At 47.3% G+C, this 241,843-nt stretch overlaps 6 protein-coding genes, 1 long non-coding RNA gene and 3 pseudogenes across 11 annotated transcripts; 5 read left to right on the top strand and 5 right to left on the bottom strand.

Annotated features, from left to right (window-relative positions):
• The first annotated feature begins 3,223 nt into the window (after positions 1-3,223).
• On the top strand, positions 3,224-7,579 carry DLK2 (delta like non-canonical Notch ligand 2). Of its 2 annotated transcripts, none has more exons than XM_058306769.2 (6): positions 3,224-3,307; positions 3,792-3,922; positions 4,168-4,231; positions 5,224-5,354; positions 5,890-5,941; positions 6,658-7,579. In XM_058306769.2, the coding sequence occupies exons 2-6, from the start codon at positions 3,847-3,849 to the stop codon at positions 7,391-7,393; spliced, it is 1,059 nt and encodes a 352-aa protein (XP_058162752.1). In that variant the 5' UTR covers positions 3,224-3,307; positions 3,792-3,846; the 3' UTR covers positions 7,394-7,579. The 2 variants fall into 2 exon arrangements, with proteins under 2 accessions (XP_058162752.1, XP_058162751.1); XM_058306768.2 differs by having other exon boundaries at positions 5,797-5,941.
• Positions 7,508-34,184, bottom strand: ABCC10 (ATP binding cassette subfamily C member 10). Of its 3 annotated transcripts, XM_004473097.4 has the most exons (23): positions 34,085-34,184; positions 28,885-28,988; positions 28,337-28,508; positions 25,148-26,366; positions 23,608-23,835; positions 22,414-22,570; positions 22,046-22,155; positions 20,536-20,615; positions 19,751-19,922; positions 18,328-18,426; positions 17,404-17,593; positions 15,836-15,913; positions 15,552-15,746; positions 14,178-14,331; positions 13,827-14,016; positions 11,699-12,042; positions 11,275-11,444; positions 10,604-10,764; positions 10,076-10,329; positions 8,907-9,052; positions 8,676-8,773; positions 8,328-8,440; positions 7,508-8,015 (listed from the first exon to the last, which is right to left on the bottom strand). In XM_004473097.4, exons 3-23 carry the CDS (start codon positions 28,495-28,497, stop codon positions 7,862-7,864), a joined length of 4,473 nt encoding a protein of 1,490 aa, XP_004473154.1. In that variant the 5' UTR covers positions 28,498-28,508; positions 28,885-28,988; positions 34,085-34,184; the 3' UTR covers positions 7,508-7,861. The 3 variants fall into 3 exon arrangements, with proteins under 3 accessions (XP_004473154.1, XP_012386296.1, XP_071074569.1); XM_012530842.3 differs by lacking the exon at positions 34,085-34,184 and having other exon boundaries at positions 28,757-28,886; XM_071218468.1 differs by lacking the exons at positions 28,885-28,988; positions 34,085-34,184 and having other exon boundaries at positions 25,148-25,273; positions 28,337-28,409.
• Positions 16,286-17,000, bottom strand: LOC101412304 (peptidyl-prolyl cis-trans isomerase A pseudogene; annotated as a pseudogene).
• A 30,555-nt stretch (positions 34,185-64,739) lies between the features above and the next one.
• LOC101420480 (ubiquitin-conjugating enzyme E2 R2 pseudogene) lies at positions 64,740-126,430 on the bottom strand (annotated as a pseudogene).
• Positions 126,402-160,759, top strand: ZNF318 (zinc finger protein 318). The gene is made up of 10 exons (XM_004473103.5): positions 126,402-126,854; positions 129,242-129,393; positions 135,642-136,281; positions 137,265-138,713; positions 143,491-143,590; positions 146,175-146,473; positions 154,309-154,512; positions 154,975-155,074; positions 155,907-156,025; positions 156,317-160,759. The coding sequence occupies exons 1-10, from the start codon at positions 126,429-126,431 to the stop codon at positions 159,650-159,652; spliced, it is 6,825 nt and encodes a 2,274-aa protein (XP_004473160.1). The 5' UTR covers positions 126,402-126,428; the 3' UTR covers positions 159,653-160,759.
• Positions 160,760-176,570: 15,811 nt separating this feature from the next.
• On the top strand, positions 176,571-179,147 carry LOC131280379 (large ribosomal subunit protein uL30-like; annotated as a pseudogene).
• Positions 179,148-179,151: 4 nt separating this feature from the next.
• CRIP3 (cysteine rich protein 3) lies at positions 179,152-184,689 on the top strand. 2 transcript variants are annotated; one of them, XM_058306766.1, is made up of 8 exons: positions 179,152-181,743; positions 182,064-182,158; positions 182,557-182,614; positions 182,711-182,842; positions 183,685-183,756; positions 183,878-183,972; positions 184,074-184,131; positions 184,307-184,689. In XM_058306766.1, the coding sequence occupies exons 1-8, from the start codon at positions 181,701-181,703 to the stop codon at positions 184,366-184,368; spliced, it is 615 nt and encodes a 204-aa protein (XP_058162749.1). In that variant the 5' UTR covers positions 179,152-181,700; the 3' UTR covers positions 184,369-184,689. The 2 variants fall into 2 exon arrangements, with proteins under 2 accessions (XP_058162749.1, XP_058162750.1); XM_058306767.1 differs by lacking the exon at positions 184,074-184,131.
• SLC22A7 (solute carrier family 22 member 7) lies at positions 184,659-191,054 on the bottom strand. Its single transcript, XM_004473107.5, has 10 exons — positions 190,556-191,054; positions 189,803-189,906; positions 189,515-189,669; positions 189,237-189,405; positions 188,276-188,399; positions 187,918-188,027; positions 187,215-187,429; positions 186,880-186,988; positions 185,942-186,148; positions 184,659-185,544 (listed from the first exon to the last, which is right to left on the bottom strand). Exons 1-10 carry the CDS (start codon positions 190,946-190,948, stop codon positions 185,490-185,492), a joined length of 1,641 nt encoding a protein of 546 aa, XP_004473164.1. The 5' UTR covers positions 190,949-191,054; the 3' UTR covers positions 184,659-185,489.
• Positions 191,055-200,886: 9,832 nt separating this feature from the next.
• TTBK1 (tau tubulin kinase 1) lies at positions 200,887-238,929 on the bottom strand. Its single transcript, XM_058306765.2, has 14 exons — positions 238,774-238,929; positions 232,113-232,260; positions 231,627-231,700; positions 231,315-231,455; positions 230,354-230,458; positions 229,816-229,881; positions 229,298-229,390; positions 229,087-229,212; positions 225,489-225,643; positions 224,295-224,526; positions 223,850-224,028; positions 220,687-221,248; positions 202,003-203,594; positions 200,887-201,337 (listed from the first exon to the last, which is right to left on the bottom strand). The coding sequence occupies exons 1-14, from the start codon at positions 238,879-238,881 to the stop codon at positions 200,923-200,925; spliced, it is 3,996 nt and encodes a 1,331-aa protein (XP_058162748.1). The 5' UTR covers positions 238,882-238,929; the 3' UTR covers positions 200,887-200,922.
• LOC131280378 (uncharacterized) lies at positions 210,291-212,334 on the top strand. The gene is made up of 2 exons (XR_009187900.2): positions 210,291-210,484; positions 211,230-212,334. It is a non-coding gene; the product is annotated as an uncharacterized lncRNA (long non-coding RNA).
• Positions 238,930-241,843: the final 2,914 nt, after the last annotated feature.

Raw genomic sequence — 241,843 nt, 5'->3', positions numbered from 1 at the left:
AGGAGGCTGGGTTGGAGGTTGGAGAAAAGAGGAGAAGGAAAAAATATCTGTGGGAGAGTGCACAGTACTAAGGCAAAGCAGGAACATCGGTGGTCAACACAAAAGGCATTTGAGGTTCAGGAATTTAGAGCAACACCAGTCAGCATGGAGGTATATCTTTTCTAGTCATGTTCAGCTGCTCATGCGTAGGCTGGAAAAGTCACGGGGTTGTGGTTTTACAAGATGAATATGATGGAGGGAGAGAGGGGCTTTCTCATTGGAGAAGAGGAATCCAGGAAATGGGAAGTCGCTTTTTTTTAAAATGAATTTTCTATTTCTGTTTGTTAACCTCCCCAAAACTTGGTGGCTTAAAACAAATGACCATTTATTTGCTCCCAGTTCAGCCACATGGGCAGGGTCTGCTGGGCAGGTCTGTTAGTTTTGCTTAGACTTACTCACGTGCCTGCAGTCATCTGGACGCTTTCTTGGGGCTGGAGAGTCCAAGACGGCTCCCGTGTCCTGTGGCACCTGTTTCCCGCCATGGGCCTGCTCATCCTCCCATAGGCTGGACTGGGCTTCTTTACCTGATGGTGGAAGTGTTCTAAGAGGGCAGAAGTGGAGGCGCTCAGGCCCCCGGAGGCCCAGACTCCGGAGCTCACACAATATTAGTTCCACCTTCCTCTATCAGGTAAAGCAAATCAAAAGGCCAAGCCCAGGTTCAAGGCCTTGCAAAAGAGAATATACCTCTTGCTGGGAGGAGCAGCAAAATCATTGCAAAGGGTGGTGTGGAATAGGAGGAAGTGTGTGGCCATCTTTGTAAACAATCTGTCACACGGAGTATTGGAATTGTCCATGTGGCACTGAAGCACCAAGCAGTTGAAAGAAGTGGGAGAGAATCAAGTATCAACAGCCAGAACTAAAAGTCTTCAAAGCATGAGGGGTAGTGAGTGATAAAGTCTGATGCTATAACTTTCAAGAGCTTCAGATATCTTTATCGTTTCCTCAGTGAATTTCAATGACATTCATCAACGAAAAGGAATTCTTTTTTTACAAAAGATTTATTCTATTTTATTTATTTCTCCTCACCCCCTCACTGTGCTATTCATTGTGTGCTCATCTTCCTTTTTTAGGAGGCACTGGGAAACAAACCTGGCGCCTCCATGGAATTATTCATTTTTCACAACTTCTTTAACTAAGTTACTTATCTCTTCCAGACTCTATCTGAAGGCACGGACCTAAAATATGGAAAAAAATCTATGCATGGAAATTTGCAGCAGTACTCTTCATCTGGGAGCTGATTCCCCAGTGCCTATCATGATGTCTGGCACAGAGTAGATGTTGAGTAAATATCTGTTGCATGAATTTAGAATGGCAGAAAAAGTAAAAACAAATGAAACATCCAATAATGAGGTCTAGGATAAATGAATTTAGTGTGCTATTTAGTGAAATATCTTGCAGCCATCAAAAATTATGCTTTTGAGGATTATCAACACATGACTGAGTAAAAAAAAAAGGATACAATGGTACATTATGATTGTATCTGTGTAAAAATATCTAGATAGGAAAAGAGAGGGGTCAAAATGATAATAGTGGTTTTATCAAGCTAGTAGGATTATGGGTGACTTTTTTTTTTTTACTTTAGCCTAAAAGTTCTTTAATGTTACTGAATTTCTTACAATAATTTTTTTAAAAATGTACATGTTTACTGTGGGAAAAGTGGGAATGCTGAAAAATATCAATAAGAAGAAAAATTATCTGTAATTCTATCACAGAGAAAATCACTGCCAACGTTAAGATTGGTTCTACTTTCTTTCTTGCTTATTCTTAACATATTCTTAGCTTTTTTGTATCTTTAGCCTTAAAAAAAGGTGACTTTAATAGCTGTATAGTGTGGACATACAATATCTATTTAACTAAAGGAATCTTGGACATTTGTTTGTAATTTTTCACTGAAAAAAAAATTCAAACCAAATAAAAGTTTAGAGCCAGTGGCATTACTCAAACATAGAAAGCTCTTCAGGGAGCAGGCAATCAGAGCTGAGGGGAAGCTGGTGGAGGGCTAAGGAGGGTGTGGGTGTTATGCCGATAGAAACTGAAGGGAAAATGAGCCCAGGGTCTGCATTGTCCCTGTAGGGTGTCTGTGGGAACCTGCTCCACATGTGTTAAACTCTTCCTTCCAATGTTTTGAGCTTAAAGATGATTAAATCTTGATCTGAAGGACAAGAAGTGGGACAGTGGAGTTCCTGCCTTCCAGTCCTGCAGGTAAAAGGCTTGGACGGGTAATCGCACCCCTCCCAGCCTAACTCTCCCAATCTGAGCTCAGGGTTTGGGCAGTTGAGGGCTTGCCTGAGGCCAAGAACGGGATGTGATGTGACACAGAAGCAGGTACTTGGGGGGCACATGTACAGAGTCGGGGGTGGGGGTGGGGTGGCGTTCTCAGTCCAGGGAGGCTTCCCAGCAGCGGTTCCATTCCCTTAAGGAACAGGGTGGGGAAAACTAAGATGTGACGGAGGAGACAGAGGAGGAGGACGGAGCAGACTGTACATGTGGATAACAGGAGTCCATCCGGGAAGGCCGTGGGTGCCATAGAGAAAAAGAAGCGGAGGGCGTGGAGGAGGAGGGCAGCAGACAGATGAGGCCGGTGGTGAGGGCTTTACGAGCGGAGGGGGCGTGGGCTGGTGACAGCAGGCGGCCAGGGAGAGGCAGCTGTGCCCTGAGTGTGCATGGCATATATAGAGAAGCGTGCCGGGAAGGAGCGGGCAGGGCTGAGTTGCGGCGCGGGTGAGGGGCGCGGTGAGCAGCGCGGCCGCGGGAGGCGGTAGCGTAACCGCACCGCGCGCCTTTGGCCGGCACTTGACGGTCTCCTCGCGTTTCAACTCCCCTAATTTCCTTCCTTCATGGACCCCAGCGAGGTTCGGAGAGGTTAGGTGGCGAAGCCAGGCGGCGGACGGCGCGAGCCCAGGGGAGCGCCCCGCCGCGAGGACCGGGGGTGAGCGCAGGGGCGAGGCGCGCCGTGCGTGGCGGGGAGGGGGGCGTGGGCGCCGGACGCCGGCGGGGGGCGGGCCGGGCGCCCGCGGGGAGGCGGCCTCCGCCGGCACACGCCGCCCCTGGCAGGCGGCCTGAGCGCGCGAGGGGTTGCCGCCGCCGCCGCCGCTCGGGGTCGCCCGGAGCCCCAGATTCCCGAGCGCTCCGCCCGCATGGCAGCCGCCTCGGCGCCCGGCCCCGCGGCCCGCTAGGGGCGGCCCCGCGTCCCCGCCCGGGCCCTGGGCGCAGCCCGTCGGAGCCCTTCTCGCTCTGCGCCCCTGGGCGCGCCGCCTCCCAGCCCGAGGTGAGGACCCGGAGGGCAGAGGCGCACGGGGCCAGGGGCGCTGTGGGGACTCCAGGCCCTGCGCCGCCGCCGAGCCGATTGCGGCGGAGATAAGGGGGAGGACGCGGGAGCTAGTCCTGGGGGACTTGGGGGTGGGGGCGGAGACTGCTCGTTGCCGGCCCCAGCGTCCCCGCCGTCCTCGAGGCCGCCTTTCGGCACTGTCCACAGCCTCATGGACCCCTTGGTCCCCGACTGCGTTCCCACCCGCGGTCCTTCCCGCACCCTCGCCTCGCTCGGCGCTGCCCATCCTTTGCCCCTTTCCCACGGTGCCCGCTCCCGGAGTCCTGGCTCCTTTCCTTCACCCACTTAACCCGCCTCGGTCCTCCCGCTGCTCCCCGCCCCTCTCCTATCCCGACGCCCCTCTCTCCCCGGCTCCGGTCATTCGGAGCTCCTTTCCGGGCCGCTATCTGCGTCCGGCCGCCTCTCAGTCCGTGCCATCCCACAGGTGTCCGCACGTCCGGCAGTGCATCCGGCGGTGCCTCCTGGGGCCGGCGCTGACCATGCTCAGCGGCTGCCGCTGCCTACATCTCGTGTGCCTGTTGTGCATCCTGGGGGCGCCCGGTCAGCCTGCCCGAGGTGAGCGCCCCCCGGCTCCCGCAGAGACACTGTCCGGCCGTCCCTCGCTTGCACGTTGACCTCTGCCGGCCAGAGACGGCACTGCAGCCGCTCGGACTAGCGGGGCGAGACCCAGCTAGCCCCTTGCGAACGTGATGGATCAGTGCGCCCACCTCACTACTGGGACCCCACATCCTCTCACAAGTCCCACATCCTAGGGAGTCCAACACTGACTCGGGCCTTACTCTCTCGCATCACTCTTACAGCCGATGACTGCAGCTCCCACTGCGACCTGGGCCACGGCTGCTGTGCACCCGACGGCTCCTGCAGGTACCCACCCCGAGCACTCGCCCCGAAGCCTTTGCTCGCCAGATGTGGGTATTCACCCCATTTCTCAACCCTCTACAGCCACAACCAGGTCAAGGTCCAGGGCAGAGTGCCTAGGGGCTGAAGATCCTTCTGTGTGTTCCCCATTCCCCTTAGGGCAGCCTGGTCAGCTCTTCTCCCACGTTCCTCTCTGCCTTCTTTAGCTTCTTCCAGCTGATATCTCCTCCTTTATTTGCTCTCCTAAGTCTAACCCAGGGATTCCAAAATATTCCTTTAGATACCAGAGCCTCGCTATTGAAGTATGGGAAAGACGGAGAGGAAAAAGCCCCAAAGCCTGCCAGAGTATGGGGGTTGCGGGCCATGAGGAAAGATCTAGAGAGGAAATGGTTCAGCCTGGAAAAGAAAGGCTGCAGGGAGGGTTGCTGGGGAGAAGTACATATGATGAGGGAGGATTTTCCTCCATGAACTTACTCTCTGGGATGGGGGTTGGGCAGATTCTAGCAGGAGGAAAGTGTAACTGGACATAAGTCATGAGCTACAGGGCAGGCTGTTCAAGGGGTTGGGGGTGTTTGGAAATCTCCATCCTTGGAGGACTTTAAAAACTAGGTGAGGAATTTTCCCTGGAATCAGGGGTGGAAAGATAGGCCTGATGACATTTCAAGGTCATTCTTTTTTAAAATGTCTGTGAGCACCTCAGACATGCTGCGTGTTGTACCAGAGGCACTACTGACATCAGCTTATTTTATTTCTTCCTCATTACAATGCTGAAAGGTATATCTCCAGTTTACAGGTGGAAAACTGGGCTCAGCAAGGTTAGACAAAGTACAGAACTAGGACTTGAATGCTGGTCTGATGTGACCCTGCCACAGCCCTAACACCTACTTGGGACAGGCCAGTTTCCTTTCCCTGAGGGGCAGGCATAGATCCTCTTTACTGCACTGGTTCTACTTCTTCCATTTCCTTCTGTCCCCTGACCCTGTACTTTTCCCCATCAGGTGTGACCCAGGCTGGGAGGGGCTGCACTGTGAGCGCTGTGTGAGGATGCCAGGCTGCCAACACGGTACCTGCCACCAGCCTTGGCAGTGCATCTGCCACAATGGCTGGGCAGGCAAGTTCTGTGACAAAGGTAAGGGGCTGGGGGCCCCATGTGTCCTGAGAATATTCATCCATATTTACTGAGCACCTACTGTGTCCTGCTCAAACCCTCAAATACATGGCATTTTATAATTTTGATTTTATACCTACCTCTTATCTGAGGGACCCTTGACATAACCCTGAGGCAGACAAGGCAGCTGCTAAAAATTATACTCATTTTACAGATGAGGAAACTGAGGCTCACAGAATAGACATAACTTACCAAAAGTCACTTTGAGACAGATCAACAGAGCTAGGGCCGGGAGCCTCCTTATTCCAGACTCAGTGTTGTTTTCCCCCAACTAGACCTTATCAGCCTGGGATGGGTTTGTAGTTCAAGCCATACCCATAAAGCCTTGGGTCTGAGATTCTCGGCCAAGCAGGGCCTGAGCAGGTCTGGGACCAGGTGTGAGCCTGCCCCGTCTCCTCTCCAGATGAGCACGTCTGCACCACGCAGTCCCCCTGCCGAAACGGAGGCCAGTGTGTGTATGATGGGGGCGGTGAGTACCACTGTGTGTGCCCTCTAGGCTTCCACGGGCATGACTGTGAGCGCAAGGCCGGACCCTGTGAGCAGGCGGGGTGAGTGCTGGGCCCACGCCGTAAACGGGGGCTTAGATCAGAATCTGGTGACAGGGTATGAGGGAGGTGGGTGGTGGCAATGGGGTTGGGGCTGAGGGTCAGAGGATATGCATGTGGGCGCACACTACGATAAAGCCCCAGAATGTCCAGGTATCCTTAGTCCAGGGTTTTTTCAACCTTTTTGTCCCTCTGAACCATTTAACAAAAAAAAAAAACCCTACCAGCATTGGAGGTATGCACAGATAAATGTGTGATTGCTCTGGTTGGAGGGGGATTGTACTGAGGGGGCTGGGGGCCCTAGGACTCCTCTCAGCCTCCCGGAAAAGTTGGCTTGCAGCCCCTGAAGATGCTCCTCGCAGCAGTCTTATGCCTCATTGTACGGAGGAGGGAATAGGCAAGCAGGGGCTGGATTTGTTGCCCTCATTTCCCCTCCAGGCCCGAGAGAGAACCTATGAGGATAATAATAGCACACTCATCTTGAGCCCTGCCTTTAGGCCAGGCGCTGTGCTAAATGCTTCATGTTGGATTATCTCATTTAACCCTCACAAATTGGCAAGCTGGGTGCTATTTTTATTACCCTTTTAAGAATGACACATTTGAGGTTCAGAGAGGCTGGCCCAAAAAGACCTAGCTAGAATGGGGTCAGGATGCTGAGCTAGGCTACCCCAAAGGTATCAGTGAGTGAGTATCAAGACCCTCTCCTACGCCCACCCCAGCTCCCCGTGCCGGAACGGCGGGCAGTGCCAGGATGACCAGGGCTTTGCTCTGAACTTCACCTGCCGCTGCTTGGCTGGGTTTGTGGGCGCCCGCTGCGAGGTGAATGTAGACGACTGTCTGATGCGGCCTTGTGCTAATGGTGCCACCTGCCTCGATGGCATAAACCGCTTCTCCTGCCTCTGCCCTGAGGGCTTTGCTGGACGCTTCTGCACCCTCAACCTGGATGACTGTGCCAGCCGCCCGTGCCAGAGAGGGGCCCGCTGTCGGGACCGTGTCCACGACTTTGACTGTCTTTGCCCCAGTGGCTATGGCGGCAAGACCTGCGAGCTTGTCTTACCGGTCCCGGAACCCCCCACCACGCTGGACATCCCCCTGGAGCCCACCTCAGCTGTGCTGGTCCCTGCCACTGGGCCAGTCCCCCACAGCGCAGGGGCGGGTCTGCTGCGGATCTCGGTGAAGGAGGTGGTGCGGAGGCAAGAGGTGGGGCTGGCCGAGTCCAGCCTGGTGGCCGTGGTGGTGTTTGGGGCCCTCACTGCCGCCCTGGTCCTGGCCACCGTGTTGCTGACCCTGAGGGCCTGGCGCCGGGGCATCTGCCCCCCTGGACCCTGTTGCTACCCTGCCCCACGCTACGTCCCGGCGCGCCAGGACCAGGAGTGTCAGGTCAGCATGCTGCCCGCCGGGAGCCCCCTGCCGCCCGCCCTGCCCTGCGAGCCTGGAAAGACCACAGCACTGTGATGGGCGTGGGGGCTCTCCCGCCCCTTTCTTCACCTCCCCCACCCCTCAGACTGTCGTGTTCCTTCCTCACCACCCTCAGCTGGGGCACACACACTGAGAGACCTCAGCCTCACACCAGAAATATTATTTTTTTAATACACAGAATGTAAGATGGGAATTTTATCAAATAAAACTATGAAAATGCAAGTAGGGTCCTATCCCAGAAAAACCTGCTGGAGTCCCAGGTATGAGAGGGGCAGAGCAGAGGCCTAATTCTGAGGAAGCCTCTGGATTCTACCTACCAAGAAGGAGTGGCTTCCAAAGAAGAAGTCAGGGTGCCCCCTTTCCCCTCTGGGAGAAGCGAGGGAGAGGTAGAGCCACTGAGGAGAATGTAAAGCAGCCACCACCTCTGTGCCAGCCCAGCAGCTGGAGCAGGCTGGGGAGGTGTGATGGGAGAACCCTGTAGAGTGGGGTGCTAGGCTTGAGGCCTCAGGGAGAGGAGTGGGCTCCCTGCTGGCTGCTCTGCAGCATTTGTTGGAACAGCGAGTGGGGCTGGTTGCGCAGGGTGGCAGGGGAGTCCAGCTCCACGACCCTCCCTGCCTGCAGCACCAGCACCCGGTCTGAGTTCAGGATCGTGTTGAGCCTGTGTGGAAGAAGATGGTCAGCATGGGGGGTGGGGGACAAGGCCCTAAAGGAAATGGGTGACCTGCTTCCCTCCTCTTCCCCTCCTGGACAGCACAGGTCTGTCCCCACAGGCTTTAGCACCTGGCTCTGTGCAGGATTCCCTCAGATTCTCTCAGTGCCTGCACATCGGAGCTGAGACTCACTAGGGGGAGAAGGGGGCTTGGGGGAAGTCTCTAGAGTCCAGACCCCTGAAGCCCCTGAAAGGAATGGAGGCTCAGGGCACATGCCCCTGGAACCCCCAATCAGACACTCGTGCTGGATGCCTACACACCTGTGGGCAATGGTCAGCACTGTCTTGTGGGCAAAGCGTTTACAGATGGTCTGCTGGAGCAGCTGGTCTGTCTTCTGGTCCACGCTTGCTGTGGCCTCGTCAATACACAGGATCTGGGACCCATAGAGGGGGTGGGAAAGAAGGGGGAAGGAAGAGGGTTGCCTGGGCTCTTACCCAAGCACCAGCCCCTGCCACCTGGCCCAGCCGACCCGACAGCTCCCCACCTCCAGGTCTAGCAGGGAAAGGAAACCCAGGACGCTGAATAGTCTCTAACCTGGCTCCTGAATCCTCTCCCCATCTGACCTCCTTGCCTCTCAACATGGCCCCAGCCCCTTCTTGTCCCCTTACCTTGGCATCTGTGAGGAGAGCTCTGGCAAGACACAGCAGCTGCCTCTGCCCCAGGGACAAGCTCCGGCCCCCCTCACCCAGCTCACCATCCAGGCCACCTGCAAGGCAGAGCAACCTTACCTCAATGTCCCAGGCCTCTCCCAGACCTCTCCCACTGCCTCCCCTTCAGGGCCAGGCCCAAGCCCAGCCCCTACTCCTTCTGCACCCTGCAGGGCAGGGCCTAACACTCACCCATGGATACGATCACCTCACTCAGGTGGCACTGCTCCAGGGCCTGCCACAGCTCCCTGTCTTCATGCAGGCTCTGGGGGTCTAGGTTTTCCCGAATAGTCCCACTAAACAAAAAAGGCTCCTGGGGAATGATGGCCAGTTGGGATCTGGGGACAAGGAGGAGAACAGGGCATAAGGCCTAGGTTGGAGATGTGGGCACTCTGCTCCTAGCCCAGGTTTGAACTGATATTCCCGAGGGGCTAGCACATCCAGGAAAGCCTGGGGATAAGACCCAAACATGTCCCCACTCTGCTCCCCACACCATCCCCACCAAATGACAGCCAACTGTGTGCCTAGAACTGTGCTGGTGCTATGGGCAATACCAAAGAAACCAGGCCTGGACCTAGTCCTTACGGAGCTTACGTCTCATTGAGGTATGAAAAAAAAAAAAAAAAACAGAAAAAGAATGGGCTAAACTGTGGCAGTGACTCGAGGAACAGTAGTGGCTGGGCAAGGAATGACCAGAGAGGCTGAACTGTTAAAGGGTGCTTCAAGGTTGGAGGTGGGCCTTGAATTGGGTCCTGAGCTAAGTGTCAGAGCTAAATGGTAAGGCCACCACAGGTTAGAAGAGAATGCAGGGAGAGGCAGGGCCAGGGCTGGGAGTCAGTAATCTGCATGGGGCTTTAGGCCAGAGCTTCCCAACCTTGTCCGTGTTGTGGAACTCAGAGAACATACTAGGTCAACCTGAGTTGTGGTGGGTGGTGACAGCTCCAGATGAGGCCACTGGCAGCCAAGGGCAATTGGCCCAGGCCTCCAGCAATCCCAAGCCTGTCTGGTGAGCCTAAGAGCCGAGGGGCAGTATCTTGGGGCACAGAGTCTGGAAGGCTCTGGTTCAGGAGGTAGTGACTGGCCAGTCTAGAGTAGAGGGTGCGTGCTGCAAAGTACGAGAGAGCTGAAGCTGAAAGGTGGGCCGGGGTCAGGGTGAGGAAGGCCTTGGAGCCCCAGCTATGAATCTGTATCTGAGTAGTAGGACGCTGTCCTTACCTGCTTGTCCTGTCCTCCAGGTCTCACCCCCTGACCAACCCTGGCTGCCCTGAGTTCATGCTTTCCTAGCCAGGCCCTCCTCGAAGGGCCGGTGGTTCTGGCACCCATTCCCGCCCACACCCCCTCCTGCCGCCCCTCCCGCAGACCTGAGCTCGGCCAGTGCCAGCTGGCTGGTGTCCACGCCGTCCAGTAGCACTCGCCCCGCACTGGGTTCCAGCAGCCGGAAGAGCACCAACAGCAGGGAAGACTTGCCGGAGCCTGTGCGGCCCACGATGCCCAGCTTCTCCCCGGGCTGTACGCGGAAGGTCACCCCGTCCAGGGCATTCGGCAGCCCGGGCCGGTACGTCAACACCACATCCTGGAACTCTACGCTCCCCTGGGTCAGCCAGCCGATGCCCGGCTGGTGGTCCATAGTGGGAGATGGGGAGGAATGATGGTGAGAAGAAGGGTTGGAGGGCAGAAGGAGGGGAGAACAGTGAGAAATGGATGGTGTGAGAGGAGAGGTGGGGGAAATGAGGGAAAGTGCAGGAGAGGCGGGGAGAACGCAACACAAAGATGAGGGATGCAGGCAAGTCAGGGGAGCTGAGAAAGATGAAGAGGGAAGGCAAAGGAACTGGGGGTGGGGGAGCGAGACTGAGGCTCCAGAGCTCGGCCTGGGCGGGGCGCAGGCCTACCTGCAGCAGCTGGCCCTGCGGCTCCTGGGGCAGGTCACAGGAGTACTCCTCCATCCGCTCCACGCTCACCAGCATGGCTTCCGTCTGGGTGAAGCTGCTCACCAGGCCCGAGAGCAGGCCCGTCAAGGACAGGGCGTAAGACAGCGACAGGCCCACCAGCCCTGGGGGAAGAGCACCAGGCGCTAGGGGAGGCTTGGACACTGGTGTGTGGGTGGGTGGGGGCAGGAGAGGACACTCACAAGCTTGTAGCCTGTAGGCCTTTAAAGGCAGCCATCAGAGGAGAAAGACAATAGGATAGGACCAAGGCAGGGGCAAGAGGAGGCTAGAGGCAAGGGAGTGGGGTGGGCCTGGAGAAGCTGTGAGGGACGATGGGAGAAAGGCTGAGGTGGGCCAGGGGCAGAGTGGAAGGCATAGGGAGTGGGAGCAGGGAAGGGGCTAAGATCAGAATTTCAGGAGACTGGTTCCAGTCCCAGGTCCACCACCACTTGGGAAGTCACCCCTTGAGACTCAGTTTCCTCCACTCTGAAATGGGGTGGTGACGATTATAATGCCTCCTCACAGGGAACCCTGGGTGGGAGGGGAAAATGTTGGGGGGGGGTGCGGGGAGAGGTTTGGGGCAGGGGGAGGGATGACTTGCTTCTGGGGAGAGGTGACGGGCCCAGGGGCAGCACCTGGGTTAGAGAGGCCCTGCTGGTGCTGCACCAGGGCGATGCCTGCGATGGCGCTGACCACCGCGGCTCCCATGAGCTGGAGCCGAATGTCCAGCCATTGCATTGTGGCGCTGGCAGCAAACTGGCACCGCTGGTTTAGTTCTAGGAGTCGCTGGTTCTCCTCCTCAAACCTGGCAGAAGTCAAGAGGGGTGTGAGGCCACGCCATCGTTCCACTGGACCACCCAGATAGAACACCTCCTTCTTGGTAGTGGGTGCTTCCATAGTGAGGGTCTGCTGTTGTTTCCCCCCTCTTTTCCCTTCTCCCCCAGGGCTGCTACACCCCCACTCCACATGCCCTCTTCTCGAGTCTGCCTCTTCTTCTGCATGCTCCCCCCCCAGCACCTCATGTCCTGGGCTCTGTGGAGAGAGGCAGACTCCACACACCTGTGGGTGGCCCCGGCAGCCCGGAGCACGGGGAGGCCAGCCAAGGTGTCGGCAAGGTGGGTGTAGAGTGGGGACAGGGTGAGGCTGCCCAGGCGCCGCAGTTCTCGCGAGGAGGCCCTGTAGTGGCGCTGCACGCGGTAGTAGATGACGCTCAAAGGCGGCAGCAGCAGCAGCAGCCAGGGCAGGCCAGAGCTCAGCACGGCCAGGAGGCCCAGCAGGCCCACTGCGTTGGCCAGGAGGATGTTTAGGATGAAGGGCAGGCTGTCATCCGCACAGGCCATGTCGGAGGAGAAGCGGTTTAGGACCCGGCCCGTGGGCGTGGAGTCGAAGAAAGTCACTGGCGCCTGGGAGAGGGGATGTGGCTGGGCAAGGGCAGGGTCTGGCAGAAGTGGGGTTGGTGGGCAGTGCTGGGGGAGGTGGGGTGGGAAGGAAGGCCCAAGGTAGAGAAGAGGAATGGGGAAAGCATCCCCAGAGCTTGGGGGCAGAGAGGAGGGAGCAGCAGAGCTTGGAGGAAGACTATGGGGTGGGGGAGACAGAGACTCTCCCATCCCTTTGGCCACTGGTGACCCTAAAGGTCATGTTGGCCACTCCTCTACTCTGGGCCGATGTGCCTACTACCCTTTCAAGGGTAGAGAGCTCATCTCATTCCAGAAGATGGGGAATTCCAGGCCAGTGAGTAAGAGTTAGTTAGATGTCTGAAGGGACAGCCTGATTGCCAGTGGCTGGACAGAGCTGGTGAAGGCAGCGGTTCAAGTCAGCAGTTCAAGGTTACTGTCTCCTGGTTAAGAGCTCAAATTTGGGAGTCAGACTGCAATGCGAATTCCAGTTCTGCCACTTATTAGGTATTAGGTGCGAGGCAAAGGATAAAGGGCTTAATCTCTCAATGCTACTGATCCGCATCTGCAAAAGGGGGAGAGTAATGGAACAGCACCTTTGACAGCAGCTGTTAGAATTAAAGGCCACTTACACAGCAGCTAAGTGCTTAGCATAGTGTGCCTCGCAGGGAATAAGTGTTCTGTAATTGCTAGGCAGTGGGAGCTACTAGTCTCAAAGGCAGCCCTCTCCTTTCCCCACCGTCCCCATCTCCTCCCTCTGCCTTTACCCTGGGAACAGTCCTGTCGTAAGGCAGAGGACTAGCTGAATAACTTGACGAAGCATCTCTTAGTATCAGCTTATGAGAAGCTAATTCCTTCACAGCATGAAGATGTCCCCTCTGTGGCTCTTGGAGAGGAGGAAGAATGGGGTGGTGGCTCCCTGACAGGCTGAGGAAAGTCCCACCAGTGCTGGGTTCAATGCCTGGCCCTCCACAGAACTAGCCTTGGCCTGGTCACTTAAACTCCTGAAGCCTCAGCTTCTCATCTGTAAAATGGAGCTAACAGTGCTTACCTCACAGGACGACAAACTGTGAGGTCTTACAGGGAGATTTGTAATAAGAACAACATTAATAATAATAGCTAATTGGGCAGTGACATGTGCCAGGCACTATCCTAAGTATTTTCCAGGTACTAATTAATTTACTGCTCATATTAAATCTATGATATACATGTAGTTATAGGGATGGATCTTAGAAACAGCTCTAAGTAAGAACAGTATGAAAGAGAATGAGATCTAACACATTATTTGCATAATTTAAAACTACATGAAAAACTAAAAAAGAAAGGACATTAAAAAAACTATATGTGCATAAAACAGGCGTTTTGCAAAAACACAAACTAAAAAGATGTGTATTAAACACACTTAAGTGGTTGCTTATCAAGGAATGGAGGGGAAATGGAAATAGAGTATGGAGATAAACAGGGATAAATAAATAAAACAAAAAGGGGGCCTGCCTGGCAGGAAATGAGGGCTACAATTACCGCACTCTCTGCACCTATAGATTCTTATTCTCCCTATTTTGCAGATGAGAACACTATATGCTCAAGTAACAGGGTTTGAACCCAGTCCAAACAGGGCCTCTCCGGGCCTCAGACATTATCAAGTGTGGCACACACCTGGGAGGGGATACTTTATCCCAAAGACTAGGGATTTACGATGGAGCCCTGGATGAAGCCCATGTGCTAAGCAGACTCCCCCCACCCCAAGGCCGGGGCTGCATTCCCTCTTCCCCCTGCTCCCCCCAACCCCTCACCATTAGGACTCGATGCAGCAGGCGGCGATGCAGGGTGCCAGCTGCTCGGAGGGTGCCAGCCGCAAAGAGTACTGCCCGGAGTAGGGTGCAGAGGGAGTTGACACCAGCAATGCTCGCGTATACGGTGAGGTAGAAACGGATGTCTGAGGAGCCATTGGGGGCAGCTTTGGGCAGAGGGAACACTGGGGCACTGGGTGGTGGGGAGAGGTCTGTGGGTAACCAAAAGGAGGGCCACTCAGGGGTCCTCTCCCCGCCCTCCATCATCCACAGCCCCTGGAACACCAGCCCCCCAGCCCTCAACCCTGCCTGGCTCTAAGAGCTCCCTGCCTACTCCCATCCCCAGGCACTCACCAGAGGCTTCCTGGGGAGAAGAGGAGCAGCTGGGGAGAAAAGAGCCCTGTGGAATCGGGGCTGGTGGGAGCTGGTGCCTCCTCCGAGCTATTCTTAGGTGCCTTCAGCTGAGAGATCCAGTGGGAGAGCCACCAGTCAGCAGCATTCCGGGAGGCTGGGTGGGAACAGGAAGAAGCCGTGTGAGAGACTCATCTACTTTGTTCTCTTCAAACACCCCCTTCCTCTGCCCATGGCTCTGGTTCCCTCCCCCCTTCATCCACCTGGCCCTCCCCACCTTGCCTCTATCCCATGTCCTCCCTGCTGTGTGCTTCCTTCCTGGGCACATCACCCTTCAGCTCTGAGGAAAGGATGATCTCAAATTTGCAAAATGGGAGGTGCCTGGGAGGCAGATCAGAAGATAGCTACGGAGGGAAGCAGATGTGACTCTAGCGATTTGGCTCCCATCTACCATATGGGAGGTCCAGGATTCAGTTCCTGGGGCCCCCTGGTGAAGGCAAGCTGGCCCGTGCGGTGAGCTGGCCTTAGCGGAGAGTTGGCCCAACTGGAATGCTGGCCTGTGTGGAAAGCTGGCGCAGCAAGATGATATAGTACAAAGAGACACAGGAGAGACAATAAGAGATGCAGCAAACCAGGGAGGTGGTTGTGCAAGAGATTGAACATCTCTCTCCCACTCCAAAAGGTCCCAGGATCGGTTCCCGGGGCCACCTAGAGAAGACAAGCAGACACAGAAGAACACACAGCAAATGGGGAAGCGGATTTCGCTCAACTGAAAGAGCGTCCGCCTACCATATGGGAGGTCCAGGGTTCAAACCCAGGGCCTCCTGGCCTGTGTGGTGAGCTGGCCCACACGCAGTGCTGATGCGTGCATGGAGTGCGTGCCACATAGGGGTGACCTGCATAGGGGAGTCCCATGCACAAGGAATGCACCCGGCAAGGAGAGCTGCCCCATGTGAGAAAAGTGCAGCCTGCCCAGGAGTGGCACCGCACACATGGAGAGCTGATGCAGCAAGATGATGCAACGAAAAGAGACACAGATTCCTGGTGCCGCTGACAAGAATGCAAGAGGACACAGAACATGCAGCGAATAGACACAGAGAGCAGACAACAGGGAGGAGGGGAGAGAAATAAATAAATAATTAAATTTAAAAAAAGAACACACAGCAAATGGACACAGAAAGCAGACAGTGAGTGCAAAATAATGAGGGGTGGGGGGAGAAATAAATAAATTTTTAAAAATCTTAAAAAAAATAAAAAAGATAGCTATGGAGTACATCCCCTACCCCTCCAGCTTTGTAATGCTTAGTACAAAGTGATGGGTGGGATGGGCACCTCAAGGGCAGGACTGTGGGTGGGGTCAGGTGCTCCAGCATATACCTTGCATGAGGAGCAGAGAGAAGAGGATGGCCAAGGCCAGGCCCTGGCCCACAGCCCTCCAGTATGCTCGGTAGACGTGGAAAGCCACGGCACCCTCCTTCTTGCTTTCTTCTTGATGCAGGCGGCCAGAAGTGCTCTCCTCCACCTCTAGCCCTTCCTTTGTTTTTTCTGGGTTCCATTCTGACTGAGCTGTGCCTGGAAGAATCAGGAGGTGTAGGCAAGCTTTGTGGAAAGCATCTCTCTACAGTTTGATGGTGAAGGGCAAGCCCACCCTTGGGCCATACCTGAGTTAGGTTCCTTTCCATCCTCAGCCCAGACTTTGGGGATAGCTTGTACCAATGGCAGAATCTCAGAGGGAGGCCCTGAAAGGTGGAAGGGGAGCTCAGGAGGGGCCTGTTCTGCATACATACATATCCTTCTAAGTATCTGTGCAGACCTCCTCCCCCAGCCTACCCTAGCAGGGCCCTGACCTGGATGCCCCCAGGCTCTGAACAGGACTCATCGAGTCCATCTCTTTGCATCTGGAGTCTAACCAGCACAGTCGGACAAGTGTTTATCACTCAAAGGAGAGTCAGGGTCACTTGGGAGTGCCCTGTCCAGTCACCTCTTGTTACTGCTGAGCTTTTTCCTCATGCTTCACTAAATTCTTTTTTTTTTTTTTTTTGGTTGTTTAAGGTTTTTATTTCATAATCATAAATTTAATTCTTCAATCCAGCTACATCTGAAAGGAAGGGGAGGATGACTGGAACCCAAAGAACTGCAGCAACAGCACACAGATGATAGGATACTGAGAGCAGCCCAAGGGTGGTAGGCGCTCTCCTGAGCTACAGAAGGAATGGTCTGGTGGTTAAGACAGAAGCCAAATCAATTTAGACTTGTCCACAGTCAGCAGTGGTGAGCTTCTTGCGGTCTTGCTGTTCCTGGACCCAAAGTGCTCCACGGCTTCCACAATATTCATGCCTCTTTCACCTTGCTGAAGACCACGTGCTTGCCATCCAACCACTCAGTCTTAGCAGTGCAGATGAAAACCTGGGAACCCTTTGTGTTGGGTCCAGCATTGGCCATGGACAAGGTGCCAGGACCTGTGTGTTTCAGGAGGAAGTTCTCGTCCTCAACCTTCTCCCCATATACGGACTTGCCACCAGTGCCATTATGGCATGTGAAGTCACCACCCTGGTCATAAATCCAGGAATAATTCTGTAAAAGCAGGAACCCTACAACTAAATCCTTTCTCCCCAGTGCTCAGGGCATGGAAATTTTCTGCTGTCTTTGGAACTTTGTCTGCAAACAGCTTGAGACAGATGTGGCCCAGGGGCTCGTTGTCGACAGCAATGTTGAAGAACACGATGGGGTTGACCATGGCTGCGCAAGGGGCTGCAGTGGCGATGGTGGCGTCTGCAAGGCCTTCACTAAATTCTTAACACTCTGATCGGGCCCCATTTCTTCCTGGTTCTCTCTCCGTGAACTGGATAATCTTTCAGTGTTTTTCACTTGTTTTGTTTTTAACAAAAGGACTATTCTAAATCTGCTTTCTCTTCTTCAGTTTCATCAGGCTGTTCTCAGAGATCCTGGGTCTCTTAGTTCCCATGAGCATTCAGTCATAAAGCCTACAAGTCCCAAATCTGTTGACATGTGCTCCTTTTCTGTCCTGTTCTCCCTATTCCCCACGCCAGCTCTATAAACGCAGAAGTGGGTTTTCCATTATACAGAAGGAAGCTCTGCCTGGGCCCAGGCCACACGTGGAGGAGATGGTAGAGTCTGCATGTGACAATCCATCTGCCTCCTGCTCCTTGTCACACTCTGGCAGGTGCCCCCCCACTTGGCCAGGCTCCAGCCTGGTTGCACACATTACCAGCCTGGACAAGGCGTCCGTCCTCCATCAGCAGCACCAAGTCAGCTCTCTCCAGGTACTCGGTGCGGTGGGTGCAGAGCAGCCGCGTGGTGTGGCTCAGGACTCCCAGGATGCACCTGTGCAGCAGGTGGTTGGCCACATCTGCATCCACAGCAGCCAGAGGGTCATCAAGGAGATAGAGCTCCTTTTCCTAGGAAGAGATGGGGTACCATGAGCACCAAGCCCCAAGTCCTCTGGCCAGAACACAGATTCCCTTAGGAATTGATCTCAAGGCAGTCAGAGAAGACAGAAGAGGGGAACTCTGGGATTATCTCTGTAGCAGTAAAGAAGGAGGCAAGACCTAAGGGTGGACTTCCCTCCACTCAAGGCCAGTGCTCAGCTTTGTTGGGTCCTACTTCCTCAAGTCACAATATGATTTTTTTTAATAATTCTTTTTTTAAAAATTTATTTTCCCCTCCCCCCCTTGCAGCGTGCTTGCTGTCTGCTCTCTGTTCATTTGCTGCAGACTCTTCTGTGTTCTTGCTTGTCTCCCTTCTTTTGTTGTGTCACCTTTTTTTTGCTGAGTCAGCTCTCCGCCCTGTCTGCAGGCTGGGCAGTGCTCCACAGCATGTGGCCGAGACTTCCTTCACAAGGAGGCCCCAGGACACGTACCGAGGGCCTCCCATATGGTAGACGGGAGCTCATCTGATTGAGCCACAGCCGCTTCCCCACAATATGATTTTAAAAGCCTTTAATTCTGCCTTGAATTTGCAAGTGGAGAATGGGATGGCCAAAGAACCAATGTCTTAGGAACATGCAGGGTGGGAGGAGAGTGGGAGAGAAGCCCTATGCTAATGAAAATATTCCCATTCCCTCTCTCGCAGCCAAGCTGCCAAGGCTCCTGACTCCCATCTCTCTGCCCCTGCCATCCCACCTTTACCTTACCTGGTAGACAGCACGAGCAAGGGCAATCCGGGCTCGCTGCCCCCCGCTGAGGGTCACACCCTTCTCTCCCACCTCTGTCTGATCCCCAGCAGGCAGGATCTGATGGAACAGGACCCCCCCCCCCCAACAGTGTTGCTTAGAGAGCTCTCCAATACTTTGTCCACTCCATATCCTATACTTTTGCAGGGAGGAGATGGCAGGGGTCAAAAGAACCAGGGAGCCTGGGAAACTGGACTTGAATTTGGTGTGAGTACCATAGGGGTCAGGCCATAACTCCACGAACACTGGCGTTTATAAAACACTTACGGGGGATGGGGGGTATATTGGAACCTCTTATATTTTTTGAATGTAACAGTTTAAAAAAAGTGATCGTAGGAAAAAAAACAAAACAAAAACCACTATGTGCTTTGCACTTATAGACATTGTCTCATTCAGTCCCTACAACTACCTTGTGAACTGGTATTGTTTCCTTTTCACAGGTGACACCAAACCTGAGACAGGTCAACTACTTTGTCCAAGGTCCCACAGTGAATAAGGGGCAGGACTCACACCCAGATTCTTAACCACTCGGCCCCATTTGCCCCCCTGTCATTTTAACAGGCAAGGGTAAAGAGCAAATTTGGTATGAAGCTTTCACAGATTCTTAGAGAAGGAATGAACCTGAGCCTTCCTGTGGCTCAGGAGTGGTTTCCTTGGCCAAGGGGTCCCCATGTCCAGAGAAAGCACCTGTGGTCCACTGGGAGGTGAACCTCCTGATGGAAATGCTTGGTTACTCATCTCTTTACTTAATGCCTTGAATGGTACCCAGTTCCCAGTGGGCATTTGGAAAATACTTGAAATAGAAACAAATGATAAATGGACAATGGATGCCCCATGGTCAAAGGCAAAGGTCCTTTTTCCTAGGGAGAGCTCTAAGTTAACCTGGGCAGGGTAGTGGTGATAACAGTCCTGGAGGGAGCATCAGGGTTGGGTGGGACAATCATGGGAGAAATCTGGACTCTCTTCCCTCTACATTTAGTACTCTGGATGGGGATGGGGAAGGATATACTGGGCTTGGCAGGCTTCCCTAGAGGTCACCTGCAACCCAGTGAAATCTTGGAAGGAGAGGGAGGGCCTCCTGGATCGGAACCAGAAGGCAGGCCTATGTAGAGCTGAGGCTCATGGGAACCCTGCCCTAGCCCTGGAGGCCTCAGGGCTCTCCCAGCTGCTGTGTGAACAACCAGTTACCACTACCCCTCCAGGCCCTATGGGCAAGGGAGGATCAGGCAGACACTCTGGGGAAGACCAAAGCCTGATGGCCAGTCCTAGGTAAATGATGCCCAAGTTGGAAGAAACCCTTCCAAGAGAAGCCAGTCTCTGATTTGATGTCTCAGAGACCCATGGAAAAGCCGGGGGCCAAGAAGTTCCGAGGCTAGGCACTCACGCTGAGGTCGTCATTGAGGGCGCAGGCCTCCAGCACTTCTCTGTACAGCTGGGCATCAAATGTCTTCCCAAAGAGAATGTTGTCTCGGATGGTGGCAAACTGGATCCAGGGTTCCTGGGTGGCCAGGCCAAAGCCCTTGGGCAGCCCCCACACTGCCACCTTCCCACGCAGCCTGCAGAGAGCCAGGCCAGCAACATTGGAGACAGCTCCCCACTGGGTCCCCTCACCTAGGCCCTGCCTCTGGAAAGCCTCCCCAGACTGCTGTCCTCTACATAGGGTCACCCTTCTTGTCATGTGGCTCTCTGAATTGGCAGCACTGGGGTCGAGGGGTACTAATAAGGCTGTATGCTCACTCTGGACTGGGAAGGGAAGAAACTGTGCTTTGATTACAGCCAAGCAGTATCATATCTAGGTGTGCTGGGAGCTCAGAGAGTATAGCTGCCATACTGCACTCAGTCTCACCATAAAACATGAAGGCCTTCTCTCAAAACTCTGCTCCGCTCTGGATTCCTTCCCATCACTACCACATTTTCTGAGAGTAGCTGATGCTGGATGTTTCCATTTCTTATTTTCACTCACTATTATAGTACTTAAAACTCTCTGGTATAATGATTAGGATGATTTACTCTTTTGCCTTCCTCCCCCTTACTAAACTGACTACTTCTCCAAGAAAGAAAGCATGTCTTGTTCTTCTTGGTACCCTAAAACCGTGTCTGACACATGGCAGAGGCTCAGTGTTTGCTAAGTGACCGAGCCTAGGAGGGGGTGCCCTGGAGGTTGATTACCTGTGGAGCTCCCCAGCGATGGCAGCCAGCAGTGAGCTCTTCCCACAGCCCACCTTCCCCACGATGCCCACCAGGAAACCCTGCAAGGAAGTCATGTAAGTAAAGGTCTGCTGCTCACAGAGGGAAGGAAAGAGGGGCAGCTGTCTCCCACCAAGGCTCCTGGATGCCAATCATTCCAATGAGGTTTCTTTCCTCTAGGCCCCATTAATTTGTAGGGAAAGAATTCTCCACCCCACAAGCTAAGCTGTGCCTCAGTGACTGATGCCATGTTGGATCTTGACAAGTGAGGCTCTTTATTCTCCAATCAGAGTAGCTATAGGTCTGTGTGAAGTACCTCTGAAAGGGAGCGGCATCCCAGAGGAGGGGAGGAAAGGCAAGCTCTGAGGCAGATGTACCAAAGCAAGTAGAGGGCAGGGAAGGACTAGACTTCTGTTATCTCAGGGCAAAAAGTCGTGCTTTGTGCAGGGGCCTATCTCTGTGATTTGCAGTTTAAAATTTTCTGTTCTCCCTTCATTTCTGAGACATACCATACATTCTTGGAGCTATCTCCCACTCAAAAAAAAAAAATTCCTTCTCTAGAAACAGAGTGGATCCATTGAGAGAGAACAAGGCAAATACAGAGAGAAGCAGACAGAAGGCAAACAGCTCTGCAAGTCGAGGCCTGGTTCTGAGCTGTTCCTGAGATCTGGCTCTGTTCTGGTCTTTGCATTTTGCAACTCATCTCTATATCCTTATTATAAAATCTTGTTTGCTTAAGCTAGCTCCAGTAGGTTTCTATGACTTATATCCAAAAAAGTTCCAACTAACACATTAGTAAATTCTTTTGAAAAATTCCAGCCTTGTCTTGTCTGAACTAAGTAGAAAAACAAAACATACACCTCAAGCCAAAAATGTGAGCCAAATGTGGTAGAGGCAGTTCAGCTACCACTGTAGAAAGCTGGGTCGAGCTGTAGGGCAAGGGGTTGCACTGAGGTCAAGGGAGAGTGAAAACTCAGGACTGGAGGTGAACAGGAGTCACCTTCCTGCCAGGAATGTTTCCTTCAAGTTCTTGGATGGCTCTGACTGTGCTGAGGTGAGTCAAGGAGGATGGTTCCTTTTTACCAGGCAAAAGCTTTCTTTCTTGGAAGGGGCTGCAGGGTCTCTCCCCTTGGTGCTCTGCCTGATCAAGCTGCAGGATAAGGCCCAGAGTCTGTTCTGAACACCACAACCTCTAAAGGACATGGGAAGCCAAACACGCCTGTTGGTCTAACTGGATAGATGCAGGCCACCTCAAGGCCGGGGAGAGACATGACTACTCTGAAAAAGCTCCACATGAAGAATGAGATCTAGAGATGAGGTGTCATCTGCTCTCAGATTGGAACCTGCCTCCTGCCATCCCTCTGGTCTTTCCCTCAGCAATTAGAGGTGCAGGGCCATCTAGCTATGACTGGCTCGGTCCCTGTTTATGCTGCCGAGTCCCCATCTCCCTCCTTAGTCTGGGAACTTTTTCCAGGGTACCTGCCCAACGAACCTTCTTCACTTTGAGGTGATTGATGAAAGTCTCCTGGCTGGTTCCAATTGGGTCCCACGAGAAGAGGGCTCCATGCAGCTCCAATGCTATAGAGGACTCTGTCGGGGGATCTGAAGAAGAATGAGGCCACTCAACATGGGCTCCTTTTCCTCTACGTACCTGCTTGGGGAAGGTAAGCCAGGGGCATGTCACTGGCTCACCTGCCCCATATCTACTTGCCCAGAGCTAACTCAGCCTCAGTATTGTCCTAAGGGACCTCCCCCAGAAACTGACCAACTGCTCTTTTACCAGAATCGATGTATAGAACCCAAGTGGCTGAAGTCCCCTCCTCACACTATGCCAGGCTCTGCTCTCTAGCTTCCCATTACCTGAGCTATAGTAGGTCTCAGGGTTGTGGTTTGGAAGGTCGAGGAAATGCTGGATCCGATCCAAGGATACTCTGGCCTCCAGGAGCCCATTGATCACCCAAGGGAAGTTGTTGAGGGGAAGAATGAGCATGCCCACCAGTGCCAGCGCTGTAAACACCTAAGTCGGGTGGGAGGCGTGAGGGTGAAGCACCACCAGAAGCCCAGGGCAAGGAGCTATCTGAGGACCTGCTCTATGGATGTCCCTATGGACAGGTCTATGGCGAGAAGAGAGCAGCGGCAAAACTGAGGGGATGGCTGGACAATCCTTGGATTGGAGGTGGTGGAGGTGGCAGAGGTGGCCATTCTAAGAATCCTAGAGATTCCAGATCTGTTCCTCCAGGGGTCCGGGTTGCATCCTGATAACAGCACAGGCCTAGCTCATTTGAGATGCCTCAGAATTCCTAAGTGGCAACATTCTCTGGCCCTGGCCAGACACAGCTCTGGGCTAGGGATATATTGCCAAGGTCATCATAATGAGGATAAGGTGGACCTGGGAAACGGACTTTGGCCCAGTGGTTAGGGCGTCCGTCTACCATATGGGAGGTCTGCGGTTCAAGCCCCGGGCCTCCTTGACCCGTGTGGAGCTGGCCCATGCGCAGTGCTGATGCGCGCAAGGAGTGCCCTGCCACGCAAGGGTGTCCCCCGCGTGGGGGAGCCCCACGCGCAAGGAGTGCACCCATAAGGAGAGCCACCCAGCGCGAAGGAGGGAGCAGCCTGTTGAGGAATGGTGCCGCCCACACTTCCCGTGCCGCTGATGACAACAGAAGCGGACAAAGAAACAAGACGCAGCAAAAAGACACAGAAAACAGACAACCGGGGGAGGGGAGGGGAATTAAATAAATAAAAATAAATCTTTAAAAAAAAAAAAAAAAAAAAAAGGTGGACCTAACCCCAAGCAAGGGCCTCGCCAGAATTCAAGAGGGAAGAGGAATTCCTTCACAGAGGGGAGGATTATATGTCTAGGACCCCAGGAAGAGGCCTCCTCAGAGAGTTTCTTTGTGGTTGGGAAAGGATAAGGCAGCCAGGGGTCCTCCTTCCCTCCTTCCCAGCCAGCACCACGAGGCCTGAGCACACCTCTCCACCCCACTGCGATGTCCTTGCTGTTGCTTCCCTCCTATGTCTTCCAGAGTCATTCCCAACCCTCCTAGTCCTCACCTTGGTTGCAGTGAGCTGGTGTCCCATGAGGACATAGGTGATAAAGATGACGATGGAGATGACAACTGGCAGAGCAGCCCACAGGTATACGCAGGCTGCGTCCAGGTATTTGATGACCCGGAGTCGCCCCAGCTCTCGAGACCGGCAGGCCTCTATTCGGGCTCCCAGCACCTGCTCCCACCCGCAGAACTTGATGACCCGAATGCCATTCAGCAGCTCTGTCATGAGCTAGGAAGAGGGGACAAGGGAGCAGTGTGAAGTGGAGTACTGTGCACATGTCTTCTCCCCTGCAGAGTCTTCCCAAGCTCTTGGTAGAGAATGCAGAGCACTCTGAGTTAGCCTGGTTTTTTGGGCCTTACTTCAGACCTTTCTGGAAGCCTTACCCTCTCTTCAAACACATCACAGCCCCTGGGTGCTTCCCCTCCCAGTCTCTTTTATTTCTACTCTGTGTGCTCCACTTGGGAATAGGTAGGAGCTGAAACCCCCACCTTCCTAGGAGATGAAGTGGTGGAAGGTGCAGGTGGGCCACCACACTCCTCCTATTAGATGGAGGGCAAAGGACTATTTCCCAAAGTCAGAAGACACAGGGGCTCTGGGAAACCAGTTCTGGCCCATGGCTTGAGAGGTACAGGAACCACAGGAGACCACCACAGCCCAGGGTCAGACAGGCCTAAGGGCCCAGGCAAGATGGGCAAGGGCCCGGGGAGCACCCTGGATACTGACCTTCACCCATCCCCAATCTACAATCCAGGGAGGTACTAGGAATCTCTTCCGATAGTCCTGGAGATCTATTCTGTAGCTGTCATGGGGGTGGGGGGTGGGCTTGTGCTGGAACCAGTACCCCCCCCCATTAGCACTCTGAGCTGTTCCAGTAAGAGGTTGACAATTGTGTTATATGGACCCCCAGGACAGTCATCACCTCTGTAAAGGTACCCACCACCACTTCAGAACTCAGAACTGACTCAGTCAGACCTCTACACCGAGAATCGGGTTCCCACCCTAGGAGGTAGCTGGGGTTCTCCAAGGCCTTTTTACATGCAGCATAGGGTGGTATGTGCCCTAGACAAGGAGATGGGAGACTTGGGTCCTGGCTGTCAATAAAAACCCATTTGGAAAAAATAAAATAAAAAATAAAAACCCATTTGGTCCCAAGGAAATTATTTCCAATCTCCTAGGGTTGCTGCTTATGCCCATATGAGCTAATACTGTAATATTAGTAGGAGATCACATTTATTTAACAATTACTTTGTGTCAGGCACTCTGCTAAGCGTTCTCTCCTATGATCAACCCTATGGGGTGCGCTATTATCCTCACTTTACAAATGAGGAAACAGAGTGCCAGAGAGGGAAGTGATTTTTCTGAAGAGATTAAACTAGTAAATAATAGAGCTGGGATTTGAGCCCAGGTCTGACTTTCTCCAGCCTGAGCTCCTAACTTCTATACAGTGCTTACTCCCTCAGGCAGTATGCGTGGGAAGTCCCTGGGGAGTGCAATGATGGATGGATCTCAGATTACTGGGGGACCCCAAGCAACCCCTCACCTTGACCCGTGCATCCTTGTACTGCAGCATCTCCTGATTGCTGGCCATGATGCGGGTGGCAATCACCTTGTTGACAGGTACCAACAGCAATGCCAGGACCAGACCACCCACAAAGGCTACTCCCACCTGTTGATGCAGCAGGTAGAGGGTGATGGCCAGCTGCAGGGGCAGGCCCCAGGCTTCATGGAAGCTCCCAGCAAAGTTGAGCAGCCGCTCAGAGTCTGTGCCTAGTAGGTTCAGGGCCTCCCCAACCGGAGGGCGGCTGGGCCCTAGATGTAAAGCCTTGCGGTACAGGATGTTCAGCACAGACCCGCGAGCCTGAAGTGTCACCTTCCGTACCTCATACCCATACTGATTCTGCAGCACAGCACCCAGCACGGCCCCGCCAGCTAGCCCCAGGGCATAGAGCAGGCCCTGGCTTAGGGGCTCCTGTCCCTCTTCCAAGAAGCCCACCAGTAGAGATAGTAGCAGGGGCCCCGAGAAGCCCAGCATGGTGCCCACCAGCTTCAGCAGTCCAAGGGCCAAGTAGCGCTGCCCAAAGGCCCTGAACAGGACCCTCCACAGCTGGGACCCCTCCTGCCAGTGGACCTGAAAGATGCGGGCCAGGTAGGCTGGGTGTAGCCTGTAGGGGAGGTGGCAAGTGTCCTGGGGCTGCCGGAGTTCTCCACGGGCCCCACGGGCCAGCAGGGGTGCCAGCCAGGCATAGGAAAAGCGTGAGAGCCAACTTTCTCCATCTTCAGCCACCTCTGGTTCCTGCGTCTCAGACAAGAGGTACTCCTGGGTCCAGGGTTCCCTTGGTCCACCAGGGGCTATCCAGCCTAGTCCGTAAGCCAAGAGCGCAGCCAGCTCTAAGATGAGAAGGCATAGGCGAGCGAGAGGCCCAGGGAGAAATGGGGGCAGAAATGTGCCTGGCTGGCAGTGCCACAGCAGGGTCAGTACCAGGGCCGGGGCTGGCAGGAAGGCAGCCAGAGCCAAGGCCAAGGGCCCCCGGGAGTGACTGTGAGGGGAATGGGCTAAAGCCCACAGGGCCAAGCTGTGGCTGGTCCAGGCCACAGCTGCTATGCCCCCTGCCAGCACCTCTAGTCCTATGGGCCCTGGGCCTGCCCCTGGTGGCAGAGCAGCTGGAAGGAGGTCTAGCAATGGGAAGATGGACAGCAAGAAGGAGGCTATGAGGCGGAGACGCCAGCCAGGGCTGCAGGGTCGGATGTAATCTGGGTTCCTAGGGACAAGTGGGAAGAGAAAAAAGGGGGTACATCACGGCTGACTCAGGACCAGACATACCTTCAACAACTCATCTTCCTAGAGAGAATCAAATCCCTTTCCTGCCTTGCACATGGTATCTCTAACCCATTTTATCTTGGCACCCAGGCCTTTTCTCTCAGGAAGTCTTCCCAGATTTACTTAACATATTTTCTAATCTACCCACACCATTTTTAATTCTTTCTACATTGGCTGTACCTAACATGAAGACTCTATTTGAAAAAAAAAAAACCTTAAATTTTCATACAGATAACCATTAATGAATGACAAGGATTCACATAATATAATCACAAAATTCACCAAAAGCACTATTAAATGAATAAAAATTTGACTTACATAAAGTTTCTATACTCTAATACTATAACCTAAATTTTATGCAGCCTTACAATAGTCTATCCTATGTCCTTCCAAGGATTGTAGAAGGTGGTGTGGGTCATTTTGTGATTCCTTTAGCTGAAGAAAAAGATAAAGTTTTACCTATTATCTTTCTGGCATGCAAAAAGTTTTTAATAAATAAAAGGGTGATTTCTCTGAATTAAGAATAAAGTAGAGGAAAACACATCTGCAACAACAACTATTAGAATGCCTTGAAGGTTTAATAAAAAAAGAGGTTTGAATCTGATATACTCTTTGCTGGCCGGGCTAGGTTACCGAAAAAGTTGAGTGGCAGACTAAAATGCTTTAGTTTTCCTTGAAGTCCAGCTGATGACTGTTATATGGAGGAGTTTAGTTTGGAATCTTTGACCAATGTTGATCTTTACTAATTCTATTTCCTAAAAGTTAGAGACAGAAGAAACAACACTGGGCCCTTGGAAGTCAGTACACTGGCCTCAACTTGGCCATCAACCAGCTTCATGACCTTAGAGCTAGCCTCTCCCTCTCCGCATCTCACTTTCCTTATCAGTACAGTTAGTAGTTTGGACCCAAAGCTCTTTGAAATCCTAGTCAGAGATTTTGGGTCTCAAAACTTTTTTTGGTGACACACAAAAGCCTGATAAGTAAAGTGAGATAAACCTAACATCTACTGATTATATGTTGGTCTCTGTTGCCTTCTCATTAGACTGTGAGTTCTTAAAGGACTATATCAATTTTTAATAGATATTCCTCTTCCTGTGGACATCTTTGCTAAGTGACTAAACCTCTTTCGGACTTTTGTCTCACTCTGGTAAGAAACAATGAAGATTCCTCCCAGACCAAGCAGATCCTCAGCTTTCTAATTTATCTACATAGGGACATTATCCCCCCCATCAGTTCAGGAACACCAAAGGGCAAAGGCTAGACTTCCTTCCTGCCCTCTCAACAACCTGAGTAAGACTAAAGTTAGGTAGCCTTTCAGAGCCATATAGGAACTAAGTACAAAACCAAGGCAAGTTTAGCCCTACTTCATAGCCCTACACTAGGGAAGGCTTCAGGTTTTGATTTTGCCTTTTTTTCCCCTTCTACCTACTGCTTTCTCTCCAGCTGAGTCTAATATGCTTATCTCAGCACAGGAACACTGAGGTTTCATGGATGGAAGTGGTGAGAAACTGGCCCTACAACCTAAGCACAAGTTATTCTTTTGGGTTAAAAACATTGTTCACCTACAATTTTACTCCAGGACATAAAAGTTTGTGTTTGGGCACCTGAAAATCTAAAATAGTGGTGATTTCTACTATGCATTGGGCCTTTAGAAATGTGCCAGACGTTGCTATATATGCTTAAATACATGATCTGACTTAAAACACCCAACAATACTATGAGGCTCACAGAAAATAGGTAATTTGGCCAAAAACAGCAACATGACTGGTCGGTAGCAAAACCCAGATTTTATTCTACTTTTGCCCTAATCCAGAGACCTCGCTATTCTGGTGACCCTGTCGGGAAGTTGTGAGTTGGAGGTGAAATAGCCAGGCACACCTGGACGGATGTCTTGCGCTCATCTCTACCCACCTCGGGGTGCCTATGTAGCAGGCACTGAGCACGGCGAGGAGCGCGTGGGGCAGGGCGCTGAGCACCAGCTGGGTGAAGCAGTGGCCCGTAGTGTCTTTCTCCCAAAGCGGGAGCGGCCGTGCCGCGCTGGTGCCACACAGCTGGGCCAGGAGCCGCTCCATGGAGGCCAAACCTGCAGGAAAGGCCGTGGGTGGGGAGAAAAGCACCCACAGGGAGGAAAGATCCAGGCCCCTGCGGGCGAGTTCCAGCAAGGAAGCCGGCGTTTGGGGGCACGGGACACTACCAAGAAGACTACGGGAGGAGAATCAGCCGGCCGCGACTGCGAGTGACAGCCCCGTCTCCCCGCCTCCAACCCCGCCCTACCGCCGGGACCTCCCCTCGCTTCCGCCCCTAAACCAGCCCTGCCCGTTCTCGCGGTACCTCCAGGGGCAGAAGAGGAGGTGTTTCTCTCGTCGGCGCTGGCGAATTTCTGGACTCTGGTCACTCACCCTGTAACCCCTCTTCCCCCTCCCCTATTTCCCCGCCCTCAGGGGTCCGGAACCTCTAACCTGCAAAAGCTGCTTTCCACCGGATCCTGATATCCCGAGCACTGGTGGGTGCAGAAGGAACCTGGTGCCGGATCAGGGTTCTAGCCGGGCTCGTTGGGCGCCCCCTAGAGGCGGGAAGACTCCTTAGACACTGTCCTTCCCGCCCATCCGCAAAGCATTTTCGCGCTTGCGCACCGCCTTCGACTTTGAAAGTTCTGTGTACCAGTTGGCTCCGGCCGTCTCGCTGGCGAGTGTGCGGAAATCTTCTCAAGTCTGAAATCACAACCTCACTCACACCCTCTGACGTATGGAACACGTTCCCATGTGCCTAATACTAAGTGGCTGACATCCCTCGCACATTCTTAGTCTTAATTCAAGTTTGCACCGCTGGGAAGCTGAACATGCGTGCTACGTGAACAAATAATGCCGCTAAAGAACACTTAAAAATCATTTTCTTCCTTTCCCCCCTGCTGTATGACCTTGGGACAGGTTACCTAACATCCCTAAATCTTGGTTTTCTTATTTGTTAAGCGGGAGGCAATGATACCAATACAATAGTACTACCCAGACCGCTAAAGGTGGTAATTATTTGAAACTGCTTTGGGCGAGTGAAGGAAACCCAGCAGGGGTTCCTCTGGGTTCTGGCCTGGAGTACAGTTGGAGTCTACACCAGAATGGTTGAGAGAAATCAGGATTATTAAGGACAGGAGACAGCCGTCTTTTAAAATTGATTCAAACGGGAGGGTAGAGTGGTTACATCACAATGGTAAGTATATACAGGGTGAGCCTAGTTTTGAAATAACCATAAACAAGGGTAAGATCAGTCTAGCAAATTTAAGTTATTTCAGGTATTGACTTTTGGCTATTAATGTAATAGAAAAGTAAGAAAAAGAGTCTGTATAGTGTTTCAGTAAATCATAATCATTTGTTAATTCTTAGCCCTTGGTTCGTTTTGGGCTTAATTTTTGCTTCAAAACAAGCTGGCAGTTTTGTTTATCGACCAAGCAACAAAAATTATTTTAATGTTAGGTTATGAAGGACAAGACCGCCCCAATCAAGACTCTACAGAAACCAAGGTGGGCTGGATTTAAATTGCTGTGGTCCACAAGTGCCTTGCTTAGAGTAGTGAAGCAGGCTAGTAAGATAGTGAATCAGTAGACAGATCTAGAACCTGGCAGAGTGTCCACGTGGACCTCAATAAACCCCAAGATGGCTGCTGGAAGCCCCCTCTCCCCCCAAGATTCTGTCATTTAGAACAAAGACTTCTTCTGGAACCCAGGAGAAGCTCGGGATCTTCCCCAAGGACTTTATCATTGGGCTCTCATAATGGATTGATGGGTGAGGTAATCAATCAAAACAGCAAACAGCTATAACTCTCCTAAGCCATTAGCAAAGTGGTGGAATAATTAATGGTTCAAAAACCAGGCGTTTGGCCTGAATGCGTTCTCGCCTCTGGAACTGGACGCTGGCTGCTTTCTCCCCCGTTTGGATACTATGCAAGTAAATCTGGGGATTTATAGTCTATACGGGGAAATTGTAGTCTGTAAATCAGCCTGCTTTATCATTTTTCAACCCCTTTCTCTCTACCTGGGACCCCGATCTGCTTTTTTCTCCCATTTCTCATCTCTTCCTGCCTGAATAAATTACTGGCCTAACTCACTTGACGTGCTCTTGAAATTCGCTTCGGCAGCATAGTCAAGAACCTAGACAAAATCCAGTAAAAGTAGTCCCCCCAGTAAATAAATCTTGGCAGGCAAGCAGTGGGAAAACATAAACCTTACAGTTAGATGGACTTGGGTTAGAATCCTGGCCCTACCAATTTTTAAAAGTGTGATCTTGGATATTTTAGTTTTAATATCTACCGGCATAATATTGGCACCTACCTCACACTAGTGAATACAGCAAGGTAGGAAATCAACAAAGTGCAACTGATTATCCTCTTTGATCTCAGTGAGAAGCCTGGTGTCTCCCAATGTCCAGAATTAACATTTCTATTTTTACAAATTAAGAACCCCTAATAAATGGATTGCCCAGGCAATGATTATCAACAGCTGCTGACTCACAAAAAGAGAGGCAACCAGACATTGTGTGCCTCCTAATCAAAAGTAGAATATTCTTGCCCCCAAGAATCTAACCTAAGTCTGATCAAGCCACCAGATCTAGTAATCAACTCACAAGAAATGTAGGGGACATAAGAACACGTTAAACAATACCACAATTGTTTAACACGATTTTGCCTCCAACTCATGACAGTTGTGTTTGGGCATCTGAAAATCTACAATAGTGATGAAGCTACCAATATCTAGATTGGGAAAAGCTGTATAGAACAAATCATCCAATTTCTTCTTCAACAAAAACAACAACAAAAAGTCAAGAGAAAAAGATGGAGAAGGAAGCCTGTAAATTAGAAGAAACTTAAGAGACATGGTAACCAATTGTAAGGTATAGACCTTAGTGGGGTTGGGATTTGAACAACTTATTGTAAAAACTGATGAGACCACCAGAGATATTTTAACACTGTCTGAATAGTGGATGATTTTTTAAATCAGTGTTAACTTTTTAAAGTGTGATCATAGTATTGTGGCTGTTTATTTTTATCCTTTAGAGATAGTTACTGAAATGCTTATGAATGAAATATTACATTGTCAGGGGTTTACTTCAAAATCATTTAGGATTGGGAGACTGGGGGTGGGGTGGATATAGTTGAAAAAAAGATTGGCTTGAGTCAGTAAGTGTTGAAGTCGGGTGATAGGTACACTGGTGTGTATTATTTTGGGACAGTCCTACTCAAAGACTAGTCTGTGTATCACTTGTATCAGAGTTAGCTGGACTGCTAATTTATTAAAATGTATATTTCTGGATCTACTCCAGCCCTGCAGAAGGACAATCACTGGGAGAAGGGCCTACTGATCTGCCTCAGGTTTAAGCCCCGTAGATGTTGGGCACCTTGTCCAGGAGTGTGGGGCTAGTGCACACCACAGCCCGCGCTCTAGACCAGGGACCATGATATCCAAACGCTTTAACCCAGGGTCTCTCAGTTTAATTTCTAGATCAGAAACATCCTTCAAGACTTTGCTTTTGAACTGCTGTCAAATACTAAAATACATTATTTTATTTTAATAACGTTTTTATTATAAAAGTAATACCTTGTAGAAAATGTGGAAATATAGAAAGGTCTAAGGAATATTTTAATTCCTTGGTGGTATATGTAGCCAATTGCTGAATTTCAAGCAAGAGTCAGCTGGGGGAGGAAGATATTTGGGGGTGCCCCTGGCATCTCATCACTTTTTTTTTTAAAATTAATAGATCACAAGGAATGTTACATTAAAAAACATAAAGAAACAAAAAACTTAAGAGGTTCCCATATAACCCACTCCCCACTCCCCACCACATCATTTTTGTAAATTGTATTTTTTTGAAGATACATACATCACAAAAAAAACTGTTACACTAAAAAATATGAGAGGTTCCTATATACCCTCCACCCCCCCACCCCCACTCCTCCCACACCAACAAACTCCCTCATCATTGCAGCGCACTTATCACACTCAGTGAACACATTTTGGGGCACTGCTGCACTACACAGGTAATAGTTTACCCTGTAGTTCACACTCTCCCCTGTACATTCAGTGGGTTATGGCAGCATCTATAAAGTCCAGCATCTGACCCTGCAATATCATTAAGGACAACTCAAAATCCCAAAAATGCCCCACATTACATCTCTTCTTCCCTCTCCCTGCCCTCAGCAACTACTGTGGGCACTTTCTCCACCTCGATGCTAAAATTTCTTCTATTACTCGTCACAATAGTTTTATAGTAGAATATCAGTAAGTCCGCTCTATCACCAGTTTCTGACTGCCCTCATCACCTATTCCCACAGCAAGCCTTGGGCCTCCCATTTCTTTTGGCACTGGGAGAAGGGCAGATAACAGTGCATATGGATCCAGAATCATTCTTCTTCTCAGTAAATCTCGGACATACCCTCTCACAGACATCCCTTGGGCCACACAATTGTACGCACAATGAATGCAAACATGCAGATGTGCCCTGATGGAGCTCATAAAGTCTAAGTTAATGATTAATTTTTTTTGAGTCCAGTGCATGTGCTGGCGGCTTTTTTCTCTCTGTGGTAAGCCCCATGTCTACCCCTACCTCATTTCCCAGGCTTCAGATTACTTCTGGGCCTCCAGGTCTGGGAAGCCCTACAGACAGCAGGTTAATTTTAAGAACTCTAACCCAAAAGATAAAAGACAAAATTTTAAAAAATTAACCTTTCATAACTTTGCCTGGCCAAATAGGTGAATAACTATTTGCCAGTTTAATTTAGCCACTCTCGATAAACACATAGTCGTACAGAGAGGCCTAAGATAAAGTGTGTTTCATTGCATATGTACAAGCAGGATGGGGTGAAGTCAAATGTGTGGGATCTAAGAGCCAGGGGTTAAGCCTCTCTTTAGAGAGGCTACTTCTCAACGGCAGTACTAGGGGCAGTTAATGATTTTGTTAAAGATTCCTTTGCATGTCCCCCCCCACACACACACACAAGTCTACCCCAATGTATGGCCGACTTGGTGCTCAGGCACACTGGGAAGATCTGAATTCCCATCAACCATCTGAAGAAACGGTGAAAGATACAATCCCCTCGTTTTCCGTGTTCGTAACATCCCGCTGCCCTAATTTTTGATAAGAAGTTTGGATGTCACATTATCAGTAGGATCCTTTCTGATGGTCGTAAACAACAAACTAATTCACATTTTCCCAGGATGTAGAGGAGGAAAGACAATTTGAAACAAATAATTCCTCTACCCAATATCATTTGGCCCTTCGTTTCACCCAATTTCCCAGAGAAATTTTACACTGCAATTTCTGAAAAATAGGATAACAGGTCTAAGTTTGTCTCCTTCCTTCCACTTTGGGATCTGTCGGTAAGTGCCTGACAGCCAGGTAGGAAGCGGAGATGGAGAGGAGAGGAGGAAAGCATTGATCACTGGATAGTTCACAAACCACAAAATGGAAGGGTGGTCTCATTCTCTAAAACCCAGGTGTTCAAAAGAAGATTCTACAACTTTGAGAACTAATTTCAGACTCAGTAGACCCAGATATGATGGGAACTGAGCATGGATGACCAGAAGGTCACAGAGATGGTAGGAGTGAAGGTGGGAGATTAGATTCAGCTAAGTGCAGGGAAGGGGCAGCAAAGTGGGGAGGGCAGTAGAGGTACCTCTGAAGAAAGAAGAGTTCTCTCAGCACGATGGCTTTCCAAGGCAGTTGGTTCTGTTTCCCAGGTGCCTTCCTGGCTTGCTTTCTCCTTTCTGCCTGCACTTTGCTCCACAGTTATCAGTAAGGTGATTTGCTGGAGGGCAAGGGGGCAAGTGTGGCTAGGGCAGGGCTGGGAGGCTGGGCCAGACCCCTGCCACACCCAGGTCCTCCTGTTAGGTCACCATTTGGGAGGTAACTTGGAGTGCTGCTTGCTTTAAGACAGGGGGCTCAAGCAAATGAGCTCCTGCTTCCCACATGGGATGTCCCAGGGATCCCTGGTGCCTCCTAAAACAACAAGCAAACAAATTAAACAACATATTATATGATTCCATTTATGAAACAACCAAGCTAGGGGAGCTGATGTGGCTCACTGGTTGTGTGCTGGCTTCCCATATACGAGGTCCTGGGTTCAGTCCCTGGCCCTGGTACCTGGGATGGGAACAGGAACTGAACTTGGTGAGGCCACTTGTCATCTCCTTCTTTTTCCCAAAGCTGACATTTCATGTAAATGGTATCATATAATATATGGTCTTTTGTGTCTGGTTTCTTTCCCTTACCATAACATAATGTTTTTTTTTTTTTAAGATTTATTTTATTTTTGTCTTTCCCCTTCCCCCCCTTGTCTGCTCTCTGTGTCCATTCCCTGTGTGTTCTTCTGTGTCTGCTTGCATTCTTGTCATGCGGCACTGGAAAACCGTGTTGTTTTTTTTTGTTGCGTAACCTTGCTACGTCAGCTCTGTGTGTGTGCGGTGCCACTTCTGGGCGGGCTGCACTTTTTTCACGCAGGGCAGCTCTCCTTGTGGGGCATACTCCTTGCACGTGGGGCTCCCCTATGTGGGGGACACCCCTGAGTGGCACAGCACTCCTTGTGCACAGCAGCACTGCATGTGGGCCAGCTCCACAAGGGTCAGGAGGCCCTGGGTATTGAACCCTGGACCCTCCATATGGTAGGCAGATGCTCTATCAGTTGAGCCACAACCGCCTCCCACCAGAATGTTTTTTGAGAGTCAGCTGTGTTATACCATGATCAATACTTCATTCCTTTTTATTCCTGAATAGTATTCCATTCCAAAAGTAAAACCTATTTTGTTTATCCATTCAACCATTGAAGGGTGTTTGGGTTGGTCACAGTTTGGGCTATTATAGGTAATGCTTTTATGAACATTCATGTCCAAGTCTTCGTGTAGACATAGGTTTTGGTTTTTTTTTTAAAGATTTATTTATTTTGTATTTATTTCTCTCCCTCCACCCCCACTCCCAGTTGTCTGCTCTCTGTGTCCATTTGCTGTGTGTTCTTCTGTGTCCACTTGTATTCTTGTCAGCAGTATGGGAATCTGTGTCTCTTTTCTTTGCATCATCTTGCTGCATCAGCTCTCTGTGTATGCGGTGCCACCCCTGGGCAGGCTGCACTTTCTTTCGCGCTGGGCTGCTTTCCTTACGGGGTGCACTCCTTGTGTGTGGGGCTCCCCTACGTGGGGGACACCCCTGCATGGCAGGGCACTCCTTGCACGCATCAGCACTGCACGTGGGCCAGCTCCACATGGGTCAAGGAGGCCCGGGGTTTGAACCGTGGACCTCCCATGTGGTAGACGGACACCATAACCACTGGGCCAAGTCCGCTTCCCATGAAGGTTGATTCTTAAATAGATTGATAAGGTATGGAGTCATGCAATGAGTTTGTCCTTGAATTAAATAAGGTGTCTTCATCTGCTGTGTAACATTCTCTTTGCTTTATTAAACCAGGATCCTCCCCGAAGAACAGTCATTCTTTGACAGTAGTCAGGGAGCAGAAGAGGGGAAGTTAATAGGTAAAAATTACCATCACTCCAACTATACTCTACAACATACCTAAATTCAGAGCATTCCTAATCGTGCTTGCTCATGACAGAGATGTGTAAGATGGGGAGACATAAATTCCTACCACAGTGCCCTAAATATAAGATATTCTTTGATTCATACTCCAGAAAATTTTCACACCAGAGAAATACACTCTTCTTTCTCTCTCTCTTTCCCTTCCTTCCTTCCTTCCTTCCTTCCTTCCTTCCTTCCTTCCTTCCTTCCTTCCTTCCTTCCTTCCTTCCTTCCTTCCTTCCTTCCTTCCTTCCTTCCTTCCTTCCTTCCTTCCTTCCTTCCTTCCTTCCTTCCTTCCTTCTTTCCCTCCCTTCTATTTTCAACTTTTTATTTTTAAATAATTGTAGATTCATAGGAAGTTGTAAAGATAGTACAGAGAGGTCCTCTCTACCCTTCACCCTGTTTCCCACAATCCTTGCATTTTACATAGCTGTAGTTACAGTATCAAAGCCATGAAACTGACTGCGGTACAACATGTATATAATGTTCTACCTGTAGGTTTGTGAACCACTTCTGCAATGAAATATAGAGCTAGTCTATCACCACAAAAATCTCCCTTGATCTACATCTTTAGAATCACACAACCCCAACCATTATCCCCAAATCCTGGCAAACAACAATTTGTTTATCACTAATTTACTCATATCAGGAATGTAGGCAGAAGGGTGGGGAGAGAATAAATAAATAAATCTTTAAAAAAAAAAAAGAATGTAGGGGGAAGCAGATGTAGCTTAAGCGATTGGGCTCCTGTCTATCATGTGGGAGGCCAGGGTTCGAGTCTCAGGGCCTCCTGGTGAAGGCAAGCTGGCCTGCATGGCAAGCCGGCCTACGCACAGTGCTGATGCATACAAGGAGTGCTGTGCCATGCAGGGGTGTCCCTGGCATAGGGGAGCCCCACGTGCAAGGAGTGCGCCCCATAAGGAGAGCAGCCCCACGTGAAGAAAGCGCAGCCTGCCCAGGAATGGCGCCGCACACACGGAGAGCTGATGCAGCAAAATGATGCAATAAAAAGAGACACAGATTCCCGGTGCCGCTGACAAGAATACAAGCAGACACCGAAGAACACATAACGAATGGACACAGAGAAGCAGACAACTGGGGGAGAGGGGAAGGGAGAGAAATAAATAAAAAATAAATCTTAAAAAAAAAAAGAACTGGTTTCTGGTATTTTGCATTAGCACCCCTTTGACTGACTAACACAAAATTTGGTACCGAGGAGTGGGGAAGTGCTTTTGCAATTACCAAAATGCTGGAACGGTTTTATAAATGAGTAAGGGGTAATTTTTGGAGGAATTGTGAAGTGCTTGAGGGAAAAGGCCTAGACTGCTTTCAAGAGACTATTGTTAGCAATATGGATGCTAAGGAGACTTTTGATAATGCCTTAGAAATAAATGATGAAACTATTATTGGAAACTGGAGGAAAGGCAATCCATGTTTTAAACTTGCAGAGAACTTAGCAAGATGAACTCCTGATGTTTTATGGAAGACAGAATTTGCAAATGGCCAGCCTGGGCATTTAACTGAAGAACTTTCTAAAGTGAACCTGGAGAATGTGGCTTGGCTTCTCCTTGCAGCTTATGGCAAAGTGCTAGATGAGAGAAATATGCTGAGGACTGTAGTGCTGGACACAAAGAAAACAGAAACTGATTCTAGAAATTCCAAGCCTCTGGAAATCAGGCTCCCAGAAAATAGTGCCCCATTTGAAGACTTAACTAGGAACTTGTAAATCAGGATTAGAGATGCAGTTATGACAGAAAGACTTGTGGAAAGTCTTACTGTCTGATGGCTTGGGCCCCTTCTTACGTGCAAACCAACAAGTTTTTTGAGAGAGCTGTATGAACAAAATTACTGTCAGCTTGAACTAAAAGGAACATGGAAAGGAGAGATAGAAGGAGAAAACAGCTTTAAGAGGAAAACCATGGAAGCTGAGATCTGGAATTAAGACATTGCCTTGGGCCAAGAGAAAAACCCCACCTATGTACAGAGAGGGTGAGTTTACCCCAGCAGTTGAAGAGGTGGATTTTCCCACCAATGTTCAGGGAGAGTTTTGTTGTCCCAGGGTACAGAGGGGGTGGAGCACATTCCTCAAGGATTTGGGAGGTTACGGTCAGCTTCCTATAGGTCTGAGAGGGGTATGCCTATCCTCCATGGATTAGGGAAGGCCAGGTGGTCAACTCCTTGCTCTGAGAGGGTTGAGCCTGTATGCCAAAGGTTAGGGGGAATGTTGTCATCACATCACTATATTAGGGGGGTTTACACTATAACCCAAAAATGGGGTAAACTTGGCTATCACCCCAATGCTCTTGGAGCTTGAGGGCTGGAGCTTGGTTGACACCCAGATGCTTGATGAGGGATGAACGAAGAAAATGGACATTGGGGCAAGCCTGTGGAAAGTGTGGGTTCCCATAAGGCCCCAGGAAGAAGAAACCATCATCTTAAGAATGACTCTCAGATTTTGAATGGAGGAAGCCCTGCAAATTTACTGAACTGTTCTGGACCCATACCTCAAGCTTCCCTCCCAATTTCTCTTTATTGTAATGGAAATGTTAACCTTTGTTCATTTATGTATTGGAAGCAGATAAATTGTTTTGTAAGTTTCAGAGGTCTATAGCAGACGGGACTTTGCCCCAAGACAAACTGTATTTCTTTAAACTGATTACAATGTGATTCTATACTTAGCATTGCTACTGAATTTTATAATATCTTTTTGGAATTCAGAGGGTGGAGTATAGCAGTTTGAAATGGTTCATATATTCCAAAAATAGATATTGGGTTATGTGTGTAAACTGGTCTGCACCTGGGCATGATTAAGTTATTATTAGGACTTTATTGGGCCAGTAGGGTGTTGAGTCCCTGCTCCTTGGGGGGTGGGGACTCACAGATAAAAAACATGGCAAAGGACAGAGTTGGAGTTTTTTGATGCTGGTGTCTTGAGTTGGAGCCCTGGGAAGTAAGCACACAGAGGAGTTTGGTTGTGAGGAAAGAGAAGCAAGCCCCAGGAAGAGCGGAACCCAGGAAGCCTGAACCCTGGCAGCCATCGGCCGCCATCTTGCTCCAATACATGACAAAAGACTTTGGTGAGGGGAATAGCTAATGCTTTATGGCCTGGTAAATCTAAGCTTCTACCCCAGATAAACATCCTTTATAAAAACCAACCAATTTCTGATATTTTGCATCAGCACCCCTTTGGCTGACTAATACAGTTACTCACATGGCTAGCAAGTTGGTGCTGGCTATTGGCTGGAGGCCTCAGATCCCCTCCCAGTGGACCTCTCCATAAGGTTGCTTGAGTGTCCTTATGGCATGGCAGCTGGCTTTCCCCAGCATGAGCAACCCAAGAGAACAAGGTAGAAGCTGAGATGCCCTTTATATCCTTGCCTCAGAAGTCAAACACTAATCACATGGACCAGCCCTGATAATATTGAAGGGGACCCCTCAAAGTTGTGACTATCATAGGCGAGGATCACCGGAAGCCATCATGGGGCTTGGCTACCAAAGCTGTGGCAGAACCGGGAGTCAATGCTGGGAGTCAATGCTAGGTAGTCAAGCTTCAGAGTTGGAAATCATAATCACATCATGTTATGCTGCCAAACTCTGCTACGACTTGGGCTGAGTGAGAGATGTGGTTTCTGTAAAGCTAGAGAAGGGAAATTGGGGAAGGGTGGGTGGCGTTCTCAGCTGGGTCAAACTAAGGAAAAAGGATATGGAGATTGAGTATTTGGAAGCTGATACTCTTAAAAGTATCCATGCCTGAACACCTTGGAAAGTTTCCTTGTGCCCTAGGTGTAAGGAAACCCCATTTGCTGTTCTTGATGACTGTTCTACAATGTCTTCAACATATTATACCTCCACCCCTTTTCACTCTCAACTGATGCATAGCTTCTTAATTCACAGAGAAAATAACAGTAAGGAGAAGAAACTTCCCTTTCTCTTATACCACCACATCTACCCACCACCTGTAATCTGGACCCACCCGCTTTCCCTCCTTCTGTTATAGATGCACTGTCTTTTCTCCCAAGCCCAAGCTTTCAACTTGGGTCTTAGATCTCTTTCTCTCCCTTCCTATGCCTTTCCCTCCTATATCCCCTCTATCCTCCTCTCTAATAGACCGTTACTATCAGCTTATAAACTAAGCTATCATATTTTCCATCTTAAAAGTGAAACAAAAGCCAAAAAAAACCTTCTCAACTCCTCTTCTTTCTTCAGCTATTGGCCCAGTTCTCTACTCCTCTAAAGCAAAATTTCTTAAAACAATTGCCTGTATTTTCTGTCCCCACATTCTCTGTACACCCACTACAATTAGACTTTCTCTCCCAGTCCTCTGCTGAAATCCTCTTTTCAAGGTCACCAATGGCCTTATATTGTTAATTTCAATGGTCATTCCTCAAGCCTTACCTCATCTATCAGTGGTTGTATTGGTTATCTATTGCTATGTAACAAACCACCCCCAAATTTAGTGGCTTAAACACTTATCTCACAGTTTCTATGGGTCATGACCCCAAAAATACCTTAGTTGTGTGGTTCTGGTTCAGGTTCTCTCATAAAATAGAAGTCAAGCTGTTGGCTGGAGTTGCAGTCATCTGAAGAGAAGGCTTGATTGGGTTTGGATCCACTTCCAATATGCCTCACTTATATGCTTGGCAAATTAGTGCTGGTTGTTAGTAGTCGACCATAATTCTTCACCATGTAGACTTTCCCACAGGGCTGCTTCAGTGTCCTTACAACATGGCAGTTGGCTTATCCCAGACCACGTGATCTAAGAGAGGAAAGCAGAAGTTGAAATATTTAGGATTTAGCTGCATAAGTCACACTCTATCATTTCTGGAATATCATATTGGTTACAAAGTCCAGCCCCATTCAGTATGGGAAAGGTTTACACAGGGACATGTGTTGCAGAAATGAGAGTCATTTGAACCATCTGGGAAGCTAGTTATTACAGTGGTATATGATTGAGTTGACTTCTTCCTCAAAAAATAAAAAGCTCCCTTATTCATGATACACTTACCTTTCTTGACTTGCAGGATTCCACACTCTATTGTTTTCTTCTTATCTCATGGATTGCTTCTTCTCAGTTTGCTGTGCTGATTTCTCCTCATCCACCTAATCTCACAGTGCTTTTGGATTCATTTCTCATTTGTAATGGATGTTGCTGATGCTCTACCACCCTTTGCTACACTAGTTGCACCCACCCCCAAGCTGCTATGACTGTTGGCTGCTAATGGTTCAGTTTCCCCTTTCTCTGCAGAATTGCTTTCCACAAACTGGAGCTTCCCTGCCTGTCCTCCCTTCACCCCTGCCCCAGTCTGTAGTCAATGTCCAAATAAGGTGAAGTACAAAAATGCAACTCCTTACCTCAGTGGAACCAGTGCTGCGGAGTAGTTCATGCCCCAGAATCCCTGTGGGATCATGCCAAAGCTGAACTCCAGCTGAGACCATAGCCTGCCCTACTTCCTTTACTCCCTTTCTCTCGGGATCACTTTCTCAAAATCCACAAGGAATTTTTGAGGAAAACTCCTCAAAATTTTGGCTCAGACTCTGCTCCCCTGTTCCCACCCATTCTTTCAACAGCCCTGGAAGGGGAGATTGGGCAAACCCACAGCAGCAGCTGGAAGTATCACTCCTGAAATATAACAACAACATCTACCCCTGATCAGATGTGCATTAGGTGCACAGTGCCGTTCTCGGTGCTTTCACATGTTACTCTCGGCCTTACAGCTACCCTGCAAGATGGGTATAGGGCATGAGGGTGAACAGACCAGCCTTTCAAGACAGAGGTTTTAATCTCACCTCTGCCACTCCCTATCTCTACGATTTTGCACAAGTTATTTGAGCTTGGAGAGCCTCAGTTTGCTCATCTGTAAGTGTGATTGTTTATAGACTCCCATCCAAGTCGGTTTGGGAGGATTAAATGACATAATGTGTGCAAAACAGCTAGCAAATTGCCTGGAATATAACAGTTATTATACTCATTGTTTAATCCACTCACAGGGTTAAATAATGTGCTCATGATCATGCAGCTGATAAAGAGCTGAGCAAGGATTTGGGATGATCTCAGAACATATTTTATACACTATCTAGTGATGCTTCTCTCTGCTGAAAAAATGCTGTTTTTCCTCTGAGGACCCCTTTTCCATCTTGTTGGCTCTTTCTTTTGGCCAATAAGCAAGTGTTTACTTATTAGAGTTGGGAACTGTGGTTGCCATGGGCAACAAACATTGGTTGAGCTGACCTTGACTGGCACAGATGTTGTCTGGGGGCCTCAAAGTACTGCCACTGCTCTCTTCCTCCAGACAAAAATGTGGCTTTGCTGAGACTAACTTGTCTCAGGTATTAGGAAAGCCCATGTTTGTAAACATATTCTTAAATGGAAAAACAGGAGGGGTGAGAGCGGCACAAAGGCTACAGAGAGATTCCTGCAGGATGGAAGGAGGAAAAGGCCATCTGCAGGGCTTGGAGACGTGGAAACCTGACCCTGGTCTAGACACAGTAAGGTCCCCTAATGCCACATCCCAGAATGTTGGTATAATAGAGGGAGGACCCACAAGGCTGAATTTCCTGCTAGTTTGATAGGATAATATTTTAGTTTACCAGGGCTGCTACAGCAAATACCACAGGCTGGTTGGCTGAAACAATAAGAATTTATTGTCTCACATTTTTAAGGCTACACATCTAAAATCAAGGTGTTGGCAGGATTGCGCTTTCTTTGAAATCTGTAGCATTCTCTCCCCTCCCCTCCCCACCACCAAATGGCTCCCTCTATCTGCTTGTTGTTTTTTGCTTACAGTCTGCTCATTGTCTGTTTTGTCTTTAGGAGGCACAGGGAACCGAACCTGGGACCTCCCATGTGGGAGGTAAGAACTCAACTGCTTAAGTCACATCTGCTCCCAATCTGTAGCATTCTGATGGTGGCTTGCTAACAATCCACAGCTCATTCTCTGTCTCTGTTACGTAGCCATTTCTCTCCTGTGGCTTATACTCCTGGGTACAAATTTTGTTTGCTTAAAGGGCTCCAGTCAGGGAAGCAGATGTGGCTCAAGCAGTTGGGCACTTGCCTAGCACATGGGAGGTCGTAGGTTCAGTTCCTGGTGAGCAAGACAGCGAAGTGACATGATGGACTGGCGCGGTGAGCTGACGCAACAGGACGATGCAACAAGACAATTCCACATTGTGGAAACACAATGAGAGACACAACAAGCGGGGAGCAGAGGTAACTCAAGCGATTGGGTTCCTCCCTCCCACAATGGGAGGTCCCAAGTTCAGTTCCTGGTGCCAGCTAAAAAAAAAAAAGATGAGCCCCAACGAGCAGTCAGTGAGCGCAAACAACGTGGGGGGAAGAGAAATAAATAAAATAAATCTTGAAGAAAAAAAATGAGCTCCAGTCATACCAGAGTAAGGCCCACCCTGATTCAGTCTGGCTTCATCTTAAGAGGATCTTTGAAGGTCCTATTTGCAAATGAGTTCACACATAGGACCAGGGGTTAGGACTTGAACATGTCTTTGTAGATGACATGATTTAATCTACCACAGGTAGAGATGAAAGGTTGAAGTTAACTTGATTTACAGAATTTTAAAACATGACTTATTTTAGGTATGCTTAAGTTTATTCACTGAGATTCAAACCTGCTAACTTAACAGTGCAAAACAGAACATCATAAAGCCAGGTAAGTAATGCCATTGCTTCTACTGGAATTCAGAGGAGGAAGAGATCATAGCCAGCAGTCAGGGAAGGTTTCCTGGAGAGGGAGTTCTGGAATAATAATCACCATTTATGAGGGCCTGCCCACATGTGCCAATAAGATAAACATTATCTTCTTAATATTCAAAGCAACCTAGCAATGCAGGTGTTATTATCTCTATTTCACAGATCAGGAAACTGAGGTTCAAGGAGGACAAATAACTTTCTCATGGTCACAAAGCTAGTAAGTAGTTAAGCCAGGATTTGAACAAATAGATATTGGATTTTGTTTGTAAACTGATCTGTACTTGAGCATGATTAAGTTATGATTAGGGCTTTGATTGGGCCACATCGGTAGGCCTTGAGTCCCTGCTCCTTGGTGAGTGGGGACTCACAGATAAAAGGTGTGGCAAAGGACAGAGTTGAGGGGTTTTGATGTTGGAGTTTTGGTGTTGGAATTTGATGCTGAGACCTTAAGCTGGAACCCCAGGAAGTAAGCTCACAGAGGAAAGAGAAGCAAGTCCCAGGAAGAGAGGAATCCTGAGTCCAGGAAGAAGCAAGCCCTGGGAAGAAAGGAACCTTGAACCCAGAGGAAAGCAAGACCCTGGAAAGGAGGAAGCCTGGAAGCCTGAACCCTCGCAGCCATCAGCAGCTATCTTGCTCCAACACGTGGAAATAGACTTTGGTAAGGGAAGTAACTTATGCTTATGGCCTGGTATCTGTAAGCTCCCACCCCAAATAAATACCCTTTATAAAAACCAACCAATTTCTGGTATTTTGCATCAGTGCGCCTTTGGTTGACTAATACAAGGACCAAGCTGAAACTCAGCACCCTGGTGTCAGTGACACCCCCAGCCACCCCGGTGTAACCCCGCAGCACTTTGGTCCTATCTCCAATTGCCCAGCTTCTGTGCCTAATGTTATGTCCATGTTTGTTGCCTCCACCACACAAAGTTCCTGGAAGTCAGGGACATGTGTTGTCCATCTCTGATTTCACCTTCTTTGCAGTGCTTGGCACTTAGGAGGTGTATTAGTCAGGGTTCTCTAGGGAAACAGAAATGACAGGAGATATCTCTAAACTGTATGAGATTTTATAAAATTGTCTCCTAGGACCATGGGGATGCACAAGTCCATATTCCATAGGGCAGGCTACAAGACAGGGACTCTGATGAAGGTCCTCGTTGAATTCTCCAGGAGATGCTGGCTACCTGACGTAGAGATGGGAATTCTCTCTGAATGCTGAAGTCACTTCTTTCAAAGCCTTCAACTATCGGATGAGATGTCACTCATTACTGAAGTTGATTGTATATGTAACCAGTCATCTATACAATCAAGTCACTGAAGATTAAAGCCCATGAAATGTCCTTGTATTACAATTAGCCCAGTGCTTGACCAAACGACTGGGTACCATTACCTCTCTGAGTTGACACATTAGCCTAACCATCACAGTCCACGCCTTGTCAACTTGGCAACCATACACAGCACCTTAAACCATACATAGTCTCTAAATAAAAACAATAACAGACATGCATATATATATTTCCACCTAACAATATTCAACTGTCCTGTGTACAACTGGAAATGCACTAAATCCCTCCAGAAAAGGGTACAAGGCCTTGGGTAATATTCACTCTTAAACCTGACATTCTTAAATACTATGACATGAAACTAATTCAATTTATGTCATATATAAGGGGAAAGGATAAGGAAGAAAACAAAAGATATTCATTTTATGTACATATACAAACATACCAAAACAAGAAAGAAATATCCATGACCATTTTACTCTTGTATCAGTAACTTGTCACCTGGATGAAGTTCGTATTCATTGCTATCTCCTTCCATTACCCATCCCATATTCCCTTTACCCTCAGCAAGCACTTCAGCTGGCCATAGTTCTTTGTCTTGTGGGGTGACCCAAACCTTCATTCCTAAAGATTCTGGGTCATTGTTCGTACTACCTGGTTTGGGTTGTTGCAATTTTCCATTGACTTTAATCACAGGGCATGGTATTACTAAGAGATGCCCAGAGATCTCCTGTATTCCAGGCACACTCTTCTTTACCTCCTTTGTGTAGTTGCAGGCTTATTTCCCCTTGGTAGTCAGGATCAATCTCCCCAGCCAGTACAGTAGTTCCCTTCTTTGCCTGTTGATTCAGAGGCACAGGGAGACCAAAGTAGCAAGGTGACAGTCATAACTTAGAGTTCAGTGGAATCATTGTTATATTCCCTGGTGGAAGCACTCCTCCTTTTAGAACTAAGACCTGTAGACTGGCAGGTTTAAGGTTTAAAGTAAAAATTTTCCTAGTGGATCACTCTGAGTAATAATGAGTGGTGCCACTCCCGTTTGCACCCCTTGGTTCCTGGACATGTGAATTCTGGCTATGGGAGAAACAGAACCACAGAGTGGACTCTGATTTAGAGCATACACAGGCTCATGAAGAACATTTCCACAGCCCTGCAAGGTATTGCCACCTAGTTGGTGTTGTAATTGAGTCTTCAAAAGGCCATTCCAGGAATGAAATTGGAAATCAGTAATAGACAGGAAAGAGGTAAATTTGCAAATGTAAGGAGGCTTATCAACACACTTCTAAGTAACTAGTGGGTCAAAGAAGAAATTGCAAGTGAAATCAGTAAATATATTGAGACAAATGAAAACAAGAACACAACTTACCAAAACTTATGGGATACAGCATACTTATGGGATACTGCAAAGGCAGTCTTGAGAGGTAAATTTGTAGCCCTAAACGCCTATATTTAAAAAGAAGAAAGAGCTAAACTCAAAGATTTAACTGAACAACTGGAGAAACTAGAAAAAGAACAGCAAACCAATCCTAAAGCAAGCAGAAGGAAAGAAATAATGATTAGAGCATAAATAAATGAAATTGAGAACAACAAAAAAGAAAATTAACAAAATCACAATTTGGTTCTTTGATAAGATCTGTAAAATTGACAAACACCTAGCTAAACTAACAAAGAAAAAAGGAGACAAATCTGGGAAGCAGATATGGCTCAAGTGATAGGGCTTCTGCCTGCCGTGTGGGAGGACCTGGGTTTGATCCCTGGATCCTCCTGGTTAAAAAAAGGAGAGAAGATGCAAATAAATACAATCAGAAATGAAAGGGGAAAATTACAACTGACCCCACAGAAATAAAAGAATCATGGGAAGTGGATGTGGCTCAACTGACAGAATGTTGGCCTACCATGTGGAGAGTCCAGGGTTTGATCACCAGGGCCTCCTGTCCCATGTGGTAAGCTGGCCCATGCACCGTCCTGCTGTGCACAAGGAGTGCCTTGCCAGGCAGGGGCGTCCCAATGTAGGGGAGCCCCACGCATAAGGAATGTGCCTCGCAAGGAGAGCTGCCCCGTGTGAAAAAGGCACAGCCTGCCCAGGAGTGGTGCCGCACACACGGAGAGCTTGATGCACCAAGATGACACAACAAAAAGACGCAATTTCCTGGTGCCACCAGATTATGCAAGCAGACGCAGAAGAACACACAGTGAATGGACAGAGAGCAGACAATAGGGGGGAAGGGGAGAGAAAAAAAAGAAATAAAATAAAAAGAATCATAAGAGGATATTGTGAGAAACTGTATCCCAACCAACCAGACAACCTAGATGAAATGGACAAATTCCTAGAAATGTACAAATAACCTACACTTATGCTACAAGAAATACAAGAAGTTAACAAACCAATCGTATTTAAAGAGATTGAATCAGTCATCAAAAATCCCCCAACAAAGAAAAGTCCAGGACCAGATGGCTTCATAGGATAATTCTACCAAGCATTTCAAAAAGAATTAACACCAATCCTGTTTAAACTCTTCTGAAAAATTGAAGCGGAGGGAAAATTACCCAACATATTTTATGAAGCCAACATCACCCTAATACCAAACCCAGATAAAGACACTACAAGAAAAGAAAATTACAGAACAACTCTCTAAAAAAATAGATGCAAAAATTCTCACAAAATATTTGTAAATAGAATCCAACAGGATATCCAAAGACTGATACATCAATACCAAGTGGGTCCACCTGCCATGCGCAGCCTGGCTGTCTGGCCCCAAAAACCCAGCGACCCACGGCCCGACTAGTTTCTTTGTTCTTGTGCAGGCCAGGTCTGTTTCTTCAAGCGTTGCCGCTGTGAAGCAAGTGGTTCAGCAGCTCCGGCTGGAGGCCAGGCTCAACCGCATGAAGGTTTCCCAGGCTGCTGCAGACTTGAAACAATTTTGTCTGCAGAATGCTCAACATGATCCCCTGCTGACTGGAGTATCCTCAAGTACAAACCCTTTCAGACCCCAGAAAATTTGTTCCTTTTTGTAGTAAAATGACTCTTTCAAAGGTTTTCTAAACCATTTTTCATGAATCAGTGAATATTCAAAGGAGGGCTAAATTTGAAGCCTGTACAAAAGCTTATCCCTGTGCCACATGTGCCATACTATATAAATTTCTACTTTTGTCAGTCTTTAACATCTACCTCTCTGAATTTTCATGAATTTCTGTTTCACAAAGGTAATTGTTTTGTAACACTGGCAATAGCATACAATAAAATGATTTATTCCTGGCATGCAAGACTGGTTCAAAATCAATTAACATAATATACCATATTAACAAATTGAAGAAACAAAAACACATAATCATCTCCATTGAAGCAGAAAAGCATTTGATAAATTCCAGCATCTTTTCTTGATAAAAACACTTCAGAAGATAGGAATAGAGGGGAAATTCCTCAATATGATAAAAGGCATATGTGAAAAACCCACAGCCAACATCATACTCAATGGGGAAAGATAGAAAGCTTTCCCTCTAAGATTGGGAACAAGGCAAAGATGCCACTGTCACCATTGTTATTTGACATTGTGCTAGAAGTTCTAGCTAGAGCAATTAGACAAGGAAAAAATTGAAGGCATTCAAATGGGAAAAGAGGAAGTAAAACTCACACTATTTGCAGATGACATGATCTTATATTCAGAAAATTCTGAAATGCCTACAACAAAGCCACTTGAATTAATAATGAGTTCAGCAAAGTTTCAGGATACATGATCAACCTGCAAAAATCAGTAATGTTTTTATACACTAGTATTGAACAATCTGAGGAGGAAATCAGGGGGAAAAATCCATTTTCAATAGTAACAAAAAGACTCAAATACCTAGGAATTAATTTAACCAAAGAATAGGACCTATATGCAGAAAACTACAAAACAATGCCAGGAGAATAAATGAAGACCTAAACAAATGGAAAGACATTCCATGTTCATGGATTGGAAGACTAAATATCGTGAAGATGTCAATCCTACCCAAACTGATTTACAGATTCAGTGCAATACCAATCAAAATTCTAACAGCCTACTTTACAGAAAGAGAAAAGGCAATTACCAAATTCATTTGGAAGGGAAAGTGAACCTGAATAACCAAAAGCATTCTGAAAAAGAAGAGCAACATGGGAGGAATTTCACTGCCTGACCTTGAAACATATTACAAAACTATAGTGGTCAAAACAGCATGGCTGGGAAGTGGATTTGGCCCAAGGGCTAGGGCATCTGCCTACCACATGAGAGGTCCAAGGCTCAAACACAGGACCTCCTAACCCATGTGATGAGCTTGCCCACGTGCAGTGCTGATGCATGCAAGGAGTGCTGTGCCACGCAGGGGTGTCCTCTGTGTAGGGAGCCCCACACGCAAGGAGTGCGCCCCATAAGGAGAGCTGCCCAGCGCAAAAAAAGTGCAACCTGCCCAGGAATGGTGCCGCACACATGGAGAGCTGATGCAGCAAGATGACGCAACAAAAAGAGACATGGATTCCAGGTGCTGCTGACAAGAATACAAGCGGACACAGAAGAACACACAGCGAATGGACACAGAGAGCAGACAATGGGGGGTGGGCACGAAAGGGGAGAGAAATAAATAAAAAATACATCTTAAAAAAAGCAATAAAACAAAACAGCATGGTACTATCTGTGGTTTCCCTACACCTGGTTCTTCTGCCCCTTTTATTTGAACCTATAGTTAGTACTAGACTTGATAGGTGTATGTCCAAGAGACTTTACTGTTTGGTCTGTTCATTTACCAGTCAGGCCTTGAATCTCAGCAGAGTTTCAACACCTACTCTTCAGTTCATTGGACTCATCTAGGACAACTAATAAGGAGATGATGACAGACAACAACTGTCCCAAGGAGCAGAGAGTGTCTGCACTGCAAGCAAGACAGTTCCATCCATCTGCCCCCTCTCAATTAGAAATAAAGTGAGCACAATCAACCCCAAATCCTCAAGATTGGGGAATGAACAATGGACTAAAGTACACTTATTATTCTATTGTAGAATTGCTATTATTCTGGCAATGGAAGAACTTTTATCATTGATGTAAAGACAGTGGCCACCAGAGGTTTTAAGGGGAGGGAGAGGGAAGAAAAGGTGTAATATGGGGATATTGGAATTGTCTTGCATGATGTTGCAATGATGGACACAGGTAATTATATATTTTGTCATAACTTATAAATTTGTAAACTTATGTATTTTGTCATAGCTTACAAAATATGTAAACTATAATCCACAGTTAGTGGCAATGCTTCAATATGTGTTCGTCATTGTAACAAATGTATCACACTAATGAAGGATGTTGCTAATGTGGGAAAGTGTGGAAGCAGTAGGAAATGGGGTATATGGGAATCCCATATATATATGTATATATATATTTTTAAAGATTTATTTTTAAAATTTATTTCTCTCCCCTTTCCCCCTCCCCCTGCCCCAGTTTGTCTGCCTTCTGTGTCCATTTGCTGTGTTTTTTCTTCTGTGTCCACTTGTATTTTTGTCAGTGGCACGGGGAATCTGTGTCTCTTTTTTTGTTGTGTCATTTTGCTGTGTCAGCTCTCTGTGAGTGTGGTGCCACTCCTGGGCAGGCTGCACTTTTTTTATGCGGGGTGGCTCTCCTTATGGGTCACACTCCTTGTGCGTGGGGCTCCCCTATGCGGGGAACACCCCTACATGGCACAGCACTCCTTGTGCACATCAGCACTGCATGTGGGCCAGCTCATCACATGGGTCAGGGAGGCCCTGGGTTTGAACCCTGGACCCCCTGTGTGGTAGGCAGATGCTCTATCCATTGAGCCAAATCTGCTTCCCCCCCCCATATACTTTTTATGTAACATTTATGTAATCTAAAGTATCTTTTTCAAAAAAATTAAAAATATATTTTTAAAAAACCCAACAACATGGTACTGGCATAAAGATAGACTTATTGCTCAATGGAATAGAATTTTTTTTTAAGATTTATTTTATTTATTATTTCTCTCCCCGCACCAGTTGTCTGTTCTCTGTGTCCATTTGCTGCGTGTTCTTTTGTCCGCTTCTGTTGTTGTCAGCGGCTCGGGAATCTGTTTCTTTTGTTGTGCCATCTTGTTGTGTCAGCTCTCTGTGTGTGTGGCACCATTCCTGGGCAGGCTGAAATCTCTTCCATGCTGGGCGGCTCTCCCTACGGGGCGCACTCCTTGCGCGTGGGGTTCCCCTACGTGGGGTACACCCCTGCGTGGCGTGGCACTCCCTGTGCACATCAGCACTGCGCATGGGCCAGCTCCACGCGTGTCAAGGAGGCCCAGGGTTTGAACCGCGGACCTCCCATGTGGTAGACGGATGCCCTAACCACTGGGCCAAGTCCGCTTCCTTGGAATAGAATTGAGAGTCCAGAAATAAACCCTTACCTCTATGGTCAACTGGTTTTTGACAAGCCTACCAATTCCATGTTAATGGAACAAAACAGTCTCTTCGACAGATGGGGCTGGAAGAATAGGATTTATATAGTCAAAAGAATGAAAGGGGACCCCTATCTTTCTCCCATACAAGAATCAACTCAAAATGGATCAAAGGCCTAAATATAAAAGTCAAGACCTGGAAGTGGATGTAGCTCAAGTGAGAGCGCTTTCGCCTACCATAAAGGAGGACCTGGGTTCAATCCCTGGGCCCTCCTGGTGAAAAAGAAGAGAAAGCATGCCTGCATGGCAAGCCAGTGCTCACATGAGTGTCCACATGGTGAGCCAGTGCCCACGCAAGTGAGTCACGCAGCAAGATGATGACTCATCAAAAAGAGAGACAAGGGGAGACTCAAGGTGAAGCGCAGCAGAAACCAGGAACTGAGGTGGCGCAATAGACAAGAAACCTCTCTTCCCATCAGAGGTCTCCAGGATTGAATCCTGGTGAATCCTAGAGAAGAGAAAAGGAGAAGAGAAGACAACACAGATAAAGAAACAGCAGGTGGAAGGAGGGGAAAGGGGAGAAGCCAAGACTGTGAAACTATTAGAAGAAATGTAGGGGGACATCTTAAAGACCTTATGGTAGGTGGTGGTTTCTTGGACCTTACACCCAAAGCACATGCAAAAAAAGAAAAAATAGATAAAAAGGACCTCCTTAAAATTAAACACTTTTGCATCTCACAGGAGTTTGTCTAAAGGGTGAAAAGGCAACTGACTCAATGGGAAAAAATATTTGGAAAGCACATGTCCAATAAGGGTAAATTATCCATGATATATAAAGAGATGTTACAACTCAACAATAAAAAGACAAACAACCTGATGGAAAAATGGGCAAAATTATTAAAAAGACAGAGAACTACAAGTGTTGGAGAGGATGTGGATAGGAACACTTATTCACTGTTGGTGGGAATGCAGAATGGTACAGCCACTGTGGAGGACTGTTTGGCAGTCCCTAGAGAAGTTGAATATCGACTTGCCTTGTGACCCTGCAATACCCCTACTGGGTATATGCCCAAAAGACCTGAGAGCACTGACACAAACAGACATCTGCACACCGATGTTCATAGTGGCACTATTCACCATTACCAAAAGGTGGAAACCACCCAGGTGTCCATCAACAGATGAATGGATTAAAAAACTGGGGTGTATTCACATGATGGAATATTATGCAGCTGTAAGAAGAAATGAAATTGTAAAGCATATGACAACATCAATGAACCTGGAGGACATTATGTTGAGTGAAGCAAGACAGACACAAAAGGACAAATATTTGTGATTGCATTACTATGAACTAAATATATTGTGTAACATATTGTATGATTCCATATATATAAAAAGTAAATATGAATGTATTTATAAAGATGAAATTTGATTAGTGGTTATTTAGGGCTAGGAAGGCATGCTAAGGAGTGTGCAGTTTTTCTTTTTGGAGTAACGAAATAATTCTAAAATTTTTTTGTGACAATGAATGTGTATTGGGATTACACTAAAAGCCATTGATTATGCACTTTACTTTTTTTATTTTTATTTTTTAAAGATTTGTTTATTTTTATTTATTTCTTTCCACCACCCCCCAGTTGTCTGTTCTCTGTGTCCATTCGCTGTGTGTTCCTCTGTGACTACTTCTATCCTTATCAGCGGCACCAGGAATCTATGTTTCTTTTTTTGTTGTATCATCTTGTTGTGCCAGCTCTCCATGTGTGTGGCGCCATTCCTGGGCAGGCTGCACTTTCTTTTGCACTGGGCAGCTCTCCTTATGAGGTGCACTCCTTTCATGTGGGGCTCCCATATGTGGGGGACACCCCTGCGTGGCACAGCACTCCTTGCATGGATCAGCACGGTGCGTGGGCCAGCTCCACATGGGTCAAGGAGGCCTGGGGTTTGAACCACGGACCTCCCATGTGGTAGAAGGACATCCTATCCATTGGGCCAAGTCCGCTTCCTGTGGTTATACACTTTAGATAGATTTTATGGTATACGAATATATTTCAATAAAACTGCTTAATAAATAAATAAATAATTGCACAAAAATAGGCAGAAATAACAGCTGTGTACAGCAGAAGAAACAGAGAGATTGAGAAGTAAAGAATTTTCTTGTTTGTTTTTTGTTTATTATTATTATTGAAATAATGAAAATGGTCTAATACTGATTGAAGTGATGAATGCACAACTATGTGATTATACCAAATACCATTGATTGTACAGTTTGGATGAATTGTATGCTTTATTAAAATGTATCAATAAATTGGATTTGTTTAAAAAAAAAAGGCCATTCCACCGTTCTATCAAACCAGTTGCTTCAGGATGATGGGGAACATGGTAAGACCAGTGAATTCCATGACCTTGTGCCCATTCCTGTACATCATTTCCTGTGAAGGAGGTTCCTTGATCAGAAGCAGTGCTGTATGGAATGCCATGGTGGTGGAAAAGACATTCGGTAAGTCCACGGATGGAAGTGTTGGAAGAAGCATTGTGTGTAGGGAAGGCAAACCCATATCCAGTTAGAACAAATTGCTGCTGCTTTCACGATGGAAGTGGTCCAATGTCATCATCCTGCCACCACGTAGCAGGCTGATCACCTTGGGTAGTAGTTCCATATTGGAGCTGAGTGTGCGTTTCGGCTGCTGGCAGATTGGGCACTCAGCAGCAGCTGTAGGCAGGTTGGCCGTGGTGAGGGGCAGTCCATGTTGGTGAGTCATACATGGTCCTCCATCCCTACCACCATGGCCACTTCACTCATCGGGCAATGACAGGAGTAGCTGGGGAAAGAGGCTGACTGCTATCCACAAAACAGGTCATCTTATCCACTTGATTTTTAAAGTCTCCCTCTGCTGAAGTCACCCTCTGGTGAACATTCATGTAGGACACAGTATTTTCATGCTTTTTGCCCATTCAGAAAGGTCTATCCACATACTTCTTCCCCAGACATCTTTGTAACTAATTTTACAATTGTGTTCCTTCCATGTTCCTGACCATCCAGCCAAACCATTGACAACAGCCCATGAATCAGCGTACAGATGCACCTCTGGCCACTTCTCCTTCTAAACAAAATGAACAACCAGGTGCACTGCTTGAAGTTGTGCCCACTGGTAGGATTTTCCCTCACTGCCATCATTCAGGGACATCTCAGAAAGGAGCTGCAGTGCTGAAGCTGTCCACTCTCAGGTGGTACCTGCCTATCGTGCAGAACCATCTGTAAACCAGGCCTCAGTTTTCTGTTCCTCAGTCAACTGATTGTAAGGGAATCCCCAAGAGGTCATAGCTGTGGGCTGGGAAAGAGAAGGTAATGTGGCAGAAGTGGTGATCATGGGCATTTGGGCCACTTTGTCATGTAACTTGTGTTTCAGGACCCGCTCGAACCCTATGTTGTATATACTACTTCCAAGTTATAATGGAATGCTGCTGTGCACACCCAACTTTATGGTTTGGTGTGTCAATCAATACCCAGCTCATGATAGGCAACTCAGGTGGTCTCATAGAAACTTGGTGGTCCATGGTTAAGCATTCAGTCTCTACTAAGGCCCAGTAGCAGGCTGTATTAGTTGGCCAAAGAGGTGCTGATGCAAAATACCAGGAGCCTGTTGGCTTTTATGAAGTGTATTTATTTGGGGTAGAAACTTACGGATATCAGGCCATAAAGCATAGATTACTTTCCTCACCAAACGCTATTTCCATGTGTTGGAGCAAGATGGCTGCTGAAGTCTGCCAGGGTTCAGGCTTCCTGGGTTCCTCTCTTCCCAGGTCTTGCTTTTTTTCCAGGCTCAGGGTTCCTCTCTTCCCAGGGTTTGCTTCTTTCTGGGCTCAGAATTCCTCTCTTCCCATGGCTTGCTTCTCTTTCCTCTGTGTGCTTCTTTTCCGGGGCTCCAGCTTAAGACTTCAGCATCAAACTCTAACATCAAAACTCCAACATTAACCACCCCCAACTCTGTCCTTTGCCATGTCTTTTATCCGTGAGTCACCCCCCCCCAAGGGGTGGGGACTCAATGCCCTACTGGCACAAGAGGCTTACTTGATTAAGTAATTATATTGAATCCAATATAATCTAATATGCCCAAAGGAAAAAAGCAGTTTACAAACATAATCCTATAATTTCTTTTTGGAACTCATGAATAATTTCAAACTGCTACAGAGGTCAAAAGCTATTTCTCAAAATGAGAGTAGTTATCTGCAGAGGATGGCAGAGTTTTTCTCCAAAATCCTAAGGGTCTGCATTGAGATTCTCATATAGGGGCCTGCCAAAGTCTCCAGATAGCATCTTATGTGCCACTGACGACTTCAAGGACCGTTGGACCTTCTGGATCATATGGCCCAAGTGGCAGTGCAGCTTGCACAGAAACCTGGATCTGTAGCAAAGCCTCCTCTTGTTCACTCACTCTTGTTCCTCACTCAAAACTTTTCTGGTTACTTGGTAAATGGGCCTGAGTAACACACCCATTATGAGGAATATGTTGTCTCCAAAATCCGAAGAGGCCAATTAGGCATTGTGGCTATTTTTTAGTCATAAGAGGAACCCAACACAGCAACTTATCCTTCACTTTTAGAAAGGATATCTTGACATGCCCCACACCACTGGGCACCTAGAAATTTCACCAAAGAGGAAGGCCCCTATATTTTCTTGGCTTTATCTCTCAGCCTCTCCCACTCAAATGCCTTATCAGTAAGTCTAGAGTAGTTGCTACTTCTTGCACACTAGGTGCAGTCAGAAGGATATCATCAATATAATGGACCAGTGTGATGTCTTATGGGAGGTAAAGACAATCAAGGTCCCTGTGGACAATATAATGACATAGGGCTGGAGAGCTGATACACCCCTGAGGCAGGACAGTGAAGGTGTACTGCTGGCCTTGCCAGCTGAAAGCAAACTCTTTCTGGTGGTCCTTACTAATGACAATTGAGAAAAAAACATTTGCCAGATCAATAGCTGCATACCAGTTACCAGGCGCTGTGTTGCTCAAGCAATGATACCGCATTTGGAACAGCAGCTGCACTTGGAGTCACCACTTGGTTAAGTTTATGATAATCTGTTATCCTCCAAGAGCCATCTGTTTTCTGCACAGGCCAAATAGGAGTGTTAAATGGAGATGTGGTGGGAATCACTACCCCTGCATCCTTCAGATCCTTGATGGTGGCACTGATCTCTGCAATCCCTCCAGGAATCTGGTATTGCTTTTGATTTACTATTTTTACAAGGTAGGGGAGGTTCTAGTGGCTTCTGCCTGACCTTTCCTACCATAATAGCCCTGATTCCACAAGTCAGGGAACCAATGTGGGGATTCTGCCAGTTGCTGAGTAAGTATGTCTATTCCAATTATGCATTCTGGAACTGGAGAAATAACCACAGAATGGATCCAGGGACCCGCTGGACCCACTGCAAGACAGAAATGAGCTAAAACTCTATCAATCACTTGACCTGCATAAGCCCCTGCTCTGACAGGTGGACCACAGTGACATTTTGAGTCTCCTAGAATTGTTACTTCTGAGCCAGTGTCTAATAATTCCTGAAATATCTGATCATTTTCATTTTTCCAATGCATGGTTACCCTGGTAAAAGACCATATGTCTCTTTGGGGAAAGCTGGGAGAAAAATTAACGGTATAAATTTTTAGGAATGTAACAGGATCCTTCCCCAAGAGGACCTGGCCTTCTACTCATTCAAGGGGCTCTGGGTCTGTAAACTGTCTCAAGTCTGGGAATTGATTAAGGGGCCGTGATCCACTGTTTCTGTAATTAAAGTTAGGATTCTGTTCCCTTGACCCAAAACTCTTCTGCTTATACAGATCAAGTAGGACTTTAGTAGACTGTCCATCTATTTCACTTCTAGGGACCCCATGATCTATTAGCCAATGCCATAGGTCGATGAGACTCGAATGCAGCTGTGAGTCTGCCTTTCATTGTGGTGGCCACACACACTTGCCTTTGGCCATTGAATGCTGATACTTGGCTCCTGCCAGCCTGGGATCTGATCACCGCCACAGTGTTTAAGGACCCTAGCTCTGTGGCAGCCTTTCCCACCGTAATATCCAACCTACAGAGAAGGGCAACCAGAATGCGCTTCAGGGAAGATGGAGTTAGTCTCACAAATTTATTCCTCACAGTTCTGGTGAAAGGTATGTCCTCTGGACATTCCTGGGGTGGGTGGGCAAGTCTTAGGTTCTAAATCCATTATGCCATTCCAATCTGTCTAAGTCTTTGGATCCCCTCATCTATAGCATTCAGGGTAAATCGGCATCTCGCCATCTTCTGGTCTATGTTTCAGTCAGCCGCCTGAACAAACTGCCGGAGCCCTTTCTAACCCTTTGAGCTACAACACTGAATCCAAAATCTCTGCTTAATATCAATAAATTCAACCTGACCCAACTTTATATTCCTTCCACCATTATCCCATACCCTTAATATCCATTCCCACACATATTCCCCTGATTTCTGTCCATATAAATTGGAAAACTCATGCAGCTCTTTTAGAGTATAGTGTACTTCCTCATGGATCATACTTTTTACTTCCCCTTTGGGGGTTTGTGACTTTAGTCTAGTTATAGGTCTGGAAGAGAAGAGGGGTGGTGGGGGCAGGTAATGAGAAGTGTTTTGCAAGCTAATTACCTCAGGGCTTTCCCTTTCAGTTTCATCTGGTGAGACAGGATTAATCTCTTCAGGTGGGGGTTGGATGGGAGACTCCTCAGGGCAGGGTGGAAATTGGGTGATGGTTTCCTCAGGGCAGAGAGGAGGTCAAGGAACCTCTTATATTTTTTAGTGTAACTTTTTTTGTGTGATGTATATATCTTCAAAAAAAATACAATTTACAAAAATGATGTGGTGGGGGTGGGGAGTGGGTTATATAGGAACCTCTTACGTTTTTCTGTTTTTTGTTTTATTGTAACATTCTTTGTGATCTATTAACTTTAATTAAAAAAATAAATCAAGAATGAAAAAAAAAGATTATTTGGAGTAGGCTGGAGGTTGGGTGGTACAAGCTTAATTTTAACTGATCTCCTCGGGGCAGACCATTACAGGTTTTTCTGGCAAAGTCTCAGCAGAATTTAAGGTTTCAGTGTCCCCACTGCCATCACCATCAACCCATTTGTCTCCATCCCAATACTCAGGATTCCACTCCTTTCCAATCAGTGCCCTCCCTTTAACAGCAGACACCCTGCAAGGTTGAGATTTTAGTTTCTTTTGTAACTCTGCTACTCCTACAATGAAACTCTGAGTCTGTTTTTCACAGATCTCAAGTCTGCTGCTGCATGAAACAAGACTTTCTTTCAGAGCACACATAGAAACTTTCATAGCATCATTTGTGGGGCACTTAAGTTGCAAATTTGAAGATTTCAGCTCTTCCCTTTCTATTGTAACTGTATCCAATGTATTTAGGTACAGTCAGCTAACATCATTGTAACTTTTTTTTTCTTTTTAAATTTTTATTAAGTTAATAGATCACTTAGAATGTTACATTAAAAAAAAACATAAGAGGTTCCCAAATAACCCACACCCCAGCCCACCCCCCCCCCGTCATTTTTGTAAATTGTATTTTTTTGAAGATACATACATCACAAAAAAGGTTACATTATAAAAAACATACAAAACTCTGTTAAGATGGTAAAAAACACTCCCTCAGATCCCTGTCTCTTATAAGGAAGTAGTCCTACCCAGTGGTGATATTTTGCATATCTCTATTGCCAGCTTTCGCCTTGGACTGTCAGCGGCCTCTTGATTATTGGAAAGGGAGTCATTAGTGCCCTTGAATCTAATCAGAGTAGAGGACTGAAGCTGGCTAATAAGATAGGAATCAATAGATGCATCTGGAAGTTGGCAAGAAGTCCATGTGGATGTTGATACCCCCAAGATGGCTGCTGGAAGACCCTCCCCAAGATTCTGCCATCCAGAACAAAATTTCTTCTGGAAGCCAGGAGAAGCCGTGGATATTCCTCAAGGAGTTAATCAATGGGCCTTCCTAGGTAATTGATTGGTGGGTGGGGTAATCAATCAAAACAGCAAACAGCTGGGACTCCTCCCCTGCCATGAACAAAGGGGTGGAATGATTAACAGTTCAAAAAGCAAGCCCAAGGCCTGGATTCACGCTCTCTCCTTTGGACCCCGATTCTGGCTGCCTTCTCCCCCTGCGTGGTCACCACACAAGTAAAACCTGGGCATTTATAATCTATAATGGGGGAAGCGGATGTGGCTCAAGTGATAGCGTTTCCGCCTACCGCACGGGAGGACCTGCGTTCCATTCCCGGGGGCTCCTGGTGAAAAGAAGAGAAAGTGCGCCCGCACGACAAGCCAGTGCCTGCGCAGCGAGCTAGAGCCCGCACAAGTGCCCGTACGAGTGCCTGCGTGAGCCAGTGCCCACGCAAGTGAGTAATGCAGCAGGATGATGATGCATCAAAAGAGAGACAAGGGGAGAGTCAAGGTGAAGCGCAGCAGAGACCAGGGACTGAGGTGGCGCAGTTGACAGGGAACTGCTCTCCCCATCAGAGGTCTCCAGGATCAAATTCTAGAGGAGAGAAAATGAGAAGAGAAGACAACACAGACAGCAAAAAACAACAAGGCAGGAGAAGGGGAAGGGTGGACAATAAATAAATAAATATTTTAAAATAAATGCTTTTTCAAGGAGGATACAAAATTTTTTTAAAAAATCTATAATGGGTAATTGTAGTCTATAAATCAGCCCACTTTATCACTTTTCAGTCCCTTTCTCTCTACCCAGGCCCTATGATATGTTCTTTTCTCCCATTTCTTTTCCCTCCCTACCTGAATAAATTACTGGCCTAACTCACCCAACGTACTCTTGAAATTCATTTCTGCAGCATAGTCAAGAACCTAGACAAAATCCAGTAACAGTGCCAATTGCAAAAATCCCAGAACTAGTTCAGAAATGGCATTTTTAAGATTTTGTTTCTCAAGAACCATTCCCAGTACCAAACTGTATTAGTCTGTGTCCTCAAGGGAAACAGAACTGACAGGAGATACCTGTTAATAGTGTGAGATTTTATAATATTGTTTCCCAGGACTGTGGAGATGCACAAGTTCAAATTCCATAGGGCAGGCTGCAAGAGAGGGACTCTAATTAAGGTCCTCGTTGAGTTCCCCAGGAGATGCTGGCTGTTTGAAGTAGAGATGGGAATTCTCTCTGAATGCTGAAATCACTTCTTTTAAGGCCTTCAGCTGATAGGAAGAGATGTCATTCATTGCTGACAGCAATCTCCTCAGCTGATTTTAGATGTACCAGCCATTTATGCAGTCAACTCACTGATGAAAAAACGCATGAAATACCCTTGTATTACAATTAGCCCGATGCTTGCTTGACCAAATAACTGGGTACCATACCTGACTGAGTTGACACATTAGCTATTAACTATCACAGTAGGTATTCAAAAATATTCTTTCATTATTCATACATGATGAAAGAAAAATTAATATTAAATACCGTAGTACCTGGTGATGGTAGCACAACATTGTGAATGCAAACACTTGGATCAGAAAGTTGTTAAAAATGGGAAATTTTATGTTGTATATATATTACTACAGTAAAAATTTTAAAATTGATTAAAAAAATACTCTGGTACTAAAAAGTATGTATTTAATATGATATTTTATTACTCTTATGGTTAATGGTATTGTTGGAGAGACATAATTTACAGACATAACAGGGTCAGTGAATAAACATAAATAAACCCAGGAAAAAGAAAAAATGAAATAGTAAGATAGTAAATGATAATGTGCTAAATTGCATCGATTCTTTAATAATACAATAGAAGTTTAGAAAATTAAGAGATTAGTGTGATTTTAGGTGGTATAGAGAAAGACAACTGAGAAGTTTTCTGAAATGTTGTATTTGTCAGAGTCCTCAGTCGTAAGCAACAGGAATAGATTTTGACTAGTTTAAGCTATTGAGTACCTCACAGAATCACTGAGAAAACTGGAGAACTAGGCTCAGAAACGAAAACAGCTATAACCACGGTAAAACCACTCCATGAACAGTGTCTGGAGAGGACACTGCTGACCACCAGATACAATGCCTCACACTGCCCACACCCATCAGTCCAGGACCCTGAGCTGGGCCCTGCTGCCACAGTTGTCACAGAAAAGCGAAGTTGCCACTACTGGAAACACTCATCCACTGACTTTGTTGTTTTCATCAGTAACCCCAGAGTCAAAGTCTGGAATAGCTGCATCTGATTGGCCCAGCCTAGGTCATGTGTCAGCTTCCAGCTGCAAGGGGGGCTGGGAAAGCATCGATGTGACATTTTCAGCTTCTATATTGAGAAGTAGGGACTACCTCATAAGAGCTTTTTTTTTAAAGATTTATTTATTTATCCACCCCCACCCCCACTCCCCATTATCTGCTTCTCAATCCATTCACTGTGCATTCTTCTGTGTCTGCTTGTCTTCTCTCTAGGTGGCACTGGGAACTGATCCTGGGACCTTCCAGAATGGGAGAACGGGTTTCAATCCTCAGCTCCCTCAGCTCCCTGGTCTGCTGCTTCTCTTATTGTATCTCCTCTGTGTCTCTTTTCATTGTGTCGTCTTGCTGCACCAGCTCTCCGCTTGGGCCCACTTGCCGCACTGACCAGCACTCCTGCACGGGCCAGCACTCCACATGGGCCAGCTCTCTGCTGGGGCCAGCTCACCACTCAGGCCAGCTTACTGCACGGGCTGGCTTGCCTTCACCAGGAGGCCCCAGGAATTGAACCCTGACCTCCCATATGGTGGATGGGACCCTGATCTCTTGGGCCACATCCGCTTCCCTCATAGGAGATTTATAAGGTAGGATATTCTCAGATACTAAGCAGCCTCTACTCCCCCACGTCCCCAACAAGAAACATTAACCAGAGTTGGCCAAAGCTAAAAGGAAGAGACGATCAGTCAAGAGATCAAGGTGCAGTGGGAATCTGGGAAGAGAGTTTGAGGAGGGAACACTTAGGCACTGTGTTGTTTTCCCAAGGCTGCCATAACAAAGTACCGCAGACTTTGTGGCTTAAAACAACAGAAATTTATTCTCTCCGTTATGGGGACCAGAAGTACAAAACCAAGGTGTCAGCAGGGCCATGCTCTCTCCAGATTCTCTAGGGGAGAACCTCCCTTGCTTTTCTAGCTTCTGGTGGCCCCCCGTGTTCCTTGGCCTGTGGCAGCCTCTCTGCCTCCATCTTTACTGGTGCTCGTCTTTGTATCTCCACATGTCCTCTCCTTTTCTAAGAAGGGCACCAGTCATTGGATTAGGGCCCAGACCCAAGCCAGGATGATTTTATCTCGAAGGCCTTAACTAATTACATCTACAATGGCCCTATTTCCAAGTAAGGTCACATTCCTAGGCTCTTGGTGGACATGAATTTTAGGGGAATCATTCAATCCACTAGAAGTGCCAAATGCTCAGAGAGTTCTAGAGAAAGTAGAAGGAGTCTTCGAATTTGGATAGAAAAGGATGTTATGTGACCTCATCAAGAGCAATTTCAGTCGCGTGTAGACGTCAAGAGCCAATTATGGGTAATTATGGAGAAAACGAATAAAAGACTTAGAGGGATCTGGTATAAAAAATATTGGAGGTGTTTGCCTCTGTTAACCATCACAAAAACACAGTCTCATGTCACAATTTGACAATTTCTCCCTCTTTCCAATCCAATTCAACCCAATCCAATTATAATACAATAGTAAACAATTAGTTTGCTGCTAATTTTTATTAGTCTTTATTATATTCAGGCACTATCCTTCCATTTCTATTTTATTGGAGATAGTGACTGAATTTACCAAATTCCTTTTTTTTTAAAAAAGATTTATTATTTTTTATTTATTCCCCCCTTCCCCCTGTTGTCTGCTCTCTGTGTTCATTCGCTGTGAGCTCTTCTGTGTCTGCTTGCATTCTTGTTAGTGGCACAGGGACTGTGTGTCTCCTTTTGTTGCATCATCTTGCTGTGTCAGCTCTCCGTGTGTGGAGTGCCACTCCTGGGCAGGCTTCACTCTTTTTGCACTGGGCGGCTCACTTTGCAGGGTGCACTCCTTGCACTTGGGGCTCCCTACACAGAGGACACCCCTGCATGGAGGACACCCCTGCATGGCACAGCACTCCTTGCACACATCAGCATTGCACATGGGCCAGCTCATCACACGGGTCAAGGAGGCCCTGGGTTTGAACCTTGGACCTCCCATGTGGTAGGCGGGCGCTCTACCCATTGAGCCAAATCCGCTTCCTTACTGTGAACACTCTTTAGAGACTAAGTGAGATGGGAGGTTTTTCTTTTCTTTTTTTTTTTAAGAATCAATACAGATGTGCAATGGACACAACCAATCCAATGTCCACAGAGAAAATGTGGAATGGGTGTGGGAACAGTAGCCATGGTGGCTGCTGGGTGTGGGGAATGGGAGGAAGAGATGAGATGTGGAGGTTTTTTCGGGACGTGGAGTTGTCCTGGATAGTGCTTCACGGACAATTACGGGACATTATAGATCCCCCCAGGGCCCACTGGATGGAACGTGAGAGAGTCTGGGCTATGATGTGGACCATTGACTATGGGGTGCAGTGATGCTCAGAGATGAACTTACCAGGTGCAATGGATGTGTCATGATGATGGGAGAGAGTGTTGCTGTGGGGGGAGTGGGGGGCGGGGGCGGTGGGGTTGAATGGGACCTCATATTTTTCATAATGTAATTAATAAATAAATAAATAAATAATTAAAAAAAAAAAAGAATCAATACAGTGATGGAAGAAAGAATGCAAGAATTCAGACATTCTGTGGAGGGTTACTTTCTCTCCATTAAGAAGTCCATAAAAAGGAGCAAACTGAGCTCCATAAGGGAAGTCAACAGGAGCACCGTTTGTTTTCCCCACGCCCTGTAAATAGGTTTTTTTTTTAAGATTTATTTTATTTATTTCTCTCCCCTCCGCCCCCCCTCCCCCCACCACGTTGTCTGCTCTCTGTGTTCATTTGCTGGGTGTTCTGTGTCTGCTTGCATTCTCAGTGGCACCAGGAATCTGTGTCTCTTTTTGTTGCGTCATCTTGCTGCGTCTGCTCTCTGTGTGTGCGGCACCACTCCTGGGCAGGCTGTGCTTTTTTCACGTGGGGTGGCTCAATGCAGGGCGTGCTCCTTGTGCGTGTGGCTCCCCTACATGGGGAACACCCCTGCATGGTATGGCACTCCTTGCACACAGCAGCACTGCACATGGGCCAGCTCCACATGGGTCAAGGAGGCCTGGGGTTTGATCCCTGGACCTCCCATGTGGTAGGCGGATGCTCAGTTGAGCCATGTCCTCGTCCCTGTAAATAGGTTTTTGCTGAAGGGCCACTGCTAGGTCCACACTTGCTCCCCTCCCTCTGCTTTGAGACAGCAGGGCAGTACAGGGGCATCAAAGGAACATGTCACGACTCTTCATAAGAGTTGGCACTCTCCTCTTCCTCACCAATGTCGTCATCGTGCAAGTTGTCATAAAGTAAATCTGAGCTGTTGTCTTTGGAAGGCACTTTAGGTTTTGTTCTGGTTTGTTTTTTAGAAGGTACCAGGGATCGAACCTGGGACCTTATACATAGGAAGCAGGTGCTCAACCACTGAGCTACACATGCTTTCCAGGCACTTTGGTTTGATGCAGTATTCCTCCAGTGTTGTGGGGACCTTTTCTCTAACCTTTTCAGTTTCCTTTCAGCATATTCTTTGTCTTTTTCTTAACAGTCCCTCCATTTCCTGAACATAACTGAAGCATCCATATTGGCTGGGTCAAGGTGTTGGGCCCATTAAGCAGTGAGATTCCACCTTACAGGAGAGTCCTGACATTTAAGTAGGAGTCCATTTTTCAGAAGGTAGTTCTCCACCCTGTGGGTCATCTACAGGCGGATGAAGAATCAAATACATGCATCTCCATTCTCGTAAATCGGCGAAGGGGGGGGGCACATTTTGGTCACGAATCTGCAGGTAGGTTGTGAATACGGGTAGTCGATAGGAAATTATACGGGCCGTGAAGCAGCTGCCCCGTCCAGGGTGCTGGGGGTTCTGAAGAGGGCCGCCTCCGGGTCGTAGAGGCGGGACTCATCCACCAGGGCGATGGGAAGCCCCCCACAGGTTCCGCCTGCAGGGATTTCAGCTCCAGCATCCTGGCCTTCTGCTGGCCGCTGCTCTGCTGCTGGGCCAGGGCGGGGGCACCGGCGTGGGCCCCAGTGCTCACAAGCCGCCCGGCTGAGCCAGGCCCCTGACGCCCGGGGGCCAGCCCTGGTCCTCCTCACACACGACAGGGCCGGGCCTTTCTCCTCACACTTGGCACAGGGAGGGGTTGAGGGAGTTAGGGGGGGACTCGCTCCGGTTCTGGGGCCTCTCCCTCACCCAGCAGGGGCCTCAACTGTGGGCAGGGGCATATGTATCTTTAGGGTACATGTGCAAGTGTCTCGAGTGGAATTGCTAGGTCATCAAGTATGCAAATGTTCAAATTCACAAGACAGTGTCTGTATTAGCCAGCCAAAGGGGTGCTGATGCAAAATACCAGAAATTGGTTGGTTTTTATAAAGGGCATGTATTTGGGATAGGAGCTTACAGATACCAGGCCATAAAGCGTAAGTCATTTCCCTCGTCAAGATGTCTGCCGATGGTCTGCGAGGGTTCAGGCCTGCTGGGTTCCCAAGTTCCTGGGACTTGCTTTTCTCTGGGTCCAAGGTTCCTTCCTTCCTGGGGCTGGCTTCTCTTTCCTCTGAGAGCTTACTTCCAGCTTAAGACTTCATCATCAAACTCCAACATCAAACCTCCAACATCAGAAAATCCTCAACTGTGTCCTTTGCCATGCCTTTCATCTGTTGTTGTGGAATTTAAGAGAAGTTCAATTATTTGAGAATAGAGAGGCCAGGACTCAGGAATGATTTTGAGAAGGAAAAATGGTTTATTGACGGCCGGCCGGACTCGGGAGCTTTCTGTTTGAATCCCGAGCCCTGAACAAGATTTTCAAACGTCTTTTATACAGAGAGGAAAGGTCAAATGGTCCCTTTGTTTCAGTTCTCAATAGGCTTCAATTAGCATATATCTCTTTCACATCTTAGGTAAGCTTTTAGCAAGGACTCCAGACATTTTAGATAAGCCTTGGTTTTTGCATTTCCCCTAAATACTTAAAGTTTATAGCCCTTGCTTTGTTAAACATTTCCTGGGACTGGAGCCTGCTGGTCCCTAAGAGCAGGACTGCAGCCTCTTACCGTTTCACACCCACAAGTCAAACAACTTAGTTATCTCTGAAGAGACAAAGAGCCTTCCACCCATAGCCCACATCATTCCCCCCCTTTGTCAAAGTTTACTTGCTAAGCTTTGGCATAATTATTGTTGGAGCTATGAGGTGGATGACTGTTTGTTGTCTTGACTGATTATTTATCAGTCTTTAGTACAGCATCAAGGACCGTTTTTAGAAGTTTAGAACTTTTCATTCTGGACAGCAGAATCTTGGGCAGGGGCCTCCCGCAGTTATTCTGCTGCCACTGGCACTCACGTGGATTTCCAGTCAGGTTCCAGATCCATCTATTACTTTTATTTTACTCTTAAAGAGTTTACACCTTTAATTTAAAAGGGGTGCTGAAGGGAGACGATCTCTTTTCTGTAACTGCTTCCTGCTGGCCATGGGCTGTAGTCATTGCCTAATAAGGTGTAAAACTCTTTAATTTATTGTAACTGGAGGAAGATGGATCTGGCATTCTGTACGAAGTTGGATGAAGTTTTCATATGGTTAATAAGATGTTCACTCTGAAAGAAACAAACTTAATTAAAATTTTGGAATACCTGTTTTTAAAAGAGGACACATTGGATTACAGAGGTAGACAAGGTTAGGTGCCTATAAAGATGGCATTCCTTAAAAGCTGGTGGGAACAGCATATATGTTCTTTTTTAAGTTATCCATCTTTAGAGAGAAATTGCAACAGACACTTAGCTTTGTCTGAAGACACATTCCAAGCTGTTCAATGATTGACACTCATTCGCTTTGTCAGATGCTCCTGGTGAACTGGCACTCCTTGGGCAACTGGCTTCACTCAGGATTAGAACACTAATTTGGAAATATTCTTAGTTTTCACCTGTGGGAGTGATCAGAACTACAGAATAAAGATTTTTACACCTTGGTTTTCATTGTACAATTTCTAGCAATTTTGACTTGTTCAATAGGTGACTCACCATCAGCAAGCAAGCCTCACTTTTGCTAACTGAGACTGGCTGAGACTGCCACCTTATTCTATAGACATGTTATTAACTGTTTAGAAAATGATTTTACCAGGAATTTAACATGTCTAATATACTTCTGCACTTGATCCAAAATAGAAAAGATAACATTACAATTATTAGGCATATATTTAGTACAGGATAAAAGTACAGCACTTAATATTAACTAATGTATTACTTAATGCATAAGGATTCAGAGTTGCCATTATTAGTTTTGAGTTTCAGGTTTGTAATACTTTACATGTTATCTCTCCATGAGAGCAGGCCATAATGCCAATTGTGTTTAAGTTTTACTTACAGTCTCCTGGTATCATGGCTCCACTTAGCATGTTCTTCAACGCAGTGAGCAAGTTGCAGCATCCTTCATCTTAGAGAGATTTTCCAGTATTCTACTAGCCTGGTGCATAGCGCTCTCTGGCACCATGGAACAGTGCCAGTCTGGAAGCGATATCCATTGTACACTTGGCTGTACCGAGTCATTATTGGCTGCAGGAGCTTGAAACTGCAATATAGTTTCCATCAACTTCAGGAGCAGAACCAGAGACTGATATAGCACATATTTTTAATTGAGGGGTCAGTGACCAGCCTAGCCAATAACTCACATGGAGAGGCCACCTGTAATGTATACAAGGCCTGGCTCGAATGCACAAGAGTTTGACAATGTTAAAGTTTATTCCTTGTTTTATATATATTTTAAACAACTTAACGCAATACATATATCAAATGACTATTTACTTACACAATTTTACTATGAAGATAACAGTAGGTACTTTACTTTAGTAATAGAGGAAAAATATTATTTTTCATTGTTAGAATGAAAACAGAATATTTCCAATAGAATCAAGACAACTTTTTATTACCATTTACTTAAATGTGTATTTTGCAGTGGCCTTCAGACAGGTTTATTATCATGAAGTTATTTCTGCTACCAATACCAATCTAAGTTTCTTTAGTTAACAATGACTTCTACAACTAGAATTATTTAAACATTTTCAGTTTGGAAGATGTTTTACAAACTCTTTATAATTGACTATAACCGCATTGACTAGACACCTCATGTTTAAATAAACTTACTAGATTACAATTACCAATGAAAGAAATTTACTCTCTATTTAAGAGAGCATATCTACAATCTTTTCCCTTTAGCCTAATTTCACCACTAAAGATTTCGTACATAATGTTAATTTAGTTTATAAATTAACTATGGGAGATTACACTCAAAAATAAAATTGAAACCATAATAGTTTATGCAAGGAATGTTCTCTTTTTCCCTTACAGGAAGCTAAAACTTCTTTTCTTTAAGTTATGAAAATTATTAATTTAAAAGCATAACTGACTACCAGGTTTCAAAACACATTACACAATTACTTAATTTTTTTTTTTAAAATCATAACCCAGGAAAGATCTCTCCATAGTTTTTATGGACTTTCCTTTACTTACTGAAATTTGTTAATAGAGCCACTAATTACCTTTATTTCATTGGAAAGAAATCTTCTGGAAGAATTAAGGCTCACCAGATTGTGGAGAAGAAAATAATTTATTCTCAATCTTGCAAGAAGGGGTGCAGAGCCAGATATGGCTGGTGCCACGAACAAAGAAAAATGACACAATTTATACCCCTAAGCCTAGCATGCAAGCTCTTCCTGTTTTTCCATAGATTGGATACTTCAGAAGTTACAGCTTATCTGAGATTTAACTTTCCCACGCAAAAGTTTGATTTAACTGCTTCTTCTATCACATTCCAACCATTTTAGTTTTTACCTGCTCCCCCCTTTGTCAAATAAGGAATATAATTTAGTGCTGAAATGGCACCGACTTAGTTAGCTCCTTCTTGGGCATCCTTCCACTGCCCATAGGACTGGCCTAAACTGGTCTCCTCCACTGCTGTCCAACCCGGGAGTGGGAGACTGAGGCAGCAGGCCGCCGGGTTACATCAACATTTTTCTTCTGTGAAAATTAACCTAATCTTTGTTTTTTTTTTTTTTTTTTTTCCAATTTATGGCTGACAAAGGTTTAAACTGGGAAATTACCTGGCAAACTGATTCTTAATTCCCTAGCCTAGTAGATAGGTTTAATCTGCCACACCTAGTCTTGCCTTAAAAGCTCTTGCAAAGAGGAGGCCCTTTCCCAATTGTTTCCATAATCAGATTTCTATGACTTTTTCATCCTACTTAGTTCAATTTGGGCTTTAAGAATATTTATAAATATAACTGCATATTTAATTTTTAACAATTTGAGCAAATAGGCAGACATGAATAGTTTGACACAACAACATGACTTTAGTTACTTTAAACTTTTCAAAGACTTTTGAAACTCTTCTTAATTTGCACTATGACCATGCAGTTTACCACAAGAATTTTCTTTCTTACTTAATGGATTGTAATAACCAAAATGTTCTCAATGCAATGCCTTAGCACCATTTTGTTTTAGAACTTCATATTTTACCTTGAAATTAGCAGAATTTTGGATAAGCAACAAGATTAATTTTATATATATTTACTGAGGCTATTTGAAGCCTCAGGGAGACAGACTGCTTTCTCTCATGAATTGCCACTCTTAGGAACACTGACCGTCAAGGCAGGAGACTTCTCCCCCTCCACCCCCCTTTTTGTTTTTGGAGATAATAAAACTCCAGTGGCCATTTAACCTTATTCTATCAGGCAGCACTTTATTTAGTTTACACTTGAATTCATGAGAGAAAGGGTTACTAATACCAGGAGAGGAGACAGTGATGTCCCAGCTCTTCTCAATTATGAAATAACCATAGGCAAAGGCAAAGGGTGAGGTTAGGCTTGAAGTAACCATAAACAAAGGAAAGGTTAGTGTAGAATTTACACTTAAATAATAGTTTCAGGCTAAATTCACCCAGCTATAATCTTAGTTATTGTCTTTCCACTGTTTTATAATATAAATGCATTTATAAATGATTTTAACTCTTAGTTACAGTTTTTATTAATTTTTTTAAAACCTATTAATTTTATAACACCTTTAAATACCTTTCATTCAACTTATAACATATTAAATGAACTTAACCATTACTTTAATTTTTCCTTTAAAGTGAAAGAATAAATCTCTTGCAGTTAGTTTGAAATAAAAGGCTACTTTTCAGGATTTGATTTCTAGAACATAAAATGTTCTTTTAAAAGAGGTAAGACTCTTCTTCAAACATTGAGGATATGATGAGGTTAAAGCACAAGAAGCTATTGATAAAATATTTTCTTTGTATATTGATCTTACTCAATTTAATCATAAAATTTCCCTTCCACAAACCTTCTACACTTTCAGTATTCATTCAGGTTCTGTCCCACACTCTACTCTTTCCAATAATCAATCATTTTATCTTAGGACAAAATCACCTTCTGTTACCTTAACAATAAAAACACACTCCATATATCCCACATACTAAGTTACCAGGCAAACTTCTTACAACATATAATTGCCATTAATACTAAACAAGTTTGTTAAAATAATGAACTTTTCTTCACTTTAAATACTTAGTAGCATGTAATACCAGAAACAGTTTTTTTTTTTTGGAAGCAAGTTGGCAGGGGAGATTGGCTGCCGAATAAGTTTGTTATAAAATTGCCTTTTATTATTATTATCAATTCAGTTTTGTTAAATAATGACTTTCTGCAATTAGCCACTTAAATACCTTAAACAATGCTTTGTAAAACTTTTATAATTATTTATACCCTTAATGCAAAGTTTACCTTCACAGAACACATTCTCTTACTTAAGGTTACTACAATACCTTCTAAGAACCTGAGCAGAATGCAAACGTATTTTGGCTTTGACACCCTAAGGAGGGAACTTTACTGCATTTATTCTGATTCTGCTTTTCACCTCCTTCACTTCCCCCCCTTCCAGGCAGTCGGGTGCACAACAAACAGGAATGCGGCTTATGAATAGAAGGGTGGACTCACTGGAAAGGGGCAAGCCGCTCCCCCCTTTCCAGCTTTCAGCCAAAATGGGCAGACAGAACCTACTCAAATTTGGCAACTCTCCCAGGAACCCAGCCACCCTGACTGGGACATCCCCAACAAACTTGGGTGCGTGGCGCGGACACAGATGGCCTCCAAGCCCCGGCAAAGGGCCAGACCAGAGACAAGACAGCAGAGCATGCACAAACATCTAGACTCCGCAAACATCCAGACTTCTCAGCTTTTGCCCCAGAATCATTTCACTCCCTTGCCAATGGCAAGGGAGGGCTCCAGCTCAGCTGTAATTCTACTTTACATAAGGACACAACTCCGACACTAACATTGAGCTGACACAGACAGAAGCACAAAGGTCACTAATCTGACCCACAAGTTATATATTTATTTCACCATGGCTGCCCCCACAGCCATCACAAACCTCAGAACACTTAACATTTGGTATAAAGCGAATTCATTCACAAATTAGCACCATAACAAAAGATTTCAGCTAGACTTTTCCACTGTTTAAACTTTACACCCAGACCAAGCTCCACCAGAAAAGCCGATCCATTTTCCTGTAACCAAGTTTTGTTTTCCTTAATCTAGACCAATTTCCAGGATATTAGGACTCGAACCTATAAATACCCTTCCTATTAAAATCGAGACTCCACTCCTTTAGTGGATATAAGACCAGTACCAGATTCTAACATGCAGTTAGACAAACCCAAAACACCAGGGCTTTTCCCCGGTTTTCCTCCTTTTCCCAAGCCTAGAGAGAACGGCTTCCCCCCAGCCTTCTGGGGCTACTAGGGTTCTCTCGGGAGGTGATCAGCCTCCCCTTCCTAGCAATTAAAGCTAGGGCCTTCCAGACTGTGCTCACCCGGGGAGTCTTACCTTCTTCCATGTTCGGAGTTCTTTTTCGTTCCCAGAATCTTTCTCTTCAGACCTTCCATTGCCCCTCGATTTTGTCGGGAAGATTCTGGTGGAGCCCACATCTTTTCTGGATTAAATTTAATCCAGGGGCGCCCAGATTTGGGGTTCACCCGAGTCCTCCCGGCTTCCTCGGGGATTTGGAAGGGGCAGCAAAATGCTACCGTCTCTGGCCTTCATTTTTGTCCCTTCGTGGTTGCCATTAATGTTGTGGAATTTAAGAGAAGTTCAATTATTTGAGAATAGAGAGGCCAGGACTCAGGAATGATTTTGAGAAGGAAAAATGGTTTATTGACGGCCGGCCGGACTCGGGAGCTTTCTGTTTGAATCCCGAGCCCTGAACAAGATTTTCAAACGTCTTTTATACAGAGAGGAAAGGTCAAATGGTCCCTTTGTTTCAGTTCTCAATAGGCTTCAATTAGCATATATCTCTTTCACATCTTAGGTAAGCTTTTAGCAAGGACTCCAGACATTTTAGATAAGCCTTGGTTTTTGCATTTCCCCTAAATACTTAAAGTTTATAGCCCTTGCTTTGTTAAACATTTCCTGGGACTGGAGCCTGCTGGTCCCTAAGAGCAGGACTGCAGCCTCTTACCGTTTCACACCCACAAGTCAAACAACTTAGTTATCTCTGAAGAGACAAAGAGCCTTCCACCCATAGCCCACATCACTGTGAGTCCCCACCCACCAAGGGGCGGGACTCAACGCCCTAATCCTAACTCAATCATGCCCAGGTACAGATCAGATTAAAAGCATAATCCAGTATTTATTTTTGGAATTCATCAATAATATCAAACTGCTACAGTATCCAACTGTTTTCCAAAGTAGTTGTTCCAATTTACACTCTTAGGAGGAGTGGATGAGAATTCCATATATTTTCTGGTCCTTGACATTTTTGGACATCTTAATTTTTATAAATCTGGTGGATGTTGACAGTGTCTCATGGTGGTCTGTTAAAACACTTTTTGTTTTTAAAATAACAACAACAAAAAGAAAACAAAACAAAATAAGTGTTGGTGAGGATGTGGGAAAATTAGAACTCTAGCACATTGTGGGTGGGAAGGTAAAACTGGGCAGCCAGAGTGGAAAACAATTTGGCAGTTCCTCAGAAAGTTAAATATAGAATTATCACAGGACCCAGGATTCCCACTTCTAGGTATATACTCGAAGAAAGTGAAAACAGGGTCTCAAACAGATACTTGTACACCAATGTTTATAGCAACATTATTCACAATAGCCAAAACCTGGAAAAAAAACAACAGAGTTCATCCACAAATTAATGGATAGACAAATTGTGGTACATATACACAATGGAATATTATTCAGTTGTAAGAAAGAACAAAGTTAGAGATATGCTGAAATATGGAAGAACCTTGAAAACATTATGCTCAGTGAAATAAGCAAAGCACATAAGGACAAATATTGTATGATATCTCTTATAAGAGATGACAAGAAATAACAAATAGCAGACATAGTAGATTAGAGGAGGTGAAGGGATGAGGTAATGTTTGTTTGAAAAAATAATTAGGAAGGCAGGAAAGCAACATGAAAAAGTGTTTCCGATAAACATAATGTTAAGTGGAAAAGGCGTTTATAAAATTATATATACACAACACAATTGTCACTATTGTCACTATGGAATAGTTATGTAAAGACAGGAATAGTAGGTTTATGGAGTATTCTTCCCCTGTTATTTAACTTTTTGTGATTGTAATTTTGTCTTTCTAAATTTTAAGGGAAAAATTAACTGGAAAAAAACCCCAGAAATTTATTGAATAATGGAAAAAAACTTTGCTTTTGTTCATTGAGATGTAATGAACATATGTTCATATACATACATATGCACAGATCTCAAGTACAATTTGAGGAGTTTTGACAAATATATACTCTCATTAACCCAATCAAATTCTAGAACGTTTTAATCATCCCAGAGAATTCCCTCCTTCCTCTTTCCAGTCTATTCTTTGTCCCCACAGAAGTAACCACTGTTCTGATTATCACCATGAATTAGTTTTGCTGGTTCTAGTACTTCATATAAATGGAAACATACAGCATGTGTTCTTCTGTTCCTGGCTTCATTTTTTAACTTAATATTTTAAAAATTTGTCCATTTTTATTGCTAAGAATTATTCCACTGTATAGATATACCACCGTTTATTTACCCACTTACCTGTAGATGGGTATTTGGGTTGTTTTCAGCCTTTGTTATGAAGAATGATGCTGTGAATATTCATGTAGAATACTTCTTATGGACATAGACTTTCATTTCTCTTGGGTATGTACTTAGGAGTGGGATTGCTGGGTTAAAAAGTAGGTGTGATCTAACTTTATCAGAAACTGCAAAAAGTTTTCCAAAGTGGTTCCATCATTTTACACTCTGACAAGAAATTAAGAAATATATGAGAATTCCAGTTGCTTCCCATCCTTGTCAACACTTGGTATTGTCAGTTTTAAAACATTTTAGACATTCCATTTGCTGTATTATCTTATTGTGATTTTAGGAGGTATTTCCCCAATTAGTTATATGGTATGTACCTTTTCTTGTGCTTATTGGCTATTCATATATCTTCTTTTATGAAGTTTCTGTTCAAGTCTTTTGCCCATTTTTAAAATTTTGGATTATTTGTCTTTTTATTATAGATTTGTAGCAATACTTTATATATTCTGGATACAAGTTCTTTGTCAGATACATGTAGTTCATGTGTCTCTTAGACTGTGACTTCCTTTTTTTAAAATTAACTGAGTCTCTTGATGAGCAGAAATTTGTCGTTTTGATGAAATAAAATTTTTTTTCTTTTATGGCTTAGTGCTTTTTGTGTCCTATCTAAGAAATCTTTGCCAGGAAGCAGATGTGGCTCAGGTGATAGAGCTTCCACCTACCATTTGGGAGGACCTGGGTTCAACCCCTGGGGCATCCTGGTGAAAAAGAAGAAGAGAAAGCATGCCTGCATGGCAAGCCAGTGCCTAGGTGAGTGCCCACGTGGTGAGCCAGTGCCCACATGAGTGCCTGCACGAGTGCCTGCGTGGTGAGCCAGTGCCCTGTGCAAATGAGTCACACAGCAAGATGCTGGCGCATCAAAAGGGAGACAAGGGGAGAGTCACTTTGTAAGCACAGCAGAAACCAGAAACTGAGGTGGCACAATTGACAGGGAACCTCTCTCCTCATCAGAGGTCTCCAGGATCAAATCCTAGAGGAGAGAAAATGAGAAGAGAAGACAACACAGACAGCAAAAGCAGCAGGGTGGGAGGGGGAGAGGGGGGAAAATAAATAAATAAATCTTTTAAAAAAAGAAATCTTTGCCTGCCCCAAGATTATGAAGCCATTCTGTATTTTCTTCCTAGATGCTTCAAGGTCATGAAAATTTCCTATCCTATCTTCTACGAGCTCTATAGTTTTATTTTTCACATTTAAGCCTACACACTATCTGGAATTGATTTTTGTGTATGGTATGAAGTAGAGAGTCAAGATGCATTTTTTTTTTTCTGTATATACATCCAACTGAGCACCAATTATTTAAATGATCATCCTTTCCGTACTTCATTATTGTGGCACCTTTGTTGTAAATAAGGTGACCATATGTATTTTTTATTTGACCGTATGTATTTTATTCTCTTCTATTCCACTGGTCTATTTGTCTATTCCTGCACCTTATCATTTTGCTTAAAGTACTCTAGCTTTATATAAGTCTTATATATAAGTCTTCCAATTTCATTATTCTTCAAGATTGTCTAAGTTACTTTTGGGCCTTTGTAGTTCCTTATGTATTCTATTTTATTTCATTATTTATTTCAAGATTTATTTATTTATTTATTTATTTATTTTTCACCCTTTCCCTCCTACCCCCCTTGCTGTCTGTGTTGTCTTCTCTTCTCATTTTCTCTCCTCTAGGATTCACCAGGATTCGATCCTGGAGACCTCTGATGGGGAGAGAGGTTCCCTATCAATTGTACCACCTCAGTCCCTGGTTTCTGCTGTGCTTCCCCTTGACTCTCCACTTGTTTCTCTTTTGGATGCTACATCATCCAGCTGTGAGACTCACTTGCATGGGGCACTGGCTCATGCAAGCATTCATGTGGGCACTGGTTCACCATGCAGGCACTTGCGCAGGCACTGGTTTGCCGTGCAGGCATGCTTTCTCTTCTTCTTTTTCACCAGGAGGCCCCAGGGATCGAACCCAGGTTCTCCCATATGATAGGTGGAAACTCTATCACTTGAGCCACATCTGCTTCCCTCCTTATATATTTTAGAATCAGCTTGACAATTTCCACAAACCTGCAGTAATGGCGACTGGACTTACAATGAAGTTATAGATCCATGTGGGAGAATCAATATTTTTTTTCTTTATTTTCTTTTGAATGTTATGTTAAAAAAAAAATGAGGTCCCCTTATACCCCCCACCCACTATTTTTAAAAAAGATTTATTATTTATTTATTTATTTCTCCTTCCCCCAGCCCCTAGTTGTCTGCTCTCTGTGTCCATTCGCTGTGTGTTCTTCTGTGTCCGCTTCTCTTCTTGTCAGTGGCATCTGGAATCTGTGTCTTGTTTTGTTGTGTCATCTTGTGGCGTCAGCTAATCGTGTATGCAGCACCATTCCTGGGCAGGCTGCACTTTTTTCGCGCTGGGCGACTCTCCTTACGGGCACACTCATTGTGCGTGGGCTCCCCTATGCAGGGGACACCCCTGCATGGCACAGCATTCCTTGCATGCATCAGCACTGCGCATGGGCCAGCTTACCACATGGGTCCAGAGACCCTGAGTTTGAATCCTGGACCTCCCATGTGGTAGCAGATGTCCTATCCGTTGGGCCAAATCCACTTCCCGAGAATCAACATCTTTATAAAATTGAATCTCCCAAATGTTGAACATGGTATATTTCTTGATTTAACAAATTTCTTTCAGTATTTTCTTGCAGTTTTCAGTACAGTGAACTTGCAAAGCTTTTTTTTTTTCACTTTTTTATTGAAGTGTATCATTCATGTGAACATGCATAAACAGTAAGTATATAGTAAAGATAGTGGACTTACAAAATAGACATACATAACATCACACAGGGTTCTCATACATTACTCTTCCACCAGCACTTTGCATTGGTGTGAAACATTTGTTACAAACTATGCAAGAGCATTGTCAAAATATTACTACCAACTATAGTCCTTATCTTACATTTGGTGTATTTTTCCCCAACCCACACTATTTTTAAAAATATAAGTTTCTGTTACCAACTACGCAAGAGCATTGTCAAAATATTACTACCAACTATAGTCCTTATCTTACATTTGGTGTATTTTTCCCCAACCCACACTATTTTTAAAAATATATGTTTCTCTTACCAATGTTATGAACTTGCAAAACAATCATATAGATGTGTAGATTTCCCATACAACACCACACCATTGTGGAATATTAGTTACAGATTATGAGATAATGTCATCAGACATTATCACCAATCATGGTCCATAGCATATATTTGGCACACTTTTTCCATACACCTCCATTAATAACACAGTATAGCTTTGGCACTGATGCAAGAATATTATAGTATTGCTGTTAACCACAGTCTATAGGTCACACCAATTGTAGTTTTCCCATGCTTCTCCATATTCCCATCACCCTACAATAGTGATGTACATCTGCTCTGCTCACGGAAGGATTTTTTTTGCATTTTTACCCTTAACCACTATCCTCATCTACCTCTGGGTTCATGTGTTATTCAGTCCCTAGAAATTATTCTTTAGCTTCCTTTCTATTGACATTTACTTCCCCAGACTGCTGTTTTCAGCTATAATCCCATTTATAAACCAGTTGCTACTCACTATAATGTGTTACCACCAACTCTATCCATTTCCACACTTTTACAGTCAAGTTAATTAAAACTTCTACATACATTAAGCATCAGTACTTCTTCTCAACCCTCCTCTTACCTCCAAATAACCTATACTCTAGGTTTTCATTCCATGTGTTTATTATTCGTATTTAGTTCATATTAATGAGACCATGCAATTATCCTTTTGTGTCTGACTTACTTCGCTTAGTATAATGTCTTCAAGACTCATCCATGTTATCACGTGTCCCAATTTCATTTCTTCTTACTGCACCATTGTATTCCATCATATGTATATACCACATTTTGTTTATCCACTCATTGGTGGATGAACACTTGGGTTGTTTTCATCTTTTGGCAATTGTGAATAATGCCGCTATGAACATCAGTGTGCAGATGTCTGTTCACATCATAGTTTTTAGTTCATCTGGATATATTCTTAGTAGAGGAATTGCTGGACCATATGGCAGTTATATGTCTAGCTTCCTAAGGAACTGGCAAACTGTCTTCCACAGAGGCTGTACCATTTTACACTCCCGCCAACTGGAAGGAATATTCCTATTTCTCCACATCCTCTCCAACACTTATTGTATGATTTTTTAATAATGGCCATTCTATGTGGAGTTAGATGATATCTCATTGTTGTAATTTGCATTTCCCTAATAGCTAGTGATATGGAACATTTTTTCATGTGCTTTTTGGCCATTTGTATTTCCTCTTTGGAGAAATGTCTATTTAAATCTTTTGCCCTCCTTTTTTTTTTTTTTTTTGATTGCTTGTTCTTTCATTGTTGAGTCATATGATCTCTTTATATAGAATGGAAATCAAACCCTTATCGGATAAGTGGTCTCCAAACATTTTCTCCCATTGACTGGGCTGCCTTTTCACCTTTTTGATGAAGTCCTTCGAATCACAGAAGTGTTTAAATTTGAGGAGGTTCTATTTGTCCATGTTTTCTTTCATTGCTCATACTTTTGGTGTGAGGTTTGAGAATCCATGGCCTACCACCAGGTCCTGAAGATGTTTCCCTACATTTTCTTCTAGGAGCTTTATTGTACTTCCTTTTATATTTAGGTCTTTGATCCATTTTAAGCTAATTTTTGTATAAGGTATGAGATGGGGTCTTCTTTCTTTCTTTTGGCTATGGATATCCAGTTCTCCCAACACAATTTGTTGAATAAACTGTTCTGCCCCAACTGGGTGGGCTTGACAGGCTTGTCAAAAATTACTTGGCCATAGATGTGAGGGTCTGTTTCTGAACCACCAATTTGGGTCCATTGGTCTATGTGTTTATCTTTATGACAATACCATGCTGTTTTTACCACTGTAACTAGGTAATATGATTTAAAGTCTGGAAGTGAGAGTCCTCCAACTTCAATTTTCCTTTCTAAGATGTTTCTGGCTATTCGGGGCCTCTTATCCCTCCAGATAAATTTGATAATGGTGTTTTCCATTTGCTTAAAAATGCCGGTGGAATTTTTATTGGGATTGCATTGAATCTGTATATCAGTCTGGGTAGAATTGACATCTTAATGATATTTAGTCTTCTAATCCATGAGCGTGGAATGTTCTTCCAGTTATTTAGGTCTTTTTAAATTTCTTTTAGCAATGCATTATAGTTTTCTGAATATAAGTGCTTTGCATCCTTGGTTAAATTTATTCCTAAATATTTGATTCTTTTAGTTGCTATTGTAAATGGAATTTTTTTGCCTGACTTCCTCCTCAGATTGTGCATTATTAGTGTATAGAAACACCACTGATTTTTCCATACTGTCTCTTATATCCTAACACTACTGAAATCATTTATTAGCTCTAGCAGCTTTGTTGTAGATTTTCCGGGAACTTCTAGATATACAATCATATCATCTGCGAAAAGTGAAAGTTTTAATTCTTCCTTTCCAATTTGGATGTTTTCTATTTCTTTTTCTTGCCTGATTGCTCTAGCTAGAACCTCTAGCACTGTATTGAACAACAGTGGTGACAGTGCGCATCCTTGTCTTGTCCCTGATCTCAATGGGAAAGCTTTCGTCTCTCACCATTGAGTACAATGTTAGCTGTGGGATTTTCATATATGGCCTTTATCATGTTGAGAAAATTTCCTTCAATTCCTATTTTTTGTAGTATTTTTATCAAGAAAGGATGCTGTATTTTGTCAAATGCCTTTTCTGCGTCAATTGATAAGATCATGTGATTTTTCTTCTTTGATTTATTACTGCAGTGTATTATGCTGATTGATTTTCTTGTGTTGAACTAGCCTTGCATGCCTGGCATAAAACCCACTTGCTCATGATGGATAATTCTTTTAATCTGTTGTTGGATTTGATTAGCAAGTATTTTTTTGAGGGGTTTTGCATCTGTATTCATTAGAGAAATGGATCTGCAATTTTCTTTTTTGTAACATCTTTATCTGGCTTTGGTATTAGGGTGATATTGGCTTCATAGAATGAGTTTGGTAGCATTCCTTCTTGTTCAATTTTTTGGAAGAGCTTAAGTAAGATTGGTATTAAATCATCTTTGAATGCTTGGTAGAACTCGCCTGTGAAACTACCTGGTCCTGGGCTTTTCATTTTGGAGAGCTGTTTGATGACTGTTTCTATCTCTTTTCTTGTGATTGGTTTGTTGAGGTCTTCTGTTTCTTCTAGCATCAGTGTAGGTTGTTTGTACATTCGTAGGAATTTTTCCATTTCATCTACATTGTGTAGTTTTTTAGCATAAAGTTCATAATATCCTCTTATGATCTCTCTTATTTCTGTGGGGTCAGTAGTAATGTTCCCCTTTTCATTTTTTATTTCATTTATTTGCATCTTCTCTCTTTTTTTCTTAGTCAGTCTAGCTAAGGGTTTGTCAATTTTGTTAATTGTCTTGAAGAACCAACTTTTGGTTTTGTTAATTCTCTCTATTGGTTTTTTGTTCTCAATTTTATTTATTTCTGCTCTGGTATTTGTTATTTCATTCCTTCTACTTGCTTTGGTATTAGTTTGCTGTTCTTTTTCTAGTTCCTCCAGCTATGTAGTTAGGTCATTGATTTTAGCTCTTTCTTCTTTTTTTAATGTAAATTTCGCAGCATTTTATAGGTTCTGATATGTTGTATTCTCATTGTCCTTTGTCTCAAGATATTTACTGATTTCTCTTGAAATTTCTTCTTTGACCCACTGATTACTTAAGAATGTGTTGTTTAATCTCCATCTATATGTGAATTTTCCCCTTTTTTGCCACTTCTTGATTTCCAACTTTATTCCATCATGGTCAGACAAAGTGCTTTGTATAATTTTATTTTGTTGAATTTGATATCTACTTTGTGATCCAACATATGGTCTATCCTGGAAAAAGATCCATGAGTACTTGAAAAGAATGTATTTCCAGCTGCTTTGGTGTACTGTGTTCTGTATATACGTCTATTAGGTTTAGTCCATTTATCATATTATTCAAGCTCTCTGTTTCTTTATTGATCTTCTGCCCAGATGTTCTGTCCAATGCTGAGAGTGGTGTACTTAAGTCTCCAACTATTATTGTATAGATGTCTATTTCTCCCTTCAGTTTTGCCAGTGTTTGCCTCATGTGTCTTGGGGCATCCTGGTTAGGTGCACATATATTTATGATTGTTATTTCTTCCTGGTGAATCATCCTTTTTATTAAAATGTAATGTCTTTTCTTGTCTCTAATAACAGTTTTGCTTTTAAAGTCTATATCATCTGATGTAAGTATAGCTACTCCAGCTTTTTTTTTTTTTTTTTTTTTTTTTGGCTACTGCATGTGTGGAATATCTTTTTCCAACTTTTCACTGTCAATTTATTGGTATCCTTGGGTCTAAGGTGAGTCTCTTGCAGACAACATATAGATGGCTTATATTTTCTTATCCATTCTGCCAGTCTGTGTCTTTTGATTGGGGAGTTTAATTCATTAACATTCAATGTTATTACCTTAAAGGCAGTTCTTATTTCATCCATTTTGATCTTTACGTTTTATCTGTCATTTTATTTTTGACACTTTTAGTTACTGTGATAAAGTTGTCATTTCTAGACTTTCTTCCAGGCCTCTCTCTCCTATCTTTTCTTTTCAGGCTGTAACACTCCCTTTAGTATTTCCTATAAAACTGGTCTTTTTGCTATAAACTCCCTCAGTTTCTGTTTATCTGTGGATATTCTAATCTCACCCTCATTTTAAAAAAGATAATCTTGCTGGATATAAAATTCTTGGCTTGCAGTTTTTCCCCTGCAGTATCTTAAATATGTCATACCACTGCCTTTTTGCCTCGATGGTTTCTGATGAGAAATTGGCACTTAATCTTATTGGGTATCCCTTATATGTTATGCATTGCTTTTCTCTTGCTGCTCTTAGAATTCTTTTTGTCTTTGGCATTTGACATTCTGATTAGTATGTGTCTCAGACTTGGTTTATTTGGATTTATTTGGATGCAAGTACATTGTACTTCTTGGGCACAGATATCTATGTCCTTCAATAGGGTTGGGAAATTTTCCACCATTATTTCTTCAAATATTCCTTCTGCCCCTTTCCCCTTCTCTTCTCCTTCTGGGACACCCATGACATGAATGTTTACATGTCTCTTGCTGTCATTTAGTTCCCTGAGACCCTGTTCAATTCTTTTTCCATTCTTTTCTTCATCTGTTCTTTTGCATGTTTGTTTTCAGAGGCTATGTCTTTGAGCTTGCCAATCCTTTCTTCTGCTTCCTCAAATCTACTGTCATATGCCTCCAGTGTATTTTTAATTTCATTATTGCATCTTTCATTCCCATAAGGACTGCTATTTTTCTATGTATGCTTTCGCATTCTTCTTTGTGCTCATCAAATGTCTTCTTAATATCATTAATCTCTTTAGCCATCTCATTGAATTTATTAAGGAGATTTGTTTGAACATCTAAGATTAGTTGTCTCAACTCCTTTAAGTCATCTCCAGGCTTATCTTGTTCCTTTAACTGAGCCATCTCTTCCTGTCTCTTGATATGGATTGTAATTTTTTCTTGGCATTTCCGTATCTGGTTTGCTAGGTGTATTTATTCTGGATGCAGTTTCTCCCTTTAGTTTAGGGATTTCTTGTCTTTTCTCCCTGCTGGTTGTGTAGTTATAGACAAGTATGTAGTTGTTGCTGTAAGCTATGGAAACTGAAGCTGCCCATGTTGCCCCAGGAATTGATGAAGATTCTCCCCCTTTCTTCTCTGTCAGGAGTAGGGACAGAGCTGCAGCTGTGTATAATAATCCAAGTTGGGCACAACAAGACTTTCTGTAGTCTCCCAGAGACACTGATGAAGCTTCACATCCCTTTCTCCCCCAACTTAGGCAGGGATGGAGCGATAGTTGAGGTCAGCAATCTATGCTGTGTGGGTCCAAAATGACCACAGTTGCTCAGGTAAACTGATATAGCACCAGACCTTCTCCTTGCCAGGGTGGGGAATGGACTCCCTGGAGTGCCCAACAATTTAATTTCTGTGGGCTAAATATGTATGCAATTGCCCTGAGAGGCTGAGGAGTACTGTCTCTTCTGCCCTTTAGAGGGTGAGAATGGAACCACCAATGCTCAACAGTTCAGTCCCTTTAGGCTGAGAATACCTGCCATTGCCTGGAGAGGCTGAAGAAACACCAGCCCCCTTCTATCCTGTTAAGGCACGGGTTTGGATCCACAGTCACCCAACAGTTCAGTCCCTGTTGGCCAAAAGTACTCACCATTGTCCAGAGAGGCTGTGGAGACACCAGACCCCTCCTATCCTATTGGGGGAGGGGGTGGATTCATAGGTATCCAATAGTCCAGTCCATGCAGGCAGAAGATCTGCCATTGCCCCAAAAGGCTATGGAAACACCAGCCCCCTTCTTTCCTATTGGGGGTGAAGGTGGGTCCACAAGTTCCCACCAGTCCAGGCTGTGTGGGCCAAAATCACCTGCAGTTATCCAGAGAGGCTGTGCAAACACAGTCTGTTTCTTGTCCTATTAGGGATGGAGGTGGAGCCACAGGTGCCCAATAGTTAGGCTTGTGCAGTACAAAACTGCCTGAAGTTGCCCTGAAAGGTTGAGGGAACACCAGCCCCCTCCTATCCTATGGGGAGACAGAGGTGGAGATGGGCTCAAAGGCACTCAACAAACCTGTTTTTGTGGGATGAAAACTCCTGCCATTGCCCGGAGAGGCTGAGGATATCCAGCTCCTCTCCTATTCTCTTGCAGTGCGGGGATGCAGCTCCAGGTGTCCAACTATTCAGCTTGTGCCAGCAGAGAGCACCTGCAGTTGCCTGGGGACCTAGAGCAGGTCCCACCAGCTATCTCTCTGCTGGAGGTCAGGCTGGAGCCTCGGCTAGGGCTGCAGTCCGATCTTGGTGGAAACTAACTTCACTGGATTTCAGTTAGCCAGGCTTCCACTCATGCCGGGGTTGGAGTCAAAATGGTTGCTACCAGACTCTTTCCTCCTTGGGCAGGCTCAGACCCCAGCTGTCTCTAGGATTATACTTTAGCCAGCCGAGTCCACTAATCAGTAGCTGAGGTCAATGGACAAGTGTCTCTTCCTCCACCATTTACAGGAAATGGAACTTCTAACTCTAGCCACAGAATAGGTCCTGAGGCTGCTTCCGCCCCTAGAGTAGGATGGGCACCACCCTCTGCAGTGTGGCTTGTAGCTTCCCAGGAATGTGGTGTAGGTCCCTCCAGCTTCCTCCCTGCTGGAGGTGGGACTGGGGTTTAGGCTAGACCTGCAAACCAGTCTGGGTGGAAAGAAGCCAGTCCTTATAAGCACTGTGATTTTCAGTCCACCCTGCTTCTCCTCATGCCTGGGGCAGAGTCAAAATGGCGGCCACCAGCTTCCCTCTGACCTGGACAGGCTCAAAGTTTAGTTGTTCCTAGGATTCTACTTCAGCCTGCCCAATCCACCCATCAATAGCTGAAGTCAATGTCACACTGTGTCTTCTCCCCTGTTTTCTTGAGGGAAATGGAGCTTCCAACTCCAGCCATGGAATAGCTCCCAAGGCGGCTTGCGCACCACGGGCACTGACCTCTGCAGTGAGGAGGGCTCTACTCAAGAATTGTCTGTGCAGATGGGCAGTCTCCTCCTTCCACACTCTCAGGATGTTGCAGGATATTCCTCTGGTCTCCTGGGTCCTCCAAACAGGTGCTTTAAGTAGCTCTGGGTAACCACCAACTGCTCTGTATCACAAGCTGACTCCAGGAGCTCCTTACTCTGCCACCATCTTGGCTTTTGTTAGTTTTTTTGTTAGTTTTTTTGTTAGTTTAATTAATAGGTATTTAGTGTTTCATTATGCTAATATTAATGGTACAATTTTTTAGAGTTTTAAAATTGTGGTAACTTATGTACATAACACAAATTTTGCCATTTTAACCATTTTTAAATATGCAGTTTAGTGGCATTATTTTCACCCATGATGTTGTACTATCATCACCATTCTCTATTACCAAATCTTTTTTATCAAACAGAAATTACCTGTTAAGCAATAGCTCCCCATTCCTCTCCCCCTACTTCCTGGTAATCACTAATTTCTTTTCTATGTCTATAGGTTTGCTTATTCTAGACATTTACTTAGGTGGAATCATTCAATATTTGTCTTTTTGTGTCTGGCTTATCCATTTGTAGCAGGCTTCATGGGAAGCAGATTTGGCTCGACTGATAGAGCATCCACTTACCATATGGGAGGTCCAGGGTTCAAACCCAGGGCCTCCTGACCTGTGTGGTGAACTGGCCCATGTGCAGTGCTGCCACGTGCAAGGAGTGCCATGCCACACAGGGGTGTCCCCTGCGTAGGGGAGTCCCATGTGCAAGGAGTGCACCCTGCAAAGAGAGCTGCCCCATGTGAAAAAATTGCAGCCTGCGCAGGAGTGGCGCCACACACATGGAGAGGTGATGCAGCAAGATGATGCAACAAAAAAAGAGACACAGATTCTTGGTGTGGCTGACAAAAATGCAAACAGACACAAAAGAACACACAGTGAATGGACACAAAGAGCAGACAACTGAGGGAGGGGGGGAAGGGGAGAGAAATAAAACAAAAAATAAATCTTAAAAACAAACAAAAAACTTCATTCATTTTTATGGAAGAATAATATTTCATTGGACGTATATACCTCATTTTATCTGTTCATCTGTTGTTGTATACTGGGTTACTTCCACCTTTTGGTTATTGTGAATAAAGCTGCTATAAACACTAACATACAAATATCTGAGTCCCTGCTTTCAATTTAATGGTATAATTTAAACTTTTTTATTTTGTACTTGTTTATTACTATGGTCAGAAATATATGTTCATTTAATTTGATCTAGTATATTCATCTTGCAACCAGTGACTCAGACAAATTCATTTAAATTTTCCATAGTTTAGATGTAGATTGTTTTGTATACTCTAAGTTCACGCTCATGTTATCTGTATATAAGTTTTACTTCTTCTTTTCCAATTATTTTTTCTTTTTCTTGTTTTATGGCACTAGATAGGCTCTCCATTGTTAATTACTCTTGTTCTCAAGCCTCACTTTTATTATTTACATATTGAGCATATTTATTTTATATTTTGGGTCTTATAATTCAAAATCTGCAGTTTTGTGTTTTTTTAAAAAGATTTATTTATTTATTTATTCCCCCTTGTGGCTTATTCCTTTCTTTTGCTCCCTCTCCTCTGTGTCCATTCACTGTACATTTTTTCTGTATCTGTTTGTCTCCCTTTGTTGCATCACCTTGCTGCACCAGCTCTCCGTGGTGCATGGGCTGGCCTGCCTTCACAAGGAGGCCCTGGCACGCGAACCCAGGGCCTCCCATATGGTAGACAGGAACCCATCTGTTTGAGCCACAGCCACTTCAAAATCTGAAGTTTTTGAAGGTGTGATTCTTCTGTTATTTCTGCTGGTTCTCATTCATGGTGCTCTGCTTCCTTGTCCATTCTTTATCTTCCTTGTCTTACCTTATCTGTAAAACTTCTTTGAGACATGAGTTTAAAATGTGCTTCCTCTAGAAAGGATTTACACTTAACGTTTTTCAGATGTTTGGGGACACTTTCAGTCTGGGAACATTTTAGATTATTTGTTTGTGATTTTTCAGGTCACTCTGTATACATTTGAGCTGTAAACATGCAAGGACTGGACTGAAGGCATGAATTCTCCCGGAATAAACCTTTTTTCCTTCTGCTCAGCAGTAAGAGTCAAGGCAGGCAATTTTCCTAGCAATCCCTTAGAGGAGGGCAGGTTTATTTTATTTTAAATAACAGCTCTATTGTGATATAATTCACATACCATAGCATTTACCTTTTAAAAGTTTACAATCCAGCGGTTATTATTATATTGAGTTGTGCAACCATCACCAGTACCTTGTTTCAGAAAATTTTCATCATCCCAGAAAGAAACTCTGGGGGAGCAGATGTAGCTCAAGTGGTTAAGCGCCAGCTTGCCATGTATGAGGTCCTGGGTTCAATCCCCAGTACCTCCAAAAAAAAAAAAAAATCCCTTAGCAATCACTCCCCATTCCTCCCTCCTCCCCCTTCCCAGCTCCTGGCCATCTCTAATCTACCCTCTATGTCTATGGATTTACCTTTTTAGAACATATCATATAAATGGAATCATACAACGTGTGGCCTTTTGTGACTGGTTTCTTTCACTTAGCAAATGTTTTCAAGGTTCATTCATGTTGTAGTATGCATCAATATTTCCTTTTTATGACTGAATATATACCATTGTATAAATATACCACATTACTGATCCATGAAGCCTCAAAAACCAGGGCTCAAGTTCACGTGGCATGGCAATACCCTATAAGTCAAAGCTGCCTCGAGCTTTAGAAGTGATAGCTAGTCTGTCTCTGGTTTCCTGATTTTCTCAGGTCCAGGAATGAACATTACTCCTTTCTTCCCAACTCATGGATGCATTCGATATTTTTTCCTTTTATTTTACACAGCATTTTAATTGTTTTCATTAAGAAGACTAAACTTCGACTCTTACTTCACTATGTCAGAAACATGAAGTTGAACTTCTTTTAATCTTTTCTTTTTCTTTCCAGTTCAATATTTTTCCTGTTCCTCAAAATTTAAATTTCCCATGTGCTATGTCACCTTGAAGTGTAGGCTTTATATATATAGATATGTCTTTTTATAAACTTTGTATTTTGAAACACTTTCTTTTTTTTAGATTTATTTTTTATTTTATTTATTTCTCTCCTCTTCCCGCCCCCCCACCCCAGTTGTCTGTTCTCTGTGTGCATTTTGCTGCGTGTTGTTCTTTTAGTCTGCTTCTGTTGTCAGTGGCACGGGAATCTGTGTTTCTTTTTGTTGCGTCATCTTGTTGTTGTTGTGTCAGCTCTCCGTGTGGGTGGCGCCATTCCTCGGTAGGCTGTACTTTCTTTCGCGCTGGGCGGCTCTACTTACAGGGTGCACTCCTTGCACGTGGGGCTCCCCTATGCGGGGACACCCCTGCGTGGCAGGGCACTCCTTGCGCGCATCAGCACTGCGCGTGGGCCAGCTCCACATGGGTCAAGGAGGCCCGGGGCTTGAACCACGGACCTCCCATGTGGTAGACGGACGCCCTAACCACTGGGCCAAGTCCACTTCCCAACACTTTCAAACTTATAAGACAGTTGCAAAAATAATACAGACCCCATACAGAGAACTCCAACACACTACACTCCCCTCAGTTCATTTTCAAAAATCAACTTTATTGGGGCAAATTTACACATGAAAATGCACCAATTCAGTTGTATAGTTTGATGAATTTTGACAAATGTATACATCAATGTAACTACCACCACCATCAACATATAAAACATTTCCATTCACAATGCCCCTGCCCCAGTCCAGGTTAATTATTGATCTGCTTTCTGTGATTATATATGTCTTTCATTTTTTTCTAGAATTTCATATGAATGGAATCATACAGCGTTTGCTCTCGTGCCTGACTTCTGCTCAACACAATGTTTTTGAGATTCATCCATCTTGTTGCATGGGTCAGTAGTTCATTCCTTTTTGTTGCTGAGTAGTAATCCACTGTGTATGTATATCATGTTCAGGTAGTTTTGTTCTGTTTTTAGAGGCCAGGGACAGAACCTGGGACCTCATACCTGGGAAGCGGGCGTCACGTCAGCTTCCTTGAGTTGTTGTTTTTGTTTGTTTGTTTGTTTGCTTTGCTTGTTTTTGTTTTTTCAGGAGGCACATGGGAACCGAACCCCTCGCCTCACATGTGGGAGGCAGGTGCTCCGCTGCTTGAGCCACATCCGCGTCCGCCTTCGGGTAGTTTTGAAATGAGACATCTGCATGCTTCAGAGGAGAGAAAAGGGAGTCAATATAAAAGGGAAGAAAGGAATTGCTAATGTGGAAGATTTATATGAAAGATTCATGCTGTATATTCCTTTTAAAATAAAACCCTTTCATTTCTTTCTTCATTTCAGTCAGCCAAACTGAGATCCAAAGGTGCATTCAGCTCATAATACTGTAATGCTAGCTAAGGAAATTCTGGAGCCTGGCCTTAAAAAGCAAGTTTTTTTCGTATTTTTTTTAAGGTTTATTTATTTCTTCCCCCCTACCCCCCACCCCGGTTGTCTGTTCTGTGTATATTTGCTGCGTGTTCTTTGTCCGCTTCTGTTGTTGTCAGGGGCACGGGAATCTGTGTTTCTCTTTGTTGCGTCATCTTGTGTCAGCTCTCCGTGTGGGCGGCGCCATTCCTGGGCAGGCTGCACTTTCTTTCGCGCTGGGCGGCTCTCCTTACGGAGGGGCCTCACTCCTTGCGCGTGGGGCTCCCCTACGCGGGGGACACCCCTGTGTGGCGCGGCACTCCTTGCGCGCATCAGCACTGCGCATGGGCCAGCTCCACACGGGTCAGGGAGGCCCGGGGTTTGAACCGCGGACCTCCCATGTGGTAGACGGACTCGCTAACCACTGGGCCAAGTCCGCCACATTAAAAAGCAAGTTTTGAAAATTAACAAAAAGATATCTATGAAAGAAATGAAGAATATGTGGGGGAGGCAGCAAAAGAGGGAGCAGTATCATACGGCATTATAAAACTAGTTCAAAGAATCTTATTTGATAAGGTGTTAAATTGAGGATATTGCAAAAATACCAGTCCTGTTTTCCTATGCAAAATGGAAACTTGGTGATTGTTCAAAACTATTATCAACTTGCTCTGTTTTCTATTAATATAAATGTATCCTTTGAAGTATAATTTGAAAAAAAGAATCATGGAAGATTCATGTCCTGTAAAAATTACTTTCAAAACAAACCTATAATTCTTATTAGTTTTCTTACCTCATCATTTATTTGATTTATTCCCCTAAAAATAATATAATAATTGACATTTCTGTCTTCTGAAACAGTATAAATACAGCCTTATCAAACCAGAAGAGGATGATTGACATAATGGAAAACATAAAAACCCCTGACTCTGGTAGTTTTTTATTTTAACAGAGATTGAGTCTGGTCTTGTTTAAATTAATATCCAAGAATGGGAATAATTGTGAAAGAAGCTCCCTCCTGAGGCAGAAAAGTATAAAAATCATGTACATTTGTGATAGTAGCTTGGTTACAAAATTATGTAATCACATGTGCCAAGAAAATATAGTTTCTTAATTTTCTATAACTGATCAAATCTTCTTCACAAATCTCAATCCTAATGGACTTTTCATCTCTTTTGGTTTAAGAAGACTGATTTTTTTTTTTTTTTTTAAGAAGACTCATCTGGGCAAAACAACTACTTCAGGTAAATTCTCAGCCTTTTAGATATTCTCCCTTTTCCCTTGATCCTCTAAATTATGTGTTCTGGGAGTGGTAAAGGCTACTTGGGAATAGGAAGAGAGGTTCCCCCCCCCCCCAAATTTTTAAAGAATAATCATGCATACCATACAGGATTCTCATACATCATCCCACCACTATTTTACATAGCTGTGACTCATTTGATACAAAGAACATCACCACAATATTACTGTTTTTTTCTTTAAAGGTTTATTTGTTTATTTATTTCTCTCCCCTTCCCCCCCAGCACCCCGGTTGTCTTTTCTCTGTGTCTTTTTGCTGAGTCTTCTTTTTTGTCCACTCTGTTGTTGTTAGCGGCACGGGAATCTGTGTTTCTTTTTGTTGTGTCATCTTGTTGTGTCTGCTCTCCATGTGTGCGGCACCATTCCTGGGCAGGCTGCACTTTCTTTTACACTAGGCAGCTCTCCTTACAGGGTGCACTCCTTGCATGTGGGGCTCCCCTACACGGGGGACACCCCTGTGTGGCACGGCACTCCCATCAGCACTGCGCATGGGCCAGCTCCACACGGGTCAAGGAGGCCCAGGGTTTGAACCGGGGACCTCCCATGTGGTAGATGGACGGACGCCCTATCCCCTGGGCCAAGTCCGCCGCCAACACAATATAACTATTATCTATAGTCCATAGCTTATATTTGGAGTATTTTCTCCACATGTCTTAGTATTGTATATTTGTTATAGTACCTGAGAGAACGTTCTCATATTTGTACTGTTAACCACAGTCCATCAACTACCATGGGGTTCACCGTGTTATGTGATCCCCTGCCTTGTACAGTCTATCCAAAGTGTACACACAGTGGCTCTTAGAGTTGTGCTGTCATCAGCTCAGTCCATTTCAGAATTTTGCATTGCTTCAAAAGGAAAAGTGCCATATCCCCTTATAATGCCCCCATTATTGATCCTTAGCATTGATATAGTATCTTCTTTGCCATTGCTGTAAAAATATTATGGTATCACTGATAACAATAGTCTATGCATTACATTAGTTGTATTTTCCCATATAGCTCCATATTCTTAACACTTTGTAATAGAGGAACAGTCTTGTATTGTACTATTAACTGTAATTTCATCCACCACTGAAATTACTGTTATACAGTCCCTAGATTATGCCCTGGCTTTCTTTCAATTGACATTAACCTCCCTAAACTACCCCTTTCAGCCACAATCACATTTATAAATCAGCAGTGTTAGTTACTATATATATATAGTGTTATGTCACTATAAATTGCTACTCTCAACTCTTTTCATTTCTACACTTTCACAATTAACCTTATTAATAATGTTACATACATTAAGCATCAGCTCCCGTTCTCAACCCACATTCTATTTCCTAGTAATCTATACTCTAGAGTTTACCTTTGTGAATTTATTCATCATGTTTAGTTCAAATTAGTGAGACCATAAAATGTCCTTTCGTATATGGCTTATTTCACTCAACATAATATCCTCAAGGTTCATCCATGTTGCCATATGCATCCCGACTTCATTTCTTCTTACAGTTGAACAGTAGTGCATCATACGTATAAAGTACATTTTGTTTATGCATTCATTTGTTGATGGGCACTTAGGTTGTTTCCTTCTTTTAGCAACTGTAATAATGCCATTACAAACATTGGTGTGCAAATGTCTGATTGCTTCCTCGCTTTCAGTCCTTCTGAATATATTCCTGGTAGCAGGATTGCCAGATACTATAGCAGTTCTATATTCAGCTTCCTGAGGAATTGCCAAACTCTCCACAGAGGCTGCACCATCTTACACTCCTACCAACAATGAAGAAGTGTTCCTATTTCCTTGTATCCTCTCCAGCACTTGTACTTCTCGGTTCGTTTGTTTGTAAAATAATGGCCATTCTGTAAGGTGTAAAATGACACCTCGTTGTAGATTTGATCTGTATTTCCCTAACAGCTAGTGATGGTGAGCATCTTTTTCCATTTGTATTTCTTCTTTGGAAAAATATCTATTCAAGTCTTTTACCCATTTTTAAAAATTGCTTGTCTTCTTATCATTGAGTTATATGATCTCTTTATATAAAAATGAAGATCACACCCTTATAGGATATGTGGTTTCCAAAAATTTGGGGGAACCTTAAATCTGCCCATTTTTTTTCATAGCCTGGAGAAGCATGTGTTTAGAGTATTTATTACTAATAATGTTACCTTGGCTATATATAGTGCTTAAAGCCTCTAAAGCATTTTTAACACTTGTTATCCTATTTGATCATAACAAAAACTTAAGGAAATTGGTCAGGAACTGTTATACTTATTCCCACTTTAGAGATGAAGAAACTGAAGCCCAGAGAGGCTAAGCACTTGCCTTAAAGTCACATGGCTGACAAATGACTAGACTGGACTAAAACTAGGTCTTCTAACTCTGTAATCTCAGGCTACTTAGAAGTGAATTTCAAAGATTTTTGTAGATGTACAATAAAGGCAGGGGAGATGGGGAAACCCCCAATGCGATGCCCGATGGAGGGTCACATGTCCATTCAGGCAGAGAGGAGGCCTGACTCTAAGATCGGACTCAAAGGTGGTTTTCAAACTGGGATCCTTAGGCTCCCACTACACCAGGAATATAGTTGTCATTTGTTTTCATTAAGTAATTAAAATATTTTTCGAGTGCCTATTATCTGCCAGACTCTGTTCTAGGCCCTGGGGATACAGCAGTGAGCAAAACAGACACAAATTTCTGTACTTAAGTAACTTGCATTCTAGTGATTATAACTTTTTCTTAGCGATAATGCTTTGTCCACAAACCAGATGCTCGTCATCATCATCATCATCATTATTATTTTCTATCTGGTTGAGTCAGTGTCTTTTTGGTGTGTCGCTTTGCTGTGGGGGAGGCAGGTGCCTGAACCTTTCCGTGCTCCACAAGTCTTTTTTTTTTTCCCTTTTTTTAAATCAGGAGGTCCTGGGATCAAACCTGGGTCCTCCATATGGTAAATGGGAGCTCAATGGCTTGAGCCACAGCCACTTCCCAATATTTTTTAAAATAATTTTTTCATTGGTAGTTTTGTAGGCAAAAGATTTTGTTTGAAAAGAGATCTGCTGACAAACAGAAAGAATGACAACCACTGGCCTAGTAGAACTTGCACCCAGCAGAGCCGGCCCTCCTGAGCACAGTATCTTATCTGGAGGGAGCCCAGGGGAATATGGGCGGCTGTGAAAGGGTCAGACACACAGGTCCTGGTGTGGACGGGTTTGCAAATTTGGTCAGGGGACGAGAGCAACTGTGGTTTGGGAGCCACGAGAGGTTCCTGTTAGAACCGGGTAGGACGGAGAGGTATCACCCAGAAGTATGTCCACGAGCCTACCCGGAGCCAGCACCCGGAGGCTGGCAGCGTGCTGTCCACACAGGCATTGCTTAGGCCGGGCGACTGCAGAAAGGTTAGCTGTCCACCCTGATTCTCTCACGATGGTAACCCAGAACTGAAAACTTTCCCTACTCCCCCCCTCTCTCACACACATGTTTTAAAAAACACAAAACTAGTACTGTAATTTTTAAAAAACGTTTCTTGCAAAGTTATTTTGCTGCCCCTGTCCGAGCAGACTCAAAGGCTCGAGAGAGAATTGATTTGTCAACAGGTGGCATTTTATTTTCAATTGAATGTTTGTCTTTATCGGTGCATTTCATATTCAAGATTTAAAATGCCATCTAATGCTACAGGTTTACAATGAAAGAGAACGATCCTCTGGCCACGGTCACAAACCCTGGACCCATTCCCAAGAGTCAGCCACTTTGAACTGTTTTAGCTTTTCCTATTCTTACCTCCACATTTCTAAAGAATGTGAGTAGACAGTTATTTCTTCATTTTTTCACTTTATACATTGTCTATTGTCTTCCTATTATGGAAGTGAGGACTTAGCTCTCCTTTATTCCTCTTCTACCCCAAGAGATAGAACACAAGTTCAACACACACTCACACACACACACCGTTCCCTTCATCTGCCCATAGTATGGCTTGAGTTGTTTATATTGTTATAATTTATTATCATGTATATTATATCATTATAACTATGTATGTTTTGTTAAAAACCAGCACAGTGATTGAGTGTTGTCTTAGTCACGGTTTTCCAGAGAAACAGAATCAACAGAATATATGCAAATATTACTAGATTTATTATTGGAGTTGGCTCATGCAACTGTGGAGATTGGCAAGTCTCAATTCTGTAGGGCAGGCTACAAGTTGGAAACTCCGATGAAGGTGAGGTTGACTTCCCCAGGAGAAGTTGACTGACTGAAGTAGAAGCAGGAGTTATTCCTTCTGAATTCTGAAATCCTCAGTTCTGGCTTTAAAACTTCCAGCTGATTGGATTAGGAGATACCCTCCTTACTGAGGGCAACCTCCTTTGTTGATTGTAGATGCAATCAGCCATAGATGCAATCAACAGGTACAGATACAAATCCTTCTATAAAATACCCTTACAGTAACAATCAAGCCAGTACTTGCTTGACCAAACACTGGACACCATAACCTAGCCAAATTTGCACATGAAATAAACCATCATAAGTGTGGACACTGGAAAAAAAAAAAAAGTGTGGATTTTGGAACCAGACTGCCTGGATTTGAATCTACTAACTAGTTGTGTAACCTTTGGCCAGTTACTTAAACTTTCCATAGCTCAATTTCCTCATCTGTAAAATGGGTATAATGATAGTGCCTAGTTATGCTCAATCTAGTCTGATTCTCTGTACCTTCTCTTTACCCTTTTTGCCCGTCTCTGTGCTCCATGCACTGCATCCAGGGCCTCCCTTGCCTTCTAACTTTCTGTAGGATTCTGCGAATGGGGAACACTGATGGGAGATTAGAGACAGGGTGAAGAGCAAGCTTGGAAATGATTCCTCAGCTCCTACCAAGTAAGGTTGCAGCACATTGGCTTCATTCCTTCCCCTCTTCAAACAGTGCTTGCTTGCCCTCTTTCTCTCTGCCCACCCCACCCTACCCATCCTAGACAAAGTGCTTCTTTCCTTTGACTCTCAGACACAGGGGGGAAATGAGCCTTCTATATAGAAGCCCCAAGGACTTGTGGCTTCCCTAGACCCTACCCATATCTTTGCATATGGTTTTCGTTAATCCTTTCTCAGGCTATCCAATTTGAATATGCCATTGGTTTCCTGCCAAGACCATGACTGATACACTACCTCATGGTACAAATTAAGTAAGTTACTATTTGTGAAGCACTTAGAACAATACCTGGCACATAGCAAGCTCTGTATGAGAGTGTTCATTAAATATCATTCATAGCTGAGCTATGCACTCTAGTACGATTACATTTTCTTGTTATACATTTTGCTTCTCTTGGGTTTAATAATGGCCTCAAATTTTCACTTGCTCCTCCAGAGCTATAATACTCTTCTCAGTACAAACACATCAGGGAATCTAGCAGTTTCATTTCTTTTCTTGGATATGGACTTTTTAGAGCCCTCTCTGTTCCTTCACTCTGGACTTGTTGCCCTGCTGCAAGTGACTCTTCAGCATCACCCTGGGCTTTCCTTTGGCCTATCTCAGTGTTTGATCCTTTGTTTGCCAGATTGCAGTCTTTAGCTTTCTTGATTTATTCTTGTTTTGGTTGAACACATTTTTCAGTAGCTTCCTGAGAAAGGGTATTTTGGAGGTAAATATCTCATTTTACTCTCCTGCAAGACTCATAGTGTTCCATTATCTACTGTTGCTTACTAAACCACTCCAAACTTAGTAACAACAAACATTTTATCTTTCACTACTATGGGGATTCACTGGGCTCAGCTGGGCAATTTTCCTGCTTCACGTGATGTGGGCTTGGGTTGTAGTCATCTGAGGATATAACTGGACTGGAATATCCAAGATAATGCATTCATTTATCTGGTGTCTTGGCAAGGATGGCTGGAAGTCAAGGATGCCTAGAAGGCAAGGATGGCTAGAAGGCCTCAGCTGGGATGCTGGAATGGCTGGACTGCTCTCCTGCTCTTCCACTCAAAGCCTCTTCCCTCCACCTGCCTTTCCACTGGTCTCTCCAGCAGGATTGACTACTTAAATAGCAACTCTCGTTCTAAAAGCAAAAACTTTCCAAAAGGAAGGAAATTGAAGCTGCCAATTCTCTGAAAGGTTAGGTCCCAAACCAGTACTGGTCCTTCTACCACATTCCAAGGTTAATGCGAGTCGTAGACCAGCCCAGATTCAAAGTTGGAAGAGATTACGCAAGGTCACAATTACCAGGAGGTGTGGATCATGGGGGGCTATCTTTGGAGAGCTACCACAGGTAGCTTATTGGGGTATTCAGTTCTAAATTGAAAATCATTTTTCACTCAGTATTTTACTGCATTGTGCCTATTGAGATATCTAATGTGATTCTTTTTTAAAAAAAAACAATTTTATTTATTGGAGAAATTGTGAGTTTATAGAACAATCATGCATAAAATACTTGATTCCTCTATACCACCAAATCACCAAATCTTGCATAGATGTGGAAAATTTGTTACAGTTGATGACAACACTTTTAAAAAATTGTACTTTTTTTTTAGTTACCTTTGCTATTGATGAAGGATCATCAAAATAATACTACTAACTATTGTCCATAGTTTACATTAGGTGTATTTTTTTCCCACATACCACCCTACTATTAACACCTTATATTAGTGTCATACATTTGTTATAATTCATGAATGAACATTGTTATACTAATAATATAATACCTCTTCTACAGTAGGGTTCACTCTGTTGTACATCTTATTTTATCTTTAAATTTTTATTCTAGCAACATATACAGCCTAAAGTTTCCCCTTTTAACCACATTCACCTATTTAATTCAGTGCTGTTAATTATATTCACAATATTGTGCTACCATCACCAACATCAATTTCCAAACCTTTACAATCAACCTAAATAGAAATTCTGTACAAATTAAGCATCAACTCCCCACTCTCTAACCCCAGTCTAGCCCCGGTAACCTAAAGAAACACGGTTTGCTCATTATAGTTAGTTTATATCAATGAGATCATATAATACTTGTACTTTTGTGTGTGACTTATTTTACTCAACATTATGTCATCAAAGTTCATCCATGTGGTCATTTGCATCAAGGCTTCATTCTTTATTAAAGTGGAATAACATTCCAACATAGGTATATACCACAATTTGTTTAGCTATTCATCAGTTGATGGACACTTGGATTGCTTCCATCTTTTGGCAATTGTGGATAATGCCTCTATGAACATCTATCTGTGAGTAAGTATCTCTTTGAGTCCCTTCTTTCAATTCTTCTGGGTATATACCTAGTAGCAGGATTGCCAGGTCATATTGTACTTCTGTACTTGCCTTAATGAGGAACTGCTTCTGTCTTCTCAGCGACTACACCATTTCACATTCCCACCAGCAATGAACGAGTGTTCCTCTTTCTCTACATTCTCTCCAGCATCTGTAGTTTTTTTGTTTTGTTTAATGGTAGTGGGTGTAAATTATATCTTATTGTGGTTTTGATTTGCATTCCCCTAATTTCCTTAGTAGCTAGTGATGTTGAACATCTTTTCATGTGCTTTTTTTAAACATTTTTTTCATTAGAGAAGTTGTGGGTTTACAGAACAATCATGCATAAAATACAGGGTTCCCATATACCACCCCACTACCAACACCTTGCATTAGTATACAACAATTGTTATACTTGATAACACATTTTTATAATTATATTATTAATTAAAGTCCATGATTTAGCTTAGTGTTCATGTCTGTGGAGTGTAGGTCCATGGATTTTGAAAAATGTTTTATTCAGTTACCATATATACAATCTAACGTTTTCCCTTTTAATCATATTCAGATATGTATTTCAGTGCTGTTAATTGCATTCAAAATGTTGTGCTACCACCACCACCATCCATTACCAAAACATTTCATCATTCCAGACAGGAACCTTGAGCATTTTAAGCCTTACCTTCCCATTCTCTTTCTCAACCCCCATCCCCTGGTAACCTATATTCTAGATTCTGACTCCATGAGTTTGCTTATTCTAATAATTTAAAATCAGTGAGATTATACAATATTTATCCTTTTGTGTCTGTTTTTTTTCACTTTACATGATGTCTTCAAGTTCATCCATGTTTGCATGTAACAGGACTTCATTTCTTTTTACCCATTCTAATGGATATGATATGGTATCTTGTAGTTTTGATTTGCATTTCTCTGATGGCTAATGATGTCGAGCATCTTTTCATGTGCTTTCTGGCCATTTGCATATCTTCTTTGGAGAAATGTCTGTTCAAGTCTTTTGCACATTTCTTAGATTGTTTCTATTTTTATTGCTGAGTTATAGGATTTCTTTTTATGTTCTAGATATTAAACCCTTATCGAATATGTGGCTTCCAAATATTTTCTCCCATTGGGTAGGTTATCTTTTCACTTTCACAAAAAAGTCCTTTGATGCACAAAAGTTTTTAATTTTGATGAAGTCTCTTTTATTTGTTTGTTCCTTCATTGCTTGTGTTTTGGGTGTAAAGTATAAGAAACCATTGCCTAACACAAGATCCTGAAGGTGCTTCCCTACATTTTCTTCTGGGAGTTTTATAGTCCTGGTTCTTATATTTACATCTTTGATCCATTTTGAGTTAATTTTTGTATATGGTGCAAGATAGTAGTCATCCTTCATTCTTTTGCATATGAATATCCAGTTTTCCCAGCACCATTTGTTGAAGAAACTATTCTTTCCCAATTGAGTCGACTTGGCAGTCTTTTCAAAAATCAATCAGCCATAGATGTGAGGGTCTATTTCTAAACTCTCAATTTGATTCCATTGGTCAATATATCTATCTGTGTGCCAGTACCATATTATTATTATTATTATTTTAAAGATTTATTTAATTTATTTTTTTATTTCTCTCCCCTTCCCCCCCCACCCAGTTGTCTGCTCTCTGTGTCCATTCACTGTGTGTTCTTCTGTGACTGCTTCTATCCTTATCAGTGGCACCAGGAATCTGTGTTTCTTTTTGTTGCGTCATCTTGTGTCAGTTCTCGGTGTGTGAGGCGCCATTCTTGGGCAGGCTGCACTTTCTTTTGCGCTGGGTGGCTCTCCTTACGGGGCACACTCCTTGTGCATGGGGCTCCCCTATGCGGGGACACCCCTGCATGGCACGGCACTCCTTGCTTGCATCAACACTGCGCATGGGCCAGCTCCACATGGGTTAAGAAGGCCCAGGATTTGAACCGCGGACCTCCTATGTGGTAGGCGGACGCCCTATCCATACTATTTTGATGACTGCAGCTTTATAATATGCTTTAATGTCAGGAGGTGAGAATCCCCCAACTTTGTTATTCTTTTTCAAGATGTTTTTTACTATTTTGGATCCTTCATCCTTGCAAATAAATTTGATAGTGGACTCTTCCATTTCTGCAAAGTAGGCTGCTGGAATTTTGATTGGGATTGTATTGAATCTGTAAGTAATTTTGAGTAGAACTGACACCTTAATGATATTTAGTCTGCCAATCCGTGAACACAGAATGTCTTTCCATTTGTTTAGGGCTTCTTTGATTTCTCTTAGCAATGCTTTGTAGTTTTTTTGTGTACATTTCCTTTACATCTTTGGTTAAGTTTATTCCTAGATATTTTACTCTTTCAGCTGTTATTGTAAATGGAATTTTTTCTTGATTTTCTCCTCAGATTGTTCATCACTAGTGTATAGAAACACTACTGATTTTTGTGTGTTCATCTTGTATACCCGACTACTTTGCTGAATTTGTTTATTAGCTCTAGGAGATTTGTTGTAGATTTTTTGGGAATGTCTCTCAATAGAATCATGTTGTCTGCAAATAGTGAAAGTTTTACTTCTTCCTTTCTAATTTGGAGGCCTTTTATTTCTTTTTCTTGCCTAACTGCTCTGGCTAGACCTTCCAGCACAATGTTAAATAATAGTGGTAACAGTGGGCATCCTTACTTTGTTTCAGATCTTAGGGGGAAATTTTTCAGTTTTTCACCACTGAGTATGACATTAGTTGTGGTTTTTTTCATACATGATGTTTATCACTGTATTAGTCAGACAAAGTGGTGCTGATGCAAAGTGCCAGAATTCTGTAGGCTCTTATAAAGGGTATTTATTTGAGGTAGATGCTTATAGTCACCAGGCCATAAAGCATAAGTTTCTTCCCTCACCAAAGTCTGTTGCCACGTGTTACATAGAGCAAGATGGCTGCTGGTCTCTGCTATGGTTCAGCCTTCCCCTTTCTCCTAAGGCTCCATGGTCCTAGCTGCTTTGTTTCTCAGCTATAGGTTAGCGTAAGGCTTGTTTCTCTCCTGGGGCTAGTTTCTCTCCGGGCTCAGCTGCCCTGCTCTCTGCACAAGGCCAACTGTAAACTGTTAGGCGAATGGCTCGTCTCTCTTCCTGGGGCCTCTGCCATGTCTAATGGAGCCTTCTCTCTTTCCTCAGATATCTGCTTCTCTATGTGTTTACTTTCTGGGGCTCAGAATCAAAACTCCATCTCTCTCCTCTGCTACATAATTTTCTCAACATCTTACTGATGTGGCCAAATCAAAGCCTTGATCATAATTTAATCAAGTAAAAGTGAACCTGCAAATCTAATATAATCTAGTATGCCCAGAGGAACAGACCCGTTTACAAACATAACCCAATATTGGAATTCACAAATAATATCAAATTGCTGCAATCACATTGACAAAGTTTCCTTCTATTCCTATTTTTTTTAAGTGTTTACATCAAGAAAGGATGCTGAATTCTGTCAAATGCCTTTTCTATATCAATTGACATGATCATAAGGTTTTTATTTCCCTTCGTTTTGTTAATGTAATGTATTACATTAATTGATTTTATTATGTTGAGCCACCCTTGCATACCTGACATAAAACCTACTTGGTCATGGTGTTTAATTCTTTTGATGTGCTATTGGATTAGATTTGCAAGTATTTTTTTTGAGGATTTCTGCATCTATATTTGTAAGATAAATTGGTATGTAATTTTCTTTTCTTGTAGTGTCTTTATCTGGCTTTGGTATTAGAATGATGTTGACCTCATAGAATGCGTTAGGTACTGTTCCCTCCTCTTCAGTTATTTGGAAGAGTTTGAACAGGATTGGAATGATTGGTAGAATTCACCTGTGACACCAGTTGTTCCTGGGCTTTTCTTTGCTGGGAGGTTTTTGATGACTGATTTGATCTCTTGTAATTGGTCTGCTGAGGCCTTCTATTTCTTCTAGAGTTAGTATAGGTTGTTTGTGTGTTTCTAGGAATTTGTTCGTTTCAATTAGGTTGTCTAATTTGTTGGCATACAGTTGTTCATTGTATCTCCTTATGATCCTTTTTATTTCTCTGGGACAGTAGTGATGACCCCCCTCTCATTTCTGATTTTATTTATTTGCATCTTATCTCTTTTTTTTCTTTGTCAGTCTAGCTAAGTGTTTGTCAATTTTATTTATTTTTTCAAAGAACCAAATTTTGGTTTTGTTAATTCTATTATATTTTTATTCTCAAATTCATTTATTTCTGCTCTAATATTTTTATTTCATCCCTTCTACTTGGCTTTGGAATTGGTTTGCTGTTCTTTTTCTAGTTCCTCCAGGTGTGTAATTAATTAAGTCTTTGATTTTTAGCCATTTCTTCTTTTTGAACATAAGCATTTAGGGCTATAAATTTCCCTCTCAGCACTCCCTTCACTGTATCTCATGATATATTGTGTTCTCATTTTCGTTTGTCTCCAAATATTTACTGATTTTCCTTGTAATTTCTTCTTTGACTCACTGATTGTTTAAGAAAGTGTTATTTAACTTCCATTATTTGTGAATTTCTCAGTTCTCCACCAGTTATTCATTTTCAGCTTCATTCCATTATGGTCTGAGAACAGGCTTTGTATAATTTAAATATTTTAAAATTTATTGAGACTTGTTTTGTGACCCAACAAATGGTCTATCCTGGAGAATGATTCATGTGCCCTTGAGAAGAATTTGTGTCCTATTGTTTTGGGGTGGAATGTTATCCATATGTATGTTAGGTGTTGCTCATTTATCATTTCATTCAAGTTCTCTATTTCCTTTCTGATCTGTCTAGATGTTCTATTTATTGATGGGAAAGGTATATTGAGGTCTCTAACTATCATAGTGGAGTTGTCTATTTCTTCCTTCAGTTTTGCCAGTGTTTGCCTCCTGTATTTTGGGGCACTGTGATTAGTTGCATAAATATTTGTGATTGTTATTTCTTCCTGGTGGTTTGTCTCTTTTATTAATATATATTGTCCTTCTTTGTCTCTTACAACAGCTTTTGACTTAAAGTCTATTTTGTCCAATATTAGTATAGTTACTCTAGCTCTTTTTTGGCTACTGCTTGCATGGAATATTTGTTTCCTACCTTTCAGTTTCAACCCATTCGCGTCTTTGGGTCTAATGTGAATCTCTTGTAAACAACATGTAGTTGGATAATGCTTTTTTTTTTAACATCCATTCTGCTAAACTGTATCTTTTAAATAGGAAGCTTAATTTATTAACATTCAGTGTTATTACCAGAAAGGCAATACTTGCTTCGGCCATTTTGTTCTTTTTTAAAAATTTCGTATATTTTTTGTCTCTTTTCCTTTGCAACCTTCTTTTCTGCATAATTGATCTTTTGTGATGTAGCTGACTGATCTTGTTCTCATTTTTTGTTTCTGTGTATTTTAAAAATACTTTCTTTGTGGTTACCCTGGGGTTTATATTACATAACCTACATCTGTAACCTACTAATTTGAAAAGATACCAACTTAGCTTCAATAGCATACATGTTCTCTGCTCCCATATCCGTTTTCCTCTTATGTTATTTTTGTTCCACACTACCACTTTATATTTTTTATGTCTATTATCAGGAAATATGCCTTTTTCTTGTTCAATTGTATTCTGACTCATATAAGAAATAAAGAATTGGGTTGTATAGTGACGGTACAATACTATTGGGTTTTACATTTACCCCTTTTAAAATATATTTTTATTGAAGTATATCATTCATACATGAACATGCATAAACAATAAGTATATAGTAAAGATTGTGAACTTACAAAATAAAACTACATAACATCATATTGGGGTCTCATACATCACCCCACCACCAACATTTTGCACTGTTGTAAAACATTGTTACCAACTATGCAAGAGCATCATCAAATATTACTGCCAACTATAGTCCTTATCTTACATTTGGTGTTTTTTCCCCAAAACCCACACTATTTTTTAAAATATGTATATTTTTGTTACAGAGGATGTGAACTTGCAAAACAATCATACAAATGTGTAGATTTCCCTTACAACACCCCTTCACCAACACACCACACCATGGTGGAACATTTGTTACAGATTATGAGACAACATCATCAGACCATTACCACCAACCATGATCCATAGCGTACATTTGGCACACCTTTTCCACTCACCTCCATTACAACAAAGTACTGCTTTGGCATTGATGCAAGAATATTATAGTATTTCTGTTAATGCATTTGTCCTTTTAGTTACCCTTACTGAGAATATTCATTTCTTCACACTACTCCAAGCCACTCTATCCTGTCTTCCTTTCAACTTGAAGAACTCCCTTTAGTAATTCTTGCGTGGCAAGTCTTTTGTTGATGAACTCTCTCAGTTTCTGTTTTTCTGGGAATATTTTAAACTCTCCCTCATTTTAAAAAGATGATTTATTTCTTTCTTTCTCTCCTTCCTCTGCCCCCCCCCCCCCCGCCCCGTTGTTCTCTGTGTCCATTTGCTGTGTATTCTTCTGTGTCTGCTTGTATTCTCATCAGGTGGCCCTGGGGATCTGTGTCTCTTTTTGTTGCATCGTCTTGCTGTGTCAGCTCTCCGTGTGTGTGGCACCACTTCTGTGTGGGCTCAGGGTGGCTCTCCTTGAGCAGGGGCTACTCCTTGCATGGGGGGCACTCCTTGCATGGGGGCACCCTTACATGGGAGCATCCCTGCATGGGCCGGCACTCCTTGTGTGCAGCAGCACTGCACATGGGCCAGCTCACCACATGAGCCAGGAGGCCCTGGGGTATTGAATTCTTGCACCTCCTATATAGTAGGAGGATGCTCTATCTATTGAACCACATCTGTTTCCCTCTTCCTCATTTTTGAAGGACAGTTTTGCTGGATAAACAATTTTTGGCTGGCAGTTTTTCTATTTCAGTACCTTAAATATATCATATCACTGGCTTCTTGCCTGCATGGTTTATGATGAGAAATTGGCACTTTGTCTTATTGTGGATCCCTTGTATGTAACAAATAACTTTCTCTTGCTGCTTTCAGAATTCTCTCTTCATCATTGGCATTTGACATTCTGATTAATAAGTGTCTCAAAGTAGTTCTATTAAGATTTATTCTGTTTGGAGTACATTGTGCTCCTTGAACATGTACATTTATATATTTTGGAAAGTTTTTGGCCACTATTTCCTCAAATATTCTTTTTGCCCCTTTTTCAGGGACACCCATGAAAACATATATTTGTGTTCTTTATATTGTCACTCAAAATCCTGAGACACTGCTCAAATTTTCTGTTATTTTCTCTATCTGTTCTTCTTTTTATGGTCTTTTTAAAAATTTTTTCTTTGTCTGTTCTGACTGTATGACCAATTGTCCTGCTTTCTAGCTCACTGATTCTTTCTTCTACCTGTTCAAATATGCTGTTGTGTGCTCCTAGTGTATTTTAAATCTCTACTGTGCCTTTCATTCCCATAATTTCTGTATGTTTCTTTTTATACCCTCAAATTATACTTTGTGTTCACACATTGTCTTCTTATTATCCTTTATCTCTTTAGCCATATTTTTCTTACTCTCCTTGAATTGATTTAGATTTGTTTGAACTTCTTTGATTAGTTGTTCCAAATTCTATGTGTCCTCTTAAGCTTTAATTTGCTTGCTTGACTGAGCCATATCCTCCTGTTTCTTAGTATGGCTTGTAAATTTTTGCTGATGTCTAGGCATCTATCTTTTTTTCCCCTTCCCCTCCCCTTCCCCCACCCTGCTGCTTTTGCTGTCTGTGTCCATTCACTGTGTGATCTTCTGTATCTATTTCTCTCTTTTTTTGTCATTTTTTCTTGTCTTTCTCATCTAGGATTCACCAGGATTTGATCCTGGGGACCCCTGATGTGGAGAGAGGTTCCCTGTCAATTGCACCATCTCAGTTCCTATCTCTGCTGTGCTTTACTTTGTCTCTCCCCTTCATCTCTCTTTTGTTGCATCATCATCTTGCTGCATAACTCACTTGCACAGGCACTTGGCTTGCTGCATGGGCACTCGGCTTACCACTCAGGCACTGGCTCACCACATGGACACTTGCACGGGCACTCAGTTCACCACACAGGCACTTGGCTTGCCATGCAGGCACTCATGCAGGCACTTGGCTTACCATGCAGGCACTTGCCTTGCTATGAGGGCATTTGGCTCACCACATGGGCACTTAGCTCACCATGCGAGCACCCACATGGGTACTCGGCTTGCCGCATATGCACTTGACTCATCATGCAGGCACTCAGCTAGCCACATGGGCACTGGCTCGCCACACAGACTTGCTTTCTCTTCTTCTTTTTCACCAGAAGGAGCAAGGGATCAAACCCGGGTCCTCCTATATGGTAGGCAGAAGCCTATCACCTGAGCCACATCCACTTCCCTAGGCATCTATCTTGATGAGTTAACTCTGAAGGTCAGTGTCTCTATCTAGAACTTTATTATTGATTGGATAGTTTTAAGGCTCCTCTTTGACATTTGGTTCAGCTTATTCTAGACTTTTAGAATAGCCTGTGTTTAACTGATCAGATTTTCTCCCCCAGCTCTTCTTCATCTGATTCTTACCCTAATATGTGGTTCAATATTTAAGATTTGCACTTTTTAAAAAAAAAATTTTTTTATTTCAACTTCAGCAAATAAAATATCAGACAAAAGGCAGCTTAACAAATTATGGTAACATTACTTTAAAAAATATTGCCCAGGCACATTTATCTTAATACCAAAAACAAATTCACTTGTTTCTCCAGTGTTTCAAAAGATGAATAAATGAGCACAGATTGGTTAAATGACATGGTCAAGTTCTCCTTGTTACCGAAGAAAAAGAAAAAAAAAAGCTTGATCATATTTATATCTCATAAAACTAAATTCCATATTCTTTTTTTAAAAATTTCTCTCCCCTTCCCCTCTACCCCAGTTGTCTGTTCTCTGTGTCCATTCTCTGCATGTTCTGTGTCTGCTTCTATTTTTGTCAGCGGCAGCAAGAATCTGTGTCTCTTTTTGTTGCGTCATCTTGCTTGGGGACATGTTGGTGCAGGTGTGATATATTTATGAAATAATACACAGTATAATTTTTGTTGTGTCATCTTGCTTGCTCTCCATGTGTGTGGTGCCACTCCTGGGCAGGCTGGACTCTCTTTCACGTTGGGCAGCTCTCCTCACGGGGCGCACTCCTTGCGCGTGGGGCTCCCCTACACGGGGGACACCCCTGTGTGGCACAGCACTCCTTGCGTGCATCAGCACTGCACATGGGCCAGCTCCTCATGGCTCAAGGAGGTCCTGGGTTTGAACCGTGGACTTCCCATATGGTAGGCGGATGCCCTGTCCATTGGGCCAAGTCCACTTCCCTCCATTTTCTTTTCTTGACATTTAGGATTGATATAGTACCTTCTTTGCCCTTGCTACAAAAATATTACAATATTATTGTTAACTATAGGTTATAAGTTACTTTAATGGTATTTCCCCCATGCATTAATATCACTGTATTCTTAATACCTTAATAGAGGAACATTCTTGTATTTGTATCAGCAACAACAATCCTCATCTACCACTGTAATCATTATATTATTCAGTCCCTAGATTATCCCCTAGCTGTTTTTCAATTGACATTAACTTCCCTAAACTACCCCCTTTCAGCCACAATCACATTTATAAATCAGGTGTGTTATTTATAATCATTATATTGTATTAACATCAACTCTATCCAATACCATATATTTACAATTCACTTTATTGAACATTCTACATACATTCAGTATCAGTTCCCCCTTCTTAATCCACATTCTGTCTCCTACTAATCTATATGCTGTAATTTAACTCCATAAGTTTACTCATGGTATTAATTCATGTCAGTGAGAACGTACAATAGTTGTCCTTTTGTGACTGGCTTATTTCACTCAACGTAATTGTATTAGTCAGCCAAAGGGTTGCTGATGTAAAATACCAGAAACTGGTTTGCTTTTATAAAGGGTATTTTTTGGGGGGTAGGAGCTTACAGATACCAGGCCATAAAGCATAATTTATGTCCTTCACCAAAGTCTATTTTCACGTGTTGGAGCAAGAAGCTGCCAATGTCTGTGAGGGTTCAGGCTTCCTGGGTTCCTCTGGGCTGAGCTTTCTCTATTCCTGGGGCTGGCTTCTCTTTCTTCTGTGAGCTTACTTCCCGGGGCTCCAGCTTAAGGCTTCAGCATTGAACTCCAACATCAAAAACCCTCGCATAAAAAGCTCCAATTCTGTCCTTTGCCATGCCTTTTATCTGTGAGTCCCTACCCACCAAGGGGTGGGGACTCAACACTGTAATGACGCAGCCCAGTCAAAGCCCTAATCATAACTCAGTCATGCCCAGTAATAGACCAGATAACAAACATAATCCAGTATCTAGGTTTGGAATTCTTAACTATATCAAACTGCTACAATAATATTCTCAAGGTTTATCCATGATGTCATATGCATTCTAAGTTCATTTCTTCTTGTAGATGAATAGTAATCCATCACACATATATACCATGTTTTGTTTATCCATTCATTGGTTGATGGATACTTGGGTGTTTCCATCTTTTAAATCATGAATAGTGTGCCTCTATGAACATTGGTGTGCAAATATCTATTCACATTTTTGCTTTCAGTTCTTCTGAATATATTCTTAGTAGCAGGATTTCCAGATCATATCGCAGTTCTATATTTAGCTTCCTAAGGCACTGCCAAACTGTTTTCCACAGAAGGTGCATCATTTTACACTTCCACCAACAGTGAAGGAGTTTTCCTATTTCTCCACATCCTCTCTAGCACTGGTAGTTTTCTTTTTTTCTTTCTTTCTTTTTTTAAATTTAATAATAGCCATTCTGTAAGGTGTGAAATAATATCTCTTTGCAGTTTTGATTTGTATTTCAAGATTGCACTTGTTGTGCAACTGTTTCACTTCCAAGACAAAACTTCTGTTCCTCTGTCCCTCTGGGAATCTTGATCGGTTCTATTTGTTTTTTGTGCAGAATTTTCTCCCCAGCTCCAATGATTTGTTTAAATTCTCTCCTTCATTCAGAGCCTTTTTTCCTTACACTTTTCAGTTTGGGGTCCTCCTGTTTTTCAGAAGTTCAGTTTAAATCCCACCCACCCCCTTTTTTTTTTCTTTTTTTCTTTCTCTGTGAGGCTTTTTTTACCTCCAGGGTGTCTCCTCCACTCTTGTCCCAGGGAGCCAAATAGGGGTCAATCCAGAAAGGTGGGTCACTCCAGAAAAGTACATTTTGCATTTAGGTGATCCAGTCAACAGAAACTGGATTGAGTGAGTGCACCACTTGCTAGCCACTGTTCCACTTTGGTCTCTGCCCCCACAAGGGGAGAGGGTGGGCCTTCTGTATGCAGCACTCCTCAGCAGCTTGTGTTCTGCCCTGGGTTTCTGTGGACTTGGGTCCCTGTGCCTGGATATGCATGGGGTGCTAACTTGATGCTGTGTAGTCTGTGTCCCTAGTATGGCCTTTGAGCAAGTCCAATGCTTTGCAGGACTGAGTAAGGGGGAGACAAGAGGACCAGCAGGTCCAGGATGGACACTTCCTACCTGATATTTTTCTTTTTCTTTGCTTCAGCATTTGTGGCGTCCTTCTCCAGTCTCTACTGTCCTCCAGAGTTCTAAGTAAGTGGGATTTGCCCTTTTATTTGCTGAATGTATTAGTCAGCTGAAGGGGTACTGTTGCAAAATACCAGAAAACTCTTGGCTTTTTAAAAATTTTTAAAATTTTTTTAAAGATTTATTTTATTTATTTCTCTCCCCTTCCCCCCCCACCCCACCCCAGTTGTCTGTTCTCTGTGTCCATTTGCTGCATGTTCTTCCTTGTCTGCTTCTGTTGTTGTCAGTGGCACAGGAATCTGTGTCTCTTTTTTTTGTTGGCTTTTATAAAGGGTATTTATTTGGGATAGAAGCTTACAGTTACCACATCAGAAAGTGTAAGTTACTTCCCTCACTAAAGTCTGTTGCCATGTGTTGAAGCAAGATGGCTGCCAACTTCTGGCAATAGTTCAGGCTTCCTAGGTTCCTGTCTTCATGGGGCTCAACTTTCTCCAGTCTCAGCTGCTCTGCTCCTCTGTGTTTACTTCCCAGGGTCCAGTTCAAATCTCCAACTAACTCTTCTGCCATATCATTTTTTCTGTGAGTCCCTGCCCACCAAGGGGTGGGGACTTAACAGCCTACTGACATGACCCAATCAAAGCCCTAATCATAATTTAATCAATTAAAAGTGATACCTCCGACAGACCAGTTTACAAACATAATCCAATAACTATATTTGGAATTCATAAATAATGCCAAACTGCCACAATGCATCTCTGGGGAGGTTTTTTTCAGGGGATATCTTACATTGTCATGTTGATGAGGTCATTCAGTCCAATGTCATTTTGATCCCTGGTCCCCTGTGTATGGCCCATTTTTTCTTTCTGGAAGATTTTTTTTTTTTTAAGATTTATTTATTTATTTCTCTCCCCTCCCCTCCCCCCCACCCCTGTTGTCTGTTCTCTGTGTCTATTGGCTACGTCTTCTTTGTCTGCTTCTGTTGTCAGCAGCACGGGAATCTGTGTTTCTTTTTGTTGCGTCATCTTGTGTGTCAGCTCTCTGTGTGTGCGGTGCCATTCCTGGGCAGGCTGCACTTTCTTTCGAGCTGGGCGGCTCTCCTTATGGGGCGCACTCCTTGCGCGTGGGGTTCCCCTACGCGGGGGACACCTCTGTGTGGCACGGCACTCCTTGCGCACATCAGCACTGCATGTGGGCCAGTTCCACATGGTCAAGGAGGTCCAGGGTTTGAACCGCGGACCTCCCATGTGGTAGGCGGACGCCCTAACCACTGGATCAAGTCCGCCGCCCTTTCTGGAAGATTTTAGAATGTTCTCTTTGTTCCCAGTGTTCTGATAGCTCTTTAAAGGAGTTCTTCACCTTTTTTGTTCCAAGGACCTAGTATTAGTCAGCCAAAGGGGTGCTGATGCAAAATACCAGAAATTGGTTGGTTTTTATAAAGGGTATGTATTTGGGGTAAGAGCTTACAGACACCAGGGCATAAGGCATAAGTTACTTCCATCACCAAAGTCTATTTTCACGTGTTAGAGCAAGATGGCTGCCGACGTCTGCGAGTGTTTGGGCTTCCTGGGTTCCTCTCTTCCTGGGGCTGGCTTCTCTTTTGTCTGTGAGCTTACTTCCTGGGGCTCCAGCTTAAGGCTTCAGCATCAAACGCCAACATCAAAATCCCTCAACTCTGTCCTTCGCCATGCCTTTTATCTGAGAGTCCCCACCAACCAAGGGGTGGGTACTCAACACCCTCCTGACGTAAGAGGTTTACTTGATTACGTAATCAAGTAAACATCTCAATATAGTGCTTGATTAAGTAATCAAGTAAACCTCTGAATCCAATATAATCTCATATGCCCAGAAGAAAAGACCAGTTTACAAACATAAGCCAATATTTCTTTTTGGAATTCATCAATAACATCAAACTGCGGCAGACCCCTTTGCCAGTCATGTGAAAACCACAGACCACTTAGTAAGTCCTCATTATACGGTGTATTTTTTAATAAATATATCACGCCTGCACCAACATGTCCCCAAAAGAATGATTTTTTTTTTTTGAATTTCAATTCAAGCTCAAGGACTCCTGGTTAAGAGCCCCTGCTTTAGATGTTTTTTTTCCCTATTCATTGTATTGGGCACTAAAAGGGCCTTTCTATTTGGAGACATCCTTCGGTTCTGAGAATTTTTATACATCATTTTAGTTTTTCAGTGATTTCTCCCTCTATTACTCTGATTGATTTGGAATTCCCTTTAATCAGATGTTTGATTTCCTGAACTGATCACTAATCTTTAACTATCTTGTTTTGTCTCCTATTGTCCATCTCTGGCATTTGTTCTACTTTCTGGGAAATTTCTTTAATCTTAAATTCCATCCTTCAATTAAACTTTTTTTTTGTCCATTACATTTTTAAGTTTTAAGAGCTCTTTCTCGTTTCATTTATTTTTTTTAGGTACCAGAGCCAGGGATTGAACCCTGGACCAGTGCTCAACCACTAAGCCACATAGGCTCCCCTGAGTTGTTTTTTTTCATCTGTTCTTTTGTTTTTAGGCGGCACCGAGGTCTGAACCTTGGACCTCCTGTGTGGGAAGCAGGCGCTCAACCATTTGAGACACATCTGCTCCCCTCATTTCATTTCTATAATCTCTCTCTTATTTCATGATTACAATATCATATCATGGCTTTTTTCTTTTTATTTACATATTTATTAATTTTTAGGATGTCCTGTGGATTGAACTCAGGACCTTGTACATTAGAAGACACTCAACTACTGAGCTATACAACTGTCTCTGATCTCAGCTTTTTTTTTTAAGATTTATTTTTTTATTTGTTTTTGTTTGTTTCTCTCCCCTCTCCCCCCACCGCCCCAGTTGTCTGTTCTCTGTGTCCATTTGCTGCGTGTTCTTCTTTTGTCCGCTTCTGTTGTTGTCAACGGCATGGGAATCTGTGTCCCTTTTTGTTGCGTCATCTTGCTGCATCAGCTTTCCGTGTGTGCAGCACCATTCTTGGGCAGGCTACACTTTTTTGCACTGGGCGGCTCTCCTTACGGGGCACACTCCTTGCACATGGGGCTCTCCTATGCAGGGGACACCCCTGCGTAGTACGGCCCTCCTTGTGCACATCAGCACTGCATGTGGGCCAGCTCCACATGGGTCAAGGAGGCCCAGGGTTTGAACCTTGGACCTCCCATGTGGTAGGCAGACGCCCTAACCACTGGGCCAAGTCCGCTTCCCCGATCTCAGCTTTTTGAGACTATTATTTTTAGTTTTAGTTTTCTTTTGGCTGCTGTAATTCTGTAATGTCTCTTTACATATGAATTTCTTTTTCTCTATTTCTTTTCTTCTGTATCGCTCTCTCTCTTTTTTTTAAAAAAATCTCTGATGTTGTTCAGGTTAGAGGCTTTCCTTAGCTAGTGATCCTTAGCTGTCACTCATATTTAAGAGAGAGGTTCTAAGAAGCTGAGTGAAAGATCTAGGTGCATCATGTGGCCCTGTAGACAAGTGGACGTTATTGCAGGATCTCCCAAATATTTATATCTGTAGACCTTCTCTCTGGGGTGATTCAGTTTCTTCAAGGGAGGATCCTCCAGTATTTTGCACAGGAATAAAGGCCTGCCTACCTCCATTCTGGAAGCAGATAAAAGAAAGGGGATGGTAGGTCTTGCCAAACTTTTGTCCTTTTTTCACTATATCTCATCATTACGTCCCACTGGGGAGACTACTCTGGAAATAACCTCCCATCTCTTAGGTAAGAGGCATTCATTTGGCTACATGGACTAGAGGAAGAGAGTAAGGGGTCCAGCCGCTCCTTTATACCAACTTTCATGCAATTCTATTCTTTCAGCACCACCCCAAAGCCCCACCTTCACAGATACCTAGAATATCTAAGATAGTCCGACCTCTATGCATGAATCATTTTGTTTCCTCTTGATTACACACCTGCATGGTGTGAAATCAGTGAAGGGTAGAAAAGACCTCTTTGGACTATCTTTGCAACTTCCTCTTAATCTATAATTATTTCAAAAGAAAAAGTTAAAAATATCAGCTAATGCATCTGTGACAATCAATTAGCTCTGTGGAATTTTAAGTAAAGAGTATTGTATATTTTATCATTATTTGTAAATTGTACAGACACAAGCCTTTATATTACACATATATATATATACACTACATAATATATACATTTGGATTTTTTCAGAGAGCTGTTTTTAAACATTTACTAGCACATCACTGACGGGTATACTAGTCGGGTGATATTCAGCTGTAAATCCTAATGTGACCATACCATATTTTTAAAAATAACTTTTATTATAGTAACATATATACAACTCATAATTTTCCATTTAAACCACTTTCTAATGTGTAATTCAGTGGTATTAATTATTTTCACAATGCTGTGCCATCATCACCACCATTCATGATTGAAACTTTTCATCACCCTAATCGGAAATCCTGCACCCATTAAGCAATAACTCCCTATTTTCCCCTACCCTTGTCCCCTGGCGACCTCTAATCTTTCTTCTCTATAAATGTGTTTGTTCTAGATATTTCATACAAACAAAATGATATAATATTTTTGTCCTTTTGTGTCCGGCTTGCTTATTTCACTCAACATGATGCCTTCTATTATGATAGATTCATCCATGTAGTAGCATACATCAGAATTTCATTCCTTTTTATGGCTGACTAATATTCCATTGTTTGTATATGCCACATTTTGTTTATCCATTTATCTGTTGATGGACACTTGGTTTGCTTCCATCTTTTGGTTATTGTGAATAGTGCTGCTGGTAACATTGGTGTGCAATTATCTGTTTGAGTCCCTGTTTTCAATTATTTAGGGGTATATACCAAGAAATGGGATTGCCATACCACTTTTTTTCTTTTTTTAAAGATTTATTATTATTTTTATTTATTTTTCTCCCCTTCTCCGCCCTCCCCCAGTTGTCTGCTTTCTGTGTCCATTCGCTGTGTGTTCTTCTGTGTCCACCTCTATTCTTGTCAGCGGTGCCGGGAATCTGTTTCTTTTTGTTGTGTCATCTTGCTGTGTCAGCTCTCCGTGTGTGCGGCGCCATTCTTGGGCAGGCTGCACTTTTTTCACACTGGGTGGCTCTCCTTATGGGGCGCACTCCTTGCACGTGGGGCTCCCCTATGCGAGGGACACCCCTGCGTGGCATGGCACTCCTTATGTGCATCAGCACTGCATGTGGGCTGGCTTATCACATGGGTCAGGAGGCCCTGGGTTTAAACTGTGGACCTCCCATGTGCTAGGCCCTATCCGTTGGGCCACTTCCCGCCATACCACATTTAAAAATATTAAAGCATCGTTTTTAAATAGCTGCTGCCTTAAGCCATCCAAGTACCACCCCAGTAACCCCTGCCCATCCCCTGAGCCTCCTTGGATTTCCCCAGGATCCAACAACTAAAGGGTAATGCCTGGCTTGAGAGCTAACTTCAGAGGACCCTGCCTCAGTGCTGAGAATGACATTCTTTCTCACTGATTGGTGCCTCCTGTACTGGTTGTTAAACATTAGCAAAATATTGTCCTCCATGGTAGCTTCCCAGCCACAGACTTAGGACGGAAAGTTTGCATCATGAGAATCCTTAATCCAGCCAAGAGGTTAATTACCTGTCAGGATGACAGAAAGATAATTGTGTATGTGGAAGACTTCAGAGAATATTTTACATGCCCAATCTGAGAATAACATTTATAAAAATAGTCAATGTGACAATAGTATTGTGGTTATGGAGGAGAATATCCTTATTCTTAGGAGATGCTGGCTGAAGTGTCTAGCGGTAAGGTGCCATGATATCTGTAATTTAGAATGTGTATTTACATATATAGAGATGAAGCAAATATGGTAAACTATCAATTGATGGGACTAGGTATAGGGCAGGGTTTTTGTGTGTTTTTTTAAGATTTTTTAATATTTAAATTTATTTCTCTCCTCTTCTCTCCCCTCCCCCCCCCACCCCGTTGTCTGCTCTCTGTGTCCATTCGCTGTGTGTTCTTTGTCTGCGTGCATTCTTTGTCAGTGGCACCGGGAATCTGTGTTTCTTTTTGTTGCATCATCTTGCTGTGTCAGCTCTCCGTGTGTGCGGTGCCATTCCTGGGCAGGCTGCACTTTTTTCATGCTGGGCGGCTCTCCTTATGGGGCGCACTCCTTGTGCATGGGGCTCCCTTATGTGGGGGACACTCCTGCGTGGCACAACACTCCTTGCATGCATGAGCACTGCGCATGGGCCTGCTCACCACATGGGTCAGGAGGCCCTGGGTTTGAACCCTGGACCTCCTATGTGGTAGGCGGATGCTTTATCAGTTGAGCCAGAATTGCTTTCCTAGGGCAGGTTTTCTTAATCTCAACACTATTGACATTTTGGGTCAGAAAATTCCTTGTTATGGGGTGCTCTCCTGTGCACTCTAAGATGTTAAGCAGCCTCCCTAATTAGATGCCAATAACATCCCCCCACTTTTGACAACCAAAAATGTCTCCAGACATTCTCAAATGTCTCCTGGGGGTGAGGGGGCAAAATTACCTCTGGTTGAGAGTCACTGTAGGGTAACTGGGTGACCATTCTATTATTTTTCAATTTTCCTGTAGGTATGGAAGTTTTCATAATAAAAATTGGGGAAAAATGTTTAAAAACCCAAAAATTACAAAGAAAAAAATGAATCAGAATAAAGATCTCAAGATAGGAGAAGTGAAGAAGAGAGGCAACAATGATAATTATTAAACCTTAAAAGGATATTGAGGGAAGCGGACTTGGCCCAATGGCTAGGATGTCTGCCTACCACATGAGAGGTTCACGGTTCAAACCCCGGGCCTCCTTGACCTGTGTGGAGCTGGCCCACGTGCAGTGCTGATGTGCACAAGGAGTGCCGTGCCACTCAGGGGTGTCCCCGGCATAGAGGAGCCCCACGTGCAAGGAGTGCACCCCGTAAAGGAGAGCTGCCCAGTGCGAAAAAAGTGCAGCTTGCCCAAGAATGGTGCTGCACACACGGAGAGCTGACACAAGATGATGCAACAAAAAGAAACACAGATTCCCGGTGCTGCTGATAAGGATAGAAGCAGTCACAGAAGAACACAGCGAATGGACACAGAGAGCAGACAACGGGGGAGGGGGGGAGGGAGAGGGAAGGGGAGAGAAAGAAAGAAGAAATCTTTAAAAAAAGGTATTGAGGTCAATATCTGAATGACTAACATTGAAGTGCCTGGAAATTTGTAATCTAAGTGTTAAATAAGGTTTATTGAAATAGAAAAAAAAAATGTATTTGTTACCTGAATTTCAGAGAAAAATGTATAATGCAAGAACCTTTAAAATACAATGAGAATAGAGCTGTCTTACATAAAGTTAATAATGCATGAGAAGCATTTAATGCAGTGGCACAAAGTAAATTAATAAATGTTTATTATTACTGAAAGTACAAGGAGAACTTCATAGATATTCAGTTATGATGGGTCCTTTAAGTTTATCTCTCTTATTTATTTTCATTTTATTTTTTCTCTTCTATTTATATCAGTCTGGATTCACTAAAGAAAGGAGTTTGGTTTTGTGAGATAGGAATATGATTAAGCATTTTTTCCCTCTTTTTCATTTTTTTCATTAACATGGAGACCTTTATTATATCATTTAATTATGTCTGTGTACCTTTCTGAACACTGGAGAAACAACTGAGTTTGGTTTTGGAAGTGGATGAGATAAAAGTGCCTGACCAAGAATGAAAAAAAAAAAAAAAGTGCCTGGACAGAATTTTTTTTGAGCAATGCTTTCATAACTCATTGAGCTGTCTTTTGTCAGTTATTTTATTTTTTAAATTTAAATTTGACAAAAAGAAATAGAAACCGCACCATAATTTGAACAGGGAACATTTAATATAAATAATTATTAACTATAATAGGGCATTAAATTGTTGAAGGAATGCCTAGTAAGAAAAGACCTCTAAAGAATGCAGAAATAGATATTAATATAAGGAACAACCTCTATTTTAGGACTGAGATAGAGTAACAAAGAGTATTTCCCCTATCCAGGGTTCAGATTTAGACCTTTTTTGGGGAGAGCAAACTCTTGCTTTTTGGATGGCAGAGAAGTTGCTGTGGTGCCATGCTGGTGGAACTTCTTGGAAATATACCCTCTAGTATGCTGGGCAAAGCTGTTCAGGGGGGAGAGAGCTCACCAGAGGCACTCTGCTACAAAACTGCCCTAGGAGGATGCCTGGGAAAGCTGATGGCTGCTGTGCCCTGGAGGAGCCACATGCTGGAAAGGCCACCCAGATTGCAGAATCTGGATACTAAAGAAGCCAGCAATCTGGAGCCAGGAAGCAAAACTCTTTCCTCCAGCAATTTCTACTAACAAAGCTTAGCATCGTACCAACTGACAAAGGAAAAATATTTACAGGGCCCATATCTGTTTTCATATAGCAGGTAGAAAGGGTGACTTTAGAGCTGTGAGCAATGTATCAATAATTGGCATACTCTTCTTGTGGACTCTAACATACAGAAAAGTGTGAAACAAGTATAGTGTAAAGAATAATTATAAAGCAATTGTTTGTGTAACCACTAGACAAGAAATATAATATTGCCAGCCCCCAAAACCTCTATGAGTATATACCTATTTTAGAAACAGATAGATGAAGATTAGAAAAGGGCATAGTGGTAGTGGGGAATGGGGAACTAATGCTTAATTGTACGGGTTTCTGTTTTGGGGAAATGGAAAAGTTATGGTAATGAAGGGTGGTGATGGCAGCACAACATTGTGAATGCAATTAACACCACCGAGTGGTATACTTGAAAATGGTTAAAATGGGAAATGTTATGTTATATATGTTTAATAATTTTTTAAATCATAGAACTGTATAACACAAAAGTGAATGCAAATGTAAGCTATGGACTTTAGTTAATAATATAATTATTATTACAATGGTTCCTCAATTATAACAAATGTACCACATAAATGCAAAATATTAATAAAAGGGAAAAACTGTGGCTATGTTTATGAAGGATATATGGAAACCCTGAACTTTCTGCTTGATTTTTATGTAACCTACAAATGCTCCAAAATATTTTTTAATTTTAAAGGACACAAATGAGTTTAATAATGTAATCCACAATCTTGCTTAACAAGTATAAACAGAACCTCATATTCTTCAAATAAGAAATATATATTTTTGTATACTAACATAATATTTGTTAAAATTAATCATGTAGTTGCACAAAAAAATCTTACTAAACTCCAAAAAGTAGAATTTGTACAAAGTCAAATGTTCTGATTATAATCCATTGCAATCAGAAATAATAAAGTTATTTTTAAAAATCTATATTACTGGAAATTAACACATTTCTCTTCCTCTGTGTATTAGTTTAGGGTTGCCTAATAAATTACCACAAACTTGGTGACTTCAAACAATAGAAATGTATTTTTTTACAGTTTTGGAGGCTAGAAGTCTGAGATCAAGGTGTTCTCAGGGCCAATCTCTCCCAGAGGCAGTTGGGGTGAATCTTTCCTTGACTCTTCCAGTTTCTGCTGGCCCCAATTTCTTGACTTGTGGCAGCATAACTCCAATCTCTGCCTATACATAGACATCTTTTCACTTGTTTCTGTCTTCACATGGCCATCTTCACGCTTGTGTCTGTCCATCTCTGTGTCTCTTCTCTTCTTATAAAGATACCAGTCATATTGGACTAAGTAGCTACCCTAATCCAGAATGATAGCATCTTAGCCTATCACACCTGTGGCAATTCTATTTCCAAATAAGGTTATATTTCAGAGGTTGATAGGACTTCAGCATATCTTTTTTTTTCCCTGGGCGGGGAGGTGGGGGGTGTCGTGGATTAGTTAGCCAAGGGGGGTGCTGATGCAAAGTACCAGAAATCTGTTGGATTTTATAAAGGGTGTTTATTTTGGGTAAAAAGACTAAAAAGATTCCAACTCAAGGTTGAGGTTTCTCACCCAAAGATATTTGCCATGTGCTCAAACAAGATGGCAGGTGATGTCTGCAAGGGTTCAGCCTTCCTTTTTCCTCTTAAGGTTCCATTGTCCCAGCTTCTGATCTCAGCTGTTGACTGGCATAAATCTTGTCTCTCTCCCGGGGCTCATTTCTTTCCCGGTTCAGGTGCTCTGTTCTCTTCACAAGGTCTGCTATAAACTATCAGGTGAATGACTCATCTCTTCCCGCGGCTCTGGCATCAAAACCAAGTTCTCTCCTCTACTGTGTCTTTTTCTGAGTATCTCCCACTCTGTGTGTCTCCTTGATTGAGTGTCCATTTATATGATTGAGCTTCCATTTATATAGTCCACAAAGGGGGTGGGTACTCAAACTGAGTTATTCTTTACTGACATGGTCAAATCAAAGCCCTAATCTTAAAATAATTTCATCAGACATCTCAGCTAAATCTAATAAAATCAAAGGTATCATGCCCAGAGGAACAGACTAGTTTGCAAACATAATCTCTCTTTTTGGAATTCACAAATAATCCAAACTGCTGATGTGTGGGGGTGTGGACACAACCCGCAAAACTCCCATTTCCCTTCCCTTTATGAACAATCCGGTCCTAAAGTCCTTACAGGGGCAGGGTAGACTTCTGTGTGGGAGGTAAACATGCTACCCCAGGACAGGGGTTGAAGTCCAGAGAGGGCAGCCTGATGCAGGTATCAGAGTCCCAGAGAAGTGAGAAGGGCATACCCAAAAGATGGCAGCCTGGCACAGAAACAAGAGCTCAAATGGTATGAGGACAGCATCCACATGGGGAGGTGGTCCAACACAGGTTGTTGAAATCCTAATGGGGTGAGAGGTTTCTGTTGGATGGCTGCCATGTGCAGGGTGTCAGAGCCCGGAGCAGGGAGGAGATCATTAATGCAGGGAAGCAGCCTGGCCCAGGGTATGAGATTGCAAGTGGGGTGGAGACCCTAAGGAGGGGCAGCCTGGCATGGGTGTGAAAACCTGAACAGGGTGAGAAGGGCATTTGCATAGGAGGGTTGCCAGCTGTGATGTGTTGGGGCCGGCACCAGCTGAGGAGGCTGTCCATTCAAGGGTGGTCTGTCGATCAGGAGTCAGAGCCCACCAGGGTAAGGAGAAGAAGCAACACCTCTACAACAGCAATGAGCACATGTAGTGTCCAGATCTTGGTTTCTTTGAATATTTTTCTTCACTGAATGGAAGCAAGGTTACTGGCAGGAATGACTGACTCCAGAGCAAGGGTAGAGAAAGTATAAGGTAAGCCTGGAACATTTTGTTGTGCCCTAAATTAAGGAAGTACTCAAAGAATAAGTGAAACATTTGCCAAAAGAATACAAAAGGAGATCCTACTGGTCAAACTGGGGGAATGGTAAGATCAAAATAAATAGTAGTTTCCACGAATGGAATAGAAAATCATGAGTCCATACTGATATAAATGATTGAGTGAATGAATTGAAAGGATGATGAGAAATAGGACTTTTATAGTTTCAAAGGACCTCTTGTGTGATCCATATAGCACCTCCTAACTGAGGACTGACCTCGCCCCTGCCCTCCTCATCAGGCATTCCTCCCCATTACACCCTGGAAGCACTCCAAGCATTCGTTGCTATAACCTTGAATGCTGCCCACCCTGAGCACATCTTGTCTTGTCTTGAGACAAAAGCACACATCAAGATGTTTTCCCAATACTTCCATGCAAGCCCCTGTCATTTAGCCACCCTTGTTCCTCAACCACATACAGTCTATTTAGCGGTTGCCATGCTGTTTAGGCCCCAAAATCCCCACAGTCTCTTCTGCCACAGGGCTTTTGCATAGGTAGAGCTTCCCAAACTTTATGCCAGGAATGGGTTACAGGGGTGGCTAGGGTGGCCAGAGCTAAGGAAGGCGAAGGAGGTGAAGAAAGTTGCGAAGCACTAAGGTGTTCCCAATGCCTAGAAGGCTTCACTCGTCACTTTTATCTTCTAGTCACCTTCAGATCTCGACTCAAACATCACTTCTCAGAGAAGCCGTCCCCAACCTCTCTGACCAGATCAAATCTCCTTGCTATTTTTCTCAGTCCACCCTGTACCTTTCCTTGATAGCATTTATCACAGTTGTAATTTTACTTTTATGTCTCCTCAGCTTGACCGTAAGTTCCATGAGAGGAGGAACTGTGTCTTCATCTCCTTCTCCTTCTCCCCCCATTTTTTAAATTTACAGAAAAATCATGTAGAAAGTAGAGTTCCCACACAGTCCCCCCACCCAGAGGAGAAAGGCCCCCAGAGGAGTGAGTTTTACATGGGGCGAGCCTCTAGAAGGCCAAGGACTGGGGGAGGGGGTCATAGCCAGTCAGCCAGGGAGGGGCATTGTCCAAGACCAGGCAGGAGGGCCCTAAAAAAGCCCATGAGGTGCCATAAGAAAGAAAGAAAGCTTTTGAAGACAACCACTCTGCACCAAACAGGGAGGACTGCACCCTTTTCCTCTAACCCTTCTACTACTAGGCCAAATCTTTGGTGGGAAGGGGTGTCAGAAATAGCAGCTATAAGGAGCAGATGTAGCTCAAGTGGTTGAGTGCCTGCTTCCCATGTACGAGGTCCCAGGTTTGATTCCCAGTAACTTCTGAAAAAAAAACAACCACCAAAAAACAGAAACAACAAACAAAAATGAAAAAATCTACTCTCTCATTGGGGAGTTGATGTAGCTCAGGGTTGAAGTGCCTGCTTCCCATGTGTGAGGTCCTGGGTTCCATCTCTAGTACCTCCTAAAGAAAAGAAAACAAACAAGAAAGAAAAGAGAGGGAGGGGGGGAAGGGAAGGGAAGGGAAGGAAAGGGAAGGGAAGGGAAGAGAAGGGAAGGGATAGCAGCTAGCCAGTGTTTAAGGAAAGGTAAATTCTGAGGAGTGCAGGCAAGTATATAACAAAACCAATCAAACCTTCCCTCATTCACAACAAGCTTCAAGTCTGAAGCAGTCAAGAATTGGGGAAGGAGAGGATCTTTGGGTTTAATTTTAGAGTTTAGACTGTTAACTTGGACTAGATATTTTCATTACTGCAATAAGACTACTCATGTGACTGAAAAATACTTGAAAAGTGAAGGTATCTACAAGGTATTTCATGCAGGGTGAGGAAAAAACTATGCACTGAGCCTGTATCTAGAGGAAGGAGAGAGTTTTCTGATTATATCCCATGGGGGCAAGCTTCTTTAATAAAAATAGTTGTTTAGCATTAGAGAAGGATTGAGAAGGGTAAGGTGACATAAAGTATAACTATGATTTTAAATGTTTCAATTCCAAGTATCTATACACATTGAATCACATTTTCTTCACATTTACTTAGATCCCACCAAAAGTGTGGGTGTATTAGTCAGCCAAAGGTGTGATGATGCAAAATACCAGAAATTGGTTGTTTTTTTATAAAGGCTATTTTTTTTTTAAAGATTTAATTTTTAAAATTTATTTCTCTCCCCTCTCCCCACCCAGTTGTCTGCTCTCTGTGTCCATTCGCTGTGGGTTCTTCTGTGACCGCTTCTATCCTTATCAGCGAAACCAGGAATCTGTGTTTTTTTTCTTGTTGTTGTGTCATGTTGTGTCAGCTCTCCGTGTGTGCAGCACTATTCTTGGGCAGGCTGTACTTTCTTTCGCGCTGGGCGGCTCTCCTTACAGGGTGCACTCCTTGAGCAAGGGGCTCCCCTATGCAGGGGACACCCCTGAATGGCAGGGCATCCTTGCGTGCATTAGCACTGCACATGGGCCAGCTTCACATAGATCAAGGAGGCCCAGGGTTTGAACCACAGACCTCCCATGTGGTAGGCAGACACCCTATCCATTGGGCCAAGTCCGCTTCCCTATAAAGGCTATTTATTTGGGTCAGGAGCTTACAGATACCAGGGCATGGCATAAATTACTTCCCTCACCAAAGTCTATTTTCATGTGTAGGAGCAAGATGGCTGCCGACATCTTTGAGGGTTCAGGCTTCCTGGGCTCCTCTCCTCCTGGGGCTTGCTTCTCTTTCCTCTGAGCTTACTTCCTGGGGCTCCAGCTTAAGGCTTTGACATCAAACTCCAACATCAAAAACCCCCAGCTCTGTCCTTTGCCATGCCTTTAGTGGGTAGGGACTCAACACCCTACTGGCGCAAGAGGTTTACGTGATTACTTAATCAAGGAAACCTATGAATCTGATATAATCTAATATGCCCAGAGGATAAGACCAGTTTACAAGCATAATCCAATACTTCTTTTTGGAATTCATCAATAATATCAAACTGCTATAGTGGGTAACTAAAATATACAAATAGGCTAATAAGGACAGGGACTTTATTATACTCAGGCAGCTTTTCTATTTTTTTTTTTTCATTAAAATAAGTTTTCTGAGTTTTAGATTTTTATAGATATGCTCCTAACCCAGGAAATATAGATAAACAACAACAAAACCACACCTCTATTAATAGTCATATCTCAGTGCTTAACACAACAAAGTTTTATATCACGCTCATGGTAGATATTCAATGAACATGCTCCACACAGTAACTCAGGGAACCAAGCTGATAGTCGGCACCGTCTGGAACATGGGCCTTCCTCGGTTGCCACAGCAAGAGAATAGAGAACTTGGAACTCTTACAACTACTCTTCCCTCATATGGCCTTGAAAGGACACAGGTTACTTCCATAGGTCATGGTGTCGTTTTCCTTGTGCCCAGAATGACAGGAAAACCAGACACTGGTTAGCTCTGGTAATGTCTCCTAAATCTCCTAATCTTACTGTCAGAGATGACTAAAATCAACTCCTCCAGACTATTTTATGTGGCAACTTCACTTACATAACTGTTGCCCTTCCCAGACATACCATTTATGTTACTGGGATTATGTATCCCAATCTCTTAAGCATAGGTCTCTGTTTCACAGAACATACTTATTACGAAATATGTTCTCTAGACTGCTCAGAAACTTTGCACATAACCCATATTTTCTGGTTAAGAGCCATCACTTTCTCAGATTGCCTTACTTCCTTTCACTTTCATCAGCAATCCTGGTGTTTAGTTTTCATTAAGGACCAATTTCTTCCTCAAAGAAATCACATATTTTAAATCTCTGTATTTAAAACACACTATACAACCAAAAGAAAACAATAGTACTGAATTGAGAAATAAATAATGGACATTTGGTCGGGGTCATTTATTAGCTGGGTCATTCATTCTTTCACTGTTGCTTCCCAAATTCATGTTTCTAATAAAATTCATCTAAAAATTTTTTTTGGATTTTAATTCAATGGATTATGTGAGAATTCAGGCATAAAATTTCAGATATACTAAATATGGAAAACAAAATTGTTGAAATATTTTAAAAGTATAGGAAAACAGGTTAATAACTTTGGCACAGTAAAGGCTTCCTTAAGCCACGAAACCCAAAAGTCAGACACTGGAAATTCAAATGCCTATAGGCAGTTAATGTTACCGAGGGAAGCAGCTTAGTGTTAAGAAAAATCAACTACTAAAAATCTTAAACTTTATTTTTACTAAGCTACGGTGTAAGCATATGCCATAATACAAACGTGAAATTGGATATATTTTAGATTTTAAATAGAAACAAATTAGAAAATTAGAATTTTTTAATAACCAAATTTTTCTTTGTTCTTTTAGAATCAGAAATCTGATTTTTAAAGCCAATTTCAGATTTTGTTTTTCTAGTTAATGGACGGAAAATGTTTAGGCCATTGTTTCATCGCAGAGAGTTTGGTTAGGGTAAACACTTTCTTGTATGTTTTGATCAATGCATTTATTCTTTTGTGTGTTGTCCTTTCTTCACTTTTGTACTTAGGATGCAAGGCCTGAGGCTTCCAGGCTACCAGGGAAATTCTAGTTAGAGACTAGGCTCTGAATTGCTCACAAAAAGCTCTCCAGGCCTCCTGTCTTGATTTGGGCCCCTGGTGGTGAGTGACCTTTCACCTTGACCACGGATGCTCTGATTGACAGGGACAGAGAGCGTCTTTTGGGTTTGAGTCTCGCCAACCCGCCCTCGCTGCCGGTTCTTTATTATCCTCAGTTTCAAATTCTAGAAATCAGGAATACAGGAAAGTAGGCCAGTGTTTGCCGTCCTGCTTCTGTGGGGGACAGGACTTTGGCTGGCGCTACTGCGGTGGTGTATAACCCCCAAACTAGCTAACGTTTTGGGGTTGTTTTTGCACCGTTCGTTCATATGCATTTATTGGCCTCACATGAATGATCCGGGCTGGGAACAGGAAAGGGAGGAAGATGCACCCGCCGCCTCGAAGCCCACCGGGTCTCGAGACCTCGAGCATCCCAGGAAATCCAGTTCCTCTCCCGCTAATCCTTTCTCTTCCGCCCGGGTCCGCCCTGAGCCGAGGCCCTCGGAGTCACGTGGTGGTCGAGGGAGGGGAAGTGGGCGGTTCGGCAGCCGCCATCTTGGCGGCTTGGAGGCGGAGCGTGCGGAGCGCAGGTCGCGCGCTTCGCTTCCCTGTCCCTTCGTTCAGCCTCGCGCCACCTCCCGCGCTCCTCCCCTCCTGTCCTGGCTCTTGCGGCCGCGCTGTGACTGGAGGAGCCGTGAGCCCCGAAGGCGCGGGGGGTGTGTCGGGCGCGTGCTCGCGCCTTCAAACCGCCGGCCGCGGCCGCGAGGCCGCGCTCGGCTAGGCCCCTGGGGCGGCGCGGGCCGGAGGGGAGGGGGTTGCTCCGGCTGCGGGGGCGGCGCGCGGCGGCTGTGGTGGCGGCGGCGGCTGCAGCTGCGGCGGCGCGCTCGGGGCCGGCGTCCAGGGCGCCGCCGGGTCAGAGCTGCCGCCGTGGCCGCTGCTGCCGGAGCCATGTACCGCAGCGGCACCCGCTCCTCGGTCTCTTCGCACCGGCCTAAAGACAGCGGCGGGGGCGGCCCGCGCACCGGCCGCAGCTCCGGCTCCTCCTCTGGCCCGGCTGGCCGCGCCTCGCCGCCCTCCTCCGGCTCCTCCTCTTCGCGAACCCCGGCTCGCCGGCCCCGCTCGCCCTCAGGGCACCGCGGCCGCCGGGCCTCGCCGTCCCCGCCGCGGGGTCGCCGAGGCTCCCCGTCCCCGCCCCGCGGCCGCCGGGCCTCCCCGTCGCCGCCGCGGGCGCGTCGCGGATCCCCGTCGCCGCCGCGGGGCCGACGACTCTTCCCGCCCGGCCAGGCCAGCTTCCGAGGCAGCAGCCGCGGGGAGTCCCGCGCTGACTTCGCTCGGGACGGCCGCGGAGACCATCCAGGCGACAGCGGCAGCCGGGTAATCCTGTCCCTTGCCCGGGACCGCCTCTGTGCCCCGGCGCCTTCACCCGAGTTCCCGCTTCTAGAAACGCATGCAGTCGCGGCGCGCCGAGGCCTTCAGGCCAGGATACCAAAACCGTGCACCCTCCCTCATCCCCCGGGGTTCCCTCCGCGACGCCGGAGCCGCGAGGCTCCCCTGCTGCCCCGGCAGCTTCATTTACACAATAACGGACGCGGGACCTGCCCGGGCGCCCCGTCGGGAGTGAGTGCTCCATTTCCTAGAATAGGCAGTTTCTTTCACTGTCGTGAGGCGTGGAAAAGTTTGCCAGGTGATGGGGGGATTTCGTCCAAATCGTGTGTCTGGTACTTTTTGGATAGTTGATGTTTCCCCAGAGTTGTGTGGTTTTGGATCCCCTTAGGCCCAAGCTGTGCCCTCCGACTTAGAAAAGAAGCTGAATGTCCATCTTTGTGGCGAGTTAGAGTTGCTTGAACCGTGCTGGAGTAGCCATCTAGAGTGTAAAACGTTAGCTCTCTGCTTCTGCGAAAGGAAGTGTGCAGAACCACAGTCATTGTAATCGCTCTTATCTATTGAGTTATGTATGTCATGAGTTATGCTTAGCCCTTAACTTAGCACATTCGCTTTTAATCCTCACAACTCCGTGAGGTGAAGCAGTTAATTTTATTCTTTATTGTACATTGAGGGAATCCAGAGAGGTATAATAACTTGACCAAGTTCACAGAGCCAAGAAGTGATAGAGCTGTGATTCAACTCGGAACCGTTATATTTTGCTGCTAGAGGGACAGACAGAGCATGAGATTAAGAAATTTAGGTTAGACATAACATTGACTTCTCACCATAATCCTCCACTATTAAGAGTCTCTGGGCAGAGTCTGGCGTTTTGGAGTTTGTTTTTCTTATCAGTTAACCAGTCTTTATTTTTTTAAACCCAGTGACAAAGTTTCTGTTTTCTTGAATGTCTCTCTAATATGTACGCATGTGTTCTGGATACTTAGGTCATGGATGAATTGGCTTGTCCCTGTGTTTAGATTTTCAAAGCTGAATAGTGTCAGTCTGACCATCAGTCACTGCTGAGGAAGAAAAGAAAACAGAACACTTGTTTCCCCAACCTCTCCCTCCTCCAATGCACGGTTTATTTGCTCCAGTCTTCTCTGTCTCAGAAAGTGGCATCATCCACTGCTCAAGTCAGAAACAGTCATCTTTGTTACCCTTCTCATGTCTGGTCAGCTTCCCTTTCAGCTTTACCTCCAAAATATATCCCCAAAATGGTCCTCCTCCTGCTTCTACTCTGGTATAATCCCTTGTACCTCTTGCCTGGATTATTGCATCAAACTCCTTTATACTCCACTCTTACTACCATCCATTATTCTGTACACAACAGTGAAAATATTATTTTAAAACCATTGTATGCGTTTAGCAAATGGTTACTGCGCACCTACCATATACTAGCCAGTGTTCTGGGCCTGCTGGAGATACAACTGTGAACAAACCAAACGAACACTCCTGGCTTCATAGAGTTTATATCTAAGAACAGAGGAGTCAGGTAATAAGTAATATAGAGAACTGAAGTGTTACGGTATGTTCAATGTGATTAAGTGCTAAGAAAAAAATCAAGCGAAGAAAGGAGTTAGAGTTTTTGATATGGGGGCCAGGGAAGACCTCCTGGGAAGGTCATTTTTGAGTAAAGACCTGAAGGTGAGAATGTGAGCCATGTGTCCATCTAGAATATAGTCATATCACTTCTCTATCCTGCTTAAAACTCTTCTGTGAATTCTTATATCACGTAAGAATAAAGTCCAGATTTCTTAGCCATGGCCTCTGCCTGTCTTCTCTTCTATTGCTTTGCTGCATCCATACTGACCTTTCTTTAACTCAAAACACACCAAACTCATTACCAAAGATGTGCTTCCCTTTGCCTGAAACATTCTTCCACCTTTCTTTGCAAGGCTGGCATCTCATCATTCAGGCCTCAGGAATGATATTACTTCAGAAAAGTCTGATCATCTGAAATAGCTCCTTTTTTCCAAAGTCTTTCACATTATCATGTTTTAATGACTTTATAGCATTTATCACTATCAGAAGTACTTTTTTAAAAGCCTTCACTAAAATATGTAGGTTCTGAGAGCAGAGATTTTATTCACTCTTCTCTTCCTGTGTCTAGTATCAGTAAATGAAATAATGAGAGGTCACTTATTTGGAGAGTTAGAGGTGTGAACTTTCATCTCTTGAAAAATGATAATTTTAAAAAAATTATTTGTGGAGTAGTATCTTACCATAGTAATTTCTTATCTTGTTGGATCACAACTTTCTGACAGGAAGGAGAATATTTTTGGGTATAGGGTTATCTTGACTCTACTCGACTAAAATATTATCTTTTCTTTTTGTAGAGACGCTCTCCTGGTCTGCGTTCTGACTCTTCCTTGGAACAGAGCTTAAGAATTACTGTTGGCAATGACCACTTCTGTGTTGGCACACCAGAACGGCAGCGGCTTAGTGATCGGCTAGGGTCCCCAGCAGATAATCTGGAGGACATGGACAGGTAGGCTTTACCGAAAGCAGGGCACACTGTAATAGTGCTGGAAGGCAGAAATAATTGCTTCTCTCTGAGTGATGTATTTGAAAGGATGGTGCCAGCACTGAAGTTATGCCCTTTTGTCATGTATCCAGGTCAGAGTAAAAGACTGGAAGGACCCTTCTAAGGGAGTGGAGTGGAGGGAGTATAATACAGGCATACCTTGGCAGTATTCCAGTCTCAGTCCAGGCATACCTTGGCAATATTGCAGGCTAGGTTCCAGACCACTACAGTCTAGAACCTGTGGGATACACAATTTTTTGGTTTCCCAGTAGGTATAAAAGTTCTTTTTGTACTATACTGTAGTCTTAGTGTGTGAGAGAATTATGACTAAAAAGAAATACAGTGTACCTATCTAAATTAACATGTGCACAGAGACACCAGGAGCACATGCTGTGGGGAAAAGGGCGCCAGTGGACTTGCTCATTGCAGGATTGCCACAGACCTTCAATTTGTAAAAAACACAACTTCTGTGAAGTGCAGTAAAGCAAAGCACAATAAAAAAGGTATGGCCTGTATTGATGTGAACTCTCTCCATATGAATTATGTAGAAGAAAGAACTTGAAAAGATCACCCTGGCCAAATGGGAAAAGGAAGGCTGAAGGGACATAATCAGAGTCCCTCAAATGAAAAATAGTTGGGATGGTATGAATTCTGAAGTACTAGAGTAGGAGGTTCTTTCTGCAAAGGAGGGGTTCTGTACAAAATAGGAACTCTTTTTTAATGTTGTTATTTTTCAACTGGTCCAGGCTGAAATAATAGATTCAGAAAGGGTTAAATAAATTCATGTCTAATAAAGGTCTGTATATTAAATGTATAAAGCATTAATAGCAAGAAAGTTTTTAAAAATACTTAAGTTCAGTTATCACTTTACAACTATTGCATACTGAGGGAAGGGCACACACACTCCACAGAGTATTAAATGTAGACCTCACATACTAGGAATTTACTTAGTGCAAGATGTAAATAATCACATTAGATATGTTTCTCTTTCACCTCACTAAAGTTAAAAAATGAGGATGGGAGTATAGGAGAGCACTCTTTCTGGGAGCTGAGACTATGTCTGTTATGTTCTCTGCTCAGCACATTGGGAGTTTTCACGAATGACAGCAGCAGCAATAAATCCATGTAATATCCTTTCAAACTGAGACTGTCCATGCAGTGGTGCACAGATCATAGACAGGCAGAAATGGGACAGCTGAGCAGGGAATCTGCTCTTGGGTAATATATACTTCAAAGCTCCAGTAGCTGTGGATGCATTGAAACAAGGTAAAACAGTCTTATGCCATGTAATACTGAAGATTCTGAAGATAGGACTTTAAGGTAGGTAACAATATCACTTATTTGAGGCAACAGCCATTGCCCTTCCAGCTGCTTCTATCTGGGCAGATAGTACATGGTATGATTCTCTTCTTTCCTTGCTGAGATTTTGAGGTAACTTCAGCATTTCCTCTTAGAAGACCTAGGGTGTCCTCTCCTGTTTACATAAGCTTTGTTAGGCATGTGTGCTTTATATAGCCAATTGTGGTTTTAAGTTATAAAAATTAAAATTTTTCTCTTTGGGAGCTTGGGACACTGAGACTTTCCCAGGATTGTGTGTTTCAAAAAGAAGTCTACTTTAGAGAAAATGAAGTTTAAATTTCAAAAAAGAGGTACAAGGCCATTCTTTTAAACTATTTGCCCCATGCACATCTGTGTTCCTTTCCTCTGGTTCAGTGTGATTTATGTGGATAATTACTCTCCCCTAAAATCAGGCCACAAGACCTATGGCATACTCAGGATGTCTTCTGACAGTGAGTTCAGTCTTCAGCTAATGAAACTAGCCATTGCCATCCTTTGTATATAGAGTTTTTTAAAACCCCTCCCCACTTCCCAAGACCCTGGTATTCTTTCTCTTCCCTTAATCAGTTAGATTGCATATCAAGTTCGTGTTAAAACTAAGCTCCCAGGTTGTATCTGTGTACAACTTATTCTGGAAAGGGGACATGAACGTGTCGTGTGAAAAAGTCTGTGACACTTGTCTTTCAAAAAATGTAGTGATTTGAGGCTTTCAAAGTACTGTGAGCATTCATGGAATTCTTATCTCTTAACTCCTCCCCTGCCCCTAATGTGGGTTGAAGCCAGTAGGATTAGGAGGGGAAAAAACAAACAAAAACAGAAGGAAGCAGTATCCTTGGGGCTCCTTTGGGGGATCAGCAGAGGAAGAGAATGGAAAGTTTGGGCTCTGAAGGACTTGTTTTCTATTTTTAACCGTAGACATTTTTTTAACAGCTTTATCAAGCTTTAATTCACATACCATACAGTAAACCCATTTAAAGTATACAATTCACTGACTTTAAGTATATTCACAGAATTGTGCATCCACTACCACAATCAATTTTAGAACCTTTTCATTACCCTATAAAGAAACCCTGTATTCCAAAGCTGTATTAGTCAGCCAAAGAGGTGCTGATAAAAATACCAGAAGCCTGCTGGCTTTTATAAAGGGTATTTATTTGGGGGTAGGAGCTCACGGATACCAGGCCATAAATCAAAAGTTACTTCCCTCAACAGAGTCTATTTCCACATGTTGGAGCAAGATGGCTGGCAACATCCGCCAGGGTTCAGGCTTCCTGGGTTCCTCTCTTCCCAGGTCTTGCTTCTTTCTGGGCTCAGGTCTTCTTTTTTCTCCACAAGGTCAGCTGTAGGCTATGAGGCTCTTGAGGCTTTACCTCTTTCTCCACAAGGTCAACTGCTGACTATTGGGTGAATGGCTCTGTCTCTCTCCCCAGGGTTTCTGCTGTGTCTAAGGAGCTGTTTTTATTCTTCTATTGGTTCAGGTCATCTCTTCCCAGACCTTGCTTCTTTTTCCTCTGTGTGCTTACTTAACCGGGGTCCAGCTCAAGACTCCAGCATCAGACTCCAAATCAAAATTCCAACAACAAAATCTCTAGCATCAAAAAGTTTCAATTCTGTCCTGTGCCATGTCTTTTTATCTGTGAGTCCCTACTAACCAAGGGGTGGGGACTCAGTGCTCTACTGACATGGCCCAGTCAAAGCCCTAATGATAATTTAATCATGCCCAGGAACAGACCAGTTTACAAATGTATCTCAATATCTTTTTTTTGGAATTCATAACTATATCAAACTGCTACAGCAGCCATCACACCCCCCAGCTTACCTAAACTTCCATCTATCCCCAGACCTTGGCAGCTACTAATATACTTTCTGTCTCTATAGATTTGTCTATTCTGGACATTTCATATAAATGAAATAATACAGTATGTGGTCCTTTGAACTGACTTAGCATGATGTTATCACAGTTTGCTCATGTTGCATCTATTAGTACTTAATTCCTTTTTGTTGCCAATAATAATTCATCGTATGGCTATACCACATTTTGCTTATCTATTCATCACTGATGTACATTTGTTTGTTCCCCCACACACACACACTTTTGGCTATTATGAGTGATGCTACTATGACCATTTGTATACAAGTTTTTGTATGGACTTATATACATTTTTTAACTTACTTTAATGGAAATTGTTAAACACAAAAATGTAGAGAGAATAGTACAATGAGCCTCCATGTATTCATCACTCATTCAGCAATCAGTTTTTTGTTTTTGTGTTTTTTAGGAAGTACCAGGGGAATGAACCCAGGACCTCTTACATGGAAAGCAGGCACTCAGCTATTGAGCTACATCTGCCCCCCAACGAGAGTTGGTTTTCTCATTTGTGTTTTGCTTGTTTTTAGGAAGTACTGGGATCGAACGCAGAACCTCCTACAAGATAAGCAGGCTCTCAACCACTTGAGCTGTTCCCACTCCCCAACAATCAGTTATTAAATAGAATTTATTTTAGAAAATAATTGGACTTAACCAGGCCTTTCAGAGAGTGTCTTTTACTATACTATTCCTAGCTATAGGAGATAGGGGCTCTTTTTAGCCTCTCTTTTAGCCTTTGGGAGTTTTGGGGAAGGAGGACATGAACTCCTAATAATCCACCTGATTTCACCTGTATTTCCATGATGGATCAGTTTTTTAACTGTTTCTTCATCTTCCTTCACTGTTCTTTGCCCCTTTTGCTGAAGACTGTAAGTGTACACTGAGATTTTCTGAGAGCCATCTCATTATTCCTAGCTTCTTGATATTTAGTGTTAGATTAATCTTGGGCTAGTATGCCATTTGGTGGTGATGTACTAGCTAGGGAGTTAAACATGGGAGCATGGGTGAACTTATCTAAACCTCCAGACCCTGTGGTTTTTTTCCCTTACACTAATATGATTAGAGACTTTTTGTATGGTGGATTGTGTTTTAGCAGTGGAGTGATTCAATTCATGGACATTTCTTCATGGATATGGGTGTAGAAAGCTGTCCACAGCCAACAGACCTACAGAGTCTAACTTTTTGCTCCAGTTACATTTGATTTCAGAGATCATCCTGGGTTCATTCCCATCCCATACTATTTCATATTAGATTAAGACCTCAAAATTCCCCCAAATTCTTCGGGAGGAGATGGGCGATAGGAACCTGAATTTCTATCCTGTAGGTGTCACTTTTGTACAAGAGGTGATAAAGTTCATCCTTGATTGCCTTTCACAGAGTTGCTTATAGCTGTTACCCAGGTCTAAAACTTTGAACAAAGGTAGGGCTGGTGAATAAGAAAAGGCAGCCTTTTTGTTTTTAAAGGAGGTAACAGGAATTGAACTCGGAACTTCTGCATGTGAAGTATGTGTTCAACCACTGAGCTATACGTGCTCCAAAGCAACTTTTTGATGTTCTGTTAACTCTGAGTCCCAGAAATTGGAAAGCAACTATAAGAAAAAATGCAGGGAAGTCTTTTCCAGAAACTCACACACACAAAATGAAGTAACTATTAAAAACTAAAGAACACCAATAATTACTACCCTCTGGATAACTGTCACTCTGGAATGTGAGTGACATATAAGCACTTTAATTTTTCATTCAGCTACTTACATATTACATGCTTAAAATGCTAAAGGATCTTTATGTATGATTTAAATCAGAAACTTCCTTTTTGGGGCCATAGAAACTCTGCAGCCATAATGCCCAAAAAGATTAGAACTATTGTGTGTGGTTTAGAGCTCTGAGCTGAGACAGCAGGTACTCCTCCACCCTGCATTTCTGCCTCCATGCCTGAAAGGTCTAAAACTTTATTTCTGTGAATATCAGTTGAATGAATTTCTTTGAAATAAAAATATATCATGAGTCAAACCATCACTTATTCTTTCCTGGGTCTAAGATTAGCAGAGTGCTTGTGGACAAGGCAGTGCAGGAAAAAGAGTGACAAAACAGGCTGAAGGAGTTTTGTGGTTTTTAATATGTGAGCCAGCAAGTCAAAGCATTCTAAAAGAATACTTTTAGAGAACATTCTAAACTTCTAAACAAAGAACCTTTTGAAACTTCCGAGAAAATCAGGCCACTCAGATATATCAGTAGGTTAAAAAAAATGTTCTCCACATGAGATCCCTTTTTTCCATATGAATATTACATAGAACTTCAATATAAAAACAGATAAAGTTTGTATAATATAGAAACAGATAAAGTTGGGGTTAGTATGATTTAAATGGAGTGCAAGGTCCAGAGCCTAGCCTGCTCTGCTTTCCCACAATCTCCTTCCCTGGGATAGTTCTTGAGCACACAGAATCTCCGTGGAACATAGTCTGAAAGCCATTGATCTAGACTAAACTTTAAAGTACTTATGGTGATCTTCTTAAAATGCAGATTCTAATTTAGTAAGTCTGGAGTGGGGTCTGAGAATCTGCATTTCTAAAAAGTTCCCAGGTAACAGTGATTGATCATGCTGGTCCGGGCCACAGTTTAGTAGTAGCAAGGAACTAGAATTTAGCTGGTGTAGAATTGTGTAGCCTGGAGCTGTTTGTATTCTGTAATTGGTGTTTTCACATCTCCCAAATCCTAGCATATGATAATCTTCATCCCCAAAGTCCAGTAGGCAAAATTGGTCTTATAGCTCTGTCCAGTTATATTGGTAGCATCTCCTGTTGGTTAGAAACTGATGCTGTTTGTGTCCCTGGGGAAAGGGAGAGGAAATATTTCAAGTATCTATACACAGATTTGTTCATGGACTTTGTGATTATTGTCTTGTCCTAAGCACTCAATAGACCATTTGCCAAATGTGAATCCTTTTGCCCTGCCTGGTCTTTCTTGTTCCAAGTCCATTATGTTCAGTGATGCTTGTCTCTTTCCTCAGGGATGACCTAACTGATGATTCTGTCTTCACTCGAAGCTCCCAGTGCTCTCAAGGTCTTGAAAGATATATTTCGCGGGAGGAGGGGCCTCTCAGTCCCTTCTTGGGACAACTTGATGAGGACTACCGAGCAAGAGAAACTTTCCTGCGTCGATCCGATTATAGTCCCCATATCAGTTGTCGTGATGAGTTGTTGCGTGGCACAGAACGGATTAGAGACAAACTTAAAGCTTCCTACTCTATACGATCTGAGGAGAGAAATCGAGAGGCCAAACGTCCCCGTTATGATGACACAGAGAAGATACATAGCATGGCAGGGGATCACCCAAGTTTTACATCAGGGACCCGCAACTATCGACAGCGTAGACGAAGCCCCAGCCCTAGGTTTCTAGATCCCGAATTTCGAGAGCTGGACCTTGCCAGGCGAAAGCGAGAGGAAGAGGAGGAACGAAGTAGGAGCTTGAGTCAGGAGCTGGTGGGAGTGGATAGTGGTGGCACTAGCTGTCCAATCCCTGGATTGTCCGGTGTTCTCACAGCATCGGAGCCAGGATATTCTTTGCATCGACCTGAGGAAGTTTCTGTGATGCCCAAGAAGTCCATTCTGAAGAAGCGAATTGAGGTGGACATGGAGCCTTCCATGCAGGTCTCCGCTACATTTATTCTTGGATTTCTTGCTAGTCCCTCTGATACCTTAAAGCCTGGTTACTTTCCTAAAGGTTTATTTGTAATATATGCTGAACTAGCCTTGCCATGCCTATGAGCTGCATCTTTCAGAACTCTCCGAAAGAAGCTGCAGTCCTTATAGTGCATCAGTAGAGGGCTTCTATTGCCATGAACTAGGCTTCCTAAACATTTTGGAGAGTGCCTAATTTTTTGCCCCTAACCTGGATAACTGTATATAGAATCTTTGAACATGGGCTTATTGGAAATAAAATTTTGCGGGCATGGGGAGGAGATGATCTGAATTTCCTCATCTCTTTATGGAGAAGAAGGCATGTTGAGTTGTAATACGTTAGATCAGAAATCAGGTGATTATGATTCTGGACCACCTCTACCACCAACCAACTTGGTCAAGTGTGATTTTTTTTTTTTTTTTAGATAAATCACTTCACCATTCTGGGCTTTGGTATTTTTTTCTTCACCTATGAAAATGTTATTGGACAAGCATACTAGTTTTCAGCTGTCCTTTTAGGAGCTAAAGGCTTATATAGAAGTACCTAAAGGCACTTGAAACTAGGCCAAACAGCCCTAGGATTCCAGAGTTTCTATCCCCACTTCAACCATAGCACTCCACTTTTTTATGTTTTCTCTATTGGAGATCCATAGAAAGGAAAACCAGTAAGCTAGAGGATCCCTAAAGTCCTTTTCATTTCACATTTCTTGATTAGGACTGTAACACATGGGCAAAGGTGAGGATTCAGTCTAGTCTGGCTCATTTCCTATTTTGACTTGCTACAGCAGAGATGACCGAGAGATGCGAACTAATATCTTGAACCTGGTTAAGGATTACTCTCCCTCCCTTTCATCCATACTTTTCCCTATTAATTCAGGAAGAACAAAACTATCTCAATTACTGGTTTTCAGAGATTTGCACAGTAGCTAAATTAGTTGTATTTTTCTTTGCAGCTTGAGAGTTTTTCCAGCAGTACCAGCTCCAGCCAGGATCACCCTCTTTACTCTGGAACCTCATCTCTTCCACTAAGTGGTGCTATAGCTGCTTTTGCCTCAGAAATTGAGAGCAACAAGGAGACTATGGTAGAAACTACCCTGAAGGAATCTCACGATAACCTCTACCAATGGGGCCCCCTTCCTGGGATACCCAAAAAAAGTCCTCTCAGAGAAAAGTTTGGAAGTTTTCTGTGCCATAAGGAGAAATTGGATACAAAGGCTGAGGGACCTGAGCGACACACAGATTTCTTGCTGCCCCATGAGAGGGCTAGCCAGGATGGCAGTGGTTTTTCCCGTATTCTGAGCATGTTGGCAGATTCTACCAGTACACAGGAAAAAAGGAGACGTAGTTTCCCTGACATTGAGGATGAGGAGAAATTTCTCTATGGGGATGAAGAAGAGGATTTAAAGGCAGAATCCCCACCAAAGCCTCTTGGGGGCTCTGAGAATGATGTTATGAGGCAGAAGGCAAGCTCGCTGCCCTCTTCAGCTCCAGCTGTAAAGCTAGAATCACTAGAAGAGACCAATCCAGAATATACAAAGATTCATGACTTGCTCAAGACTATAGGGCTGGATATTGGGGTAGCAGAAATTAGTAAACTGGCTGCTCGTACCCAGGAACGACTTCATGGCAAGAAGCCATCATCACGGTCCTCAACTGACCGCCGTTCTTCAGTTGATCGACACTTTTCAGTTGACCACCGTTCCTCGGTTGACCGCCATTTCTCATCTGATCGGCGCTCCTCGGATCCCCACAGACTGGAGAGCCGGGAGGCACATCATATCAATACTCATTCCTCAGAGATGCCCCACCCACACCCAACCTCTCCTGTGGATTCTTACCTGCTCACGAAAAACAGCCCCCCATTTTTGAAGTCTGATCGTCCAGTGGGTCAGATTTCAGGACCAAAGGTGGTTGGCAGTGGGTTTCAGTCACCTGTCGCAGTCAGGTGCATGTTGCCATCAGCCCCATCTGCCCCACTTAGACTTCCACACCCTGCTTCTTTATCTCAGTTTCATATGTCAAGGACCACTCAGTTTGCTGCTGCTCGGATACCTCCAAACTACCAGGGACCTGCCATTCCCCCTGCCTCCTTTGATGCCTATAGGCACTACATGGCTTATGCAGCGTCAAGGTGGCCCATGTACCCCACCTCTCAACCATCAAACCATCCTCTGCCTGAACCACACAGGGTGATGCCAGTTACCAAACAAGCTACTCGTAGCCGTCCAAATCTACGTGTGATCCCCACTGTGACTCCTGATGATCCCAAGCAGGAGGAGTCAGTGCTAGGCTCAATTCCTGCTGTCCAAGTGCCTGTTCAAGTGTCCTCCATCCCATCGCTTGTAAGGTATAATCCAGAGAAGATTTCTGATGAGAAGAACCGTGCTTCCCAGAAGCAGAAGGTGAGTATTAGCTTTGGGTATCGTGTAACTGAGTTCTATTTTAACATAAGTTTCTTTTTCTTCTGGAAGGGACTGAACGTTTCTCAGGTCCTTTCATTTTAAGTCTTTCAGAAGTTGTCATTGCCCTAAGTAGATGTATACAGCCCCTCTAATTTCCTCTCATGATTCCTCACAAAACAAAACTAGTGTTGGCCGTAGGTCCCACAGCGATTGCCAGACTTTTCCTGAAAAGAATTCATTTCTTTATCCAAATTAATGGACTTAGAACACACTGTGGGTAGGAGCTGGTAGCCTTGAAATCTTCAATATGACTTCAGGGTGTGAGGAACCAAAATTGGGTTGGGTAAAAGAGAATCAGTAAAATTTTGTTTCATATCAATGACTTCTGGATCCTTCCCCAATAATGATTGTGGAGATTAAAAGCTAATAATGGTTTGCTGCTTGCTAATTAGAACAAACTAAGATTTGCTTTTTCTTGTTTATATCTTAGAGTACAGAAATAACAATAACTTTTTTCCCTTGAAAGCTACGTTTTAATTTTTATTTCATTTGAGTTACCTTAAATTTAGAGTTCACCGGAGGTTCTGAGGGGGAGGGAGAAGGTAAAAGAGGTGTAATATGGGAGGCATTTTGGGGATATTGGAATTTTCCTGAATGACGTTGCAGTGATGGATACAGGCTATGATATATTTTGTCATAAGTTACAAAATTGTGTGGGACAGAGTGTTAACTATAATGTAAACCATAATCCACACTTAGTGACAACGCTCCTTTATATGTTCATCAATTGTATCAAATGTTAATGTGGGAAAGTGTGGGAAGGGTAGGGAGTGGGGCAGATGGGAATCTCCTGTATTTATTACGTAACATTTATATAATCTAAAGTTTTTTTTTTATTTTAAAAAGTATTTTAAAAATTTTAAAAACTTAAATTTAGGCATCCACATTTGTTTTGTGACTGTCATATTGGATAATGCATATTTAGTTCATGAGTCTGCGGGTCGGCAATTTAGACGAGGCTCAGATGGGCAGTTGTAGTCTCAACTGTGCTTCCCCAGTACATACGTTGTAAGATGAAAGTTGGCTGGGCAGGGATTCTTCTGTGGGATTGGATGGATGTTCTCTGGGTGCACTGTTTCTACTCCACATTGTCTTTCATCCTCCAGCTCAGGTTTGTTTACATGGTGGTAGAAGGTGTTCCAGGAAAGTTGGCAGAAGCATGTAAAATCTCTTGAGGCCTGGGCGCAAAATTGACACACTGTCATTTCTGCCAGGTTCTTTTGTTTGTTTGATTGATTTTTCTTTTTCTGCCAGGTTGTTTTTAACAAAGTAAGTTGAGGTCAGTCCAGATTCTAGGGGTTGGGAAATAGATACCAACTCTTCATGGGAGAAACTTCAAGAAGGATACATAGAGGAAATAATTGTGACCATTATTGCAAATATTCTACCACAGATCAATATTTTGTATCACATGCCTTCAATGTTGATGAGTAATAGAGTATATCTGTTTTAAGATATAAATATATATATAATACATATGCAGTTTATATACACATGACCAAAAGGAAGTATATATAAAGTGTTAAGTGAATTTCTGATTACAGATATCAAAGGCTGCCAACTATAATTTTTCCTGTGGTTTCAGGATTTTAGCAGAGGCCCCAAAGCCTGAGATCAGTAGCTTCAAGATGAGAGATTGCGAAGCGGTTGTGGCTCAACTGATAGCGTGTACGCCTACCACGTGGAGGGTCCAGGATTTGATACCTCCTGACCTATGTGTTGGGCTGGCCCATGTGCAGTGCTGCCATGCACAAGGAGTGCCGTGCCATGCAGGGTGTCCCCCACGTAGGGATATGCCCTGCAAGGAGAGCTGCCCCATGTGAAAAAAGCGTAGCCCACCTAGAAGTGGCACCGCACACACAGACAGCTGATGCAGCAAGATGACACAATAAAAAAGCAACACAGTTTCCCAGTGCCACATGACTAGAATGCAAGCAGACACAGAAGAACACACAGCAAATGGACAGAGAGAGCAGACAAGGGGGCGGGGGGAGAGGGGAGAGAAAGAAATTAAATCTTAAAAAAAAAAAAAGATGAGAGATAGGAGATTGTGAAACTGATTTTTAATCTCTAAGCTCACTTTGCATAAGAAGCCAGAGGATTTATCAAAGAGGTTTGAGGATATTGGAGATTGAAAGTTTATTGAGAGGGAAGGGTATTATAATATTTTGCTGTTCCCTTCCCTTCGTCTTAAACCAAATAAGTAAAGCTTTAAGAGACTCTAACATAATATTTTTATGACACTTTAAGAAAAAAGGTTTTATACTGCTTTATGGTCCATTGGGTTGTCAGGCTATGGGAAAGGATCAGTAACTGCAGTAAATATATATTAAAGATGTTTTGGGGAAGCAGACTTGGCCCAATGGATAGGGCGTTCGCCTACCACATAGGAGGTCCATGGTTCAAACCCCGGGCCTCCTTGACCCACATGGAGCTGGCCCATTTGTAGTGCTGATACGTGTAAGGAGTGCCGTGCCACGCAGGGGTGTCCCCCGCATAGGGGAGCCCCATGTGCAAGGAGCGTGCCCCGTAAGGAGAGCTGCCTAGCGTGAAAGAAAGTGCAGCCTGCCCAGGAATGGTGCCGCACACACGGAGAGCTGACACAGCAAGATGACGCAACAAAAAGAAACACTGATTCCTGGTACTGCTGATAAGGATAGAAGCAGTCACAGAAGAACACACAGCGAATGGACACAAGAGAGCAGACAACTGGGGGCGGGGGGGAGGGGAGAGAAATAAACAAGAAAATAAATCTTTAGAAAAAGGAAAAAGATGTTTTGGGGAAGCAGATATGGCTCAAGTGATAGAGCTTTTGCCTACCATATGGGAAGACCTGGGTTCGATCCCTGGGGCCTCCTGGTGAAAAAGAAGAAGAGAAAGCATGCCTGCACGGCAAATTAGTTCCTGTGTGAGTGCCCACCTGGTGAGCTGCAGCAAGTGAGTCACGCAGCAAGATGATAATGCATCAAAAGAGAGACAAAGGGAGAGTCAAGGTGAAGCGCAGCAGAAATCAGGAACTGAGGTGGCACAATTGACAGGGAACCTCTCCCCGTCACAGGTCCCCAGGATCAAATCTTGGTGAATCCTAGGGGAGAGAAAATGAGAAGAGACGACAACACAGACAACAAAAACAGCCAGGCAGAATGAGGGGGAGGGGAGAAAATAAATCTGAAAAATTGTTTTGGAGCAGAAGATAAAATTTTTGTAGGGATGGGGAAAACAGAATAGAAAAGAATTTGGAATGTAAAAATTAATACATATTGTTAATTTTTTTTAAAAAAGATTTATTTTTAATTTCTCTCCCCTTCTTCCCGCCCCCCCCCAGTTGTCTGGGCTCTGTGTCCATTCACTGTGTGTTCTTCTGTGACCCCTTTTTCCTTATCAGCAGGACCGGGAATCTGTGTTTCTTTTTGTTGCATCATCTTGCTGTGTCAGCTCTCCGTGTGTGCGGCACCATTCCTGGGCAGGCTGCACTTTTTGTCGCGCTGGGCGGCTCTCCTTATGGGACACACTCCTCATGCGTGGGGCTCCCCTACGCGGGGGACACCCCTGCGTGGCAGGGCACTCCTTGCGTGCATCAGTACTGTGCATGGGCCAACTCCACACAGGTCAAGGAGGCCCAGAGTTTGACCTCAGACCTCCCAAGTGGTAGGCGGATGCTCTCTCCATTGGGCCAAGTCCACTTCCCATATTGTTAATTTTTAAGGTCCTTAATAGCTAATAATACACTTTGTTTAGGAACATAAAAATGTAGGATGTATAATTTTGCTCATGAAATAATCAAGACCTGAGGAGAAAAGAAAAGGAAAAATTGGAGAGCTAGTCTTTTTTTTTCCAGTTTAAAAAAAAAATTTTTTTTTTTTTTAGTTAATCCTTGGGAAGGAAAAAAAACCCCAAAAACCTTCCTCTTAATTTTCCATTGTTCTTGAGTACCCTGAACTTCACTCTTTAGTTCTAGTGAAGTCTTGGGAAGGAGGAAGGTCAGTTCAATCAGGATAAAACTTAAAACTTCACAGGTACCCTTTGGATCCTGAGCTCTTTTCCTTAGTACTCTGCTTTAGAGTCTAGCACTTAGGTCAGGGCTGATAGACACAGATAATTCACCCTATCCCGTTTAGGCAAGCCATATTTGGTTTTCTATTAGGTGAAAGTTGAAAAGATAGTAAGTTTTAGAGCAGATAGACCACATTTTTAATCTTTTCTTACTAACTGAATGAACTTAGGTAAATTTAGCTTATTTTTCACAACTTCAGTTTTCTTACTATAAAAATAGAGGTAATGTCATAAGGGTTAAATAAGATGATATATATATGTATAATGCAACTAACAGTGCCTCACCCATAACACACATTCCCTTCTTGATGGTTCCCTTCGGGCTTTTTGTTGTTATTTCTTTTTATTTTTTATTTTATTTTTCCTGTTGGGCTTGCTATTCAATGGTTGCTGGCAGTGGCTGTAGGTTGACAGTAGTAGTATAGTGCTTCCTGTGTAAGAATAATACCCTCTGGGCAGTGTAGCTCTGGAAAGAAAGATAATTCTATTCTGAAACTTAGGTCAGAATGAAATATCACTTTGGCCCTAATACCAGCACTTCTGTGGGCAGGCATTTGGATTCTTGCATTTAGATATTATCTGGCATGGGGGCTTATTGAGGAGAGCAATAGAAAGGGAGGTTGTTGGAAACCAAAGGAATCTCTTAGCATTTTGTACTTTTCAGGTTATTGAAGAGAGGGAAAAACTAAAGAATGACCGGGAAGCCCGCCAGAAGAAGATGTACTATCTCAGGACTGAGCTAGAGCGGCTTCATAAGCAACAAGGTACTAGAAACTCCTTTGCATGACTGACTTTTTGTAGAAACTTGATAGGAGACCCAAATGAAGAGCTTTTGGGCCTCTCAAGACAGGTTCAGTGACTTGAAGCCTCATTAAAAAAAATTTTTTTTTATATAATTAGACTTACAGAAAAGTTGCCATAATAGTTCAAAGAATTCTCAGATATCCTTCTCCTGGATTATTAACAATTTACTATATTTTTACTGTCCTTATTCTCTCTCTCAAACCGTATGTGTGTGTGTATGTATGTGTGTGTAGAATTTCTTCCTGAACCATTTAAGAGTGAATTGTAGAAATGATGGTCATTTACCCCTATATACTTCACTGTATATTTCCTAATAAGGAATTTTGTTACATAATCATGTTACTTATCAAAATTAGGAAATTAGCTTGAGTACAATACTATTATCTCATTTACAGACCTTATTTATTTTCACCTCTTTTCCCAATAATATTCTTTATAGCAAAAGAAACCCAAGATTATGTGTTAATTTCTGCATTATGTCCGTGTTCTCTTAGTCTCCTTTGTAAGACTTCCTGAGTCTGTATTTCATGACATTGACATTTTTTTAAGAGAATGGATCATGTCCCTAATTTCAATTTGCTGTTTCCTTATGATTAAATTCAGGTTATACGTTTTTGGCAAGAACATCACAGAAGTGGTGGTGACTTTGTGCCAGGTGTTAATTTACCCCATTACTGGTGATGTTCCTTTTTTTTTTTTTTTTTTTTATTAGAGAAGTTGTAAGCTTACAAAATAAAAAACAATCATGTCTATTATGCAGAATTCATATACGTGGTGATGTTAATTTTGATCATTTGGGTAAGGTGATGTCTGCCATGTTTCCTTACTATATAGTTACTATTTTACCCTTTTTAATAAGTATCTTACAGGGGAGAGATTTTGAGACTATGTAAATATTCAGTTACTCCTCAAATTTCAAAGTTTTCAGCTCACTAGTTTTAGCATGCATTGATTCTTGCTTGAATCAGTTGTTATGAAGGTTGTTAAATAGTGATATTCTAATTTCTCTTTTATTTGTTGGTTTTCTACTGTGAGGGGAAGCTTTCCCTTTGCCTCATTTATCTTATTCATTTATATCAATGGAACACATGGGTTCTTCATTCAATAGATTATAATCTTTGCTATCATTTATTTTCTTATTCACATTGTCCCATAGTTGGCCAGTGGGAGCCCCTTTATATTGACTTCTGTGTTCTTTTGATATGTCCACATAATTTTTGTTTTATTAGCACTTCCTTACTTTTTGGACTAAAAGATATTCCTTGGTGTCTCGCTTTTGATCCTATCTCTTTATCTATGCTTTTAGGAATGTGAGGAGAGAATATAACAAGGCTTCTACATAGCGCAGTTTGGCAATAGTGTGGAAGAACAGAGGATGGGAGAAAATTTAGATGCTTTTGTCTGGGTTTGGACTGGTTAGGGGTGAGAAACTTAGTTATTAATCCTGTGAGGACTGATCCATGAAGACCTGCGGTTTAGGATTGGAGAGAACATTAGATGAGCTTGAGAAAAAAACTAAAATTCCGTGAAGGAATTGAAGAGTCTTAAATTAGATAAAGTCACATATGACTTTGAATGTTTTTTGATTTTTTAAAAATCTTCTGAATAATTCTATGGATTCATAATTACAGCACTTTTTCACCCTTTGAGGGGCACATATACATCAACCTGTATATACCATTTTGGGAGTTCATGGTACTTCTGAAGCCAGTCCATAGATTCTTGGCTAATAACCTTTCCACAAAAGGTAATGTAGTAAAAAAAGAAAGAGCAGCTAAAGAGACAATGACAAATACAATATGTGATCCAGAAAAGGATCTAATACGGGAGGAGAAAAGACTCAAAAAGTCATTATTGGGACATGTGGAAAAAATTGGAACAGAGACTGTAATCTTTATATCAGAGTTAAATATCTTGGACTTTATAACTGCACTTACATGGCTACATAAGCGAATATCCTTGTTCTACGTAAATGTACATGGCAGTATTATGTGTTCTGGGAGCCTAATGTGTAAAACATACCTTCAAGTGTTCAGAAAATAGAATGATGCATAGATGGAGTGATAAATATATGGAGAGAGAGAATGATATGGCAAATGTGGCAAATGTTAATATTGGTGGATTCTGGGTAACTAGGGGAATAGGGATATGTTGGAGTTCTCTGTGTGGGGTTTGTATTCTTTTTGGAACTGTCCTATAAATTTGAAAGTATTTCAAAATAAAAAGTTTAACGGGGAAAAAAAAGACGTTGGGCGGGGGGAGTCTGGTAGAATAAAGTAAGGGATAATGGAAAGATGAATTTAACATAGTAAAGGTATGGCAGGGTGGAGGGAAGGATAATATAATTATCTATCCTTTACCTCCATAGAAACTCTCCTAAACCAGCCCATATGGAAGCAGAGTTGTGCTTAATTTTAGAAAAATATTGTGGGAAAAGATTTTATAACCATAAAGTCCTAATAGATTACTACTAATGGGTGAAAATGGCTTATTATCTTAAGATATTTTCCCATTGTCACCTCCTATTGACATTTGACTATTCAGGAGAAATGCTGCGAAAGAAGCGAAGGGAGAAGGATGGCCACAAAGATCCACTCCTGGTGGAGGTGAGTCGGCTTCAGGATAACATTATGAAGGACATTGCAGAGTTACGACAAGAAGCAGAAGAGGCAGAAAAGAAGCAATCTGAACTAGACAAAGTGGCTCAGATCTTGGGAATTAACATTTTTGATAAATCCCAGAAGTCTTCAAATGACAGTAAAGAGGCTACAGAGAAGCCTGGAAGAACAGAAAAATCTAAGAGCCCAGAAAAAGTGTCATCTTCCTCAAACTCTTCTAACAAGGTAACAACTTTTCCATTTCAATTACCTTGTCTTACCTTTTATTAACACATGGTCTCTTACCAAAGCTTTTTAACTATGATTATTTTCTTAGCTTCCTTTTCCAAACTGTTCTTATTCTCTCTTAAAGCATAGATCAGATTGTGGCACTCTCCTCCAGAATTTCATCAATTCCCCATTGCCCACAAAGTAGACCTAGCATTCTTAGCATTCTGGGTCCTCTGTGATCTCATTCTAGCATTTATTTTTTAACCGACTCCTGTCTGGTTTCTAATCTTCTTACAGCTTGTATATACCATTTAGGGGTTCATGTTTAGTATCAAGGTCACCCCCAGTATTGCGAAAGCCAGTGAATACATTTCAGTCCTCATATCAACAGTATCTGACAAAAGGAATCACTGTCTTCTAAAAATGGTTTCTTCTCTTGGCTTTTATACTTCTTGTCCTTCTAGTACTCTGCTGCTGAATTAGTCCTCTTTGCTGCCTTATCTTCTTGTACCTGATCTTTAAATATTTGAGTTTCTCAGAACTCAGTCCCAGCCCAGTTCTCCAGAGTTCTCTCTTCCTAAGTGATTTCATCCAGTTCTATGTTCAAATACCATGCTGACAACTTCAGTTTTATATTCTAGCTCAAATGGTTCTTCTGAGGTCTAGCTGCCTACTCATCATTTTCACTTCATTATTTCAAAAGCACCTCAAATTTAAATTAAACTGATTGTGCTTATCCTCCCTCCACCTTTTTTCCCCGTCAGTCTTACCCTTTTCTCAATGAATGGCACAATTATCCAACAGTTTTCATTCCCAAAACCTGAATTTTGCTTCAGTGCTTCCTCTCCTTAACTGCGCCACATTCAGGCAGTTATCACATTCTACCAATTCTCTCTCCAAAGTATAACTCAATTCCATCCACCTCATCATCTTCATTGCCATCCAAGTTCAAGCCTCTCCGATTCTTGCATATATTGCTATGCTACACTCTTCATCCTTTCTCCACATTATAAACAGTGATTGTGATATTCCCTTGCCTACCTTTTCAGCCTCATTTTATGCCTCTTTCTCCCCTTGCTCACTATAATTTCATTGTTGACCTCTTAATCCTCAAATATACTATCCCCTCTAATGCCTTTGTACCCTCTTTTCCCTCTGCTTACCATACAAACCCCAGTCTTTCTTTATTCTCTTTTCTCATTAAGTAGTAGTCATCCTTCAGATCTCAACCTAGTTACTTCCCTGATTCCCTTTCCTGACTCCCCAGACAGTTAGTTGTAATTATATAATCACATATGTAATTATTTGTTTAATATCATTCCCCTCAAATAGATTTTAAGGTTCAAGGAATCAGGAGCCATATCTGTCTTATTCACCAGTATAGTCCCCAGTACATAGCTCAGTGTCTGATATGTAATAGTACTAAAGAAATATTTGAATAATGAATCTGTCTTTACCAACTCCCTCCCTCCTGTATCTTACACACTCACCACTTGAAAATGCTCACAATTTTCCAGATGTGCACTATACTGTTAACACCTCTCTCATTTCTTATTAATAATCATCCTAGTCTGGAATAATCTTTCTCTCAACTCCACTTGTTCATTAAGGCCAACTTGAAATTATATCTCCTCCCTGAAGAAGCTCCAGAATTCCATCTAGATTTAGCCAGCCCTTCTTTAGCATGCCCATAATATATTGTTTCTAAACAAGATTTTAAAAATTCTCTCTTATGTAAAAATTGTTTTTATGTTTGCCTCCTCCACTAAATGAGAACTTCTTAGAGTTGAAAAAGTGTGACTTATTTATATTTGTGTTTTGCTCAGTTAATGTTGGATGTAGGGAAGAGGATATTCTCTATTCTCTGTCAACTAGCTCTTTAATTCATGTCTTCTGGGAGAATTCTCTTTCTCAAGTAGGTAAGACTGTAGTTTTTTATACTTGGGTCATTGAGACCTAGGCCTTTGATAAGAAAGGAGCTTGAAAATTCTGGCCCTTTGTAGTTAACTTTTCACTGTTTGGGGTTCTTTTTATGCACCAACCCTGTGATAATCTGTTCTCTTGATTTTGGTGAGTCTTCACATTCTCTGAAGCTAACAGGTATGGTACAATCCACTTTTATCTCAGCACCGAGAAATATTGTATCTATAACCTCTTTCCTAACTATCCTTGGTATTTCTCCTTTCTTTGCCATCCTTCAAGCTGCATTATTGGCTTGAGGTTTTTTCTCTTTCTGTTCATTTCAGAATAGTAAATACACACATACACAATTTCATCCACCTAGAGAAAGAATCAGGCGGTATGAATACCTTGGTGTATGTGACAGTTTGAAGCTGGGTGGATCCCAGAAAATCGTGTCCTTAGAGCTAATCCATTTCTTTGGGTGTGGGACCCTTTGACTGGGTTGGATTCTGTTGGGGCCCTTTGATTGGTTTACTTTAGTGAGGTGTGACCTGGGTAGGTATTGGTCCTCTTGCTGGAGTCCTTTATAAATGGAGGACTGAAAATAGACACACAGAAGAAAGTGGCAAAGTCAGTGAAACCCCAAGAGTATGAGAGAGAGGTCCTGAAGACCAGAGAATGGAATCAGCAGATCTCAGCGGCATGGAAAGAGGCCTCTGAGAGGCTGAGGGAGAGGCCTAGAGGGAAGGGGAAAGATGAGTCACATGCCTGATTGCCCACAGCTGAGCTTGGGGAGAGACTAAGCCTGGAAGAAGGGAAGGCAGAGGCTATAGCAGAGCTGCCATTGTGCCTAACCACAGGGCAGGAGTCCAGGATCTCCAGCCGCCGACCTTCAGTAAGACCACATCTCTGATGGTGCCTTGATTTGGACATTTTCATAGACTCAGAACTGTATGCTTTTATCTTAGTAAATTCCCATTATAAAAGCCAACCCATTTCTGGTGTATTGCTCCTCGCAGCTTTTAGTAAACTAAAAGAGAAATTGGTATTAGGAAAGTGGTGCTGCTGCTATGAAAATAACAAAAATGTTGGAATGGTTTTATAAATGGGTATGGGGTAGATTGTGGAAGAATTGTGTGATGCTTTATAGAAGAGGCCTAGATTGCTTTGGAGAGACTGTTGGTAAAAATATGGATGCTAAGGTTACTTCTGATCAGGCCTTAGAAATAATGAATGTATCATTGCAGAAGGCATTCCTTTCTTTAAAGTGGCAGAGAACTTGGCCCATTTTAAGTTCTTTGAGAACTGATGTTAGATGGAAGGCAGAATTTGAAAGAGATAGGTTTGGGACATTTAGCTGAGGATATTTTCCAGACTGTGCAAAATGCAGTCTGGTTTCTTCTTGCAGCTTATAGCAAAACGAGAGGGAAAGGATAAGCTGAGAACTGAATTCATGGGCAGAAAGAAGACAGGAATTGATATTTTGGGTAATTTCGAGTTTCTGGAAAACAAATCCCCAGAGAATAGGGCCTGATGTGAGGACTTAACTGAACATGGAACTAGCCAGACATTTCAGTGTAAGTCAGGATTGGAAATGCAGATATCCAGAAAGGATTTATGGAAAGTCCTATTGTCTGATGGTTGGGACTCCTGTGAGCTGCACGTGAAACCAAACAAGCTTTTTGCAAGATCTTTATGATCAAAATCATTGTCAGCCTGAACTAAAAGAAAAGGGAGAGGTTGAAGGAAAAATGACTTCAAGGGCAAACCTGGGGAAGCTGAGGTCTGGACTTAAGCCATCATCTCAAGCCAAGAGGAGGGACTCTAACCATGTATGTAGAAAGGGTGAGTTTGCCCTAGCATTTGAAGAGGATAGGCCTTCCACCCTGTTGTTCAGGGAGAGTGGTGCTGCCCCAGACTTCAGAGAGGATGGTGCACATTTTCCAGGAATTATGGAGAGCTTGGTCACCACCACTGTTTTAAGGGTGTTGGGCCTGTGCCCCAGAGATTGGAGAGAGTGTTGTCATCACCCAAGGGTTCTAGGAAGGTGAGTCCTAGGATTTGGTGGCCACTCAGATGCTTGATGAGGGTGGAGCCAAGAATATGGCCACTGGACATGCCCCTGGAAGGGGTGGGACTCCCATTCCATGAGACCTTGAGAAGGAGAAGACTTTGTACTATAGGTTCTACATGCCTCTCAGACTTGGAAACCTAACAGTGCGCCCTGCAGGTTTTTGAATCTCTTTGGGACCTGTAACCCCTGTTTTCCTTCCAGTTTCTCCCTATTGTAATGGAAATGTTTATTCTATGACTGTCCCTTCTTTTGAAAAAAAATTATTTCTCCCCCTCCCCTTGTTGTTTTGCACTTGCTATCTGCTCTTTGTGTCCATTTGCTGCACGTTCCCATGTCTGCCTGTCTTCTCCCTAGGTGGCACTGGGAACCAATCCCGGGAGCTCCCAGAGTGGGAGAGAGGCATTCAATCTCTTGCGCCACCTCAGCTCCCTGATCTTCTGCGTATCCCATTGTGTCTCTTTTTATTGCATCATCCTGCTGAGCCAGCTCTCTGTATAGGCCAGTATTCCTGTGCAGGCCAGCTTGCTATGTGGGCCAGTCCGCCTTCACCAGGAGATCCCAGCAATTGAACCCTGGACCTCCCACATGGTAGATGGGAGCCCAGTCGCTTGAGCCACATCCGCTTCCCTGTCCTTTCTTTATATATTGGAAGCAGATAACTTGTTTTGTAAGTTTCACAGGTCTATGGCCAAAGGAAAATTTTGCCCCAAGACAGACTGAATGCCTACAAATGATTTTTATGATATTTTGTACTTAGCATTATTACTGAAATGGTTTAAGGCTTTTGAAATATTGTGATGGAATGAATGTATTTACATATGGAAAGAACATGTCTTTCTGGGATCCAGAGGGTGCAATGTAACAGTTAGAAGCTGGGTGGATCCCAGAAAATCATATCCTTAGGGCTAATTGATTCCTGTGGGTGTGGGACCCTTTGATTGGATTGGATTCAGTTGGGGGTGAACAAGGATGGATCTTGGTCCTCTTGCTGGTCCTGTGGAGGACGAAAACAACACGCACAGGAAAAAGTGACAGAGACAGAGAAACCCTGAGAAGCTAAGAGAGAGGTCCTGAAGACCAGAGAATGGAATCAACAGAGCACAGAGGCATGGAAAGAGATTTCCAAGAGGCTGAGAGGTTTGGAAGAGAGGGGAGAGATGTGATTATATGCCTGATTGCCCACAGCTGAGCTCAGAGAGAAAGTAAGCCTGGAGGGGAAAGCAGAGGTCTCAGTAGTAGAGCCATTGTGCAGGATTGCCAACAGCCAGCCTTCGGTGAGACAGCATCTCTGATGATGCCTCATCTGGACATTTTCACAGAACCAGAACTATAAGCTTTTAACCTAATAAATTCCCATTCTGGTGTATTGTTCCCAGCAGCTTTTAGCAAACTGAAACAGTATATTACTCCAAATCTTCTTCTTTTCATTAATTTACTTAACGTACATTTATTGATCACCAAGAAAGTGCCAAACACTTCTGGATATTGAGATTATAACAGGGAACAGTGTAGACTTATTCTCCAAAAATGGGAAGTCAGACAATAAACAAACAAGAGTTTGATAGGTAATAAGTGCCTAAAAAAGGAAAACAGAATAAAGGATATAGAGTGACCCTATATTTTATATCATGATATTAGGGAAGGTCTTTTGGATAAGGTGACATTTGACATTCTGTGCCTATTTGTAAATATTTATTAAATATTTATATTTAATTAAATTATATTTAATTAAATTTATATTTAATTAAAATACATTCCAGTGTATTTTGTTACTTTTCTTGGTGTATCATGAACATTTTTTCATGTCAGTAAATACACTTCTATAGTATCGTTTCTAATAGGCTTATTGTGTTTTTGTTGTTGTATGGATACCAAAATTTACTTAACCAATGAAATCACCTATTGTTTGACGTAATAATTTCCTTAGGACAAATGTCAAGGAGTGGAATTGCTGAGTCAAAGGGTATACAGAATTTTGAGGTACGTAATAATATACTCTTAGATTATCTTCAAGAAAGATAGTGCCAGTTAATACTTCTACCAGCAGAGGATAAACTAGCCTGTCCCCTACTTCTTGGGTGCAGTCTCTTTAGTGACCCTTGAATAAAACAACAATAGGGAAAGATGGTCTTTGCTGTCCTAATTTCTTCCCTTTCTCTGTCCTATCTACTTCTCCCTACCACTCAATATTTCACACACCCAGTTCCCCCATCATGTCTCCTATAGAACGCGTTCTTATTTATCCTGTTCCAAAATTATCTTTTTTCTGTTCCTTACTCCCCAACATTAACTAAAATTTTCATTTCTTAAGTGCCTTGTTCCCAGCTTGCAGAAAAATTAATTCATATTAAAGTATTTATTATCAATAACTTAATGTTGGGGAGTTGCTGTGTTTTAAAAGAGGATTCATGTTAAAGATGTTAAATACTGATGGTGGTGTTTTAGGTAGTAGAAATATTTTACCCACATATCTTTTTAAAGATTTATTTATTTATTTCTCTCCCCTTCCCCCCCCACCCCAGTTGTCTGTTCTCTGTCTCTGTTTGCTGCGTCTTCTTTGTCCGCTTCTGTTGTTGTCAGCAGCACGGGAATCTGTGTTTCTTTTTGTTGCGTCATCTTGTGTTAGCTCTCTGTGTGTGCAGCACCATTCCTGGGCAGGCTGCACTTTCCTTTGCGCTGGGCGGCTCTCCTTATAGGGCGCACTCCTTGCGCATGGGGCTCCCCTATGGGGGGGACACCCCTTCGTGGCAGGGCACTCCTTGCGCGCTGTGCATGGGCGAGCTGCACATGGGCCAAGGAGGCCCAGGGTTTGAACCGTGGACCTCCCATGTGGTAGACAGATACCCTAACCAGTGGGCCAAGTCTGCCGCCCCCAGATATCTTTGTCATCCTCCATAGATGACTGTCTTGCTCTCCAGTTTTCCATACCAAAATGCGTCTGTGAGTTCGCTGTTGTCTTTTTTTCTGCATTTTCTTTACTTAACCTGTCAATTTTTCCATTTTGGTGTTCTTCCCTCCTTAGTTGTCATTATGATTTTAAAATTTAACTAATGTATTTAGTTGCATAGATAACACATTCAGTATCAACTAAAGGATATATAGTAAATAGACTCCTCATACCCACCCCTGCTGCCCAGTTCCCTTCCCCAGAGGTAGCCAGTGTTTCCACAATCCTGGATATTCTTCTAGAAATATTTTAGGGTATATAAGTAAATATATTGTCATTATGACTTACACCCCATAATGAGATAGCACTGTGGAGTCTAATAAGTTTGAGCGGCAGTGGACTTGGCCCAGTGGTTAGGGCGTCCGTCTACTACATGGGAGGTCCGCGGTTCAAACCCCGGGCCTCCTTGACCCGTGTGGAGTTGGCCCATGCGCAGTGCTGATGGTGTGCAAGAATTGCCTTGCCACTCAGGGGTGTCCCCCACGTAGGGGAGCCCCATGCGCAAGGAGTGTGCCCTGTAAGGAGAGCTGCCCAGAGCGAAGGAAAGTGCAACCTGCCCAGGAATAGTGCCACACACATGGATAGCTGACACAACAAGATGACGCCACAAAAAGAAACAGATTCCCGTGCCACTGACAACAATGTAAGTAGCCAAAGAAGACGCAGCAAATAGACACAGAGAACAGACAACTGGGAAGGGGGTTGGGGGGGGACATAAATAAATAAATAAATAAATCTTTTTTTAAAAAAGTTTGAGCATTAGAGACAGGTTTTTCTTGGGATTTCCTCCAGTTTGTACTGCTTTTAGATGCTGGAAATATGGTCAAATGCCCTATCTTTATTATTGTGGTGGATTACTTGCTTTTTCTAAGAAGACAGATCTAGACTGCCTTGAATTCCTTCTAAGTACCGGTTTTTCCCTTCTAGGAATCAAAGGTAAACAATGAGAAGTCCCACACTAAGAGCCCCAAGCCTGCTGAGAGTTCCCAGCCAGCTGCTAAACAATCTGATGAGCCCATCACTGCCTATGAGTATTATGATGCTGGCAATCACTGGTGCAAAGACTGCAACACCATCTGTGGGACCATGTTTGATTTCTTCACCCATATGCACAATAAGAAGCACACGCAGGTAAGTGTCCTGCCCTCTGGTATTTCTGCTCTTTTTCCTTCCCTTCAAACTTATATATACCCATCTGTATCACAAAACTGGAAAATGAAACATTCTCATATGGGCAGGAGCCCCAATCTGAAGAACCAAGAAATACCATCAAAGGAGACACCATCCCCAGGGCTCAGTCCAGGGGACCTGCTTATAGCTAAACATCATGACAAGTGTAAGTGAGGATTTTGCCTCTTTTGATTCCTTGAGTACCTGATTTTTTGTTTCATTTTATCCATTTCTAGTACTTGCTCTAACATATGTTTACCTTTTCCACAGGTGGTTTCCGTTTAAACAGTTGGCAGAAGGGAGTGGGGGTGGGTAGCTGAGGGCCTCTGGTTCCTTGGTCTTATGTGTAGGGGGAAAAGAGAGAAAAGTGGGTCATTGAGTTTTCAGTGCTGTTGTGTGAGCGCCTCTGCCTCTTGCAAATAGACACTGGATCCCTACAACAGACCTTGGGCTTCAAAGACCCAGAGTGAGGCCAAGCAAGATGCTATAAAGCGTACTGACAAGATAACTGTTCCTGCAAAAGGTATGTTTCCTCCCTGCCTCCTTTTTGGTTTTCTTTCATTCAGCCAAGGAAGAGGTGTCCCTGAACTAAGTGTTAGGAAATGGCATAGATTGAACATAGCCATTCCTTTTAACAAAGCTGTAAGAATGTCTTCAATGTGCAAAACTGTTTACTAGGTTCTGAAGAAATAAAGAGATCTATAAGACAAGAATGATCTCTACCCCAGAGGTAGCCAATATGGCCCAAAATACTAATAGATGGAAAACATATACACAGTACTCTAAAATATAGCAAAAGAACTGCCTTTGTCATTGGCTTATGCTCTATAATCTCATTTATTTCAAATCTGGGGGGGGCGGGGCAAAAAAAAAGAGCCTAAGAGATACAGTGACTTATTTTAACTACCTTTAAACTTGCCAGTTTCTTACCCTCACAAGTATTCAGTACTACTACATCCTATCTAAATCTATAAAAGATAAAATTCCTGAGTAATTAATACCAACATGATAGATCCCATTTGAAAGTACAGTTTTTGAGCATCTTAAGATGCTTAGTGCTAGTTGGAGATTGAGAGGAATCAGCAACAGAAATGGGTCTGGCACAAGGTCATTCCTGAATTCACCAGTTAGTGTTCTGAAGAGGTAGAAGGGATAGAGGTCCAGAATTCAAATCTTAGATTGGGAAGACTATGCCATTGAGGTTCATCTATATTCTACTTCTGACTCCAAAATTGATAAGGTACTCTATACCATACCATTTTACTGTAAAAGGGAGGTATGATATCCTTTGATTGCTGTCTTCCCTTCCTGGGTAGAAACAACTTATTTCCTTGACTTTCTTCTGCTGCTTTCAGGCTCTGAATTTCTGATTCCCATCACTGGATATTACTGCCAGCTCTGTGAGGAATTTTTGGGGGATCCGATTTCTGGAGAGCAACACGTGAAGGGTTACCAACACAATGAGAAATATAAGGTTGGTCTTCGTAGTAGCTCTACAGTAATCTAAACTTTCTGCAGTAATCCTTTTGACTTTGTCAGATAGCCTTCAGATTCAGAAAAAGTCATTGACACTTCAAATTTCATGTAACCACTAGGAAGTTCTCAATTCTGGTGAGAGATGCTGAGTAGATAGGACCATCTATATCCTTAAGGAGGATGACCTTTAGGGATTTCTTCTAGATAAGTTCTAACAGTAATGGGGCCAAGATTTTCTTTCTTATAGTATTTTTAGCAGTTGTTGAGCCTTTATCTTTTCTCTTCCTAGAAATATGTGGATGAAAACCCATTGTATGAGGAGCGGCGGAATCTGGACCGCCAAGCTGGCTTGGCTGTGGTCCTGGAGACAGAACGGCGACGGCAGAGTGAGCTTAAGCGCAAACTCAGTGAGAAACCAAAGGAAGAGAAGAAGGAAAAAAAGGCAAAGGTTGTGAAGGAAGTAAAGGAGGATGACAAAGACTCTGAAGAATTAGAGGACCAACTCTCTGAGGGTGGGAACTCCCCTGAAAAGGCTGAAAATAAAAGGAAGACTAGCATCAAACTCCAGTTAAAAGAAGAGGTAAAGAAGGATTCATCAACCTCTTCTTCTTTTGGGAAATTCAGCTGGAAGAAGCCAGAAAAAGAGGAGGAAAAAAGTTCAGTGGTGGTCACCAGTATCTCTAAGGAAGAGATTGTGGAAAGCAGTAAGGACAAAGAGGATGGCAAAGCTGAAGCTGGGAAGGCAAAGCCCATTAAAATCAAGCTCTCTGGGAAAACCGTTGTTGCACATACCAGCCCTTGGATGCCTGTTGTGACAACTTCAACCCAGACTAAGATCCGACCCAACCTGCCAATCCCATCCACAGTGCTCCGCAAGTCAGGTTCAGCCACAGTGAGCAAACCAGCTCCTCTTAACACCTTTCTTTCCATCAAGTCCTCTGGAACTACTGCTAAGCCTCTGCCAGTGGTCAAAGAGTCCTCAGCTGATCTCCTCTTGCCTCCAGACATCATCTCCAAAGCATTTGGAGGGGAAGAGGTGATTCTAAAAGGGTCTCCAGAAGAAAAAACGGTGCTGCCTGAAAAGAATGAGCCATCCCATATACCTGAGCAAATGCTACCACCTCCTCCACCACCCCCTCCGCCACCCCCTCCGCCACCCCCAATTATACCTAATCCAGCTGTTTCATCTTCTGCTCAGGCAAATGCTGTCCTGGCTCCAGTAAAATCGAACCCAGCTGTATCTCAGACTCTTAGCCCTGGCTTCTTGGGTCCTAACATTTTGAACCCAGTATTGCCTGTAGCCATCATAGCCTCAACACAGCCAGCTGTCATTCCTTCTGATGAGACAGCTCCTGGAGTGAGTGAGAGTGACCGGGACCAAGCTCTGTTCTCTGTGTTGGTGCGTCCTCCACCACCCCTCTCCAGTGTGTTCAGTGAACAAGCTAAAAAACTGGAGAAGCGAAATTCATGTTTAGCCACGGCCAACGCTAAGGACCTATATGACATATTCTACAGTAGTGGTGGAAAGGGAACCCCTGAGACTAAGCTCAGCAGTGTTCCGTTGGCCAATGGGGAAAATAACAACCTCTCTAGAGCTGAAATTTCAGATAACTCTTCTACTTCTACTTTGAACAACAGTGCATCCCAAGAGGAGTTGCCCAAAGATAGAGATTTGGTCACTGCTTCTTTAGTTAGCAACCCTGAAAAGCCCGTTGCAAAAACTCTGGTGTCCCTGGGGAAATGGTCAGTTGTAGAGCACACGGACCCCAAAAGCAGAGGCAGTAGCCATGGCTTCCTACAGCCTCTGACAAGATTGTGCCAAAGCAGGCCTTATGAAACTATTACCCCAAAGACAGACACTTTGGCCATGTGGACTTCTAGCTCTTTCCAGAGTGGTGTTAATAGGGATATGTCTCCGGAGGGGAAAACCAAGCTTGACTTGGGAGAGCCAGGGCCACCTGGTGTAGAACCAGCCCCTCAACTATCAGATACACAGTGTCGTAGCGTGGACTCTAAGAACTTGGTAGAAACCTACCTCATAGAATCTGGTAACCAGAATGAGGAAAACCGAGAACTTCACCGATCTGAGGATTGTGGAGAAGTTGAGGTAGAGACAAGCACTGAACTAAAAGAAAGGGCAACAAAGCTTTCTAAGGAGATGGTAGAGGAGAGAATGGGTATCAACATTGATCCCCACAGCCTAGAGGATTCTAGTTTGAACCATGGGAGCAGACATATGTGGGAGGGAAAAGTAGAGCAGTCCACATTACTGATAACTGACAAAGAGGCTGAACAGTCCAAGAAATTGACGGTAGGAAGTAAAATGCAAAGTCAAGTCATGGCTGAGTTGAGTGCACAGGCTTTTGCTTCCACAAAGGCAAAAATAGACTTATTTCCATCAGAAGCTATGTCTTTACTCCAGAACCTCCAAAATACATCTGTGAAAAATTCTGCTGCAGAATTGCTTCTGCAGTCCCCAGCCAGCTCAGATGTGCATTTAACAGATAGTCCACAGGAGCAAGGAGTTTCAAGTGGTAGTGAGTGGCTAGAAAATTCAGCTCCAGAATCAGCTTTTAGAACTTCTAGTTACAGAAACCTCACACTCAAGAGAGAAAGATCAAAAGACTTCCAGAATAAAATGATCTCTGATTTGGCTGTTTGGGATGAGAGCAAGAAGAGACCAGAGACCTGGCAGAGTCCAGAGAAACCAGCAGTACTGGAACTACAAGATGTCCATCCAGAATTAGTGGTGACAGTTGAAAGCAAGGCCTCAGAAGCTTTCGAAGCTACAGACTTAAAATTAGAGGAACTTGCTGTCCTGGGGAATCTGGGGGATATGGGTGTTGATTTCTGTAATACTCAAGTAGAACCAGCACATAGATCTCCAACTGCCCTGTCTCAAAAAATGTGTGAAGAAAATTCTACATCACCAGTAGGGTGTAATCCCTCCACTTCTGCTGACTTTGAGCCCATCCCATCCTTTTCTGGGTTTCCGTTATATTCTCCCAAAACTCTGGTGCTTAACTTTGGGACAGAGGGTGAGCAAAACTCATCTAGTCCCAGAAATGGGAGGATCACTCCTCCTAACATTTTGAAAACTGGACTGTCTGTAGAAAATGTTGACCTGGGCTTGGGAGGACTAGAAATAACACACCAGGCCCTTGACCTCTTAGCAGGAGGAATGATGCCTGAAGAAGTAGAAGAAACTTCCCAATTAGAGACACAAGAGTCACTCAGATTGGAATCGGAAGCAGTTAGCCCTTCAGGCCTTGGGCCGTCTCCTTGTCTTCCAGACCTTGTTGACTTTGTCACACGGACATCTGGAGTTCAAAAGGAGAAATTGCGTTCTCTCTCTCAGCTAGATGGCCCTCCTGAGTGTAGTTCCCTGGAGATGGGACCACTACAGCTAGAAATACCGAATGCATCCATCACAGAGGTAGCAATTCCTCACCTAGTTGAGGACAATGGCAACCCTTTGAATTTGGTAAAAACTCCAGCTTCAGGGTCCCCTCTACTGGAGCAGGTAGTTGGAGGTATTAATAATATGGCCCCTCAGGAAATACCTTCACAGGAACATGCAGCTGATAGCATCCAAGACCTTACAGAATCCAGTGTTTCTGACTAAGAATACACACCCAGAGCTACTTGTGGATGAATCAAATTGGCTTCTAGAAATCAGTTACCCAGATGATCAAGGACTAGTTGGCAATCTCATCTGGAACCTATACCAAGAGATGCAGTCAGCATCTTACAAAGAGTAAATGTTGATGGGAGCTAAAAAAAAAAAAAAATTGGCCTCCTTTCCTTTTTTCCTTTTCTTAAAAGACAAATCAATCATAGCTTCTCTACATACCTGTTTTTTTTAAAAAAGTATTTTCTGTTTTTTTCCAGTTTATTTTCTCCTACTTTGTCATTAAAATCAAATGTCCACCTGGCTCACCATAGTGTGCTTTGATTGTATTTTGGCTTTGGCTCTTTGCTGATTTCTAGACTGTGGGGGAGGAGGGTGACGGAGCTGACTTCTCCAATTGCTATGTCATATTCCCACCCAATTTCCTGGGCAGCTGATGGATCTTTGGGAGAAACACCACAAAGATTGCTGAAATGGAAAACTTCTGATGAGAGAAGAATTGTTCATCTCTTAGGCTTCCAGTTTGGATGGGCCTGCCTTAGCATTGTTTGAAATGCAGTGTGAGTAGCTCTTTTGTTTACTGTTTACATCCCTGTGGCATGTCAACCCCCATACCCTTACTGTGTTGCCTTCGCTTGAGATGGCCCTGCTAACTCACAAACCTGTTTGGAAATGACCTCAGTAAACATGGAAGAAAATCTAGCAGGCTCACTTTTGGAAGACGACAAATCGGTAAGACTTATTCATGGCTCAATGCCCAGAGCATATATAATTTTTTTGGGTCACTTTTATTTTTGAAATGGCCTTTTGTTCATTGTGTTGTAGTCAAGTAACACTTTTTGTTAAATTGTTCAGCAGCAGTTCTGTTCTGAAGAGGTAGAAGATCTGAAACTTGTCTTGGGATCGGACTTGTTCTCTGTTCCACAAACCCATATGTATCTCCTCCTCTACCTCTCCCTATCTCAAGTTATTTCCACCATAGTGTGATGTTTTGGGTTGTACATTTTGTTAAAAAAAGATTAAAGAATTCATGAGTTGTCTTGGGCAAGTTTAACTTTATTTTAAATGTGTTAATTACTTGGAATAAATGCATTAATCTCATGTTTCTTTCTGGACTTTTGTTTTGAAACCACACACATTTCAACAACAAAGTAAAACTAGAACAGTAAAATAGTCCTATTGTCTATCCTCACCCCATCCCCTCAACCATTTTTGCCCCACATGTCAGAGCTGCTGCTTCCATTATGGTCAGAATGTTAGGTTATACGTTCAGTGCTCTGGTGCTACCTAAATGGGTAGCAGTGATGGTCTGGTATTGGCATCTTCCTGTAGTGAAACTTTTTATACACTTTTGTGCTGGCTTTCCCAAGGGTGGTCTGGGAACCGAGCTCCCTGAGGACATACAATGTCTTGCTGAAGGCCCTATTGGGAGTCTGGGAGCTTGGTCCTCTGATTTTCTAATCTCTGTCCTAGTTTCCGTTTAACATCCCCATTGTCTCCAATTTATAACCCGGCTCATCAGAGGCTGTAGAGTTCCACTCCCCACCTCCTACTCATCAGTGATGCAGAATTATTGACCTCTTTCCTAAAACTTCGTTTCTTCCCGTTTCCTTATCTGAAGGACTGCAGAATCCCTAGGTTGAGTTTTGGGAAACTAATTTTTTTAGAGCATTGATTAATGTCGATTTAAGGAATTGTCCTGGCCTTTTTTTTTTTAAATCATACTGTGGTAAGGACCCAGGCTTGGGAGAGCTAGATCCTCATATGTGCCTCAGCCTTTTGCCTTGCTGTAATTTCTCACAAGTTAATTCACTTCCCTGTGCCACAGGTTTTTGCATATTTTTTAGTTTTTCCTTTGGTAAGATAAGAATCTATCACCATCCCAGCACTAAATACAACAGGGTCAAGCCATCCTGTAAACCAGACTGACTCCGAATTTAAACCGAAGAGAGCTTTAGAGATTTATTTTCCCCAGAGACTTACCCCCTCCCCATACTAGAAGACTTATCTCCAGGAATTGAGAGAACATAAGAGTTTAAAATGCCAGTTTCTACTGATTTTCAGGCCTGTTCGCCTAATAAGTTCTACCTCCCAGTGGGGAGAGACAGGTGAGTTTTAGGGAATGAGTGGGAGGGCATTAATTGTATCCAAATCCCAGTCCTAACCTTTCAGTGGGAGTCAGAATCTCACTCTAGGTTAGGAGGGAGCCACTTCAAAGGGTTAGGGAAGGAAAGGGGCAAAATCTAGGAAGGGCATAACTAGTTCAAGTGGCTGAGGCTGGAATGTTTGTTTTTTTAATATTTAAAAAAAATATTTTAGAATACATAATTGTTACAGAAAAACTATAGGGGATTCCCATATGTCCCACTCCCTAGCCTTCCCATACTTTCCCATATTAACAATATCCTTCATTATTGTACATTTGTTATAATAGATGAACACATTGTTGGAGCATTGCCACTAAGTGTGGAATGTAAGGAGTTCTCATCAATGATCAAAATACTCCAGCTTACTTGGAGGGGATTCTGGAGTGTATTGAACGTTGGTGGGAACTACTAACACTCAGCCAATCAAATCTTAGTCTCCATAATCCCATAACTTTAGGCATCTATCATTCTTGGGTTTTTTTCCTAGAATAATGGCCACTTCTGGAATGGAAGGAAAAGCATTCATATCTGCCTTGAACCAACAGGGAGAGCATTTAGGATTCTGTAGGGTGAGCCACAAGTATTGCTGGCTACTTCCAACTTTAATCGGTGGGATCTTGCTTTGAAGCTCATCAGAGAAGGCATGTGAATGGAAAAGCAGAACTCTAACCCAGAAGCTAGGAGCTAGAGTTAGAGCCTATTTATTCAGCAGCCATTACAGTACTGAATAAATATTCATCCTAGGGGACAAGGCATATGCAAGGAGTGGGCCATTTATGTGGCTTACATGTGGTTTATGATGTCCTGTAACTAGTTGATGTTATTTTAATTGGACTCCTCAACTGTAAGAATATATGGTCAGCAGTTATGTTTAAATTTGGACAGACACCTAATTTTACCTCAACTGTATAAATAACCCCCTAAAGTTCCCTTTGGCTTTGTGAATGGAGGCATCCCTGATTTGTAGGTCATCTTTCACAGCTTCAAAACAATACTCTCAGTAACCTTTCTGTTAATACTGCTGATTAATATAGTAAATTATTCCCACTCCACTCCATGCTACTACATCTCTAAAAAAATCAAAGTTCACTGGGTAGCAAAGCATGCTGGAGCATATGTCCATTTATCATACTACCAGGTTCAGGAACTGAAGAAGAATCAGGGAGTGGGCAATGAGGATACAGGCATCCCAATAGGAACATTAAGTGTAAGAATGAAAAAAATAAGCAGGGGGTTGTTGGGAGAGAATAGCCTGTAACAAAAGTGAGGTAGAGTTGTGTGTGTGTGTGTGTGTTTTAAATACGTATATTCCTAAACCTTAGTTCTCACATTAACAAAGGTTACCCACCAAGCCCAGAATGAGAAGCTAAGCAAGATCATCACTTGTTAACAATTTATGTGAAATATAGACATAATAGTTTGGGATTGTGAGCACTTTTTTTTTTAAGAGTTTAATTTTGCAATAATGTTTATATAATTTTTAACTAGAGATTTATGTGTACAATAACTGTTGATAAGCGAAACAATTGAGCTTATGGTAAAATTCTACCCTTAAAAGAAACCACCATCATGATGTTCCCTCATACTCACTTTCAGTGCTGCATCTGCTAGTATGTTGTAGCACTTAACATGATTGTAATTTTACATTTATGTGTTTCTTTGATTGATTTATGCCTTCCTCCACCGCCCCCAAACTAGATTATAAATTCTCCAAAGCTGGGAGTCTGTCTTTGCTTACTATATTTCCTCGTTTTCACGGTGCAAAGTTGCCTGGTACATATAGGCAGTCAGTAAATAAAAACTGATCAAAAGAATCGATGTGGTAATATTAATAGTAGCTGTTTTCCATTAACTGATAGTTAATACTTAGAAATGTACAAGTGGGTAAAAACTAAATTACTGATTTTATTTGCCCAGGTTCTTAGCCCTCCAGAAGCTGACTGTCCTGTTGCTTTGTCCTGGATTGCTGTATAAGCACTGTCTATAGCAGTGAATACATATCAAGGCTGCTGGTGATCCCCCACTTCAACAGTATCCTGGAATAGTGGTGCCAGGCCAGGACAGTAAACACTGCCCTATTGCTCTTAGAAGAGACAGGATGGGGAGAAGGGTAAAATGACCTTAGAGTTGACCTTAAAAAAAGGCTTTTGGGGGCTGTGATTTTCAGGTGCTCTTCTGTCTCCTTCCAGTCAAACTTCATAGGCAGGTTGATTTCGCTGAAGGAGTAATTCAACCCTTCATGGCCCCAAATCCTCTTGTCACATCATCAAAACTCTCGTAACCTTTGGGAGAGGAGGAATGCATTCACTTTCATTTTGCATCTTCTGTTTTAACATTCTGACCATGAAAATGCCATTTATACGTATGTACATATGTGTATATTATGTTTATATATTTTTTATGTCAGTAAGAGTTACCTGGGGCTGCAGAATTATAAACCAGGTTTATTATTTTCTGTAATAAAAAAATGATAGATTATTTTCAGAAAGTTGTATTTTTCACATTCACTCCTCTCATCATTACAACCAGGTCCTGCTGTTTTCCTCTCAAGGCTCCCTAAATTCCTCTACTCACCTCGAGACTGGTAAACATACCTTCTTCAACAATTTCCTACCATTCTTCTCTTCTTCCTCTTCCCCTTCCCCTTCTCTTACACCTGTTGAATTGTTTGTGCATATTCATTAATGTTGTATAAACACTTGGGGATTAAATTATGTAAATCAAGATACCTATCTTTGCAAAGCTCACTTTGATGCAGGTACACAAAAGATATCACAAAGTCTTTGTTGCATCAAAAGAACAGAAGGTAACTCTTATCTAGATATAGTGGTTTAAAGCCTTATTGACATTTGTTGCTTCCATTTGTGGAGGATTGGGCAAGAAAGGATTTTTGTAGGAAATAAGGGAAATAGGCATATTTAGAAAATATGAATGAGTAGGGTAAAAATAAAGACAGCAAGGAGATGAAACCAACCATACTGAGGAATTTGCTTTCATCTCTCCGATATTCTGCCCCTGTTGCATCCAACCTTCCTGTGGCCTACCTGCAAAAGGATAAGTATGATAACTTTGCTATTGATTCTCACCAATCTGCCTTCCTTCTTTTCAGGAACAGTTCCAGAAATCTTCAGGTTTCCAAAAAGAGGGACTGCAGCAAACATCTCTGCCCCATGGAGGCATGGGTAGAAGTCACAGAGACTACAGAAATGATGAGCGCTCTTGTGACCAGTATTACTTCCAGAGTCTTACTTCTAGAAGGTAGGTATGGCTGCTGGGTCAAGAATGGGTTGTGGAGAAGGCACTGACATTTTAGTTGCCAGGAAATGGTGAGTTGGGTGAGTGAGTATGTATATGTTTATCTGCATCTTTGTACCAGTAGAGGAGGAAGAAGGTAAGGATAGGCATAAAAGGTGTATATATATTTTTTTAAGTTGTATTTTTTAAGCTTGCCCCTTTTTAACCTCATTTAGCATTGAATAAATTACCACTTAAACTTCTCTCTCTCATTTTGTGCCATGTTAAAGCTGTGAAGTTCCGGTATTCCCATCCCTTCTAGGCCTTGGTTCCAGTCTCTCTTATTGGTCTTTATAAGATTCAACATAATAAGAATTGACATGTACTTAGAAGAGTGGAATTTGAATAAACAAAAGAGGCTGCAAGAAATGCAAGGTCGATCACAAAGGGGGTGTTTGAAAAATCCTGGGGTAACAGACTTCAAGAAAGCTGACTACCTGTGCCTATTCATTCTAACTACCTTTCCTGTATATACTGAAACATCTGGTACATAGAAGCAGGCAAACATCTTTTCAAAATATTGAGGCAATCCCTTACTTCTAAGTCCCTTTGAACCCTGAAATTCATTTAAATCTGTGGTACCCCGGTTTCAGATTTACCTATAAAACCATTAACTTAGTTTTGTCCTGATTTGTGCCTGACAAATCCAGGCACTTGTCCTAGAGGTCTGGTTTGCTGACCAGACACATTTATGGTTTTTATAACTTTGGGAATACTCATGACACTGCAAATAAAAAAAATATAAAATAAAACCAAAGCCATTAATGGAAAGTAATGAGGTATCTCAGGGTCTCTTGATGCTGAGCTTATATTAGGATTGAAGGACTACTCATTCTTAAGGCATGACTTTGTGGATGAAGCAATGGAAGCCCTCTGGTGCCAGGGCTGCCAACACTTTGTCACCACCACTTTTCTTCCCTTGTTCCAGGCCAACATCTGTTTCTCATCAGCCACCACATTCCTCTGCTCAGGGACAAGGGTGCTGGTCACAAACTTTCATTCCTAACTCTGACTCACAGTCCTCCTTCCAGCCTGTTTTGCTACTTAGGCCTTCATTCCCAGTGCTGTCTGAAGTCCGTATCTGAAGTGCTGATCTGGGGGACAGGAAGAGGAAAAGGAACTTTTTGAGAATGTCTTTTCCCTTTAGACTTCTTTTATTTGACATGGTAGAGTTATCATATATTAAGAATGATGAAATATTTAAGATCTATTTTTTAATTGAAATATAATTCTTATAATTTCATGTAACAAAATTCACTTAAAATTTTTTAAAGATTTATTTATTTTGTATTTATTTCTCTCCCTTCCCTCCCTCCCCACCCCAAGTTGTCTGCTCTCTGTCCATTCGCTGTGTGTTCTTTTTTTTTTTTTAAGATTTATTTCTCTCCCCTTGCCCCCCCCCCCCCATTGTCTGTTCTCTGTGTCTATTTGCTGTGTCTTTTTTGTCCGCTTCTGTTGTTGTCAGCAGCACTGGAATCTGTGTTTCTTTTTGTTGTGTCATTTGTTGTGTCAGCTCTCCGTGTGTGTGGCACCATTCCTGGGCAGGCTGCACTTTCTTTCGTGCTCGGCAGCTCTCCTTACAGGGTGCACTCCTTGCGCATCCCCTATGCGTGGGACACCCCTGCGTGGCAGGGCACTCTTTGCGCACATCAGCACTGCGCTTGGGCCAGCTCCACACGGGTCAGGGAGGCCCGGGGTTTGAACCGCGGACCTCCCATGTGGTAGACGGACACCCTAACCACTGGGCTAAGTCCGCCGCCGCTGTGTGTTCTTTTGTGTCCGTTTCTATTCTTGTCAGTGGCATGGGAATCTGTGTCTCTTATTGTTGCATCATCTTGCTGCGTCAGCTCTCCGTGTGTGCAGCTCCACTCCTGGGCAGGCTGGACTTTCTTTCGCGCTGAGCGGCTCTCCTTACAGGGCACACTCCTTGCGCGTGAGACTCCCCTACCTGGGGGACACACCTGCGTGGCACGGCACTCCTTGCACGCATCAACACTGCATGTGGCCAGCTCCACACAGGTCAAGGAGGTCCTGGGTTTGAACCATGGACCTCCCATGTGGTAGGCAGACACTCTATCCATTGAGCCAAGTGCACTTCCCAATAATTCACCCTTTTAAATTGCACAATTTTTGGTATATTCACAAGATTGAGCAAATATCAGCACTATCTAATTCCAGAACATTTACATCATGCCCCAAAAAACCTATACCTTTTACTAGTCACCCCCAGTTCTCCCCTGCCCCAGCCCCTGGCAACCCCAAGTTTACATTCTGTCTCTCTGGATTTGCTTATCTGGACATTTCATATAAATGGAATCATATACTATGTGGCTTTTTGTGTCTGTCTTCTTCTACTTAGCATAATTTCTTTGAGGTTCATCCATGTTGTAGCATGTATCATTCTGTTTTATGGCCAAATAATATTCTGTTGAGGGAAGCAGATTTGGCTCAATGGATAGAGCATCTGCCTACCACATGGGAGGTCCAGGGTTCAAACCCAGGGCCTTGTGACCTGTGTGGTGAAGCTGGCCCACGCATAGTGCTGATGCGCGCAGGGAATGCTGTGCCATACAGGGGTGTCCCCCATGTAGGGGAGCCCCACATGCAAGGAGTGTGCTCCGTAAGGAGAGCCACCCCGCGCGAAAGGAGTGCAGCCTGCCCAGGAGTGGTGCTGCACACATGGAGAGCTGACATAGCAAGATGACACAACAAAAAGAGACACAGATTCCTGATGCCGCTGACAAAAATACAAGCACACAGCGAGTAGACACAGAGAGCAGACAACTGGGGGATGGGGAAGGGGAGAGAAATGAATAGAGTGTAAATCTTTTTTTTAAAAATTGACATTTATTTGGGTCACTTCCATTTTTTTGACTAATATGAATAATGCTCTATGAATATTTGTGTAGAAGTTTTGTGTGTTCATATGTTTTTAGTTCTTTTGGGTATATACCCAGGAATAGAATTGCTGGAAACTCAATGTATAACCTTTTCTAAAAAATAAACTTTTTTACGAAAGTATAATGTTCATATTTTCAAAAAGCATACATGTATACAAGTTTTCAGTGCAATAAAGTTTCACAAAGTGAACTATAGGTAACTGCCACCCAAATCAAGAAAGAGAACGTGACCAAACCTTTGAAGCCCCTCTAATGTCCTCTTTCAGTTACTATTTCCCAAAAAAATGTAACCACTATTTTGACTTCTATCACAGGTGCTTTTTCTAAAATTGAGAAAATTCACGTAATCTAAACTTAACAATTTTTTAAAAATAAATTATTTTTAATTGTGGCATGATCTATATAACAAAATCATTATGACCATTTTAAGTGGACAGTTCTTTGGCATTAAGTACATACGCAATGCTGTGTAACTTTCACCACTATTCCAGACTATTTTCATCATCCCAAACCAAAACTCATATTCATTTAGCAATAACTTCCCATTCCCTCCTTCCCCCACCCATGAAAATTAACCATTTTAAAGAAAGCAATTGAATGGCATTCAGTACATTCATAATGTTGCACAACCATCTCTATCTAGTTCTGAAACATTTTCATCACCCCAAAATAAAGCCATATGCCCATTAAGCAGTTACTCCCCATTCCCCGTCCCCCAGCCTCTGATAGCCACTAAGCTCTTCTTTCTTGGATTTATCTGTTCTCCATATTCCATATAAATGGAATAAAATTCAATATGTGACATTTTGTGTCTGGCTTCTTTCACTTAGCATAAAGTTTTCAAGGTTCATTCGCTTATCAGTCCTTCACTCTTTTTTATGGCTGAATAATATTCCACTGTATGTATATACCACATTTTATTTATCCATTCATGCATTGATGGACATTTGAATCCATTTAGCTATGGTGAATAGTGCTACTGTAAATATTGTGTTCCAGCATTTCTTTCCAGTTTTTCTGTGTATATACCTAGAAGTGGAATTGCTGGGTCACATGGTAACTCTATGTTTAACTTTTTGAGGAACTGCCAAAATATTTTCCACAGCAGCTGTACCGTTTTACATTCCCACCAGCAATATATGAGGGTACCAATTTCTGCACATCCTTCCCAATACTTATTTCCCTTTTTTTTTTTTTAAAGTAACAGTCATCCTAGTGGGTGTGAAGTGGTACCTCCTTGTGTTTTTTGTTTGTTTGTTTGTTTGTTCGTCTTTTAAGGAAATGATGAGATTTATTTTATACAGGAAAAGCACCAAACCTTGACAAAATGGCTGACAACTTGTTGGCAACTGCAGAACCTCCTTGTGGTTTTAATTTGTATTTCCATAATGACTAAATTATGCTGAGTATCTTTTCATATATGTATTGGCTATTTGTATATCTTCTTTGGAGAATTATCTATTCAAATCCTTGCCCAGTTTTTATTTGGGTTACTTATCTAAGGTCTGTTGTTTTATATGTTACTTTCTAGGTTTTTTTCTTAAAAGCTTATCCTGAAAATCATGCTGTAAAAATATATGTATGTAAAATTAGCTCAGTGTCAGATCTTTACATGTCATATAATTCATAAATACAAGAAGCAGCACTTCTACCTGTATAAAGATGCATATTAAAGATGATATTAATGAGGACTTTTGGTTGTAAGTAACAAATCTAACTCAGGCTTTAAGAAAAGGTGAGGTGGGGCGGGTCCTGGGCGCCTGGCCGGGGGGTCACGGTCATGGACCCTGGGGAGCAGCGGCAGTCCGCCAGGGGCAACGGCAAGAACCAGGAAGGAAGGAGGGCCCAACAGTGGGTTCCTGATACTAATGGCTATGCTTTTGAGCCTATACATCTGCAATAAGAACAAGGCCTAGAGTAGCACTGTGCCTGGGAGTTTCCTCCTGACAGCCTTCATGTTACTCAAATGTGGCCACTCTCACAGCCAAACTCAGCATGTAGATGCAGTGCATTCCCCCAACGTGGGACATGACACCCGGGGATGAGCCTCCCTGGCACCGAGGGATCACTACCACATACCAGCTGAAGATGCAACTAGAAAATGACCTTGAATTAAAGGTTCAATACGGATCAGCAGAATATCCCTGTCTACATATAATAACATGACTTCAAAATGCTGTTTGACCTAATATAAGGGGGAAATGGAAAGGAGAAATGAGAATATAAGGCTATGAGTCTCTAAAAAAGAGTCTGGAGGTTGTCAGAAGGAATGCCCTTATGCACAACTGAGCAGAGTCTAAGAGACAGATAAAGTAGATACAACCCCATGTATTAGTTCTGTTGAGGGATAAAGAGACCCACGGGTTCTATGGTCATGGCAGATGGAATTCACTGCCATGGCAGATGGCCCTTCTTTGGAGCTGGTGTTTCTACATGATGGAATTGGACTCGGAGGGGATCTCTTCCACAAGACTTGCATGCTACTTTATTGGAATTGTAGTTGGTGCTGGGGTTTAAGATATATTTAGGGGATTTGAATCTCTGGACTGATAATAAGACACCCAGGCCCAGAGCCCCAACAGACTTAGCTCCTACACTTTGATTTATTGGACTGACCCCACTCAGCTAACATGGAGTTGAAGAAGGTCAACCACCACACCATGGAGCCTAGAGTGTCTACAACTGAAAGCACGAGGAGTGCATCCAGTATCCATGTGGAATCTAAGCCCCCACTTGACATAGATATGCAATGGACACAACCAATCCAATGTCCACAGAGAAAATGTGGAATGGATGTGGGAAGGGTAGCCATGGTGGCTGCTGGGTTTGGGGAATGGGAGGAAGAGATGAGATGTGGAGGCGTTTTCGGGACGTAGAGTTGTCCTGGGTGGTGCTTCACGGACAATTACAGGACATTGTAGATCCCCCCAGGGCCCACTGGATGGAACGGGGGGAGAGTGTGGGCTATGATGTGGACCATTGACTACGGGGTGCAGTGATGTTCAGAGATGTACTTACTGGGTGCAATGGGTGTCTCACGATGATGGGAGAGAGTGTTGCTGTGGGGGGAGTGGGGGGTGGGGGCGGTGGGGTTGATTGGGACCTCGTATTTTTTGAATGTAATTTGTAAAAATAAATAATTTTAATTAAAAAAATTAAAATAAAAAAAAATTTAAAAAGGTGAGGGAAATTTATGTCTTGATAACTGGGAAACCAAGGCAGAGCTAGATCCAGGAGATCAGAATGGTTGTCATGACTCTGTTTCCCCTTCTCTCTCAGCTGAGGTCCATTTTCAGAACTTTCTCCACTAAGGGTTGAGATGGCCCCCAGAAGTCTCAAGCTGCTATGGCCTTTGTAAGCATCTATCTAGAGAACGAAATTATGTCTTTCCTCTTAGGACCAAAAGGTCTCATGAAGGACACTCTTTAGTCTGACTTGGGTTACATTTCTATCCCTGAACAGTTAACATGGCCAGATGGATGGAGTACGCTAACTAGGCCCAGGTCACAAGCTTCCCATGGGAAGTCAGGGACAGCCTTACCGAACCATCTAGATTAAGTTGAATTAACATGGAATGACTGTAAATGAGATTCTCCAAAGGAAATGCTACTAAGTAGAAAATAATAATGCTCCCTTAGGTCTTCAAAGATTCAGTGCCTTGTTTGTAGCCTTGTGACATTTTATCAAAAGATAGGTGTTCAGGCTCTTGTCCCTACTAAGATACTGACAGTAAATGCCTTTTTTTTTTTTTTTTTTTTTTTTTTGGTAGAGATTAAAAATAAGGACTTTATTCTGTCCTAGAAGCTCAGGGCAAGAAGAGAAAAATCCCGGTCATGTTGAAGTTGGGAAGAGGCTGGAACTTAACTTTTGATTCCATGACCTTGAGCTTCAAAGAGAACTGGAAGATTCCTCTATTGAAAGGTAAGTAATTGCATTTGAATTCATAAGATTAAACTGTTTTTAGTCTCATTAACATGGTGTCATGACTTGGAAGGACTATTCTTATATATTGTTAAAAAATATAACCCCAAGACCTTAGAAGAGAAATTAGGAAGATACTAGAAGTTTATATTACCTGGAGCACTGTGACCATCTATCACATTTGTAAGCCAGCTGATCACTAAGTTTCACTCCTGTTTTTCCCTCCTTAGTTTCTAGAATATGAATATATTTTTCAAGGTGCAAATTATCTGGGGGTAGTTACATTTACATACTCTCAGATGAAATGCATATTTCCAGCGATACTAGAGTAGCTAAATCCATCTTTGCTTGGATATCCATCATTTAGAGTTGTTATAGATTTCTTCATGAACAAAGGATGAAGCAGCCATGATAAAAGTGGGGGTGTGAAGGTGGGGATCGGGACCCTTTCCTGAAGTGTCAATTCTGAATTAGTCCAGCTGAGGTAATCACAAAATGTAGCCCACCCAATAACCCCAGGCAACTAATCCCACTGCATATAGCTATATAGATTGTGTTTTTTTAAAGATTTTTTAAAAATCCTCCCCTCCCTTTTGTCTGCTCTCTGTGTCCATTCACTGTGTGTTCTTCTGTGACCGCTTCTATGCTTATCAGCGGCACCAGGAATCAATCTGTGTTCCTTTTTGTTGCATCATCTTGTTGTGTCAGCTCTCCGTGTTCTTGCTGCAATTCTTGGGCAGGCTGCACTTTCTTTCACGCTGGGCAGCTCTCCTTACAGGGCACACTCCTTGCACGTGGGGCTCCCCTACGTGGGGGAAACCCCTGCGTGGCACGGCACTCCTTGCGCGCATCAGTACTGTGCATGGGCCAGCTCCACATGGGTCATGGAGGCCCAGGGTTTGAACCGCTGACCTCCCATGTGGTAGGCGGACATCCTATCCATTGGGCCAATTCTGCTTCCCAATATATAGAGTGTTCTCAACAGGTTCATTTGATGGCAAAATGATGCTAGAAAACAAGGCGACAAATCAAACGGACTCTTGCAAGAGCCATAAATGACAAGTGATTTAAAGCAGCAGTTCTCTACAGGTGGGGAAATTAATGTGTTAAGAAAGCATATTCAGGGAAGCGGACTTGGCCCAGTGGTTAGGGCGTCCGTCTACCACATGGGAGGTCCGCGGTTCAAACCCCAGGCCTCCTTGACCCATATGGAGCTGGCCCATGTGCAGTGCTGATGCGCGCAAGGAGTGCCCTGCCATGCAGGGGTGTCCCCTGCGTAGGGGAGCCCCACGCGCAAGGAGTGCGCCCCATAAGGAGAGCCGCCCAGCGCAAAAGTGCAGGCTGCCCAGGAATGGCGCCGCCCACACTTCCCATGCTGCTGACGACAACAGGGACAAAGAAACTAGACTCAGCAAATGGACACAGAGAACAGACAACCGGGGGAGGGGGGGGGGAATTAAATAAATAAATAAATCTTTAAAAAAGAAAGCATATTCAGGGAAGCAGACTTGGCCCAGTAGTTAGGGCGTCCATCTACCAAATGGGAAGTCCGTGGTTCAAACCCCGGGCCTCCTTGACCCATGTGTAGCTGGCCCATGCACAGTGCTGATGCGCGCAAGGAGTGCCATGCCATGAAGGGGTGTCCCCCGCGTAGGGGAGCCCCACGCTCAAGGAGTGCGCCCTGTAAGGAGAGCCACCCAGCGCGAAAGAAAGTGCAGCCTGCCCAGGAATGGTGCCGCACACATGGAGAGTTGACACACAGCAAGATTACGCAACAAAAAGAAACACAGATTCCCATGCCGCTGACAACAGAAGCGGACAAAAACAAGAACACTCAGCAAATGGACACAGAGAACAGACCACTGGGGTGGGGGGGGAGGGGAGAAAAATAAATAAAAAATAAATCTGGGGGGAAAAAAAAGCATATTCAGCCTGTCTTTGTTTTATGTGTGTGTTTCCTTTTATTTATTTATTTTTAAGCAATATGAACTACTAAAGGTAAAGCTTTCTAGTTGGAAGGGATTTGCAGAAGATAGAGTGAGAAAGCATAAGGATTTTGGGTAATAAAGGTTAAGAAACACTATAAAGAAGTAAAACTGATTTTTCATTAACATACCAAAACTGAGTGATTTCCCTTTCAAAAGAGCCATCTAGAAACAAGGTTCTAAATAATACCTTAAAAGTCCCAAGTGTTAATGGATTTTGTTAGGTTCTTGACTATGCTGCAGAAATAACTTTCAAGAGCATGTTGGGTGAGTTAGGCCAGTAATTTATTCCCGCAGGGAGGGACGAGAAATAGGAGATCATAACAGATCATGGGTCCCAGGTAGAGAGGAAGTGGTAAGGGGCTGATTTACAAAATGTAATTCCCCATTATAGGTTATAAATGCCCAGGTTTTACTTGTGTGGCAGCCATGGCAGGGAAACAACAGAATGGTGCACAGAGGGCAGGAACAGGGGTCCACAGGTAAGAGAGCACATTCAGGCCTTGGGCCTGCTTTTCCAGTTGTTAATTATTCCACCCTTTTGCTAATGGCCTAGGAGGAGTCCCAGCTATTTGCTGTTTTGATTGATTACTCCACCCATCATTCCCCCCCCTCCCGCCCCCCCCCCCCCCCACGAAGGCCCAGTGATAAAGTCCTTGGGGACTCTCCCCAGTTTCTTCTGGCTTCCAGAAGAAGTTTTTGCTCTGAATGTCAGAATCTTGGAGAGAGTCTTCCAGCAGCCGTTTTAGGTTATTGACGTCCATGTGGACATCTTGGCAGGTTCCAGATCCACCTATTGATTCCCTATCTTAATAGCTGGCTTCACAAGCATATGACCATGTACTTGAGCAAATCTACAAAAGCATAAAATGGGTGGAGTTTACAGCTGTAATCAAAACTCACCAAAAAGCTAACCTGACATATAACAGCAGCCATATTTGTAAGGTGCTTTACAGTTTACAAAACACTTTTCCATAAATATATGGCCTCTCATTTGCCATATATTTAATGATAGACATAATTGTGCTGCTTGTCAATTAAGTTTAATTAGTAAGTTCTTGTGAATGTCTGTAATTAATGGGACTGGCTTGTTACCAAACCAGATTTTCAGTTCTCTTTTTACTTATTTACCTAGTAATTAGTGTAAATCATATTCCTTGCTTCTTGTCATACACAATTATCCTAATGTATATTAAGAAACAAATTCCTGAGACCTTATCCATGGCAGCTGAACTTCATTTCAGGACTTCTGTTGTTACTAGATACTCCATGAACTCTCAATCCCTATCAGTCCCTTCCTGTCTCTTTCATTCACCATTTAACACTCATTGACCAACAAATACTTATTGAACATTGTGTGCCAGAGATTATACAAAGCACTGGAAGCATGCTCAGTGGTTGGTGAGGCAGTTTTGGTCCCTGTCCCTATGAAGTTATTAGACTAAGGAGGCAGATGAGGCCTAGGGTTTGGAAGTAGGCAGAAAGTTGACAGGCCTATTTGACTCTTTTGCTAAGCCAACCTTGCCTTTATCAATACTAAAGGTAATGCATGGGTATCATTTGCCATTTTTGTCCTCATTTGGTTCAGCACTCAGGCAGAGAAAACAGGTTTGTCATTGACTGGGCTCCTTCTACCCTTAGACCAGGATGGTGTGGTAGAAAAGGCCTGGGGCCACAGGTATTGAGTAGGGGAGAAAGAGGTATAGTTAGGCAGGGGAAGTGACTTCCCAGAAAAGAGAGAGCATTTTCAAAGACCCTGAGATAGAAAAGAGCTTGACAAGTTTAAGAAGTTAATTTAATGTGGTTGGAAGAGTTGGTACAACAGGAAAAATGACTAGAAGACTGGAGAGGTGGAGGATCTGGGCATGGAGGGTATTTTAGAGCCAACTTAAAACTAAGGGCACTAAGAAGCCATGGAGGGAGGTGGCTGTGGCTCAATCAGATGAGCTCCCGTCTACCATATGGGAAGCCCTGGGTTCTCATCCCAGGGCCTCCTTGTGAAGGCAGGCTCGCCTGCACACTGCGGAGTGCCACTCAGCCCGCAGGCGCCACGGAGAGCCGACTCAGCAAGGTGATGCAACAAAGAAGGGAGACAAGAACACAGAAGAGAGCACAGCAAATGGACACAGAGAGCAGACAGCAAGCAAACTGCAAAGGAGGAGGGGAAATTTTTTTAAAAAAAGAAGCCACGGAAAGGTTTTAATAATATTTCCCTGCCCCTTGCTCCTCATCCCATTATTTACTGCGTAGTCTCTCTTCCATTCAGGTACAGAGGTGCTGTGCAGACAAGTATAGAATTCTTTCAGGCTGAAAGAAGTGGGCAGCTTAGCAGAAACCACATGCTTGGGAGCATGGAGTAGAAAAAATGTGGACTCTGGAGTCAGAATGCTTGATTCTGTATGATGAACAAGTTAATTAACCTCTCCAAACTACTTTCCTTTTCTCTACAATTAGAAATGTATTATTATACATTTAAAGCCCTCATTGGGTGGTTGTGATGATCAGAAATAACAGACACAGTGACTGGCACTTCTTAGATGATAACTGTCTTTATTTTAGCAATGTTCCCTTGCTAAATCAAATTTCAAACTCTTCTTTGGGAATGGAATCATAGAATCACAGATTATCAAATTGTGATGAGACCTTAAAAATCTGTCAGCTTATGATACTTGCATCCCTTCTGCAATACTGACAATCGTTTGGTTTGTTGTCCAGCATTACTTAGAACATATCCAGAGCCAGGAAGTACACTACTGTCTGAAGCAGCCACCCCATGTTGGACTCTATTAGAAAGTTCTTTCTTGGATTGAATTCAAGTCTATCTCCCTGTCACTCTATCCAGGACCTCTTCCATATATGTGACAGCCCTCCAAATGTTTGCAGTCATTATCTTCACCACCACCATCCTTCTCATTTGCCTGGAGTTGAAAGCTAGTCTTTTCAGCCTTTCCAACAACAATAATAAAAGGGTCAATTCATCAAGAAGACACAACAGTTCTAAAACTTTTATGTACCTAATAATGGAGCTTAAAAATGTGAAGCAGCTCTTTTCCAGCTGGAACCATGGAGGGTGTCAAAGAAAAGAAGAGGGTTCCTGCTGTGCCAGAAACCCTTAAGTAAAAGTGAAGGAATTTTGCTGAACTGAAGATCAAGCTTGAGAAAGAAGTTTGCCCAAAAGATGCTTCAAGGGAACGGATTTGGCTCAACTGATAGGGCGTCTGCCTACCACATGGGAGGTCCAGGGTTCAAACCCAGGGCCTCCTGACCTGTGTGGTGAGCTGGCCCATGCTCAGTGCTGATGCACACAAGGAATGCTGTGCCATGCAGGGGTGTCCTCTGTGTAGGGAAGCCCCATGCGCAAAGAGTGCACCCCGTAAGGAGAGCCACCCCACACGAAAAAAGTGCAGCCCACCCAGGAGTGGACTGCACACATGGAGAGCTGACAGAGCAAGATGACACAACAAAAAGAGGCACAAATTCCCGGTGCCACTCACAAGAATACAAGCAGGCACAGAAGAACACACAGCGAATGGACATAGAGAGCAGACAATGGGGGGGGGGGGCGGGGGAGAGAAATAAAAAATAAATCTTAAAAAAAGATGCTTCGAAAGGCAAGGAGGAAACTTATCTGTGAAAAAGCTAAGCACAATCATAAGGAATATCACAGGCAGATGAACAGGACTGAGATTCAAATGGCTAGAATGGCAAGAAAAGCTGGCACCTTCTATGTACTTGAGGAACCCAAATTGGCATTTGTCATCAGGATCAGAGGTATCAGTAGTTGAACCCAAAGGTCCGAAAAGTGTTACAGTTGCTTTGCCTTCGCCAGATCTTCAACGGCACCTTTGTTAAGGTCAACAAGGCCTCAATTAACATGCTGAGAATTGTGGAACCGTATATTGCATGAGGATACCTGAACCTGAAGTCTGTGAATGAACCAATCTATAAGTGTGGTTATGACAAAATCAACAAGAAACAGATTGCCTTGACAGATAACTCATTGATCTCATGAGCTCCTCATAAATATGGTATCATCTGCATGGAAAATCTAATTCATGCAGTCTATGCTGTTGGGAAATGTTTCAAAGAAGCAAACAACTTCCTCTGGCCCTTCAAATTATCTTCTCCCAGAGGTGAAATGAAGAAAAAGAGAACCCATATTGTAAAAGTCAGAGATGCTGACAACAGGCAAGACCAGATCCATAGGCTTATTAGAAGGATGAACTAAGGTTCTACCATGATTATTTTTGTAATCTGGTCAGTTAATAAACAGTGATTGCTTTCAAATTGAAAAATAAAAAAAACACGAAGCAAAAAGTGTTAGAGAGCTTAATAGTAGCTATCATTTACTGAGCATTCACTTTGTACTCAGTGCTAGATACATAGATAAGTAAGTTTCAGTCAGTCCTGTCAATTGAAGAAAGACAAGTTAACAGTGTAAACAACTTTACAATGCTGTGACAGGGGTCTATGCAAGGAAAAGCAGGAGCACAAAGGATACAATCATCTCTATGAGAGAGGGGCCTGCCTTTTAGAGGAGAAGACACAAACTGCACCTTGACAGTTGAGTAGTTAATACATACACTCTGCTGAACTTACCCATTTGTGGTATTTTTTAAACTATCATTTAGTGACTTTAGTCATATCAACTATTCTTCAAACCAGCCAGTAACTGTAAATGCATTCCTACAAGAAATGTTAATTTTCCCTGTTAGCAGTCTTCACAAAGCCTCTTTTAGTGTAAGAATAATGGAAATCAGGCAAGGAAGAGTGAAATACTGTACTTTGCTGTACCTGCAAATAGATGGCAAATGTTTGGAAAGAAGGGAGCTTCAACTAGTCTTTCCTAAGCAGTGAAATAAGAGAGATGAGACGTACTGTATTTGTCTCTGCTATACAATATGAGAAGGCCACAGAAGATGGGGAGCAGTAAAGCATTTGCCCGCTGACATTGCAAGTTGTGTGAAAGCAGCATGGTACTCACACCCTGATGCTTGCTACTCATACTGGGCTCTGAGCTGGATGCTGGGGTAAAGATGACCTACTTGGGAGAAATGAGGCATGTGCACAAAGTGATCCAAGGCAAAAAGCACTGGGAAGTCTTAGGAAAAGATTATTACAAGATTTATTTATTTTCCCCCTTCCTCTCCCCCTGCCGTGCTGTTTTTGCTGTCTGTGTCCCTTCGCTATGTGATCTTCTGTATCTATTTCCCTTTTTATCTTCTCATTTTTTCTCTTCTAGGATTCACCGGGATTCCATCCTGGGGACCTCTGATGTGCAGAGAGGTTCCCTATCAGCTGCACCACCTCAGTTCCTGGTTTCTGCTGCGCTTCACCTTGACTTGCCCCTTCTTCTCTCTTCTGTTGCATCATCATCTTGCTGCATGACTCACTTGCATAGGCACTGGCTTACTGTGCACACTTGGCTTGCTGGGCAGGCACTGGCTCGCCACCTGGGCACTCACGTGGGCACTCATCTTCTCATGCAGGTGCTCAGCTCACTACGCAGGCACTCACGTGGGCACTCGGCTCACTGCACAGACACTTGGCTCACCGTGTGGGCACTTGGCTCACCACACAGCCACTCGCAGGCACTCAGCTCACTGCACGGGCACTTGGCTCACCACATGGGCACTGGCTCGCCACATAGACATGCTTTCTCTTCTTTTTTACCAGGAGGCCCCAGGGATCGAACCCGGGTCCTCCCATATGGTAGGCAGAAGCCCTATCATTTGAGCCACATCCACTTCCTGGGAAAGGATTATTTAATATACCAAGGACATTAGAAAAAGGAGGGTAGCTCACTGGGCAGATGGAGTTATCTTTCCTAAATGAGGCAGCGTGTCTAAGAATAAACACACCAGTGCACATCTCCCAACCTCCTCAAGTGCAACTCTCTATGCAAAAGGCAGTGAACTTCAAGCTGCCTTCTTCAAGAAGAAACAGATGAGAAAGGCAGAAGCATAAGAGTACAGGCTAAAACTGTAATGTTTATTCAAATTTGTTAAAGAAGCCCATTAAGAAGCAGTTATAAAAGTAAAGATCTTGAAATACTTTCCAAAGCAAGATACCAATGTTCATAGCAGCATTATTCACAATAGCCAAGAGGTGGAAACAACCCAAGTGTCCATCAACAGATGAAGGGATAAAAAGTGTGATCTATACATATAGTGGAATATTACATGCTACAGCATGGATAAACCTTGAAAACATCATACTAAGTAAAATAAGCCAGACACAAAAGGACAAATATTGTAGTTTTTATTTGCATTTCTCTAGTGATTAAGGGCGTTGACCATCTTTCCACGTGTTTATTGGCTATTTGTTTATCTCTGGAAAAATGTTTATTGAATTCTTTGCCTATTTTATAATTAGGTAGTCTTTACTGTTTTGTTTTAAAGATTTTATTTATTTCTCCCCACCCCCTTGTTATTTGTACTTAATGAGTCTGTTCTTCCTTGTTTCTTTAGGAGGCACCCAGAGCTGAACCTGGGACCTCTGATGTAGGAGAGAGGTGCCTAATCGCTTGAACCACCTCCGCTCCCTGCTTTGTTGTGTCTCTCACGTTTTCCTCCCTGTGTCTCTTGTTGCATCATCCTGTAGCATCAGCTCATGCCTGCCCATCGCATCAGCTCACTGTCTTCTTTTTAGAAGGCCCTAGGAACCTCTACTCCCTGCTTTGTAGTGTCTCCCACTATGATTTTTCTTCTTGTGTCTCTTGCTACATCAGCTCCCTGCAACTGCCCATCATGCCAGCTGGCTGTCCTCTCTAGGAGACACCGGGATATGAACCAGTGACCTCCTTTGTGGTAGGCAGGAGCCCAGTCACCTGAGCCACAGCCACTTCCCAGTCTTTACTGTTGAGTTTTTAAAGTTCTTTATTTTGGCCCTCAGATTTGTGATTTTCTCCTCTTCTGTGGCTAATCTTTTCATTTTGTTGAAATGACCTTTGAAGCACTACTGTGCTACTTTTAACAATAGTAAAACATCTTAAAGCAAACTAACTTAGAAATATTGTAAATGATGCCTAAATTATATTTTTAAGTTTAACACGCAAGTTTGTATTTTTATATGGAAAATATTGCATGCAGACCACGTTTTGAGGCTTCCAAACTAAGAGTTTTGAGTTCAGTAAGGGACCCATTATGATTACAGCTGTCGCTTTTATACCATTATGTGCTGGGTGCTGTTTGGGCACTTAACGTGTTTTAACTCATCTAATGGCTCCCAGCAATCCTATAAGGTAGAGACTAGTATCATCATACTAATTTTACAGATAAGAAAATGGAGGCAGAGGAAGGTTAAGTAATTTTAGCCTGCAGCCAGCCAGTATGCAGCAAAGACAGGCTCCAAATCTAGGAAGCCTGGTTTCAGATTCCATTGCTCCTAAGGGCTTCCCTAAACTGAAGATTTTGAAAGGATCTCAGCTCTTTCAAAAAATGCTTTTCCCTTTCGTCTGGGGGGAGTAGTGTTTTCATGGCCTTTGTACTCTGCACATTTTACCCTCTCCGCAGCAAGCCAGAAACTGTCACCCATCCCTGCTTCTTGATTGCACCCCTCTCCTAGGGGTCCGGAGCTCTCGAGGCTGCAGGACGCTCTCTTCTCATGGGTCAGAGGCGTCAGTGTTCGCAGTGACTGAGAGGTCGCCTGCGTAGTGGCTGGTCGCGCCGGGGAGCAGTGGCTTCAGCCCAATGAGACTCAAAGCTGAGCGTGGGCGGAGCCAGCCGAGGGGGCGGGGCGGCGCCCCCGGCGGTACCTACTGTGTGCGGCGCCCTTGCCCCAGTGCTGCGGAGCCATGAGTTGGACCTGTCCGCGTTGCCAGCGACCGGTGTTCTTCGGTGAGGCTTGGATAAGGGAGGGGAGGGAGATGATGAGGTGAGTGAGGGTCTCAGGAAGATGCGAGGGGCAGGCGGCGGGGCGGTCCCAGAACTCTTTCCATACGGGTGTTCCATTCCGCTGCACCACTACCTCCCAAGCGCGCCCTCTCCACTCTGAGAGCCTGGTGGGGCGCATCACGCTGGGACTCGCTGTCCTCTGGGAGAACCCACTGTCTCCAGGGAGCAGGGTGGGCAGAGCTGCTTCCCCAGATGGCTGAGGAGATAATGGAGTGTTGCCCGTCTCAGCCCAGTTCCACCTTAGTTCCACCTTTCCCCCACAGCTGAGAAGGTGAGCTCCCTGGGCAAGAACTGGCATCGCTTCTGCCTGAAATGTGAGCGCTGCCACAGCGTCTTGTCCCCCGGCGGGCACGCAGAGGTGAGGCCCAGCCAGGGCACACAGCCTTATGTCAGTCACTGTCCCCTAGACCTTGGTTCCCAGTTTCAGCCCTGGAGGCCGGCCCTTCAAAGGCCACCACAGCAGCCAACCCCCACCACCCACCTCATAGACCACATGCCTGCCAGGATTTGGGGAACTTGTGTTGTCCCAGTGGACCTCATGCCTCTGGGGGAGGAGCAGCACCAATGCCTCCGACCTCCTCTTGCCCTTCCTCCCTCCACCACAATGGCAACAGCCCTCCACTCCACCCGCCCTAGTCCCACCAGACCAGGCCAGTGGACAGACACACCTGGCACCCTGTCTTAGGGAGAGGCCTGTGGGGCACAAGATGAGGTCCCCTTGGCCCTGAGCAACCTCTTCCCTCTGCTTATGCCCAGCACAATGGGAGGCCGTATTGCCATAAGCCATGCTATGGGGCTCTCTTTGGACCCAGGGGTAAGTACCAGCCTGGAAGGGGGCCAATGGCAGCAGAAGCCTCCCTGTGGCTAGAGGCTGAAAGCTCAAGCTTGGCCTCCCTTCTTCTCTCTGCAGGGGTGAACATTGGTGGTGTGGGCTCCTATCTCTATAACACCCCTACGCCCACCCCTGCCAACACCACTCCCTTCTGCCCCAGCAGCTTCAGCCCCCCTAGGCCCAGGACTGGCCTCCCCCAAGGCAAGAAAAGTAAGTGAGGTTGGGCCTCAGCCCCTCTCCTCCTGAACTTCCCCCTGACTGGAGCAGAAGGTGGGGCCAGGTGGCAGTCTTCTACCCAGCCCTCTGCTTCAGATTTCTGCAACTTTGTTCTTGATAAGTTATCTGTGACCTCCTGTTTTATTTTTTTAATCTTTTTTATTTTTATTTTATTTGTTTTTTTCTTTTGTGCTTTTTTAGTTTTGTAACCTTTTTTTATTTTCCCTTCTGCCAGCTGCTGAGTTAAGAGGTAAATAGGGCAGGTGGCATTATCTCATTTTCAGTGAGGAAACTGAGAGGGCAAGCGCCCAGCCTTGTGCAGTCACAAAGCTAGTCAGACATAGAGCTGGCCTGGAACTTGGCCTCTCCAGGAAGGAATGGCTTACTGGAAGGGGTCATTGGGATGGGGCCAGCCCCTCACCTTCTTCAGCTTCTCCCCTCCAGTTCTTGCTCTTTCCTCCTGCCCCATGGAGTAGGCATTGATATTGTACTCCACAATACTTGACACCCCTGCCCTAGCCAGCTCCGATATCAGCTTAAGTTTCCTAAGGATTGAGTTGCTGACAGGTTTGGGTTGGTAGACACCTGAGCCCATAGGAGGATGAAAGGAAGCAGGTGGTCCTTCCTGCAAAGAGGGATGGGGCAGGAGGTGGGGTCAGAGGAGACTTGGCTCTGGGCCCAAGGAAGGCAAACTCTTGGCTGCTTGGTCGGGGGGTTTGGGGATGAGTATGCATGACTTTTGGAAGTGGACAGTGCCAAGTACAGGCAAGTGCTGGTGGCCCTGCTGAGGCCCTAGTCCCCACTTCAGCCCTAGCCAGGGCCTCTTCCCCTTAAAGGCCCTCCCCACATGAAGATGTTCACTGGGGAGACCTCGCTGTGCCCTGGCTGTGGGGAGCCCGTCTATTTTGGTAAGTAACGGAATAGCTTGGGGAGGTGGTGCAGGGTGTGCAACAGAGGGCAGGGAGATGGTCCAAGGCAGGTGGGTCTCCCTGCCCTGTCCCCAGAACCACAGTCTCTCTCCCCCACCAGCTGAGAAGGTGATGTCTTTGGGCAAAAATTGGCACAGACCCTGTCTGAGGTGCCAGCGCTGCCAGAAGACGCTGACTGCTGGGAGCCATGCCGAGGTGAGCAGGTCAAGGGTGGGTGGGTATGCTGGAAGGAGGGAGAGGCTAGAAATGGGAAGAGGGTCAGGCTGAGGCACGCTGTCTTTCTCTCTGTGTCTCAGCATGACGGCGTCCCCTACTGCCACATCCCCTGCTACGGCTACCTGTTTGGCCCCAAAGGTGGGCAGCCCCAGCCCAGACTGGGTCTAAAATATGGCATGTACGTTGTCTGTGGGGATGTGTGGACAACTTCCCCTGTGGTCAAACACACCCCAGCCTCCTTCCATTTCCTTCCAGCCCTCAACCCAGCATCCCCCAACCCAAAGGCCCTTGGTAATGGGGCTCTCTCCCTCAGGTGTGAACATTGGCGAAGTGGGCTGCTACATCTATGACCCAGTGGATATAAAACCCAAATGAGACAGTCACAGGAGAGGACACCATAACTTGGGCCTCCCACCATCCCCTCCATGGTCCAATGAGAGCTACAGAATTCCCTAGTCCCATGGGGATGGGGGAAGGTCAGATCTTGGGGGCCAGGGCTTATTCTCCATGGGAGGAACAGGCCTATGGGTCAGAGTCTGGACTTTCTCTGCCAACTCTTCTCTTTCTCGCTCCTATCAGGTCTGGGGACATAGGCCATCCCACTTTGAAGGGTAGCCCCTTGGCCTTCCCAACTTCTTTCCCCAACAAGTTCTGGAGCTTCATGGTTCACATAAAATTTGTGTTTATTGAGTCTTATCCTCTCTGGTTTCTCCAGTAAAATGTTGCCTCCCATGCCTTCACCTCTTCTGTGGGCATGAGGCCCAGACACAGGGTTGGAGGGTGGGGAGGGTGGCTGTGGGGGTGCATTGCCCTGCAGGATGCCTCCCCTCTTCTTTCTGCAGGGGTGAGCACTGGGGGGCGGGTGCAGCCATGGGAATAAAGAGCTCTGTTCTCGTAGTCTCCTGGCCCTGGCATTGGGTAGCTTCCAGAACTACACAGTGAACAGCATGTTCGCCAGCCCCATTGATAACAGAAGTTACCATAGGACTGTCTTTTCTTTAGCACCATCTCTAGAAAAAGTACCATCTTCAGCATGTTATTTGAGCATAAGAACAGATTCTGTGGTGAAGCCTGCTAAGATGCTTCATTAATCCATCTGAGAGATGAACAGAGGCCAAAGAGCAAAAGGCACATGTCCAAGGTCACAGCAAATCAGTGGAGAACCCGGGATCAGAACCCAGGGAAGACTCCATGACCTCCCATCTAGGGTTCTTCCCACAGCTCCTCACTGCTACCCTAGCCCTAGAGGCACCTTTATTCACAGAAGATCTCCAAACAGGAGAAAGGGTCCCCAAAATCTTCAGTGGTCCACTGCATTTTGGGAAGTTGCCCTGTCGCTAGAGGCAGAATAGTCAAAGCTGACTGAGCACAGGGAAGGGGCTCCAGCAGCAACTCCAGCACTAGACAGAGGGCTCAGTGCCCCCAGCCACAGGCCCTTTCCTCCTACTTTCCCACACCTCTGCAGAGCTTCTGTGGAGGGCCTGCCCCAGGCCCATTCAGTTCTCGATTTGCTTCATGGGCATCTCTTCCTCCTGCAGGCTGGACAGGGCACTGGGGAGGAAGGGAGCCGTGAGCACAGGTAGAGTTTAGCCCCCAGGTTTGCCACCCCAGCCTGCCCCTGGTATCCAAACCCGTGTACTCCCACAAAGGACTCATGCACATGCTTGATACTTGTACACATAACTGCTGTGTAAGCATGCTTGAGTGTGCTCACATACACCTTGTCCTCAGATCTTGGGTATTGAGTACATGCACACATATGGATTCATGTATATTTTACACATGATTTACATGCCCCTGAAATATACTCACCTGTGCATACTCACATACATGCACCAGGTACACAAGTGCAAACGTCTTTGAATGTGAAGGTGCCAGGCACCTGAGCACACATACCATGCACAAGCATGTGCTCATATGTGTTCAACACACCATCCTGTGCACACACCTCTTTTTCTCCACGTCCTGGATGGTCTCAGGCAGCTGCATCTTTCTAGTCTCTGGCAGCAGGAGTGCAGTGCAGGCAGCCAGCAGGGCGATGCCCCCATAAGCGAGCTTAGGCAGTGGCAGCCACACTCCATCCAGCAGTGCTGCTAGTGGGGCCAGTGAGCCCCCGAGCCGGCCCACCAGGGCAGTCAGCCCCATCCCTGTCTGTCTGTTCAGAGAAGATGGGAGAGAGGGTCAGCGCTCAGACCCACCTGGTGAACTCATGCCCCATGTGGCTCCCCTCCAGGGTTGGCAGGCCCTGGTACTCCCTTCTCCCAGACAGCCAAGAAAGCTACGCTTATTTCAGTTGGTCTTCTCTGCCAGGTTACAGGACCCCCATTCTCACAAAGTACCAATCAGCCACCATCAAGAGTAATAACTCATGGAAAAGAAAAGTCATTAGAAAGTGGGTGAGGAAGGAAGTTTGCACAGGCCATACCATGTTGTTAGAGGAGGGTCAAGCCTTTCCAAACATAACCAACTACGTAGAGGCTTCCTCTTTCCACCTGCCCCCCTGAAGCCACTGCCCAATAACTAGCAAAAAGATCCCCCAGATGCTGTGTCCAGAGGCAACCTCTAATGGTGGTTCTGCCTCCACAGTGATGGATGTGAGGGGGTGAGCAGGATGGAGTTTCTTGTGACCTGTTTTTTTCTAAGGGAAACTCAGAGATGTTGCCTCAGGGGTCACACAGTGCACAAGATAAGATGGTGGTTGGCCCAGACTTCTCCCAGGCTCAGGCAAACGCAGGCAGACACTGATTAACTCTGTATTCTGGGTGTGGTGTGAGGGATGGGTGCAAGGGCCTGGGGTGCATTGTGTGTGTGGCAGGGTGGGAGGGGTCTTAAGGGATGTGACAAGCTTAGCCCCCAGGTGCGTTGTTGGGTCCAGGCCCCACTCACCTGAGCACAGTGGGGTACAACTCCGACGTGAACAAGTAGGCAGTGGAGAAGGCGGCTTCAGAAAAACCCTTCCCGGTCACCGCCAGGGCGATGCTCCAGGACCACATCTCTGTAGGAAAAGGGGGTTAGGCAATGAGCCGGGCCTGGTGGGAAAGCAGAGGGCTCCCTGGGTGGGAGGTGGTGGTTCTGAAGAGGGGGCGGAACCTAACGGGCTGAGTTTCCCAGCTACCCGGGAAAGGGCAGGGCCTCTTGGCCGGGAGGTGGTGTCCCCGGGTTCGGGTGGGGTTCCAGGGCGGGGCTCCCCAGAAGTGGCCAGGCCCGCAGGCGGGACTCACCAGAGGACACCAGCAGCCTGGAGCCCAGGGTGATGGCTGTGCCCAGCAGCGCCCCTGCCTGCGTGAGGCGGCGTCCTGCGTGGCGCACTGACAGGTACACCAGCAGCTTGGAGGGCATCTCCACGGCCCCGAAGAGCAGCTGAGTCTGGTACACGTTCAGCCCCAGCCCCGACACGTCCAGGCTCAGGCCGTAATAGGAGAAGTTCACTCCAAACCTGAAGGAGGTCACCATGCCACTGAGGTGGCCCGCTTTCCCATCCCCCTTGTCCTTTCTTCTCAGGGAGGCTTGACCTTTTAGAAGGACCCCATCCCCTGCTTCAGAGCCCGCCGCTGCCTAGAATCTTTCCCATCCCCTTAATCCTCCCTGAATGCAGTACGTCCCAGCAGCCAGAGTCTTTACCCTAATCTTCACAGCAGCTCTGTAAAGTAGGAAACAATAACATCCCCATTTTATAGAAGGGACACTGCGGCTCAAAGTGTTGAAGTCCAGCCTGTCCAAGTCAAACAGTAAGGAAATGGCAGAGCCTGAATTTGAACTGAGGTGTCCGGTGCCTGCAGTTTTCTAACCTCCCCCAGCCAGATCCCAGAGGCTCCCAGATCCCAGAGGCTGATCCATCATGCTTCTTGTCCCTCAGGCTTTGCACACTCGGCACAGTCCTGGAGGCTGCCCCCCACCCCAGTTGCCAGCCAGCCCCTTGCTTACCACATCACCATGCAGCACAGTGAGATGTGTCGCAGCCGGGGCGTGCGGAACAGGTCAAAGTACGAGGGTCTGCGAGCCACCCGTTCTCCGACAGCCACTTTGTTCAGGGCCTGGTAGGGGAGGGAGTGAGGTTGTGCCTCTCTGCAGTGGCAAAGGTGTTGTGCACATGGGAGCTGAGAAGGGTGGGCCCTGAGTCAAAGGTGTGACCCACCAGAGCTGAGTAGGACATCCTAAAGAGTTTGGAGCTCTCCATGGAGGACTGTTTTTTGTGTGTTGTTTTCGTTTTTGTTTTTTTCCTGCCACATAGTGGGTTCCAGGAGGGGGACGCTTGACAGGCCACACACACATTCACCCTCACCTCCCGGCTCAGACCGTTGTCACCCACAGGCCGCCCATTCATCCTGGCGCAGCGGAGCAGGTACCCATGGGCCTCCTCCACACGGCCCTGGGTCAGAAGCCAGCGGGCAGACTCGGGCACCCACCTAGGGGACAAACAGGAGTCCCTTCAGTCAGAAAGTGGGGCTCTGCAGCCAGCTTACAACGCTTTAAACTACCACAGGCTGTCAGCTTCCAGGCTCTCGTGCGTGCAGTCCCATTAGCCTGGAATGTCAGCCACCCCACACACACACACACACACACACACTCATTCATCCTTTAAGGTCAATTCAAAAACCACCTCCTCCCAGGCTTCCTCGCCCAGGTTCCGGTTCCCCACACCTGGGAGTCCCTTCCTGACTGACTGACTAGCCCTGCCCTACTGAACTGAATTGGCCTCATCACCAGGACCGCAGCCCCCAGCCACCCACTCTTCCCATGAGTGGCAGGAGGGTGTAGGATGGAGAGACCAACATACCTAGAGTCATCCAAAGCCAGGTCATCTTTGGAGGCAAAGAAATGCCCAGTCTCCTCCCCGGGCTTCCCGCCCCACCTCCCCACACGGACGCAGCTCCCACCCCTCCACAGGGCCAGCCTCGGCTGTGGCTTCGTCTCTCCATCTCTGCCTCTCAAGTCTCTCACTGTGTCATGCTCCAGCTGTATCTCTGGACCTGCCCTTCAGTCCTGGTCGGGGACTTGCTGTCGCTCACTCCTTCTGTCTCTGTCTCTCTGATTGTGTTCTCTGTTTCTCACTGGCCTGTGCCATCTTCATCCATCTCTGTGCCTCGGTCTCTGTCTGTCGGTCTCTATGCCTCTCTGTTCTCTTGGTCACTGACTCTGGTCGTCTCCCTTTCTCTCTGTCTCTCTGTCTGAGTCTCAGTCTCCACTTAATTCTGTCTCTGGGTTCCTGTATCTCCAGCCCCCCAAGTGCCTGAAGGCCTCACCACAGGCTGAGGATGCCTGGGGCACAGGGCAGGGTGACAGCCAGCAGAAGCCATCGCCAGTCACGTATCAGATACCCGACCAGTGCCAGCAGCATCACGCCTCCTGTCCAGAAGATGCCGCTGAGGACGCCCGCCACCGTGCGATGCTCCACATCCAGCCACTCCAGCTCTGGGCCCAGGGAAGGGGCCGGAGACAGAAGGACCGTAAGGCCCCCTGGGCCCAGCTTCCCCAGCTTCCCCCAGCCCGGTACACCCTGCCCATCCCTCGCCCGCCTCACCCAGCGGCATCACGATGATGGTGAAGCCAGCCAGGGCTGTGCCAGTGAGGGTGCGGGTGATAACAAACATGACGTAGCTGACCGAGGCTGCGGACACCAGGCCCAGCACCAGGGCACACACGTAGGCCACCAGCAGCAGGCGGCGGCGCCCAAACCTGCAAGGGGGTCCTGCAGGGTGAGTGCAGCTGGGGGAGGGAGGCCCCGAGACAGAGGTAGGTGAGGCCATCCCCCATCTAGAGGGGCAGGGTCCCTCCACCCCACTCCCCTGTCACCTGCGCCTCACCCGACCTGTCAGACAGGTATCCAAAGGCCACGGCCCCCACCAGCACACCAGCGAAGAAGAAGGTGGACGCGGCTCTGTTCAGGCCTTTCTGCTCGCACACCAGGTCCCACTGCAGGGCCAGGCAGGGAGGGGTCTCCCGTGAGCACAGGCCCCCTGCCAGCTGACACCAACCCTTCCTCTCCAGATTCTGGGGCCTTCTGTGGTCAGCTGTGTCCTCCCACTGCCTCCATGCCAGGTATTTCCCCTCCCCAACTATTTACCCCAGGCCGGGGAGCAGGGAGGAGGCTCTGCCCTTCCCCAGTCCTGCAGCCTCAGCTTGTTCCCGTGGAGGGCCTTGACCTTGATGACAGGAGTCCTGACCCTCTCCAGAGGGAGACTGCCCCACTCTCACCCCACCTCCAGATGGATTATTTAAGTCCCAAATATGGGATCTGAGAAAAGGAAGGGAGAGAAGGAGGCCTCTGATGTTTCCCCATCTGTTGCTGCAGGAACACCCTTCTGAGCCCTCTGCCCCAGCTCCCCGGAGCCATCTTAGCCCCCACTTGCCTTCTTCACCTCCCAATAGCAGCTCCTGCGAACGTGTCCTTTACTACAAGCCAGGAGCTGTGCTCCTGCCTTATGGTCATAGTCCTCACCTACGGATGGGTAAACTGACACTCTAAGTGGTGAAGTCATGTATCTAATGTCACACAGTAACCCCCCAAGGCAGTGGCAGGCCCATCCCACTCACATGTCCCCCCACCTCTGGGTTCCTGTACCTCGGTGGCAATAGTGGAGGAAAACTCCGAGCGGTCGTACTCCCAGCCCTGCGCGCAGGACTCTGTGGGGGGTTGGCCTTCAGGCTGCCCAGGGCTCTGTCCCTCCTCCCCCAACGTGGTGTTGGAGAGGGGGCGGGGGTGGGAGAAGCGCAGGCAGGAGCTGAGTGTGCCATCAGGCTCCCGGGGCAGGTGGGCCTCTAGCCACGCGTCCTGGTGGCTGATGTTGGCAGGGGCGCCGGGCAGGGCACAGTGGTGGGCAGGCACAGCAGCCAGGAAGATGGGCAGGAGAAAGTGCATGGGCAGCAGCACCCGGGGCAGAGCCAACAGTGCTAGATTTCGCAGCTGGAACGGCCCAAAGCCGCCCACCTGCTCCAGCAGCTCCTCGAAGGCCATGCCACCCACTTACCAACCGTCCCCAGCGTGGGCTCCCTGTGTAATGCTAGCACAGCTCAACCCACCCACCTCCTGGACCCTTGGACTCTGGGGGCGGGTGCAGGACAGACTGATGAGCAGAAAGTCTGCAGCCAGAATCCAGCCCTGCCTACCTGGCCCAGCGCCTGGGAAAAGGGACTGCTGTCCGTTCAGAGGTCACTGACACTGTGGCTTCAGGGCTCACCCGCTGGTACTCAGGGACTGAGTGATGGGGAAGCTGGGTATGTAGGAGATGAACACCCAGCCCCTTGGTCAGCAGTGCTCCAGGACTCTCCAGGAAGAGGAGGCCCTAGGGCATGGTGCCTGCTCTCCCCAGATGCCCTTTGTCCTGGGAGGCTGTAGGTCAGCCTGGCCTCTTTCCTGCCACAGCCTGGCTGGCAGCCCAGGTTTTAGTACTGAGGGCCAGGCCCTGACCAGGTGAGGGGCTCTTTCTGCTGAGCCCTGAGGCTTCCCTATGCCTCTAGGCCCTCACCTGGAGCTTATGCCCTGGCCTGAGAGGCACCTGGAAGTGTACTGGGTAGCCTGGCCACACATCACCCTCCTACTTTCTCTCATAGGGTTTTTTTCCATATATATGGCCCCCCATCCTGCCCCATTCCTCCATTTCCAGGACCTTCCTAGGCTGTACCTTGATGGGTGGGAAAAGAGGGGTTTGCCAAGGTTCTGTCATAGGTACCTGCAATGCCTGATATCCAGGATTTGCTCAGTCTGACCCTCGCATGCATTCCAAGCCATGGGCCCTGCAGAAAAAGCACAGCAGAAGCCAGCAATGTCAGATTTAGTCCAGTCTGATTCACCAAATGCGGGGCTGGCAGAGCTGGGAAGGCTTGTCCATCAAGGGGTTGTCGAATTGTGTTCCAAGGAGTTCACATTTCAAAATAAGTGCGCTTCTGAAGATGTTCTTTGACAAAAGTTCCAGGCTTTAAAAAAAAAAAAAAAAAAGTGTGAAAACCACTAATTTAATCTATCTTCCTTTTTGAACAGAGAAGAAAACTGGGTGGGAGTGGGGGGTGCATGTAGGGGTCACAGAGTGACTCAGCAGCAGAGCTGGAGAGAGGCCCAGGGCCCCTGCCTCCCAGCCCTGGAGCCCTGCTTTGACAGAGCTCTGGAATGGGAGGTATCCTACTCTGCATCAGGCTGGGCCCCTGAGAAAGCTCTGGGGAAGTAGTTAAATCAGCGATATGGTATGAGAACAGTGGTGCGAGTAGGCATGAGACCAGGGGAAGTGATAGGAAGCAAGAGGCAGATAATTGTGGATGCTGGTTGCAGGAGGTGATAACAGGAAGAGGTATTTGTGGAGCCCCTAGTTCAGGCAAGATACTCAGTAAAGTACAAAGATGCCTCAGACACAATGCCTGTCCTCAGGGAGATTACCCTCTAGTAAGAGGGCTGAGAAAATTTACGCAACCTCCCTGCCTCCCTTCTTATCCCTTTTGACCCATTCTCCAGATGCTCATCATGCTGGACATTTTAAGACACAAATCCAACAGGGGTACATTTTGGCTGGGAAGCCTTTCACCAGCTCCCACTGCCTGAGGCTGAAAGCCCAGCTCTGTAGCTTGGCCCCTGTGAACCCCCAGGACCAGCTCCTCTCCCCCACCTGTTCCCCGCCCCTCTCCAACATGCCCACTTCTCTCCAGTTCCCCAAACACACCAGCCTGATGGCACTGTGCACCTCAGAGAGTCCCTTGGGCAGTGTTGGCCTCCCCCTTATTCGCCTGGTCGATGCCCAGTCCTCCCTGGAGTATAGCTCAAGGGTGAGATCCCTTCTCTCCTTCTTGCTTTTGTCCACCTGTGACCCCACAGTTGGTTCCTCCCTCTTTTAATACCATATAATCATGTTATTTACATAAAATAAACAAAATGCAATCACCTTTGCAACCCCGGAGAGATAAGTTTTGGGGCCACCTCGTTTCAGTAGCCCATCCAGCAGCTCCACAATGGGCTAATCTAAATTTTTTTCCAGTCAGAGTAAACAACCAATGAGGCCCATCATGGATATTAGTTGTGGAGTGTTAGTTTACACAATAGAAATTTCTCTTATGCCTTATATCAGAAATAGCTGGTCATGTCTCTCTCTTTGCATTGGCTCCTAGGAAGCTCAGATCCAAATCTGTAGCCCCTTTCTACAGAGAGTAACTTGGCACCAATGAACTGTTATACCCCTGGCTTCATCTTATTCCCTGCCCACCCTTCACATGTAGTTTCTCCTCTCTGATGTCATTGAGGGATGGGAGTAATGATGACTGTGATGCTTGGAGGCGGATGATGGAGCTGGAGAGGTAGGGTATAAAATGCCAAGAGTCTCAGAAGAGGGCAGATTAGCACTGCAGCACCAGGTATCAGCTGGTTTTGATAAAAGGCTGTGACTGGGTTTTTAACCACCACCACTCCAACCTGGGAACCCAAACCTACGCTCAGAGACCACGGTGGAGGTCTTCAATGATACAAGACCGGATGGGGAGGAGGCTTGTGCACTAGGAGAAAAACAAAAACCTCCTTAAACCATTGCTACAACCCAAGTGATCATTTCCTAGATTGATGGCGGTGTTAATGAGGGAGTCACCTGTACCAGTGAGTCTGGTGATTGTGGGAATGGTGGTGGGAATGGTGGGGATGATCGGAATAAAAATGAGGGAATCAGGGCTAGGGATAGAAATAGTTGTGATATGGTCATGAAGGCAGTTGCAGTGAAGTTTATGTGATAGATGATGCTGATGGTAAGAATGGTGGTGGTGGTGATAGCGGTAAAGTAGGTGATGAGGATGTATAAACTTCCTAAGAGTAGGGACCTTTTCTCTTGTTTATCATGGCATCATCAGAGCCCAGTGTGGCTGATGGTGATAGTTTGCGAGAAGAGTATCTGTAGTTTGAATGATAACGGTGGTAATGGAGATAGAGGTGATCATTATAGCGACATTGGTGATGGTGGTGGAGTTAGAGCACTTCAGGTTTAATGGCAAACAGGAAGGCAGAATACGCCATCTAGAGCAGATAACTGTGGGCTTGTATCATATGTATCTCTGACCCAAATTCCCATGGCGACACAGAATTTTCTCCCCTACCACCTCATCACCTTAGACAACGACCAAGGTGATGAGGACTTGGAAGGTCATCCTGACCATCCCTCTGTCTTGGATTCATCTTAGTTCTTCTCCTGGCCTTGACTCATGGGCATCCCATGGGAAAATCTCAGCAGATCCCAGCATCTGATGATAGAGACACAGCACCCCTCTGCATTCCCACCCTGGTCTTTTTACCCCAAGGTGGTCTCTCCTATACTTTCATAGGCCCCTCCAAACGTCCTTAGTCTTGTGGACCCCATCTAGCCCCTGGCTGAAGGACCTTGCTCAAGCCACTTTTCTCTCTGTACTGGTCCTCAGACCTCTCTTTAACCTCAAGACAGAGAAGAGAAATACCCTTCTGGAGGTGAGTAGGGAGAAGGTCTGCCAGGGGCTGGACAGGTCCTCACCTGTGGAGCCTCAGGTAGTCCCTGACAGCCAAGCCTGGGCCTTGGGAGGTGGGTGTACCCAGCAGGTCACAGGCTCCTGGGAGAGGCCAGGTGCAGAGGGTCTCTGCAATCCCCCACAGCCATCTTCCTTGGCAGAGCCTGCCCATGCCCCAGGCCTGGTCCTGCCGTGGCTTTGCTCCTCTCTCTACACTCCTTGCTTTATTCCTGGAACCACAGTGAACCACCACATCGCAACACATGCAGTTCTCACACCTCCACCTTTTGACCTACATTACTCGTCTTCCAGGAATGTCCTCTGGTCATTCCTGGCAGAATGTCTTCATCTGGTCAACTCGTGTTTGTCCTTCAGATTCAATCAAGAGATATACAAATGGCCAAAAAACACATGAAAAGATGCTCATTAGCCAATAGGGAAATGTAAATCAGAACCATAACGCAATACCACTTCAAACCCACTAGGATGGCCATTTAAAAAAAAAAAAAAGGGAAAGGAAAACAGCAAGGTTGGTAAGGATGCAGGGAAAGAGAAGCCCTTGGACATTGCTGATGGGAATGTAAAATTAGGCAGCCATTATGGAAAGCAGTTTGGTCATTCCTCAGAAAGTTAAACATAGAATTACTATACAATCCAGCAATTCCAATTTTAGGGATACACCTAAATTAAAAGAACTGAGAGCAGTAACTCAAACAGATACTTGTACACCAATGTTCAGCGCAGAATTAATCATGGTAGCCAAGAGGTGGAAGCCACCCAAGTGTCCATCAACAGACGAATGGATAAACAAAATGCATAGAATGGAGTATTATTCAGCCATAAAAAGGAATGAAGTTCTGACACTTGCTGCAACATGGATGGATTTTAAAAACATCATGCTAAGTTAAATAAGCCAGACACAAAAGGACAGATGTCATTCATGAGGGTTTAAGCAAATTCATAGAGACAGAAAGTAGTAGATAAGAGTTTACAGGGGCTGGGGGGCAAAAGTAGTGAGGAATTATTGCTTAATGGGTAGTTTTGGTTTCGGTGATGACAAAGTTTGGTAAATGGTTGGTGGCAGTGGAAGCACAATATTGTGAAATAATGTTACTGAATTGTACACATGAAAGTGGTTAGGGGGAAGCAGATTTGGCTCAACAGAGAGAGCATCTGCCTACCATATGGGAGGTCCAGGGTTCACACCCAGGGTCTCCTGACCCATGTGGTGAACGGGCCCACGCGCAGTGCTGATGCATGCAAGGAGTGCCGTGCCATGCAGGGTTGTCCCCCATGTAGGGGAGCCCCACGTGCAAGGAGTGTGCCCTGCAAGGAGAGCCGCCCCACATGAAAAAAGTGCAGCCTGCCCTCAAGTGGTGCCGCACACACAGAGAGCTGATGCAGGAAAAAAAGAGACACAGATTCCCGGTGCTGCTGACAAGAATGCAAATGGACACAGAAGAATACACAGCGAATGGACACAGAGAGCAGACAACCTGGGGGGGAGGGGGGAAGTGGAGAGAATAAATCTTAAAAAAAAAAAAGAAAGTGGTTAGAATGGGAAATTTTGTGCTGTATATATACTGTCACAATAAAAAATGAAACAAAAGTTTCAATCTTGGAGTCACATCCATCTGGGGCCTTCTTTGAATCTTCCAGTCTGAGCTGAGTGCCCCTCCCTGAACCTCCTGTATCAGATCACCAAACTCTTCCCGGGGTTACCTCTAGATGGTCAGAGTCATGGGTGGGTGTCTTTCATATTTTATATGCGTTTAGTGTTTGCCTTTTTACTACAAGCACATCCTGCTTTTGGCATTTTAAATACCGGAGGCTGGTGAATCAGGCCCTAGCACCCTCACCCCCACCCTCCAGCATCACACTGGAGGAAAGGGCGCCCCAGGAGGCCGTGGTGGGCAGTGGGAGATGTTGCCCAAGCTCTGGAGTATCAGAGCTGTGCCTGTGTGGCCTTCCCTGAGGAAAAGCAGGACTTCGGAGCCTGGGCCCTTTCACCTCCCCCCAGTTCCCAGGCAGGACAGGATTCTGACCTGGGTCAGAAATTGTTTATATATTGACTAGGTGAAAGATTTACACAGGTTCAAAATTCAAAAGGTATTGCAAGTAAACTCCAGCAGTTTCCCTTCCACCCAGCTCTCCTTCCCTGAGGCCACCAGGGACCTCCAACGCAGCTACCTTTCCTGTGACACGCAAATAGTTGTGCATTAGACACATTGTTCCTTTATTTTTTAGTTTTAGAGAACATAGTGTATAGCAAGATCTGCCGCATTCATTTTTTTAAAAAAGATTTATTTTTTAAATTTCTCTCCCCTTCCCTGCCCACCCCCTCTCCCCGCAGTTGTCTGCTCTTGTGTCCACTCGCTGTGTGTTCTTCTATGTCCGCTTGTATTCTTGTCAGCGACACAGGGAATCTGTGTTTCTTTTTGTTGTGTCATGTTGCTGCGTCAGCTCTCCATGTGTGTAGCACCACTCCTGGGCAGGCTGTACTTTTCTCGTGCTGGGCGGCTCTCCTTACGGGGCGCACTCCTTGCACATGGGGCTCCCCTACGCGGGGGACATCCCTGCGTGGCAGGGCACTCATTGTGCATCAGCACTGAGCATGGGCCAGCTCACCACATGGGTCAGGAGGCCCTGGGTTTGAACCCTGGACCTCCATGTGGTAGGCGGATGCTCTATCCATTGAGTCAAATCGGCTTCCCCTCATTCATTTTAGAGCTTCACAGCCCTAATGGGCTCCCAATCAAACGAATGAGCCATGCTCTATTAATCAGCCTTGATGGACGTGAAGTTTTTTGGTGAAATTTTTGCTTTTATGGGTCTACAGACTCTTATTCAAACCATTGCAATCAGATTTCTTTTGGAATTCAGGTTTTAAAATATTTAGAAAGGTAATTCAGTGTATATTCCACATGACACCCTAAAGGGGCCTGGGGTGGTGCCCCATAGTCAAACACATGAATATTTCTGCTGCAAAACGTATGATGACGGAATAGACTAGAAATGCTCTTGTCAGATTTTGATACCAAATGAGTTTATGCAATCTAATGGGAAAACTCCCAGTTTTCAGAACTTTTGGGGTTTTGGGATTGCACATGAGGCTCTGTGGAGCTATACAAACTATGCTGCAATGAATAACTTTGGACATAATTTTGCAAGTGAACTACTATATCCATAGAATAAATTTCTAGAAGTGCAGATGCTGGGTCACAAGCTAGGTATATTTGTGATTTTGATAGATTTTGCTGGAATGATGACTATTGTTCTTCCTTGCCTGTGAGCTGCTGCACTTTATGGTTTTCCAAACATTCTAACATTTGTCTGTTACCATCGGGGCAATGACAATTCTTTCTCCGTTCCTCTCTGCACAAAACTAGGCTTAGGGTTCTGTGGCGTGCAGAAGCAGCAGCCAGGGCAGCAGAGGAAGCACGCAAGCTTTGCTTTCAGAGAGTTACATAGAGTCCACCGGTGTGCACCTGAGCATGTTAGCTGCATCAGTCCTGAGCCGTCCTCATCTGGAAACAGTCTGCCACCATAAGATTAAGAGCCCTCCCCATCTGCCCGCCATCTGGCCCTCTTGTCTCCTCCCCATGCCCACTCCCCCTCCCACTCCAAAGGGAAGAAGAGTCCAAGCCAACGGAAAGGTCCACAGGCTTTTTAATGATGTGATGGCTACTCCCCTTCCGATACCCTATCTACTCACGACAGCGGCTTCCGGGGTGTGGCGTGGGGGTGGGCAGGCGTGGGATGGGCAGAGGCCATGCAGTGATGGGAGTGGGGAGGGGGTTACATTCTGTTTGGCATGTAAACATTCTTCAGTGGTTTTCCAGGGGAGGGCAACTCCCTGTCCCCACCCCATGCCCACCAGGGCTAATCCCTGGAGCTGAGAAGACTGAGCAAGCCAGGCCCCGCCGAGGAGCTGGGAAGCTGCGAGCGCAAGTGCCCAGGGCACGGCCCTCGCCTGCCTTCCCTTCGCGCACAGTGAGGCTGGGGAGGGCAGACGGGGTCTGGTGATCAGAACCCATGTCTGAGCCAGTGACACAGGCTGTCATAATGGGAAAGTGCAAGGGTGACACTCCTTTATAGGGGAGGGGCTCAGGACCCGAGGGCCTGGTCAGGGAGGGGGCTGATGCTTAAGGGGGGAAGAGGCTGCAGCTGGGGGTGGGGTGCTGGGAGATGTGGTTTCCTCTGCCCTGGAGTCTCCCTGGGGACAGGAGCAGAGTCAGGCCCCTTGACAACCCCTCTCCCTTCTCCCTAGCCGTCCCAGTGACATTCAATGACACAGAGACTGAGGTCAGTTGGAAGCCCTAGAAGGTCTGGAATCCCAAGGGCTGGCGGGTTTTACATCTCTGTCCAGCTCCAGGGCTGGGGGAAGTGGGGTGCAGGGTGGGCCTGGGGCTCTCAGGCTTCCCCTCTTCCTCCCAGCTCTGAACCAGGGTGTTGCAGGTCCCGGGGCAGGAGCGAGGCTGGGGCCCTACATTCAGGGTTCGGTTGGTGGCAAGGAAGAGGCCCAGGGCCCAGGCCCCAGAGGTCATGCCCTGGCTCCCACCCTGCACGAGCTGATTGTCATTCGGAGAAGCTCTAGGTGGGAGGGAGTGGCCCCTCCTCCACCCCCTCTGTTGGATGCAGAGGGTAGTAGAGGCCTTGGGAGGGCCCTGCGTTGAAGAGGGCTCTGTTCCGAGAGGTTTCCTGAGTGTTCTGGGAGCTTCCGCATCGGCATGGGCGTGGGGTGACCTTTGAAGGCTGTCCACTCTGGAGTCCTCCCCTGGGCTGGTCTGCAGAGAAGCCACCACCTTGGCACGGAAGCACGGCCCGCGCCTGCTGACTGCCCACGAGGGGGTCAGCTGGTACCACCAGGCTGCACTTGGGATCCTTCCTCACGGGCACCCTTCTGGGTGATGGTGGCTGGACGCTGCCAGGCAGCTGGGACGGGCAGGGCCTTTCTTCCTCTTCCCCTGGATGTCTCAGCTGGCTCTCCGCGGCCCAGGGAGAGCCAGAGGGGCCAGGCCACCAGCAGAGCCTGGGGGTGTGAGGTTGGAGGAGGCCTGCAGGGCGCCTACCCCAGATGCGCAGGGCCGGCTGTCCCTTCTGCAGCTAGCGTGTTGCCTGCCCCGGTAGGAAGCAGCTCAGGCTCCTGACAAAGTGGGGTCAGCTTTGGGGGAGCCAGAACCCAGAAGGGGGCCCCTGACCTTCCGCAGGGACAGCTCAGCTGCATGGGGCTGCAGCTAGGGCAAGAGGGGGCAGGTGGAAGGGTGGAGCTGCAGGAGGGGCCTCGGGCTGGGACTCGGGTCACGGGAGTACAATCTGGAAGTCAGAAGGGCCTTGCTGCCCCAGGTCTGGGGGACAGCTGCGCATCTGCCTGCTGTCTCAGTCCCTGTGGCCCTGGGGAAGATGGTGTCCGAACCCAGTGCTCTCTCCACAGCCGCGAGAGCAGGAAGGGCGCCGCAGGCAGAGCTGAGTCCCTGAATCTCTGCAGGCCCGGCACACACACTGCTCCCCCTCCACTGAACTCAGGAGAAAGGCCCGCGGACGGAGAGGAGGAATTCCTGATGGCAAGGGGTCCCGAGCACTAAATCAGGGGACCAAGGGAGGGGCTGAAACCTCCTCCAAAGCCCCCCTCCAACTTCCCACTGGCAAACACTGGCCCTAGAAGGCAGCCCACACACCACGCAAGTTCCTAAGAGCCCACCCAAATCTACGGGGAGGGGTCACCGCTCCCTAGAGATGCAGGGGCGCCCTCCCCCAAGAATTGCCTACCCACCACCCCCCACCGGGAAGTCCAGGATGGGGCCGACTTTGGGGCAGGTCAGCCCTGCGCCCTCACACCTGAGTACACCGAGGAGCCCTGGGTCTCACCCACCCCCTCTACCCCCGTCCTGGCCGCTGAGGTGAGGCCCCACGGGCCACCACGCTCCCGGGGACTGTGGGTTTGGCCCCCAGCGGCCTCAGCTTCTGGGAGTTGAGGCTGCTTCTCTGAAAAGGGGTTGGGGGGGGGGGAGGGCTTTGGAGCCTTTGACTGGAAGAGGGTCGGGAGGAGGGGACGGCGCCGCGGGAGGTGTAAGCAGAGGCCCCTGGGGAGCCCGGAGAGCAGCCGAGGCCTAGTGGGTGAACAGGGCATCCCAGGAAGTGGAGTCCTGCGTGACAAGTGGCTGAGCCTTCCCCGGGGCGGAAGGAAAGGTGTGAGCCTGCCCCGCCCGGGGGGCGGCAGGGGCGGCCGCGGGGAGGAGTCGAGGGCGGCGGGCCCTCCCCCGCGCGGCGCGGCGCCCCCCAGCGGCCGGGCAGGCGGGCCGAGAGCGGCGCGCGGTGGCGCGCGTCCTGGCGTGCGCGGGCGGGAAGCTGGGGCCGCGGGCGGCGCGCGTCAGGCGCGTAAGGCTGTGCTGGGAGCTGCTCCGGTGTGGCCGGCGGCGGGCGGGGGGCCGGGGCGAGGGCGGGGGCGCCGGGGAGGGCCAGTCCGGCCGCGGAGAGTCGCGGGCGTCATTATCTGGCCCCGGCCCGGCCCTCGGCGACCCCCGCCCGGCCTTTGGTTGCTGCGCTCTGAGTCTGGAGTTTCCCTCTGGGTCCTTTCTTGGGACTCCCCGGGGAGGGGGCGCTGTCTGGCTGGGCCCGGGCCTGCGGCGCGCCCCGGGCTGCGGGGACCCGGGGCCGGGCCTGGTGCGAGGGGGAGGGGCTCTCCTTGCGGGGCAGCGACTGGCTCCGGGGGGACGCGCTGGAATTGCGCGCGGTGGCGGCGGCGGCGGCGGAGGCGGGGAGGCCCGGGCTGCGGGGGGCGGGCGCGTGGCCGGGGGGTCTGGCGCCGGCTCGGGCTCGGCCGGGGCCCGGCGCGCGGCCCGGGGGCTGTTTGGGGCGAAGGTCAGCAGCCACAGCCGACCCTGAGGGTTTCTGCAGCTGGAGCCTGAGGAGGAGCAGAGGGCGGAAGACAGGAGCAAAGAAGGGGGCGGAGAAACAAAAAAAGGGGGAGACATTTTCAGAATCCTCCTGAGTGTTGAGTTCGCCCTAGAGTTCTGCCTCCTCAGAGCTGGTGAGATTGAGGAGACCATGGCACAAATGGGTAAACTGAGGCTGGTGCTCCATCCTTCAGAGCGGGACCTGTGGGGCCCACACATTCCCAGGGGTGCTGCCCAAATCGTCTGCAGCTGGCTTTCTTTGACCTCTGCTTCGTCTTTAAAATTCACATGGATTTTGCATCTTACTCTGTAACATGCCCGTGTTTATATTCCTATGAAATAATGTTTTCTCCCAGCTCTTCAATGCTCTGGGTTTATCCTTTAGCTTCCAGTGCCCCATGGCACTCCAGAGGCTGTGTGTGACCCCCACTGTGCCCATCAACCTGGCTCAAGCCTGGCCTCCCTGTCACCTCCTCCAGGCACCCTTGAGCCCAGAGACAGAGCTGGGACTTAAGTCAGATGAGAGCCTGAGCACAAGTGGGGAGAAGGGGAGGCTGCTGGTCCCTTCCTAACCTTCACCAGCCCCTGACCTCGGCTCTGGGGAAGCCCCTGCCGGTAGGAGCTTCGCTCTGATCAGCCCCTGCCCACCCCGGAGCAGGCAGCGGTTTCTCACCTGCTGGTGATGGCTGTGTCAGATGCTGGGGCTGCGCCGTGGGGTCTTCTGGGGGGCTGCTGGGCTGCGGCAAGTGTGGGCATGCGGATGCTGATGAGGCGGGGGATCCGACTCCGGGTGGCAGCCGCGCGACCGGGCTTCCTGGGTGCCGCGGGCTCGGAGGTGGGGGTGTCCTCCTCAGAGCCCGTGCCCGAGAGCGTCTCGGAGGCGCGGCGCTGCTCCTCGCTGGAGGAGGACGAGGCCCCCGAGGCCAGCCGCAGCAGCAGGCGGCCCTGCCTCTTCTCCATCACCAGCCGTGCCAGGTCCTGCTGCGGCCTTGCCCTCTTAACCCACCGCTCTTTGGCTGACAGCGAGCCAGAGGGCTCCGAGCCCGTGTCCTCCTCGGACAACAGGACGGGGATACGGCTCCTCGGGCAAGGGCCTGGCATGGCATGGCGACTAGAAGAGACAGGGTACACTTTCTCAGGGCCCAGCTCCAGCAGGGACGCCGCGGCTGGCCCATCGGCAAGGGCGGGGCCATTGGGCAGTGAGGCAGTGGCCACCTCGGAGGGGGTGTCTCTAGGGGGAGCAGACGGGGCGCACCTCGCAGTCTCGGCCCCATCCAGCCTTTGCAGGGCCATGCCGTTCTCCAGGGGCACAGGGACCCCCTCCTCCGCAGGCCCCCTGTCTGAGGGCGCTTCGAGGCCCAGCTCGACCCCACTGCCCAGCTCCTCAGGCCGCAAGGCCTGCCCACCTGAAGACATGACATTAAGGTGGGTTTTCTCGGCAATGTGCACAAAGGTCCTCTCGACTTTGGTGAAGGGTGAGGAGGTGACTGCCACTCCTCCTGCCCCTGTGGCCACCGCCCCAGCCCCTGGTCCTGCCCCGGGCCCTGGGGGCTTGGGCTCAGACTTGAGCACGGAGGACAGGGTGCCTGGCTCAGACACGTCCAGCTGGCTGCCGGTGGGCTGCGGCCGCTCGTGCTGAGGGGTGAGGGCAGCCAGGGTGCCCAGGTCGGGGTCGGGGGCCAGGTCGGCAGTGACGGGTGACTTCTTCATGTCGCCAGGGGAGACCAGCACCAGCGTTTTGGAGCCCTCCTCAGGCTCCAGGTCCCCGTCGGCCACGGAGGCCCGGCCCCTGGACTCCTTCTGGTCGTCGGCCAGCAGCGTGGATGGGGCGCCCTCTTGGCTCCGGTCGGTGCTCCTCTCGCTCCCCTCACTGCTGGAGCCACTGTGCAGCCCCAGCACCTCCCCCAGGGCCACTGCCGCCTCCTCCTCCTCCTCCTCCTCCTCCTCCTCCTCTTCCTCCTCCTCCTCTTCTTCTTCCTCCTCCTCTTCTTCCTCTTCCTCCTCCTCTTCTTCCTCCTCCTCCTCCTCTTCCTCCCCCTCCTCCTCCTCTTCCTCCTTCCCATTGGCCTGAGGCGGAACGGGAGCCAGCGGGACTTGAGGGGCGCTGAGCAGCATGTGCGAGAAGCCCACCCTCCGGACCCTGTTGAGCAGCCGCGCCCGTTCGCGGTAGTCGGAGAGATCTCTCTTGAAGTCCTGGTAGGGCAGGCTCAGAGGCACGGCTCGAGGGAGGCCGTTCACCTCCGGCGGCGGCGCCACGGAGAACACCTGCAAGGAGCACACACAGGGAGCCGCTGAGGTCAGCTGCCCTCATGGGCCCAAGAGGACCTCAGCCGCACCCACAAGCAGGAGACCCACGTGCCGGGCACATGCACCGGTCTGTGCACTCCGCAGGGTAGGCACTGGGTCATTGCTGGATCCCCGGGGCCCAGAATGTTCCCTGGCACCTAGTAAGTGCGCAGTAAGTCTCTGATGAATGCCTGCGTCCAAACTCCAGGTTCCCTGAGGTCCCAGGCCCTGATCCTGGTGGCTTTTCTGGCTCCCTGCCCTTTCTCCACGCCTCCCCTCACCAGGTGCATCCTGACCACAGAACTAACCCCTTTAGCCGCTCAGTCAACAGCAGGAAAGGAGAACCAGAAGACTCTTTAGAGGCCGTTCCCTTTTACAGGTGAGGAGACGAGGCCCAGAGAGGCGCCACAAAGGGTCTGGGTCATCCCCCGAGACGGGCTGTGTGGTAGTGGATGGTCAGCCCTCACTACCTCCTCTCAGGGTGCAGCTGCCCAGGGCTGCCAGAACCTGGAGCTGGCGAGGGCACCCAAAGGTGCAGGCTGGGTCCCCTGGAGCCCCAGACCTCTTTCCTACTGCCCCATCCCGGCCCTGTCAGCCAGACATTTGTCCAGCCTTCTACAGGTATATTTTGAGTCCACTCCTTCTCCAGGAGTTCACGGTCAGCCTGTGCAAAGCTGTTTCTTTTGACGGGACTAAGTTTTCCTTTTTCACGCTTCACGCAGAGCCCTCCGCGACTAAAGCCCAGACCCAGTCTTGGTTTTCTAGGCTCTGGCCACATCCCCCTTCCTCCCAGACGAGAAAGGCCTCATCTCAGCTGCCAGGTAGTGGCTCTTCTGCTTTCCTGGCCCTTTCTCCAGCTCCACCCTATTCAGTCCACAAACATCCTCAGGCACCCACAATGCACCGAGCCCCATCAGGGCTGACACGGTTTTGTTCCAGGGTAGAATGGGGGTTCTGCCACGTGGCTAGCATTTCATTTTGAACACACTGGGCCTCTGTCTCCAGCCCATCCTCAGCCAAAGCCCAGAGTCACCCCAACACCTCCAACACCTCCACCCCCCAGCCAGGCTCCCAGGAAGTCCTGCCAAGTTGCCCTCTTAAAACATCACTGTGTCTGCCACCCCTGCCCCAGGGGCACAGCTGTGCCCTGCCTGCTGCCTACGCCAGCCACCAGCCTCTTCTCTCCAGTCCCTCACTGCCTGTCCATTCTTCCTACAGCAGCCCAAGTGATCTTCCCGAAACTTAGATCTGATGCTCATCTGTCTCTCTGCTTCAAACCTGCAGCGGCCCCCACCGTCCTCGGGGGGCAGCTGCAATCCTTGGCTCAGCACCTGAGCACCCCCTACCCCCTTCGCCCCTCTATGATGAGGCTCCTGCCTTCTGCTCCAGCCTCACTTCTCGCAGCCTCTAGTGCTCCCCCACCCGAAGCTTCAGCCAGTCTGATACCACCAGCAGTTCCTTCGATGCATCATGCCACACACTCCAGGGTCTTTGGCTGGGCAGTTTCCTCTGTCTGGAGCGATCCCTCTCACCCCCTCTATACCCAGGATAAATTCCTCCTCTTCCTCCAGGACCCACATCCAACAGCTGCTCTTCAGCAAAGCCCTCGCCTCCAGCTTCCTGCCCACCCGCCAAGCAGCCCCCCGCATTCTCTCCTTGCAACTTGTTTTCCCACATTCTCCCATGAGCCAGCCTTCCACCCTTCCTAACAAATGCGTCTTTCCGTGACTCTCTCCTGCTAAACGCTGAGCCCCTTGAGGGCAGAGATCATATTCACTTTTGTCACCGACTCATTCATTTAATCAAGAAGCAGTCCTGGAATATCTCCTGTCCCCAGCCACCATGTGAGAGGCTGTGATCCAGGGTGCAACAAGTGTTTTCATGAGGGTGCAGTCTCCACAGCGGACAAGTCAAACAGGGATAACTCAGACTCCACAAAGTCTGTGATCATAAAGGAGGTGATAGAAGCAGTTCTTCAATAAATGTTATCTCTCCCCCACCCCCTCCTGCCCGCCCTGGACTGGAGATCACCGCCCCCCTGGGTGCCACACCTATGAGGGACAGGGTGGGGCGAAAGGGGAAGGCTCTGCCAGCTGAGGTCTCGGCATAGTTACTCACAGTGGAGGGGAAGGTGGGAATCTCCAAGGCGGTGACTTACCCCTGCCCCGACTGCCACAGTCTCCCCTGTAATCAGACCCTTGTGATGAGGCCTTGGCGGGGGAGGCAAGTCAGGCCAGGGCAGTACCCTGTTGGAGACAGGCAGGTGAACGTCCTTAGGCCTTTGTCCCCTCCAAATCGGCCTGGAAGTCTCCAGCAATCGTTGTCTTTTTCTACACGACTTTTTCATTCACTCTTCATTTAAGCATTCACTCCTTCAGCAAACTTTAAGTGCTGACCCTGTACCAGGCCTTGGGCTGGAGTGCCATGTCCAGGCTGGAGAAAGCCACTGGGCAGAGTTGGAGGGGGGGTGCTGTGAGCTCCTGGGGGAGAAGGGATGTGTTTTGACCCCAGCAGTTCACCCCTTTTCAGTAGAACCTCTGCTTACCCCCCTGTCCCATCTCTGGCACTTTGGGAATCCCTGTTAGAAACACCCTTTCCTCTGCCTTCTGGCCTGGCCCTGGATCTCTCTGGAAAAGCCCCATCCATAGGATGGACCCTCTTCCCACCCTTCTGTCTCCAAGCTACCTGTAGCCTGGAAGGGAGGTGGAACAAGAAGAACTGCAAATGGGTCATCCAGCCATAATCTCAGACTGAAACTAAGATCTGCAGAGAGGCAATGGCTTGGGCACTGGCCCAAGCCGAGACGCGTCAACCAGGGTGGTCCAGAATACAGAGCTTGCCGTTGCCTCCCTGCCCTCCCTCCTGTCCTACGCAGGGAGGCTTGGGACACTCTGCCTTTTGGCCAGAAGGGCTGTGACCCTCAGAATGGGGACAGCTTTGCTCCAAGGACCGCTTTACCCCCAAGCCAGCCTGGGTTTTCTGGTTCAAAGTCCCTCTTCCCCGCCCACATCTGGGCCTGGGCTGGGGGGGAGCCCTGGCCCTCTGCTTGCCTCCCTTGGAGGCCAGAGCCCACGAGTTACTCATTCATCTGCTCTTGTATTCATTCACTTAGCCGACAGACAGCAAGCACCCCCGTGTCCCCTAGTCCAGGAGGCCTGATACCGCCACGGGAGGGGGACAGCGGGGAGCCTATCGCAGAGAAGCTGCTCCTGTGCTGGGTGTCAGCAAAGGGAACCCGGGGTCAGGGGCAGCTATTGCGTTCCCAAAGCAACAACCCTCTGTGATTCCAGTTTGCCTGTTATGGCTCTCCAACCTGCCTGGGCACAGAATTATCTAAAAGTGCTTTTTAAAAATACAGAGCCCTGGGCCCTGCCTCCCAATTCTGTAGGTCAGAGATGAGGCCCAGAAAAAGCTCCCTAGTGATTCCGATGCCAGCTCAGCAAAGGGCAGATGTGGGAAGGGTTGGCTGGCAGGGGGGGAGGGGCAGGCCATTCAAGTGGGACACGCAGAGCGAATGAAAGTCCCAGCACCCAAACCCCCTACTGAGTCCAGTCCCGAGCGCGGAGGGCTGTGGCCTCAGGTCTATTTGGATCAGCCTGAAAAGCGGAGGGAGCGGGGTGGACCAGACTGCCACCAAGAGAACTAGGTTCTCCTCAGCCTTGGGGACAGGTGGCCCCACACACGCCATGCCCAAAGCCCAGACGGTACGCCGGGCAACCTCCCCTGGCTGGACCCTGGCCAAGCCTGAACACTGAGCCCGCTCACCAGTTCACAGCCCCGAGGTCGGGGAGGAGGACTGGGAGGGGCGGAGCGACCTGGCTGGAGGGTGAGCCCTGACAGTGCCCCAGGAGTTCGGGTGGGGGTGTGGGCAAGGGTTTTGTGCCCCTCACTGCAGTTCCTCCCCCGGCTGCTGCCTCCTCCCTCAGAAGCCACCCAGTGTACACCTCCCATTGCCCCTCCCTCTGGGAGAAACCCTACTCCCACCCCCACTAGACAGAGCGGGAGAAGGAGATGCCTGAGGCGGCGCAGCCTGTGTGACTCCTCCACCCCCGGAGTCCTTCCCCGGCTCCGCCCCCTTCTTGGTCCACCTAGGTCTCACTCTCAGCACACCTCTGCCAAGCCAGGAGCCCCCTCCGCCTGGCGCCCAGGACAGGGCCACACCCCCGCAGGTCATCTGGGGCCGGCAGCCGCCACCCTGGGTGTGTGCAGAACCTCACGCTCTTCACCCCAGATCTCAGTGTCCCCCACCCATCGCTGCCCCCTTTCTAGTCCGCGGCTTGGCCTATTACAGCTTCTTCCTGACCCGGGCCAACCCACCTGGACCTGCCTGGGCCTCCCCTGCCCTCTTCCCCTCCCTGCCTCTTGCTGCCCCCTCTCCTCCCTTCCCCTTTCCCTCTCCTCCTGTCTCTCGCTGGCTCAGTCTCTTTCTTGCTCTCTTTCTCTGCAGTTCCAGAAGTCTCTGCTATTCTCTCCTCAGTGTCTCACCTCCTTCATTGACCGAGAGCTTCGCTGCCTCTGCACCCCCAAGACTGTACAATCAACTACTCTCACCGATCCCCCCCAACAGCCACTGCCCCCCAGGTAGTGGAGGCGTTAGGGAACAGCACCCCCCATCACAGCAGTGTCGCCAAGCATAGGAAGCTCCCCAGTTCCCCCTCCCAGGGCTCTCTGGCGCCCCAGATCTCCACCCTACCCCACGCTTGGCCTCAGGAGACTGATGGCCCATGGAGAACTGATCTGGGGGCCCACCTTCTCCTCCCCTCCCCTCCCCAGCAAGTCGGCAATTCAGAGTTGAAGGATGGGACCTGGCAGAGAGGAAGGGACCCACAGACCAGAGCCCACCCCAACCCCTCCCCGCGGATGGCAGGAGGCAGCCAGCAGGGTGAGGGCTGCTCAAGACCAGCCAGGCCGCGCCTCCCTGGGTCCCTCCGGGTCTGCACCTGCCGGCTCACAGGTACCGCCTGGGTGGGAGCGAGGCTGGATCCCTTGACCCTGAACGCAAGGTGCCCGCCCGGGTTCCTGAGTCAGCATCAGACTAGCCGCGGCTCTGCCCGACGGGTGACTCCAGGGCTGGGGTCTGCATTGACGGGGCGGGGGGCGGGGGGCGATGAAAGAAAGCAGGCGGAGGCGCGGGTTCCTGGAAGGTGTCTTTAATCAGGATTTGGTAGTACACAAGCTCTCCGGATTGTCTGCATTAACATATAGGGACTTAAAAAGGCACAAAATCCCTCGCACAGCGACGCGTGGCGGCGGGAGCGCCCCCCACCCCCGCCCGTGCGCGGCCGTGTGCGCGTGGGTGCGTGTCCGTGTCCCACCCCCGTGGCGGCGCCGCGCGTGTGCGTGGCGGCTTCAAGTGTTGGATTTGTACAGTACTCGCCGTCTAGGGCCGGGGGCCGCGCCTGCCCCTCGCCCGGGCCGCGCCCCGCTCCCCGCCGCCGCCGTGCACACTCAGCAGGACGCGCCCGGAGAGAAAGAGGAGGAGAGAAAAAAAAGTGTCCCATCTTCTTGGGTGCGTGGTGGTGAGTTTTCGTGCATGCTTACGCTGGCCGGGGTCGGGGGATAGTGCAAGCGTATAATACAGTATTATTGCAGTACAAAAGAGGACCGCGGGAGGATTCAGGGTGGGAGGGGGGGGCTCAGGAATAAACCGGCTGGGACTCGGGACCTCCGCGGAGGGTCCTCTCGCCAACCCCCTTCTCGAAATCCCTTGCTTCCCCCATCCATAGGAGAAAGCGTCTCGACTCTGGGAGGGGGGTGCCGGGGTCACGGGAGGAAGGGGCTGAGCGTCCTCCCCTCCCCGCCCCCCCCCCCCAGGGGGCAGAAGCCAGCCCCTCTCCTCCTTCAATACTGTCGGTGCCAGGAGCCCCGAACCCCGCCCCCTCCCCCTGAGAAGCCCCCCCAAGTGGGGAGAGGGGTCGACGGAGCAAGTGCAAAGGAAGCAGATGTTGGTCCCTGAGTTTTATTTTCGGGGGTGTGGGAAAGAGCTGGAAGTGGGGGCATGTTTGGGGACCCCCAGGGCCCTCAGCGGTGGAGCGGGTCAAGCAGGGAAGGCGGAAGCTGAGGCGTGGGCACAAAACCGGGTGCTGGGTGGCTCCGAGGGACCTAGGCTCAAAGCTTTGCGCCCCCTTGACTCTGGGCTCTTTGGCATCCAACTGCAAGGCCAATTATTTGGGGCGAGGGGCGGCAGCCGCGCGGGCGGTGAGGTAACAGGAACGAGGGGTGGGGCCACCGGGGCCCTTGGAGCGTGCAGAATCAGCCGGCCCACCCCCCCAGCCCCTCGTCCGCACCCCGCGCCCCGGAAGCTCTTTAAGGGGCGAGACCCCACCCCAGGCCTGCCTCCGCCCGGGGCCCGGGGCCGCGAGCCGGCTCGAGGGCAAGCGAACAGAAAAGGGGCGCGGGGCGGCCGGGGGTGGGGTGGGGTGGGGGTGCTAACCCAAGGCGAGTACTTTAGCAGCAGGCAGCTCGGCGAGGGGGGCGGGCGGCGGGGCTGAGGGCCCCTCGGGTCGCGGCCGGAGGCGAGGCTCCCGGGAGGGCAGCTCTGGGACGCCGCGGGGGCGGGTCCCGGGGGCGGGGGGCTCGGGGGCTCGGGGGCCGGGCGGTACCCTGGTCACGCCGCGCAGCAGCTTGTTAAAAAGACGGAACGTACATTCGTGGTGCGATGGCCGCGGGGGCAGGGGTGTGGGGTCGGGTGCCCCGGGCGGGGACAGAGTTCAAGTGGTGGCTGGGGTGTCATTACAGTTACGAACTCGCGAGGGGTGCCCGGGGACGCGATCCTTGTGCCCTCCAGGGCCTGGGCTTGCTAGATTGCTGTCCCCAGAGAGGAGAGGATGAAGCGTGGGGGCAGCCCGTAAGCATGCGTGCGAGGGCAGGTGAGTGAGTGGCGAGGTGGACCCCGCTTCCCGCGCCCCAGAGCCTCTGCAGGTAGAGGGAAGGGTCAGTGGTGGGACTGGCAGCGCAGAGCAGGTCTAGGAAGGGCCCCGCCTTCCTTCGGGCTCCATTTCCCCTCTTCACCCACACTTCTCGGCCGCTTAGGCTCCAGGGATCCCCGGAGAGGGAGGCTTTAAGCTGTTCAGAGGCTCCAGCGGCCCCAGGGTCCACCCCTGTTCCTCGTGGGAATAATGGGAACTTTGGGGACACACTCCCTAACCTAAAGGCAGTGACTATTTCACACTCCTTTTTACGGAGGACTGCGCGTGGGGGTCTGAAGTGGAGTTTGGGGTCAGGTGTGATGGGGGTGGAGCTCAGGCCCTCCTCAGCTCATGCTAAATCCCCAGGCACCAAATCAACCCACGGACAGCAGAAGGTACCGCACTCCCTGCGCACCGCGTGGGGGCACCCCCGCCCCGGCCGGAGCCAGGCCCACCCAGGGAGATCCTCTGACCCAGTTCTTTCTCCATCCTGTCCGGGAGGCCTAGGCTCCCCCCACCCACTGGGCAGGGCTATGCTTATTTCCCCCCAAGCTGGGACTGCCAAGGGAGACTGCGGGGTTTGGGGTGTGAGTGGCTGGGGTGAGAGCGCTGGGCGGTTATTGCTGTGACCCAAGCTGCCTGCAGTGGAGGGAGGGGAGGTACAGAAATTGTTGGGAATTGAGAGAGCATCTTTTCCCTGACCCAGGGCCCTTGGGAGACCCCCTCTGCCACAAAGAAGATACCGGTCCTACAAGGAGGACCTCAGTCAACGCGAGCGAGTCCACTGGCCCCCACACTTTCGGGCAGACGCAGCACAGGCTCCCCAGAAGTCCACACACAGCACACCGCCCCACTGCATGAGCTGCCTCCTCGAGGAAGTCCCTCTCGTTTGAGCTCCTGGGAAAGGACACTGTCCTCCTTTGAGTACTGAAGTCCGGGGCAGATCATTCAAGAAAAGACATACAGGGGTGAGGAGGGGAGCCTTCAGGCTCTCGGGCAAACGGAACACTTGGGGCCACCTCTGCCTGGAAACGAGTTTTGTTTGCCTCACACAGTGATTTTTCTTTTAAAAAATTGTTCTTCTTAAAATTAGATGCCAACAGTTAAAAATTGGAAGATTTTGCATAAAAATTAAGAGATAGTGGCAATAACTGGCTGATCTGAGGACAGCAGAGGAGGATCCCCAAATCTGCCTACTCCATGACACGGACACCCAATAAACTGCCCTGACAGTGAGCCTGAGCCCGAGGACCCTCCGGCAGCACCGAGGTCAGGGGGTCAGCACCTGCTTTCTCACTGTAACCCCTAGAGCTGCCTGGGATGTGTGGGTCTATGTGGAAGTGAGAGGGCAGGGGTCTCTGGAGCGAAAGGCTCCAGCCGTTTCAGCTGCTCCAGGACTTTGGAGTGACCCCCGCCTGGCCACCATCGCGTGCCAAGATGGGAGGGGGAAGGAAGGCAAGAAGGCATATAGACAGCTCCCCTCTTCCTAGACAGAGTGAGGAGGGGCCGACCAGAAAGGACAATCAATTAACCAGTACACAGGCCAAACGGTTGTCACCCTCTCAAACAAGACCTCCGTTAGTCAACATTGGCGGGTATCTTAGATGTTCTTGTAAATTAAATATTCTGATTAATTCATTAAATGCAGATAATACTGGGATCTGCCTCATAGGCTAGTATGAGGATTAAATGAGTTAATTTTGTAAAGTGCTGAGATCACTGCCTGGTACGTAAGAAGCATGAAATAAAATGAAAAATAATTGGAAGCCACCGCTATAGGCAGGGCGTGACTATAAAGGACTGAAATACTACCATTTTCAAAGTGTGACAAATGAACGTTCTCACTTTTCAAAGCTGACACCTTGGGAGGCTGTGTGCTTGAAATATTCTGACTTACTCTTTGGGAAACCCTTGAGAAAACAGCCTGATGACATTACAGTGTCACAATGTCCCTACTAAGCAGGCAGCTAGAGACAGGCAGCTTCTCAACCCCAAACCATGGAGGGCTCTGGCAAGCTTCACGTGAACTTGACCCAACATAGTTGGCTTCTAATGACCTTAGCTGCTTCCAAATACCAAAGCCACCCTCAAAAGATAATATTAGCAGATGGCCTCCAGTTAGCTTGGAGCTCTATGGCTTCCAACCCTCTCCTTCAGCGCAGAGGATCTGCCGAAGGAGGCCCCCAAAGTGCAAAATGTTTTGAATCGTGGCCTATTGGGGTAAGTCCACCGTTCCTTTAAGGGACAGGCTCTCTCACAGCCATCAGTTCTGGGGTGTGCCTGCTTGAAAAGTCAGCCACCCCCAGGATCACCTTTGGAGATGCCCCACCTCTGAAGACTTTGGAAATGGTAACATGTATTTAATGGTGAAAGGAGGCTGACACAAGTGCCATCCTCTTTGAGAAGCCACAAGGCACTTTGGAACCTCAGAGTACCTCCGGGGCCTGTCACTGAGTCGGAGCGGTGCCCGGGGCGGGGCGTGGAGCTCTCTGGGAGGGAATGCTGGACAACCGAGCGCTTGGTTTCACTGACCCAGATGACAGGGCCCTACCCCACTGCTGCTGACTTAGCGAGTGGCTGGTGGTGGGCAGAGACTCCCCTTCCCGCCACCCCTGCCCCTACCTGGGGAGGATGGGAAGAGGGCCAGGGGGCAGGGGGTCGGGAGGGGGCAGTGCCAGAGGAGGGGGGCGGGGCTACTCTTCGTCCCCTCTCGCCTTTGTGCTTTTGGTTTTCTGTCCCTTCTCTGAGGTCCACCCTGCCCCTTCCTCTGCCTTCCACCCGGCAGGGTGCAGAGCCACCCAAACAGCCCCAAGGGCAACAAAGGCTCAGGCAACACGATGGGGGCAGGGAGCATGGCCATCAGGCCCCGAGTGACAGAGGGCAAAGGTGCGTGCAGCCCAGGCAGCCTCGGAAAACAGAGTTTGCGGGACTCTGGCGGGTACAGGAGCAGCTCGTGGAGGTGAGCCAGACCCCGGCGCCCCCATCTGTGAGGACACCCCCGGGGCCCTGAGACCTCTACTCCAATCAAACACAGTGGGGAGGTGAGGGGCATGTCGGCGGGAGGGAGACAGGGTGGCGGAGAAGGGACCAGAGAGAGGAGCCAGGGTGAGAGCGGGGACGTGGGAGACCATTGACGCCTGCGCAGCAGCTTTCCCTCCTCCCCGACACACACACACGCCCAGCACATACAGGGGTGCCACTGTGTAACTCCAGGGGTGCCATTCACCCTGACGGCCACGTAAACGGCACCCCCTGGAACTGTGTGGTGCACAGCCTGGGCATCCATCCATGGCAGCGCTGCCACGTGCACAGCTGCTGTGCATAAGCACACGCACATTCACAAGGACACACGGGTACACGCATACATGTATTTGTGTACGAGTGTACACAGACACACACAGGCACAACCTCACTGCAATAAACGTTTTGCAGACCTTCAGGCCTCCCCCCTCTTTCCCTCCCTATCCAGGCACTGTCCCTCCCGGCACCCTCGTCACCACACCCCATTCCCCGGGGGAACAGAGGTGCTGGCTGACGTAGGCAGAAACCAAGAAAGGGAACCCTGGTGGGGTCCCTGCGGTGACAGGTTGGGGGCTGAGAAATGGGCAGAAAAGGACATGAGCTGACCTGGCATCCTGATCCCGCTGCCCATCTCCAGATCCCCGTCGACCTGCCTGCCCTGCGCCCTGTCTCCACCACGGCCACTGGGGGCCACCTGCCTGGCTGAGCACCTGCAGGGAGGAGTCACCCCTGAGAGGGACAGCGGAAGAGCTGGTGCTGTCTGGGATTTGTCCTGAGGCCCCTGCGTTGTGGCTGAGCTCACAGGTCTCACCTCATCCTGCCAATGACCCCCTCTGCTGCCCCTTCTAGACAGGGTCCCCTAACCTAGAGGCTCCAGCCCGCTTTGAGAGACGCCTCCAGCCTCCGTGCCTGAGGAGCCGGGACCAGGCTACCCAACCTGCCAGGGGATAATGGGTAAGCCTTGGGAGAGGGGCAGCCTGCAGTGGACTGAGCCCCGGATCGAGGGGCCCCGGGGCCAGGCCTCCTCTGTGACGCGGGCATGGGAACGGTTCGCAGGTCACTGGGCCGCACACGCCACCCTTGCTGATCATGGAGACACTCCCCATCGGCGGGGCCATCACAGACGCCCCCCATCCCGGCCACAAAGCGTGGCTGGCTGGGTGGCCATCCCATACACAGGGCCGTGCCTGCTGCCACACACAGACCAGACAGACCTGCACCAGCCGAGACGGTCTCCCGCCACCCCCCAGGGCTGGAGCCAGGTCCCAGCCATGCCAAGAAATCACAGCTTCAGGAGAACAACCCCACGCCCAAGTGCCTCTGGCCCAGCACGCCTCATCTCCCCGACGCCTCGGCTTCCACTGAACTCTGGACCCCCGGACGCCCCAGCCGGGTGCCCCTGCTCTGCCACGCGACTGCGCTGCCCCCCGCCCTGCCCCACAGCATTTGGCTGGCGCTGAGCAGAGGGGGGAGATGGAGGGGGGAGGGAAGGAGACTCTGGCAGGGGGTGGGGGTGTTACAGTACCTTGGGCCAACTTTATGGGGGTGTGTATTGCATGGTGGGAGAAGATGGGGTGTGTGTGTGATTATTGCCTCCTGGAAAGGAACCACGGTCTCTGCCTGCTCCCCGCCCCCCCCACCTGCCCCCTCCAGGAGGGGGGGGAGCCCCGCCTAGGTCTTGTGGGTGAAGCGGGCCCACACCTGCTGCAGCTGGGACCGCGAGATGCGGAGCACCGAGGGCACGAGTCTGTGGTTGCCGGCCGCCAGGGGCGCGTGGCGCCGGTGGGGCGCCCGCACCGGGCTGCTCTCGGCCGAGCGGCTGCGCTGAATGAGGGAGCCGGAGGAGCCCGAGGAGCCGCCGCCGCCGGGGTGCGGGTAATGCTCGGTCTCCAGCGTGGAGGAGGAGAACACGGAGGACGCCAGTCGTCGCAGGGGGCTGTACCGCGGGAGGGAGTGCCCCGAGAGTCTGTCCTCCTCCGACTGAAAGAGACCAAGAGAGTGGAGGGAAAAGAGGCGTCAGGCACAGACTCGACAGCTCCGTCTCGGGGGCCACCCACCGCTCACAGCCCCCCGCGGCGCCGGCGTCCCCGGCAGGCGGGGCAGGGTCGGGCAGGGTGCGGACCCCTGCCGGTCCTGCCGCAGAACCTACGTTCCCCCTCCTCCTCCTCTCTGGCACGCCTTCACGCCACGGTCTCCTTGCAGAGACCAGGGTCACTCACCTCCTCCGGGAAGCCTTCCCGGCTTAGCCCTACCTAGATGAGGACTTCACTCTGGGGAAGGAAATTCTCCCCTTCGGGGAGGCCATTCTGCATCTGTTCCCAGCCACGCATCGGGAGGTGTGTGCATCCTGCCTCGCCAGCTAGACTCCGGGCTCATGAGAGACCATCCCCTGCCCCTCCGTCTGCCGTGGCACCCCTGCTCTCATAGGGGTGTCGGGGTCTTGGTGACTAAATAGCACAAGAGCGGTCTCTGGAGTCTGACTACTCCTGCTTGAATCCCAGCTCCACCACTTACCACCCCAGGGGACCTTGGGCAAGTCACTTAACTTCTCGGGGCCTCAGCTCCTCATCTGTAAAATGGGGTAAGCGCGGCCCCCACTGCAGAGGGTGGGCTGTGGTGAGCTGAGCTGCTACAGTGTGCAGGGCGCTCTGATTGCTCTTCAGTATGAGGAAAGGGGTGGAGGACTGATGGGGAGGGGCAAATGGAATTGTTTCTCCAAAAAAGCTCCCCCTGCCCCCAAGGCCAAGCCACAGGCCGCCTGTGGGCAGGGTAGGCTTAGCCGCGGCTGGGCGGCTATAAGGACGACCCCGCCTCCCTGCTGCATGCCTTTGTGCCCTCCGGGAAGCAGGGGGAGCAGACTGAGTGCCCCAGGCACGTGGGCATGCGAGGGCGGCTTGGGGGTCGCTGTTCCATTCCGGCCAGTCTCAGTGACTTTGAGTGGGGCAGTGAGGGACTGAAGGAAGACGGGTCCTGGGACACTCAGCTCCAGTGTTCCCTCGCTGATGTCATTCGGGAGTACAAGGGACCTGGCATGGACCAGCCAGGATTGCCTTTGCCCCCACCCCACTTTCCCTTCCAGCTTCTTTCTGGCCAAGGTGGGTACTTGTAACCCCTGGGGTCTAGGGTCTTGAGTTGTCCCGTCTGTGTTGGGGGTTAGGGGGCTTAGTCCCACCCGGAGATACCAAGGGACAGAGGCACCCACAATTGCCTGAACCCTCCTCTCCAACACGTACGGACGGCTTGAGTTTACACCCCAGCCAGGGGGATTTTCCTAGGCCAACATTTAATCCCAGCATGCTCCTGCCCCTTCAACCGAGGCGCCTTTTGTCCTCAAAACCCAGGTGAACTATCACCTCCTCTTTGAGGTCACCCCTAGCTTCCCAAGCCAGCTGCCCGTTAGGCCCTTGATGATAAACATCTATTCACAGACGGTTGCACCCCCACCACACCCCACCCCACCCCACTTGACCATGAGCTCCAGAAAGCCAGGACTGTGAAGCTTTATTCATCTTTGTCCCCCAGGCCCTAGCACAGTGCCCAGCACGTGGCAGGGAAATGTTCTCTTGGCTGCCAGGCAAAGGTCTGTCGACTCCGGGAAGGCTGGCCCGCTGTGTTATCAGCCAGAGACGGCTGGCAGAGGAGGGCAAACATTCCTCCCCCAGAGCACAAACTCGGGGCCCTGCGTCGCCCTCTGCCCTGGCTTTCTCAGCCACTTCTAATTTGCACCTTAAATTCCTTTGAGAATGAAGTGAGGTGTGTGTAAAAAAAGAAATTTAAAGTATCACGTCATGCACAGCAAAGAGCAATAGATGCTTTCAAGTTGTGCCTAGTTCCACATTCTCCTAGTCCCTGTCTCCATGGGTGTAGGGGACAGAGTTGCAGGTGTTCATATTTTTAATGATTGCCGTTACAAGCAAGTTCACACATCAAACCCTGAGCAGACAGTGAGGTCTACAGCTGGGGATTCCTTGCAGAAAGGTGTGTGGGGGCACTTCCTGCCTGCCCTGAACCACACAATCCAGTAGTCCCAGGAGGTGGGGAATTCCACAAGCTGTGACTCCAATAAGCTGGCAAGTTTGGGCGCCTTCCCCTAGCCCCAAGCCATTTCTCCTCGTCCCCTGCCCTTGACCAAAGAAGGTCTGTGTTGTACCCTGTTGTACTGAAATACTTGGCAAAACATGTCAACCCCCTGTGTTAACACACAGACACACACGGAGGCCACTGTGCACGCTGACCTGCCCACACCACCCAGCCAACAAGGTGTGCACACACGCGCGAGCGCACGCACCTGCCAGGTGGCCTGTGACCGCACAGACCCTCTGCTCTCTCTGGCCTGTGTTTGCACCTCTGCTAAATACACAGGCCTCAGGCAGAGGGGCTCCAAGCATGGGCCCGCGAACCAGCCTCCTGGGCTCAAGTCCCGGCTCTACCACTCACCCAGCTGCTGAGCCTGGGCTAAGAGAGCATCCCTGAGCCTTAGACTCCTGGCCTTTTGAACGAGCCTGCCTGCTCATGGTTTTATGAGGAATTCACAAATGAAACATGTAGTCTGCATAGACCCGGGCCCGGCACGTAGCGATGAGCATAAAGGGCGGGTGAGTGTGCACGACGGGAGTTGCTGCTGCTGCTGCGCCCGTCCTTCCCGCTCTGACAGTCCAGGACTCTGCGCAGGACTCTCCACACGTGTGCCCCCCCCCCCCCGACATGCACCCGTGGACACGGCCCCGCGTGCTGCACACCTCGAGTTAAGTCAACATGGAAAGGCAGGTGCACACGGCGGTGGGAGGCTGACCCCCTCTCCTCTCCCGCCTGGCTCCTACACACACGTCCACCTTCTCTCTCACCGAGCCAGGCAGCGCCACGCATGTCACAAACACAACTCTGCCTGCTCCCCCAAATCCCTCCCTCCTCACCCTTGGCTGGAATTCCCCACCGTGAGGGTGACTGCGGGACAGAGGCAGGAATCTGAAGCTGCGCGAAACTGCAGAGAGCTCGGCTCCCTCGCTCCGAGGCCCAGAAAGGGGCAGTGCTCGGCCCCTAGTCCCCGGGCAGGGGCGGGCAGAGCAAGGCCAGAGCCCAGGCCGTCTGACTCTAACCCTGGGCCTTCTCTCCACCTGCTCCACCCCGTCTGTCTCCCTTCCTAGACTCTGGCCCTACTGTGAGAAACAGCCACGTGACCTCTGATCCTGCTGACACAGGGCAGAAAGAGACTTTGTGTGAGGGGTGAATGGCTAAGGCAAGGAAGGAAGGAACCCACGAACGAATGAATGACAGCGAGTGAGGGCGCCCCAAACTGATCTCGCTCCTTCTCCTGCTTACGCGATGCCGGGCCTGGCGGGACAATGCACAGTCCTGCTGGGTCACGCCCTGCCACTCAGGCCAGCGAGGACCTCTCTGGGTGGGTGCCTCTGGTCCCCACTTTTTGATGCCCCAAGGCACTCAGTGCCGGGGCGAGGCCAGAGCGCATGCTCCCGAAGATGGCGGCTGGAGGTCTTCTCTTCCAGGCAGCGATAGGATGGGGCCCCAGCACAGCCCCTGCCCAAAGCCACCCTACCCGACACACCATGGGCTCCCAGGGCCCCCCAAGCCAGGCGAGTGGCCGAACTGGCTCCCAGCCCCGCCCCTCGGCGCCTGCCAGGGCCGCTGGGGTGCACGTCGCAGTGTGGGATGCTGGGGCAGAGAGCGGCACAGCCCCCGAGCCTCCCAGCACCACCTCCTTGGCTCTCCCCAGCCTCCCGAGGGGCCACGGCCCCGTTCAGCACGCAGGCTAGAGTCAGCACCCATCTCCCGGTCAGAGGTTGGTCTCTGCTGAATGCAGAGAAGCTGGGCCAGGCCCAGGGCAGTTTGCCAGTCCTGAACCCCCCGTCCTTGTCCGAAGAAAATAACAGAAATACCACAAGAGATACTTTGGCCCTCAGCCCAGCATTCGAGGCTTAGCCACCATCTGGCCACTTCTGCCCTTGCAGCCTCGTCCCTCCCTCACTGCAGTCAGACGGGTCCCCTGCACACCCACCCCCATGCCCAATCTAGAGCCCCTCTTGCTTGCCCCATTTCTCCCCATCTCCATCCATGCTGGCTCGCGGGCCTCACCTCCTCCCCGTTGCTGGCCCTGGCCACAGGGGCTTCTCCCTGCCCCTGTCTGCTGCCCTTACGCCTGCTGCCCCGGACGCTCACCCTCCAGGCTGCCCCCTGGAGCCTTCCCTGACGTGGGTGACCCCCGCCCCTGCTGCTCCTCCCACCCTCCCTGACCCCGCCTGCTCAGGCTTTTTCAAGGGCTCCTTTCCTCACGGCCCTTTCCAGCGTCGGGGTTCCCAGATTCTGCACTCGCCCCTGGCTCTCGCCACCCACACAGTCCTCTGGCGTGACATCACCCCCTCCTCCAGCTTCCGAGACCCTGAGTCCCCGTCTCCAGGGAGATCGCTCTGCAGCCTCAGAGGCCACCACCTGCATGTCCCACAGGCATCTCCAGGTCACTCTGTCCAAATTTGGACCCATTCTCCCTTCAACACCACTCAGTGACGGCGCCAGCATTCACCCAGGACCTGGGCAAGAGCCACGACTCCTCTACTACATCCCTGCCCCTCTGGCTGTCCTCCTGCAGCCACCGCCCAGGTCCAGGCCACCGGGGCGCTTTCCTTCCTGCCCAGCACCTGCAAGCGGTCTCCCTGCTTCACTTCCTCGTCCACACAGCAGCCTGAGCCATCCTTTGGAAATATCAGCATCCTCCTATCGCATGTCTGCTTAAAAGCCTTCAGATCCAGACCCAGCTCCCTGGCTGATGGGGCCCCTTGACTTACCTCGCAGCCTCCTCTCCTGCGGCTCCAGCCACAGGGCCGGGCTTTCTGAGCCCCACTCCAGGCCTCTGCACCCACTTTCTGGGCCCGGGGGGCCTTTCTCCCTCTTTGCGACCTGGCTAAGGCTACTCGTGATTCAAGACAACGCAGAGCGGGGAGGGCACTTCCTCGGGGAAGCCTTGCCGGGCCCCTGAGCATGGTTTTGGACCCTCAAGCCTGTCCACCTTGATCACAGTCCTGTGACTGCGGGGATGCCTGTCTGTGGCGCCCACGTATGTGGGAGCACCAGGCCCACAAGCCAGGGCTCCCCCTCCAGGTGTGGGGAGTGGGGGGCAAGCCCAGCCTTACCTGTCTCTGCGGGCCTGTGGGGTCTGACTCTCTCCGTCGAGGGCGGGGTCCCGAGTGCAGGGGTGAGTGGGAAGGGCTGCCGGGCGTGGGGGGCTGCGAGGTCTCCGACCTGCCATCAGCCTGGCTCAGCTGGGGTGGCGCGGGCTGGGGCGGTGACTGCCGGGCGTCCTCCTCGGCCAGAGTCTGCATGCCACGTCCCCGGGGCCGGCCCACGGGCTCGGCCACCAGCCGCCGCCGCTCGTCGCTCTCCTCGGGCAGCGGCCGCAGCTCCTCAGGCTCCTCGTCTGTGGTGCCAGACGTGCTGGGCTCGGCCCCCGGGGGGAAGTCCTTGAGCTCTGTCTCCTTGTCAATGATGACCCACTCCTTGCTGTCGAAGTCCTCCTCCTCGGCCAGCGGCACGGAGCGGAAGGCGTTGCTCAGGGCCTCCTGCTCCACGGAGGCCGACACGTCCATGCGGCCGCTGGCCTGCCGGTCGGCGTGGCCCGTGTCCACCGACAGCATCTGGGCGGGCTGCGAGGAGCAGGCCTGACGCGAGGGCGAGCCGGGCAGATCCATTCGGGACCTGCAAAGCCGCCCCACACGGGGTTCAATGACCGGCCTCTCTGGACCCCCAAGGACCCCCGAAGGGGGCGAGGTGGAGCATGACCCCTGGAACCCCCAGACCACGGCACCTCCCGCCCCCAGCCCAGGCCCAGCCTCCCCCCGGGCTGTCCTTCTCCAGCCTCGGCCTCCCTCCCCGTGCTGATTTCGGTCATCTGTTCATTCATTCGTTCACTCATTCTTCCATGCATCAGACAAAAGCTTGCTGAATGCTTACCATGTTCCAGGAATACAAACATGGAGGAAATAAAGTCTGCCCAAGGAACATTCTCCTCCAGATTAGGGAATCAAATCTAAAGCCAACTTTAGGAAGGGCTCAACCCGGCAGGGGCTCCCTCCGCTACATCCAGGGTAAACACAGCCATCCAGCCGCTGAGTTCGCAGGTGATTTTTCTAGCCTCCTCTCCCACCGCCCTCCAGGCCTGCCTGGCTGGTTTCACCATCCCCAAGATGGACCTTGTGAGTCTCCAGCCTAACCAACGCCAGTGGCTGCGGGCCCACGGCCAAGCCCACACTCCTCCTGCAGACAATGCCCGGGCCCCAATCCCCTGGCAGACACATCTCGGATCCCGTCCTGCCTTCCCCAATAGCCCCCCACCCCCCCTGATGCCTTTGTATATCCGTCCCTTCCACCTGGCATGTCCTTCTCCCTGCTCAGGGGCTGCCTCTGAAGGGAGCCTTCCCATGCTGTGGGGGTGGCTCAGCGCACTCTCCCAGGGCCCCCGTGCCCCCTGACCACAGAGGAGGCTGCGCAGTCTGCAAGGCAGGGCCTGGGTCCCACCTGAGCCCTACCTCTGGGACACACTGATCCCTCCTCGGGCAGGGGGACATCGCTTTATCCCCGTCGTGAGCTGAGTTGTGAATCTGACCTCACTTTCTCTGGGGTGGTTCTCAGTCGGGAGTGAGAGCCCAGCGTGAGGGCTGACAGCAGGGTGGGGCAGGGGAGAACCACCGAGGCTCACCTGTTGGGGTGTGCGCCCCCTCCTCACACTCGGGCCATGTGCAGGACCTGACTTTAATTCTCCCCAGCCTGGGGTTGAGTCCCAGTGCCAGCAGCGAGGGGTGCAGATGGGAACCGTCTGTGGGCCCTTCTCTCACTACTCCTTCCCTCTGGCCTACAGGGGCCCCGCCGAATCTGACTGTAACACTTCCCTGCTTGGTTACTGAGGCTGAAACTAAAAAGCACCGAGAGGCCGCGCAGGGCCCTACATTTACACCCCCTGTAAGGGCTGAGAGCGCCTTCCTTCCTGAGAGCAGTGGAGGCTTTGATGGACATAAGGGAGAGAGAGGGTCAAAAGGAACGGGGGGCCTGAAAGGTGTGTATGTGGGGGGGGGGGGGGGAGCAGGGGGCTGAGGACAGGCGTGGGGTGGGAAATCTAAATCCTGGTTCAAAATTTCTCCTGGTGGCAAGTGCCCCGCAGCCCGCGCAAGCCCTTTGCCCTGCCTAGGAGAGCCTGACACTTCCATTCTGGAAAACCTCCCCTTGGACCCTCCTTTCGCCATTACCCTTGGAACAAGGGTTCGCCTGGAGCCAAGCCCATTGCTTCTTGCTCCCGAGGCGGCAGCCCTTGAGGGCCGCCCGCTGCTGAGGAGGGCCAGAGCCCTCCTGCCTCGGGTGGCTGTAGGGCCCCCGGAGGCCCCGGGCGTGGGGCGCGTCTTCACCCCCACCTCCGACCTGTGCCCCCACCGCAGCGAGCGCGTGAGGGCGGGGACTGAATGCAGGGGGAGGATCCCGAGGGGGCGCAGAGCAAACCCAGCCCTGCTGGGAGGGGGTCCGCCCGGCACTAGAGGGGGTGCGCGCATCTTCCAGGGGCGCCGCCCACCTGGGGTTCTCTGCTCGGGGGGGGATCTGGCCCTGGCCCCTGCTTGCCACACCGTCCAGGTCAACACCCGCTCTCCATCCTGCCCCAGGGGCCCCCTTTCTCCCCACCTTTGCTGCTAACGGCTCACCCTGGCTTGAGACTCCCCAACACTCCCTCCCACCAACCAGGGGTTCCTCCCCCCTCTGCCATTCCGATCTCTCAGCCCTGACCCCCCAAACTCCTCCAGTTGACCAGGGCCCTGAACCCTTCTCCCCCACTCCTTCCCCAAAGCTGAGGGGAGCCCAGTTCAGCTGGTCTTGAGGCATCTGAAATGACAGTCTCTAGAGCAGGGCTTCTTAGCCTACTCTGTTCCAGGGACCCCTTTGCCAGTCAGGTGAAAACCACAGACCACTTTCTAAGCCCACACTGTCCTGTGGATTATTTAATAACTATATCACACCCGCACCAACACGTCCCCACAGGAATAATGTGTTTTTGAATTTCATTTCACGCTCCCGGAGCCCTGCTCTAGGAGAAGAGCTGTGGAAAGATGCCCACCCCCTGATCACCAACCTGCAGGCCGGAGCTCCCAGCCTGGCCCGCCTCAGGCCTCCACACCCCTTCCTGGCCTGACCCCCCACCTTCTCTCCCAGGCACTGTCACTGTTCCCCAGCCCAAGTCAACCCCCTCAGGACCTGCCAGGCTCCTGCCCTCTGCCTCGCATCTGACCCTTCCTCCGACCAGCCCGGCCCCCGACCCACCTCCGCTCGTGCAGCTCCACCCGCCCATCCGCCGTGGACAACCTCTCCGACTCGGGGCTGTTGACCCTCCGGTAGCGCAGAGAGCGGACTGGGGTTGTCGGGGAGTCTGGCGGGACACGCACTGGGGAGCTGGGGACCCCCACACCTCGGCTCTGCTCCTCCTCCGCCACACAGGGGGTCTGCAGGAGAGGGGAGCAGCCTGAGCTGGGGTTGACGAGGTGACACGGGGGTCAGGCAGTTTTCTCCGTGTGAAGGAGGTAGAGGGACATCCAAGCAGGAGGGTGATGGCCCTGGATGGGTAAGCCAGGGCTTCTGGAGGGGACCAGGAACCAGAGGCGGGGAAGGCAGGCACCCTGCTGGGGAGAGGGCACTCAGAAGGAAGGGGTAGGGGGCCGAAGGGCTGGACACGGGGGGAAGGCACGCCCTTCTCCCTGGCCATCATTACTTTGCCGATGTTGATCCTGAGCTTGTTCCGGTTGACATCCGTCTCCTCCCAGACCTCAGCCTCAGGCGCCCCGGGGTGGGGGACCAGGTGGGGGCTGGGGCTCAACCCCTCGGGGGGCCGCCCAGGCAGGATTGGGGGTGCGTTCTCCTGGTCGCTCAGGTGCTCTCCCTGCAGCACATCCTCTGTGTTCTCCCGGAGCAGGTCCCCGGGCACCGGTGTCACGTTGACCACCCTGGAGAGCCAGAAGGGGGGTGTGGGCAAGGCTGGCAGAGGTGCCCTCCCCTCCCATCAGCACAGGCCCTGGAAGCCAACCCCCCCACCCAGGGGAGTAGGCACACAGGAAGGGTGGGAACACCCCTAGGCCCCTCACCATCCAAACCACCCTGGAGCTGGCAGAGGGCTGCTCAGAGATGGGGCTGCCCAGACGGGCCGGGCGCCCACCTCCCTCCCGTTCCACAGGGCGTCTTGCCGCTTTTAGGTGCACCGCCCAGTTTCTGTTGGCGCTCGCAGCCTGGCTTCTTTTAGACCCAGGAATGGGAGTGGGGCTGGGGGTGTAGGAACGTGGTGCTTGATAGAGAAGAATCATTCTGGAATTCCTTGAGCAATGTCTTTACAAAACTGGGAGCCAAGAATGTGCTGACAAGTCCTGTTGAGTCACCTTCCTAAATGTGTCCCCTGGAGTCCCTGCGGCTTCTCTCCCTGGCCTGTGCCGGGGCTGGCGGGGGCACTCCGGCCCCTCTGTCTTCACAGCCGTCACATGGTTCTGATTGCTGGCCCACAAATTACAAATATTCCAAATACGCACTTAGAGTGCTGCAGGAGCTGTAACTTTTCTCTCTGTGTCCCATAGCGCCTGGCACAGAGCAGGAGGTGAAGGCCCAGTCACTAAATGAGCGTGTATGAACATTGAGAAACAAAGTATGAGATTCAGGTCATTTGACTAAGGGTTCTCTGCTCCTAGGGGGACCCCCCCGTAAGGTCAAACACTTCCAGACAAGGAGGATGCCCACTCTGCCCCCAGAGGGCAGAGATGCGCAGAACTTCCCAAAGTTCAAGAACTCTACTGCTGAGCACCAAGAAGAGGAGCGACGGCCAGGTAGGAAGAGGACGAGAGAGCCGGAGCTGGCTTCCCGGTGACAGCTGCGGGCGGCGGGCAGCCGGCTGCCCCAGCCCACCGCCTCTTCTGAGACTCACCCAAACATGGCTGCCGTCTGCCGGGTGTTCTGCTGGGGCGGGGTGGAGGTGCTGGTGGACAGGAGCGTGTCCGTGCCCGCCTTCTCCCAGTCGAAGGCCTCATTCTCCGCGATGCCCCGCTCCTTCATGCTGTTCTCAAACACCGACATGATCAACTGCGGGAAGGGGGGTGGCGGGAGGACAGAGAGGTGACCCCCGGGGCTGGCCAGGAGGAAGGGACAGTTGCTGGAATCGCAGGGTGGGGGAGAGAGAAGCCTTCCAGGATGGGCCAAGAGGGGGCATTGGAAGGAGAAGGGCACATTGATTTTAAATGAAAACATGCGCGTGATATGCAAATCAGCATGCAAATTATCATCTTGCTTTAAACCCCACTGGCTGGACACCAGCCTTCCGAGATCCGGCCCCTGATCCCCGTGCCCGGCTTCCTCTGCCGTTTCTGCCAGCTCGGCAGGATCAGCGGCGCTGAAGCGCTACTCGTTTCCCGAGCGCAGCGCGTGGCGTCACGGCTGTGCACGGGCTGCTTCTCTGCCCGGCAGGCCTGTCTCACTCGCCCTCTCCTCTCTGCAGCCTCCCCTGCCTCTCCTACCCACAGAGCTCACCCATGCCTTGGGTGTGTGTGGTTAGCGCCCTTAGCTGCCAATTCAATACACCTAGCAGCCAGCACGGGGCCAGGTACAGGGTGTGCTCGCACCTGTGTGGCCTGAGGACCCCAGGAGCTGTGCTAGGATCAGGCACACGACCTTCTAACCGCGGGGCACCCCTGCCAGCAGCCAGTGCTCTGGGTTCAGGAGGTGGCAGGTAGCTGTAACTCCCCAGATCATTTTACTTCTGGCTTGGCTCTCTCCAGAACGCAGGGAAGTCTCTCTCTACTGGCGGGTCCCACAACTTCATTGAGTGCCTACTGTGTGCCAGACACTGTCTGAACTGTTCTGTGCTCCCCTCACCGTGCGAGGCACATAGCAGATCCTTGACAGACGTTGCTGACATTTCCCTCTGTGACAGTCTTTTGGTGTGGTACCCTTTGATTGCATTAAATTCATTTCAGGGATGTGGAATGGGTGTGGGAACGGTAGCCATGGTGGCTGCTGGGTGTGGGGAACGGGAGGAAGAGATGAGATGTGGAGGCGTTTTCGGGACGTGGAGTTGTCCTGGATAGTGCTTCACGGACAATTACGGGACATTATAGATCCCCCCAGGGCCCACTGGATGGAACGTGAGAGAGTCTGGGCTATGATGTGGACCATTGACTATGGGGTGCAGTGATGCTCAGAGATGAACTTACCAGGTGCAATGGATGTGTCATGATGATGGGAGAGAGTGTTGCTGTGGGCGGAGTGGGGGGCGGGGGCGGTGGGGTTGAATGGGACCTCATATTTTTCATAATGTAATTTAAAAAAATAAATAAATAAATAATTTTTTAAAAAAAATAAATTCATTTCAGGGGCCTTTCATTAGATTACTTGATAAGATCGATTTAGGACTTTTTTTTCTCTTCCCCTCCCTCTCCCCCTGCCCTGCTGTTTTTGCTGTCTGTGTCCATTCACTGTGTGATCTTCTGTATCTCTTTCTCTTTTTTGTGCATGTTTGTCTTCTCATCTTTCTCTTCTAGGATTCACTGGGATGCGATCCTGGGGACCTCTGATGTGGCGAGAGGTTCCCTGTCAATTCTGCCCCGTCAGTTCCTGGTCTCTGCTGTGCTTCACCTTGATTCTCCTCTTCGTCTCTCTTTTGTTGCCTCATCATCTTGCTGCGTGGCTCACTTGTGCAGGCCCTGGCTCACCGCGTGGGTACTCAGCTTGCTGTGTGGGCACTGGCTCACCATGTGGGCACTCGCATGGGTGCTTGGCTCACCACATGGGCACTGGCTCACCACATAGGCACTGGCTTACCATGCGGGCACTTATGTGGGCACTCAGCTTGCCATGTGGGCACTTGCATGGACACTAGGCTCACCACGTGGGCACCCACGTTAGCACTCGGCTCACTGCATGGGCACTCGGCTCGCCACGTGGGCAGTGGCTTGCCACGTGGGCACTGGCTCACTACATGGGCACTCACGTGGGCACTTGGCTCGCCACGCAGGCACTTGCGTGGACACTAGGCTCACCATGCGGGCACCCACATGTGCACTCGGCTCACTGTGCGGGCACTCGGCTCACCATGTGGGCACTCGGCTCGCCACGTGGGCAGTGGCTTGCCACGTGGGCACTTGGCTCGCCACGCAGGCACTTGCGTGGACACTAGGCTCACCATGCGGGCACCCACATGTGCACTCGGCTCACTGTGCGGGCACTCAGCTCACCGTGTTGGCACTCGGCTCACCGCATGGGCACTGGCTCACCACACAGACACACTTTCTCTTCTTCTTTTTCACCAGGAGGCCCCAGGGATCCAACCCGGGTCCTCCCATATGGTAGGCAGAGGCCTTACCACTTGAGCCACATCGGCTTCCCGATTTAGGGCTTTTGATTGGACTAAGTCGGTAAGGCATGAGCCAGCTTGGGTCACTGCCCTCTTGCTGGGTCCGATGTAAATAGAGACACAGAGAGAAATAGAGACACACAGAAGGAAAGGAAGCTGTGATATTGATCTTGCCACGTGAGAGAGAGGATGGCAAGAAAACGGAATCCCTGAGAGGCTGAGCAAGGGCCTGGGGTATGGAACCAGCAGAGCACAGAGGCACGGAAAGAGGCTCCTAAGGGGCTAGACCCACAGAGCGGTTCAAGGCTGAGGAGATGAGCCCAGCCACATAACTGAGACTCACGGATGAACTCTAGAAGAAAGGGGAGCGGCTGAGACTGAGAGAGGAGGCCGGGTAAGAGACAAGCCTGTAGCTGACTGCCAGCAGCTCAGCTCCAGAAGATGGCAGATTCTCAGGGGGAAGGTGGAGACCGTGGCAGAGACCGGCGGCCATCTTGCTTCACCGCATGGCGGGACTGCGAGAAAGCATCTCTTTTTGATGCCTCGATTTGGAAATTTCACAGCCTCAGAGCTGTAAGCTTTTACCCTAAATAAAATCCCCGTTGTAAAAGCCAACCCCATATTTGGTACTTTGCATCAGCAGCTGGTGGGAAACTAAGACATGCCCAGGCTCCAGTCAGGGAGAGTGGTTCCCCCAGGGGTGAGGTGGCACCTTGGAAAGACAACTGGACTTGGAGTCTGAAGAGCTGTGCCTAAGGCCAACTCTGCTCCTAACCATGATATTGGGTCTCAGTTTCATCTGTGAAATGGGGACAGTCATCCCACATGGCCTCCTGCAGAGTTTTGGAGTAAGGTACTTGGAAGTTTCCTTAATTGTTAAGTGCTAGAATAATAACACTACCATGAAAGTCTTGTTTTGAAACTCGAGTTACTGCGTGAAAAGCTCTCAGCACAGGGCCTGGCACACAGAGTGCTCCTAATAAATCTCAGCTATGACACTGCTCGCGGGCACGCAAAACCTTTTCCTGCAGTTGGCACTCTATGGGGACCTGCTCAGAGCCAACCTGGCAGGGGCGCAGGGCCCTGGCAGGAGCGGGTGCTGCTGGTGGGTGGTCAACCACAGAGAGGAGCCCGGTCAGAGCAGGCAAGGGTGCAGGAGTGGGTGGCAGGCTCCCACCTGGTAATCAGGCTTGGTGAAGTAGTCGAGGCTAGCAATGTGGTCCAGGAAGAGGTGGAACTCAGACGGCATGTGCTTCAGCAGCATCCGGTGCTCGTACTTCTCCTTGATCATCCCCACCTGCTCCTGGACGCAAGAAGGCAGGAGAGGTGAAGGCCCAGCAGTGGCCCCCTTCCTCTCCCACCCTCAGACCCAGCTGCCCGGAGCTCACCTTGTCCTTGATCTTCCTCCAGGGCAGTTGGCCCACTGCAAACTCCACCAGCATGTAGAAGAGGGACCACAGGTCATCGTGGCGGCCCATCTCCTGGAGAAGGGGAGGGGGAGGGGGTCACCCACAGCTCTCAGCACATCCTTGGTGACGGGGACCAACCTTTGCTGAGGAGCATCGGTACGGGAGGCCTGTCATCCCACCCTACAGGCTGAGCTGGGACCTCCCTGAGCCCACGCCTCCATTCCCATCCCTCCAACACACACAGAATCCATGTCAAAACCACTCGTGTTTATGCTTTCTCGCCCCAGCGACTTGTGGTGGGAATGGAGGGGATGGGATCCCAGAAAAAGAGGAAGATGGCACAGTCACCGTCTTTTGGGTGGCAGATTCCAGCCCCTGTCCTGTACTTCTCATCTCTTGACATCAGCTGCCCCCTTCCCCTTCTGCAGCTGTATGCTCAGGCTCTGCCCTGTGCCCATTCTGCCCCCACACCCCCTGGTCCAGGGACCACTACTCACCCGGTTTTTGTGGGCATTGACAGAGGCATAACGAACAGTCCCTCGAAACCCAGCCACATTCCGGGGCTGCAGAGAAGAGAATACTAGGAACTTCACCCACTGCCCCCCGACCTTGGCCACACTGTGACCTGCTGTAACTCTGCCCGCTGTCACCCTGACACCACCCCCCCACCCCCCGCTGCCATGGTGCCCCGTTCAGGGGTAGACCTGACACCAACCCCACCACCTGCTTCCCACCTCCCAGTTCTAAGCCGCTTGACTCCTGACCCCACCCACTGTCTCCGCGCCCGTCCCCGGCCAGACTGCATGGCAAGACCACAGGATGTGGACGTGGCCTCCCCCGAGGGCCCAGGCTAAGGGAGAGTGGGGCCCAGAGTTGGGTGACACTGATCCTGCATGCACGGCCAAACCTGCTGCGGCAGCTGCAAGAAAAACTGGTGGAGAAGGGCCTTCTGTGAAGGGTCCCCGGATTGAGGAGTGGGACACGGAGTGACCCTCTCTCCTGACAGCCCTGACAGCTGTGAGCCGCGGCACTCACCGGCCGGACGTCCCCCGTGGTGTTGGTGTATTGCCGGGCCAGCCCAAAGTCCAACATGTAGCACTTTCTGTAGGTGGAGGGCAGCCTGCCCATGGCAAAGTTCGACTGGGGGAAAACAGTGGCTGTGAGCCCTGAGGGGCTCCACCAGGCCCACCTCAAGGGGCACCAGGCAAGAGCCCGGCAGCTGGGGCGAAGGTTCCTCACCCACACGCACACCCACACAAGAATAAAACATCAGCGTTCACACCGGTAAGGTTTATGGAGCATTTGGCTCACACTAGCTCAACTGTGGGGCAGGTGTGAACACCCTCATTTTAGGGACGGGGAAACAAAAGGCCGAAGAGGTTAGAGAGCTTCTCCAAGATCACACAGCAAGGGATGACACAGCCAGGGTTTGAACCCAGGTCTGTCTGGCTCTAAATCCCAGGGACTCTGCAGCGGGGCAGTGTGGTTTAGTGTAACCCCTCCTGCTCTGGGTAGCAGGAGATCTGCGTTGTTCTTGCGGTGTGACCCTGGGCAATTCAAGTCACCTTTCTGGGACTTCGTTTTTCAACCTCTGTAAAATGGGAAGCTCTCTAGCCCCAAGATCCAAGATGCCACAGAGTCAGCTACTTGGAATTCCTTCCCATCCTGCAGCCCCTCAGTCCCTCCATGCTTCCCCACCCCCTTCACTTTCTAGGCCCAAGAACCGTTCAGGCCAGGGGGCAGGAAGGAGGAAGAGAGCAGAGGAGAGAGGACGGACAGCACCAAGGGAGGGGAGAGCAGCCGTGCGTGCTCCTGGGAGGAAGCGGGGCAGGGAGGTGGGCGTGTATGGAGAGCAGGAGGGGTACAGGTAGAAGAGGCTGTCCTGGTCCCAGCAGGGGTTACCGTTCTAGAGAAGAAACCAGGAGACCCAGCGAGAATGAGGAGGAGGAGGAGGAGGAGGGCGTGTGCTCTGGAGGAGGGGCGGGGCAGCACTCACTGGCTTGATGTCCCGGTGCAGGAAGCCCACAGAGTGGATGGCCTCGATGGACTCCAGGATCTGCTTGCCCAGGCGCAGGGTGGTGCTCAGGGTGAAGGTGCCCCGCGGCTGGCTGCGGCGCAGGTCGGCCAGGTTCCGGCCCTGGGGGGGCAGGGAGAGCCCTCAGCAGCCCTCCCACCACCACCACCTCCACGCTCTGCCCGGGCCCGCCCCACAGGCTTGCGCCCCTGCCGCTCTCCTCCCAGGAACCGCGGTGCCCCTGCCCCGCCCCAGGAGTCGCAGCGAGGGCAGAGGATGGGCCGCAGGACGCACCTGGAGCTGCATCACTACGTAGTTAAACTTCTCGTTCCGGCCACAGCCAATGAACCTGCACACGTGGTCCTTCCCTGAGGGGCACAGACAGGGGACTCCCAAGTCCTTCCTCCCCACTGCCGACCCTCACGCGGGCTGCTGGTCACCCTGGACTCCTCCCTGTCCTTGGCCCCGAGCCCTGGCCCCTTGACCACCTCTCCCATCACCTCCCTCTGCCCTCAGCCCTTCCTTCGCTGAGACTCCGGCTCCATCACCTGCCTTAGACCAGGCACGCATCTCTGCGTCGCCAACCTCGGCCTCTCACCCCTCACCTCTCCTGGGTCCTGGGCCCACCTCCCCTCTCCTCCCCAGCCCCCTCAGCTCTCCTGGCTCTCTGGCCTCTTCCTTGCACCACGCTACACCTCCTCCCCCGGCTTCAGCCCATCACCTCTCTCCGCTCCTGGCTCCACCATCCGTCCCCCAGCCCGCCCCCGCCCAGGCCTGCACCTTGCAGCTTCTTGAGCACGGCCACCTCCATCTTGAGGACCTGCTTGGGCTGCTGCGCTGACTCCACCTTGAGGGCCACGTTCTCCCTGGTCAGAAGGTCCATGGCCTCGTAGATCTCACCAAAGCCCCCGCCCCCGATCTTCTTGAGCTACAGAGACGGGGATGCGGGGGGTTACACAGGGGTCAGGCTGAGCAGCAGCTCCTACCACCCACTGCTGGGTCTCGTCCTTCATCGACGGCGGCGGAGAACATCACTGAAGGGGAGGCCGTGACTTCCTTCCTCGCCCCACTCAGCCCTGCTTTCCTTTCCCCTCCCAGTGCCCTGAGACTGGGTCCAGACCGTGGTGTACAACCATCCGTGCACACGTGTACACGCGCAGAGCGGGCAGCGGGAAAGGGTGTGAGACCAGCGACTGGCACAGACAGGGAGACAAGCCTGCGTAGGCTGCCCTGGGCCTTGCTGTCCCTCGAAGCACAGCCAGCACCACCCTCCCCACCCCCACTCATCCTGCCCTTGCTGACCAACCTCTGTCGAAAAGGAAAAGCAATTTCCAGGACATGCCAGTCTCAGGTGGACCCCCCTAGGGAAGCTGACCTCTCCTGGGACTGGCAGTGTCCTGCAAGATGCCACCCGAGGGAGAGGTATTTGGGGGAGGAGTGGGGAGGAGAGCTGGCAAAGAGGGCTCGCTGCCAGGCCTACCGTGGAGCCCGGGTCACGCCACAGGCCCACAGCCAGATGCCCAAAACCAGGGCTTCCTCGCCAGGGCCGTGGGGGCAGCCTGGGGGGAATGGAGCGGTCATTGGAGAAGAAGCTCTTCAGAGGACAGTGCGGCGGTGAGCTGACTCTCGAGGCCCCCCTCCCCCAGCATCCCCTCCTCCTGGAGCCCTGGCACCCAAAGGCAAGAGGGAACATGGGCGGGCTGCGGAAGGATAACCCGCGCCTGCTAACTTCCGACACTCTTGCTAATAAGCTCGTTCACAAGAGTCCGGAGGAGGTTAGAGCAGTCTGGGAGGCTTTCTCCTTCCTGGGCCCAGCCCTGGAGGTGGGTGGGTGGTGGGGTGGGGAGTGGACACACAGGATCAAGCCGGGCCCTGGGAAAATTCAGAGCCAGACGGGCATCACCACTCCCAGGAACGAAACGCTGAGCACGTGACAGTGGGCAGCAGGCCCAGGAGACCCGCACCAAACCCCTCTGCCCGTCAGCCAGCTCAGGGGACAGCAGCTACAGCGGGGGGCTCTGCCTAGGGCGGGGCAAGCAGCCTAGGCCTGGAAGTTGGCTGGGTGGACAGGTGAGAAAGTGAGCTCACCTGGGGGAAGGGGAAAAGGGACTGTTTGGACCAGATTCTGGACCCAGAAGGACTAGCTGGCGCCTGGCATCTAGTGAGTGCTTAATAAGTTCCTGCTGAATGAAGGCGAGGATTGGGGGAGACGAGGGAAGGGGAAGCAGAGGGTCCCAGAGGCCAGGCTAAGGCCTTTCACCATGGGGGGCAGGGGAAGGCGTTCAGCAGTGCCCCCCACCAAGGAGAAGACTGGGGTGGGAGACCTGCAAAGGGACCACTTGCTGAGGGGCTGCTGGGTATGAACCAAGGGACGAGGTGAGGAGGGCCTGGCCTGGGGGTGAGGGCAGGTAGTGCGAGAAAGCAGAGGGAAGAACTGTGAGGGAGAAGAGGGCGAGGCTGGGGGACGAGCAAAGCTGCCTTACCGGGAGGGATTAAAAATCATTGAAGGTCGAAGTGTCTTAGAGGGTGAGGGTGCTGCTGGCAGGGGCAGGGGAGCAGGGAGCAGGTACTGGGTCCTGGTGGGGACTTATTAGGTTTAAGAAAGATGGACAGGGAAGCGGACTCGGCCCAGTGGTTAGGGCGTCCACCTACAACATGGGAGGTCTGCGGTTCAAACCCCGGGCCTCCCTGACCCGTGTGGAGCTGGCCCATGCGCAGTGCTGATGCGCGCAAGGAGTGCCCTGCCACGAAGGGGTGTCCCCCGCGTAGGGGAGCCCCACGCGCAAGGAGTGTGCCCGAAAGGAGAGCCGCCCAGCGCGAAAGAAAGTGCAGCCTGCCCAGGAATGGCGCTGCACACACGGAGAGCTGGCACAACAAGATGACGCAACAAAAAGAGACACAGATGCCCGGTGCCGCTGATAAGGACAGAAGCAGTCACAGAAGAACACACAGCGAATGGACACAGAGAACAGAAAACTGGGGGCGTGGGGGGAGGGGGGAGGAAGGGGAAAGAAATAAATAAAAAATAGATCTTTAAAAAAAAAAGATGGACAGCCCAATTCTCGCCTCCTCAGGGAGCGGCCCTGTTTGGGGGCTGCCCTCTCTCAGCATCTCTGGGCTTGCTAATGATTGCAGCAAGGCTGCTCCGAACTCCCAGGCAGGCTGTAAACTGCTGCATCTCTGGGCCCTCCCCATAGCATTTATTCACCTCTCAGATGTCCAATAAATGTTTAATGGTGGCTGAAATGCGGGAATGGGGAGAGGAAGGGAGCCGAGCAGAGCTAGAGGCCTGGGAGGTCCCAGCAGGTCACAACTGCAAGCTCTCCAGAAAGAGAGAGAAGGATAAAGGGGAGACTTAGAAGTGGGAGGCTGGGTGGGATCTCAAAGGTTTTTGTGCTCAGGAAGGAAACAGGAAACGAGGAAGGAGGAGGACAATGAGACAGCAGAGGCCCTTTCTACTGGAGAGGAAATTTATAGCCAGACTTCTGCAAGAATTTCAGAACTAGGAGGGGAGAGACTCAGAGCTAAAGGGAAGCAACGGCCTGTCTGCCTCTGGGGAATTTCAAACCCAGGGGAGATTCAAATGTCTTCTGGATTCCTTTATTGTTGCCTGTGAGTGGGCATGAGCAAAGGGCAGAGGGGCGGGAGCAGCAACCACATCTCAGGTCCTAACTCAAGAAACACCGTCTCAATAAATCCCCAACGGGTCCTGACAAACCGAATGAAGCACCTCACGTGATCGCCCAATTATCCATAAGGGGAAAGGAGGCACAGAGTGAAGTACCTTGCTGCTAGTAAGTACCTTGCTTACTAGACTGCTAAGAGGTGGCAAAGCCACGTTTCATTTAAACTCGGGCAATTTAGAAAAAGAACCCACACTCTTAATTAACCCCTGTGTTCAAGAGTCCCATCCATTGGCCCCGTGGGATCACAGACCCTCTCAATTAGAGGTGGAGTGGACATCCCGTCCCAGAATCCTCAGGACTGGGGCAAGAACGATGGACTGGAGTGGACTTACTGGTATTCTACTATAGACTAATTGTGGTTCTAGCAATGGAAGAAATTATATCATTGATGTGGAGGCAGTGGCCACGGGAGGCGCTGAGGGAAGGGAGAGGGAAAAATAGGTGTAATATGGGGCATTTTCGGAACTTGGGCATTATCCTGACTAACATTGCAACCACAGAAATAGGTCATTATAAATCTTGCCATAAACTACAGAATTGTGTGGGAGAGAGTGTAAACTACGATGTGAACTTTAATCCACACTTGGTGGCAGTGCTCCAAAATGTGTTCAGTTCACCAATTGCAATAAACATACCTCACTAAGGGAAACGGACTTGGCCCAGTGGTTAGGGCGTCCATCTACCACATGGGAGGGCCGCGGTTCAAGCCCCGGGCCTCCTTGACCCATGTGGAGCTGACCCATGCGCAGTGCTGATGTGCGCAAGGAGCGCTGTGCCACACAAGGGTGTCCCCTGCATAGGGGAGCCCCACGCGCAAGGAGTGCGCCCGTGAGGAGAGCCGCCCAGTGTGAAAGAAAGAGCAGCCTGCCCAGGAATGGCGCCGCCCACACTTCCCGAGCCGCTGACAACAGAAGCAGACAAAGAAACAAGATGCAGCAAATAGACACAGAGAACAGACAACCGGGGGAGGGGGGGAATTAAATAAAATAAATAAATCTTTAAAAAAAAACATAGCTCACTAAAAAAATAAAAAGAAAATACATAAAAAGAAAAATTTTTTAATGTTAAAACAAAACAAACCCAGTGTTACAAGAACGGTTGACCACATTGGGATTAAAAGTATAAAGACTGGGCCCAGATCTGCCAGGAGCCCAGATCTTTGCTGGAGGTAAGTTAGCCAGGGCAGCCAAGGCATTTCTGACATCCTCTCCCTGACCTTCCCTGGAGGCCCAAGGGTATTTCTCTGCCCTCTTCATTTCCAAAGAGATCCCACTTCCCCTTCCTCACGCTCCATACCCCACACAGAATCTCCCTGGGGCCAGGAGCTGGCATCCACACCCACCTACTCACCCAACACCCCTCCTCCCCGGGCCCCAGAGCTGGGGCCAACTTATCCAGTAGGCACAGTAGGCACAGCGACTTGGCCAACGATACTTTTAAGGGTCCATGGAAATGTTTTAATTTCTTTTAAAATCAGAGGGAAAAAAATGAACGTTTAAGTCAAAGAAAAATGTTCAATATATAATACTAATACATTCATCCTTATACCAATGCAGCCATAAAATACAACTTTCAGTACTTTTCTATGGAGGAAATGGCCCCCAGGGCAGAAGTGCTTAGAACCCGGGGAAGTCATAATGTGGCCCTGTCCACAGCCCAGTCACAGAAAGATCCTCTCAACCTCGCTGTGCCAGAACCTGTCCTTTTCCACCTCCTAAATTGTTTCATGATTCCCTCTCCTGCAAAAAGACCTTCTTAAAATGAAGGAGAAATAGGACAAACAGGACCAGCATTCACCTAGGAAAAAGGAAACTCATTTTCTTAGGCCCGGAGCTGGGTGTCCGGGGATGAGTCTGATAAACTCTCTGAGCTGCCATTTTCCCTCTTCTGTAAAATGAAGAGGGTTGGATTAGAATTGGTCACAAAAAAATCCTTCAGCTCTATGGTCCCAATTCTTGCATGGGCTAAATCTTGGCAAGTTACTTAATGTCTGTGGCTCAGTTCCCACAACCGTGAAATGGGGAAAATAACAATATCTACATCAGAGGTTGTTGAGATAAACCGTTTAAGGCATTTTACACAGTGCCGGGCAATAGTAAGTGCTCAAAAGAAATGCAGTTTTTTAAAAAACAGCTCATTTGATATTATGATTCTGAGAAGCAACTCCCAGGAAGAATAAAATGTTATTATTTTTTAAAATATCCTACCTAATGCCAGTGATCCCTATCTCCCCCTGGCCACAGCCCATCTCTGGGCAGTCTGTGCTTGGTTCCTGAGCTCTGCCTCATGTGCAGTCCACCCTCACTGGGCGCAGGCTGAGGGGAGGCTCTGGTACCCATTCTCTCTACTTCCTTGTGGGGAGGGAGTGCTAGGTCTGGCAAAAGCTGCATATCTGCCATCTCCCCATTTCTCTCTCCACTTATCTCCCACTCCCTCCAAAAAGAAAGTTCTAACTCAAGCTCAGTATGCCTGGGAACACCATCTTTTTCTAACCTCTTCAATGCAAATGCCATCCTGCTTACAATCTGCCAGAAACTAAGCTCTCGTGCCTGGGGGTGCAGGGGCTTCTTGGAGGAACGCTCCCCACTTTGCCAGACCCTCATACTTTTGATAACTGTTCTGGCTTCCCCTCCCCCAATTTCTATCCGGTTATTCTCCCTCTCAGGAGGATCCCCTCTAGGACAAGAACAGTCCCTTCCCCCAGCTCTCCAACCCCTCCAGTCCTAGGAGCCCCCTCCCCCCCCCACCCCCGGACCCCAGTCCGAATCCCTGACAACGCTGCCAGTTTTGCTCCTGTCCCTTTAGAGGACCTGTGCGCAGCCTGGCGGCTGTTACCATGGAGACCCGCCTGCCTCCCGGCCCCACCCTCCTCTCCAACCCCGCACCCCGGGTGAGCTGAGCTTCCCCGCCCCCACCTCCAAACCACGGGCACGCGCGCGCACAAACACACAGGCATAGTGCAAACCGGACCCCTGCCGTCCCCCCTTCTGCCTGGCTCCCCACGCCTTTCCCCCACACGACAGCCTCGTAATCCGTCCCACATCTTCCTGCCTCCATAGTGACAAGAGAACCCCGAGCGCTCTTAGGAGATGGAAAGAAAGGGGATGATGCGGGGTTTGATTCATAGCAGGCCCCACTCCCCAGACGCTGCCTCTCCTCCAACCGTCGCGCCCCCTCCCGCCCAGGCGCAAAGCCCCGAGCGGGCTCGGACTACAACTCCCAGCAGGCCGAGCAGCCCGAAGGCCTGGGCCGGAGGAGCAAGGCACGCTGGGAGATGGAGTCTCGGCGTGTTGCACCTGCCGCAGGGACCAGCGAGGGGAGGAGGGTGAACCGGGAAGATGGAGTGCGGATGCGGTGGGAGCAGCCTGCAGGGCGTCTTCCCTCAAACCCAAGCCTTTCTGTCCTCTGCGGAAGCGGAGGGGACACCTGCTCGTTCGCTGCCCTTCTCCGAGGTCCGGCAGAAAAGGAGCCGCCTCCGCCTCCGCCGCCGCCTCCCTCCCGCCGCACCGAGCGCGGCAGCTCGTGCCCGGACGTCCACCCCAGGAGTTGCTCCAGGCTGGGCCCCCCCAGCCCGGCCTAGCGGGAGAGGGTGGCGAGGGCGGGGCTCGAGGGGCGCACGGGGCCGGGGGCGCAGCGAGCGTCCACACGTGTAGCGGCCAGCCGCGCGCCGGCGAGCTCAGGGCCGCTCCCTCTCGGGGCTGCGGTTCGGGGGCCTCTCCCCCCGCCGCCCCTCGCCCTCCGGCGCACTCACTCACCACCTTCCAGCGATCCTTGACCACGTAGTTGGCCGGCAGGATGTCGGCCTGCTCCCCTCCCCCACTCATGTTGGTCTCGTCCTTCAGGGCGGCCGCTAGGCACTGCATCCGCCAGCCGGAGCGGGGGGTGTCCGCAGGGCCTGCCCTTGGGGGGCCATCTACCTGGGGGAGCAGGGACAGCTGTGAGTGGGGGCAGGCTGCGGGCCCAGGACCACCGCGCTGATGGTGGGTGGCAGTATTTTGGCCTGACATGTAACTCCACTCTCCTGGCAGGCATCATTCCATGGCCCACTGGGCAGATGCTCCAGGGGTTACCGGAAAGCATTGTGTAAAGGCCCAGATGGGGGTCAGGGGAGAAGACAAAAATGCTAGCCACTGGAAGGGAGATGGAAACTACCAAGAGGAGATGAGAAGGCCAGCAACAGGACACACATGTGGATGGGAAAACAGGAGAGGAAAATGATGTGTCAGCAGCCATGGGGGAAGTGTTTACCGACAAGACATAGGCTAACTAATGCAGGGGAGACTTGATCACCAAGGGGTCATACTGGACTGAGACCCACACTTGTGGTTCTAAGGACTGGCCAGGAGTGGCTTGACAGTCATCCAGGACACTCACACCTTCCCTGTGCCACAAAATGCCCATCTGAGGTGACAAGAAAGGGGAGACGAAGGAGTGACTAGAGGAGACCCACACCAGAGTGACAGACCTGCCACTCAACCATGGGAGATCTGATAATCAAGAAAATGAGATGGCAACAGCCCCTTGAGGATGGCGCGAAGCGAGGAGGGTGCAGCTGCTGAGAGGCACACACCATTCTCAGTGGGAGCAGACCCCGCTGGCTTCGCCACGGGGCTGGGAGTGGGAATGTGAGCCACGGGCTGGACATAAGGTGATGGACTCAAGACTTGGGTTTCAGAGGGATGCCAGCCCCATGGCCACTCTGGAGGGAGAAAGGCAAGTCTGAACTCGGGGGAGTGGGTAGCGAGGGCAGGAAAGTAGGAGCAGGCTAGCAGAAGGCAGGAGGAATGGCAGGGAGGAGCAGATCTGGGTGAGCATGGGACCGGCGAGCCTCTCTGTCTGCTCAGGAACGGCCAAGAAGGAACACAGCTCTTGTCACACTGGGATGGATAAAAGTTGGATGTCAGGGAGAGTGTCACAACTGCGAGGGCTGAGAAAACCAGGCACATATTACCCAGCACACTGCAAGTGTGTGCATGTGTGCGTGTGTTTCTCTGTGTGCATCTGTGCATGAGTCCATGTGCCCTTGTGTGCCCGTGCGCTCGTGTGTGTGTGCGTGGTGACCACAGTGTGGGCAAGGGGCCAGAAGAGATGACTTTTTGACATCCTTGCCAACCCAGAACAGGATTTTTCCTCTCCTCTTTCCCCTTGTGCTTTTTACATGCACACAGCTCTGCCCTCACAGTGACCCTGGAGAGTCACAGATGGAAGAGAAAAAGGGAAGTCATTCAGGCTGGGGCCGGGGGCTGGGAGGGGAGGAACGTGCCTGAGCTATGGATGGATGGGGTGGGACTCCATAAACCTGTCTTTTCTTGGGATGGGATAATTTTCCAGGGCTCCTGTCCTGATATAGTGGGTCGGGTGGGGTGGTGAAGGCATGGAAACAACTTTCAACAGGTCACGGTGTGCCGTGGGGGCCGTGTGGGGAGCGGAGCTTCATGGGGAGGGACACTGTCACTCTTTTTCTGTTTTCAGATGACTCAGCTGATGCTGTTTCTTGCAATCCCCACCACTTCAGAGTACCAGGATATCAAATAGGCCCCTTCCCTCCTTCTGCCAGAGGGGGATATGGGACGCCAGGAATTCCGAGGGCAGTAAGAGCTAGGACAGGAAGAAGTGAGAGGCAGGGATTGAAAAAAAAAAAAAGGTTGAGGACAAGACTGAAGAAGCAATCTAACTGGTGGGGAGGGGGCCTTAGGAATTAGACTAGATGCCCTCTGGTGGCCCTTCCAGGTCTGTGATGGGGGATTCTATAGGCTAATGAGGAAATTCTGGGTTCTACTCCCATTTTACAGATGGGCAAACCTAGAAGGAACAAGTGAGGTGGGAAAGAGAGAGCATGGAGATGGGAGGGTAAATGAGGGCTTAACTGCCTCTCGCTGTCCACCAGCCCCACTCCCTGCCTCAGAGGACTACGCTCGGTTCAGAAGGGATGGAAGTCACAAACACGAGGAACTCGGCTGCCCCGTTACTTCTCGGGGCCTCCTCAGCCCCTTTGGGCATGTGGAGGCATGGGTATGCAGGGAGAGACAGGGCTGGTAGGGGTTTTTATGAGTATCTGTTCGAGAGTGCATGTGGGCGAGTGTGGGACCGATGATGTGTGTGAGAGAGAGACAGACGGACAGACAGAGGTGTGCCTAGGTGATTGAGAGCTCATCTGGCTGTTTGTGAGTACAGAGGTTGATGTATAGCTATGCCAGGCATGAGCCAGGTGTGTATAGGAATCTGGGGACCCAGGCCAAGAGAGGTGAAGAGGACCAGTGAGGGATAATGGGAACAGGTGAAAATAGGTGTGGAAGGGGACAGAGGGACATGGAATGGAGGAGGGTTGACAGGATCACAGGAGAGTGGGTAAGATGGAGACAGGTGAGAGGCAGTGATGACAGGTGAGCAAGTGGCAGGACCGTGAGCAGGATTTCTGGGAAGAGCTGAGGGGTCAGGGCGTGGGTAAGGAGGCTAGTGGGAGGAATGGGATGGAGGGACTGAGGACAAGGTGGGGGGGATGGAAACAGCTGGGAATGACTTGTCAGGGGTGACAGGAGTCAGGGGTGAAGCCCGAGGGCGGCGGGAAGAGGGCGGTCGGGAGGCGCGCGGTCCCCGGAGGCCAGGCCCGAGGGGGTGGGTGCGGCCGCGGGGGGCCGCGCGCGCTCCAGGCCTGGGGCTGCGGCCCAGGCCCCGCAGGCCAGCGTCCCGGCGCCGGCGGCCAGCGGCGGGGAGGGGGCGGCGGGCCCGGGCCGCCCGCGCGGGGCCCCCGCCCCGGCCCATCCCCCGGCCCGCCCCGCTCACCTGCTCGGCGCCCGCTGCGGCTGCGGCTGCGGCGGCGGCAGC

The sequence above is a fragment of the Dasypus novemcinctus genome, chromosome 11 (genome assembly GCF_030445035.2).
Source record: "Dasypus novemcinctus isolate mDasNov1 chromosome 11, mDasNov1.1.hap2, whole genome shotgun sequence".
NCBI lineage: Eukaryota > Metazoa > Chordata > Mammalia > Cingulata > Dasypodidae > Dasypus > Dasypus novemcinctus.
This window is presented reverse-complemented; position numbering and strand designations above follow the sequence as displayed.

Coding starts and splice junctions, on each gene's coding strand:
- DLK2 (XM_058306768.2), top strand. CDS start 3,847: ATGCTCAGCGGCTGCCGCTGCCTACATCTCGTGTGCCTGTTGTGCATC. Junction 3,923..4,167: donor GCCCGGTCAGCCTGCCCGAG/GTGAGCGCCCCC, acceptor TCACTCTTACAG/CCGATGACTGCAGCTCCCAC. Junction 5,355..5,796: donor AGGCAAGTTCTGTGACAAAG/GTAAGGGGCTGG, acceptor TCTCCTCTCCAG/ATGAGCACGTCTGCACCACG.
- ABCC10 (XM_004473097.4), bottom strand. CDS start 28,497: ATGGAGCGGCTCCTGGCCCAGCTGTGTGGCACCAGCGCGGCACGGCCG. Junction 11,445..11,698: donor GCTGCCGGGGCCACCCACAG/GTGTGTGGAGTC, acceptor GACTTCTGCCAG/GTTTGAGGAGGAGAACCAGC. Junction 8,016..8,327: donor GTGCTGACCATTGCCCACAG/GTGTGTAGGCAT, acceptor TCTTCCACACAG/GCTCAACACGATCCTGAACT.
- ZNF318 (XM_004473103.5), top strand. CDS start 126,429: ATGTACCGCAGCGGCACCCGCTCCTCGGTCTCTTCGCACCGGCCTAAA. Junction 129,394..135,641: donor AATCTGGAGGACATGGACAG/GTAGGCTTTACC, acceptor CTCTTTCCTCAG/GGATGACCTAACTGATGATT. Junction 136,282..137,264: donor ACATGGAGCCTTCCATGCAG/GTCTCCGCTACA, acceptor TTTTCTTTGCAG/CTTGAGAGTTTTTCCAGCAG.
- CRIP3 (XM_058306766.1), top strand. CDS start 181,701: ATGAGTTGGACCTGTCCGCGTTGCCAGCGACCGGTGTTCTTCG. Junction 182,615..182,710: donor GGCTCTCTTTGGACCCAGGG/GTAAGTACCAGC, acceptor TTCTCTCTGCAG/GGGTGAACATTGGTGGTGTG. Junction 183,757..183,877: donor TGGGGAGCCCGTCTATTTTG/GTAAGTAACGGA, acceptor CTCCCCCACCAG/CTGAGAAGGTGATGTCTTTG.
- SLC22A7 (XM_004473107.5), bottom strand. CDS start 190,948: ATGGCCTTCGAGGAGCTGCTGGAGCAGGTGGGCGGCTTTGGGCCGTTC. Junction 188,028..188,275: donor ACAACGGTCTGAGCCGGGAG/GTGAGGGTGAAT, acceptor CTCCCCTACCAG/GCCCTGAACAAAGTGGCTGT. Junction 186,989..187,214: donor CAGGCTGCTGGTGTCCTCTG/GTGAGTCCCGCC, acceptor CTTTTCCTACAG/AGATGTGGTCCTGGAGCATC.
- TTBK1 (XM_058306765.2), bottom strand. CDS start 238,881: ATGCAGTGCCTAGCGGCCGCCCTGAAGGACGAGACCAACATGAGTGGG. Junction 230,459..231,314: donor TGCACCGGGACATCAAGCCA/GTGAGTGCTGCC, acceptor GTTTTCCCCCAG/TCGAACTTTGCCATGGGCAG. Junction 203,595..220,686: donor CCACAGGCCCGCAGAGACAG/GTAAGGCTGGGC, acceptor TGCTCCTTGCAG/GTGTTCTCCGTGGCGCCGCC.